The following is a 288358-nucleotide window of genomic DNA, read 5'->3' on the forward strand; positions in this document are numbered from 1 at the left end:
TTGTTTAAAGTCATAGTACTCTTCGTGTATGTAAACTGTTGACTTTGCAGAAAATAATAAAAATACCTTAAAACATTGTCGCTCTCTCATCATTCCGGCATATGGCAAATAAAAATAATTTTGGCTCCAAATTGACCTAAAACGGGAAAAGTTTATTCTGATTTCATGTCAGATAGTGAGAAAAACATGTATATGTGTCTTTTTATATATATATATATATATATATATATATATATATATATTCCATGGGCTGGGATTGGAGGCATATATAGCATATGTTTACTATGATATCCTCAATAACTGGCCTAGTAGTGGTTCTGGCGTCGGCCTCGTCCCTCAATCATCAGTCAATTGCGTAATTGTCCTGACAATTGGAGGCAGCAGCTGAGTACTTTCCTTGACATTCAGCATAAATTACAGGTTTTCAGCTATGCTACACTGCTCCTGTGGTGAGAATTTGTTAATAAATGATGTTGTCTTTACCACTCCAGAGTCCACTCCTGAGGTCGTCATTTGGGATGCTGAAGTTTCCATGCGAGTCTATTACGTGTTGTAGATTTGAGTTATGTGGACCCTGGCTTGGGAGGAGTGAGAGACAGACATCTCCACACTCATATATATATTGGTATATATTACTGTTCAAAGGTTAAACTGAGTGTCTCTGTATATTATATCTTAAGCCATATATAGTGATATATTGTTAGTCTGGAACACAGTGCCATAAGGCAAAGCGATCATGGGAACCAATGCAGTCTTCTACACTTTTTGGGTCCTGGGTTTTTTCAGTGTCCAGTTCTGCAATGGAGCAACTGTCGCTTCCATCGGTAAGACAATGCCTTTTTTTGTTTTAGGGCTACCCTTCATCCCTACTCTACTCTCAGATGTACATGTGTAACGTTATAGTTTTCAGATCTTGTATCATACCAGATATTAAAATAATTTTGTAAAGTACTGTATAGATAACTGTTACAAAACCACCACTCATAGTACTCTCATCAGTCTCTTAAATTTTCATAACCTGTTATTTATCTGACTACTAATTTATCAGAATTCACAAATCATATCAAGTAGTAAAATAAATCAATAACCTTATAGCTTTATTGTACTGTTCACATACATGCTTTGACCTATACAGTCATGGATAAAAGTGTTGACACCCTTGAAATTGATCCAGAAAATGAAGTATTTCCCTCAGAAAATTATTGCAATTATACGTGTATTGTTATACACAAGTTTATTTCCTTTGTGTATTGGAACAACAAAAAAAAAAACCCTGAGAAAAACAGCAAAGTGGACATAATTTCACTCAAAGCTCCAAAAATAGGGCGGACAAAATTGTTGGCACCTTTGTTTCAAGCATGTGATGCTAATTTAAACTCACCTGTGGTAAGTAACAGGTGTGGGCAAGATGAAAAATCACCCCTGAAACCAGATAAAAAGGGGAGCTGACTTTATCTGTGCATTCTGTGTTTGCTACACTAAGCATGAAGAATAGAACTGTCAGAGGACTTAAGGATCAAAACTGTTGAAAAATATTAACAATCTCAAGGTTATAAGTCTATCTCCATGATCTTGATGGTACTGTAGATAATCTCTCTGGACGTGGACGGCAGTGAAAAATTGATGAAAGGTTACAATGAAGGATAGCCTCGATGGGGGATAAGGAGGTGCAATCAAGTTCCAGAGAAATTAAAGCTGTCCTCCAAGCTCAGGGAGCATCAGTGTAAGTGCAAACAATCCGTTCAACATTTGAATGAAATTGAACACCATGGCAGGAGACCCAGGAGGACCTCACTGCTGACACAGAGACATAAAAAAGCCAAAATCCTTCTGGAAAAGAGCCTTGTGGACAGATGAAACCAAGATAGAGCTTTTTGGTAAAGCACATCATTTTCGTGTTTACCAAAATGGTATGAGGCCTACAAAAGAAAGAACACAGTACCTAATGCCAAATATGGTGGAAGTTAAAAGACGTTGTGAGGTTGTGTTGCTACCTCTGGCACTGGCTGCTTTACAAGGCACCCAGTCATGAAATCTGAGGAGTACCAAAGGATTTGGGTTCATATTGTAGGGCCCAGTGTCAGAAAGCTGCGTTTGCATCCTAGGTCATGAGTTTTCCCACAGGACAATGATTGAAACATAATTAAAGAAGCACCCAGATATGGATGAGAACAAAGCTATGGAGAGTTCTGAAATACCAGTAATGAGTCAGGATCAAAATCTCATAGAAAACCTGTGGAGCAGTGTGCTAAATAAGAGTGATCCTAAATTCCAGTTGAGAGATGTAAGAAGCTTGTTGATGGTTATAGGAAGCGATTGAGTGCAGTTATTTATTCCAAAGGGTGTGCAATCAAATATTAATTTGAGGGTGCCTACAATTTTGTCCGGCCCATTTTTGGAGTTTTGTGTGAAATTATGTTCATTTCGCCTTTTTTCTCTGATTTCCTGTATTGTTCCAATACACAAAAAAGAATTAAAGATGTGTAGGAGAGGGATGGAGTGGGTGGAGTGCAAGAAAGGGTGGTAGATATGAGGGATTGAAGCAGTTAGCACATAAATTTTACAAATAAATATAGTGAATACTTTTTGCAGCACAAATGTACTAGGAACAAGTTTGTTTGTTTGCCTTGCATGACTTACCTGTCTCCTGCCCTGTCTAACTGCCATGGGTAACTGCAAGGCACATAGAAAATCCCAGGCACTGCCATGTGTAACTGCAGGGCACATAAAAAAAAGAAATTATTGAGTGCAGTTATTCATTCCAAAGGGTGTGCAATCAAATATTAATTTGAGGATGCCTACAATTTTGTCCGGCCCATTTTTGGTGTTTTATGTGAAATTATGTCCAGTTTGCCTTTTTTCTCAGTTTTTTTGTGTTGTTTCAATATACTCAAAAGAAATAAACGTGTATAACAAAAGGTGTAATTGCAACAGTTTATTTTCTGGGAGAAATACTTCATTTCCTGGAACAATTTCAAGGGTGCCAACACTTTTGGTCATGACTGTATACGCTACTATCCAATTAAATGCCAAGTGGGCTTAATCAGAAAAAATATTTTTATTTGTACAGAGACACACACTGCAAAAAGGGTAACCCTCATAAAACCAGGTAGAAACAACAGGGCAGTGTGATCAAGAATGGAAAGATATTCATATGTACGAAAATATGTACACAATTGTACACTTCACAGATGTCACATCAATCTACATCCAAGACTGTGCAGTCGATCTATGACAATAAATATTAAATATACATATTGCACATGCGTCCATCCTTGGGCATGTATATAAATTTTACTTAATATTCAACATTAAGTCACCTGTGGCAATATTATTATTATAGCAGATGTAGTCCATATTAAAGTGCATGTGCATAAACCCAGAGCACTGATTACAATAAAGCATGTAAAGTAATGCATCCAGCTAGCCCTGGTGATGAGGCACAATGTAACAGAACAGTGTCTGTAGGAGTAGGAGTAGCTGTGGAAGTAGTAGCTGGGGAATCACCAGCAATCACACTGCCCTGCACCTCAACGCACGTTTCGCCTGAGCACTAATTGGATATAATGCAATACTTCTGGTTGATTATAGGTACATATGGAATTTCAGGGATATTCATTAGTATAGTTATGGCTATAATTATTATGGTTCTTGGCATTTAATTGTGGCTCATTCTGTATACTGTACTAGTCTGGCCATACACATGAGATGGCTGTTGTTCAAATATTTTTTCAACAAACAGCTATCTTTCCCAACTCCCCATACCCATGATTGCTTGGAATGATCTAGCATTCATTTGTTTTCAGTAGAAATAGTGGAGAAAAAAAGAGCAGCAGTGAGGAGAGGTGTCTGGCATCAGCATATATCCACTCAAATAAAAGGACCGGGCTTTGAAATGTCCTCTTTCTCTCCACTGACATTATCTATCAGGAGAGTATTGGGTGTACCCCATAAATATCAGATGGTCAGCTGGGCACACTGAAATCGGCAAGTTCAGGCAACTTTCATCTTGTGTTCAACCTAGTGCTACTATAAAGGAAAAGTTGCTTGTTGGCAAACCTCATGTTCAATCATTTACCTTGGCAGTTTAAGATCCCTACATATGGAAACTGTACTTTTAAACAATATTGTACACATAAAAGGCTTATAATCTATATGGTATTGCATTCAATGCCCAAATACAAAAGGAGGATTTTGATGGGGCTAGGATCAAACTTATCTCAGAACCTATAATCAAACATTATTCAAACCTTTGTCTCTGAAGGCACTACCAATGAAAGGTACATTCTCTATCATTCAGAATTTCCATTTCTTTAATAGTTTTTATTTTGCATTTCCAAAATTAACAAAATGAGAAACACACTGTCCAAACATTACAACAGTACATAATATAACATTGTACAGATTTTTTACAGTCCTTGTTTAGTTACTGTAGGTCTACCAAAAACTCACACTCACATACTCCATTCATACTTTTAGAATTCCTGAGATCAATAAAGAAGCAATGGCTGTTTCAGCACTAAGCCACAGATCCCAAAATTGATGGACTCTATCAGGAGTTTCCATTTATGAATAAGGTAGTTTATAGATTGGTTGAACCTATAATTAAACGGGTTGTTCAACAAAGTTCATTTTAATTAATAGATCTTCCACAATAAGACGTTCCAGAATTAGTTGTTTAAAAAAAAAAAGTCCCAGTGCTGAGATAATGTTATAAATCTGTCCATGCTACGTACTGTGTAATGGCCATGTTTGATTGTACAGGGACATGGTCTGATCATACCATAGCTCCTGGGCCGGAGAGGAAGTAAAAAAAAGTATACAGACATGACACCACAGGATCACAAATGATTTTCTTTGACGTGAAACATTGTTATTAAATCAGACAGGGTTTACCTCACAAAAAGAATCAGCTATGATCCCATGCTGTCCGGTCTGTATACTTTCTGTTGCTTCTTCCCCTGCCCAGGAGCTGTGGTATGATCAGACCATGTCCCTGTACAGTCAGACGCGGCCAATACAGAGTACATTGAAGGGGCACATATACAAGATTATCTCAGCACAGGAACATTTTTTTAGGAACATCCAATTGTTGAAATTATTCTTATTCCAAGATCTATTTAATAAAATCAACTTTAAAATTAACTTTGTTCTTTGGCAAATCCTTTTATCCTTTTACGTTTTCTTGTGAAGCTTCCAGCTGAGTGTACATTTCATGGTGTAGAATAGTAAAAATCTGTAAGAATTCCACCCTATTCTAAAAGAATCAGGTCCATCACTAGATGCAGGAGTCTGATCATGAATCACAATTTAGAATAGAAATGATGAATATCTTAACATTAGGGTCCAATGATAGGACAATTCAAAATGATATGTTTTAGGCTACCTGTTACATCTAGTGCATGTGATATTATCGAGCCTTTCCATTTATACTAGCTCCTCAAGGGCAAGTATATTATATAAGCATTTAATCTATATAAACATATCCATAGGGCTGATTACAGAGGACATCCACACAGGGGCAAGTTCTTTCACATGATTGTCATCCAACTCCTACACATCCTCCCTCTAGTATTCACACACTTTCCCTTTTGCCGATTGGTGGCTCACTTGAATAGTTTTAAAATTATTTTCTGAAATTGCCCAGATTGAGCTAGTGATTGCAGATAACATTTCCACATAACAGGGTCCCTCCCAAATTGCTCTATACAGGTATGTCGTAATTAGAAATATAGCAGTTCTCAATAAGCAGGTCTGGGGTTTCTATCTTCCAGTTGCAGGGTTGTAAATGTTGTGCAATGATCGTTTTAGTATAGTTATAAATGATACTTTATATCACTTTATGACTCGAAGTCAGGAAGATGTGCTAATTCCTGAAAAATAAGGTTCCTCTATACTATATTTGGACACCATTCCTTATCATTTCTCTACTCACTTTATATAACCACAAATGAGTTTGAAGCTGCTACTTAATATGCCATATTAGAAGAATTTACATATGTTATGACACTTGAAGAAAGAACTGTTATCAGGGGCCTAACTAAAATGGGCCCCTGGTACTTGGTCCTATGTGAAAAGACCAATACTATTAAAGACCTGTGATAGTTAGGTGACCTGTAAGAGATTTTGAAGCAGGGCCCACAAGCTTAAAGTTATGCTACTGATTGTTACTTTATAGTTGTGCATCATGTCCATAGATTGCATATGGTATTCCTGAGAAGCTCTGGAGAGGGACAGAAGCGTGTCCAAAATAAGGCAATACCGTCTGGTAAATGAAAAGTAAAAGCAATGGTAGAGCTCACCTGAATGTGTTGTGTGCGGGCACAACACCTATAAAACGTTTTTTTTCCTGAAGCTTTTTACACCTTGAGAAAGCTGGCGGTATGTTGCAGGAATGCGTTGGTATTCTCGCGGTTCCAATTTTGACACATGCTATTGCTCTAATTCTCATACAAACTTTTAGCAGTTAGGAATCTTATTTCAGCAGGCAATAAGAGAAATCCTTAGGACCAGGAATGTGAAACAAAACTACACCATAAATAATTATTTTCTGTTAGTTGGCCTAGGTTAAAACCTCAGGTCTGACTTAGAACAAAACCGATACAAATTTTTCACGAGGGTGAAGACAAGAAGCCCCGAACCGCTACAATTTCTCATGCTGCCCATGTGGATGTTTGCCCTTAATTATTAAGCCCATAATTATTAATAATGACATTGTAATGACTAGAGGACAAACACACTTTTGGAAGCTTTAATGTTTTATTTTTTTCCATACAGAGCAAGAAAAATCTCCTAAATTCTGGAATGATCAGGCTTTACGGACGCTAAAAACGGCTCTAGAATTGAAACCCATCAACTACAGAGCCAAGAATCTAATCATGTTCCTGGGAGATGGTGAGCATTTATTTTACCGTTAATATGTGTAACACAATGAAGACCAGGAAATTGTTAGATCACAAAGTGATACTGAAAATGTGTTAGTAATACAAATTGTCTCTCCAGTAAAGGAGACAAACTCTAGCACAGCGCCACCTATTGGAAGTAGCGATCCTAAAAGTCACAAGTGGATTTTCGACAATCCTTTGCAATATGACTCAGGATATATAAGCCAGATCAGAATCCCAATTTGCAGACACGGTGTTTCGGGGTGCTTGCCCCTCGTCAGTGCAAAGTATGGGGGTGTCTGATCTGGCTCATGAGAAAGCTCAGACTGGCTTGCAAAGTCTCCTTAAGGAGAATAGTGTTCCCCCGTGGAATTTTAGGGGCATTGCAGCTATAAGTCCCCTTACCTGGCAGCCAGACTGGCTTGCAAAGTCTCCTTAAGGAGAATAGTGTTCCCCCGTGGTCCCCACATAGCTTTCTCATGAGCCAGATCAGACACCCCCATACTTTGCACTGACGAGGGGCAAGCACCCCGAAACACCGTGTCTGCAAATTGGGATTCTGATCTGGCTTATATATCCTGAGTCATATTGCAAAGGATTGTCGAAAATCCACTTGTGACTTTTAGGATCGCTACTTCCAATAGGTGGCGCTGTGCTAGAGTTTGTCTCCTTTACTGGAGAGACAATTTGAATATTTCCCAGAGGGGCATTGCAGCTATAAGTCCCCTTACCTGGCAGCCAGACTGGCTTGCAAAGTCTCCTTAAGGAGAATAGTGTTCCCCCGTGGAATTTTAGGGGCATTGCAGCTATAAGTCCCCTTACCTGGCAGCCAGACTGGCTTGCAAAGTCTCCTTAAGGAGAATAGTGTTCCCCCTTAGTAATACAAAACACACATGGCATATAGTTCTCAAACTATGCCATAGGCTTTAACTCTGCCGTGGACACTTGTGACCTTTTGGTGGACAATGCATATCCTTGATTAACACTATTAAAATGGACATATGTTTCCATTTATCCCAACAACTATAAATGTTATTCACTATATGGATTATACTTATTCAATAATTACTCTTGTATTCACAATTCACTGCTTTTTCATTCTAGGAATGGGAGTAACCACAATATCTGCAGCACGTATATACCAAGGGCAACTAAGAAATCAAACTGGAGAAGAAAATATATTAGAGATGGAAACATTTCCCTACGTTGCGCTTTCCAAGGTAGGGTAGACCTAAGTTCCCACTCAGTAATGATTTCTATACATTTAGTTTTAATCAAACCTAGACATTGCTTTTTTTTTCCTGTAAATCTTGGACAAGCAGGGGTTTCCAGAAGATTCTGGTAAAACTACCCACGTGTTATATCTTGGTAAGTAACTGAAAATACCTTATCGAGTGTAAAAAATAGATCCTGCAGTGAATTTCTTTGTACTAATATAAATATTTCAGAATAGCCAAGGATAATCATTTGAAAAAATAATAATGGGCAGTGGATGATTATTCAATTTTTATTAGCCTTGTGACCTAAGAAATAGTTTGTTTCTGCTCAAAAATTATTATTATTTCTGCCCATTAAATAATGACCCAGCAATAAAAGTTAGATGATATGGTGAATATTAGATGTGTGGCAATAAAAAGATGATTAGCAAATAACTCACCATGTGTAACAAAGTGTGATTTTCTATATTTAAAGTTTCTTTTGTGGTTGTAGCAACAGAAACAAAGATTAGGAAGTAATTATTATTAGAAATATTTTTACCCCTTGAACTGGGAAATTAGCTTTTAAAATAATTTTCATGATGGTCATGTTTATTTTGGTCATTCCATTATTAACATTGAGATTTGATAGAAGCAAACCTGAATTCTGTTGCTCTTTGATCTGTTTATTCTGTTTTGTTTTTTTGTTTTTTTTCTCCATTTTTGTAAAGCTTGTATATGTTTATTATTTCTATACTTTATACTGCGACTCCAAAATCATTGACTCACAATCAGGGTACAAAATTATCATGGACGCTAATGTCCCAGGTTCTTCATCCAACATTCAAGAAAGCCAAATCAAGTGACTGGTTTAACATTTGATTCCCAAGATGTTCCTCCATGCTTTACTGAGCATACTCAAGTTCATGTAGAAGGAGGTGAGCAGTAAAGTGTTTTTCCACACCTTTTCTTATTAAATGTTTCTGTGCCCATGAGTCCTGAAAATTAACACATATGACTTCAGGTTAAAGGAAAGCTATCATGAGAAAGTGACCTATTGTTTAAATCAGGTTTTTGTGCTACATTGTTTCATATCATGATCTTTATTAAAAATAAAAAAAATAAAACTTGCAATCTTTACATTGGCTACTGGAGCTTTTAGACTCTTATACTTCCTGTTCTTTCAGGAAGCGCTTACAGCAATTTTTGTATTCTTTTTTGCCTTACCATGTTCCTAAATTCTTGCAACGTTTTTGAACCAAACACATGACTTCAGCAAAGGCTATTGATGAGAGATCCTCTTAAAATGTTACCTTTGTTTTCCACTACAGTCTATGTAACGTAACATGGTGCAGGGTGGTATTCGTGGGCGATGTAGTAGTCTGCACGTTACATGAAAATGGAGATCATGGCTGGGTGTGTGGTGCACTACAGTAGCGATATGCCCCCGCAGGCCGCATATGGCCAGGACCAGATTGTACTTCTCTCCAGAGAGGAAACCACAACTTCTTTATAAACATAAAGTCGTCAATGAACAGTTGATGACTGATACCTGCATGCACATGAAGCGAGCACATTGCTTTTTGGATATTTCAAACATATTAAGGAGTAACTTCAAACACAGTCTTGCAGCATGTTTCATCTTAAATGTTCTTATCCTTCCCCATAATCCTGAGCCACTCCCCACCACACAGCCTGACCTGATATCCCAGCACTCTAAAGTCTTTGTCTTTACTGCGGCTTCGCGTCATATTCTTCAACCTTAAGGATTGTGCCAATATGGCCGGACTAGGCTATTCGCCTCCTGAAGCTTCTGGAACTGCTTCCCAGTGCTCTCTTTATTCGTTGGCTCCTTTTTCCTTTCAGGCCCGTCTCTTTTTGGGATGTAAGCTATTAAGGGATGTACTGCTGGGCATCTTCCTTAGGGATAAGTCATTCTTGTTCACTCACTTGCTCAGTGGATAAGGATCTTGCTCCAGTCACTATCTGCGTTGCAGGTGGCTCTTTTCTCTTATTATTTTCTCACTTCTGTGATTATTAATTTCCTTCCCTTTCACAAATTACCCATACTACTACCATATGCATTCCATTCTGCTGCTCCTCAGACCTGAGGTCTGTTTCTGTCACAGGCTGGGCCCAAACTGATATTACCACAGAAACCACTTCTCTCCCTCAGCAGTAGCTCCTCCCCTATAGGCTAATTCTAACTGTCTGTTGCTGGCCAGATTTAACCTTTCAGCTGCATTCCTATACCTTATTACGCATCCTACATTTTATATATATATATATATATATATATATATATATATATATAGTTGGCATCTTCAGGGGTAGGAATTCGACCAGCATCTTATATCTGCATCATGGAGACACGTAGCCATGCACCACAAGGATGAGATCCTCCACTATTTCATATACAATTACTATAATTTTCCTTGATAGGAAAGAAGAGGAATTTGGGCAGTTGTTGCTATGAGTGTTCATTTGGGACCATTGCTAAAGCTAACTTCATTGCTAATTAACTGCACAGCAATTTATACTGAAAAAAAATATAAAAGCAACATTTATTTTTGTTCCTATTTTTCATGAACTGAATTCAAAGATCTAAGACTTTTTCTATGTACACAAAAGGCCTTTTGCTCTCAAAAATTATTCACAAATTTTTTGAAGTCTGTGTTAGTGAGCATTTCTCTTTTTCTGAGATAATCCATCCACCTCACAAATATGGCATATCAAGATGCTGATTAGACAGCAAGATTATTGCACAGGTGTACCTAAGGGGTGCTTCACACATAGCGAGATCGCTACCGAAATTGCTGCTACGGCACGGTTTTGGTGACGCAACAGTGACCTCATTAGCGATCTCGCTGTGTGTGACACTGAGCAGCGATCTGGCCCCTGCTGCGAGATCGCTGCTCGTTACACACAGCCCGGTTCGTTTTCTTCAAAGGCGCTCTCCCGCTGTGACACACAGATCGCTGTGTGTGACAGCGAGAGAGCGACTAAATGAAGCGAGCAGAGAGCAGGAGCCGGCATCTGGCAGCTGTGGTAAGCTGTAACCAGGGTAAACATCGGGTAACCAAGATAGTTACCAGCCTCCGCAGCTCTCACGCTGCCTGTGCTGCCGGCTCCGGCTCTCTGCACATGTAGCTGCAGTACACATCAGGTTAATTAACTCGATGTGTACTGTAGCTAGGAGAGCAAGGAGCCAGCGCTAAGCAGTGTGTGCGGCTCCCTGCTCTCTGCACATGTAGCTGCAGTACACATCGGGTTAATTAACCTGATGTGTACTGTAGCTAGGAGAGCAAGGAGCCAGCGCTAAGCAGTGTGCGCGGCTCCCTGCTCTCGCGGTTATGATCGCTGCTTCGGCTGCTGTGTTTGACAGCTAAGCAGCGATCATAACAGCGACTTACAAGGTCGCTGTTACATCACAGAAAATGGTGACGTAACAGCGACCTCGTTGTCGCTGTCGCTTAGTGTGAACCAGCCCTTAGACTGGCCACAATAAAAGGCCTCTATAAAATGTGCTATTTTAGAGTGGCCTTTCTTGTTGCTAGCCTAAGGCACACCTGTGAAATAACTAATCAGCATTTTAATATGCCACACCTGTGAGGTGGATGGATTATCTCACCAAAAAAGAATTGTACACTAACACAGACGTAGACAAATTTTTGAACAATATTTGAGAGAAAACGGCCTTTTGTGTATATAGAAAAAATCTTAGATCTTAGAGTTCAGCTCATGAAAAATAGGAGCAAAAACAAGTGTTACATTTATATTTTTGTTCAGTATATATTGATGTGTTCACTTATATAAAAAGTTCGTATATAAAATTGTTTCTTTTTTAGTTGAGTCAACCATTTATTACTCTATTTTCTGTCCATGCATACAACCCCTGGCAAAAATTATGGAATCAACTGGCTCTGTGGATGTTCATTCAGTTGTTTACTTTTGTTTAAAAAAAGCAGATCACAGACATGGCACAAAACTAAAGTCATTTCATATGTCAACTTTCTGGCTTTAAGAAACACTAAAAAAATTCATTAAAACATAATGTGCTAGTCAGTAACGGTTACTTTTCAAGACCAAACAGGGGGAAGAATTATGGAATCACTCAATTCTGAAGTAAAAATAATGGAATCACCCTGTAAATTTTCATTCCCAAACCTAACATCTGAATCAAATAAGATCTGCTATTTAGTCTGCATCTAAAAAGGAGTGATCACACCTTGGAGAGCTGTTGCACCAAGTAGACTGACATGAATCATGGCTCCAACACGAGAGATGTTGATTGAAACAAAGGAGAGGATTATCAAACTCTTAAAAAAGGGTAAATCATCACGTAATGTTGCAAAAGATGTTGGTTGTTCACGGTTAGCTGTGTCTAAAATCTGGAGCAAATACAAACAACATGGGAAGGTTGTTAAAGTCAATCATACTGGTAGACCAAGGAAGACATCAAAGCATCAAGACAGGAAACTTAAAGCAATATGTCTCCAAAAAAGGAAATGCACAACATAACAAATGAGGAACGAATGGGAGGAAGCTAGAGTCAATGTCTGTGACCGAACTGTAAGAAACCACCTAAAGGAAATGGAATTTACATACGGAAAAGCTAAACAATAGAAAGATGACTGCCTGAAGAGAATATGTAAATTTCCACAGTCATTGATGATATGGGGCTGCATGTCTGGTAAAGGCACTGTGGAGATGGCTGTCATTACATGTTCAATAAATGCCCAAGTTTACATTGAAATTTTGGAAACTTTTCTTATTTCATCAATTGAAAGAATGTTTGGGGATGATGAAATAATTTATCAAGATGATAATGCATTCTGCAATAGAGCAACAACTGTGAAAACATTCCTTGAAAGAAGACACATAAGGTGAATGACATGGCCTGCAAATAGTCCGGATCTCAATCCAATTGAAAATCTTTGGTGGAAGTTGAAGAAAATGGTCCATGACAAGGCTCCAACCTGCAAAGCTGATCTGGCAACAGCAATCAGAGAATGTTGGAGCCAGATTGATGATGAGTACTGTTTGTCACTCATTAAGTCCATGCCTCAGAGACTGCAAGCTATTATAAAAGCCAGAGGTGGTGGAACAAAATACAAATGATGCATTGGAGTATTCTTTTCTTTGTTTATTTTTCATGATTCCATAATTTTTTCCTCATAATTGAGTGATTCCATAATTTTTTCCCCCTGCTTGGTCTTGAAAAGTAACAGTTACTGGCTAGCACATTATGTTTTCATGATTTTAGGGTTTCTTAAAGCCAGAAAGTTGATATTTGAAATGACTTTAGTTTTGTGCCATGTCTATGCTTTTTTTAAACAAAAGTAAACAACTGAACATCCTCAGAGCCAGGTGAGTTCATCATTTTTGCCAGGGGTTGTACTTTATATATGTTTTTGTAATCCTAAAGATGCTAATAAAAACACTATTTTAAAAAAATTTCAAAAATGCATGACCCAAAGACTCAATTTAATCAATAGCTTATTTTCTGATCATAGCATCCCATTAAATTGTGAATGCTGAACTCAGCACATTGCAGTGGGAGAAGATGAAAGACCCACCTAGCTCTCAACGTGGAGACATAGATCTGGGGTAATCAGTGAAGAAGAGTGGCAGTGTTCAGCCAAGTTTCCAGCACTGATTTAAGAGGCTGCTTTGCCATGCTACAGCTATATGCTCAGCAGCATCACATACAGCAACATTTAGGTATTCCAGTATCACAACACATTGCAGTAGGCCACATATTCTATTATACACAGGGAGCAAGATTATCCATATGGAACAGCTATTTAGGGTAGCGCACTGGTATAGTGAACTTATTTGTCTAATTTTTTGGATGTTGCAGCATGAACCAGTCTCTTCCATATTTCGCATAGTCACATATAGAAGTGTATCGGTGCGCAAAATATCCAAAATATACTAAATCAACTGCACAGCATCCAATTTTTACATAGCACACCGGTATATTGCTATTCTTTACATAGGAAAATGTATTTGATATTGTAAATTCTATTATCTGCTTATATATAAAATTGTATGCCATAAGAATGTGACACATAATATGGCACCTGGATGATAATTGTGGTTTTGTTTTGGATGATAATTGGATGGTGTTTTTTAACACAGTCGTATCAACTTGGCTTAATAGCAGTGGAAATGGAATAAAAATATTCTTTCTTGCAGGTATACAATGTGGATGCACAGGTGCCGGACAGTGCGGGTACAGGCACAGCCTACTTGTGTGGGGTAAAAGGAAATTCTGGAACCCTGGGTGTGAGCGCAGCTACAACATATGGCATTTGTGACACTGCTAATGGAAATGAAGTCACATCCATACTTCATCGAGCAAAAAAAGCAGGTACAGAGACATCACGGTGCAAAACAAGAAGACGTTCATAGAACATCACGTATAATACACATGAAGAATAACTTGGCCACTAATACTTACATTTTTGTTTCTTTATGCCAAATTTTAGTATTTCAGCTAGTTTCCTATTCTTCAGAACTTTAGTGCAAAATACTTTGTAGGAGTGTTTATACAAACTTAGCTGTACCATTAAATGGGTCTGGAGAACAAATGGGCAATCTACAGGTTCAGTAGATTGTTTTGTTGTATTTACTTGTTATTTTAGTCTCTCTTGAGCTTCTTAAGAAATTGCAATTGTATTTCTGTACTGCAGGGAAATCTGTAGGCATTGTAACCACGACCCGTGTCCAGCATGCCTCTCCAGCAGCTGCCTATGCACACAGTGCCAATCGGGACTGGTACTCTGACAATGAGATGACTGACAACATGATCAGCAAGGGCTGCAAGGACATTTCATACCAGATGGTTCACAATACTGATATTAATGTAAGTATATAGAGTCAATTAATGGGATTAGCTGATGATCACTGAAGCAGATATCTATAGTATATAGTTATCATTGGTGACCAGAAAAAGGCCCACATGAAAATTGCCCACAGGAAAAATGCCCAGAGGAAAATTGCCCATGTGGAAAATTGCCCACATGGAAAATTGCTCACTCGGAAAATTGCCCACACAGAAAATTGCCAATTGCAGCATCACAAAGTTTCAGATCTACCGTATGATATATGAGTAGGAAGGTGAGGATGTTCACATATGTGAAAAATGTCCACAGAAAATTGCTAACAGACAAGAATGCCCTCAGAAAAACAGTATAGAGTTATAGTTGAGATGCTCTGCAGAACAGAGAATAGTATAGAATAATAGGTTAAATGCGCTGCATGACAGGGGGATAGTATGCAGATATATGTGAGATGCTCTGCAGAGCAGGACAATAATATAGAATTATAGGTGAGATGCTCTGCAGGACAGAAGAATAATATAGAGTTATAGGTGAGATGCTCTGCAGCACCGAGGGATGTTCGCAAAAATTGCCCACACAGAAAATTGCCCACAAGTTTATTAAGAACAGTTTATTAAACAGGTCTAATAACAATAACTTCAGTTTATTAAACAATCATTGCACACCTTAAAATAATTAGCCACCTGGTGATAGTCCTGAACAGGAACAGTTTATTAAAGAGGTCTGATAACAATAACTCTGGTTTAGTAAACAATCATTGCATATCCATAGCCATTTTACTGCAAATTAGCTATTCTCCTTCAGTACTTTGGTTTATCTTCCACGTGGTAATAAGGTACCGTCACACTAAGCGACGCTCCAGCGATCCCACCAGCAACCTGACCTGGCAGGGATCGCTGGAGCGTCGCTACACGGGTTGCTGGTGAGCTGTCAAACAGGCAGATCTCACCAGCAACCAGTGACCAGCCCCCAGCCAGCAGAGCCGCATGGAAGCGATGCTGCGCTTGGTAACTAAGGTAAATATCGGGTAACTAACCCCATATTTACCTTGGTTACCAGCGCACACAACTTAGCACTGGTTCCCTGCACTCCTAGCCAGAGTACACATCGGGTTAATTACCCGATGTGTAGTCTGGCTATGTGTGCAGGGAGCCGGCACTGACAGCGTGAGAGCGGCGGACGCTGGTAACGAAGGAAAATATCGGGTAACCAAGGAAAGGGCTTCTTGGTTACCCGATATTTACATTGGTTACCAGCGTCCGCAGAAGCCGGCTCCCTGCTCACTGCACATTCAGTTGTTCCTCTCTCGCTGTCACACACAGCGATGTGCGCTTCACAGCGGGAGAGCAACAACTAAAAAATGGTCCAGGACATTCAGCAACAACCAGCGACCTCACAGCAGGGGCCAAGTTGTTGCTGGATGTCACACACAGCAACATCGCTAGCAACATTGCTGTTGCGTCACAAAAGTCATGCCTCAGCAGCGATGTTGCTTAGTGAGACATGGCCTATAGTCCTGTACAGAAGTTGCAACCATGTTATACAGCACCTCATACTTCCTCTTTTTTTATCTCAAGGCGACCTGCCTGTGCATTAGCCAGTGTTAATTTGTGGCAAGCCAGGTCCTTCTGCAATCCATTAAAAAGAAACCACAACCTGGGATGACTGCAGTGGAACATGGAATTAAGGGCATTGTGAAATCCCTCACAACAGTTTGTGGTTTTTGGTGACTGCTCCAGGGCTGCATCATGATGATTCCATATTCTTATAGGAAATTGAGGATCTCTACCAGCTGCACCCTCAATATATGTAGAAAAAAAGTATGTGAGCACCTCATTATAGCATTCTTCATCTGGGAATGTGGCAGCAAGTTTGTCAAAAACACATCTCACATCTTCAATTGGCACAAAGGCTAATGCAGCAAGAGACTTCAGTGTAAATTTTATGTTGATATTAGATTCATATTCTGTTTTCAAACCAACATTTTTTATTTTTCTAATGAGACTCTGACAAAGATGAAAATAACATCCTTTAACATCAGAATGTGGAAAGGCACCTCTTACTGCAGTCATACAAGCCTTCTCAAGATCCACTAAAACCTTTTGTGGTGCCAGATTTGGAATCAATAGCTTCATTATTTCAAACATTCTCTTATACGTGTTCATGTCCTTTCTTTGTGGTAAAATGTACAAACATGGCGGATATGAGTTACCCACCTTGGCGTGCAAAGTGTACAGTTGGTAACACATATTGGGCACTTTATCAAAGGTGCCATCTCCATAGATTGTATCTTTGTTCAGTTCAAGCATAAGATCTCTATCTCCTAAAACCAGAATTCTGTGTCGATCATGCTTCCCTGAATCATGAAGTATCAGTTGACCATACTTTTCCGGAAAGCAAAAATTTATAGTTTTTGGGTTAGGCAAATTACCATCTGTTCTATGATATACAAGGCTTCTTGCAAGAGATGATTGTCTTGGCATATGGGCCAATATATCATTACTCAACACAGACAACACCTTTCCCATCACGTTGCGATGAGTAGCACTTACTGCTTTCATGTCTTCTCTCATTTTGCTTCTGGCCATGTTTGCTTCTGCTTTTTGAAGGCAGGAGTCATGACAATGTTCTGTTGGTTCTTGAAATATGTTGTCATCTTTTGTTTTGAGAATCGAATGGCACTTTGAAGAGCGATGCAGTCGGCATCTCCAAGTCACCACTGCATTGATAGTGCGAAATGCAAGATATTCAAACCCCAAGTAAATCATAACTTTGTTGTCCCTCTGGCTTCTTGAAAACTCCATTGTTTGCACTACAAGAAGGAATAGAATACTTTAGATAAACTCAAAATCCATTTTTCTTGAAAAGAAATTAATCAATGTGGAGATAGATCTATTAAAGTACATATTTTAACTAACCAAAACACAATTGGCTGGCACAGCTGGAAAGTCATTGTTCACTGGGGTTGTACCAAAAGGAATGACATGATTGTCATTTAGAAACAATGGGGTGGGAGGGCACTGGATGGCCTATTTGAAATAATGTCAACAAGGAAAATCAAATGACTTTCATGGACTCCATTGAAATACAATACAGCACAACACAGGCAGCAAAGAAAATGTAGAATGGATTTCAACAAAGGTCTCTAGGCCCACGTTAATTCTCAAGGTTCTACAAGTTCAGTTCACTCATACCTAGTCCCAGAATACAGATTCTGTTCTTATGAGTTGTCATTCCACTGTGCTAAATATAATTCCACTCTCAGTGTGGTGTGTATGGGCCGAAAGACCCTTATTCAAATCCATTCTGCATTTTATTTCATCCTATGTCTGCCAACACCTGCAGTTTATGTGTATGATACATAGCTACGTAGAATCTATTCACTCTTAAGGGTACTTTATACGCTGCGATATCAGTACCGATATCTCTAGTGAGCGTATCTGCCCCCGTCGGTTGTGCAACACGGGCAAATCGCTGCCCGTGGCGCACAACATCGCTAACACCCGTCACAAGGACTTACCTTCCCTGCGACATCGCTCTGGACGGCGATCCGCCTCCTTTCTAAGGTGGGGCGGTTTGTGCGGCATCACAGCGATGTCACACGGCAGCCGTCCAATAGCAGAGGAGGGGCGGAGATGAGTGGCCAGAACATGCCGCCCACCTCTTTCATTCCTCATTGTCGGTGGACGCAGGTAAGGAGATGTTCGTCGCTCCTGCGGTGTCATACATAGCGATGTGTGCTGCCGCAGGAACGACGAACAACTTCGTACCTGCATCAGCAACGATATTATGAAAAGGAGCGATGTGTCAACGAGCAACGATTTTTCACGTTTTTGTGCTCGTTGATTGTCACTCCTTGGTGTCACACGCTGCAATGTCGCTAACAGCGCTGGATGTGCGTCACTAACGACGTGACCCCGACGATATATCGTTAGCAATGTCGCAGTGTGTAAAGCACCCTTTACTCTTAGTAGTCATAGACAGGGAAAGAAGTGCAGGCACTGATTCACTGCCACTAAAATCCAATGGGAGAGTGGCGCTGCTATGGCATCTCTGGCTCTTCTGTTGGTCAGTGACATCTCTATGGAGACACACGGGTCAGTGGGTGCCCTTGTCTGCTGGCCTGGCTGTCTTTCAAAAGCTCACAAGAACCAGGTGTCATTCCAGTGAATGCCCGCACTCGATCCCCGTGGGCAGAACACCACTCAGACAACATAGGGTGAGGGGAACCCACGTTGGTAAGACTTTTTACCAACAGAAAAAAAACCACAGAGGTGTAAAGACTGTGGTCGCAAAGATCAAAACCATGACCAGGCATGGGGTACAAGGGCCCGCCAACTCTGGTGCCTGTTTCTGCTGGATCTGCGTCCTCACTGAAGACGCAGATCCAGATGACATGCATCGTGTTGCAGAGACCTGTCGGGTCCATGCACTGTGATACATGCTGCCGGTACAGTCACTGTGAGCTGATGTAGGAGGTTGAGACACAGGGAGTGGCACATGACAGTGGTGCACACTCCGATGTCAGCTGCTGTAGGAGCAGAGGAAAGGTGAGTAGAGTGTTTTAGTTTTTAATTATGCATCAGGGGCAGAACAGGAAAACATACCCTAGGATTGGGGACCATGTAACCCAGGATGGGAGCATATATACCAGGACGGCGGCATATATACCAGGATGGAGAAAACGTGGACCATACATACCAGGATGAGGACCTTATGTACCTGCATTGGGACAAATATACCAGGATGAGGACATATTCATCAGGATGATGGGCATATATACCAGGACTGGGGACATTACTACATAATGAAGGGGGAGGGGAAGCAGCTCATAAGTCTTGATAAAAGTTAGACCACTACAAGGGCCCATACATGTGAAAAACATGTGTGAATGGGGGGGGGGAGCAGGTCCAAATTACACACTGAGTCCCATTGGACACTAGGTACACCACTGCAAAAACATATCATACATTCCCAGCACGGAAACAAGGTGGTACAAGCAACAGAGTCTCACCTTTCTGCTATGCCTTTGGGGATTTCAGGACCAACTATCTCTGCCAGCATCACCCTGCTTTTGGTGGGCTCCCATTGAGATGATGATGTATTAGATGTGACCTGCAGTCCCATGTATCCCAACAAATAATACAGTGATACGTTTGTGAGTACAGATAGTAGTGATTGCTCCCCTGGATCACACTGCTGCTGGTTCTGCATGTGCTGCTATTTTGGGCTGGTGGGAGGAGTAAGGTGGAATCAGTGAGAGATGAGAGCAGACTGTATCTATCTATAGATAATGACAGACTGCTACTATTCACAGATCTTCAGCATTTTTGCAGTTTTGCACTAGGTCAGCTGTAAATCACAAGTCGATCACCTATCATGTGAACATCCTCACCTTGCACGTCAAATATCATAGATCTGAAACTTTGTGATGCTGCAATTGGCGATTTTTTTTGCGTGGGCAATTTTCTATGTGGGCAATTTGCCACGTGGGCAATTTTCCTGTGGGCATTTTTAAGGGAACCGTTATCATTACATTTATGAATTGAACCTGCTATATTTTACCTTTTTTCTCTATACTTCTATACATACGTCTGTCTCTTTTTTAGTGTATTTCTCTATTGCATAATAATATTTTACTTACAACTATTTCAGGCTTTTTAACACTATTTCTTGGTTCCTAACTTCTTCCATGCAGGTAATTCTTGGGGGAGGAAGAGCCTATATGTTTCCCAAGGGAACAGAAGATCCAGAATACCCGACCGATTCATCAAGTTCAGGCCTTCGAAAAGATAATCTTACCCTAACAAAAATGTGGTTGGACAAGAGGCCGGTATTGTGCATTTTAATACTATGGAATATTAATTCCTGCGCGACAGGGCGATATTTCTTTTTTGCACTTTTACTCATTCTTACCATTCCTCTAAGAGCCATGATAACTTTTTATTTTTTCCATCCAAAAATAAGCCCATATAAAGTTTGTTTTATGTGGGATCATTTGTAGTTTTGAATGAGACCATTCATGTTACCATATTGAAAACAAAAATCTAATTGCTGTGAAATTAAAAAAGAAAATTCTGCCGTTGTTTTTTGCACTGTTTGTATTTACGGCATTCAGCGCGCAGTGAAAATGACTTGGCAAAACGATTTTTCAGTAAAAAATATTTGGTTTGTGAGGCCAATTTCATGGGACCAGTAACTTTTTGTGGGTATGTCTTTTGGATGGTGACCTGTAGTTTCTATTGATATAATTTTCGGCTGTATAAATGTTATGGCTGCTTTTTATAACGCTATTTGTAACTTCTACTATGGTGTAATTGTACAAAAAAATTTTGTAGGATTTTTGGTTATATCAAATTAGTTTATTTTTTACTTTTCTTATTCTTGTATTTGGGAAAATGGTGGATTAAGTAATTTATGGTATTTTCTAAAGCACTATTTTAGTATTTCCAAGGACTTGAACCTATGATAGTTTGATTGCTTTTATTACTGTATATACTGCCAATATAAGTAGATGTTTGCAAATGGACTTACTAGATATACAAAAATGGTGAGGATGTCTGTGGGCTGATCTGACAAGACACCGAAATACATATGTAATTGTAGTTTACTAGACTTTAACTGAAAATCACCGTAAATATACCTTAAAATATACTTTTTATTAGTTTCTTTTAAAAAGACTTATCATGTCCTATATTATTATTATTATTATTATTATTATTAATAGTAATAATAATAATAATAATAAAAAAACAAAGACCATGAGTGCTCACTTACTACTAGGGGTGTACCATAAATTCCCTATAACATTCTGTTCTCACCCTCCAAAGCCCTTCCTAAACAGCAGAGTAGAACACCCTAATATTAAAGTGGTGCCACCGCTCCTTGTAGGCTTACCCTAATACAGTGGGGGGAAAAAAAGTATTTAGGCAGCCACCAATTGTGCAAGTTTTCTCATTTAAAAAGATGAAAGAGGCCTGTAATTGACATCATAGGTATATCACAACTATGAGAGACAAAATAAAAAAAGAAATCCAGAAAATCACCTTGTCTGATTTGGCAACATTTTTTTGTAAATTATGGTGGAAAATAAGTATTTAGTCACCTAAAAACATGCAATATTTCTGCCTCTCATAGACATGTAACATCTTCTATAAGAGGCTCCTCTGTCTTTCACTCATTATCTGTAGTAATGGCACCTGTTTGAACTTATCAGTATAAAAGTCACCTCACCTGTCCACAACCTCGAACACAACAAAGGAGTGGCTTCTTAAGAAGCATATGAAGGTCCTGGAGTCTTCTAGACTGCCACCAGATCCAACCCCATTGAAAACCTTTGGAGGGAGTTGAACGTCCGTGTTGCCCACCGACAGGCCCAAAACATTATTGCTCTAGAGGAGATCTGCATGGAGGAATGGGCCAACATACCACCAACAGTGTGTGCCACCCTTGTGAAGACTTACAGAAAACATTTGACCTCTATCATTACCAACAAAGGATATATAACAAAATATTGAGATGAACTTTTGTTATTGACCAAATACTTATTTACCACCATAATTTGAAGGAAAAAAAATCTTGCCAAATCAGACAAGGTGATTTTTTGTATTTGTTTTCTCATTCTGTCTCTCATAGTTGTGATCTACCTATGATGTAAATTAAATGCCTCTCTCACCTTTTAAAGTGGGAGAACTTGTACAATTGGTGGCTGACTAAATATTATTTTTCCCCACTGTACACATTATTAGTTCTTCATGTCAATGGGGCCAATAAATGAGGGTGATTTTGTGGGTGAACAATGAAAAAAGGTATTTTCAGCTCACCTTATCCCGTGGAAGGTCTGTTGCACAGATCTTTCCTGATTTTGTGGGTGAGGGTATAAGGTGGTAAAAAGAGATCCCCCACATATAAAGACTACGCTAAGGACTATCAAGTGTGTTTGCTGACCAATTGATGATAGTAACAGTTGGAGGTCTATCCCTGCCCTAATCTTTCTTAGAGTCTATCCTCCACCTCAAGGCTATTGCCTCACCAAAACCTGTAGTCCAATATATTACTTGGTGCAATTTCTGCTATCAGCTGATTAATAACTACCATTCCGAATAGGACTAGGTGTAGACCAAGTTATTAATCAGCTGATAGCAGAAATTGCAGATATGGGGGTGCAGGGAGGGGTCAAACCACCCCCCTTGCATGATTACAGTGCACCATAGGCAACAACGCCACGCCCACCAACCAAGCCGGTCATGCCCACTAACCTGGAAGGAGCCCATACATTCTAAGTTCAACCCTAACAGGACTGGCTTGGATTAAGATTAACTCTTAAAGGGAACCTGTCACCAGATGTGGCGACTATAAACTGCGGTCACCAAAAGTGAGCTCTTATATACAGTATTCTAGAATGCTGTATATAAGAGCCCAGCCCACTATGTAGAATGTTAAAAACACTTTTATAATACTTTACTAAGGGGTGGTCTGGTCCGATGGGAGTCGCTGATCTCCAATCCGGCGCCTCCTCTCTCCGGTCCGGCACATCCTCTTTGTGCCAATCTCCATCCACCTTCTTCTGAGACCTGTATGCATGACACATCCTGCGTCATGTATAATAGCCGGCATTGAGGTCCTGCGCAGGCGCACCTTGTTCTGCCCTGCTACAATATGAAGGACTATGGGGGGTGCATTATACTATATGGAAGACAATGGGGGGGGATTATACGATATGAAGGACTATGGGGGGACATTATACAATATGGAGAACTATGATGGGTCCATTTTACTATATCGAGGACTATGGGGGGTCGATTACTATATAGAGGACTATGGAGTGCATTATACTGTATGGAGGGCTATGTTGGGCCCATTATAATATTTGAAGGGCTTTGTGAAGGCTATCATATTATTTTAGGGCTATAAGGGAGCCTTTATACTTTTTGGATGGCTATTCAAGGGCCATTATACTGTATGCAAGCAATTATACAGTGTGAAGCTTTGTGTGGGGTCCATCATACTGTTTGGAGGGCTAGTGGGGACCATTATACAGTGTGGAGTGGTGTGGAGGAAATTACACTATATGTAGGTACATTATGCTGTATGTAGGTCACAGTTCGGCATCATATGGTGTTGGACTAAGGCGGGCTTTGCACGTTGCGACATCGCAAGCCGATGCTGCGATGTCGCACGCGATAGTCCCCGCCCCCGTCGCAGTTACGATATCTTGAGATAGCTGGCGTAGCGAAAATTATCGCTACGCCAGCTTCACATGCACTCACCTGCCCTGCGACTGTCGCTCTGGCCGGCGACCCGCCTCCTTCCTAGGGGGGCGGGTCGTGCGGCGTCATAGCGACGTCACACGGCAGGCGGCCAATAGCGACGGAGGGGTGGAGATGAGCAGGATGTAAACATCCCGCCCACCTCCTTCCTTCCGTAGAGCCGCCGGCGGCAGGTAGGAGATGTTCCTCGCTCCTGCGGCTTCATACACAGCGATGTGTGCTGCCGCAGGAACGAGGAACAGCATCGTACCTGTCGCGGCAGCGTAATTATGAAAAAGTCGGAGCCTGCACCGATGATACGATAACGACGCTTTTGCGCTCGTTAATCATATCATCTAGAATTTACACACAACGATGTTGAAAGTGACGCCGGATGTGTGTCACTTTCGATTTGACCCCACCAACATCGCATGTGCAATGTTGCAACGTGGAAAGCCGCCCTTACACCACATTAAATGACCTATAACATTTTTATTTTATTGTTGATGTAAATGTGTGAAGGTTTTTAATGCAGAACTTTTTATTCTAATTTTGAGAGGTGGGACCACCAAAAAACGCTATTTTGGTATAGTTTGTTTTTTTTGTTGCTTTTTTTGCTAGTACAGGTTCTTAAAAAGGTGTCAAAATCGATATTGTAAAGTATTGGGTTTTTTTTTAAAACGTATTGTAAAAAAGGTGATTTTGTGTTACTAGTCACAGCATCTAAGGGGTTTTATGGTTGAGATTAGAAAAGGGTGTGGAAGTAGGTTGTATGATCTGTGATACAGCTGACACCCTTTGCTGATGGTGCTAACTTAATTCATTATTTTGAGGCATGTGGATGCTGTTTGTGTATGGCAGTTCTAATAAAAGCGGGATGGGGTTATAAAATGATATTGACTTTGAGGAATTAGAAAGAACTATCACAAGGAATATTAAAAACTAAACTTAGCATAAAAGCTTGATTTTACACAGTACAGTTGTTCGTTGTATGATTCTATATTTTCTCTTGACTCACAGGCACTTGGTGGACGATAGTGCACCATTCTACCTGCTGATTTTCCATCTATCTCTGCCCTTCTCTGGCTCTATGAAGCCAGAGCTGGCAATCAAAGAAGTGAAAAAGTTGGGCCTATAGGTAAAAACAGCAAGTGGAAAGGTGCAGCTATATGTTTAGCCTTGCCAGGATGCACTGAATGCCTGAACTTGGTTTAAACAGTCATTCTGTGCTGACAGACCCTTAGATGACCTGTATGAATAGAAATTGACAGAGAGTACAAAAAACACCAAAAAGGAAACTCTGTAAAAATATTTACAGCTGGTAAATTAGGAGCAGAGAAATTCTGGCACTAGCTATAGAATAGAATAAAATTAAAATATAGTTAATAATAATTAGAGATATAATTAAATATATGCCAGGGTTACCGTTGTAGGTTTGTATACATGTAACTTAGTATATGGAGCTTCTTTTAAAAGGAATCCATGAAAAAGTTCAGCATCGAAGTAAGATAAAACTTTACGGCTTTATTTACGACATCTTTTAAGATCTCATACCATAACAAGATTAGCTGTTCCCAGCCAGTTAACGCTCGGCATGCCCATTCCTGCTGGTTATTAATTAAACTAAAGTTAATAATGACAACATTCAGTAGCGTTCAAGTGGTTGAATTACGTGTAAAGAAAATTGATAATTGTCAACTGGCAACGAAAATGTGATGTGAAAAATGCTGGGAGTTGCACACCCACACATCTCAAGCTGAGCTGATTCAGCCAATGACAGACAAAGGCCGAGTAATACTGAATTGCAACTCCCAGCATTTTGTGCTGATTACAGGATTTGTCTCTGTGCTTACAGGACCTGCAATGATGTCACATGAAGGGGAGGAGTCAGGGGTCACATTATTAGCTCCTCAGTGTATGCAGGACTCTGTTGTGCTGGTTGTCATGATGCTGGATGAGGTGAATTTTATGTGTGGGACGATCGGCTGTGATGATGTCACATGGAGGGGAGGGATTAGCGAGTAACCACGAGTAATCACATCAGTTTTTTTTTATATATATATATATATATATATATATATATATATATATATAGATGCGCTTTGAGTTCTTGTTCTTAGTTGTAGCTATCGGCAAAATATGCTGATAAAATACAAATATTACATAATTGCATACATGTAAGAAACGTGATATTTGCTGGGATTTACACATGAATTGGCACAGCTGTACATACATTAATTATATTTCTCACCAACATAGAGTGAATATACAGATTACATGGTTACACAGTTATATACAGTTAGGTCCATATATATTTGGACACTGACATAAATTTTGTTTTTTTTACCCTTTTACTGAAACATATTCAAATTATTATTATATGATTAACATGGACACAAAGTCCTGGCTTTTACCTTTCATTTGAGGGTAGCCACATTAAAACATGATGAAGGGTTTAGGAATTTCAACTCTTTTACATGTACCACGCTGATTTTAAAGGGCCCAAAAAAATTGTACAAAGGCTCAAAGACTGTTTCATGGGCCGGTGTTGGAAATTCTTTTGTTATTTCATTCTCAATTAAGGACATAATAGGCCTAGAGTTGATTTGAGGTGTGGTGCTTGCATTTTGAATATTTTGCTTAGAAGTAAACATGTGGTCAAAGGAGCAAGCCATGCAGGTGAAGCAAGCCATCTTTCATCTGCGAAAACAGAAGAAAAAGCATCTGAGAAATTGCTACAATATTAGGAGTGGCTAAATCTACAGTTTGGTACATCCTGATAAAGAAAAAAAACATGGGTGACCTCAACAATGCAAAAAGACCTGGACGCCTATGGAAGACAACAGTGGTGGATGATCGCTGAATAATTACCATGATGAAGAAAAACCCTTTCACAGCATCCAACTAAGTGATCAACACTCTCCAGGACGTAGGCATATCATTATCCAAATATACCATAAAGAGAAAACTGCATGAAATAAAATACAGATGGTTCACTGCACGGTGCAATCCACTCATAACCCACCAGAATAAGAAGGCTAGATTGGACTTTGCTAAAAAAGAATCTTAAAAAACCAGCACAGTTCTTGAAGAACACTTTTTGGACAGATGAAACCAAGATCAACTTCTACCAGAATGATGGAAAGAAAAAAGTATGGTGAAGACATGGTACAGCTCATGATCCAAAGCATAGAAAATTATCTGTAAAGCACAGCAGAGGCAGTGTGATGGACGGGCAAGTATGGCTGTCAGTGGCACTGGGTCCCTACTGTCTATTGATAATGTGACACAGGACAGAAGTAGCTGCATGAATTCTGGGGTTTTCAGAGACATACCATGTGCTCAAATCCAGCCAAACGCAGCCAAACTGATTGTTCATCTCTATCATTAATCAATGACCAATGACCAAAACATAAAGCCAGAGCAACCTAGGAGTTTATTAATGCAAAGAAATGGAATATTCTTGAATGGCCAATTCAATCACCTGATCTCAACCCAATAGAGGTGCATTCCACTTGTTAAAGACTAAACGTCATACAGAAAGGCCCACAAACAAACAGCAACTGAAAATCGCTGCAGTAAAGGCTGGTAGAACATTAAAAAGGAGGAAACAGTGTCTGGTGATGTCCATGAGTTCAAGACTTCAAGCAGTCATTGCCAACAAAGAGTTTTCAACCAAGTATTAAAAATTAACATTTTATTTCCGAATATTTAATTTGTCCAATTACCTTTGAGCCCCTGAAATGAATGGATTTAGTGTAAAAAATGCTTTAGTTCCTCATATTTTTATGCAATCATTTTTGTTCAACCACTGAATTCAGCAAATGACCTTAACCTGTCAGTAAATGGATGAAATGTACATAAAAATGGGATATGACACTGTCTTGCTCTCTGTGGTGAAGGAATGGATTATAATCAACAATTAAGAACTCCATGGGGGTATCTTTTGCCTATAAATATTTTAACATTTTGTGAACACGTGTGAAACAAGTAGATTCATCAGTTACTATTCATCTTACTTGTTGGAATTGGGAAAAAGGGGTAGTTTTTTATAGCTGTAGAATAGCAGCTGACAAAGTGTGGTAATTCATTGCGATAATTTGTGTTAATGTTTAAATTGGTAGTGAATCAACCTGTTGGTCTTTGGATAAGATATACGTATATATATATATATATATATATATATATATATATATATATATATATATAAAAATAAATAAAGAAAATCAATATGATTTATATGACGATGTATGGTAAAAGTAGAGAATTAAAAAAATAAATAATTGAATCAATTAATTCAAGGAGCCCCTCATATGCAAAACTAATTATCTATATATCTCTTACAAAGTAAACAGTTTATTTGAAAACGGTTAGTGGGATATATGATGGAGTCTTCAAAAGATGTCATGTAGCAATTTTTTTATTCGGAGGGGCAGCATTGGAACCCATGGCGGTACCTTGCCTTTAGAGGTAAGAGGTATCTTACAACATGAATAATTCTCAGTGAAAACAAGTGTCAATAAATCCTTGAATAGTTTTATCACAGCTGGGTCATGATATGATGTAGTTTGAAGAATTTTAACAGGTTCAAGACATTTGTAATGTGGAGTAGATGCATAGAGATTATTGATGTCAAATGCGACTAGAATGGCTTCTTTATTGATACATCCCAAATTAGATCCAATCCCAAACAAAGAACTGGTGTCATGTAAAAATAATTTAGTATTTTTAACTAGAGGTGTCAAAATTTTATTCAGGAAGATTGATAGAGGAGAGAGTAACAAATCAGTAGATGGAACTATTGGTTGGCCAGGTTATTTTTCTAATCTTTCATGGATTTTTGGTAGAGTAAATAAAACCGATATAACTGGGTGGTGAAAATCAGTGTACATGGTCCTGGCTGTCAATTGTTCTTCCAATCTCTGTGCAATTTTAGAAGTCAATTGATGGAATGGATTTTGCATACATCTCTTATATACCATAGTATCATCGAGTTGATTAAGAATATAATTCACATAATGCATCCTGTCCATGACAACAATGGCTCCTATCTTATTAGCAGATTTAGTAATAATGTATTTGCTATTTAAAAGGGATTGTAATGTCTACTGATCAAGGGATGAGAAGTTTCTGTGGTTATACAATTTCCTCAATGTCAGTACATGGAGAGGAAAACTAATTTTCTACAGAATCAATTAATGTTTCACAAGCCGGAGCTTCAAATCTATCAGATTGATGGGGCATTACTGTGTACAGCCCTCTTCATGTCCACACACAGATTCTCAATTGGATTCAGGTCTGGGCTTTGGCTGGACCATTCCAAAACTTTGCTATTCTTCTGCAAAACCATTTTATGTTGATTTAGAGGTATGCTTAGGCTTATAGCTGTTGTTAAAGGTGAAATTCCTCTTCACCTTCATCTTTGTAGTAGAGGCCTGAAAGTTTTGATTTAATTACTTAAACAAAAATGGATGGGGGAGGGAAGGAGTTTTATCTGAGATACTTGTAGAAAGCTGGTTATGTGGGTAATCAGCCAATATGAGTTGAAAAAATATAGACACAAGGAGATCTACCGCGATCAGTGATATAAATCCAGTGATGTAGATCCAGATACATGGTAAATCTACTTGATTTGTAAATTTTGAACTGCTCATAATTCCCTCCATCGTGACTAAAGTCTCAGTTATTCCTGCTAAGAAACAGCCTCAAACCATCATACTGCCTCCACCATGCTTCATTGCACTGTAGACATGCATTCATCCACTCAAAACACATGTGGTTTTGTTGCGATTTTTTGCCAGGAGATGCAAATTTGGTGCAGGAATATGGTGTATAAATTTCAGCACCAAATCTGCATCTCTTGACAAAAAAAAACACACAAAAACAGTTTTGACTGGTGCGATTTTCTGCAAGAAGATGCAAATTCGATGTAGAAATCTGATGCAGGTCAATGAGTTAAATGAGGTCACCTGAGGTCAGTTTACCTGTGGTCAAAGCTGGGGTACCATGCGAACCCCCAGTTGTGACCAAAAATAAACTAAGTGACATCACCTCTCATTCATGAGGCACAGTCTCTGCCTTAAGCCCACAACATGCGGACATGTTCTGTGCCCATACACTGTGCCTTCAGTATGTAGCAGAACTGGAATCGTTGTGACCACAAAAAAACTGAGTGACATCACCGCTCATTGCTGAGGCACAGTCTCTGCTTAAACCCACAGCATTCGAACATGTTTTGTGCCTGCACACTGTGCCTTCAGTATGTATGTAGCAGAGCTGGAATCATCATGGGACTATGTGTGGATTACATCAGAACTGGGTGCTTTTGGGGCTAATAAATTGGAGAAAGAGGGTGTTTTTTGTATTTTATTTCAAATAACTTTTTTTTCTGTGTTTTTTTGTTTTATTTTTCACTTACTGATTAGTAATTGTAATTAGTAATAGTATTTTTTTTTTAAATCAGATCTTTTTTTATTAAACAACTAAGAATCAATACAGAGAAAATATATTGCATCTTATATAACTAGTAAAAGCGTACATTGAAAAAACATATGTTGCCTATAAATCAGGTTCTTCCTCTGTATATAAAAAAAAAAAGAAAAAAGGATTCTTAGACCAGTTATATAAATTGAGCCTACAAACAACATGGTTCCACAGATAGACAAAAGTTTAAATTATGCAATAATACCTCAGTCTAATAGAAAAGTCTCCTCCATCAGCCGTGTCGCTCCGCATCATAGTTCCATACCCGCTTGCCTCTCTCTCTCCCTGTTTAATCATCAATCACACCCTTCTGGCCCCCTCCCACAGCACCACTCAAAGTCCACTTCACCACGTAAAACTAGTTTTAACTTTTACTCCCCAAATGTTCCATTCAGTGCAAGCACAACAGTAACTGGTCCAACATTGCATCCTGCACTAGTGTCCCAGAGGGGAGACCCGGCGACTACATCCATGGCTGCCAGTAATAGTAATTTTATCTAATCCATTAGGCACATGGGTACCTAGAAAAGTCCCCATTGTTAATCGGTAAAATAGTACAATCAAAGCTGTAAACTTAGCTATGACTAAAGCCCGCTACACACGCTTCAATATATCTCACAATCCGTCGTTGGGGTCAAGTTGTAAGTGACGCACATCCGGCATCGTTTGTGAGGTATCTGCGTGTGAAACCTACATGCGATCAGGATTGAACGCAAAACCGTTGATCGCAAACACATCGTATCATTCTCTAGAATTGAGCGTTTTGTTGCACGAACCTAGTCAATTGTAACGTGTGACATCCCTCATACGATTTTGTTGTCTGATGCTATGTGCGCAGGTGTGCGCTCTGCACCGCAGCTTAAAAAAGGTCTGCTTCAGAGCGCAGCTGAAAAGCTGCGTTCTGAAGCGCCTCACAATGTCTGTCATGCACTAATCTCTGTCAGTCCGTCACTATCTCTGTCCCTCACTCTCAGTCCATGTCAGTCTATCCCCCTCTCTCATATACTCACCGATCCCCGATCCCTGGCGCTGCACGGCATTCACACTGCTCCAGCGGCTTTTACTGTTTTGAAAAAGCCGGCCGCCCATTAAACAATTTCGTATTCCCTGCTTTCCCCGCCCACCAGCGCCTATGATTGGTTACAGTGAGACACGCCCCCACTCTGAGTGACAGGTGTCACACTGCACCCAATCACAGCAGCCGGTGGGCGTGTCTATACTGTGTAGTGAAATAAATAATTAAATAATTAAAAAAAACGGCGTGCGGTTCCCCCCATTTTTAAAACCAGCCAGATAAAGCCATACGGCTGAAGGCTGGTATTCTCAGGATGGGGAGCTCCACGTTATGGGGAGCCCCCCAGCCTAACAATATCAGCCAACAGCCGCCCAGAATTGCCGCATACATTATATGCGACAGTTCTGGGACTGTACCCGGCTCTTCCCGATTTACCCTGGTGCGTTGGCAAATCGGGGTAATAAGGAGTTATTGGCAGCCCATAGCCGCCAATAAGTCCTAGATTAATCATGTCAGGCGTCTATGAGACACCTTCCATGATTAATCTGTAAGTTACAGTAAATAAACACACACCCGAAAAAATCCTTTATTAGAAATAAAAACACACACATATTCCCTGGTTCACCACTTTAATCAGCCTCAAAAAGCCCTCCTTGTCCGGCGTAATCCAGGATGGTCCAGCGTCGCTTCCACCGCAGCTGCATGGAGGTGACCGGAGCCGCAGCAGACACAGCCGCTCCGGTCACCTCCATGCAGCAAATGAAGACAGCCGTGCGATCAGCTGCTGTCACTGAGGTTACCCGCGGCCACCGCTGCATCCACCGCTGGATCCAGTGACAGCGGGTAACCTCAGTGACAGCAGCTGATCACGCGGCTGCCTTCATTAGCTGTGTGGAGGTGACCTGAGCGGCGGTGTCTGCTGCGGCTCCGGTCACCTCCATGCAGCTGCGGTGGAAGCGACGCTGGACCATCCTGGATTACGCCGGACAAAGAGGGCTTTTTGGGACTGATTAAAGTGGTGAACCAGGGTATATGTGTGTGTTTTTATTTCTAATAAAGGATTTTTTTCTGGTGTGTGTGTTTATTTACTGTAACTTACAGATTAATCATGGAGGGTGTCTCATAGACGCCTGACATGATTAATCTAGGACTTATTGGCAGCTATGGGCTGCCAATAACTCCTTATTACCCCGATTTGCCAACGCACCAGGGTAAATCGGGAAGAGCCGGGTACAGTCCCAGAACTGCCGCATATAATGTATGCGGCAATTCTGGGCGGCTGTTGGCTGATATTGTTAGGGTGGGGGGCTCCCCATAACGTGGAGCTCCCCATCCTGAGAATACCAGCCTTCAGCCGTATGGCTTTATCTGGCTGGTTTTAAAAATGGGGGGAACCGCACGCCGTTTTTTTTAATTATTTAATTATTTATTTCACTACACAGTATAGACACGCCCACCGGATGCTGTGATTGGGTGCAGTGTGACACCTGTCACTCAGAGTGGGGGCGTGTCTCACTGTAACCAATCATAGGCGCCGGTGGGCGGGGATAGCAGGGAATACGAAATTGTTTAATGGGCGGCCGGCTTTTTCAAAACAGTAAAAGCCGCCGGAGCAGTGAGAACGCCGTGCAGCGCCGGGGATCGGGGATTGGTGAGTATATGAGAGAGGGCTGCTAACTTCAGTTACTCAGGAGATTAGCGGTCACCGGTGAGTCTTCACTGGTGACCGCTAATCAGGACGCGACACAGACAGAGCCGCAGCATCACAATGAAGTCGGGTGAATTTCACCCGAGTTCATTCTGACAGTGCGGCTCTGTCTGTGTCTGCTGTCATCTGCCATTCAGCTCTGCTACATGGCTGTCTGTGTCTGCTGTCAGCGGCCATGTAGCAGAGCTGAATGGCAGATGACATAGTAAAAACGCATCCCTACACATTACACACGCTTGGCAAGTCAATAAATAAAAAAAAAAAAAGGTGCTCAATGCATACGTCACAGAACACATGATCTAAAGGATCGCACACAAAATTGACCAATTTAACATAGACTACTAACGCTCGTGTGACAGCAAATGAACGACCAACGTGAAATCTCATAGATCCCGTATGCAACCTGGGCGTGTCACATCGCAAATGCGATTGTACAACTAATTGCAACGTGTAAAGTGGGCTTAAGAATAGGAAATCTTTTAAAAATGCAATGGAAGTAACACGCTACACACTTGAGGTAGATTGCTGTCCTAAATAAATCTCAGATGTTTTATCTTACAGCAGTGCTGGATTTTTTCCTGAATTATTTGGAACTATATTGTGTGTAAAAATTGGTTTGTGCATGTATCTGCAAAGGTGAGATGGCTTGTTTGATTTTTTTTTTAAAGAGGAATAACTGCTTAACATATTTTCCAATAATTTTGAACTACATTTCTTTCTTGTTTCTTTTTTTTTGCAGGGTTCCACATATGTCTGGAACAAAGCGCAGTTTGAAGCTGTACTTGAAAGCAACACTGATTATCTTATCGGTAAGACTCTTTATTAATAACTATAATAATTAAGAGGGCCTTTGACTTTCAGGCTCCATATCTCACCATCCACTACAGCTTCAAATATCAGACTACCTTCATTTTGTAGACCATCATCTTGGCTATTTCATACATAAATTTGTCTTGCCACGACTTAGCATATGATTTGTTATGCAGATTCTTGTGATGTCACTGCATTGTTACTGTTTTGCTACTGGTGGTGGAAAAAATCTTTTTCTTACCGTACTCTCCAAACTACAACCTGTTCTCACATTTCCTAATAGCTCAGTGTGTGTCATGAGTGTATCATGGCCTGATGTGATCTTGGGGGGATCGAGATGAGAAGGTCATTGTTGATTGCACATCCGCTTTAGTAACTGCTCATCACTTATGCTGCATTACAGTGTATTTAATTCCATCTGGTACAGAGGGGGTTAAGGTTCGTTTCCATCCTGCAGGGATCTAACAGGTATTTGTAACCTCAGCTACAGCCACTCTATTCTGCTATAAAAATCTGCTCCTCACTTCTCCCTATGCTAGCTATAGCTCATACTTATTCTGGGTACCCAGTTTGTTTCAAAATTTTGGAAAGCGTTTTGTTCTTATCCACAGGTACATCTTTCCTTTCCTTCGAAACTCCATTCTCAATCTAACGGTCAGACAGAACATGTGAATGAAAGTCTAGAGACATACCTTACGTGTTTTGTGTATGGTAATCAGAACGATTGGGCATGTTACCTATCCTTGGCTGAGTTTGCATTAATCAATTGATACAATGAGTCCACTAGTAGGTCACCAGTTTTGGGTGCATATGGCTTTCACCCTCAGTTCTGTGCTGTTAATAGAAATGAGTGTTAAGGGGTTTCTGGGAAGGAACAATTTTCTTTGTCACTCTCTTCTGTATGGCAAGGGGTACAGAACAACCTAAAGGTTATGGGGGAGATATACAAATGCATGGCTTATAAAAGACGTTTGTCAGGTCTGGACCTTTCTGTGAATGGTGGAAACTCATCATGGCCAGGAATGGTTGATGACCTTGCACTATGTTTTAACGTAACTTGGAATAAAGAAAACTACTTTTTAATCTAGAGAATGTGCCGGGATTACTTTTCTTCTTTACTTCTGGGTAGAGTTGAAGAAAAAGCTGTCGACCACTATACTCCAGCCCTAGGAACGTTTAGAAAAAGCCTGAGATCAGATTTTTGTTGAAACATGCTACAATCTGATTGAGAGCATGTCCAGAAGGATTTAGGAAGTGTTGAAAGCCAAAGGTGGACAAAATAGTAACAAAATAATGCAAATTAAAAAGTAGATTTTTAAAAACAAAACAGTAACAATGCAGTGACATGACAAGAATCTGCATAACAAATCAAAGGCTAAATTGTTGCAAGTCAATTTTATTTATGAAATAGCCAACATTATTGTCTATAAAATGAAGGTAGTTTCATGTTCATGGATAGTAGAGGATAGTGAGATATGGAGCTTGAAAGTTAAAAACATTGTTACCCTTTTGCTTGTCAGTATAAATTTAAAATCTTCTTTTAACACAACTACATTTGTAGTTTAAGTCTCTTCATAATTGACATGCCAAACAAAAAATGATTACAACTATATAACATTTTATACATATTTTAATCTAACGTTTTAAAATCTATACAGTATTTTAGGTATATTTTTATAGACATATATATGTTCAATGCGGTCTATTATCTTTCACGCCTTTTACATTTGTATATATGATCTTTGTTTTTTTAATTTATGCCACAATGAAAATTCATAGGGCATCTTGTCCTTTACTTCTGTCCTCTAGTATTTTTTATATGCTCTGAATTTTTTTTGTCTAAGATATGTATAATTTATTGTTCTGTCTCATTTTATTATATAATCATACGTGCTTTTTTTGTGACTCACCATGTTCCATGCACAACACACTCTTTGTGACCATGCTGGCTCTCACCCTTTAATTTTTTCATTTTGTGTTATTATTTCTTTAGTTTTTTTGTCCATTCTTCTTATATATTTATTTTTTGCTAATATACTCACTTTCCATATATTTATATTTTATCTCTTCTGTCTCATTCATCTATGCAACAACACATGTCCCTTTTTGGCTCACTGTGTTCCTACCCACCAGCACAGTCACACTCCTTCTGAGGCCACACTAGTTCTAAATTTTATTTTTATACATTTTTTATTTTTTCTACACATAATTTCTCACAATACTTTGTCACTTGAACACAATTTATTTTTGTTTCCTTCTTCTTACCTTGTCCTTTTTCTTTTTTCACCTTATGTCGAGATGTATTTCCTTTTTGCTTAATTCCTAGTGATGAGCGCGCGTGCACTGCTCTATACTCGATCAAGCATTGGGGTGCTTGAGACCCTAAGTACTCGATCGAGTATTGCGTGGATGCTCGACATGCTTGAGTCCCTGCCTAGCATTCACTCAATTTTTTCTCTCTCCCTCTCTCTCTGGCTTCCCTGTCTGTTTTAAGGATTTAAGGAAAAATGTTCGAGTTCCTCATTGACCTCCATTATACTCGTTACACGAGTTGAGCCTGTCTGAGTATTCGACCTGCTTGATTCAAATACCAAGCACTCAAGTGGTTTAGGGCTTGCTCATCAGTCTTAATTCTCGCTCCCTGTTTTTCCCCATTCTGTGATGGGCTTTATTGATCATGACAAATTGATGAGTCTATGACACTCCTTGTGTTTCTCTTTGGTGCCTTTATTTGAATGTGTTTCCTATTTAAGCCAGTCCCTATGAAGTTACAGTGCCTTGCGAAAGTATTCGGCTCCCTTGAATTTTTCAACCTATTCCCACATTTCAGACTTCAAACATAAAGATACAAATTTTAATGTTATGGTGAAGAATCAACAACAAATGGGACAGAATTGTGAAGTTGAATGAAATGTATTGCTTATTTTAAACTTTTTTTTAAAATAAATAACTGAAAAGTGGGGTATACAATATTATTCATCCCCTTTAAGTTAATAATTTGTAGCGCCACCTTTTGCTGCGATTACAGCTGCAAGTCGTTTAGGGTATGTCTGTATCAGTTTTGCACATCGAGAGACTGAAATTCTTGCCTATTCTTCCTTTGCAAATTGCTTGAGCTGAGTGAGGTTGGATGGAGAGTGTTTGTGAACACCAGTTTTCAGCTCTTTCCACAGATTCTCGATTGGATTCAGGTCTGGACTTTGACTTGGCCATTCTAACACCTGGATATGTTTATTTGTGAACCATTCCATTGTAGATTTTGCTTTATGTTTGGGATCATTGTCTTGTTGGAAGACAAATCTCCGTCCTAGTCTCAGGTCTTTTGCAGACTCCAACAGGTTTTCTTCAAGAATGGTCCGGTATTTGGCTCCATCCATCTTCTCATCAATTTTAACCATCTTCCCTGTTGCTGCTGAAGAAAAGCAGGCCCAAACCATGATGCTGCGAACCACCATGTTTGACAGTGGGGATGGTATGTTCAGGGTGATGAGCTGTGTTGCTTTTACGCCAAAAATATCATTTGGCATTGTACCAAAATAGTTTGATTTTGGTTTTATCTGACCAAAGCACCTTCTTCCACATGTTTGGTGTGTCTCCCAGGTGGCTTGTGGTAAACTTTAAGCTACACATTTTATGGATATCTTTGAGAAATGGCTGTCTCCTTGCCACTCTTCCATAAAGGCCAGATTTGTGCAGTGTACGACTGATTGTTGTCACAGACTCTCCCACCTTAGCTGTAGATCTCTGCAGTTCATCCAGAGTGGTCATGGGTCTCTTGGTTGCATCTCTGATCAGTCTTCTCCTTGTTTGAGATGAAAGTTTGGATGGAGAGCCGGGTCTTGGTAGATTTGCAGTGGTATGATCTCCTTCCATTTCAATATGATCGCTTGCAGAGTGCTCCTTGGGATGTTTAAAGTTGTGGAAATGTTTTTGTAACCAAATCCGGCTTTACATTTCTCCACAACAGTATCACGGACCTGCCTGTTGTGTTCCTTGGTCCTCATGATGCTATCTGTGCTTTAAACAAAACACTGAGACTATCACAGAGCAGGTGCATTTATACGGAGACTTGATTACACACAGGTGGCTTATATTTATCATCATCATCAGTCATTTAGGACAACATTGGATCACTTAGAGATTCTCAATGAACTTCTGGAGTGAGTTTGCTGCACTGAAAGTAAAGGCAACGAATAATATTGCACGCCCAAATTTTCAGTTTATTATTTTTTTAAAAAGTTTAAAATAAGCAATAAATTTCATTCAACTTCACAATTGTGTCCCACCTGTTGTTAATTCTTCACCATAACAGTATCATTTTTTATCTTTATGTTTGAAGCCTAAAATGTGGGAAAAGGTTGAAAAATTCAAAAAATTCAAGGGAGCCAAATACTTTTGCAAGGCACTGTATGTATTTATGTTTGTGTACCACACAGAAAACGATGAAAGATAACCAAATTTTATGATAACATATTCTAAAAATTATTATGATCATCTTAAAATTAAAAAAAATGTGCAGAATACACAGAGAACAGGTAAAACAACACCAATAGACGCACATTTCGCACAGACCTTTTTCAAAGGAGTCATGTACTTTTGTAGGTGGTTATAGCCTGATGAAGAAGTCTGAAGACTTTGAAATGCATAGATAATAAAACTGCATCAAGTCAACTTTGTATCTTGGACAATTCTTTTGTATCTCCATCAATAGCACAGACTCCACTTACTGTTTCTCTTCTGGCAAACAAAAAATAACATTCTCTCATTTGAGATTTAGATACCAACTTATCATTGTAAACTTATCTATTATTCTGTTTATTTTAACTGTTTAGGTCTGTTTGAACCAAAAGATATGAAGTATGAGTTAAACCGAGACCATACAATGGACCCAACCCTTGCAGAAATGACAGAGAAGGCCATTAAGATTCTAAGCAAGAATCCAAAAGGGTTTTTCCTATTTGTAGAAGATAAGTATATTTTACTTTGTGGCATTACAAATATTGGATGCGATGAGCGATGGATTCCAGAGGTTTCAGAATACTTTTCAAACTTTCAACTAAATCTAAAATGTTGAATTTATAAACAGCTTTGGTGGAATATCTCTCTCTCTCTCTCTCTCTCTCTATCTATCTATCTATCTATCTATCTACGAGTAGCTATCTATCTATCTATCTATCTATCTATCTATCTATCTATCTATCCATCCACATACCCCAAAGCTATATATTTTGTAAAAGTCATCAACTTCTACAGTGCAGGTCTAAAAGTTGGACTCACCTGTTCATGCAATGGTTTTGGTTATTTTTGAAGACGTTGCCAGAGATGCTCAGTACTTGTTGGCTGTTTCACTCTATGTTCCAACTCATCCCAAGCCACTCAATTGGGTTAGAAGTATAATGATTATACAGGCCATGTTATCTGATACTGCACATTATTAGTCTTCTTCATGGTCATGTAGTCTTTACATTGAGACTATTGCAGCACAAATAATAGTCTCACTATGCACAAACCAGATGGGATCACATTCATTGTAAAATGTTGTGGTAGCCACGCTGTGTAAAGGTCCAGTCACACTAAACAACTTACCAGCGATCCCAACAACGATAGGGATCGCTGGTAAGTTGCTAGGAGGTTGCTGGTGAGATGTCACACTGCGACGCTCCAGCGATCCCACCAGCAACCTGACCTGGCAGGGATCGCTGGAGCGTCGCTACACGAGTTGCTGGTGAGCTCACCAGCAACCAGTGACCAGCCCCCAGCGCCGCGTGGAAGATGCTGCGCTTGGTAACTAAGGTAAAGATCGGGTAACCAACCTGATATTTACCTTGGTTACCAGCTCACGCAGCTACACGTGCACAGAGCAGGGAGCAGCGCACACTGAGCGCTGGCTCCCTGCTCTCCTAGCTACAGCACACATGGGGTTAATTACCCGATGTGTGATGCAGCTAAATGTGCACAGAGCAGGGAGCAGCGCACACCGTTTAGCACTGGCTCCTTGCTCTCCTAGCTACAGCACACATGGGGTTAATTACCCGATGTGTGCTGCAGCTAAATGTGCACAGAGCAGGGAGCAGCGCACAATGCTTAGCGCTGGCTCCTTGCTCTCCTAGTTACAGCACACATCGGGTTAATTAACCCGATGTGTCCTGCAGCTACATGTGCACAGAGCAGGAGCCGGCACTGACAGTGAGAGCGGCGGAGGCTGGTATCAAAGGTAAATATCGGGTAACCAAGGACAGGGCTTCTTGGTTACCCGATGTTTACATTGGTTACCAGCCTCCGCAGAAGCCGGCTCCTGCTGCCTGCACATTTAGTTGTTGCTGTCTCGCTGTCACACACAGCGATCTGTGCTTCACAGCGGGACAGCAACAACTAAAAAGTGGCCCAGGACATTCAGCAACAACCAACGACCTCACAGCAGGGGCCAGGTTGTTGCTGGATGTCACACACAGCAACATCGCTAGCAACGTCACAAAAGTTGTTCGTTAGCAGCGATGTTGCTAGCGATGTTGCTTAGTGTGACGGGGCCTTAAGAGTGCCTGAAATTTGGAATAAATCAGCATCAATATCACCAGCTAAACATCCCGACATCAACATACCTCCTACTCAATGCTTCACAATAAGCACCACAGATGTAGAAACCAACTTTTCTGTGTCTCACAAAAACTTAGCAGTTGGTGCACAAAATCTCAAATTTGAATTATCAGACCACAGTACAAATATTTACTGAATTAATGTCCAGTTATAATATTGATTGGCTCAAACAATACTCTTCTATTTGTTTGCAGTCCTTAAGCCCGCTACACACGCTTCAATATATCTCACAATCCGTCGTTGGGGTCAAGTTGTAAGTGACGCACATCCGGCATCGTTTGTGAGGTATCTGCGTGTGACATCTATGTGCGATCAGGATTGAACGCAAAACCGTTGATCACAAACACATCGTATCTTTGTCTAGAATTGAGCGTTTTGTTGCACGAACCTAGTCAATTGTAACGTGTGACATCCCTCATACGATTTTGGTGTCTGATGCTATGTGTGCAGGTGTGCGCTCTGCACCGCAGCTTAAAAAAGGTCCGCCTCAGAGCGCAGCTGATAAGCTGCGTTCTGAAGCGCTTCACAATGTCTGTCATTCACTAATCTCTGTCAGTCGGTCACTATCTCTGTCCCTCACTCTCTGTCCATGTCAGTCTATCCCCCTCTCTCATATACTCACCGATCCCCGGCGCTGCACGGCGTTCACACTGCTCCGGCGGCTTTTACTGTTTTGAAAAAGCCGGCCGCCCATTAAACAATCTCGTATTCCCTGCTATCCCCGCCCACCGGCGCCTATGATTGGTTACAGTGAGACACGCCCCCACGCTGAGTGACAGGTGTCTCACTGCACCCAATCACAGCAGCCGGTGGGCGTGTCTATACTGTGTAGTGAAATAAATAATTAAATAATTTAAAAAAACGGCGTGCGGTCCCCCCCAATTTTAAAACCAGCCAGATAAACCCATACGGCTGAAGGCTGGTATTCTCAGGATGGGGAGCTCCACGTTATGGGGAGCTCCCCAGCCTAACAATATCAGCCAACAGCCGCCCAGAATTGCCGCATACATTAGATGCGACAGTTCTGGGACTGTACCCGGCTCTTCCCGATTTGCCCTGGTGCGTTGGCAAATCGGGGTAATAAGGAGTTATTGGCAGCCCATAGCTGCCAATAAGTCCTAGATTAATCATGTCAGGCGTCTATGAGACACCTTCCATGATTAATCTGTAAATTACAGTAAATAAACACACACAGCTGAAAAAATCATTTATTAGAAATAAAAAACACAAACATATACCCTGGTTAACCACTTTAATCAGCCCCAAAAAGCCCTCCATGTCCGGCGGAATCCAGGATGCTCCAGCGTCACTTCCAGCGCTGCTGCATGGAGGTGACAGGAGCTGCAGAATACATAGCCGCTCCGGTCAGCTTAACACAGCAACTGAAGACAGCCGCGCGATCAGCTGATCTGTCACTGAGGTTACCCGCTGTCACTGGATCCAGCGGTGGCCGCGGGTAACCTCAGTGACAGCTCAGCTGATCGCGCGGCTGTCTTCAGTTGCTGTGTGAAGCTGACCGGAGCGGCGGTGTATTCTGCAGCTCCTGTCACCTCCATGCAGCAGCGCTGGAAGCGACGCTGGACCATCCTGGATTACGCCGGACATGGAGGGCTTTTTTGGGCTGATTAAAGTGGTTAACCAGGGTATATGTTTGTGTTTTTTATTTCTAATAAAGGATTTTTTCGGGTGTGTGTGTTTATTTACTGTAATTTACAGATTAATCATGGAAGGTGTCTCATAGACGCCTGACATGATTAATCTAGGATTTATTGGCAGCTATGGGCTGCCAATAACTCCTTATTACCCCGATTTGCCAACGCACCAGGGCAAATCGGGAAGAGCCAGGTACACTCCTAGAACTGTCGCATATAATGTATGCGGCAATTCTGGGCGGCTGTTGGCTGATATTGCTAGGCTGGGGGGCTCCCCATAACGTGGAGCTCCCCATCCTGAGAATACCAGCCTTCAGCCGTATGGCTTTATCTGGCTGGTTTTAAAATTGGGGGGGACCGCACGCCGTTTTTTTAAATTATTTAATTATTTATTTCATTACACAGTATAGACACGCCCACCGGCTGCTGTGATTGGGTGCAGTGTAACACCTGTCACTCAGCGTGGGGGCGTGTCTCACTGTAACCAATCATAGGCGCCGGTGGGCGGGGAAAGCAGGGAATACGAGATTGTTTAATGGGCGGCCGGCTTTTTCAAAATACTAAAAGCCGCCGGAGCAGTGTGAATGCCGTGCAGCGCCGGGGATCGGGTATCGGTGAGTATATGAGAGAGGGCTGTTCAATTCAGTTACTCAGGAGTTTAGCGGTCACCGGTGAATCCTTCACAGGTGACCGCTAATCAGGGCGCGACACAGACAGAGCCGCAGCATGACTATGAAGTCGGGTGAGGTTCACCCGAGTGCATTCTGACAGTGCGGCTCTGTCTGTGTCTGCTGTCAACTACCATTCACCGCTGCTACATGGCTGTCTGTGTCTGCTGTCAGCGGCCATGTAGCAGAGCTGAATGGCAGATGACATAGTAAAAACGCATCTCTACACATTACACACGCTTGGCAAGTCAATAAATAAAAAAAAAAAAAAAGGTGCCCAATGCATACGTCACAAAACACATGATCTAAAGGATCGCACATAAAATTGATCAATTTAATATAGACTACTAACGCACGTGTGACAGCAAATGAACGACCTACGTGCAATCTCATAAGATCCCGTATGCAACCTGGGCGTGTCACATCGCAAATGCGATTGTACAACTAATTGCAACGTGTAAAGCAGGCTTTAGAAGTGGCTTCTTAGCAGCAATTTAACCATAAAGGCCTCTTCTCGCAGTATTCGCTGGACAGTTGATGATCAGATGTGTCTGCTATTTGATGTATTTGCAACATTTATGAAACTTGTTATCTAAGGTGCTGTCAATTTGTGGTTTCTGATGCAGGTATCCTCTGCACCAGAGGTAATTCTTGGTATTCCTTTCTAGTGGCAGCAGTCCTCATTAAAGCCAGTTTCATCATAGCGATTAATGGGTTTCATGACTGCACTTAAAGATACCTTTAAAGTTCTAGTAATTTTCATGACTGACTCTTTTCTTAAAATAATGGTGGACTTTACTTGTAGTTATTGCATATTCTAGCTTAAAATAGTGGTGTAATGGGGCTCAACACTGTATGGAACTGTGTTTCAGCACTGCCTCTGCAAAACACACCTGATGGTGGTCGGAACCACTTTCTGAGGGCAGGTGATCCTCCAAATAAACTCTTGACTAGGAAACCTGTTCACTGAAAGTTGTTCCAGGTGACATCGGTGTAAAGCTGCTTCAGAGAATGTCACAGGCATGTAAAGCTGTCATCAAAGTAAAATGAGGCTACCTTGAGAGTCTAAGGTTTATCTGACATCCTAGTTTGTTTCAATCATAGTTTTTTACTCCTTGTTTCCGTATTTTGTGTGTTTTGTCTAAATGTACAATGTGCACATTCTAATAAGAACAAGGAAAACCAATACATGAACAGGTGTGTCCAAACTTTTGATCACTAGTGTATATAAAAAAAAACGCCTTCCATCTCCCAGCACTTTACAAACATGGACATCGTCATGAAACTTTACAATTGTAACTTTTTGTAACAAAATGCATAGATATTGAACTTTATCGCTAAGTCTGATGAAGTAGAGCCTCAGACACACAACATCGCCTAGATCAGGGGTGGGCAATTAAATTTCTCATCATGGGGCTGCATGAGAACTTGGGATCCTTTTAGAGGGCCGGACTAATATAATTAACTTAATTCTACCCAATACTGTGTGTGTATATATATATATATATATATATATATATATATATATATATACTAGAAGGTGGCCCGATTCTACGCATCGGGTATTCTAGAATTTACGTATTGTGTAGTTCATGTATGATTTTTGTTATATATATATATATATATATATATATAGATGTTGTTGTGTGTAGTTACCAAGTGTTTGTGTAGGGCGCTGTACATGTTCTGGGTGTTGTCTGGGTGTGACGGGGTGTGAGAGCGGTGCTATATGTGTGTTGCGTGTGTTGCGTTATTTGTGGAGCGCTGTGTGTCTGTAGCGTTGTGTGTGTGTTGCGCGGTTTGTGTGTGTGTGGTGTGTTTTGGGGGAGGTATGTTTTGTGCAATGTGTGTGTTGTGCGGTATGTGCATATATTTGTGTGTGCCGCGGTGTTTGTGTGTTGGGTGTTGTGTGTGTGCAGCGTTGTCTGTATGTGTGGGTGTCTGTGTAGGGCAGTTGTTTGTGGTTCCCAGTGTGTGTGTGTGTGGTGTGTGGTGTGTTGTGCAGTGCGCGCGCGTGTGTGTGTGTGTGTGTTGGGGGGAGGTGCGCACTCCCAAACGTGCTCCATCCCCCATGCAGCGCACTCCCCATATTGCTCCATCCCCCATGCAGCGCACTCCCCATCGTGCTCCATCCCCTATGCTGCGCACCCCCCATCGTGCTCCATCTCCCATGCTGCGCACTCCCAAACGTGCTCCATCCGCCATGCTGCGCACTCCCAAACGTGCTCCATCCGCCATGCTGCGCACTCCTAAACATGCTCCATCCGCCATACTCCGCACTCCCCATTGTGCTCCATCCCCCATGCAGCGCTCTCCCCATCGTGCTCCATCCCCTATGCTGCGCACCCCCCATCGTGCTCCATCTCCCATGCTGCGCACTCCCAAACGTGCTCCATCCGCCATGCTGCGCACTCCCAAACGTGCTCCATCCGCCATGCTGCGCACTCCCAAGCGTGGTCCATCCGCCATGCTGCGCACTCCCAAACGTGCTCCATCCGCCATGCTCCGCACTCCTCATCGTGCTGCATCCCCCATGCTGCGCACTCCCAAACGTGCTCCATCCGCCATGCTGCGCACTCCCAAACGTGCTCCATCCACCATGCTGCGCACTCCCAAACGTGCTCCATCCGCCATGCTGCGCACTCCCAAATGTGCTCCATCCGCCATGCTGCGCACTCCCAAACGTGCTCCATCCGCCATGCTGCGCACTCCCAAACGTGCTCCATCCGCCATGCTGCGCACTCCCAAACGTGCTCCATCCCCCATGCTGCGCACCCCCCATCGTGCTCCATCCCCCATGCTGCACCAGCATCAGCCTCTCTACCCGCAGCATCAGCCTCTCTGCCCGCAGCATCAGCCTCTCTCCTCCCAGCATCAGCCTCTCTCCTCCCAGCATCAGCCTCTCTGTCCCCAGCATCAGCCTCTCTGTCCCCAGCATCAGCCTCTCTGTCCCCAGCATCAGCCTCCCCCAGCATCAGCCTTTTCTGTCCACAGCATCAGCCTCTCTCCTCCCAGCATCAGCCTCTCTGTCCCCAGCATCAGCCTCTCTGTCCCCAGCATCAGCCTCTCTCCTCCCAGCATCAGCCTTTTCTGTCCCCAGCATCAGCCTCTCTCCCCCCAGCCTACCCCAGCCTCAGCCTCCCCCAGCCTCAGCCTGCCCCAGCATCAGCCTCTCTCCTCCCAGCATCAGCCTCTCTCTTCCCAGCATCAGCCTCTCTCCTCCCAGCCTACCCCAGCCTCAGCCTCCCCCAGCATCAGCCTCTCTCCTCCCAGCATCAGCCTTTTCGGTCCCCAGCATCAGCCTCTCTCCTCCCAGCCTCCTCCAGCACGCCGTGCTCCTCTGCCGACACTCACAGATCCGATCGCATACACTCACACACACCCGATCGCATACACTCACACACACCCGATCGCATACACTCACATACACCCGATCGCATACACTCACACACACCCAATCGCATACACTCACACACACCCGATCGCATACACTCACACACACCCGATCGCATACACTCACGCACACACACATTGACGATATTGCACATACGCGCTCATACTCACAACATCCGGAGATACCACATGCTTCTGGCCATGTGATCCTCCGGCAGGTCCTGGAAGCTCACAGCACAGTATTGCCGCCGAGAAGCAAGCGATATCCCAGGATGTTGTGAGTATGTGGATGCGATGTGATGTGTGTGTGAGGTGTGTGTGAGAGTGAGTGTGATCTGATGTGTGTGTGCGTGTGCTGTTATGTGTGTGCGTGTGTGTATTTTCCGCCGCTGCAGGACCTTGATGTGTGGATGCGATGTGATGTGTGTGTGAGGTGTGTGTGAGAGTGAGTGTGATCTGATGTGTGTGTGTGTTATTATGTGTGTGCGTGTGTGTATTTTCCGCCGCTGCAGGACCTTGATGCGCTGGTAACTATGCTACCATGGTTACCAGCGTATCTCATTTCCCGCTCGCACGGGAGCCCACACCAGCATACGCCGGCCAGCCCCAGCAATGCGATGGTATGTGTCGGCTGGTTTGGCGGCGTACGCTGATGTGGGCTCCCAGGGGTACAGTACTCACCTGGTAGTCGTGGCTCCGTGACCGTGTCGGTTCGGGGAATGCGTGGGGGGGCGGGGCCAGAGCTAGCGTGCATTGCATGAGGGGGGTGGGGCGTGGCCGAGTTGCCAATGCCTGCAGGGTGCCGGGGTGAGAGGCCAATCTGTGGGGGGGCGGAGCCTGGGCGAGCGGCCGGCCAATCCATGTGGGGGCGCAGCCTGGGCGAGCGGCCAATCCGTGCGGGGGGGGCGGGGCCATGGCGAGCCCAGCGGCCAATTAGCTTTGTGTCACCGTAAGGACACAATTTTGGAGCAAGACAGACAGATAGACAGACAGACAGACAGACAGAATAAGGCAATTATATATATAGATATATATATTGTAATAAACGACATCACTATATACTGCACCTGTAATATATTACATCACTATATACTACACCTGTAATACACTACATCACTATATACTGCACCTGTAATACATTACATCACTATATACTGCACCTGTAATACATTACATCACTATATACTGCACCTGTAATACATTACATCACTATATACTGCACCTGTAATACATTACATCACTATATACTGCACCTGTAATACATTACATCACTATATACTGCACCTGTAATACATTACATCACTATATACTGCACCTGTAATACACTACATCACTATATACTGCACCTGTAATACACTACATCACTATATACTGCCCCTGTAATACATTACATCACTATATACTGCACCTGTAATACATTACATCACTATATACTGCACCTGTAATACATTACATCACTATATACTGCCCCTGTAATACATTACATCACTATATACTGCACCTGTAATACATTACATCACTATATACTGCACCTGTAAAACTACATCATTACATTCCCATATACCACATCACTACACCCAAATATTACACCAGTTACCCCCGCAATTGTCCCCCCCAGGTTATTAGTGACCACTCACCTCTCCCTCCTCGGGCACCTCTGTACAGATCCCCCGCTGAGTTTCTTCCCGGGTACGGGCCCTGGCTGCGCCGCTGCTGCTCTCTGTCCAGGCACCGGCTGGTGTCGCTTCTCTTGCCGGGCGGGAACTTTTCAAATGACACACACGCGCTGTACTGCTGACATCAGGGAGCGCGTGTATCACAGAGAAAGCTGCCGGGCAGGGAACAGAGGACCGATCCTGAAGCTCCGCACAGTGTAGCAGCAGAACTTAGGAATCTGTCCTCTGTTCCCTGCCCGGCAGCTTTCTCTGTGACACACACGCGTGCCCTGATGTCGTCAGTATGGCGCGCGTGTGTCATTTGAAAAGTTCATGCACGGCAGAAAAAGCAGCACCACGTCTCCAACTCTAATCTAATTGCCCAGGTCTGGCCTAGATAGTTCATGATGTGACAGGTGTTATGAGTCTGAAGCTTTGATTGAAAACAGAGGGATTTTCAGGGCACTACTCAGCACTCAGCATAACCAACATAATAATGACAGTCCTGTGCAGCAGGCAGAATTCAGCGCAACTCCGGGGTGCATATAAATGCACTCACCAGATATTTTTGCTGTGCTATGTGCGATTTATTCAATCGTGAAGGTTACATGAGTGGAGAGGGCTGGTGGGGGAGGGAGCACACGCCAAGACGTGTCAAAAAAGTTTGACACGTCTTGACGTGTGCTCCCTCCCCCACCAGCCCTCTCCACTCATGTAACCTCCACAATTGAATAAATCGCACATAGCACAGCAAAAATATCTGGTGAGTGCATTTTTTACCTTTTAAATAGTCTGAAGCTTTGCTTGGTCACACTTTTAGATGTAAAATTCAATGTCTATGCATATTTTTTTAACAAATACTTATGTCTATTTGTATATATTGTATACCTTTACATATTTATCAGAACTAAACAGAGTAAAATTCTCTGCAATCCAGATGCTGATAGAGATCAAAGCCAACAAAGCACCTAAATCCATGCATTTCCTTCCCCCAGCAAAGTCTATGAGATTTCGATTTTGCTGTCCACACTGGGCATCTTTTGTTGGCTGCATCTTGGCTTCGTTTTTGAAGATGCAGCATGTCAGTTCTTTTTGTGTTTTTCCAGCATTTTTGAGCCCTTCCAGTCAATAGATTTGACTTAAAAAAACGCATTAGGCAAAATGCGGTAAAAACATGTCAAAAACGCATTGCGTTTTTGATGCGTTTTTGCCACGGTGCGTTTTTGGTGCAATTTTTGGAACAACAATGCTGCAGCTTTGTGTTAAAAAAAAAGATGCTGCGTGTGAACATACCCTAACTATATACTCCGTAAATGTAAACCAGATATCAAATAAATAAAATAATCCTACCTATATTATGTCTCCCAGAACCTGGAGGCTGGGCAGAGTTTATAGATAATAATAATGTCTGTAGAGTGCTGTAGAACGTAATGGGAGTATATACCGTAAGTAAGTAAAATGAATAAATTACAAACAAGCACCTTAGTTTTTTATGTCATTTGAAACTATGCCACTTCCACCCCTGAATTACAGAGACAACGAACCAGAAAGTAAATCCTTTCTTATTGCTTCTTAACTTTAAACAAGTATTCTACCTAATTTGAATTTTGTGGTCCTCAATGCAAAATCTCCACCTATCATGGATCTTTAACAGTATTGGCCTTCTCATTTGAGCCATAGGGGCCTTTGGTGCTCTCCTAGGCTCCAAGCCTTGGGTGCAAATGGAATCTTTGCACTCACTATAAGGCCTGGGCTACACGGGGCACTAATGCGATGCTCGCATGACACTCGGCTCGCACTGGCAGCACAGCAGGAGCCGAGTGTCATGCTAGTATCCCTGCGACTTCGGTCCGACTGTGCGAGCGGACCTCAGCTGCGGGGGGCAGGCCGGCTCTCAGGAGGGGCGGGCCAGTGCTGCAGAGGGGCGGGCTGGCAGGAGGAGAGGGAGGGATTTATCTCCCTCTCTCCTCCGTAGCCAGCTATTGTGATTCTCGCTCTGCACGCGCGGTACACTGGTGTACCGCGAGTGCAGTGCGATTTTTCTCTCGCCCCATTCACTTGAATGGGTGCGAGAGAAAAGAGTCTCGCATTACAATCGCAGCATGCTGCGATTGTTTTCTCGGTCCGATTAGGGCTGAGAAAATGATCGCTCATGTGCGCTGACACACAGGCTAGAATTGGTCCGAGTGGAATGCGATGTTTTATCGCACTCCACTCACACCAATTTTCTCGCCGTGTGGCTTAGGCCTAATCATACCCTGTGCAGTGCACGTAAAGCTTTTATGGGATAAGTTAAAGTTTAAAGGGCTTTTTCCCACAGCGGCACTCTTTATTATAAACCAATATCAATGAAAAACTGGAGTAATAAAGCAAAAAAAAAAAAGAAAAAACTCCTAAAAAGATTTTATTAAATATTCAATATTAAAATAGTAATTATAAAAAGCTATATTGCTTCTCAGATGTTCACTCAGTACAGACCGGTCAAGTGGAGTGAGTGCAGAAGAGGGTAGAGACAATTAGTGAGATGAGTGATGGTATCTTATTTAGAATTAATAAATTAACTATAGTAGTTGTTGTTTTGGGGTAGACGTGCTACTTGTTATAGAAGGGGTGTTATTATCCCTCCCTATCGCGTACCTACCAGCGGAGGTGCACCATAATGTTTTGGGTTCCCCTTTCCGCTCCTCGTCGTCTCACCCTGTCCTCTCCCTGCAACCCGCCAGTTGCCAAAAAAACACCCACCACCAATAAAGAGGTTAAATAGTGCCAAATGTCTCAGGTCAATATTATCAATTTACTAAGCTTGCCATAAATATAGCAACCATAATCCAGCTGAACAGACCATTCAGCCTGCGCAGCCGTGAAAAAAGCAAGGTTAATAATTGTAATCAAACCAAGCTAAGCCTAGACAGAAATAACAACAAATTCCAGCAGGGATGACTTATCTGCTGGGACCATCCAGCGAAGTATCCCGACGCGTTTCCCCCTTATACGTTTAATTAGGGGTTCATCAGGGGAAGTTCAATGGTTTCAGGTTCAAAGAAAGACCATCTTGGACAGTCTGATGCACTTGCAACCATAGGGCGACAGAAATGGCCTATATTAAAGGGCAGGTCGTCTTCCGTAGGATGACTAGTTGCACTACAGGTGTAAAAAACCCCACTGTGTCGGCTACCTGCACTTTTCCTGCTGTGCTCTGCCTGGCTTTACTAGTACGCTACCAAGTATATTTGGCACATCATCAGGATAATCTACAATGTACATTTAAATTACACTTTGCTTCTTTATTCAATATGGTCCTGTGCTGTCATAATGATTTTATCTTCTACCATATAATCAATAAATCTTTGTTTGGTTTTACATCATCGATCTGTTACTTGGCATCAGCACAACGTTTCTGCACTGTGCTCTGCCTCCACACAACAATCATTGCTGAAGAAGAGGGGAGTTAGGTGCAACCCAGCTGAGATGTGCTTGCCTGCTGCTGATAAGCCAATGTGGTAAAGCTGCAAATGCAGTTCAATTGAGGCATATGGCAGAGCTTCACATGGTGGTTTTATCTTTTGCCATTTGTATTAATAGTGTGCCATTCGCAATTTTACATTTGCTAATCTGCTTTCAATACAGCTCTGCTGTGCTGCTGTAACCTCTGTATTCAAGCTCCAATCTGAAGGCACAGCAGAGCCAACCACAGCACAGGATGAAACGGAGGAGAGAACGTGCTTGGTCCGTGCTGCGAGAATTTAATATAAGGGTCCAGGACACATCAGAGTATATAATGCAGTCTTTATTCAACGCGTTTCAAAGCTACTATACTTCTTCATTGGGAAATGTAACTACAGTGCAGTAATACAGAAAAAAATTGGCTTATATAGGTTTGCGATTTGAAACAGGGCGGCAACACACTATATGACATGTCAGAATCCACATGAGATCAAGTGTCAAAGAAAACACATTTCCTTTCTTCTGCTATGACAAATATATAGGGAATGTGTTTTCTTTGACACTCGATCTCATGTGAACTCTGACATGTCATGTGGTGTGTTGCCACTCTATTTCAAATCTCAAACCTATATAAGCCTATTTTTTTCTGTATTACTGCACTCTGGTTACAGTTCCTGATGAAGAAGCATGTATCTCTGATGTGTGTTGGACCTATGAATTGAAGTCTCACATAGTAGTGTGGGCCAAGCACGTTGTCTCCTTCTCTGCTTGATCATGTACCCTGGTATACACACATGCGTCCGCAGCAGCCTACATGCTTAAATGCATTTATTGTTGTGTACTACACAACTAAGCAAAGTGAGAACACCATTTTAATCATTGATCTTTTGTACAGTGGATAAGACCCTATTGTGGCATCTCATTCCCCAGAACCTCTCCTAATGAGAGCACAGGAGAACAGAGTGAAGCCTAGACAACGTCCATTCATTATACGGAAGCATAGAGTACACTTTAAACATAATTATCTTGATGATGTGCCAAATATCTCTAGTGGAGGAACAGCGGAGCTCGTCTGGAACCAATCTGACTTTTAGATGAGTAAAATCATAGAAATACTGCACTGCACATACCAACAAAAGTTAATGTTCACATTTTAATTAATCTCAAATTAATTTATTTTTGCTAAAACAAAAGATATTTTAACAAACCAGGCATTATTATGGTAACGTTTTATCTATTTGTTTACGTGGTAGAATTGACCATGGACACCATGATTCTAATGCAAAGAATTCATTGACTGAGGCTGTTGAATTTGACAAGGCTATCCAGGTTGCTGGGAAGTTAACATCAGAGTCTGAAACCCTGACTGTTGTGACGGCTGATCACTCTCATGTCTTTACTTTTGGAGGATACACAGATCGTGGTAACAGTATATTGGGTGAGCGATTTCTTACACTGGAAATACTATTTTTGTGAATGTTATTAAGCCGTTACCGTAAATTGACATAACTATTCAATCCAGTTGCCGGGGATTTCCCGCAACTGAGCGTATGATTATTTCTCAGGGATGGCAAGCGCTCAGGAGTTGTACACATCCCATCCGCAGCAGGGACTGGTGGTTATACACAGTTGTGTGTGCTGGTACTGGAGTTAGCACTGATCCCAGCACATTAACCCTTCACATGCCACTATCAATAGTGACACAGTATGTAAGGAGTTTGATAGAGAGAGATCCTACCTTTATCAGCCCATTGACACCTTTGGAGAGTGGTCGCTGGGTGCCAATGGGTTGATATGGCAATTGGAGATTTAAAAATTATTTCCATATCCACCATATATTCCTGTCCATCATATTCCACTGGTGTTTGGGCCTGATAGACTGTGCGTCAAAAACTGTAAATTCGCTCTGGAATTTAGGTTGTACAATGCATTATCAATGTGATCAAAGTACTTTGTGGGCATTGTACATAAAATAAAATAAATTATGCTTAAGTGTTAAAAAATGTAAAAATAAAAGAACCCAAAATCACAATGTTAATATTTAAAAAATGGTTATTTGTGAATACCTACACCATCTCTTACTTCTCCCCGCCATAACGACATATATTTGGTAGTCACATTAAAAATAAATTTTACTATAAAACAAGAATATTTTTCATCATGTAGGGTAAACGCTGTTCAAAAAAAAAGTGTAACATACTATACTTACTTGGACTTTTGGTTAAAATTGGCAAAAAAATAAAAAGTGATTTAAGAGTAGTATGTATTCCATAATGGCATCAATAAAGCTTCATCTCGTTGCACGAAAAAACAAGCCCTCATACAATTCTGTACACAGAAAAAGAAAAAGTTATGGCTTCTACAATATGATGACCTCCCAAAAAATGCTTAGTTTTTTTTCAGTGATTTTCTTGTGCAAGAGTAGAAAACGTAAAAAGGTGTAAATTGGGTAACACCATAATCATAGTGACTCACAAATCGACTTAGTAAAAATAAAATTAAAAAACAATTCCAGATTGAATGATTTTTGTTTGTGCTTACCACCAGTGGCAGAGACAGAGAACGGCCCCTGTGCAAGAACAGAATGTGGGCCTCTTGCCGTCCAATAGTTTTGTCTATGAATGAAGCTCCTTGCTACTTTTGAGGTGGAGGTCGCCCCTTATCTCTTGGGTCCTGTTGAGGCCGCAGAGGTTGCATCAATGATATGTCCGCCCCTGCCTACTACCAAAAAGAAAAGAATTAAAAGTGATCAAAAAGTTCTATATAGCCAAAAACATTACCAATCAATAGTTAATCTTGTTTTGTGAAAAAAGCCCCCATAAAGCTCCATCTACAGAAAAATAAGATAATTATACATATCAGAATATGGTAATCCCAAAAAATTGTAAAATTTTTTTTGTGCAAGAGTAGCAAAACAAAAAAAATATACATTTGGTATTGTTGAGATCGCACTGACCCGCAGAATGAAGATAACATGACAATTATATAATGGTGATTACAAATATTAAACAAAGTAAAAAATTACAGCTTTTTTGTTCTACTTATCTTTTATAAGTGATCAAAAAGTTGCTCCTACCATGAAATGGCATCAATAAAAAAATGATAGCATGTTACAAAAAAAATTTCCTCATAGAGCACTGCTGAACGAAAGTTGTGAAACTCATCTTTCAAATTTTAGTGACCCAAAAATATTTTTTTTCTACAAAAGTAATAAAAAAATAAAATTATAGAAATTTGGTATTACATAATTGTGCTAACACAAAATATAGTTCAGTTTATTTTCGTAACACAGTGAACAGCGTAAAATTAAGAATGCAAAAAAAGTGTCAGAGTTGCTATTTTGTTTAGTTTCCTTCCCATAAAGAGTTAATAAAAAACAATTAGTAAATGATATGTTCCCCCAAATGATGCTACTGACAAAACTCATCCCCCATAAAAATAGTCCTAAAACTATGTTGTTTACAAAATAAAAAAGTTATGGCTCTTCAAACGCCAAATTAGAGGCCAAAACTGGCTGTGACGCCACAGGGTTAAGATATTTGGAGATATGGACATCTTGCATTGTATGCAAAACAATTGATAATATTTTTTTATGTTACGTCTATTAGTTACAGTCCATGTGACTACAGGCTCCCATACTCACTGGATGTTGTCGGGACCGAGCGAACATCTGATGAGTATAGAAGCCACACCACTCTACCTCAACGTAGGATATCGGCAAGGGAAGGATTGGGCTTGGGGAATTACAATGCCCAATAATATTGTGATTTAATAATATATTTACTATTGCAATCTTTCAGTATGTGGACGGCTTCATTAAGTGTATTTTAAATTAGTGACATGTCAATAAAAGCTAGATTCCCCATTATGGTGGTAGGTTTTGCCACCAAGGGCAGAAGGTCCTTGTGTTTGACCCTGTCCAGGAATCTTGGGTTGCTTCCTTACTTATTCCTGGTCAATAATGCAGTTCCTCTGTAATAGGGAGTTTTGCTTTGGTACTCCCCACACAGTGCGAGCTTGGCTCCGCTCTCTAAGGGTACTAGACAGTTGTCTGGGTTGTCTTATTGGTACATAAATCTTTGTGTCTAGGGACTGTCCAGAGAAGAAAAAGTGAGCGCTCCTGTGAGTACTGTGTCATGCCAACAGCAAAATATCCTAAGACCTTTCATGTGTAGGGTTGTCCAAATGAGTGAGCTTACTCAGTTTTCCTAAGTACACTGCCATGAATAAAGAATGGTATCTAAATATCCTTCAAGAGCAATTTGTCCCAGCAGTCCAGGAGCAATTTGGAGATGAACATTGCTTTTTTTTTAGCTTGATGGCGAACCAAGTCACAAGCCAAAAGTTATCACTAAAGGTACCGTCACACTAAGCGACCCCACCAGCAACCTGACCTGACAGGGATTCCCGGAGCGTCGCTACACGGGTTGCTGGTGAGCTGTCACACAGGCAGATCTCACCAGCAACCAGTGACCAGCCCCCAGCCAGCAGCGACGCGTGGAAGCGATGCTGCGCTTGGTAACTAAGGTAAATATCGGGTAACCAACCCGATATTTACCTTGGTTACCAGCGCACACCACTTAGCGCTGGCTCCCTGCACTCCTAGCCAGAGTACACATCGGGTTAATTACCCGATGTGTAGTCTGGCTACGTGTGCAGGGAGCAGGGAGCTGGCACTGACAGCGTGAGAGCGGCGGACGCTGGTAACGAAGCTAAATATCGGGTAACCAAGGAAAGGGCAAAACCCACATTAATTGCAAGTCCAAGGATCCAATTAGCTATTTGCTATGTAATTGGATCCTTGGACTTGTAATTAATGTGGGTTTTATTTTATTGTATTTGTCACAGATCTGTCCAAAGATGGAAAATTCTCTCAAGAAATTGTTGAAAAGCCCCTGATGAGCCCCTGATATTGACAAGGGCGAAACGCGTCGGGCATTTCTTGAATTGAGTTTTATAAGAAATGTTACTTACCTTCTATTGGGCATTTCTTTGTTTTCATATGAAGTGTGACTCATCTGTCTACCTTTAACTGAGCACATAGACTTATGAAGAAGTGTGACTCATCTGTTTACCTTAGCTGAGCACGTAGACTTATGAAACATCTGACGACTTCCCTATGCCCCGTATCCCTACTCATCTGAGTGGTGATACAGACAAATTAGCCACTGCGGACTGAGCACCTCTTCCTCACTGTGGTGTTACTACTGTAGGGGTTGTTTCTATCTGAGAGGGATCACCTTTTACCAATAGGGAGGGCAATACCCAGGGATAGCCGTCGTAGAACGGGGGCGTCTTCACATTAGGACGCCGACCCCCGTAGTGAGGAAGGAATAGGATAGGGTAAGATCATCCTTCCTCTATTTCATCCTGCCTTTTAATTGTGTGTTATGTACGTAAATTTGATAATAATAAAATTATACGTTTTTATATAAAAGTAGTAAGAATCTGGTTTTGGCAACCACAGATCTGCCGCAGATTTATCTCTGCGTGTAAAGTGGCCTTAGAATAGGTTGAAAAGATGGGTTAAGGCTGGAATAAGGACAGTGGTGAGGTTGGGGAGGAGGTGGGATGGGATGGCGTCAACTGTGCAGGTGGTGAGGTGCGCATTCGAGAGAAGACGTGCGAGCTCTCCTTCGGTGATGGTGAGAAGGAAGTTTATGGGGGAGGGGCAGTTGTCTGTTATATGAGGGGGGAAATAGAGAACCAGGTAAAAAGACTTCAGTGCAAATATGGATTATGGTGGCAGGAGGACATACAGTTAGGTCCAGAAATATTTGGACAGTGACACAAGTTTTGTTATTTTAGCTGTTTACAAAAACATGTTCAGAAATACAATTATATATATAATATGGGCTGAAAGTGCACACTCCCAGCTGCAATATGAGAGTTTTCACATCCAAATCGGAGAAAGGGTTTAGGAATCATAGCTCTGTAATGCATAGCCTCCTCTTTTTAAAGGGACCAAAAGTAATTGGACAAGGGACTCTAAGGGCTGCAATTAACTCTGAAGGCATCTCCCTCGTTAACCTGTAATCAATGAAGTAGTTAAAAGGTCTGGGGTTGATTACAGGTGTGTGGTTTTGCATTTGGAAGCTGTTGCTGTGACCAGACAACATGCGGTCTAAGGAACTCTCAATTGAGGTGAAGAAGAACATCCTGAGGCTGAAAAAAAAGAAAAAATCCATCAGAGAGACAGCAGACATGCTTGGAGTAGCAAAATCAAATCAACAGTCGGGTACATTCTGAGAAAAAAGGAATTGACTGGTGAGCTTGGGAACTCAAAATGCCTGGGCGTCCACGGATGACAACAGTGGTGGATGATCGCCGCATACTTTCTTTGGTGAAGAAGAACCCGTTCACAACATCAACTGAAGTCCAGAACACTCTCAGTGAAGTAGGTGTATCTGTCTCTAAGTCAACAGTAAAGAGAAGACTCCATGAAAGTAAATACAAAGGGTTCACATCTAGATGCAAACCATTTATCAATTCCAAAAATAGACAGGCCAGAGTTAAATTTGATGAAAAACACCTCATGAAGCCAGCTCAGTTCTGGAAAAGTATTCTATGGACAGATGAGGTAAAGATCAACCTGTACCAGAATGATGGGAAGAAAAAAGTTTGGAGAAGAAAGGGAACGGCACATGATCCAAAGCACACCACATCCTCTGTAAAACATGGTGGAGGCAACGTGATAGCATGGGCATGCATGGCTTTCATTGGCACTGGGTAACTTGTGTTTATTGATGACATAACAGCAGACAAGAGTAGCCGGATGAATTCTGAAGTGTACCGGGATATACTTTCAGCTCAGATTCAGCCAAATGCCGCAAAGTTGATCGGACGGCGCTTCATAGTACAAATGGACAATGACCCCAAGCATACAGCCAAAGCTACCCAGGAGTTCATGAGTGCAAAAAAGTGGAACATTCTGCAATGGCCAAGTCAATCACCAGATCTTAACCCAATTGAGCATGCATTTCACTTGCTCAAATCCAGACTTAAGACAGAAAGACCCACAAACAAGCAAGACCTGAAGGCTGCGGCTGTAAAGGCCTGGCAAAGCATTAAGAAGGAGGAAACCCAGCGTTTGGTGATGTCCATGGGTTCCAGACTTAAGGCAGTGATTGCCTCCAAAGGATTCGCAACAAAATATTGAAAATAAAAATATTTTGTTTGGGTTTGGTTTATTTGTCCAATTACTTTTGACCTCCTAAAATGTGGAGTGTTTGTAAAGAAATGTGTACAATTCCTACAATTTCTATCAGATATTTTTGTTCAAACCTTCAAATTAAACGTTACAATCTGCACTTGAATTCTGTTGTAGAGGTTTCATTTCAAATCCAATGTGGTAGCATGCAGAGCCCAACTCGCGAAAATTGTGTCACTGTCCAAATATTTCTGGACCTAACTGTACATGTGGATGAAGCGGATGGATTGTCAGTTCAAGAGAGGTGGCAGCATTCAGGAGGATATAATATGAATTCCATATCTGGAATATTTCTGATTGCCCACTTAAAAAATCCCACTTATGAAATCACACCAGACCAAGTACACCATATAGTACATATAATACAGGTAAATAGCTGTTCTTTATATATATATAGTATACTGTATATGGAGAGCAGTACTAATTGAGAGATGTATAGTACATATAGGACAAGCCAAAAGCAGAATGGTATATGTAGTATACAGAAATCAATACTGTATAATTTGTTCAGTGCAGGTACTCCAGCACAGTACATATGGTAAAGATAAAAAGCCATAAAGCACATATAGTACTACACTGTACTGTTTAGAGACACTTCGGGAACACAGAACTTGCTAATTGGCTTTATTGCTCCAAGTCTTGGGATCTACTGATTCTTAGCCATTTTACCAATAAAATGCTCACACAGATTGCTTGGTCTTTCTTGCCAATCGCGAGTCAGAGACTGGCACTGCCAATCACATTGTAAGTAAGTTGAATGTGGTTTTGAGTTATGATTTCCCAGAAAAAAACATTGTAAGTTGAAAATATTGTAACCTGGGGCCATCGTAACTTTAAGAACGACTGTACATTTTCGGGTAATTATTACTGCTTTCACTTACTGTAACAACTATCTTGTAATGAGATTAATAAGGAACTGAATTTGTATATTTTCTTATAAACCGTATCTACAAAGCCTTATTCCAAGCCTTATTTAACATTTCTAGGGCAAGCACCATTGAAAGCTTCGGATCGTATGCCCTACACCAGTCTGCTGTATGGTAATGGACCTGGTTACAAAGTTGTTAATGGCTCAAGGGAGGATATCACCGCCGTTAACGTTGGTAAGGACATAAAGATGATAGACAAATTAACATAACTTTTAGTGATTTAGCTTTACAATGTTTTTAATAACAATGGATAATGTCTGCATAGTCTTATCATATTTTCTATTCATGCTCACAGAAGGACAATACAGACAGCAGTCTGCTGTGCCACTGTCATCAGAGACACATGGAGGAGAGGATGTGGCCATCATGGCTAAAGGACCCCTCGCTCATCTCTTCCATGGTATCCATGAGCAGAGTTACATTGCCCACGTTATGGCCTATGCAGCCTGCTTAGAACCCTATACAGACTGTCCTCCAATAAATTCAGGCTTACTCATCTCCTCATCCATCATGCTGGTATTGATCTCTGTATGGGCTGCTCTGATGTGGTGAGAACAGGTTTTGTGAACCATCACTAAACATTGCTATATACTAATTATTCTTAAAGGGTTGTCTGACTTTAAAGAGATTAGTTTTTGTTTAAGTTTATTATAACTTTGCACCCCTTTTTTTTTAAATTGGAGGACAACCACAATTCAATGTATAAAATTTATTTCTAAAGGCTGATGCACCTTCGTGTTAAAGATTCCAGTGTTAATAAAAGTGAAAATCTCATCTTGGTCTATAGTCATTGTTGAAACCTGTAAAGACTTACTTTACAATTCTGTCTTGTGTAAGGTTTTTTTTGTACATAAACCAATTTTCCTCATTCTTATGGGTTTTCTATTTATATGATCTCATGTTATGAAATAGTTCTTTTAGATAGATTACTACAGTTGATGTGGATTAGTTCACAGCGTCCAGTCCAACAGCCATGTTTGTAATCTGTGGCCACTGAATGGAATCCCCGAGATCCGCCAATTTACCTGATGGTATCCATGGCTCTTTTTTGTTGCAGACTGGCTAATCAATGTCAGATGTGCATCATGACACAGTGATGACTTTATGCAAGGTCATCTTATGAAAAGAGGAGCTGGGGATGCTATTAGGTAAGATAAGAGGTGGTTCTCAGATTACTACCATGGTCACTGGACCAGATCCTGTGAATTTGCGACAACTCTAAGCATAGTATGATATATGAATGTTCGGCAGAGTGTTTATTTGTTGTCTTTGAAGAGAGAGAAGAAAGCCATCATCAGTCACCTCTGTCAGATGGGTTTTCCACTTTGAGAAGAAAAGTCGCCTATCACTCTATGTGACTGAAGGCTGTCAAATTGTGATAGTGTGCGATGCACACACTGTCACGATACCACTATATTCCCCTTGCGGTTGTGTGGTCACGTAACCACATGTATACAAATCCTAAGTAACATTCCCTCTCCAATATCACATTCTTTCTGCCACCTCCCACGTCTCCTCATTGGACCATATACTTCATGCTGCAGTAGTGATATCCAGTTAAGCATGTGTGACCATTTTCTTGCCTTGGTAACACCTTTAAATCCTGTACGTTTTTCAGTCTTCCATAATTTACTTGTTTACCAGCACATTCTAAAAATGAGCAATACAAATAAATTACAGGAATTTGGAAGTCAAATTTATTAATGTGTACTGTGTTATATTTGCCTAAAGGTTTCTGAATAAATTATGCAGTGTGACATAGACCATTATTATGCTGACAAAGGCCACTGACTATAAGTGGTGCACTCGGCCTGCAGCAATGGTTAGTTTGGATGTTGTGTGTTAAAGTAATTTCCCAGTAAAAAATTGCCCAGAGCATCACACTGCATCTGCTGTGTTCTTCCTTTATGGTATCTTGGTTTCATCCCTTACCTAGATAAGCAACACACATGTACCCAACTGTCCATATGATATCAAAGCAAATAGTATTCATCTAACCTTCCACCTTCTTAAGAAGCTCCATAATCAAATTCTCATACTGATATGTCTATTGTAGGAGCTTATGTGATGGGTTATTTGACCAGTCTGCAGCTGCACAGTTCCTTTTACAGCAAACCATAAAGCATTTAGTGTTTTGAAACTTTTTCATACTTTAATACATAACACTCACACCCTTTGTTTGAAAAAAATGTATGTGCTAAATTTTTAAACCTTGCATATGCCTACAAACATATAACATTTCAACATATGAGCACACTTGAAGTGTTCCTGGGCCGCCCCCGTGCCAGCAGTCTGCGCTGCTCGGATTCGGGGCCTATGGTACGGCTCGAGGGGTTCCCCGGACCCGGGGGTCGCGCGGACACTCCGAATAAAAGGGGGATGTGTTTGTATGGGATTGATTGTAGAATGTCTGTGACGCCACCCACGGTGTGTGGTGAAGTGGGACACCACCGCCGCTGTTGTGGGATACCCCGGGGAGATGTAATGGCAGCCGGATGTCAACCCCTCCGTGGGTAGGGATGGCCGCCCCGGGGCCCAGTGTCTCTATGCAGGGTATGGCGATGGCAGGGGCTTGCACACCCAGATGGACCAGGGGATAGTTGGCCACTCACAATTGAATGAATCACACAAGTCTTTTGGTAAACCAAATTGCTGGTAACTGGTGCCCTTGGCTGCTGTGAGGACGGGCCCCTCACCCAGGGGTGTACTACAGGTGCTCTTCTCCTGCCTGAGGTCTGTGTCTGCTCCGTGCACAGGTCCGGACCGGGTCCCGACAGTCGGCACCGGGGGGACCACTACCCTGTCCCGGTCTACTTCGGGTCCCACAAGCAGCTGGCCTATTCCTGAGGCCCTTACTGCCCCTCTTCCCAAACTCCACACAGGAGCTCCTTCCAGACTCTCACTTCCTGCAGACTGGCTGCTCACTGCAAACTGGAAACTCCCTATATAGTTTCCTCCCAGACACTTCAGACCTCTCAGCTCTGCCCACTGGTGTTGTGTGTCACTGTGTTAGAAACTCCCCAAGGGAGAGTGAGATCTGCACCAGAAAGATGGATGCAAACCTCTGTGACACCCTGATTTTGCCAGGGCGGCACATTCCCATCCCTAGAAAGTGACCTGACTATAATCCATCATGGAGGAACATATCATTCACTAAGCTGAGGTGCTGTGCAGTGGACTAAGCACACCATACATCTTTTTGAGGAACTTCCCCTTCATTAGTCATACTCAGTATATCATAAGCACAGTAGATACTGTGTTTCCCCGAAAATAAGACACTATCATAAATTATTTTTAGCCCCAAAAAATATGCTCGGGCTTATTTTTGGGGTAGGGCTTGTTCTCGTGGAAACACAGTTTGGGGATAGGTTTACCCCCCAGAAAAGCAGATCCTCCTTGCCAGGAGAATCATACTTACCAGACCCCGGACATCTCAGTGGCTCCCAGGTCTTCCTGAGCTTTATAGGGGCACTCCCAGCAGGTATGTTCCACAGCGGTCCTCCCTGCTTCCAGCTGGCACTAAAGGGTACTTTGCACGCTGCAACATCGCAGGCCGATGCTGCGATGCCGAGCGCGATAGTCCCCGCCCCCGTCGCAGCGGCGATATCCTTGTGATAACTGCCGAAGCGAACATTATCGCTACTGCAGCTTCACATGGACTCACCCGTCCTGCGACCGTCGCTCTGGCCGGCGACCCGTCTCCTTATTAAAGGGGCGGATCGTATGGCGTCACTGCGACGTCACACGGCAGGCAGCCAATAGGAGCGGAGGGGCGGAGATGAGCGGGATGTAAACATCCCGCCCACCTCCTTCCTTCCGCATATCCTACGGAAGCCGCAGTGACGCCGGTAGGAGATGTTCCTCACTCCTGCAACTTCACAAACAGCGATGTGTGCTGCCGCAGGAGCGAGGAACAACATCGGACCGTCGCGTCAGCGTAATTATGGATTACGCCGATGCTGCACCGATGATACGATTATGACGCTTTTGCGCTCGTTAATCGTATCATCGAACCTTTACACACTACGATGTCGCATGCGATGCCGGAAGTACGTCATTTTCAATTTGACTCCGCCGACATTGCACCTGCGATGTCGTAGTGTGCAAAGCCCGCCTAACACACACATCAGATTGCACACTTATACGTCAGATCGCACACACATATCAGATCATACACACACACACACACACACACATCAGATCACACACATACATATATCAGATCACACAAACACACATACACACATCAGATCGCACACACACACAACATCCAGTGATACCTATTGCTTTAGGGCTGGTAGGGGAACCTGGGACACAGTGCAGTAGAGTGTGAGGCCTTTCGGCGGTATGCATGTGTTCTGCCGCAGGTCCTCCATGCATTCTACCACAGGTCCTCCATGCGTTCTACCACAAGTCCTTGCGCTCCACTGTACTGCGTCCCAGATTGCCCTGCCAGCCAAAAGCAATAGGTATCACTGGGTGTGGTAATTGTGTGTGCGATCTGATGTGTGATTGTGTGTGTGATCTGATTTGTGATTGTGTGTGCAATCTTATGTGTGTGTATGTGCGTGTGATCTGATGTGTGTGAGTGTGCAATCTGAAGTGTGCGCAATCTGATGTATATGAATGTGTGATCTAATGTGTGTGGGTATGTGTTCAACCGCAGATGCTTGATTCGTTCCACTGCAGGTCCTCCCATTCGGCGTTTGGTGAGCATGATTGTAGGGTCTTCTCTTTTTTGGGGGTGTCTGCTTTCTATAATGAAATGTCCTGCAGTATTCTTTAACATTTTTAGCTGCATGGACATTTCTTTATTGAACCGAACTTGGGCTTATTTTCGTGGTACGGCTTATATTTAAGCCTTACCCCGGAAAGGCTGAAAATTCCTACTAGGGCTTATTTTCGGGGTAAGGCTTATTTTCTGGGACATACAGTATCACCACATGGCACCTGCCACTTACAACACACTGTAACACTAAAAATATGACAAGGCTTTCATCTTAAAACACATACAAATGGACATAGGGTAGAATACAACTGCAAACATTTTAAACATAAATGCAAGTAAATTTACCATGCCAAAACGCCAAAAGTTAAGAGATAAATGCACAATTGCTCTGGGGCTCTGCAGATACAAGCCTAAAGGCCATTTTACACGTATCAATTTATCGTGCGTTCGCATGAGCGATCTCACCCGCCTCCATCGTTTGTGCGATACCGGCAATTTGCTGCATGTGTCGCACAAAGTCGGTAACCCCCGTCACATGTACTTGCCTCCCAAATGACCTCGCTGTGGGCGGCGAACATCCTCTTCCTGAAGGGGCAGGGACGTTCGGCGTCACAACGACTTCACACAGCGGCCGGCCAATAGAAGCGGAGGGGTGGAGATGAGCAGGACGTAAACATCCCGCCCACCTCCTTCCTTCCGCATTGCTGGAGGACGCAGGTAAGCTGCAGTTCATTGTTCCCGGGGCGTCACATGGAGTGACGTGTGCTGCCTCAGGAACGATGAATAACCGGAACTCATTGAAAATGAGTGACGTGTCAACGAGCAATGATAAGGTGAGTATTTTTGCTCATTCACAGTCGCTGATTTGTGTTAAACAAGACAGGCGGGAGGGCACCAAAAATAGGAGTAGATATATAAGTGGGATCACAAACCACTAGCACATTCTAAGCAAACAATTGAAACCACAAGAGAAAAGAGAATATGCACAAAGTGGGATCACCAAAAATTACCATGCAATAACATTTTATTATATCCAAAGGACATACAAAACACATAGATGTACATTAAAAACAATTAAAAAGCAAAAAAGCTTATACAGTTATTTGGTGCCAATGGTATATACCACCAAAATGCACCCCACCCTCTCAATGAGCCACAGACAAACCCCACATAATAAGTCAGGGCAAATGTAATAGCCAAAAAGAGGTTCAGCTCAGTCAATAGCAAGCAGTAAACATGACATGCTAATTAAGACAAAAGCAACCAAAGAATGATACTGCATATAAATACCTCAAAGCATGATGATAACCTGACCCTGAAGTATATGCCTGAAAAAAATTTAGAGGCAAAACATATACCCAAAGAGATGTCGCAAGGGGTGAATGGCAAAGCAATAGCATGAGAGGAGTGGGGTGTAGACCCCACGCGTATCGCTACAAAAAGTTGTAGCTTCCCCTGAGGAAGCTACAACTTTTTGTAGCGATACGCGTGGGGTCTACACCCCACTCCTCTCATGCTATTGCTTTGCCATTCACCCCTTGCGACATCTCTTTGGGTATATGTTTTGCCTCTAAATTTTTTTCAGGCATATACTTCAGGGTCAGGTTATCATCATGCTTTGAGGTATTTATATGCAGTATCATTCTTTGGTTGCTTTTGTCTTAATTAGCATGTCATGTTTACTGCTTGCTATTGACTGAGCTGAACCTCTTTTTGGCTATTACATTTGCCCTGACTTATTATGTGGGGTTTGTCTGTGGCTCATTGAGAGGGTGGGGTGCATTTTGGTGGTATATACCATTGGCACCAAATAACTGTATAAGCTTTTTTGCTTTTTAATTGTTTTTAATGTACATCTATGTGTTTTGTATGTCTTTTGGATATAATAAAATGTTATTGCATGGTAATTTTTGGTGATCCCACTTTGTGCATATTCTCTTTTCTCTTGTGGTTTCAACAGTCGCTGATTTGTGTTACACGCTACGATATGTCAAACGAGGCCAGATGTGCGTCAGTGCGTCACTAACGACGTGACCCCGACGACATATCGTTAGATATATCGTAGCGTGTAAAGCGGCCTTAAGAAATGGAATACTAAAAAATTTACTAAAACTGCTCATTAATTTAACTTTTTACTGTTAACCCCTACTTTGTTTTGTATTTGAAATTTGTGTGGTGTTTCCATGCCCAGATCCAAAGAACTCTCTAAAGAGGTGTTATGGTTTCATATGGCATGCTACACCTTTGACTGAACAAGCCAAGTGTACATAATGTTATTTGAAAACCATACTATGCTATCTATGCTATCAACATGAAGGTCTTTCAAGTTGCCATTTGTTACATCAGTATAGATAGATAAAATTTCAAGTGAGTGCCAACTTGCCCACACTAGGCCAGGTAAGAGGTAAAGCTACCTCTGATAATGGCCTTGGAAAGCTTTTGTGACGCCCCTGTACTATCAGATCGTCACAAGGTATTGCACAATCTACCCTCCCGTGCAGTATCCACCTCCCTCTTGGTTATGGGTCCCTAACCAAATGGTGTTGCCACCATCAGCTAATCAAATCCTAGATACACCCTGCACTACACCCACCAAACACACCAGTGGACGGCTTGAGTGGAATAGAGTCTCCCACCTTGGGGGTTAGGGAGGGGAGGTGAGGAGTGTAGTCAGTGTAGTGAGAGCAGTAGAGAGGAGAGTAGCCCTCGAGCTGTGAGGAGCTCTGAGGAGGTCGGGAGCGGGGACTCCCGTAAGAAACTGTCTAGGTTGCAGAGGGCGGTCTGGGCCTAGAGGAGTCGGACCCCCGGTCGCAGTGGATCGTGGCAAGGGGCTTGGATCTGTCAAGCAGGACAGCCGGATGCCTTGCACCATCACCGGTCCGGGACTGAGGCACGACGGGGTACATGGACCCTAGGTCAGGGAGAAGCTTCAGGCAACCCCATAATTTACCCGTGGAGAACGAAGCCTTCAAGATTCGTTCCCAACCGCTCCAAAATCGGGGCACTAGCGCAACGAGGGGGATAGGACTTTCCATCCAAAATGGTCCAGAAAATCCCAAGCGTGAGCCCTGAGAGCAAGGTCCCACACTTAGCCATAGTGGGGAGCGGGACCCGGCAAGTTTCACACTACCGGGACCACCAGAGACCTAAACTTAGTGCCAGGAGGCAGGTCACGGATCACCAGGCAGCACCATTGGGGACGGGACCCGAACTACCTCCCCTCAGCGGCAGCGGTGTCCAGAGACTTGTTTCACTGGTTGTCGTTGTCTGCTTAATGGACTGAATGAGTGATCCCTGCACCCCATGGCACCCCTACTACCAAGTCCTGGGGCATTCCCCCTACCTGTGGAGGGTTACAACACCTTGCTGCCCCACTTCATCACCCCGGGTACTCTCAGCGGCAGCGGCGGTACTCCCAAATTACAGCACAAGTGGTGTCACAAACTCTTTAATCCCTTGTAAATACCCCCTTCATTTGAGTGGCCGCATGACCCCCGGGTCCGGAGACCCTCGAACCACTGAGAATCCGGATTCAAGCAACTCGGCTGCTTCCACGGAGGTGGCACACCTCCATATTGGACCAGCAGCGCCACCATACTCTTGGTCTGAACTGTTAATCATCAGGAGAGAACCACTCCCGGTGTAGCAGGAAGCCAGGTAGCGATGTGCTCCTGAAGAAAACACCCCATAGAGACATCCCCTTTGAATCAATGTATATACAGTACATATATTTTCCCATATTTACAGTTTCAATTGTTGTGTTGGGGATTTCTAACATTGTTTTCTTTAGCTTTTCAAAGGAGTTTTCTTCCTTAAAAATACATAGTGCTATAATCTGAGTACTGTGTATAATATCTGCACAGAGCTACAAGCCAATTTGGGGTGAACAAGGTCCTAAGAGATTTCTAATCATGGCATGAAAAAATTATCAGTGAGCCTGTCAATCACACATTATACTGCCTCTTATCAAGAGGGAAACTCAAAGTCTCAGGGAAATTCCCATCCACACATTGGTAGAAGATAGATAAGAAGTAAAAGATAGGAGTTCCAGGTTACTGGCAGTTATTTATTTGCTTAATAAGGAATGAATATTTCACCATGTCCATGGATTGCTTTCTGGACTTTGCAATCAATTTTTCTGACAAGAGAGAAAGGAAAATACCTACTGTATGATGAGGTCATCTTCTTTAGGCCAATTGGCTTTTTTTCCTGTTGTTGATTTCAAAAGATGTGTTAATATCTTATCTTCATTATAAGAGGAGTTTAGATTTTAAGAGAACCCAGTGGGAATAGTAGAAAAATGCAGCAATGAGCTTCTGCTCAAATTTTTGCTGAAAACTGCTGCAGTACAGATATAAATAACCAGAATCACCCAGAATTCTGAAATACATCACCAGAATCGCCAACAATACAGAATTACAACATCACAACCACCATCAGTATATGAATACATCTCCAGAAGAACAAACAGTACAGGAATACATCACCAGAGCTCTCATCAGCACATGAACACATGTCACTAGAACAACCAGCATACAGAAATGCAGCATCATAACCATCATTAGTACAGGAATACATCACCAGAACCCCCATCAGACCACGAGTACATCACCAGAACCACCATCAGTACATGAATACAGCATTAGAGCCACCAACATTTCAGAAATGCAGCATTACAACCACCATAAATACAAGCTGAGTTCAGCAATCAATTGCAATATCCGGTCAGCCCCATGTACAATTCTTTCACATGAACCTTCAATTCCCAGTATATCCCTAACATTTAAAGAACTGTGATTTTTTTTCCTCATTTTTACACTTTCATTTTTTAATCACTGTTTTCCAAGAATTATAGCTTTTTTATTGTTCTGTCTCCTTGGCCATACATTGTCTTGATTTTCTGGCACGATGCGTTGTAAATGTAAGTGGCATTCATTTCACCATATAATGTACTGAAAAATGGGGTAAAATTCCATGTGGGATGAAATGATGAAAAAAATGCAATTCTAGCATTGTTATTTTTGTGTTTTGTTATTACGACATTCATCATAAAAATGACCTGAAAACATGATTATCTACATCAGTCCGATTACAACAATACCAAATATGTTTAAATGCAGAAAAAAAATCAGGGTATTGCAAAAAAAAAATGTTTATTTACTTTGTGTCTCCATCTCCTGAGACCTGTAAGAGTTTTATTTTTCTGTTGCTGAGGCTGAATGAAGAATGATTTTTTTGGTATAGTGAGCTGATGTTTTAATTGATACCAATTTTGTGTACATATGATGGTTTTATTTCTTTTTATTATATATTTTTTATTAGGAAGGTGAGGTGACTGAAAAACCAAAATTTGAACGATTTGATTTTTTTTTTCACTTTACAGTATTTACCAATTGGGTTAATAAATTTCACATTTTAATTGATCTGACTTTTAGGAATGTGAAGGTACCAAATATTTTTTTTAAAGAGTGGTGATTTGAAATTTTATGTTTTTATTTTTACATTTGTAAAAACTTTTTTTCTTAATTACCTGATTATTTAGTCCTATTAGGGAAGTTGAAACTCCCTTTTTTTCACTGCTTATACTGATTTGCAGTATGTATGGTATAAATGTATAAAGTTAAAACCTTGGTCTTCTAAGGAGCTCAGACATAAGCTAAGGTTTACAGGAGGACTTAGGTTATGATGACAATAAGGGAACTGATGAAAAACTATCAGTTCCCAACAATTGCATCATGGATGGGGTGCAATGGGAGCCCCAGGGCTCCAGTAAAATGCGGCTGTCAAAGATTGGCACTGGCATTTAAATAGTTCACAGCTATAGGCCGTGCTCAGCGCCAGTAATGACTGTTGTCAGTATCTGCAATTCATGGTGTGATCTGATCTCCTGAGCTCCCTCCATACCCGAGGACGTCTTCAGAAGTCGTGAATACAATGTTATTTTTTGGGAAGGGGTTAAAAATGATAAAGAGATACTGAGAGTAGTTCATAGTCATCTGCAGGACATGCTAAAACTATTCTATTGATGAGATAGTCAGTATCATAAACATTTACCGTATTGTTCAGACTATAAAATGTACATGACTACAAGACACACCCAGGTTTGGACAATGAAAAAAAGTAAAAAATAGCATTAAACATTAAAACTACCCTATGATGTAGAAATGATCAAAGTATTTTACTTTTATATCTTTATATTTATATTTATATTTTTCATATACATGCATACGCACACACACACACACACACACACACACACACACACACACACACACACACACACACATATATATACAGTACAGACCAAAAGTTTGGACACAATTTCTCATTCAAAGAGTTTTCTTTATTTTCATGACTTTGAAAATTGTAGATTCACATTGCAGGCATCAAAACTATGAATTACCATAGTTTTCAGACTATAAGATGCACTGGACCATAAGACGCGCCCTGGTTTTAGAGGAGGAAAATAAAATTTTAAGCAAAAAAATTGGTCATGACACACTGTTATGGGGCGAGGATCTGCTGCTGACACTGTTATGGCGGTAATGTCCCCAAATTCTCTACTAAGGTACCCCAGCCTGGTAATGATCCTCCTGCCTTGTATATACAGTATATGTCCCTCATCCTGGTATAGCCCCCATCCTGCTATTTACCGTCATCCTGGCATATGGCCGCATCCTACTATATACTGGGATATGGCCGCATCCTGCTCTATATACCCCATCCTGGCACATGGCCCCATCCTCCTATATACCCCATCCTGTTATATACCCCCATCCTGCAATATACCCCCATCCTGCTCATATACCCCCATCCTGCTCATATACCCCCATCCTGCTCATATACCCCCATCCTACTCATAATATACCCCTATCCTGCTCATATACCCCTATCCTGCTCATATACCCCCATCCTGCTCATATACTCCCATCCTGCTCATATACCCCCATCCTGCTCATATACAGTCATATGAAAAAGTTTGGGCACCCCTATGAGGTTTATTGTACTAACATAAAATGTGCAATCCACATTTAAACAAAATTTGACCGGTGCAAAAGTATGGGCACCCTTATCAATTTCTTGATTTAAACACTCCTAACTACTTTTTACTGACTTACTAAAGCACTAAATTGGTTTTCTAACCTCATTGAGCTTTGAACTTCATAGGTAGGTGTATCCAATCATGAGAAAAGGTATTTAAGGTGGCCACTTGCAAGTTGTTCTCCTATTTGAATCTCCTATGAAGAGTGGCATCATGGGCTCCTCAAAACAACTGTCAAATGATCTGAAAACAAAGATTATTCAACATAGTTGTTCAGGGGAAGGATACAAAAAGTTGTCTCAGAGATTTAAACTGTCAGTTTCCACTGTGAGGAACATAGTAAGGAAATGGAAGAACATTTGGACAAGCCAGTTACATTTTGGAAGAAGGTCCTGTGGACTGATGAAACAAAGATTGAGATGTTTGGTCATACAAAAAGGTGTTATGCATGGTGGCAGAAAAACACGGCATTCCAAAAAAAGCACTTGCTACCTACAGTAAAATTTGGTGGAGGTTCCATCATGCTTTGGGGCTGTGTGGCCAATGCCGGCACCGGGAATCTTGTTAAAGTTGAGGGTCGCATGGATTCAACTCAGTATCAGCAGATTCTTGACAATAATGTGCAAGAATCAGTGACGAAGTTGAAGTTATGCAGGGGATGGATATTTCAGCAAGACAATGATCCAAAGCACCGCTCTAAATCTACTCAGGCATTCATGCAGAGGAACAATTACAATGTTCTGGAATGGCCATCGCAGTCCCCAGACCTGAATATCATTGAAAATCTGTGGGATGATTTGGAGCGTGCTGTCCATGCTCGGCGACCATCAAACTTAACTGAACTGGAATTGTTTTGTAAACAGGAATGGTCAAATATACCTTCATCCAGGATCCAGGAACTCATTAAAAGCTACAGGAAGCGACTAGAGGCTGTTATTTTTGCAAAAGGAGGATCTACAAAATATTAATGTCACTTTTATGTTGAGGTGCCCATACTTTTGCGCCGGTCAAATTTTGTTTAAATGCGGATTGCACATTTTCTGTTAGTACAATAAACCTCATTTCAATCCAGAAATATTACTCAGTCCATCAGTTATTAGATATATGAAACTGAAATAGCTGTTGCAAAAACCCAAATTGTTCTAAAGAAAAAAGGTTAACATTAATAGGGGTGCCCAAACTTTTTCATATGACTGTACCCCCATTCTGCTCATAATATACCCCATCCTGCTATATGCCATCATACCGCTATACACCCCCATCCTGCTATATACCCCCATCCTGATATTCGGCCCGCATCCTGTGGCACATAAAAAAAAATAAACGTTCATACTCACCTTACCTCACTCCCTGCAGCATCGCTCCTCATCCATCTGTGTCAGCAGCAGTGCTGGAGTGTGGAGCTGGCCACGATCCCTGCAGCATCGTGATGTTCTCCTGTCTGTGCCGGCGGTGGCTGGTGCGCACCGCTAGTCTCCACACACAGCCGCCGGCACAGACAGGAGGACATCGCGGTGCTGCAGGGATCGTGGCTGGTGAGTTATACTGATTCACTGCATCCTGCACTGATGATGATGCGTGGGGGGCAGTGAATACAGCCGCACATGATCACTCCAAGCTGTAGTTGCCAGGGGTGATCATACGGGCAGGCTGTTTACTATCCGTGCATCTCCCGCCCATCATCCTGCCCACCTGTCAGCGCCGGCTTCAGCGCTGAGAGATGATGGGCGGGATGATGGGCGTGCATATTAAATGATCGGGTCCACGTGGTCACGGCAGGTGCTGCTACAGCCTGCTTGTGCCCCCGATGACCCGCGCCACCGCAGCACCCTCATTCCCCCAGCACTACATTCAGACTATAAGACGCAGCCCCCACTTTCCCCCAACATTTGGGGGGAAAAAAGTGCGTCTTATAGTCCGAAAAATACTGTAACACATTTGGAATGAAATACTTGAGAAAAAAGTTTGAAACAACTGAAAATATGTCTTATATTCTAGGTTCTTCAAAGTAGCCACCTTTTGCTTTGATTACTGCCTTGCACACTCTTGGCATTTTCGTGATGAGCTTCAAGAGGTAGTCACCAGAAATGGTCTTCCAACAGTCTTGAAGGAGTTCCTAGAGATGCTTAGCACTTGTTTGCCCTTTTACCTTCACTCTGCAGTCTAATTCACCCCAAAACCATCTCTATTGGGTTCAGGTCTGGTGACTGTGGAGCCCAGGTCATCTGGCATAGCACCTCATCACTCTCCTTCTTAGTCAAATAGCCCTTACACAGCCTGGAGGTGTGTTTGGGGTCATTGTCCTGTTGAAAAATAAATGATGGTCCAACTAAACGCAAACCGAATGGAGTAGCATGCCGCTGCAAGATGCTGTAGTAGCCATGCTGGTTCTGTATGCCTGCAATCTTGAATAAATCCCCAACAGTGTCACCAGCAAAGCACCCCCACACCATCAGACCTCCTCCATGCTTCACGGTGGGAACCAGGCATGTAGAGTCCATCCGTTCACCTTTTCTGCGTCGCACAATGACACGGTGGTTGGATCCAAAGATCTCAAATTTGGACTCATCAGACCAAAGCACAGATTTCCACTGGTCTAATGTCCATTCCTTGTGTTCTTTAGCCCAAATAAGTCTCTTCTGCTTATTGCCTGTCCTTAGCAGTGGTTTCCTAGCAGCTATTTTACCATGAAGGCCTGCTGCACAAAGTCTCCTCTTAACAGTTGTTCTAGAGATGTGGCTGCTGCTAGAACTCTGTGTGGCACTGAACTCTCTAATCTGAGCTTTTGTTAACCTGCGATTTCTGAGGCTGGTGACTCTGATAAAGTTATCCTCTGCAGCAGAGGTGACTCTTGGTCTTCCTTTCCTGGGGCGGTCCTCATGTGAGCCAGTTTCTTTGTAACGTTTGATGGTTTTTGCCACTGCACTTGGGGACACTTTCAAAGTTTTCCCAATTTTTCAGACTGACTGACCTTCATTTCTTAAATTAATGATGGCCACTCGTTTTTCTTTACTCAGCTGCTTTTTTCTTGCCATAATACAAAATCTAACAGTTTATTCGGTAGGACTATCAGCTGTGTATCCACCAGACTTCTGCACAACACAACTGATGGCTACTTTGAAGAACCTAGAATATAAGACATATTTTCAGTTGTTTCACACTTTTTTGTTAAGTATTTCATTCCACATGTGTTAATTCATAGTTTTGATGCCTTCAATGTGAATCTACAATTTTCAGAGTCATGAAAATAAAGAAAACTGTTTGTATCAGAAGGTGTGTCCAAACGTTTGGTCTGTACTGTATATATTTATATATAAATGTGCATGTACACACGTACAGATACATGCGATTACAAATAAGGCAAAATTATATTTAACATACTCAAATAAATTAATTCCATCATTTTTTGTTATTGACTGCATGTTCACTGTAACAATCTTACACATATTTCAATTAGATTATTGGCTTACAGAAAAATTAAAACCTAGCTCTAAGATCTGATATACTGTATACATAAAACCAATTTGAAGCTGTTTTCAACATTGTGGAACAAATATACAACAAAGAAAAAACAGGAAAAAGTCAAATTAGAGCATTTCATATAGTGATGATATTGTGGCATCCAGAGACAAAATTATTGAAGTGGTTTTCTTCTCCAAAGTTCCCCATAGCTTTAAAATACCTTCACTAAATCAAGGCTGTAAATCCACAGTGATTGTTCAGTAAATCAAATATTAGGAGCACTTTGTCATGAAGTCTGCACTCGATGGGTCGGATGAGCCCCTGACCAGGTTGGTGAATGACTATACGCTCCGTTATAAGGAATCAGCTTAGAGAAAATGAAATATTTCTACCAGAAAATTATTTCAGTTACACATGTTTTGTTATACACTTGTTTATTTCCCTTGTGTGTATTGGAACAACACAAAACAACAGAGAATAAAGGCAAATTAGACATAATTTGACATAAACACCAAAAGTTGGAAAGTGGCAAAATTGTTAGCATCTTTCCAAAATTGTGGGTAAACAATTGTGTTTCATGCACAGGGGCGGACTGGGCTGTCTGGGGCCCACCAGGAGAATTGACTCCAGGGGCCCACCCTACAGCTAAATATTAACACCCATAAGCGTTATCCCCATTATTGTGTTGCTTTGACTGTATACACAGACGGCTCCTGCACATCTATATTGTGCACCATAACTGGGATGTACAATTATAGTCGTTTGCAGTAATGGGGTCTTTGGTGAAAACAAGTTATCACCGATCCACAGGGTAGGTTGGTGATAACTTATTGATCGGTGGAACCAGACCAGTGGAAACCGCACCGATCGGAAGATTGGGGAACTTTTTGCAGCAGCAGGTGGGGTGTGTGACCCCAGCTCCATTCATCCTCTGTGGGGTGGGATGTGTGACAGCAGCTCCATTCATCCTCTGTAGGGTGGGGTGTGTGACCCCAGCTCCATTCATCCTCTGTGGGGTGGGATGTATGACCGCAGTTCCATTCATCCTCTGTGGGGTGGAGTGTGTGACAGCAGCTCCATTCATCTTCTGTGGGGTGGGGTGTGTGACCGCAGCTCCATTCATCCTCTGTGGAGCAGCCAGATAATAACAAGCACAGCACTCGCAGCCACTGAGGGAATGAATGGATCAGGGGTCGACACGAGCTCCAGTGTAATGGGGGATAAAAGTTGCACAATCGGTGCAGGTCCCAGCAATCGGTCCACACAGATGAATAAGTTATCACTTATCTTTAGGCCACGTTCACACAGTTTTTCTCTGATTTTACTGCTCCTGGTTTTGGCTTCAAATACTGAGGTAAAAAAACTCACTGAATACTCAGTGTGTGAACGTGGCCTTAGTAAAGGTGATTACTTGTTTTCACTGGAGAATCTCTGTAAGTGCATATTTACTGCAGTGTAATAGTCACAGGACAGGGCAGGACAGGGAGGGGAGGGGTTAAATGTTTAAGTATTTAATTTCTACTGGAAAAAATCTCCCCCTTAGGCCCGTTTCACACGTCAGTGAAAAACACAGACGTTTTTCACTGGCGTGTAAAACACGCACATGTCCCTGCGTGTGCAGTGAATCACGGCACACGTGGGTTGTCTAAGTGCAATCCGGGCTCCGTTCTCCGTGGCCCGTGATTGTGTGGCGCCCCTGACCTGGTCAGGCACCACTGAGTACTGCACCCATGCTGGGGACAGTACAAACAGGTAATCCAGAAGGCTGACCGAGGTGTGACTACACAGGCGCATAGTGATCAGGTCTCACACATGTACCTTTGAGAGGACCCCTGGGGATCCCAGGAGGGGGCAAAGCCTTCACCTCCACTTGAGGAATGGAGGGGGCGAAGCCTCCATCTCCACTCGAGGGGTGTGGTAGAGAGCCTGGTTGCTAGGTGGCGTAGGCAGGCACAAAGGGAAAAGAGAAGGAGGAGTAAACAGTCTGAAGCAGAGTGTGGAGGAGTGAGGAGCATGGCAGTGGAGCTCAGACAGGAGCAGCAGTGCAGGTCCCACGAGTGAGCCAGTTTAGTGTGCAGCTCAGGAAGAGCAGAAGCAGACCCTGGAGCTGTTGCAGTCTAACAGCGTCCGCGCAGTGACTACCGACGGGGGAGAACGGTCACCTGGTAGTGCTGCCCGAACACCACACACAGCTAGAGAGAGCAGCGTAGTGGAAAGTAAGGAGACTGTCAGGGAGTACCAGGCCCAAACGGGCGGCAGATCCCGGTGCGGGGATAGATCCACCTTTCCTTGCTAAACCTGCCGGTGTGGGGCCCTTAAAGCCCACGCCACAACACCACAAAAGCCGCAGCCACGTAGCCACAGTTAGGGCCCATAGTTCACAGGAGGCAAGCAGCTGGAGTGATCTGGTCCAGGCGACAAGCAAACGGCAAACAAAGAGGGGAGCAGCTACTTCCCTGGGTGACCCCCATAGGGACTAAAAGTCGGGGTCACCACAAACCACAGAAGGGCTAAGGAAGGCGAGTCGGTAGCCACCCTCATCAGTCAGCCTGAAGGACACCTGGTTCCAGCCTGGTTCATCCCAGCTACGCCCGGGTTACTCACCCTGCCATCAACAGTGAGTAAAACCCCTGAAAGACATTCTGCTTGTGTGGAGTTATTCTGCGCCTTGTGGTTCTACACACTTACACAGGGCCCTGGGGCTTGCCTCACTCTCAGGAGGCTATTACAACCGACTGCACCCACCATCAGCCCCAGGCATCCCTTAACCTGCAGTGGCGGTCCCCACTGACCGCAATTCTGAGAGTGGCGTCACGACAATCCTAAATAGAAGATCTCCTACCTGTGACAAGATCCAGCTGCGTGGAGTCCCTGAAGGTAATGCACCGACACAATACTTGCGGGGCTTCACATCTGGCGTCACGAACAGGATAAGGACTAGACCTGTTCAGACAGGTGACCATGTGCCTGGGCGGTCCGCTTGAAAAATTGGAAGCGCCGCCATATTGCCACCATGAAAAGCGCGCTGAAAAACAACAGCAGCCCGCGCTGGGAGAAGTTACCGCCCACGAAGAGGTGTGGCTACCCAGAGATCCCCTGCAGAGTCCTGACCTCGCAAGTGAAGAGAGCGGAGGCGTTCAGAGACGTCGGGACAGAAAGGGAGCCAGAAGCCTGCTGCTGGAAGAGGCAGAGCAGAAATTAAAGAGCCTGCAACTGGAGGCAGCGACGAGTCCGCTGCTGGGAAATCGTGCAGAAGAAGGCGCAGAGGAAATGGCGTCTGAACGCAGAAACCCAGAACCAGGCTCCGCTGCCTGGTGGTATCGGGAGCTTGCCCAGTTCTGCGACCGACTGGAGACCCGGGTCGTAGAGCAGATCAGAGAGGAACGCACGGAGCTTCTGGAGATGGCCGCAGCGGTTCAGGCCTATGAGAGGGGAACCGCACGACGAGTGCCAGACCGGACGGCGACGACTCAGACCCCGATGGTGCCACCGATGGGTGAGTCCAGTGTTGCCCCTGCCAGCGCGAGTGCCCCGACCCCTGCTGCCACGCCCGCGGTCCCTGAAGAGGCGCCCGGCGCGGCCCGCCAAGACCAGGCCGCAGCAGCGATGCCCTGCCCGGCCCGCCAAGCCCAGGCCGCCGCAGCGATGCCTTGCCCGGCCCGCAAAGATCCGGCTGCCACCGCGACCCTCATCCATGCCGCGGGTGTGACGCTGACCCAGGCCGCCGCCTTGCTAGGCCCGGCCCGCCAAGACCCCACCGCAGCAGCGACGCTCATCCACGCCGCAGGCGAGGTGCTGAACCAGGCCGCAGCCACGCCAGGTGCGGCCCGCCAAGCTCCGATCGCTGCAGCGACGCCCAGCCCAGCCTGCACAGATCCCATCGTAGCTGCGACGCCAATCCAGGCCGCCGCAGCGATGCCCTGCCCGGCCCGCCAAGAACCGGCCACAGTAGCGACGCCCGCTAAGACTCCAGCTGCGACCCTGAGTGAGACTGCAACAGCGACGCTGATCCAGGCCGCCGCCATGTCAGGCGCGGCCCGCCAAGACCAGGCCGCCGCCATGTCAGGCGCGGCCCGCCAAGACCAGGCCGCCGCCATGTCAGGCGCGGCCCGCCAAGACAAGAATGTACCTCTGTTTACCCCAGCCTGCAAGGCCAGAGCAGACACCGCTCCCCAGTCTAAGGAAGTCCCTACTAGGAAGTCCCTGATAGGAGAGGACCCCGAATACTGGAAGCTGAAGGCTGACCTAGAGGCCCAGTTCCCACAGGAGATGGTGGACCGGTATCTGCTCCCTCCGCACACCCCCAGGAGGATTCCGGCAATATCCACGCCAAAGAGTCCCCCGCCAGGGCCTGCTGATGACCACCCATCCCCGGCGCTGCCACAACAGGAGTGCTTAGAAGAACTAAGGGGGAGAGGAGGCCAGGAAGCTGAGAAGCTGACCCCGGAGCCATCAGCAGGGGATCCATGCCCAGAGCCATCAGCAGTGGATCCATGTCCAGAGCCAGAGATGTTGCCATACTCCCGCTGGGATGAAGAGGAAGATTTGTCCAGAAACCTCACCTGGGAGCCTGCAAACAGTGAAGCCGCAACCCAGCAGAATCCAGCCCGTAGGACACGGCGCCGTAGCAGAACCAAGCTTTCCCCTGCACCGCAGTCTCCAGAGCAGAAAGACGAAGTCATGGCCAGAGACTTGGAAGAGAAACGGTTCCTGAGAAGGGCCAGATCCCAGGTTAGAGGCCCACTCTGTCGTGGTGTTGTGGAAGATTTCAGCTTGAAGAGTGGATATGGTTTCATAGTAGCACCTGGCATGAAGGAAGGCATCTTTGTTAACAGAAGAGACGTTAGAGCCCATTTGCCCAGAGGACATCCGGGAAGGAACTTACAGATGGGAGATACAGTGGAATTCACAATGCATCAGGGAGAAAGAGGATGGTATGCACTTGACGTTACGCCATGTACCAGAGATTCCTATAGCAACCCAGTTGTCTCCATACCACAAGAAAAAGAAACAGATACAGAAGAAGAAAGGAAAGATAAAGGACCCACTGATGAGACTACCTCCGATGATGAGAGAAATGAAGAAAACAACAGGTGCCGCAGCCCTACAGGCCCAAGCCCTGGTAAGGAGGAATCTGCATAAAGTAAAGAAAGAAGTACAGCAAGTTATAGTTTTGACCAGTTTGCAACGTTAATGTTCAAGAAATGTGCCCACATGAACTAATGTGAGAAACCCATGAACCTTAAGGCTATGAACTGGCTATAGCCACAAACTCTCGCAGTGTAAATAGTTACCCCAGAGGTACCACCACCAGAGCCAGCCTGTTTAGGGGCTTGGCTCACCTGCAACCAGGGAGCACGTCCGTTTATGGGGCCTTGGCTCGCCTGCAACCAGGGAGCATGCCTGTTTATGGGGCCTGGCTCTCCACCACAAAGAGGGTACCTGGTCAGCACAAACTGTGGAGGCCGCCTCTACATCCTGCCAGAAGAGGCTGAAGGCGCGGCTCCACCAGGCCAGGTATACCCTGAAGACCACCAGCCCATGAAAGCCGCCTCTACATCCTGCCAGAAGTGGCTGAAGGCGCGGCCAACATGAGAGGGTTTTGGGTGGGTTAACGGACTTGTGGGTGGAGGGTGGTGATGTATGGTACCTGGTGGTTTTAAAAGTTTTACCATGTTTTAATGTTTTATGCATTTTAAAATGTTGTCTTGCAGCCCGAGGACGTGCTGGTGATAACTAAGGGGGAATGTGGCGCCCCTGACCTGGTCAGGCACCACTGAGTACTGCACCCATGCTGGGGACAGTACAAACAGGTAATCCAGAAGGCTGACCGAGGTGTGACTACACAGGCGCATAGTGATCAGGTCTCACACATGTACCTTTGAGAGGACCCCTGGGGATCCCAGGAGGGGGCAAAGCCTTCACCTCCACTTGAGGAGTGGAGGGGGCGAAGCCTCCATCTCCACTCGAGGGGTGTGGTAGAGAGCCTGGTTGCTAGGTGGCGTAGGCAGGCACAAAGGGAAAAGAGAAGGAGGAGTAAACAGTCTGAAGCAGAGTGTGGAGGAGTGAGGAGCATGGCAGTGGAGCTCAGACAGGAGCAGCAGTGCAGGTCCCACGAGTGAGCCAGTTTAGTGTGCAGCTCAGGAAGAGCAGAAGCAGACCCTGGAGCTGTTGCAGTCTAACAGCGTCCGCGCAGTGACTACCGACGGGGGAGAACGGTCACCTGGTAGTGCTGCCCGAACACCACACACAGCTAGAGAGAGCAGCGTAGTGGAAAGTAAGGAGACTGTCAGGGAGTACCAGGCCCAAACGGGCGGCAGATCCCGGTGCGGGGATAGATCCACCTTTCCTTGCTAAACCTGCCGGTGTGGGGCCCTTAAAGCCCACGCCACAACACCACAAAAGCCGCAGCCACGTAGCCACAGTTAGGGCCCATAGTTCACAGGAGGCAAGCAGCTGGAGTGATCTGGTCCAGGCGACAAACAAACGGCAAACAAAGAGGGGAGCAGCTACTTCCCTGGGTGACCCCCATAGGGACTAAAAGTCGGGGTCACCACAAACCACAGAAGGGCTAAGGAAGGCGAGTCGGTAGCCACCCTCATCAGTCAGCCTGAAGGACACCTGGTTCCAGCCTGGTTCATCCCAGCTACGCCCGGGTTACTCACCCTGCCATCAACAGTGAGTAAAACCCCTGAAAGACATTCTGCTTGTGTGGAGTTATTCTGCGCCTTGTGGTTCTACACACCTACACAGGGCCCTGGGGCTTGCCTCACTCTCAGGAGGCTATTACAACTGGCTGCACCCACCATCAGCCCCAGGCATCCCTTAACCTGCAGTGGCGGTCCCCACTGACCGCAATTCTGAGAGTGGCGTCACGACAATCCTAAAAGAAGATCTCCTACCTGTGACAAGATCCAGCTACGTGGAGTCCCTGAAGGTAATGCACCGACACAACACTGGAGGGGCTTCACAATTGCACTTAGAAATCAACTCACCTGTGCCCGCTCCCGCTGTCCATGGTGCTGAATTCTCCCGCGGTGCAGCATCCGGCCGGCGGTGACCCCTGCAGCAGCTGCTTCCGGGTCGGCTGTGTCGTGCATCATTAAGATGCGGGACAGTAATCAGCTGGCTTAGAAGCAGCAAGCTGTACGGGCTGCAGAGGACATCGCTGGTCGCCGGGTGAGTTAAAATGTTTATTATTTTAAATGCACGTTTTTTTCTGGCACGTGTTTCACGGACCACACCACTGCGTGGTCCGTGGGACATCAGTGATGCCAGAAAAAAATGGACATGTCTCCGTGCGGCAATCACGCACACGCGGGTACGCCGCACGGAGACACGTGCAGTGAAAAATCACTGATGTGTGAGCAGACCCATTCATTATAATGGGTCTGCGTATGTCAGTGATTCTGGTACGTTTAAAAAAAAGCACAAACGTACCAGAATCAGTGACGTGTGAAAGGGGCCTTATAGAGAGAAAAAGTGACCTCCATACACAACACAATCCACTATACCAAAATCAATAATACCATATACAAGGGGGAAATACCGCCACACCGCGACCAGACAACATATTACCACCACATAGTGACCAAATACAACCACATACAAGGGATAAATACCGCCACACAGTGATCAGACAACATATTACCACCAAACAGTGACCAAATACAGCCCAAATACAGCCACATACAAGGTAGAAATACCACCACACCGTGACCAAACCACATAGTGACCGAATACAACCAAATACAAGGGAGAAATACCGTGACTGACTTACCAGTGATGTCTCTAGCTGACTTTATTCATCTTCGCTTTTTCTCTTCATCCGGCGCTGACCGTCATCACTTCTTCCTGCCATGACGCGACTCTGCAGAAAATAACAGTCACCTATAGCCGATCACTCCCAGAGCACATTCCTCACTATTTCCCCAATTTCTACACCACGTCAGACTCTTGTTCCCCCATTGGAGACAGTATCCTCAAAATTAACTTATATTTCATCAGTAATAATGCCCCCTAATTTGCCCCTACAGTAATTATGCCCCACGTGCCACCATAAACCAATAATGTATGTCCCTCATTCTGGCCCCATATAGTAATTATGTCCCTCATCCTGGCCCCTTTTATTTAATAATGTCTGGGGAAACAAGTGGAATCAGAAGGGGTTGTTAATTGCTTCCTGCACAAAATATCCCCCCACAATCCTGCTCTCCAAAATAGCCCCACAAAGTGCCCCTTTCCAAAATGTCCCCCCAAAAATTGTCCTTTCTATAATATCTCCCCCAACTACATCCCTGTATAAATCCCCCCCTCCTCATTATACTATGCTGCCTTCCACAATCTTTGATGCCTCATAATGTCCCCCATTGCCCTATAATGTTCCAATTTTCTTTCACAATGTCCCCCACTCACCTATAATGCCCCAATTTGCTTCATAATGGCCCCCATTACCCTATAATGTCCTTCCACTGCCCTATAATGTCCCCCACTGCCCTATAATGTCCCCCACTGCCCTATTATGTCCCCCACTGCCCTATTATGTCCCCCCACTGCCCTATAATGTCCCCCACTGCCCTATAATGTCCCCCACTGCCTTATAATGTCCCCCACTGCCTTATAATGTCCCCCACTGCCTTATAGTGTCCCCCACTGCCCTATTGTGTCCCCCACTGCCCTATTGTGTCCCCCACTGCCCTATTGTGTCCCCCACTGCCCTATTGTGTCCCCCACTGCCCTATTATGTCCCCCACTGCCCTATAATGTTCCCCACTGCCCTATTATGTCCCCCACTGCCCTATTATGTCCCCCACTGCCCTATTATGTCCCCCACTGCCCCATAATATGCTCCATAAAGTCCCCCACCGCTTCTTAATGCCACTTGTAAAATAACACTGCTCCTCCCCCACCCGCAGCCCCTCATATAAAAGTACATCTTCAGCTACTCTGGAGCGCTTACCTGTGCCTGCGCGTCCTCCTCTTCATTCCTGCAGCTGCGGCCCCGGTGATGATGATGTCGGTGCAGGACTGAGGCGCGCTCCTCTGCAGCCCTGGCGATGACGGTACGTTGCGCGGCTGAGCAGAGCTGCTCTCCCTCCTGTCACCGGCCGCACTGTACAAATGTATTGCGCGCCTGAAAGACGCGCATACATCTGAATACCGGCGCGGTCGGTGCAGGCCTGGGGACTCCCACAGTGCACCGCTAGGACCTTTGGTGAGTCACATGACACATGTGATGTCACTAAAGGTCCTGCAACTACAAAAACTTCAGTGATCATACAGAACTTGTACGATCACTGAAGTTTACGGTTGAAAGGCTGGGGGCCGGAGCCCACTCAGGCCTGTGCATGGGCGTACCCAGGATCAAAACTAGGGGGGAGAGGCAAGCCATGGTCGTTCACATTGTAAAATATTAGAACGGAAAAGGTGAATGAAACGAAAATTTTGAGAATTAAATGTAACTATAGCTCGATTAATGACTCCGCGCCCCTCTCCACACACACACACACACACACACAATACAATACATCCCCCCCATCACCCACTACATAACACACACAAATACCATGCACCCCCCATTACCATCTCCCCACGCACACAATACAAGGCACCCCCCCATCACCCCCTCCAAACACACACAATACAATGCACCCCCCCATCACCCCCTACACACACACACACACACACACACACACACTACAATACATCCCCCCATCACCCACTACATACACACACACACAAATACCATGCACCCCCCATTACCATCTCCCCACGCACAAAATACAATGCACCCCCCCATCACCCCCTCCAAACACACACGCAATACAATGCACCCCCCATCACCCCCTACACACACACACACACACACACACACAATACAATGCACCCCCCCATCACCCCCTACACACACACACACACACACACACACAATACAATGCACCCCCCATCACCCCCTACACACACACAGACACACACACACAATACAATGCACCCCCCCATCACCCCCTACGCACACACAATGCACCCCCATCACCCCTACACACACACACACTACAATGCACCCCCATTACTCACACACACACACAATACATCCCCCCCATCACCCACTACACACACAAATACAATGCACCCCCCATCACCCCCTACACACACACATCCACAATACAATGCACCCCCACTACTCCCCACACACACACACACACACACACACAATGCACCCCCATTACTCCCTACACAAACACACACACACACAATGCACCGTCCATCAGCCCCTACACACACACAATGCACCCCGCATCACCCCCCCCCACACACACACACACACACAATGCACCCCCCATCACACCCTACACACACACAATACAATGCATCACCCCCTACACACACACACACACACAATACATCCCCCATCACCCACTACATATAAATATATACACACACACAAAAATACCATGCACCCCCCATTACCATCTCCCCACGCACACAATACAATGCACCCCCTCCAAACACACACACACAATACAATGCACCCCCATCACCCCCTACACACACACACAATACAATGCACCCCCATCACCCCCTACACACACACACACACACACAATACAATGCACCCCCCATCACCCCCTACACACACACACACACAATACAATGCACCCCCCATCACCCCCTACACACACAGACACACACACACAAACAATACAATGCTCCCCCCATCACCCCCTACACACACACACAATACAATGCACCCCCCATCACCCCGTACACACACACACAATACAATGCACCGCCATCACCCCCTACACACACACACACACACACACAATACAATGCACCCCCCATCACTCCCCCCACACACACACACACAATACAATGCACCCTCCATCACCTCCTACACACAAACACACTACAATGCACCCCCATTACCCATACACACACACACACACAATACACACTCCATTACCCCCCCACACACAATACATCCCCCCCATCACCCGCTACACACACAAATACAATGCACCCCCATCACCCCCTACACACACCCACAATACAATGCACCCCCACTACTCCCTACACACACAATGCACCCCCATTACTCCCTACACACACACACACACACACACACAATGCACCGTCCATCAGCCCCTACACACACACAATGCACCCCCGCGTCACCCCCTACACACACAATGCACCCCTCCATCACCCCCTACACACACACACACACAATACAATGCATCCCCCATCACACCCTACACACACAATGTACCCCTCCATCACCCCCTACACACACACACAATACAATGCATCGCCCCCTACACACACACACACAATACAATACATCCCCCATCACCCACTACACACACACAATACAATGCATCACCCCCTACACACACACACACACACACAATACATCCACCCATCACCCACTAGACACACACACACAATACCATGCACCCCCCCATTACCATCTCCCCACGCACACAATACACTGCACCCCATCACCCTTTCCAAACACACACACACACAATGCACCGTCCATCAGCCCCTACACACACACACAATGCACCCCTGCATCACCCCCTACACACACACACACAATGCACCCCTCCATCACCCCCTACTCACACACAATACAATGCATCGCCCCCTACACACACACACACACACAATACAATACATCCCCCATCACCCACTACACACACACAATACAATGCACCCCCATCACCCTTTCCAAACACACACACACACACACAATACAATGCACCCCCATCACTCCCTACACACACAAACACACACACACACAATGCACCCCCATAACCCCCTACACACACAATGCACCCCTCCATCACCCCCTACATACACACACACACACACACACACACACACACAATACAATACATCCCCCATCACCCACTACACACACACAATACAATGCATCACCCCCTACACACACACACACACACACACACAATACATCCCCCCATCACCCACTACACACACACACACACACACACAATACCATGCACCCCCCATTACCATCTCCCCACGCACACAATACAATGCACCCCCATCACCCTTTCCAAACACACACACACACACACACACACAATACAATGCACCCCCCATCACTCCCTACACACACACACACAATGCACCCCCATAACCCCCTACACACACACAATACAGTGCACCCTCCATTACCCCTCCGCCACATACAATACAATGCACCCTCCATTACCCCCTCCCCAGACATAATACATTGCTCCCCACATCACCACCCCCTGCAGACACAAATTACACTACCCCATCACTACACACTCCTGCCTCCCCCCCTCTCTCGGAATACAGTGCTCATCCTCTGCCTGTCACAAAGCTGTGTCTCCTTCACAAATGTTCCCCGTTCTGTGTCCTCAGCCCCTCCCCACACATCTCCATTAATTACACCTGTCTCTTCGGCTCCTCCATGGAGCGCTGGCTTCCTGATGAATCCAGTGTGGTGCCCGCAGCACTGTGATGACATCAGCAATGTGCTGATCTCATCACGTTGGTGCACGTCGGGGGCGGGGCCCAGTCCCGGCGCGCTGTTCAAATGTATTTACGTCTGAAAGACGCAAATACATTTGAATAGGAAGAAGCTGCGGTCACCGGCACCGGCGCGCTCCTCTGCACTGTGTGCATGTCGGGCACACAGCACACAGCAGGGCCGAAACAGCACAGCGCAGCGCGCTGCCTCCTGCTCCTGCTAGTGTGCCCGGCATGCACACACTGATGAGGAACGCGCCGGTGGCTGGTAAGAAGAAGAGCCCCCCCCACATACCCCCGGGGCCCCTGCTCGCTCCCCGGGACCCCCGCACACCCCCCCGGGCCCCCGCACACGCCCCTGCACCCCCCCTCCCCGGGGCCTCTGCTTCCCCCCTGGGCCCCCGCACACCACCCCCGGGCCCCGCCTTCTATACTCACACGCTGCTGCTCCTGCAGCCTGGCCTGGGGCGACGCCGGGCCGTCCTCCGCAGCGCGATGCTGCCAGCACCTGCACAGGAAGGAAGCTTCCTTCCAGTGTCGCTGCGCAGATGAGTCAGAGCCACGCGGCACTTACAGTGACAGCAGGCAGAGCTGGAGATCGCTCTCCCTGCTTGCCGCTGCAGAGGGAATGGGATTGTCACTAATCATATCGGCAATGTACCGATATGATTAGTGAAATTACCGGCCGGGGGGGGCCTCTCACACATATCCATAGGGGCCCAGGGGGGGTAGGGGGCGTGGCCTAGGGGGCGTGGCCATCAATAGCAGGGGCCCACCGGGGGTTCTCCCGACCTCCTGGTGGGCCAGTCCGCCCCTGTTCATGCATGTGATGCATCAAACTCACCTGTAACAAATAAGAGGTGTGAGCAATAGGAAAGTCATACCTGAGATCAGATAAAAAGGAAAGAAGTTGACTCAATCTTTGCTTTGTGTGTCTGTGTGTGCTACACTAAGCATGGAGAACAGAAAAAGGAGAACTATCTGAGGACTTGAGAATCAAATTTGCTGAAAAATAAAAACAATCTCAAAGTTACAAGTCCATCTTCAGAGATCTTAATGTTCCTTGGTTCACAGTCCGCAACATAATCAAGAAGCATACAACCCATGTCACTGTAGCTAATCTCCCTGAACTTGGATGACAGAAAAAAAATTGATGACAAGTTGCAATGCAGAATAGTCTGGATGGTAGATAAGCAGCCCCAATCAAGTTACAAACAAAATCAAGATGCCCTGCAGGCTCAGGGAGCATCAGTGTCAGCGCAAACTATCTGTCGATTTTTATGAAATTAAATACTATGACAGGAGAACCAGGAGGATTTCCAGGGCCATAAAAAAATTATACTGCAGTTTGCCAAAATGTTTGTGATTAAGCCAAAATTCTTCTGGGAAAGCGTCTTGTGGAGAGATGAGAGATTCAAATACATTTTGGGGTTGTTTTGCTGCCTCTGGTACTGGGTGCCTTGACTGTGTGCACGGCATCAAGAAATCTGAAGATTATCAAAGGATTTGGATCACTATGTAGTGTCCAGTGTCAAGAAGCTGGGTTTGCGTCCTAGGTCATGGGACTTCCAGTAGGACAAAAACCCTAAACATACATCAAGAAGCGCCCAGAAATGGATGGAACAAAGCCCTGGAGAGTTCTGGAGTGGCAGCAATATATCCGGATTTAAATCCCATTGAACAACTGTGGAGAGATCTTAAAATTGTTGTTGGAAGAAGGCACCCTGCAAACATGAGAGACCCGGAGCAGTTTGCACAAGAAGAGTTGTCCAAAATTCCATTTGAGAGGTGCATGACGTTTTTTGATGGTTATAGGAAGCGATTGATTGCATTTATTTATTCCAAAGGGGGTGCAACAAAATATTAAGTTGAGTGCCAACAATTTCTTCTTGCCCATTTTTGGAGTTTTGTGTGAAATTACGTCCAATTTGCCTTTTTTTCCCTTTTTTTGTGTTGTTCAAATACACATTAAGGAAATAAACACATGTATAACAAAACGTGTAATTGTAATAATTTTCTAGGAGAAATCCCTCATTTTATGGAACAATTTCTAGGGTGCCCACACTTTTTACAATGACTGTATCCATACTGTAAAAATATACTTAAAATGCTGACCATTGAAGAGGCCCATTCGCTTAGCTGTGGAGTGCTCAATACGCATCCACTATTTAGTGACCGCTTACTCTGTATACTGTGCGTCAAACAGTAGCAAATGGGTGGAAGATCTGTGGGAGCATGGAGAACACTATAGAGCATGAAGAGGACCAAGAGGATTTATGCTCTGCAAAGTAATTTTTGAAGCTACTGCAAGAGAACAAGTAAGTGGCCAAGTGCTGGAATCAGGGTGATTTTCACTTCTTATTGCTACCCACAGAGAAGAATAAACTATGACAGTTTATCTTTAAAGCTTTTCACACAATGAAAACTTTTAATTAAGTAATTTGGCACAATTTACAGAGTTAGATATCTCCAATAAAATATTTCAGAATGAGTGACATTGACTTACATCAGGTAAAGATCAAGTTGTAAAAATGAAATGACTCAAGTTGGCATCACATTCTAGATAGACCTGGGATAGAAGTTCAGTTCCACAGAAGGATCAGTTCCTTTAACAAGTTTGGCAGCTAAGAAGAAGCATGAAGAGTAAAGCTATGGGTCTTACAAGTGTGAGGCTGGGAATATTGATCAGTATCATTTCCACTACATTCTCTGCGTCCATTCCAGGTAAGAAGAAAACTGTAATCTATTTTATAGCCACCACACATCATTAAGAACATGTGTATTAGGGGTTTTACCCAAGACAGACATATTTTAGTATCTACTTTATACAGTTTTATAATACTATGCGTTTTAACTACTAAACTTAAAAAGGTTTCCTCAACCTCTGCAGAGGCTCACTGCTACCCCGCTTTTCAGCTTCTGCTTGCACCCCTTCCTGATTGAAAGTTTGTAAAGCAGCATCATTGTGCCACTGGCCTCAACTCTGTGCTCTCTGATGCGCTAAACTGGAGATGCCCAACATTTTTTGGTCCAAGGACCCCAATATCATACTGAACCAATCCCAAAGGCTGAAATTTTTTGTTAATGTGGCAGTTACATGAATACATCATCAAAACCACCATCAATGCATTAATACATCCCTGGAACGAAATTTAGAGTATTTGAGAAGGATTTGGAGAATTTCTGCTCAGTTTCTGCTTCCCAAAAGTCAGTGTAAGTACACGCTAACTTAAAATGAGTTTTTTTGGAGCAGAAACTCACCATATCCTCCTCATCAGGGCCGGCGTCAGCACCCGGCAAACCCGGGCAAATGCCGGGGCCCTGGAGAGCCGGGGGGGCCCACTCGGCCTCGTCAGTTCTCCTGTCCCTTGGCCGGGGCCCACTCGCCTTTACAGTTCTGCGGTCCCCAGCCGAGTTCCGGGGACCGCAGTCCTCGGCAGCAATCTGCGGCGCCGTCACTTTAAGGCGCGCAGACATCCTCGTTTGAATTTCATCTGTGGGCGGAGCTACCGCCTTCTCAGTCCCACAGATGAAGGAGGCGAGCTTCTGTCCGGCGCTGTGTGGGCCCCCTCTCCACCGTGACCTAATCGGGTAAGTGCCCTCCCCGCCTCCCCATTATAGGCCCCGGTGAGCTGCTTCTACCCCCTGGATGTATGCCCTGGCCCCTGCCAATGCCCCCACCCGCCGATTCCGCGGGTGTGGGCCCCGCCGAGCCGCGGGTGCTGCCAGTGCCGCGGGTGCTGTACCCGCCGAGCCGCGGGTGTGGGCCCTGCCGAGCCGCGGGTGCTGTACCCGCCGAGCCGCGGGTGCTGTACCCGCCGAGCCGCGGGTGCTGTACCCGCCGAGCCGCGGGTGCTGTACCCGCCGAGCCGCGGGTGTGGGCCCTGCCGAGCCGCGGGTGTGGGCCCTGCCGAGCCGCGGGTGCTGTACCCGCCGAGCCGCGGGTGCTGGCCCTGCCGAGCCGCGGGTGTGGGCCCTGCCGAGCCGCGGGTGTGGGCCCTGCCGAGCCGCGGGTGCTGCCAGTGCCGCGGGTGCTGTACCCGCCGAGCCGCGGGTGTGGGCCCCACAGAGCAGCAGAGTTGTGTGCATTTGTCTGAATGTAGCAGAGTTGTATGTGTTTGTCTGAATGTAGCAGAGTTGTATGTGTTTGTCTGAATGTAGCAGAGTTGTATGTGTTTGTTTGTATGTAGCAGAGTTGTATGTGTTTGTCTGTATGTAGCAGAGTTGTATGTGTTTGTCTGTATGTAGCAGAGTTGTATGTGTTTGTTTGTATGTAGCAGAGTTGTATGTGTTTGTCTGTATGTAGCAGAGTTGTGTGTTTGTCTGTATGTAGCAGAGTTGTATGTGTTTGTCTGTATGTAGCAGAGTTGTATGTGTTTGTCTGTATGTAGCAGAGTTGTGTGTATTTGTCTGTATGTAGCAGAGTTGTATGTGTTTGTCTGTATGTAGCAGAGTTGTGTTTGTCTGAATGTAGCAGAGTTGTGTGCATTTGTCTGAATGTAGCAGAGTTGTATGTGTTTGTATGTAGCAGAGTTGTATGTGTTTGTCTGTATGTAGCAGAGTTGTATGTGTTTGTCTGTATGTAGCAGAGTTGTGTGTTTGTCTGTATGTAGCAGAGTTGTATGTGTTTGTCTGTATGTAGCAGAGTTGTATGTGTTTGTCTGTATGTAGCAGAGTTGTATGTGTTTGTCTGTATGTAGCAGAGTTGTATGTGTTTGTCTGTATGTAACAGAGTTGTATGTGTTTGTCTGTATGTAGCAGAGTTGTATGTGTTTGTATGTAGCAGAGTTGTATGTGTTTGTCTGTATGTAGCAGAGTTGTATGTGTTTGTATGTAGCAGAGTTGTATGTGTTTGTATGTAGCAGAGTTGTATGTGTTTGTCTGTATGTAGCAGAGTTGTGTGTTTGTCTGTATGTAGCAGAGTTGTGTGTTTGTCTGTATGTAGCAGAGTTGTGTGTTTGTCTGTATGTAGCAGAGTTGTATGTGTTTGTCTGTATGTAGCAGAGTTGTGTTTGTCTGTATGTAGCAGAGTTGTATGTGTTTGTCTGTATGTAGCAGAGTTGTGTTTGTCTGAATGTAGCAGAGTTGTGTGCATTTGTCTGAATGTAGCAGAGTTGTATGTGTTTGTCTGTATGTAGCAGAGTTTGTGTGTGTGTTTGTCTGTATGTAGCAGAGCTGTATGTGTTTGTATGTAGCAGAGTTGTATGTGTTTGTCTGTATGTAGCAGAGTTGTGTGTGTGTGTGTGTGTCTGTAAGTGTATATGACTGTATATATTTGTCTGTTTATATGTATTTTTGTGAGTTTGTCTTTAAATATGTATATGTTCGTATCGGTGTCTGTGTGTGGATGGGGCCCACTGGGACTCTTCCGCCCGGGGCCCACAAAAACCTGGAGCCGGCCCTGCTCCTCATAACCTTGTATTTCTAAATTTTTAACATAGCCTTGAAACACGTTATAGATTGCTACATGTGTTGAAGATCATATATACTGTCAGTACATGAATGCAACACCATAACCACCACTAGTATTTGAATGCAGCGCCAGAAACACTGTTAATAAATGCTACATCATACTGTCCTCTATAAAATACCCCCCCACTCACACTGCCCTTCTCCAAAATATTCCCCAACTCTACCTATATGTATAATATCCCCCCACTGCCCATCTATATAATGTATCCTTCACATAATATTACGCACAAAACCCGTCTCCATAATGTTCTCCCACATACTGCATCTTTCAACATCTTTCTAAATCTGCCTCTTTCCAAGTCTCTCTACCCCACTGTCCCTTGCTATACTATGTCCCCTTTCACAGTCTCTTCTAATTGCCCCATAATGTCCCAAATTGCCCCATAATGTTCCCCATAATGTCCCAAATTGGCCATAATGTTCTAAATTGCCAAATAATGTTCCCCATAATATCCCAAGTTGCTCATAATGTCCCAATTTATCACATTATATGCCATCTTAGTAACAGAACCCTTCTATCCCCAAGCTCCTCATCTAAAATAACATGACATTTCATCTTCGGCTCCTCCATAAAGCGCTTACCAGTGTCTGACATCTCCTGTGTCTGTGCCTCCAGGCCCTGGCAGCAGTGTGATGATGTCAGTAGCATGCTGACTTCAAAACGCCACTGAATATCGGGGCGGGGGCTGAAGAGCTCTTTCTTTGCCCCAGAACTGTCTTTGCAGTGTTCAAATGTATTTGCATCTAAAAAAACACACAAAAAAATGTTTACATGTAGTAAAATTTCAATACTGTTGCATATTCCTATTTGATAACTTATCCTCACAATTAACTTTAATATTGTTATATACTAATATTGGGACATTCAGTATGTTTATAATCCTGATATTTTACAACGATTCTTTATTATTCTTAATGATATGATGATAATATGCTTTGACGGTGGGAATGTTTACACAGTATTAACATTGTGTTGAACCAGTAATTATTGATAACATAGTGGTGGAACCTTTGTAGGAACCCCTACTGATTTTTATTGTAAAAAAAAAATAAAAATAATATTATATTTAATAAAATCAACTTTTATGCGAACAGTATGGTTTTGCATCTTTTCTGATCTTGATCAGATGTATAGTATATGCTTAATTGATGCTATATTCTTATAATTTGGGTGCCAATTTGGAGAACATTTTTAGTTCAGAGGAGCATAGTGGCAGTAACACTGTCTGTATTCAATGACCTGGCCAACTTCAGAGCAGCACTTTCTATTGGTAAGGCCTTGTAAGGTCTGTGCATCTTTGGCCACCACTGCTAAACTGCAGCAGCAGCCGGTAACCTATACAATGAGCAGTGAACAGTAACATTAAAAATCCCTCTCTTTTCGAGACTAGAGAGGATTTTAATAACATGTAAACTGTTAAACACTTTTTCTCTAACCACAAGACGGTGGAGAGGGACCGGAGTGGCACTAGAAACAGATGTCATGTAAGAAGGAACATACTGTACATTACTGATACCTATCCGGTGCTGACTCGGAGGTCAACAAAGTAAACCCCGTAGTGGTGTTTTAATTATTTAGACACATTTTGTACAAAACACTGCAAGGGCAATTTACTGGGAAAGTCACCTTAATACTGGTATATGGTGTAGTATGTGCTTCCAGAGGCTGGACACCTATAAATAGCAAATCATGCTCTCAGAAAAGTGGATACAATCGTAGCTGATCATGGGAACAGCCTGGATTGCAGAATAAAACACTATGCTAAACCAGCGCAGAGGTGTATACAGCTACTGTTGATGTACTTAACTATTTACCTTACAGATTATTGTCTATATTGGATACTGTTGTATCTACTGCGAGCATCACAAGTTATCTAATGTTTTCAGCCTCTGTGCTGTGTAAAGAATAAGTAGTTGCTATGACCATAACTCACTATATGGGATTTACCCACATGACTGCATCCCAAACCTGCTGTGTCTACGTGTTTCAATGCCTCCTTAGATGAGAACGCAGCCAGGGAAGTGACTACTAATATGTTTAAAAAGGATCTGTCACAGGTCAACAGTGTCCTGTTTGTTTTTTTTTTCTCATCCCGCACTCCCAAGTATTGATTTTTTTTTTTCAATCCACCATACGGTTTGATATTGTCTTTTTAATCTAGTGCCAATTTTCATGGTCTTTATCCATGGGTGTTGACTCACAGGATTCTCTGTGGAGATGTCTTTCCAAAATTTCCCTATGAGCAACTCCACTTTGGCAAAGACCATAACAACTATTGTTAAATTAAGAGGCCCATATCTCTGGAGCCGTATGTTGGATTTAAAAAAAGAAACAGTGGATTACTTAGGAGAGCAGAGGGAATAAAACAAGAGAAACCACCGGACACTTTGCACCTTTTGGCATTTTAATGCCAGTCCCACTCAGCTCAATTAAAATGGCAGAGCTGGGTGGACTGGGGCATGTTCATCAAAACTTATGCCACTTAGTGACGTCAATAATGCCAAAAATCCACTTGAGTCGCAGAACGGAGTTGAATTTTTGACGGAGGTGCAGCTCTTAATGAATTTGGTGCAACTTACTCCAGAATTGTCTTTATGAAGGCTGCACAACACCAGTCTTAATGAATTGGGTTCTTAAGGGGGCTTTACACGCTACGATATCGTTAATGTTTGGTCGTCGGGGTCAAGTTGTTAGTGACGCACATCCGGCATCATTAACGATATCGCAGCGTGTGACACTGACCAGCGACCTTAAGTGACCTCAAAAATGGTGAAAATCGTTCACCATGGAGAGGTCGTCCCAAACTCAAAAATCGGTAAGGGTTGTTTATCCAGGTATGTAGCAATTACCTTCAAAATTCCCCCTAGAGATGGAGAGCAGTAAATAGCAGCGGGGGGGGCAAATAGCCATTGAAAAAAACTCCTAAAACATAACCTTTAATAGGTATACAATAAAAGTGGACTGCCACTATAAAAGAATAAAAAATGTTCCTTTGGGCCATACACAGGATGGCTACAGCCTCAAAATGAACACCAGGCACAAAATGCAGAAAGTATGAAAACAAGTCACACAGAGTACCTGCATTCAGAGAAACACAGCAAAATCTATGGTTGTCACGTCAGACCTGCTGCAACAGTAAATCCCTCAGATCAACTGCAACTATGAATCAGAAAAAGGAAAACGGTCTTACCGTGCTTCCAAGGGCATGTCAAATTGGAAAAAAGTACAGAGCTCAATCATAGGTGACCCTTCACAGGTCCTACATACATACCATTCGTTGGCTCAAGTGAAAAAGCGGTAGTATGTAACCTCCCGACGCGTTTCATACAATAATCTTCAGGGGAGTCTTCATAAGGTACTTAACATCATGTCAGTAGTCACATCAAGGCTGACAGACAACAAAATTGCCCCAAGGACGGACCAATACGTCCAGCATGGATGAACGCCAAGCTGTGTGTGTGTACTTTTTTCCAATTTGACATGCCCTTGGAAGCACGGTAAGACTGGTTTCCTTTTTCTGATTCATGGTTGCAGTTGATCTGAGGGATTTACTGTTGCAGCAGGTCTGACGTGACAACCATAGATTTTGCAATGTTTTTCTGAATGCAGGTACTCTGTGTGACTTGTTTTCATACTTTCTGCATTTTGTGCCTGGTGTTCATTTTGAGGCTGTAGCCATCCTGTGTATGGCCCAAAGGAACATTTTTTATTCTTTTATAGTGGCAGTCCACTTTTATTGTATACCCATTAAAGGTTATGTTTTAGGAGTTTTTTTCTCTGGCTATTTGCCCCCCGCTGCTATTTACTTGTTTATCCAGGTGGTTCATCGCTCATGCGGCAGTACACATCGCTATGTGTGACACCGCAGGAGCGAGGAACGTCTCCTTACCTGCCGCCGGCCACAATGTGGAAGGAAGGAGGGGGGCGGGATGTTACGTCCTGCTCATCTCCGCCCCTCCGCTTTGATTGGCCGGCCGCTTAGTGACGTTGCGATGGCGTCGCTGTGATGCCAAACGTCTCTCCCCCTTCAAGGAGGGATTGTTCAGCAGTCACAGCGACGCCGCCGACCAGGTAAGTATGTGTGACGCTGCCATAGCGATAATGTTTGCTACGGCAGCGATCACAAACGATCGCATGCGCGATGGGGGCGGGTACTTACACGCTCGCTATCGCTACAAATTGCTAGTGATATCGCTACCGTGTAAAGCCCCCTTTAGCATTTACACATTGTATGAGTGGACTCCGAGGGGATTGAGCTGGTGAGCTATAGTAATAAGGAGATTTAGCAGCTTCTATGCCAGTACGTAAAATAGTGATGATAATTCATGTCCATTTTGGGTGGAAATTACAGATTTTTCTATCCTCAGAGGTTATATTTCTGTTGTGGATTTTTTGCTGTGTATTTCACCCTTTGCAATGTAAATTTGCAGCAAAGCTCATGACAAATTTACTTGTAACTCTTGCAGATGCGGATACACGCTAAATGTGGTAATTTGCATGAATAACAATTACTTCCATTATTCAGTAATAAAATTGATATAATAAGTTTGTCAGTGCAATGAACTGAATGATAAGCGATTACTGAGAACGACATTATGATTTCAGTCTTTACACTTTTATAGCAGAGGAAAAAACGTCAAAGTTCTGGAACGATAAAATGGCCTCCGCGATTAAGGAAGCTGAAAAACTAAAGCCGATAGAGCACAGAGCCCGGAATCTGATTCTCTTCCTGGGAGATGGTAAGATCATTTTAAAGGAAAATAGACACCAATGACAATTTCTGTTTCATAAAGGGGATTGGAGCTGAATCAATGAAAAAAAAAACAATAATTGAAAGCAGAGGAATAATTGTAAATGCTTGTAAAATAATAATTGAATACTGCTGTATAAAGCTGTCTTAGTGATCAGATAATTGTCAGAAGCCATTTTTGGAAACTACAGGCAGGCAGCTATTCTTGTCAGGAAAAGCAGAGCCTTTGTAGTAGTGTGACGCCCTGGACTAGCCAGGTAGTCACATACATACCAACATACACACCCCCCACCCTAGGCAGTTACAACAGTCAGACAAAAACCCTCGTTGCCTCCCTCCAGGGTCTGATGTCCACACCAGGTAGGGCGGAGCCAGGCGGTTGGCCCCACCCACCGAGGAGTTCACAGGCCTGGAGGAGGGAAAAGGAAGTCAGATGAGTTTTGGAGGTGAAAGTGAGAGGAGAAAAACGTCTGCGTGTGCCTGGGTAGGAGCCCAGGCACTGACAGCAAGGTTGGCAGATGGTGGTGGCCGTCTGCAGGAGTTAGCAGAACTCTGTGGAACCCTAGGACCGGGGTTGGGCGGTGGCCCACCGGTACCGAACCGGGAAGCGGAGTGAAGCTAAGCACACAGGCAGGGCCATCGGACCCCGACCAGGCTTGGAGCCGCCGTCAATAGTCAAATCCGAGTGTGACAGGAACCCCAGGGGTTTCCTAACAACCAAGTCCTGACAGAAGGTAAACGCTCACACCATGAGGATATACAGCTACCGCCACAGGCTAGAGATCCAAGGGCCAGCGCCTGGGGGCAAAACGGGCTCCTATGGCACCTATACGCCGGGGAGCGGACTACCGGTGGGCAACCACAGGAGTCAGAATATTCTAAAAGGTGCAGGGAAAGACAGCCACCATCAGCCGTCCAGGAAGAACACAACAACAACACTGCAGCCGGCTGCGGGACCCGTCCATCCGGCCGTTTTGGTTTACCAGAGACTCTGTCAGTGATTGTCTGAGTGAGTACACCAGTGCAGTCCAGCACCGCGCCGCGCTGTCCCTGCACCCCAGCCATCCAGCCTCCCCGTTACACCACCGGGCCCTGGGATCACCAACCCCCTACCCACGGAGGGGGCAACATCCTAGCTGCTCCCTACCATCTCTCCCGGGATCCCCGTCACCAGCAGCGGTGGTGCCATCATCACCACGTCCCGTGGGTGGCGTCACGAACAATCTCCCTAACCAAACCACCCCTTTTCACTCATTGGTGAGGAGCGCTGCTCGAGTCCCCGGGTCCGGCCCACCACTCGAGCCACCGAGCAGCAGCAGCAGAAGCCCCGGACCCGAGCGTGGCGAGCGCGTCCCCTCCGCCCGCGACAGTAGCATGACAGTATGGCTGAGAATTCTCCTTCTGTATTTCCAGCTGCCAGAGGCGGAAGGAGACAGATTTTTCCCAGAGGCTACTACAATTGTCAGATGCAATGACAGGCAATGGAGAGCATATTCTTCAATTTTAAAGTAGAATAATTAATAATCCCTTTTAGGATTCTAAAAATGGAAGTAACATTTTGAAAGTTAGCATGTTTTTCTTTTATACCTCATTTTACATAGGACACATCAGAGCCCACATTTATACTGACTTGAGCCCTGTACATGTTCCCTAGACTGAACACTACCTACACAGACCCCAGAACCCCAGCAATAGACCCAAGACTCTAGATTTCACACAAATACTGTTCAGACATAAGATCCAACTACAAATCTTGTTCAGTTCCCAGAAAAGACACAAAAGATTCTTGTTCCAGATCCTAAAACAACAAACCTTCATGTGATGATTCATCATATCTCTGTCACACCTGTTTCCACCTGAAAGTATGTTTCTAACATGATGCTACTCCTCATATGGCAGAATATGACATTAGGGAAACGCTCCCTTTCCAGGGATTTTAGCTGTGCCTAATCATATTGCCAGTTTCTCCAGGAGGTAGTAAGGTCTTCCCTTTTCATGGAGGCTCTTAGACATTTATGCAAAGCTGGGACATGTCTAAAGGTGTCCTGCTCGCTAGTTCTCTAGTTATTGAGTAAAACTGCTGATTGGAAAAGTAATTTCTCTATGCATCTGTGAAAGGAGGTATACAGGTACATCTCAATTTTTTTTTTTGTAAGGACTCTATTTAATATATGCGTTTCCCTTTTTTTATTGAATTACTGAAATAAATTAACTTTTTGATATTCTAATTTATTAAGAAGCACTTGCTAAACAAAAACAGCCTCTTCAGGGCACAGAGGTATAACAACAAAGAAACAGTTCATTCAGCAGGCACATACACAGTGCCTTGTGAAAGTATTCACTCCCTTGGCTCTTACCTATTTTGTTACATTGCAATGTCTGTTGCAATATTTTTGTAATCCGGTTTGTGTGTGATGCATCAGCACTAAATAGTCTAAGATGGGGAAGTAAAGTGAGAAAAAAATAGAATAAAAAATTAAACTCATGAGATAAAATCAAAATTGCTATATGCAAATGTATTCACCCCTTTTGCTATGAAGCCCATAAATATTTCTGGTGCAAGTAATTAGTTTCAGAAGTAACATGCTTAGTAAAGGGTAGTCCACTTGTGCGCAATCTAAGTGTCACATAGTGTAACAGTATATACACACACCTTTTAGGAAAGGACACAGAGGTTGCAACACCATTAACCACTAACCAAACAACACCATGAATACCAAGGAGATCTCCAAACAAGTCAAAGACAAAGCTGTTGAGAACTACTGTGACGCCCCTGGATCCTATACTTCATGCTAAGTATGTGTGACCATTTTCTTGCCTTGTTAACACCTTTAAAACTGTGACGCCCCTGGACTAGTCAGGTCGTCACAGGGTACTGCACGCTCTTTATTCTTAGTGCAGGACTCAAACCCTCTTGGTTCCGAGTTCCCAACCTGCAGCACTGCCTCCATCAGCATCCAAATCCCAACCACACCTCACACCACACCCTGTCAGGCACACCAGTGGCCTGCTAAGCTAGAATAGGGCCGCCCACCTAGGGGTCAGGCAGGGAGGTGGGAGGTGACAAGTCAGTTGGCTCCAGGGAGCGAAGTGAGATTTCAGTGGTAGCCCTCGAGCAGTGAGGAGCTAGGCGGAAGCGTGTGGCTCCCGGGTAGGAGAAGATTGGGTTGCAGATGGTGGTCTAGACCCGGAGGAGTCGGAGACCTGGTCGCAGAATATTGGGCCTGGGTGCCTGACTTAGTTTCAGAGGACGGTCAGCACGAAGTACAATAGCCGGTCTGGGATCGAAAGCACGTCAGGGTACTGGACCCTAGGTCGGGGAGAGGCTTCAAGCAACCCGGCAATTAACCTGCGGAGGATAGGACCTTTATGGACTGTCCCCATGAAGCTCAGAGATCGGGGCACTAGCGCAACAAGGGGGATAGGGCTTTCCAACCAAAGCAGCCTACTGAAATTCCAAGCGTGAGCTCCTGAGAGCACAGCTCCTTCACACCAAAAAGTGGGTAGCGGGGCCCGGACAGCTTCAAGCTTTCGGGCCACTTGGACACTACTAAAATTTGTGCATGGAGGCAGGCTCCGGACCATCAGGCAGTGCTGCAGGGGACGGAGATTCAGATGAGCTTCCCCAAGAGGGTAGCGGCACCCAGAGACTTGCTTTACTACGTTGTCAGCATCTGCTTTTCTTCTGAGTGAGTACCTGATCACCCCCTGCTCCCAGCAAGCCTGCGCTACCCTGCAATTCCCCCATCATCCAGAGTCCCGGGGCCTTCCCTACCCGTGGAGGGTAATGTCATCTGGCTGCCCCCGTTCCATCACCCCGGGTACTCCCAACGGCAGCGGCGGTATTCCCTATTACCGCACACCATGGGTGGCGTCAAAAACTATCTAATCCTCTGTAAATAATTCCCCCATTACATTTTAGAGTGACCCTGAGCCCCCAGGTCCAGAGACCCTCGAGCCATGAGTAGCAACACCCGGATCCGAGCGATTCGACTGCTGCTGGGGCGGTACACTACAAGTCAGGGTTAGGTTTTGTAAAAATATCCCAATCTCTAATGATCCCCTGGAGCACCATCAAAGCTATTCTCATCAAATGGAAAAAATATGGTGCCACAACAAACCTGCCCAAAGTGGCCCCCTTAAACTCTCAGTTGGCCAAGGAGGGCATTAATTAGAGAGGTAACACAGAGACCAAAGGTAACCCTGGAGGAGTTGCAGAGTTCGCAAACAGAGACTGGAGTATCTGTCCATACGACCACAAAAAGTTGAACACTCCATAGGCTCATTTTGTTCAAATCAAAGTTTATTAGAGTAGAAGAGAATCAAACAATTGCACAGCGCGCAGGCTGAGGGTATATATTCCAAGCTAGCTGCTAAAAAAATTTCACAATTTCTTGACTACACCTGCGCCACTGGTGACCAAAAATAGTACAATTCATATTTATGTGGAATAGGAAGAACAAGTTGAAAAATAAAGAGATAAAGAAGAGGAGGTGGAAGAAGTATTTGGAGACAGTAAAGATAACAGAAACGTGGGAAAGTAAGGTGAAAGGGGAAGGGTACAAAAGGTTCCCACCCGAATAGACGCGCCCTCCTACATCAAAACCACATTTTCAAGGCTAGCCTTCCAGGTACAGAAATAAGAGAATTAATGGAAAATTACCTACATACGTGCCTCCCAAGAATTCATAGACCCATATCCGGTGAGTCCCTGAACCTGATCTACGGGGTCCACGTGGCATCAACTTTGTCCTTGTTTGCCGAGTGTCTGACCTATCAAGGTCTCATCCTGAGGATCTCGTTGCACTTTGCTATGAATTCATCCCCTGACAGGATTCTAGTTTGCTTCCAATATCTTGGAATTGGGTTTCTGGCAGCTGTTAAAAAATGTCTTAATAAACCTTTCCTAAACCCTGAGGCAGAAACATTTCTGAGGGACAGGAGAGCTAACTCTTTTGTGGGCTGGATCTGCCTCAAGGATAGTTAATTGAGTAACTCGAAAATGCTCTCCCAGAATGATCTCACCGAGGGACATGACCACCAGATATGAGTGAGGGTTCCCCTCTCCTTTTGGCATCTCCAGCACACATCAGAGGCTGATGGAAAGGCAGCATGGATACGCACAGGACACCTATACCACCTAGATAGGACGTAGCACCTCTCCTGTGATATCACATTCAGCGAAGTTTTACCAATAAAGAGAAGGATTTTGGTCCGCTCCTCAGCCGAGAATGACCTCCCCCACTCTCTCTCCCATTTCCAAAAGTAACCAGGCAAGCCGTCCCTCGCACTTCTGTATCTGAGAAACAAGTCATACAAGGTCAAAACAGTATGGCCTGGAGGATCCTTCTTTCGGCAAAGGGTCTCAAAGTGTGTGAGTGCCCTATAGATGTTTACTCTCCTAGCCATAGACAATATAAAACTTTTCAGCTGTTCATAGAAGAACCACATATCTTGAGAGTTGTTGATATCTGAAGAGTAATTATGTAGCGGTTTAATACCTGTGTCTGAGATAAAGTCACGAATAATAGGATGGTCACTCTTCCTTTTATGGAGGAATTTTGATCTATGGAAACCCCCTGACAATCTGGATTACTATGGACCAGTGTCAATGGGCCTGGGATGGAGGACAAGTCAAGATATTTATTACCTCGGGACATAAAATTCCGCAATTGCTTAGTGATAAAGGGTACTGTGATAGAGCTGGAGCTGGGTGGTGCTCTGGTTGAAATAACTGCCTTCGGATCAATGTCAGATTGTGTGTTTTCGACTTCCGCGCATCTTTTCATTTCCCCTGAGTTAAATAGATCCAGAACGCACGTCCCCAGAGAGGCATAGTTATACAAAAGGAGATTAGGGAGTCCAGTTCCTCCCATATCCATTGATCTACTCAATATATTGTGAGAAATATGTGGGCGTTTATGTGACCAGACAAATTTGGTTCTGCTAGATTTCAGACGTGAGAAAAAAGAGGCCGGAATTTATAGGCTCATTTTGATTTCGCCAAAACACATGTGGGAGACTCCCCAAATGTATAAAGGAATGTACTGGGGCCAGATAAGACCAAAATTTAACTTTTTGGCCATCAACATAAATGCTATTGCTGGCACCAAAACAACACAGCTCATCACCCCAAGAACACCATAAACACAGTGAAACATGGTGGTGGCAGCATCATGCTGTGGGGATATTTTTAGGCTACAGGTACAAGGAAAATGGCCCAATTTGTGGAGAAGATGGATGGTGCAAAGTACAGGGATATTCTTTAGCAAAACCTGTTTTAGTTTGTCAGTGATTTGAGATTGGGATGGAGGTTTACCGTCCAACAAGACAATGACCCAAGACATACTGCTAAACAAGACAAACTCGAGTGTTTTAAGGGAAAACACATACATGTATTAGAGTAGCCTAATCAAAGCTCAGACCTTAATTCAACTAAGAATCTGTGGTCAGTCTTGAAGATTGCAGTTCACCATAGGAAACCATCTAACGTGAACATGTGAACATTCTTTGTTTAAATATAAACTTTTTTTTACATTTTATTCTTTTCTTTGAACTAATAGTCTTACAATTAGCACTATATAGAAATTGAATGTTCACTGCTGGAGCAGTTTTGCCTTGAGGAATGGGCAAAAATCCCAGTGGCAAGATGTGGAAGGCTCACAGAAACTGATCCAAAGTGACTTGCATTTGTAATTGCCACAAACGGAGGCTCTACAAAGTACTGATTTTAGTGGAGTAAATAGTTATGGACACAGATGTTTTCAGTTATTTTGTTGCTGTTTGCTTCATAATAAAATGAAAAGCAAATGTTCACAGTTGTAGGCATTTTTTTTACATAAACTGATGCAAACTCTCAAAAAACCCTGTGAAATTTCAGGTTGTGAATATTATTGTTCCTTTTTATTTTTGTCCTGATGAAGAAGACTGATATGTCTTTGAAACACGTTGATCTGCAGAAATAAAGAAGAAGGATTTGATTATACACCCTTGGATTCTTGTGGTTTCTAGCGCAGCATCAAACCCGCATCTCTCGTTTTACCCATATTGTTTCATTGCTTTCTTCGGGGCTGCTGCTGACCACCATTTAAATATATGTGCATTCAAGAAATTGTGCCTGACACAACTTCAACAGGTGAGTGTGCTTTTGGCACCTTATTTTTTAAATCCCATACTGGGTAAGACCCTATGTGCGCTTTTCTCTTCCACAGATAAATAATTTCGAACAGTTTACAGTCTGTTTTCCTGGATCAACCTTTCCATAAACAAGGTGTACCGGACTACCAGTTTCGGTGTCCCCTTTAATCAGAACTCCTTTGATGTCCAGCATTAAACAGATGTATTCCACTCTGTGCCCCGCTCCCATTTAACAGCCTGGCTTCTCAGCAGTTTACACACACTAGCCTCTGCTCAATCCTTAGCAGATCCTTAGCATTCCTTAGAAAGACTCGGGTGAACACATACCTGGGACCTTAGTCAAAGCTAGCCAGGTGCATGTAATCAAGCCCTGAAGTACTAGGATTTAACTGAGAACTCTCTGGCTTTGCTACAATATGTATCACTTATAATAATAATGATAATAATAATAGTAATTTATTATGGTTATCCAATGTGTCTATAAAAAAATATTGTCTGTCTGAGATTTTTGATAGCCTGAAAAAATAAAATGTCAAGTTGGCAACCCTGGTCAATAGCCCCTAATGTAATGTTAGGATATCATAGGATGTCTGATAGGAGCATGTCACAATTTTTCTTGTCAGACTCATATAAAATGGTGAGGTAAGATTGCTGAATTATGGCATGGAGGTTGTAAGGATTTGTAATCATGCCAAATGCATAATATTTAATAGAGGCTATGCCCATTCCCTCTGATATCCAAATTTACTTATTAATCCCTTTACATTCAAAAATACAAATGTTAATATCATTCATAATTTTAAGTAAAAGGGCTGTCCAGCTAGAAATAAAAAAAAACAAACTTCAAACACTTAAAATCCTGAAAGTTACATGGGCTCCTTCTATGAACTCTGAGCTTTAGGTCCTTCCATACATTTTCTATTGGATTCAGGTCAGGTGATGGGCTGGGCCATTGTATTAGTTTTATTTTCTTTCTCTCAAGCCAATTAAGAAATTCCTTGGCTGTGTGATTGGAATCATTGTCTTACTGAAATGTCCATCCTCGTTTCATGTTCATTATCCTGGTAGATGGCAGCAGATTTTTATCAAGAATGGCTTGGTACATTTGTCCATTGATCCTTCCTTCAATGTAATGAAGTTTGCCACTGCCATATGCTCAAAAACAGCTTTGCACCACGATGTTCCCAATTCCAACATTCACTGTTGGTATGGTGTTTTGGGGGTGATATGGAGAGCTTTTTGGTCTTCAAACATGGTGCGTATTATGGCATTCAAAGAGTTCCATTTTGGTCTCATCTGATAAAACTTCATTTTCCTAGTATTTCCCAGGCTTGTCTAAATGTGGTTGAGCAAACTTTAAATGAGCTTGAACCTGTTTATTTTCAGTAATGGCGTCTTGTGTAATGAGCATGCATACAGGCCATGGAGGGTGAGTGCAGTATTTATTGTTTTCATTGGAATAATTGTACCTGCTGATTCCAGGTCTTTTTGAAGCTCTCCACAGGTGGTTCTTGGCTCTTGGACAACTCTCCTGATAATTTGTTTTACTCCTTTGTCTTAAATCTTGTGGGGGCATTTTCACTTCCAGATAATCACGCCAATAGTGCTCACTGGGATCTTACGTAGTTTAGACATTTTTTGTGACCAATGCCATCAGTATGCTTTGCAGCAATAAGATTGCAAAGGTCTTGAGACAGCTCACTAATTTTACACATACTGAGAGGTTTCTTGTGTGCCACCTTGGCAATGAGATAGGCTATCAATTGAACCAGCTGATATTATTCTTCACTAAGTAGCAGGATTACTTTCTAATTACAGATAGATTTCAGCTGGTGTCAAGACGTTCCATTCTTTTTGCACCTCTCTTTCTTCATGTCTTCAATACTTTTTCCCTGTGTCATTTACCATTATTACAGATTTCTAAATTTATGAACATTTATGGTTTGATTTATTTGCCTGTGTGGGTAGGACAGGGAAGAAGCTTGATGTGGAGTTTTAGGGACCAGGGACTGGTACTGATGGTGGGACACTAGTGGAGTCTTGATAATGAAAGTTTGTCTATAAGTTGTATAGTATTACATTTCCAAAACTTAAATTAATGAAAGGGGTTTTCCCATAAATAAAGTCAATTTTTAAGTTACTGTAATCGAAATCAATAGATCTTACAATAATTTCCACAACTGGATGTGATTAAAATATGTTCCTGCACTGAGATAATCTTATATATGTATCAGTGCTGTACTATGTAATGGCTGTGTCTGACTGTACAGGGACATGGTCTAATCATACCACATCTCCTGGGGAGGGCGCAAAAGAGTATAAAGACATTACAGCACAGGATCATAGCTGATTTTTTTGTGAGATAAAACATTTCTCTGCCTGTTTTTAAAAACTGTTTTACCTGAAAGAATTATTTGCGATCCCTGACGTATGAGCAGACCATGTTCCTGTACGGTCAGACACGGCCATTACACAGTGCATAGCAGGGACACATATCAGATTATCTCAGAACAGGAACATTTTTTTTTAAACACATCCAATTGTGGAGATTACTATTGTTCCATGAACTATTGATCAAATTAAACTTTGTTCATGGGGAACCCCTGTTTAAACTTGATAATTATTTAAATTAAAATAATAAGAAAAAGCACACAAACAAATGCAATGAAAGCAATATTATTGTGTTTTATCCATCTCTCTTAACAGGCATGGGGCTCCCCACAGTCACAGCCACTCGAATCTTAAGTGGTCAGCTTGACGAGAAACTGGGTGAAGAGAACGAACTGACAATGGATACTTTTCCTTACGTCGGCTTATCCAAGGTGTTCTAGTGAAAATGTTTTTATGTCAATTTTGAATTTCTATATTTCATATCTACATGTTTTTTATATAAATTTTACTGATAATTAAATTTGGTTTCTAAAATCAAGTAAACTTGTACAACAGCACATAGCTCAGTGCTTAGCACTTCAGTCTTGCAGCGCTGGGATCCTAGGTTTAAATCCCACTAAGGACAATATCTCTAAGCCCTTAATTTAATGGAATTAAAATGGTAAGTAAAATAAATAATAAATAACAGGTCAATAGTGTTAGTGAAAGAACAGAAATTATTTGTTTAACCAAATCTTATCCTACTTACAAAAAAAAGGAAAAGGACAGCGATTTACAGCACAGGTGCACTCTTCTGTGGGACAAAACAGCCCTAAAATGTAGCTTAGCAGTTTAAAATACAAAGGGTGAATCGGTTATGACTCTTGTATTCATAAGGATAGCAAACTGAATACTACAGGGTAGGTGCCTACATGCTGGTGGATGCATGTACACAACAGCCTGTCATTCAGTGAAAGTAGGTAGAGCTTTCCTTAAAGGGAATCTGTCTTGTCCCAAAATACTATAAACCTGCAAATACGGGGGTTAATATGCAGGTTAATAGTGTTGCCGTGTGGGCAATGCACTGAATGTCGGGATGCTGGTAAGAAATTAACTTTATTCCTCCCAGCAACCTCCGTCTTTCAGTCATGCAGGCAGGGCTCCAGTCACTGCTTAGTACATAGTGAGCGGCAGCTGTAACTACATCCTGGCACTAGCTGACATCTGGCTCAGCCATGCATCAGACGTGAGACAGCTGTATCTCAGTGTTGGGGCATGGTTACATTTGTCACTATGTACTAAGTGGTGACTGAAGCCTTGGCTCTATGGCTGAAAGCTGGAGGCTGATGGGAGGAATAAAGTTAATGTCCTCCTGGTATCCAGGCTTCCAGTCCAGTGCCCGCATGATTTTAGAATGTTAATAACAGGCAGATTAACCTCATATCAGCAGGTTGATTGCATTTTGGAATATGACAGGTTACTTTTAGGTATGCACAGAATTCACAAACTGTGTATTCTTCCAGCATTCTTAAAGGGTTTTACTGTATAGTCATTTTTAATCAATAGATCTTGGAATAGTAAGAAGTTCCACAGTTGGATGTGTTTAATTATGTTTCCAATGCTGATATAATCTTATATATGTGTGCCTGCTATGTACTGTTTAACACCTTCACAACATCCACTGTACATATATGGCGCATGTTGGAAGCATGTGTATGGAGCAGGATCACCGTCTGAGCTTGCTCCATACCTGGCAGGTAATGGCTGTGTATTAAAGCCATGACCTGCCGCTAACTATTGTTAGCCTGTTAAATCCGTCAATCAAACTATGACAGTGGGATTTAACATGTGTCGACATAGGGGAGCGCCATTTTAACTACCCATCAGCGCATTGTGATCGCAGGTCACCAATGGGTTGCTACAACATCAGGGGTCCTGCTCAAGACTTCCTTGCTTGTCATAGTAGAGCTCCTTTGAAACTCTGCCTGTGGCCAGGCTTCAAAGGAGATTGATTTCTGCTATATATTTCTGTAGCATTGCTGTATATAGCACACACGATCAGACAAATACTGTGAAAAGTAAAAAAAAAAGTTTTGAACAAAAATGAAAAATTAAATAAACATAAAAGTTCAAATCAACTCCGTTTTATCCCATTAAATATAAAGATACTTAAAAAACAAAACAAAAACATATGTGGTATTACTGCATTTCGGAAAGTCCGATGTGGCAAATATAACAAAAAATAATACGATCAGTAAAAACTGTAACAAAAAAAGCTTAAGAATGCCAAAATGAAATTTTTGGAGTTGCTGTAATACCACAAAAAAATGCTGTAAAAATCAATCAAAATATCATATTTATACCAAAATGGTATCAATAAAAACGTTGTCTCCCCACAAAAGATAAGCCATTACAAGATTCTATCAAACGAAAAATAAAAATGTACAGGTTTTGGAAAATGGCAATACAACCACCCAAATTTTTTTTTGTTTTCAAACTTCTGATTTTTTTTACCCCGAACTTCTAGTCATGCGCATTACTTTAGTTTGAGGTGAGGACGCATACACCCGGCTTCATAGTGCACATGACCCAAACTCCGAGGTCATACGCACTGAGCCGAAATCCAGTGTCAGACGTGATGGCAGCGGAGAGGTGAGTGAGATCATCCTGTGACGCTGCGCATTCATTAGCATGTTAGCACACCCACAGGGCCCACAGGGGTGTACTAACATGAGAGTTAAGCCAACTAGCCAGGGGAACTAACACCCAGAGGACTAGCCCCCTCACTCATTAGCATACGGTAAAAGATCTTTAGAAATACTTTTTCTAAGGATCTCTTTATCTATGCTAATGTATGCAGAGACGGTTAGGCAGGGATTAGCAATATGAATCCAGATCTGCTCGTGGTTCTGGGTGCATATTGGACCTGACAGGTTCCCTTTAATAGCCAAAAGAGCACAATAATGTTTGTGTTGTTTGAGTATGGACCTGACCCCATTCTACTCTGCACTTATATTGGACATCATATTTGTACTTGTTCAGATGAACATATTAAACATTCGTGTGCTATCTATATGTAAACCTAATAGCATAGGAACAGCAGACTGACCAATGTAAGTCAATGTGGTAGTTCACATGAACGGTTTTTACATGCGGACAGATGTTCTCCAAAAACCAAAGATCCCTGCATGCCCTACTTTGATCCATGTTCCGTATTAGACTTACCCAATATAAGTTAATGGGTGCACAAAAAAACAGATCAAAAAGGGGTTACCATTACCATCCATATGTCATGTGTTCTTCACAAACCCATTACAATTATTAATATAGGAAACTGAATTTGACCTTTTATTATTCATTAAATAGTTCATATAAAAACTGGACGCTGTATGGATATAACAAATGAACATACATATTGCATAAGGATGAAAAATTGTCCTTTTTTTTAATAAAAAATGTACAATTTTGAAGATTCCAGCCTGAACCTAGCCATAAGCTGTTCTTATGATTTATCAAGTGAACTCCATATCTCAGGGATAAAGCAGGGTCACAGACAGCATTTACAGAGCCACATATTACATTTTATATACTGTTTATATATATACATACATATATATATATATATATATATATATATATATATATATATATATATACACAACGTATTTTTTGGACTATAAGACGCACCGGACCTATAAGATGCACCCTGGTTTTAGAGGAGGAAAATAAAATTTTAAGCAAAAAATGTGGTCATGACACACTGTTATGGGGCGAGGATCTGCTGCTGACACTGTTATGGGTTTAATGTCCCCAAATTCTCTACTAAGGTACCCCATCCTGGTAATGATCCTCCTGCCTTGTATATGATCCCCATCCTTGTATATATATGTCCCTCATCCTGGTATGTGCCCCCATCCTGCTATATACCCTTATCCTGATAAATACCCCATCCTGCGATATACCCCCATCGTGCTATATACCCCATCCTGATAAATACCCCCATAGTGATAAATACGCCATCCTGATAAATACCCCCATCCTAATAAATACCCCCATCCTAATAAATACCCCCATCCTGCTATATACACCCATCCTGGTATATGGCCTGTATCCTGTGGCACACAAAAAATAAACATTTATACTCACCTTTCCTCACTCCAGCAGCATCGCTCATCTTCCTGTCTGTGTCAGCATCAGTGCCGCTGACCTGTGTGGAGCCGGTCACCATTCCCTGCAGCATCGCCATGTTCTCCTGTCTTCCGGCCTGCTGACCTGTGTGGAGTCGTGCGCACAGTGATGACGTCAGTGCTGTGCGCACCACTCTCCACACACATCAGCGGGCCACCAGACAGGAGGACATCGTGATGCTGCAGGGAACAGTGACCGGTGAGTATACCGTACGCTGATGATGATGCGCGGGGAGAAGTGAATATAACTACACATGATCACTCCAGGTTGTAGTTGCCAGTGGTGAGCACGCGGGCCGGCTCCCCTGCTCATCATCCCGCCCACTTGATGATGGGTGGGAGGATGCATGCATATGAAATGAGCGGGCCCACGTGGTCACAGTAGGCGCTGCTACAGCCTGCGCATGCCGCTGATTACCCGCTCCACTGCAGCACCCTTATTCCTCGCAGCCATGCCCTACATTCAGACTATAAGACGCACCCCCAAGTTTCCCCTAATATTTGGGGGAAAAAAAAGTGCATCTTATAGTCCGAAAAATATGGTATATATATAGATCTACATTGGGGAACATAAATATTTGATTCACTGCCGATTTTGCAAGTTTTCTCACCTACAGAGAATGGAGAGGTGTGTCATTTTTATCATATATACACTTCAAATGTGACAGACAAAATAACAAAAAAAAAATACAGAAAATCCCATTGCATGATTTTTAAATAATTAATTTGCATTATATTGCATGAAATAAGTCTGAGTACCTACCAACCAGTAAAAATTTTGGACCTCACAAATCTGTTATTTTTTCATTAATAAGCCCTCCAGTTCTGTGCTTGTGACGCCCCTGGACTACTCAGTTCGTCATAGGGTACTGCACAAACTATCCTACCCATGCGGTATTCAACCCCCCCATGGTTCTGGGTCTCTATCCTACAGTGCTGCCTCTATCAGCATTCACAAATCCTAGATACACTTTGCACCACACCTGTCAGGCACACCAGTGGGCTGCTTAAGCAGGAATAGGGCCGCCCACCTAGGGGTCATACAGGGAGCTGGGAGGTGTCAAGTCAGTTGAGTGGTAACTGTCGAGCGGTGAGGAGCTCTGAGGAAGCTGGGAGTTGGAGCTTCCAGGGGAGAGGAAAACTAGGTCGCAGACGAAGGTCTGGACCGAGAGGAGTCGGACCCCCGGTCGCAGGGGTTAGGTGCCTGGGACCAATCGAGGAGGACGGCCGGCAGCTTGGTCCTATCACCGGTCCGGGACCGAAGGCACGACGGGGTACACGAACCTAGGTCGGGGAGAATCTTCAGGCAACCCGGCAATTAACCTGAGGAGAACGGGGCCTTTATGGACTTTTCCCACCAGCTCCATTATCGGGGCACTAGCGCAACGAGGGGGATAGGGCTTTCCTAGCAAGCAGCCCACTGAAAACCCAAGCGTGAGCCCTGAGAGCAGGCTCCTTCACTTAGCCACAGTGGAGAGCAGGGCCCGGATAGCTCCAAGCTACCGGACCACAACGGACAATCTAAAACTTAGTGCCAGGAGGCAAGTTACAGACCACCAGCAGCACTGCAGGGGACGGGACTCGGATGAGCTTCCTTGAGAGCCAACGGCATTCAGAGACTTGGTTTACCCTGTTGTCAGCATCTGCTTCATTGCTGAGTGAGTACCCAACTGACCCCTGCACTGCATCCCCGCATCACCATCCAGAGTCCCGGGGCCTGTCCCTACCCGTGGAGGGCAACATCACCTAGCTGCCCCACTCCATCACCCGGGTACTCCCAACGGCAGCGGTGGTACTCCCAATTACCGTACACCACAGGTGGCGTCACGAACTATATATCAAATCCCCTGTAAACACTCCCTTATACATTTGAGTGTGGCCCCTAAGCCCTCGGGTCCAGAGACCCTCGAGCCACAAACGGACACCACCCCCGGATCTGAGCGGTTCGATCCGCTGCTGGGGCGGCACACCTGCTCACTACCTGTATTAATTGCACCTGTTTGACCTACTTACCTGTATAAAAGATACATGTCCACACACTCAATCACAGTTCATGCTCTTCATCATGGCCAAGAACAAAGAGCTGTCTAAGGACACCAAGGACAAAAATGATACAGTGGTTGATACCTTTTATTGGCTAACTGAACAGATGGTTACAAAAAACAAGCTTTCCAGACTACTCAGGTCTCAAAATGTAAAGATTCACATATTTAGGAAGAGACTCTTCAGATTTTGTGTTATACTGAGCCTGATGAAGACAACTGAGTAGTTTGGAAAGCTTGCTATTATTACCATCTCTTCAGTTAGCCAATAAAAGGTATCAACCACTGAGGACTCTCTGGTCTTTTAAACAATTGTTTTATTTAATTTTCTAAAAATTGCACCCAGGGTCGAACTGGGATGCCAGGGGCCTACCAGGGAAATTGCCTCTAAGGGCCCGCACTATGGCTACTATAAACGTTTTTATTAGTTGATCATTTCCGGCTTCTCTCAGTATAACGTGCGCCTTTTAGCAAACTCTACAGTGCGCAGAAGAGTCCTGTGCTGTGCCTGCAGATAGCGCAGAAGAGCCCTGTCCTGTGTCTGCAGATAGCGCGAGCTCTGTCCTGTGCCTGCAGATAGTGCAGTAGAGCCCTGTCCTGTGCCTGCAGATAGCGCATAGAGCCCTGTCCTGTGCCTGCAGATAGCGCAGGATTTCTTGTAGCATCTTAGTTATTGTAGTTAATAATGGAATCTGTTAGTCAGTCGCAGTTTTTCTTACACACGGACATTCCTTGTCCTAGGAAAACCACTGAGTCCATCAGCCAAATAATATTCAAACAGAAGCAGAACGTTATCCAGCATCTTCATATGGAAACATTTATTAACATTAATCCCCCTCTGCCGCCATCTATCTGGGAAATCCCCTGTAAGGGTGCGTGCCCAGCCGTCCACAATCAGTGTTTGCAGCATGTTGGCTATAGCATGGTTCAGCTGCATCCAAAACGCTGCGTTGTAAGTACAAGCACAGTGGATGGATTTCTAGAAATCCTGTGCACACTGTGCTTTTTTCCGCAGCAAACACTGTCCTGCGGAGCGTCTTTCTAGACCGCAGCATGTCAATTGTTTGCTGCGTTGAAGCGATGGCCGAGAGGACCACCGCAGTGCAGAGTAGGTTACAGTACACAAGACGAGGTGCGAACAAAAAGGGTGTATTTATTAACAGGCGGGGAAAGATATGGAGAAGGCAGGTTCAGGCACGGGTGTATACAGTGGCAAAACGGGATTTAACAACACTTTTGTATTCTCTAGCTGGTCCGCTCAATAGCACGGTGCTCCAACTATTATAGGTTCAAGAAACACAAAAACAGTCAGGTACAATGCTACTCTACACGTAACCTCTCTGACCTCTGCTAAACGGGCCACACGGATGCCGTGTTCTACAACCTGAAGCCTACATTAGCCCCTAGTATGTGCACAATATTCAACTCACAGTGATGCTGGGGACGTGGATCCAGTCCCGGGGGCCCCCCAACAACAGTCTCATCTGATGGTGCGCACTTCTCCTGGGCCGGGTTAAGGAGATCAAAATCTTCTTCTTGTGTCCGATTACTCGCTGGTTCCCTGGGATATGTGAGTCTCTCTCTCGATTCAGAAGAAAAACTACAATCCTCCGAGACACACCGGCTGTGTGTTCCTTCACAAGCTTCTAAAATCAAAACAGAAACTCACTTCTCTTCTTACACTCGGGCTGTCCATTAGCACACTTTCTGCAGGGGGAGCAGAACATTCCATTACCCCTCAACACGGGGAGGTTTCTGTCTCTTAAAGTGGCAGCATGTTTCTTATTGTCCATAGCAGTAGCACCCCCCAATATGCCTCCCCACTTAATGATGGTCGTCCTCGGCCATCACAGCTTCGAGCCCACTGTGTTTTGAAGGGAGGTTCAAACCTGTAGAGGAGACAACAATGGCAGTACAGCAGACCTAGTACATTGTTCAACATATCGGATTGGTGGAACCCCTGCAGTAGACCTCTGAGATCTTCTAAGATCTTGACTATCAGGCCCGGATTTACTAGCTTCCGGAGGAACACTTGCTGTGGGAGCTGCAGTGGAATCTTGGCTGGTCTCTTCTTCCCGTGGCGGTAGGGGCTCATCCATGGGATCTCCGTTTCTGGAAGGCTGAGGGTCCCCCCCTGCATCGGGGACTGTCCACCAGTCATCATCGACTTCACACACAGATGACGTAAGTTCAGGGAGTGGGGCAGAGACTGCAGGAGATCTTGGCATAGAAAGAGCTTCAGACCGGCATGGTCGCAACATATTTCTGTGTAGTACTCTAGGGCCGGACGCTCCATTCTCAATTTGCACCTTGTAGACCGGGCCGTCAGCATACACCCGTTCGAGTAGGGTTGAACTTCCCATCTTTCACTCAGTTTACCCTTGGGGCGTTTCTCTCTGACTAACACTTGATCTCCAGGTTGAAGCGGTATCTCTTGAATTGGTTTAGGGCTCATATGTTCTTTCTTCTGTAGCTGTTGACAAGCCAACCGACGTATCGTCTGTAATCGTTGTTGATGTTCTTTCACCCAGGAAGTGACAGTTCGTTCCATGAAATCCTCTGGCTGCTTCAAATTCAGCTCAATGATTTCTCGCCCAACTCTTCCAAACAGCAGTAGATATGGGGTGTAACCTGTAGTGGAGTGAACTCGGTTATTGTAGGCCCAGACCAGTTCTGCCAGGTAATCCGGCCAACATGCCTTCTTATCTTCCTCTAATGTTCTCAGCATTTGAAGTAGAGTTCGGTTGAAGCGTTCACATGCGCCATTGCCTTGGGGATGGTAAGGTGTAGTCCGAGATCGCTCGATGTCATACATACGACATAATTCCTCCATCACCTTGCCTTGAAAACATGCACCTTGATCGGAGTGGATCCGTTTCGGGCATCCATACACCCGGATGAAGTCTTGGCAGATGGCCCGTGCCGCCAACTCAGCAGTCTGATCTCTAGTCGGGGTGACTACAGCGAACTTGGAGAAATGGTCGGTCATAACCAAACAGTATTGTAGTCCCCGAGTGGAGTGTCCCACGAGGAGATAATCAATCATCAACAGTTCTAGCGGTTCTTTGGTCTGTATGGTCTGAACGGGTGCCCTTTGTTCGGTGATTTTAATGAGGTCGCATACTCGACATTGCCGGCAAACCTCTTCCACCACAGACTCCAACCTCGGGCAGTACACGTACTGCTGTAACCATTGGTAGGTCTTTGCAGGTCCGAAGTGAGCACCAAACTCGTGAGCTTCCTTAGCTACCTCTTGAGCCATTTTTCCGGGGATGACCACCTGCCATCTTGCTTCTATGTCTTTTGGCTGTTGTCTCTTTCGATATAACACTGATCCTCGAACTTCCAGTCTATCCCACTGGTGTAAGACACTCTTCATCTCGGCGTCCAGGTTAGCCCTTTCTTGTTTGTCTGGCTTCTGCTTCTCAGCTACCCAGTGTTTCATCTGTTGCAGCCCTTCATCTGCATCTTGAGCACGTCCCCATTCTTCATTGGTTCTCCCCAGGGACCGGGGCAGTGTGCAAGCCTGCCTACTCAACTGGGACGCAACCACCAAGGGCCCAAACTTGCTAAAATCTGGCGTTTCTTCCTCCTCTAATCGTTCATCGAGATCCCCCACTGGGGTCTCCACCGTCACTCTTGACAGCCCATCCGCATTTGCGTTTTCGGTAGCAGGGCGATAACAGATGGTAAAGTCAAACTTTGCAAGGCGAGCCACCCACCGTTGTTCCAAGGCTCCCAATTTGGTATTCTCAAGGTGGGCCAGAGGATTATTGTCTGTCCGGACCTGGATCTTGGTTCCTGTCAGGAAGCCAGCAAATTTCTCTGTCATGGCCCACACTAGGGCCAGGAGCTCTAGTTGAAAGGAGCTGTAATTGTGGGGGTTTCTTTCGCTGCCCCGCAGGGACCTACTGGCGTAACCAATGACTCTCTCATGTCCATTTTGCATCTGAGACAATACGGCACTGAGTCCATGAAGGCTACCATCTGTGTACAGAAGGAATGGTCGGTCGAAGTCCGCATAGGCCAGGATCGGGGCTGAAGTAAGGGCATTCTTCATAGCCTGAAAAGCCTCATCTTGTCTCTGAGCCCAAGAGATGCCCTGGTTCTTTGACACTCCGGCGGTCCCCCTCAGCAGCTCGTTCAAAGGACCCGCCACCTTTGCGAAGTCTTTGACGAACCGGCGGTAATACCCGGCGAGTCCAAGAAATGCCTCGAGTTCCCTCACCGTTCGAGGGACTGGCCACTTCTGAATGGCCGCCACCTTTTCTGCGGAGGGTAGGACTCCATCTTGTGTACTCGATCTCTCTCTTGAAGAGGTGGCATTTTTTGGGCTTCACCTTCAGGTTATGAGCCTGCAGTCTCCCGAGTACCTGTCCAAGCCGGTCAAGGTGTTCTTTGAACGTGGCCGAGAACACGATGATGTCATCCAGATAGATCAGGGTCGCTTCAAAATTTAGGTCTCCCAAGCACTTTTCCATCAGCCGTTGAAACGTGCCCGGAGCATTGGAGAGTCCAAAGGGCATCCAGTTAAACTCAAACAATCCCATCGGGAGGATGAACGCGGTCTTGGCTTTTTCTTTTTCCGCCACAGGTACTTGCCAGTACCCGCTTGCTAGATCCAAGGTGGAGAAGTACTTGGCCTTCCCCAAGGCCATCAAGGATTCTTCGATTCGTTGTAGTGGGTACGAGTCGCGAATGGTGCAAGCGTTGAGTTTTCTGTAGTCTACACAGAACCGGATGGTTCCATCCTTTTTCTTGACGAGTACCACCGGGGCCGCCCAAGGGCTCTGGCTGCCCTGCACTATTCCTGAATCCAGCATCTGCTTCAGTAATGTCTTTACCTCTTGGTACATCTTGGGAGGGATCTGTCGGTACCGTTCTCGAATCGGACGAGCTTCCCCGGTCGGTATCTCATGCATGATAGCTTCAGTGCAGCCAAAATCTTCAGCGTGGTGAGCGAATGCGGCCTGGTTCGCCCACTGCATATCTTCTACTGCTTGCACACGCTCAGGGCCCAGCGAATTCACATCCACTTCCATCTGATCGAGGATGGCCTTTCCACTCCACTCTGGGGATGGCATCTCTTTGGCCCTCGCAGAGACTGCTAGGGTCCACCCCACACCTTCTATCGGCAATCAGGATATCTCTTTATGACTCATTACCTCGCCTTTATGTACGTACACCAGGGCCAGATCCGTCCCTCGAGGCATTCAAGGCTCTGATAGGGACGCGTCCTTGTTGGACCACAGCTACCGTACGAGCTATCATAACTTCTTGGTCCACTCTTCCGGTTGCTACAGGCTGAACAATCACTTCTATCCCATCGAGATTGCGATAGGTTCCCACTGGGAGGTGTAATACACTTTCTCGGCCGGGAGGCAGGATTATAGGTTCCTTCCCAGGAGCCCTGATGACCCCTACCGTCTGATGAGATGGCACACTCTTCTGCGTCCCACAGACGCGGATCAGCCGTTGAAGTGCTTCCTGTGTAGGCTTATGTGTAGTAGCTTGCTTCCAGTATCCGGGTCCCCGTTTGGTGAACATAATCTGATCTAATTCACGTAGGACATTCATCCCCAATATTACAGGTACATCTTTGTTGATGGGCTCGGGGACTAGTAGGATCCCTTTTTTCCCCACTTCTTGCCCACAGATTCGAACATTCATCCACACAACTCCTGTGACCAGGATCGGTTGTTGATTAGCAGCAATCACCCGGATCAGGGTCTCTTTCTCTGGCTTGGCTAGTGTCTGGAAATGTTGATTGAAATATGCTTCTGGCATCGTCGTCACTTGTGACCCAGTATCTATCAAGCAATTCACTGGGACACTCTCGAATTCAGCACGTAGGATGGGACAACCAGCGATCAAATGTTCGCTATGATACGGGGCGGCCTCCCTTCTCGCCTCCCCCGCAGAGTGCCGCACTACTGCGGGTGTTGGTAGTTTAACGATGGCTTCCGTTGGTTTGAGTGTTATTCCGGCACTCCCTGGCAATATGCCCCCGACCTCCACATCCCCAGCAGTGGATGTCTTCTCCTCGCTGGGAAATACCTCGTGCCTCTGGTGGCTGACGAGAGGAAGCCTGCAGCCTCCAGTCCCCCATTGGTAGAGCCGAGGAATTATTGCGTGAGTATGATGGGCCACGTTGGAAGGAGGAGGATGCAGCTGGGTAGGGATGTTCACCAGACAAGTCCCTCATTCTTTGCTCCATCTGGGTCAGCTTCTCCTGTACGTTGAGAACGGATTTCTGTAAATCTTGCACCACCTGGACCAGTCCCACCTGGCAGTTTGGGTCCACTCTGGAGGTGGCGGTTTGTACGCGCACCACCCCAGATGCGTAACTTTCTTCTTTACTTCGGCCTACTGCTTCTGCTAGGATTTGACGAAAAGTAAGAGCCGGATTCGCTCGGACCCGATCTGCCAGGGCTCGTCACAAGGATACGCTATGCAATCCCAGAATAAACTGTTCCCGGAGTATCCGGTCGGTAGAGCCTATGCCGCCGAGTCCATCTGACTCCTTTCTCTGGACCTCCGCTAACACTTCTTGTAGTGCTGTTGCATACTGAGAGATCCCTTCTTCTTCCCGCTGCAGCCTCGAAAAAAATTTGGCGAAGATGTCCTGCGCTAGCAGTCTCGCCATAGATCTCTTCCAAGAATCCAACTAACTCTTTCAGGGTACTACGGGTGGGTTCTGGTTGTAGACAGACATTTCTACGTGCTTCTCCCTCTAGGGCAGTCAAAGCGATGTCCACCTCAAGCTCTGGGCCGATGTTATACACTTTCAGGGTGCTCTGCAGCCAGGACACCCAGTCGCACAGTGCCATGTTGTTGCCATCGAATTTTGGTAGCACACTAAATATGGTGCCCATTGGAAGTGTCCTTGCAGGGGTTCCACCATTGCCCACAGCACCCCCATTAATATTAGCGTTCCCGCCGTTGCTGTCTGCTGCCTCCATCTTGGTGACTGTACCCTGCTCGCAGCGCCACTTGAAGCGATGGCCGAGAGGACCAGAGCAGTGCAGAGTAGGTTACAGTACACAAGACGAGGTGCGAACAAAAAGGGTGTATTTATTAACAGGCGGGGAAAGATATGGAGAAGGCAGGTTCAGGCACAGGGTATACAGTGGCAAAACGGGATTTAACAACACTTTTGTATTCTCTAGCTGGTCCACTCAATAGCACGGTGCTCCAACTATTACAGGTTCAAGAAACACAAAAACAGTCAGGTACAATGCTACTCTACACGTAACCTCTCTGGCCTCTGCTAAACGGGCCACACGGATGCCGTGTTCTACAACCTGAAGCCTACTTTAGCCCCTAGTATGTGCACAATATTCAACTCAGTGATGCTGGGGACGTGGATCCAGTCCCGGGGGCCCCCCAACAGCAGTCTCATCTGAAGGTGCGCACTTCTCCTGGGCCGGGTTAAGGAGATCAAAATCTTCTTGTGTCCGATTACTCGCTGGTTCCCTGGGATATGTGAGTCTCTCTCTCGATTCAGAAGAAAAACTCCAATCCTCCGAGACACACCGGCTGTGTGTTCCTTCACACGCTTCTAAAATCAAAACAGAAACTCACTTCTCTTCTTACACTCAGGCTGTCCATTAGCACACTTTCTGCAGGGGGAGCAGAACATTCCATTACCCCTCAACACGGGGAGGTTTCTGTCTCTTAAAGTGGCAGCGTGTTTCTTATTGTCCATAGCAGTAGCACCCCCCAATAGCGTAATCGCATGCTCCTTCGTATGGAGAACACAAGCAGGAGACCGCAGCGCACTGAAGCCTGATCGTGGGTACAAGCAGCTGCGGTCTCCTGCAGAGGAGACTCGCAGCCCCGCAGTTCAGGACCCGCTCCATGCAGAACACAGTGAGTCCTGATCATGGGCACCTACCCTAAGAGTCAGTATGTGTTGGTGTGAAGCATTACCACCCAATACACTTTTCCATTTGGAGACTCTGGTGAATATTTGTCTTCACTATAGTTTCCAAACTAGTGTTACATGTTGGATAAATCCTTCACTAGTCCTGTGTATTCTGACAACACTGCTCTATAGACAGATCAGGCTTTTTTTTTTTTTACATATACAATATTTATACTGAAGGAAGCTCCTCCTGTACTATCATCACATATAGAGGCCCCCTGAAGAGTAATTACATATAGCCTAAGATAATAGCACTGACACTGGGGGTACAGGATAATGACACTGACACTGGGGGTACAGGATAATGACACTGACACTGGGGGTACAGGATAATGACACTGACACTGGGGGTACAGGATAATGACACTGACACTGGGGGTACAGGATAATGACACTGACACTGGGGTTACAGGATAATGACACTGACACTGGGGGTACAGGATAATGACACTGACACTGGGGGTACAGGATAATGACACTGACACTGGGGGTACATAATAATAATAATAATAATAATAATCTTTATTTCTATAGCGCCAACATATTCCGTAGCGCTTTACAATTCAGGAGGATCATATACATACAAGTAACAGTTATAGAAATACAATATTTAGAGGGGAAAAAATACAACCCTGCTCGTGAGAGCTTACAATCTACAATGAGATGGGGGGAGAGGCAAGGTTCAAGTACAGGATAATGACACTGGCACTGGGGATACAGGATATTGACACTGACACTGACACTGGGGATACGGGATAATGACACTGACACTGGAGGTACAGGATAATGACACTGACACTGGGGGTACAGGATAATGACACTGACACTGGGGGTACAGGATAATGACACTGACACTGGAGGTACAGGATACTCACACTGACACTGGGGGTACAGGATAATGACACTGACACTGGGGGTACAGGATAATGACACTGACAATGGGGGTACAGGATAATGACACTGGGGGTACAGGATAATGACACTGACACTGGGGATACAGGATAATGACACTGACACTGGAGGTACAGGATACTCACACTGACACTGGGGGTACAGGACAATGACACTGACACTGGGGGGTACACGATAATGACACTGACACTGGGGGTACAGGATAATGACACTGGGGGTACAGGATAATGACACTGACACTGGGGGTACAGGATAATGACACTGACACTGGGGGTACAGGATAATGACACTGGGGGTACAGGATAATGACACTGACACTGGAGGTACAGGATAATGACACTGACACTGGTGGGTACAGGATAATGACACTGGGGGTACAGGATAATGACACTGACACTGGAGGTACAGGATAATGACATTGGGGGTACAGGGTAATGACACTGGGGATACAGGATAATGACACTGACACTGGTGGGTACAGGATAATGACACTGGGGGTACAGGATAATGACACTGACACTGGAGGTACAGGATAATGACACTGGGGGTACAGGGTAATGACACTGACACTGGGGGTACAGGATAAGACACTGACACTGGTACAGGATAAGACACTTGATATCAAAGAATGGGAAAGCTGAAAGTTGAGGACAAGATGGATATCTATCACACCATAGAAAAGATGGATGATGATGAGGAAAAGAGCTTCTTTCCCTCAGCACAGCACCCAGCTTTCCCAATCCCATCCCATGCTGTGACTGCTGCTATCCCTCTTTCCCTAATCCCTACTACTGATATATGTCTACTGTGTGGACTTCACTCACATCATGCAGCAGGGACTCACACACCCTGGCTGCACCCCCCAAATTACACACACCCTGGCTGCACCCCCCAAATTTCACACGCCCTGGCTGCACCCCCCAAATTACACACACTCTGGCTGCACCCCCCAAATCACACGGCACAGATTTTTTTCCGTATATTATTATATTACCCCTCTCTTAAACACACTGAAATCGCATGTGCCACACACCCTGTATCCCTTAACACCCCTCTGTCACAGTGTGGACCCCCCATATGCCACTCACCCTGCACACTTCCCCCCCATGTCCCACTCCCCCCCCTCACCGGACACTTCTTCCTCCGGCCATCATCCCTGAACGGCAGCTCCTGCCTGGCTCCTCCCACACGGTCACGTTGGCATGAGTCATTGCAGGTCCTGCACCACTAGAATGCATCTTCTTCCTCTCGGATGGATCCTGCTCTGCACCTGCCGCACTCATAACCTCCGGGTGCCTCCAGGTCAGGAGCGCACCCCCCCCCCGCTGTCATCTGACTGCTGCCTGCAGCCTGCATACAATATTATCACCTGCGGTGGCGTCTGGTGAGCCGCGGCCGCAGGTCATTGTAGTACACCCGGCGGAGGCAGCATAGATTACAGGCAAGGGCGGGCCTACCGGGGTTTTCCCCGGTACCCCGCCACGCCAGACCGAGCCTGATTGCACCTGCAGTTGTTGCCTTCTAACCAAGCTGCTTACCTGTTGTCCTGTAGCCCATCCCAGCCTTATGCAGGTATACAATTTTGTCCCTGGCAGACACGGTACAAATATATATTTTACCTGTAGAGAATGAAAAAAATACAAGATGACTGTCAATTTTACTTGGTCTGGGGCTCCATGCAAGATCTTGCCTCATCTTGCCTCGTGGAGAAAGGATAATTCTGAGAAAGGTCACGAATCAGCCCAGAACTACACAGAAGGACCTGGTCAATGACATAATCAGAGCTGGGACCACAGTCTCAAAGATTAGGAACACACAACGACATCATAGATTAAAAACCTGCAGGGCATGCAAGGTCCTTCTGTTCATGGCAGCACAAGTCCTGGCCCCATTTCAAGTTTATCAATGACCATCTGGATGATCCAGAGGAGGCATGGGAAAAGGTCACGTGGTCAGATGAGACCAAAATAGAACTTTTTGGCATCAACTCCACTCGCGGTGTTTGGAGGAAGAAGGATGACAACCCCAAGAATTCTATCCCAGCCATGAAGCATGGGGGTTGAAACAACATGCTTCGGGGGGTGCTTTTCTGCAGAGGGACAGGATGACTACACATACAACCTCAGTAAGCTGTACACTCTGTAAAGCTGGTATTTGTGGAAGAGTGGCCAGAAAAAAGCCTTTTCTAAAGGCTGCTTTACACGTTGCAATATCTCGTGCAATCGCATTTGCGATTGCACCCGCCCCCATCGTTTGTGCGGCACGGGCAATTTGTTGTCCGTGTCGCACAATCCTGTAACCCCCGTCACACGTACTTACCTTCTGAACGACCTCGCTGTGGGCGGCGAACATCCACTTCCTGAAGGGGGAGGGACGTTCTGCATCACAGCGACGTCACACAACGGCCGGCCAATAGAAGCGGAGGGGCGTAGATGAGCGGAACGTAAACATCCCGCCCACCTCCTTCCTTCAGCATTGCCGGCGGGACGCAGGTAAGCTTCAGTTCATCATTCCTGGGGTGTCACATGGAGCGATGTGTGCTGCCCTGGGTACGATGAACAACAGGACGTGCGATTTTTAGAAAATGAGCGACGTGTCAGCGATGAACGAGAAGGTGAGTATTTCTGCTCGTTCATAGCTGTCACACGCTACGATATCACTAACGAGGCCGGATGTGCGTCACTTACGACGTGACCCCGCCGACATCTTGTTAGATATATCGTAGCGTGTAAAGCCCGCTTAAGAGCCAAAAATTGGAAGGCTCATTTTAATTTTGCCAAAAGACATATTGGAGACTCCCCAAATGTATGGCGAAAAGTGCTGTGATAAGAACAAAATTGAATGTTTTGGTAAGTGCTGTATCTGGCACCAAATTAACCAGCTCATCACCCCAAGAACACTATCCCCACTGTGAAACATGGTGGTGGCTGTCGAGGGAAATATGGATGCTGTAAAATACAGGGGAAGTCTTGAACAAAACCTGGTTCAGTCTGTCAGTGATTTGAGACTGGGACAGCGGTTCACATTCCAACAAGAACCTCATATTTTTTTGTACAGGATACAGCCAGGTCCCTTTCTGTTGGGCCTTGCATTGTGGAGTGTCTGTCCGTGCATGATACACAGGTGGGGTACGGCTTGGCAGCCCGCCTGATCTAATAGTATGGGTGTCACCTAATAGGTTGCGGGTTTGTGACTGTGTTATCTGCATGTGTGAACAGCGCTCTATGCAAGCCACTAGTGTGCGGTTTTATCATCTAGCAATCGCACCCCTTCATTCCATGGAGGTGTGTGTGTGATTTGCTCCTCGTGCACCTGATGCTTCCACTTTAGTGGGGGTTTAGCTGTATCCTGGTAGAGTACTAGTTTTTGGCCTGGGCGATGTACACACTGCAGCCCATTTTGCTGTAAGTAATACTTAATTTTTGGAGGATATTTTCCTCTTTTTGTTGCTATTTTCACATTCCAACAAGACAATGACCCAAAGCATATTAATAAAGCAACACTTGAGTGATTTAAGGGGAAATGGGTAAATCAATTTGAGTGGCCTAGTCAAAGTCCAGACCTTAATCCAATTGAAAATGTGTGGTCAGACTTGAAGATTGCTGTTCACCAGAGAAAACCATCTAACTTGAAGGAGCTGAAGCTGCTTTGCCTTGAGGTGTTGGCAAAAATAATACAGTAGTGGTAAAATGTGGAAAGCTCAGAGCCTTATCCAAAGCAACTTGCAGCTCTAATTTCTGCAAAAGGATGCTCTACAAAGTACTGACTTTAGGGGAGTGAATAGTTATGCACACTGAAGGTTTCAGTTATGTTGTCCTATTTGTTATTTGCTTCATAATACAATGGGAAAAAAACAAACAAAAACAAAAAAATGTGAAATTCCAGGTTGTGCGATATCAAAAGACAAAAAGTGCCAGGGGGTGAATACTTTCTGAAGCCTTGGTTGAAACTGTTGGCACCCTTGACATTATTCTAGAAAATGAAGTAATTCTCCCAGAAAATTATTGCACTTACACATATTTTGTTATACACATGCTTATTTAATTTGTGTGTATTGCAACAACACAAAAAAGAGAAAAAAAAAGGCAAAATGAACAGTATTTCACACAAATGACAACATTGTTAGCAGCTTGCACCCTCAAGTTAATAATTGGTTGCACACCCTTTGGAAAAAATAACTGCAATCAATTGAATCATATAACTATCAACACTCTTATTTTGCAAACTGCTCCAGGTCTCTAAAACTAAGAGGGTGTCTTTTACCAACAGAGATGCTATAGTGCCATGGGTTGTAAACTTCTTGATTATGTTGCGCACTGTAGACAAAGAAACATCAATAACTCAGGGGATGGACTTGTAATCTTGAGATTGTTGATATTTTTCAACAATTTGGTTCTCAAATTCTCAGAGAACGCTCCTCTTTCTTTTCTCCATGTTTAGCTATTAGGGAATGAAAGAAAAGGCTGTAATTTGTAGCATGCAGAAAGAAAAAAATATTTCAAACACCAGGAGCAAAACAGTATCAATGCAGTAACATGACAAGAATCTGCATAACTTATTATTTGCTAAATAGTTGCAAGTCAAATTTATTTATGAGATAGCCAAGATGATTGTCTATAAAATGAAGGAAGTCCCACGCTCAAAGCTGCAGTAGACGGTGAGATATGAAGCCTGAAAGTCCAAAGTTCGACACATTGTTACACTTTTGCTTGTCAGTGTATATTACTAATGCCTTTAAACAGTGTGGATTATGTCAGAACTGGATGTTTGGGATTATTAAAGGTGTGAAAGAGAGTTTTTTTGTATTGTAAATTAAAGGATTTTTCGGCTTGTGTTTATTTTTTGTCACTTACAGATTAGCAATGGGGGGTCTCATAAATGCATAAGGGCATAGTGGTAGCTGTGAGGTGTTATTAACCCCTTTTATTACCTTGATTGCCACCGCACCAGGGTCATAGGGATGAGCTGGGAAAAGTACCGGGATTGTCGCATCTAATTGATGCGACATTTCTGGGCAGCTACAGGCTGCTATTTTTATGCTGGGGAGAACCAATAACCATGGGTCTCACCAGCCTGAGACTACCAGACCCCAGATGTCATGGCTGGGTTTCAAAATTGGGGCAGATCACATGCCATTTTTTTAAATTATTTGTTTAAATAATTTTTTTTATTATTATAAAAAAACAGCATGGGGTCCCTGGTATTTTGATACCCAGCCAAGATAAGCACATGGCTGCAGCCTGTAGCTGTATGCTTTATCTGTGCTGGGTTTCATAATATGTGGGGATCCTAAGTCAATTTTTTCATTTATTTATATACCACTATAGACATGCACTCAGTGTATGTGAGTCTAAGCAGTCACACATGCTGTGATACAGGGTGGGGACGCAGTCTGACTGCAACCAATCAGAGACGCTGGGACTACCTGTGGCTAGGGGAAGTAGTGATTATATATGAGGGTAATGAGTGGCCCTGGAAGCAGTGTTACAGCTGTGCAGGAGACTTGGTAAGTTTACCGCGCCTGCTTTATTCCAAATTTCTTTCTTTTCCCCCTTTTTTTTTATTACCTGGGTGGCTGGATCTGGATAGTTACCCTGAGTTCCCTGAAAACTCCGAGCCCAGGGTTGGTGCATGGGTACTAGGTATCCCAAGCGGATCCAGACTTTTACAGTCTATGTTCGCCGATCACTACTGGTGAGACATACCTTTGTTCCATGCCCCAAAGACACTTTCCATTAATAGAACATGTAAATGAAAAAAATATTAGCACAATGATATAGGAGATGTGCCATATTGATTGCGGTGCATGGAAACTCCAAACGGTTCCTGAGTGATAGAGAGCATTGAAGAGGACTTGTAGAAAATCCAGCAACCACCAAAAATGTATATAATGAAAATATCACATTAATTGGAGACTTAAAAAGTCTTGAAATCAAGACTAAAACCTTATTGCTTGAAACACATAGACCCGTTGTCTTCTATTTTTTCACACTCATGTTTTTACCCTTCTTTTAAGGGTGTTTTACACGAGACGAGCTATCGCACGATGCATCGTCGGGGTCACGGTTTTCGTGACGCACATTCGGCATCGTACACGATGTTGTCTCGTGTGACACCTCCTAGCGATGCAGTATCGCTCACAAATCATGAGTCGTGTACTTGTCGCTAAGTTTCATAAAATTGTTTAATTAAATGGCGCCGGTTGTTCATCGTTTTCGTGGCATCACACGTTGCTCCGTGTGACACCACGGGAACGATGAACACAGCTTACCTGCGTCCCGCGGCTCCCGCTGGCTATGTGGAAGGAAGGAGGTGGGCGGGATGTTTACATCCCGCTCATCTCTGCCCCTCCGCTTCTATTAGCCGGCTGCCGTGTGATGTCGCTGTGACGCCGAACGTCCCTCCCACTTCAGGAAGTGGACGTTCGTCGCCCACAGCGAGGTCGTCCGGAAGGTAAGTGCGTGGGACAGGGGTTAAACGAGTTTGTGTGCCACAGGTAGCGATTTGCCTCTGACGCAAAAACGAGGGGGGCAGGTATGATTGCTCGTGCTATCGCACGATAGATCGACTCGTGTAAAGCAGGCTTTATTTTTAAATTTTCAATAAATATGACGTTTAAACTATTTACATTTTTGGCAATTGCTGGATTTTTTAGATTTCATGTTCAACTTACCAGTAATGCTTGCTGAATGAATTTTTTTTGATAAATATTAGTAGTCGTTTAAATAAGTAAATTGCACAATTTTTACTATGGATTTTTCATTCATTCCTTCATTCATTCACTCATTTATTCATTCATTCGATAACCCTGATATGCAGTTTGCAGCTGGATGAAGTTTAGGGATTTTCTCTTGTGGAAGTGTTCTTCTCAGTAACATAGACTGGATGTGAGGTCTGTATGTATCAAGGGCACTGCTGTCTTCATGAACAGCACAGCTTCTAACTTGCACTTATTTTCCTTTTTTATGTTTTCTTCCATATCTGAGCCTATTTTCTATGCCCTCCATGAGACAGTAGATACATTCCTCCCAGAATTCTCTGTACAACCCTCTCACCTTCTCTGCTGCTATCTCTAACATTGACAGAAGGGAAGAGGAGACCAGAAAGAGGTCAGAACTGAGCAGGGACTCTTTGGGATTTGTATCAATTTCACTAAGTTAGATAAATTATTAACCAACATTCTGCAGCAGTAAATTAAATAAATTTATTTGGAAAGTTGTTTCATTTTGCAATTAACAAACTAATGAACAATGGAAAAAATCTGTCCAAAGGTGTATATAGTTGTTAAATAAATTATTCTCTAAATTAAGACTTTTGTTCTAAGTCATCCTTATGCAATTCATGGTGACACCTGGGTCTCAGTAGCAGTTTACATGTTTGACTTATATATTTTCCTTATTGCGACACTCTGTCTATGCAGGAAAATACTGCACAACTACATTCTGGTTACTGGAGCTACATTGCAGCTCCTGCAATCAGTGGTAATTAGCGCCCTGTGACTTTAAAAGTTTGATACGTACTCATCTAGAATAGCATTGTACCTCCTGTATTCCCAGGATTGTGTTGGGTCTAGCAGATATTGTAGAATTGACTCTCACAACCACAGATCAGAAAGTATAATAACGCATTCTAATGATATACAGTTACTTTGGGTGCTGGAAATACTTTATTTTATAAATTAATTTTTCTGTCATCTGTTTCCACAGACATATAACGTAGATCGCCAAGTTCCTGACAGTGCCGGTACAGCAACAGCTTATCTGTGTGGAGTGAAAGGAAACTATGGAACCATTGGATTAACAGCCGCTGCTACAAGATCCAACTGTAGCACTCAGGCTGGGAATGAGGTTGAGTCAGTACTAAAGAGAGCAAAGGCAGCAGGTACACAGAGTGTGACAAGTGTTACCAGTATATAAGTATACAGCTTAGTCATACTAGCTATCATTTCATCCTATTATACGGACATTTAAAAGCGAACTTGTTACTCAATTTATGCTGCCCAAATCATAGAAATAAGGATATAGAGCCCCAAAACATCACAGAAAAAAGAGTCATAGTCTTACAAAGCCATCCACAAATTGTCTCCTCCATATATCTCTGAACTAATCTCTCACTACACTCCAACACGTAATCTCCAGTCCTCCCAAGATCTCCTTCTCTCCTCCTCTCTCATTCGCTCCTCATGCAACCGCCTCCAAGACTTCTCCTGAACATCCCCAGTCTTCTGGAACTCGCTGCCTCAACACATCAGATTATCTACTACACTTGCAAACTTCAAATGGAACCTAAAGACTCATCTGTTCAGAACTGTCTATAATCTACAATGACCTCACTGCTTCACCACTGTGCGGAGCTGCCGCCCCACCACCATGCTGGAACTGCTGCCCCACCACCGTGCGGAGCTGCCGCCCCACCACCGTGCTGGAACTGCTGCCCCACCCCCGTGCGGAGCTGCCGCCCGACCACCGTGCGGAGCTGCCGCCCGACCCCCCCACCCCACCTACTGTCTCCTCCCCAAAATCCTTTAGAATGAAAGGGCCCTCTTCCCTCTGTACTAGTCTGTCTATTGTAACTTGTATATGTGTTCTGTATGTAACCCCCTTATCATGTACAGCACCATGGAATCAATGGTACTCTATAAATAAATAATAATAATAATAAAAAAATAGTCACCAATACTAACGCACTGCGGAATGCAGCAAGGCCCCATGATAAAAGGTGAAAGCAGCACAGGTGCGAAATACTGAAGAAACAACCACTCACAACTTATCAATCGTGCGGTGCAGTGGGTGGTTGGCTAGTACTATAAATGTACACGGGTAAGGCACATACTGTAGTGCAATAGTAAAGTGACCTGGTATTTGTAAGTATGGCTACTTTTTACTGTGTTGCCCAATCTACAGGCAGCATGAATCAGAGCTGGATGTACAATTGCAGACAGTTCGAAGAGCCAGTTGAAAACTATTGGGAGAGTCTGACTAGTCCATCGTGGCCTGAGGATCGCTTCTCCCCACCTCGCTCACAGTATCTCTACAGGTCTCTCCCTTTTATGTCCATAGGTAGAGACCTATCATTCACCTGGAGCAGATTAGAGGAAAGCTGGCCCTATGGCTCTTAATACCTTGAGTCCTATGAAACACCAGAGAGTTCTAGAGTAACTCATACTTGTCTAAAGTCATACAACTTGGATTGCATTCATGCTGCCCGTGGTACACTTTAAGCCCCTTTCTGATTTTTATAAGAAATGCCATTGAGACACATTTGCATATTCTGTGCTCTTTGAGATCTATTTTGTTGGATGATTCCATTGAAAATTAAATGGTTAAGAGAAAATGTTCATGAGTATCTCTGTAGAATGGGTATGATGGGTATGCTTGTCATCAAATAGGTTTGTTTTTTATTTCTTTTACAATATAAATAAAACATATTTTTCTGCATTTAACAGGAAAGTCTGTGGGAATCGTGACAACAACACGTGTCCAACATGCCTCTCCATCTGGAACTTATGCCCACATCGCTGATCGAGACTGGTATTCTGATGCCAACATGACTCCGGAAGCTCTGAATTTAGGGTGCCAAGATATTGCTTACCAGTTGGTTTATAACACTGAAATAGATGTAAGTATAGGGAGACACATGTAAAGTGGCAACTGGTCAATTGAAAAAATTATTATTTTCAATCAGCTAATTCGCACTAATTGGAGTCATTGAATATAGTGCCCCTTTCTGTTCCACAAATGCTCCAAAACAGCATGTCTGTTAATCACTGTGCACAAGGACCAAAAGAAAAATGCCGGCACTACCACCACACCTAGTCTCATTGAAAATAGGATCAAACTAAATATGTCCAGATAATAGCCATTAAAGCCAGATTAGAGAAACTGGGTGTATGTCGTGCTGTCACCAGAAAGTCCAGATGATGTTTAAATTTCTTTTAGTCAGGTCAACGCGTTTCAGAGAACTCTGACTTTTTCATCTGGACAATCAAGAAAAAATTGAACGGTTGATTTGTTCTTGAATGTCCCGATGAAGGAGACGGAGTTCTCTGAAACGCGTTGACCTGAATAAAAGAAATTTAAATTAATCAACATCTGGACTTTCTGGTGACAGCGCGTCATATACATGGTTTCTCAAATCTGGCTTTGATGTTTATGTGATGCCCTGGACTAATCAGGTCGTCACAGGGTTCTGCACAATTTTTCTCTTCCCGTGCAGGGCTCAACCCCTCATGGTTCTGGGAACCTAACCTGCAGTACTGCCTCCATCAGCATTCACAAATCCTTGTGATACCCTGCACCACACCTGCCAGGCACACCAGTGGGCTGCTTAAGCGGAATAGGGCCACCCACCTAGGAGTCAGGCAGGGAGGTGGGAGGTGACAGAGTAGTGTAGTGCTGACTAGTGATGAGCGAGTATGCTTGTTACTACTCAGTACTCGCACGAGTATCACTGTACTCGGGCTATTCGGCGGGGACCGAGTAATCTCGCGATACTCGTGCTGTACTCGTGGTCTTCATCCCTGCATGTTGGCGCTCTTTTGAGAGCCAGCCCTCATGCAGGGATTGGCTGGCAGACCACTGCAATGCCACAGCCCTGTTAGTTGTGGAATTGCAGTGATTGGCCGGCCCGCACAGCGTGACCGAGCCTTTATACCGGCGGGCGCGCTGTGCTCTGCTCACAGCCATCCAGACAGTCAGTGCAGGGAGAGTGTCGCTGCTTCAGGGAAAGGTTTGCGGCCCTTTATAGCTATTTCCGTAGCAGGTCTGCAAACAGTGTGACCAGAAGTCCTTCTCAGGACTATTCTAGTTGTATACAGGCAGGCAGGGTATAGCCAGGTCGGAGTACAGTAGCAGAGTCCTTCTCAGGACTATTGTTGCTGTATACAGGCAGGGTATAGCCAGGTCGGAATACAGGCGAGTGACCAGAAGAGTCCTTGTCAGGACTATTGTAGCAGTATACAGGCAGGCAGGCAGGCAGGGTATATAGCCATTCCTAGTGGTGACCGTATACCAGCCTTCATCATATCTGGGGCTGGTGTACACAGTCTAAAACAGTCCAGATAGTGTCAGACTTCTCAGTAATTTTTTCTCCTAAAAACCTGTTAGGTTCTTAGAGCGTCCGTGCTTGCATTTAAAAACCGCACGTGTGTGCCTGTTGGTGGCAGCGTACAGGTGCACTTGTGTGCGTTTTTCACAAACTATTATATAACGCACAAGTCTAGTGTATAATACACGTCAGTCAGCAGTGGCTGATAGTGTCAGACTTCTCAGTAATTTTTTCTCCTAAAAACCTGTTAGGTTCTTAGTGCGTCCGTGCTTGCATTTAAAAACCGCACGTGTGTGCCTGTTGGTGGCAGCGTACAGGTGCACTTGTGTGCGTTTTTCACAAACTATTATATAACACACAAGTCTAGTGTATTATACACGTCAGTCAGCAGTGGTTGATAGTGTCAGACTTCTCAGTAATTTTTTCTCCTAAAAACCTGTTAGGTTCTTAGTGCGTCCGTGCTTGCATTTAAAAACCGCACGTGTGTGCCTGTCGGTGGCAGTGTACAGGTGCACTTGTGTGCGTTTTTCACAAACTATTATATAACGCACAAGTGTAATGTATAATACACGTAAGTCAGCAGTGTCTGATAGTGTCAGACTTCTCAGTAATTGTCGCTCCTAAAAACCTGTTAGGTTCTTAGTGCGTCCGTGCTTGCATTTAAAAACCGCACGTGTGTGCCTGTCGGTGGCAGCGTACAGGTGTACTTGTGTGCGTTTTTCACAAACTATTATATAACGCACAAGTGTAGTGTATAATACACGTCAGTCAGCAGTGGCTGATAGTGTCAGACTTCTCAGTAATTGTCGCTCCTAAAAACCTGTTAGGTTCTTAGTGCGTCCGTGCTTGCATTTAAAAACCGCACGTGTGTGCCTGTCGGTGGCAGCGTACAGGTGTACTTGTGTGCGTTTTTCACAAACTATTATATAACGCACAAGTGTAGTGTATAATACACGTCAGTCAGCAGTGGCTGATAGTGTCAGACTTCTCAGTAATTGTCGCTCCTAAAAACCTGTTAGGTTCTTAGTGCGTCCGTGCTTGCATTTAAAAACCGCACGTGTGTGCCTGTCGGTGGCAGCGTACAGGTGTACTTGTGTGCGTTTTTCACAAACTATTATATAACGCACAAGTGTAGTGTATAATACACGTCAGTCAGCAGTGGCTGATAGTGTCAGACTTCTCAGTAATTGTCGCTCCTAAAAACCTGTTAGGTTCTTAGTGCGTCCGTGCTTGCATTTAAAAACCGCATGTGTGTGCCTGTCGGTGGCAGCGTACAGGTGCACTTGTGTGCGTTTTTCACAAACTATTATATAACGCACAAGTCTAGTGTATAATACACGTCAGCACAGCACAGCATTGCAAAATGCGCAAGGGCGTTGGCAAGGAACAAGGAAGTGGACGTGATGGTGGTGCAGGCAGAGGCCGAGGTCGTGGGCAAGATCTAATTTCGCCACAACAAAGGGCCACATCTAGTCGCTCGCACGTCCTGTCCCAAATTCTTGGGGACTGCAGCAGTACACCGCTCTTGAACCAAGACCAGTGTCAACAGGTTGTTAGTTGGATAGCGGATAATGCTTCCAGTCAGATTGGCACCACCACAAACACTCTGTCTTCCACACGGTCAAGTGTCAGTAGCCGTGATACTGCACCGCACATTTCAGAACCTGATCCTCCTTCCTACCACAAGGCTGAGTACACGTCCTCGGACATTAATGATCCCACACTTGGACACTCGGAAGAGCTGTTCACGTTTCAATTCGCACATTCTGGCCTCTCGCCAGCTCATGTTGAAGTGGGTCATGAGGAGATCGTATGTACAGATGCCCAAATATTTGAGCAGCCACGTTCTCACGAAGTTGGCAACGTGTCTCAACAAGGGGTGGACGATGATGAGACACAATTGTCAGGAAGTCAGGAGGAGGAGCAGGGTGCGGAAGAGGAAGACGACGTGGTGGATGATCCAGTAACTGACCCAACCTGGCAGGAGGATATGCAGAGCGAGGACAGCAGTGCACAGGGGGAGGGAGGCGTAGCATCCCAACAGGCAGTAAGAAGCAGGGTGGTGGCTCCAGGCAGAAGTCAGGCAACCGTTCCCCGGAACAACAACACGACACAAGGTGCCTGTACAAATGTTAGGTCTTCCCGAGTCTGGCAGTTTTTTAAGTTGGCTCCAGATGATTCTAAAAAGGCCATTTGCAACACCTGCCGTGCCAGCATCAGCAGGGGTACCAAAACTAGCAGCCTGACCACCACCAGCATGATCAGGCACATGTCAGCCAAGCACCCGACTTTGTGGGAAGTACAACAGAGTCGAGGAGCAGTGCTTGCTGATGTCACTGCTACGTCTTCGCTGGTTGTGCATGCGAGCCAATCCCCTGTCCATGCTGCGTGCGAACAAGCCTCCTCCGGTCCTGCACCTGCAGTTGCCTACGCAGAAATAACACCATCATCAAGCACGTCCTTGTCCCAGCGCAGTGTTCAGTTATCCATTCAGCAAACCTTTGAACGCAGGCGCAAATACACTGCCAAAGCCCCACATGCCACAGTTCTAAATGCTAACATTTCGCGACTGCTTGCGCTGGAAATGTTGCCTTTTAGGCTGGTGGAGACAGAAGCATTCCGCGACCTGATGGCGGCAGCTGTCCCACGTTACTCGGTCTCCAGCCGCCACTATTTCTCCCGGTGTGCCGTCCCCGCGTTGCATAACCACGTGTCACAAAACATCACACGTGCCCTGAACAACGCTGTTTCACCCAAAGTCCACCTAACCACAGACACGTGGACAAGTGCTTGTGGGCAAGGCCGCTACATCTCGTTGACGGCACACTGGGTTAATATTGTGGAAGCTGGGACCCAGTCTGAGCGAGGGACGGAACACGTCCTTCCCACACCAAGGTTTGCAGGCCCTACCTCAGTCAGGGTTTCACCCACACTCTACAGCTCCGGAATGTCATGCTCTTCAGCCTCCTCCTCCTCCTGCGCATCCTCATCCACTTTACCCTCCACACTAGTCCCAAGCTGGAAGCACTGCAGCACTGCCTCGGCGAAGCGGCAACAGGCTGTGCTGAAGCTAATCTGCATAGGTGACAAACCCCACAATGCAGAAGAGGTGTGGACAGCTCTGAAACAGCAGGCAGATCACTGGCTCACACCTCTGAACCTAAAGCCAGGAAAGGTCGTGTGTGACAATGGCCGGAACCTGGTGGCGGCTTTGAGGCGAGGCCAGCTGACACATGTTCCATGCGTGGCCCATGTGCTCAACCTCGTGGTTCAGCGGTTTCTAAAGTCATACCCAGAGCTGTCTGATCTGCTGGTAAAAGTTCACCGCCTGTCTGCACATTTTCGAAAGTCACCTACTGCTTCAGCCGGCCTTGCCGGCTTTCAGCGCCGTTTGCATCTTCCGGCTCACAGACTGGTGTGTGATGTCCCCACGCGTTGGAATTCAACTCTGCACATGTTGGTCAGGATATGTGAGCAGAAGAGGGCAGTTGTTGAGTACCTGCATCACCTAAGCCGTCGGGAAATGGGTCAAACTCCACACATAACACCTGAGGAGTGGAGATGGATGTCCGACCTATGTACCATCCTCCAAAACTTTGAGGACTCCACCAAGATGGTGAGTGGTGATGACGCCATTATTAGCGTCACCATACCGCTACTCTGCCTTCTAAAACGGTCTCTGCTCAAAAACAAACATGATGCATTGCAGGCGGAGCGCGATGAGTTGCAGCAAGAAACAGTAGTGGGTGTGGGTGATAACACACAGCCCAGCCTCGTCTCATCACAACGTGCAGTGGAGGACTATGACGAGGAGGAGGATGAAGACATGGAGCAACTCTCCGGCCAAATTGAGGATATGACATGCACACCAGTCATATCCTCGGTTCAGCGTGGCTGGCCAGAGGACAGGGTAGATGAGGAGGAGGAGGAGGAGGACAGCATGTTCAGTCATCGTGTTGGTCAGGCTACTGAAGTCCTGGCTGTTAAGAGTCTGGCGCACATGGCTGACTTTATGGTAAGCTGCCTGTCTCGTGACCCTCGCGTTAAGAACATCTTGGCCGACAATCATTACTGGTTGGTAACACTGTTAGACCCACGCTACAAGGAGAACTTTATGTCTCTTATTCCCGAGGCGGAGAGGTCAACCAAAATGCAGCAGTTCCGGAAGGCCATAGTCACGGAAGTAGGCAAAGCATTCCCCTCACAAAATGCTAGCGGCATAGGTCAGGAATCAGTGGACAACCAAGGCGTACAGCCGAGAGAGGCACAAGTCCAATCCGCCAGAGGTAGGGGAACAGTCTTTAAGATGTGGGACAGTTTTCTCAGCCCCTCACGTACCACAGCCCCTGAGGTGCGGGGTAGTGCCACAAGAAATCCTAAGTTTGCCCAGATGCTCAAGGAGTACCTTGCAGATCGAACAACTGTACTCCGACATTCCTCTGTGCCTTACAATTATTGGGTATCCAAGGTGGACACGTGGCATGAATTGGCTCTCTACGCCTTGGAAGTCCTGGCCTGCCCTGCCGCTAGCGTTTTGTCAGAGCGTGTTTTTAGTGCCGCAGGTGGAATCATTACAGATAAACGCACCCGCCTGTCAACTGAAAATGCTGACAGGCTGACTCTGATCAAGATGAACAAGGGTTGGATTGGGCCAGACTTCACCACACCACCAGCAAATGAGAGCGGAATTTAAAGTTTGTAACGGGAATTTGCGATGTACCTCCACTCACCCATGGGTACACACTTCTGGACTTTGGATAATCGCTGGACTGCTCCTCCTTCTCCTCATGCGCCACCATGATGACCATTACAATAGTTAGGCCTTTGTTTCAGGTATACCCCCAGTGGTAAATTTTTTCGCCCATTCTTTGCAGAATGGACATTACAACGCCAGGAGACCCGCTCCTTTGCAATGGGAACAATATTTTGAGGCCCTCATGCACGTCTCTATCCAGGGACAACGTGGAGCCTCCCAATTTTTGGCTGCCCTGCCTAAGGGCTATACTATAATACACCCACTTCCTGACAATGGACACTTAATGTTTTGAGGCCCTCATGCACGTCTCTATCCAGGGACAACGTGGAGCCTCCCAATTTTTGGCTGCCCTGCCTAAGGGCTATACTATAATACACCCACTTCCTGACAATGGACACTTAATGTTTTGAGGCCCTCATGCACGTCTCTATCCAGGGACAACGTGGAGCCTCCCAATTTTTGGCTGCCCTGCCTAAGGGCTATACTACAATAGACCCACTTCCTTACAATAGGCACTTCAGGTTTACAGGCCCTCATGCACGTCTGTATGCAGGGGCATTGGTGAACCTCACAATTTTGGACTGCCCTGGCAAAGGAAAATACTACAAAGACTCACTTCCTCAAAATGGGCACATTAGACTCAGAGGCCTTTATGTACGTCTCTTCTCAGGGACATCGGAGTGCCACACAATGTTTTACGTAAAATCATTCATGTATTAATCTCAAAAAGTAATATACATTAGCTCTATCTCACTATAGGGTATGTGCCCTTAACATTTCCGCCATGAAAATTCATTTTGGTGTCATTTTTGAAGGTTTTCTGGTGAGTCCGTAAAAATGGCGTAAAACGCGGACAAAATTGTTCACAGCTGTGACTTTTGAGTGATAAATGCTTCAAGGGGTCTTCCCCATGCTGTTGCCATGTCATTTGAGCACTCTTTTGAGACTGTTGTGCCATTTTTAGGGTTTCTACATGCTGCCGGGGGTCATTTCACAAAAATACTCGGGTCTCCCATAGGATAACATTGGGCTCGGTGCTCGGGCCGAGTACACGAGTATCTTGGGATGCTCGGCCCGAGCCTCGAGCACCCGAGCGTTTTAGTACTCGCTCATCACTAGTGCTGACCCTCGAGCTGTGAGGAGCTCGGAGGGAGCTGGGAGTTGGAGCTCGCAGAGGAGAGGAATCCTAGGTCGCAGACAGTGGTTTGGACCTCCGGTCGCAGGGGATTGAGGATAGGTGCCAGGGACCGGTCTTGGTGGATGGTCAGCGGCCTAGGCCTAATTACCGGTCTGGGACCAAAGGCACGATGGGGTCCACGGACCCTAGGTCGGGGAGAAGCTGCAGGCAACCCGGCAATTAACCTGCGGGGGACAGGACCTCTATGGACTGTTCCCACGAGCTCAAAGATCAGGGCACTAGCGCAACGTGAGGGATAGGGCTTTCCAAACAAATGGTCCACTAAAATCCCAAGCGTGAGCTCCTGAGAGCAAGCTCCTCTACTTAGCCACAGTGGGGAGCGGGGCCCGGAAAGCTCCAGGTTGACGGGCCACAAGAGAACATCTAAATTTTTGGTGCCAGGCCACAGACTACTAGGCATTGCTGCAGGGGACGGGACCCGGATGAGTTTCCCCTCAAGAGGCAGCAGCAGTCAGAGACTTGGTTCACCCTGTTGTCAGCGTCTGCTTATTTGCTGAGTGAGTAGGAATTGATCCCTGCAACCAGTGAGCCTGCGCTTCCTCTGCACCCCGCACCACCATCCTGAGTCCCGGGTTCATCCCCTACTCATGGAGGGCCACGTCACCTAGCTGCCCCCTTCCATCACCCTGGGTACTCCCAACTGCAGCGGCGGTATTCCCAGTTACCGTACACCACGGGTGGCGTCACAAACTGTACATATCTCCCCTGTAAATACCCCCCTTCTGCATTTGAGTGTGGCCCCTAGCCACCGGGTCCGGAGACCCTCAAGCCACGAGCAATCACCCCCGGATCCGAGCGGTTTAACTGCTGCAGAGGGGTGGCACATCTACATATCCGAGGCTGCGGTGGCCGCCATTTCTAAAGCTTGATTAGGAGTTGTGACTGGTACAATAATAATTGAGTGCATTCACCTTTACTTTCTCGCTCATTTTATCTGGTAAGACTTTATTCTGCGCTTTTATCCATAGTTTCATGTATTCAGATGATGTTAGCAAAGAGCGTAAGCAAAGAAGGGCGGCACTCACCACTGTCCATTTCAGCAAAATGTACTTTTTTTTTCAGCCACAGGATTGCAAACAGAGAGCTCAGTAAAATGAGCCACAGCTGTTTTGCATTGGTACATTGTGTCACGTCCCCCCCAGAGTCCGCTCCTGCGAATTCTGCTTCAGTCACCAGGAGGCGCCGTGTTCCCGCTGTTGATAGTTCTGTGATAGGAGAGGGGTCAGTGCCAGTGGCTCTGGAGGGCTCAGGCTTCGCTCATAAACTAAGCTGGGTTTCCATGGGACCTGCAGTACCACTGGCTGACTGTAGATGTCGTGTTTCTTCCAGCTGAAGTTACCACGATTCAGCTACAGCCAATGGGAAAACACCACACCCTTTTAGTTCCCCCTCCTGTCTGCTGCTTACTGCCAGAGATAGTTCTGAATTCCTGCTTCCTGGTTCCAGTTCTGTACTGTATTATGATTCCTGTGTTTTGACCTCTGCCTGCTCTCTGACTACCCTCCTGCCTACCGTTTTTGTACCTCGCTACACGATCCGGATTTGACCTCTGCTTTGTTTTCTAATTACGTCCTTGCCTGCCTGATTTTGTCCTGTTCTGCATTTCCTGATTTTAACCTGCCTGACTACTACTCTCATCAGACTGCAGCCAACCACAGGTAGTGATCTCCAAGGCCCTGTGTAATTCCAAAACCCTGTATAGTGGTTAAAGGGTTTCAGGTTCTTGGGGTCCTGCTTTGTGAGCGGCTTTCCTCTAGCCTTTCCATTATAGCCAGTCTGAGTTTATGGTTCCAGGCAGGCGTTACACATTCTTCTTGTGAAGTTGGAAGAAGCGTGTGCTCAAGCAAAACAGCTGTTGCTCATTTTACTGATCTCTCTGTTGGCAATCCCATGACTGAGATAAAGTGTATTTTACTGTAATTGGCAGTGGTGAGTGCCGCTCCTTTTGTTTTCCTCTGAATTTGCATGACCTGTTAATTACTGTCATAAAAGTCTGTTAATTATGATTCATAATTGCTGATGCACTATTGACGCCTTCACTAGAAAAAAGTTCAATGTTCATATCTCCTCTGCAACAAACTAGGGGCCATAAACCTTCCATGCATAAACCTGGTTACTTCACTACATGTTTGTTGACACTGCTGACTTTGTTGTGATTTTATGATTATAGAAGTGAGCAAATCAATTCTGGAAGAATCAAACTTGATATTACATTTTTAAAATTCATCTAAGTTTCTCAATAAGTCTCAACTAGATTAAAATTATTTGCAAATAATGGCCACCACTAGAGTTGAGCGAGTAACGAAACATTTGTGTTCACGATACTTGTAACGAGTACTGTGTAATACTCGCATATTTATTCCAAATAGCGAGTACAATGCAAGCAATGGGATATGCGAGTAATTTTCTTCTGGAATCCAGCAAAAAGTTACTCGCATTTCCCAATCAGTTGAATATTACTCGCATTTCCCATTGACTTGCATTGCACATGCTATTCGGAACGAAAATGCGAGTATTACACAGTACTCGTTATGAGAATCGCCAACAGGAATATTTCGATACTCGCTCAACTCTAGCCACCACCCAAAAAAAGTTCGTCTTTCCTGACATAAGCCATTTTTGAGACTTTTTGAGCAAAAGGTCACAACTTTTTCAAAATTAAGCAAAAAAATGTAACTTTTAAAAAACCTGCATAAAGTGCCAAATTTTGTGACTTTTTAAAAAGACACAATAAAGCCTGCTTTACACGGTACGACCGATTGTGCGATTTCACAATCGATCGTACCCGCCCCCGTCCTTTTTGCGTCACGGGCAAATCGCTGCCCGTGTCGCACAAAGTTAGTAACCCCCGTCACACATACTTACCTCTCGTGCGACCTCGCTGTGGGCGGCGAACGTCCACTTCCTGGAGTGGGAGGGACGTTCGGCGTCACAGCGACGTCACACGGGCGCCGGCCAATAGAAGCGGAGGGGCGGAGATGAGCGGGACGTAAACATCCCGCCCACCTCCTTCCTTCCACATAGAGACGGCGGCGGCCACGGGAGGCAGGTGAGCTGCTCATCGTTCCCGTGGTGTCACACGGAGCGACGTGTGCTACCACGGAAACGATGGTCAACTAAAGTAAACAATATTATGGAACCTAACGAGCAGTACCCGACTCACGATTTGTGAGCGATACTGCGTCGCTAGGAGGTGTCACACAGGCCGGCATCGCCAGCGATGCCGGATGTGCGTCACAAAAACCGTGACCCCGACGATCTATCGCACGATAGATTGCCTGGTGTAAAGCAGCCTTTAGGCTATGTGCACACAGTGCGTTTCTCGCGGTGTTTTTGCGCCTTTTTCCGGGTGCGTTTTTGGCCTCAAAACTGCATGACTTTGCTTCCCCAGCCAAGTCTATGAGTTTTCAATTTTGCTGTCCGCACACAACTTTTTTTTTAAGCTGTGTTTTTGAGCTTAAAAAAAGAAATGGACATGTCAATTCTTTCCTGCGTTTTTCTGCGTTTTCCCCCCATGCAATGCATTGGAAAACCGCAGAAAAACGCAGAGATCAAAAACGAAGCAAAACGCAGCCAAAAACGCACCAAATCACAGTAAAAACGCATGCGGTTTTTGCAGCGGGTGTGTTTTTGTGTGTTTTTAGCGGCCAAAAACGCATGAAAACGCAGCGTCAAAAAACGCAGTGTCTGAACTTAGCCTAAATGAATCAGGTGAAAACATCTGGAATCACTAAACTCCGGCCACAAAACAAAAATAAACAGGCAAGCACATATAAAATAGACTTAAAAAGACTCAAATAGAATAATTGATTGGGTGCAAACAAAGAAAATAAGGTGCAAAACACATAAAACTAGACAAAAAACAGGCGCAAAGGCAATGTTAATTCGGTGCCTTAGTGCACATAATAAAGATAATGTTTGAAGAAAAGAGAATAGATAGATATAATTACGATGAAAAACTAATAGGAGAGAGGGGAGTCACTGACACTGTTTTGGACCAAGAGCTGCTGCTCTCAGTTTTGCAATTTAGTATTGAACAATTGAAAATTTAGCACTCATTTTTTTGCACCTGTGAAGTGTCGGAGACTGCTGAATTCAGTATTGCAAATTGTATTTTCTGTGTCAAACTAATATTTAAAATCAATAGGAGGCGAATGTGCAGTACCTGGCTGCAGCTCCTATCACAGGATGGGGCAGCTCAGAAACTGGTCATTTCCGGACACCTGCTGCTGGCGCCGTCCCCGAGAACAGCTGATCGGTGGAGGCGTGGGGTCTTGGACCCCGGCTGATTAGACAATGATGGCTTATCCTAAGGATACGCCATCAATGTTAAAGTAGTGAACAACTTTTTTAATTATAGTTCACACTGTTACAATTTAGTGAGGCATAGCACTTAGCTAGTGCAGATTCAGTGATGTCTCATTTAAAAATATCTGGTAAAAGAAAGACTGGGTAATTTTATTATTATTATTTTTATTCATTCATTGTATGGTGCTGTACATGTGAAAACGGTTCACACATAAAGTAGAAATATAAACTTCAATGAACAAATAACAGAGAATGACTGGTACATTGGAGGAGAAGACCCTTCCATCATGGGCTTAAAGTCTACAGGACAATGATGAAGGACACAGTAGGTTGGAGGTTGCATCATCTCCAGTGGTGGTGGTAGTGAGGTGACAGCGGGGTCACTGCAAGCTGTAAGCTTTCTTGAATAGATGGATTTTCAAGTTCTATCTGAAGTTTCCAAATGTTGGAGACAATCAGACGGGTTTAAAATCTGGAGGATGGGGGATACTCTGGAGAAGTCTTGAAGGGGATTGGTTGAGCAATGTACTAGAGTGGAGCAGGGAAGGAGATCGGTTTAAAGAAACAACTGTGTGCCACATCATCTGCCAGTAAGAATATGGAAGCATACCAAGCATAAAAAGTCCAGCCGTCTCATGTGTTTTTAAATAGGACGTTTACTAATGGCCATATATGTTAAAGTCACTTTTACATTGCTCAAACGTCCTTTGTATTAAATAGCTTGTGATGGGTTTGATCTAGTCCTAGGAGACCTCATAATCATTAGATTATCTAATTTGAGTTGTACTTATGTGCCGCCCTTGCAGCGGTCGAACCGCTTGGATCCGGGGGGTGATTACTCGTGGCTCGAGGGTCTCCGGACCTGGGGGCTAGGGGCCACTATCCAAATGTAGAAGGGGGTATTTACAGGGGAGATATATATAGTTCTTGATGCCACCCGTGGTGTATAGTAATTGGGAATACCGCCGCTGCCGTTGGGAGTACCCGGGGTGATGGAAGGGGGCAGCTCGGTAACGTGGCCCTCCACGGGTAGGTGATGACCCCGGGACTCATGATGTTTGTGAGGGGGTGCAGGGGCAGCGCAGACTCGCTGGTTGCAGGGATCAATTGGTACTCACTCATCAATAAAGCAGATGCTGACAACAGGGTGAACCAAGTCTCTGACTGCCGCTGTCTCTTGAGGAGAGCATGTCCGGGTCCCGTCCCCTGCAGCACTGCCTGGTGGTCTCTTTACCTGTCTCCTGGCACCGTAAATTAGAGTGTCCTTGGTGGCCCGTCAGCCTGGAGATTTCTGGGCCCCGCTCCCCACTGTGGCTAAATAGAGGAGCTTGTTCTCAGGGGCTCTTTTTTGGAAAGCCCTATCCCCCTCATTGCACTAGAGCCCCCGATCTCTGAGCTGGTGGGAAAAGTCCATAGAGGTCCTGTCCTCCGCAGGTTAATTGCCGGGTTGCCTGCAGCTTCTCCCCGACCTAGGGTCCGTGTACCCCGTCGTGCCTTTGGTCCCAGACCGGTGATTAGGCCCAGGCTGCTGACCATCCTCCAAGACAGGTCCCAGGCACCTAGCCTCAATCCCTTGCATCCGGGGGTCTGACTGCTCTTGGTCCAGACCACCGTCTGCAACCAGGGATTATTTTTCCCCTGGGAGCTCCAACTCCCAGCTTCCTCAGAGCTCCTCACAGCTCGAGGGTCAGCAATGATCGGAACTGACACCACCCACCTCCCTGCCTGACCTCTAGGTCAGCGGCCCTATTCCGCTTAAGCAGTCCACTGGTGTGCCTGACAGATGTGATGCAAGGTGTCACTAGGGTTTGTGAATCCTGGTGGAGGCAGTACTGCAGGTTAGGTTCCAAGAAAGATTGTGCAGAACCCTGTGATGACCTGAGTAGTGCAGGGCATCACACTTATTATACCTTGATGGCAGATCTTGAGGAAAAAAGTGTAATGCCTATATACATGAGAGAAAATCATACAAATCAGCTATACCTGGCGGTTTTGATGGACTGACCATCTAGGTTATATGTATGAAGACCACCTGACTCTACCTCTAGATATTGTTGGTGACAACTTCTCTCTCCCTTTTCAAAAACATGTATATTCAACTGAACTGAGTATGCTTGTGTATAGGCGGTTGGGAGGAATTTCTATCAGCTAAAAACTCTTGCATATGTGTAGAATAGTTGTGAAATTAAAGTTAAAGGGGTTGTCCGACATAACAAAAATGTTTGAGTTTAAGCTAATCTGTGCTGTATTGTCATATTAAACACCCCTACATTGTTATTTTTTGTTTTCTAACTTTTGTTCCTTTTGAATTCACCCTTTATTCTCTGCAGCTCCTTGTTTACATTCAGCTCCAGCAAACTGACCACTTCCTGTGCAAAACCTCACAGTCACAGCTGGCACCGCCCGGCCTCACTGTCCAGCCCCACCCCAGTGTCCAGCCCCACCCTCTGCCCCCCCCCTGCACACACATTCCCTGTCAGTATATTCTGCCCCAGCACCTGACCTGTTATCACTACAGCATTGCACATAACAGCCCCACATCGGGCTCTGTACCCCACACCACATCAGGCTGTGCACCGCATACACACACATCAGACTGTGCACCGCATATGTGTCGCCCTGGGTAAGCCAGGGGTCACAGGTCACAACACCACCACACCCCACACTCCAGGTAGGCACACCATGCTAACCAGAAATCCTTGTTGCCTTCCTCCAGGAGTCTGATGATGCACACCAGGGGGTGGGCCAGGCGGTTGGCTCCGCCCACCGAGGAGCTCACAACTCTGGAGGCAGGAAAACCAGGCAGATAGCTCAGGGACGAGCTTGAGTAAACAGTGAAGTGAAGTTAAGGGAGTAAAAGTGGAAAGAAGTAAAGTGGTAAAGGAGGAAAGCAAGTGAGGTGACAGTGAGGAAAGAAAGCCTGAGATCAGCAAGGTCAGCGACGGCGGTGACTGTCTGGAGGGGGACCGTTTGGAAGTTCCTGGAAGGACCCCGTTGGCTGTGTGCCCGGTGGTCTGGAGCAGTGTTCCGAAGGACAGTCAGCACCAGGGCAGGGGCCTCTCGGACCCCGGCAAGGCTAGGAGTCGCCAAATTTGCCGAATCCGTCAGTGAAGGGGACGTAGATCCCCCAACAACCAAGTCTCGATTGACGGCAACAGCCCAACCTGAAGCAGAGAGACACCGCCACCGCCACGGCACCAGTTTCTCAGGGCCAGCGCCTGCGGGCAAAGTGTAGAGCTCCTCCGGCCCAGATTGCAGTCGGGGAGCGGGTAACCGGAGGGAATCCACCGCTACCATCAGTCAAACTTAGGTGCAAGGAAGAGGGACATCACCGTCACCTACCGGGAGTGCAGGTGCAGCCGTCTGTGGGACCGTCCTACCAGCCGTTTGGTTTACCGTACAAACTGTGTCCACGTCTCAGGCTGAGTGAGTACCACAGTGCCGCAAGGCACAGCGCGGCCCCCGCGTCCCTGCGCCCACCAGGCCCCGCACCTCCTTCTCCACCACCGGGCCCCGGGATCACCAACCCCTACCCACGGAGGGGCAACACAACACCTGGCTGCTCCGCATCACCATCCCCGGGATCCCCGAATTGAGCAGCGGTGGTGAAATCACCACAACCGTGGGTGGCGTCACGAACTATAACAATCCCCCACACCCAACCACAACCCCCCTTTCACTCACGGGCGAGGAGTGTCGCTCGAGAAACCCCGGGATCCGGCCCACCGCTCGAGCCACCACTGAGCAGTTGCCGGACCCGAGCAGAAGGGGTGAGCGTAGTGTGCCGACACCCTCCTCCCCGCCCGCGACAACTTGGCGTCACGAACAGGATCTTACCGCTCTGCCGTCTGGTAGAGGTGCGCCTTGTTACCGCCGGAGGTATCCGGCAGAAAAATTTCAGAAACCGCCATCTTTGGCGCGAAAAGTTCCCGCTCGAGCGTCTTCTCGAGCAGTAGAGGCGCGAAGGCCAAAACCCCGCCCCGGGAGAGGAGGGTCAGGAAAGAGCTAAGGGGGACGCGATGGCGGCTGGCGGCATGTAGTCGCGGATATAAAAGCAGGGACGCCAGGACCTTGCGAGCATACCGTTCCTGGAAGAAAGACAGAAAGATACCATGTGGATGCCGTCCCGAAACACCGTGGCCCCCGCACCGGGAACCGCAGCGTGGGTGGAAATCCGGACCGCGCAGCTCCACCTAAGGCTGCAGGTCAAGATGCAGCTCCTCTTGGAGGAGTGGGAGACCGACATGGCGGACGTTATAGCCACCGTGCGGAGACACGAGGAGGAAGCGGAGGAAGGGAGGGTGAGTGACCCACGCCCCTATGTCCCGGAGGGACCGGTCGCTGCGGTTGAGGGACCCGGTCCAAGCCCTCTCCCCCCGTTGCCTCCCTCGCCACCCGTCTCGGAGGCCGTGACCCCGCCACTACGCCCGCTGCCACCGCAACCGGTAGCGATACCCAGCCCGTCCGCCCCAGCGGACCGACCTGTAGCCGGAGCCCGTAGCAAACCGGAGGCATTGCCTTGGAAGGCCCCGAAGATTGTGCCAGAGACAGTCCCCGAGCAGTTTCCCGAGCCGGAGCCGATGACCCGCTCCGAGCCGAAGGCCCAGTTGCGGAAAGCCCCTGTGCCCATCCCCCACACCTCGGCTGAGGTGGCGCCGGGTTGTTGCTGCAAGGCAGCGCCCAAGGCCATGACACCGCGGGATACGCTACCCACCTTCCTGACAGTGGGTAACGTGCTGGATGTCCCGCGGGGCTCAACCCGTGCGCCGGAGCTGGCAGCAGCGCCATACTGGGACAGGGAGCCGACAAAGCTGGGCCTGGAGATCGCGGAGAGGGAGAGAAGGAAAGCCGAGCTGGTGGCCCGAGCCATTCGGGAAAAGGAAAACCTGCGGCAAGCGACCTTCCGTGTCCGGGGCCCGTTCTACGAGGGGCAGGTGAGGCGGTTTGATGTCCGCCGGGGCTACGGATTCATATACGAACCGGGCCTGGAGGCCGAGGTGTTTGTGGCCCGGCGGGACGTGAATGCCCATCTGCCCGAGGAGCATCCTGGCCGCAATCTCATACCGGGAGACATGGTGCGTTACACCCGGCACTGCGGAGAGAGGGGGTGGTTTGCCCTGGATGTAAAGCTGAGGGGTAGCCCGGAGAGCAAGGTGAGCTCTGCATCCCCTCCCTCGGATGAAGCAGCAAAAGGACCGGAGTAGGGCAGTGGACGCCCGTTGCACCGTCCCCGTAGGGACCACCAAAAGTTTGTGTTGCTGTTTAAAAGTTTGAAAGTTTGCAAAAGAATGATAAGTGAAATTACCGAAGAAGTCACCTGATTTGTTTGTTGATTTGCAACCGGCTGGAGCCGGCACCGTTGTCCCTGTGGGGACCGTTTAAAATGCATGGGAACTATCCATGGACAAGCCCGTGAACTTGCAGGGCACCACAAACGTTAAGTGGCTTGTAAATATGTTGGTTACCGTTACCGTTTCCGCAATGCCGCCTCCGGAGAGGCAGGTTGGAGGGAGGGCCCTCAGCAGAGCAGGCTAGGGCCCAGCCACCAAAGGAACCGGTGGCTACCCTCTGGAGGGGAAGGACAGATCCCGCTCGGGTAACTTGTGCTGGACTGTGGGTCAAGGGGTGCTGCCTGGGTTTTAGGGGCAGCATCAGGGCCAGGTTGCTTGGGTGGGAGAGAGCGGAAACCGTTGCCTTAAACCGTTGCAACGTTAAAAGTAAATGTGCCTCCCGTCTTGGGAAGAGTTTTGATTAAAAATGTTATTTATGTTTTGTTTAACCTTGTTATCCCTTTTTCAGAAAAATAAAACCGGTGTAGGACGGCAGCCCGCGGACGGTCTGCATTTTGCTAAGGGGGAATGTGTCGCCCTGGGCAAGCCAGGGGTCACAGGTCACAACACCACCACACCCCACACTCCAGGTAGGCACACCATGCTAACCAGAAATCCTTGTTGCCTTCCTCCAGGAGTCTGATGATGCACACCAGGGGGTGGGCCAGGTGGTTGGCTCCGCCCACCGAGGAGCTCACAACTCTGGAGGCGGGAAAACCAGGCAGATAGCTCAGGGACGAGCTTGAGTAAACAGTGAAGTGAAGTTAAGGGAGTAAAAGTGGAAAGAAGTAAAGTGGTAAAGGAGGAAAGCAAGTGAGGTGACAGTGAGGAAAGAAAGCCTGAGATCAGCAAGGTCAGCGACGGCGGTGACTGTCTGGAGGGGGACCGTTTGGAAGTTCCTGGAAGGACCCCGTTGGCTGTGTGCCCGGTGGTCTGGAGCAGTGTTCCGAAGGACAGTCAGCACCAGGGCAGGGGCCTCTCGGACCCCGGCAAGGCTAGGAGTCGCCAAATTTGCCGAATCCGTCAGTGAAGGGGACGTAGATCCCCCAACAACCAAGTCTCGATTGACGGCAACAGCCCAACCTGAAGCAGAGAGACACCGCCACCGCCACGGCACCAGTTTCTCAGGGCCAGCGCCTGCGGGCAAAGTGTAGAGCTCCTCCGGCCCAGATTGCAGTCTGGGAGCGGGTAACCGGAGGGAATCCACCGCTACCATCAGTCAAACTTAGGTGCAAGGAAGAGGGACATCACCGTCACCTACCGGGAGTGCAGGTGCAGCCGTCTGTGGGACCGTCCTACCAGCCGTTTGGTTTACCGTACAAACTGTGTCCACGTCTCAGGCTGAGTGAGTACCACAGTGCCGCAAGGCACAGCGCGGCCCCCGCGTCCCTGCGCCCACCAGGCCCCGCACCTCCTTCTCCACCACCGGGCCCCGGGATCACCAACCCCTACCCACGGAGGGGCAACACAACACCTGGCTGCTCCGCATCACCATCCCCGGGATCCCCGAATTGAGCAGCGGTGGTGAAATCACCACAACCGTGGGTGGCGTCACGAACTATAACAATCCCCCACACCCAACCACAACCCCCCTTTCACTCACGGGCGAGGAGTGTCGCTCGAGAAACCCCGGGATCCGGCCCACCGCTCGAGCCACCACTGAGCAGCTGCCGGACCCGAGCAGAAGGGGTGAGCGTAGTGTGCCGACACCCTCCTCCCCGCCCGCGACACATACACACACATCAGGCTGTGCACCGCACACACACACATCAGGCTGTGCACCGCACCGCACACACACACACACCAGGCTGTGCACCGCACGCACACACACATCGGGCTGTGTACAGCACACACACACACAAACACATCAGGCTGTGTACCGCATACACACACACATCGGGCTGTGCACCGCATACACACACACACACATCAAGCTGTGTACCGCATACACACACACACACACACATATTGGGCTGTGTACAGTATACACACACACACACATCAGCCTGTGTACCGCATATACACACACACACACACATCGGGCTGTGTACCGCATACACACACACACACACACACACATCAGGCTGTGTACCGCATACACACACACACATCGGGCTGTGCACCGCATACACACACACACATACACACACACACACACACATCGGGCTGTGCACCACATACACACACACACACATCGGGCTGTGCACCGCATACATACACACACACATACACACACACATCGGGCTGTGCACCGACTCCCCCCCATAGGGAGTACATACTCACCCTTCCTCGCTCCCCGCCGCTCCTGCACGTTCGCGCGCTGTCTGTGCTCTGGACATATCAGCACAGTAGTGACGTCACCGCTGTGCTGAAGAGAGCACAGACAGCGTGCAGTGATGAGAAGCAGTGCAACGCTCCTTCTCATCAGCGCTTTCAAATATACCGGCATCTGTGATCTGTGATGCCGGTATATTTGAATGTGTGATCCTGAGCAGGGGCCCGCTGCTGGCGCTGACACCACTGCAGCTGCCGCCAGGCCCCTCTCCCAGGTCACGGGTCCCACAGCAGTGCAGGGGGAGGTTGTGGGCAGAGTACGGGGTGCGGGGGAATGTGTGGGAGGGTGCAGGGAAGGGGGGCGGGGCTCATCGCACTGAAGCCGCCCAGTAGGGAGGCGACATGCTGTTTCCACATTTGCATGTCAATATGGCCCTGCCCATGTTGACATGAAATGACCGGAAGCAGCAAAATCGCGGCAGGAGCGGTCACATGACCGCTCTGAGCCGGGGGAGAGGGGCTGACAGCAGGGCAGGTAAGTGGTCTCTATCTACTTACCTGCCCCAATATAGCCCAATAGGGAAATAATAAAAAAAAGCAATTTAAGCCGGATAACCCCTTTAACTAAAAGTAGCTGGATTACCTGGGAATGGCCACTACAACAGCCATGTTGTTTTAGCTTTGCTCAATTTTTTACGTTTCAGATAATCCAACGTTTTTGGGAGAAATACAGAGATCTGTGAGTCTCCTGAAGACGTTGGATTACTTCAAAATATGTAGAGATTAAAATCAAACTGTTACTATACATTTTATTAAAATAAACCTTGGCATAGACCTGACAAATTGATTTATCTACATCTCTGGATTTATTGCAATAAGACCATTGATAAGTACACCAGGGATTGTGGCGGTTACTAAATATTCTGATAATTGTCTAATTATTTTCAAGGTGATTCTAGGAGGTGGGCGAAAGTACATGACTCCAAACGGAAGCCAAGATCTTGAATACCCCAGTGATACTAAACAGAACGGGCTTAGAAAAGATGGTAGGAATCTCATAAATGAATGGCTCAATAAAAATAAGGTAGGTTCACAAACTAGTGGTTTAAAAGTGTCATATATAATTCTTCATCTACTTCTTAAGGCCCTGTCACACGCAGCGATATTGATAACGATATCGCTAGCAAGCATATGTCGCGGGCGGGGAGGGGACGCTGCGCTCACCCACTGCTCGGGTCCGGCTGCTGCTGCTTCGCTCGCTGCTCGGTGGCTCGAGCGGTGGGCCGGATCCCGGGGCCTCGAGTGGCGCTCCTCGCCCGTGAGTGAAAGGGGGAATGGTTTTGGGGATTTATTGTCCGTTACGCCACCCACGGTTGTGGTGAGGTTGTGACACCACCGCTGCTCTGGACGGGGATCCCGGGAGCGATGACAGGGAGCAGCTTGGATGTTGTTCTTCCCCTCCGTGGGTAGGGGGGTTGGTTGTCCCTGGGCCCGGTAAGGGAGGGATGACAGGCGGGTTACGGGGCCTGGTGAGGTGCAGCGTCGCGGGGGCAGCGCGGTGCCGCACGGCACGGTGGTACTCACTCAGCCAAGGACGAATGCAAAGTCTCCGGTAAAACAAACAGCTGGATGGACGGGTCCCACAGACGGCTGCGGTTGTTCTTCTCCCGGTAGGTTGGTGGTGACTGCTTTTCCCTGCACCTGCGTTAAGTTCTCGGTTCTGATGGCTTCCCACCGGTAACCCTCTCCCCAGCTTGGATGGATGCTGAGGGAGCCCCTTTTGCCCGCAGGCTCTGGCCCTGGGAACTGTAGCCTTGGCGGTGACTGTACTTCCCTTCACGGTTTGAGCTGTTGCCTTCAATCGGGTCTTGACTGCTGGGAAACCCCGGAGGTTCCCTTCGCTAACGGATTTGACCGGTTTTACGGCGACTCCTAGCCTGGTCGGGGTCCGTAAGCCGTGCCGAATGGTGCTGGCTTCTCTTCATTCCCTGATCCGGTACCGGCGGGCCACCGCCCGTCCCCGGTCCTTACGGTTCACGTCAATCGGCCTCTCCTGCAGACGGTCACCACCGTCTGCCAACCTTGCTGTATGTGCCCGGGCCACGCACCCGGACATGGTCAGTCTCCTCCACTGCCACTTCACTCCTTCCACTCCAAACTCTAAAACTGAACTGCCTTCCTTTTCCCGCCTCCAGGACTGTGAACTCCTCGGTGGGTGGGGCCAACCTCCTGGCTCCACCTCCTGGTGTGGACATCAGCCCCTGGAGGGAGGCAACAAGGATTTTCGTTTGACCTCGATGTGCCTAGCCAGGGTGTGGGGTGTGTTGATGTTGTACCTGTGACGTCCTGGCTTGTCCAGGGCGCCACACATACCCGCCCCCGTCATTTGTGTGTCACGGGTATATTGCTGCCCGTGGCGCACAAAATCATTAGGAGCCGTCACACGGACTTACCTGCCTAGCAATGTCGCTGTTGCCAGCAAACCGCCTCCTTTCTAAGGGGACGGTTCGTGCAGCGTCACAGCGGCGTCACTAAGTGGCAGCCCAATAGAAGCGGAGGGGCGGAGATGAGCGACCGTAACATCCCGCCCACCTCCTTCCTTCCTCATTGCTGGTGGCCGCAGGTAAGCTGTAGTTCATCATTCCCGAGGTGTCACACGTAGCGATGTGTGCTGCCTTGGGAACGACAAACAACCTGCATCCTCAACAATCAACGATTTTATGAAAATGAACGACGTGTCAACGATCAACGATAAGGTGACTATTTTTGATCGTTAACGGACGTTTGTTGGTGTCACACGCAACGACGTTGCTAACGATGCCGTATGTGCGTCACGGAATCCGTGACCCCGGCGATATATCGTTAGATACGTCGTTAAGTGTAACGGGGCCTATAGTCTTAGGTTGGCCATACAACAAAGAAAGACTAATGATTAAAACACTACTATTGCCCTCCGACATTCCCCAAAACCCAACCAAGTAGAAGTTGACAAAAAAGGGGGTTGATAAGTTAAGACTAGAGATGAGCGAACCGGTCCCGGTTCGGCTCGAGGTCGGTTCGCCGAACGGAGCTCCCGTTCGAGTTCGGCTCGTCGAACGTTCGACGAACCGAACTCGAGCCAATAGGAAACAATGGCAGGCAATCACAAACACAGAAAAACACCTAGAAAACACCCTCAAAGGTGTCCAAAAGGTCACAAACAACTCACAACACATGGGAAAGTGACAAGGACATATACTCATGTGAAAACAAAAGAGCTGGACAAGGAAAAAGAGGAGGACACACAGATATATGAGTATATGCAAGGAAACATCGATTCCATTATTGTGCAACTTGAGCCCTGCTCATTTTAGGCTTCCAATCTTGATAAATTGCCTGAGCTCGCCACGTACGTCTTGGGGATCTTGTCGTGTCCTGCAGCCAGCGTTCTCTCGGAACCTGTCTTCAGTGCTGCTGGGGGTCTGCTGGCAGATAAGCACACGTGTCTGTCCACTGACAATGTGGACATGGCTCTCAGAGGACTTTTCTTCCCCTGGGTCAGCCAGGGGACGGGAAAGGCACGTGTATTTTTGAGAGTGCTTCATGCAAAGCATCTTTTTCTTTTTCAAAAGGGGGCTCAACCGATGCCAGTCAAGTGGGGTGTGTGTGGCCCAGTTAGTGGAAACGAGGGAGACTGTGGTTGGAGTCCCCTCGCTGTGTTTCTAAAAGAACCAAGATGAACAAGTCATGGCTCTCAGAGGACTTTTCTTCCCCTGGGTCAGCCAGGGGACGGGAAAGGCACGCGTATTTTTGAGAGTGCTTCATGCAAAGCATCTTTTTCTTTTTCAAAAGGGGGCTCAACCGATGCCAGTCAAGTGGGGTGTGTGTGGCCCAGTTAGTGGCAACGAAGGAGACTGTGGTTGGAGTCCCCTCGCTGTGTTTCTAAAAGACCCAAAATGAACAAATCATGGCTCTCAGAGGACTTTTCTTCCCCTGGGTCAGCCAGGGGACGGGAAAGGCACGCGTATTTTTGAGAGTGCTTCATGCAAAGCATCTTTTTCTTTTTCAAAAGGGGGGGTCAACCGATGCCAGTCAAGTGGGGTGTGTGTGGCCCAGTTAGTGGCAACGAAGGAGACTATGGTTGGAGTCCCCTCGCTGTGTTTCTAAAAGAACCAAGATGAACAAGTCATGGCTCTCAGAGGACTTTTCTTCCCCTGGGTCAGCCAGGGGACGGGAAAGGCACGTGTATTTTTGAGAGTGCTTCATGCAAAGCATCTTTTTCTTTTTCAAAAGGGGGCTCAACCGATGCCAGTCAAGTGGGGTGTGTGTGGCCCTGTTAGTGGAAACGAGGGAGACTGTGGTTGGAGTCCCCTCGCTGTGTTTCTAAAAGAACCAAGATGAACAAGTCATGGCTCTCAGAGGACTTTTCTTCCCCTGGGTCAGCCAGGGGACGGGAAAGGCACGCGTATTTTTGAGAGTGCTTCATGCAAAGCATCTTTTTCTTTTTCAAAAGGGGGGGTCAACCGATGCCAGTCAAGTGGGGTGTGTGTGGCCCAGTTAGTGGCAACGAGGGAGACTGTGGTTGGAGTCCCCTCGCTGTGTTTCTAAAAGAACCAAGATGAACAAGTCATGGCTCTCAGAGGACTTTTCTTCCCCTGGGTCAGCCAGGGGACGGGAAAGGCACGTGTATTTTTGAGAGTGCTTCATGCAAAGCATCTTTTTCTTTTTCAAAAGGGGGCTCAACCCATGCCAGTCAAGTGGGGTGTGTGTGGCCCAGTTAGTGGAAACGAGGGAGACTGTGGTTGGAGTCCCCTCGCTGTGTCTCTAAAAGAACCAAGATGAACAAGTCATGGCTCTCAGAGGACTTTTCTTCCCCTGGGTCAGCCAAGTGAACGGGAAAGGCACGCGTATTTTTGAGAGTGCTTCATGCAAAGCATCTTTTTCTTTTTCAAAAGGGGGGGTCAACCGATGCCAGTCAAGTGGGGTGTGTGTGGCCCAGTTAGTGGCAACGAAGGAGACTGTGGTTGGAGTCCCCTCGCTGTGTTTCTAAAAGAACCAAGATGAACAAGTCATGGCTCTCAGAGGACTTTTCTTCCCCTGGGTCAGCCAGGGGATGGGAAAGGCACGTGTATTTTTGAGAGTGCTTCATGCAAAGCATCTTTTTCTTTTTCAAAAGGGGGCTCAACCGATGCCAGTCAAGTGGGGTGTGTGTGGCCCTGTTAGTGGAAACGAGGGAGACTGTGGTTGGAGTCCCCTCGCTGTGTTTCTAAAAGAACCAAGATGAACAAGTCATGGCTCTCAGAGGACTTTTCTTCCCCTGGGTCAGCCAGGGGACGGGAAAGGCACGCGTATTTTTGAGAGTGCTTCATGCAAAGCATCTTTTTCTTTTTCAAAAGGGGGGGTCAACCGATGCCAGTCAAGTGGGGTGTGTGTGGCCCAGTTAGTGGCAACGAGGGAGACTGTGGTTGGAGTCCCCTCGCTGTGTTTCTAAAAGAACCAAGATGAACAAGTCATGGCTCTCAGAGGACTTTTCTTCCCCTGGGTCAGCCAGGGGACGGGAAAGGCACGCGTATTTTTGAGAGTGCTTCATGCAAAGCATCTTTTTCTTTTTCAAAAGGGGGGGTCAACCGATGCCAGTCAAGTGGGGTGTGTGTGGCCCAGTTAGTGGCAACGAGGGAGACTGTGGTTGGAGTCCCCTCGCTGTGTCTCTAAAAGAACCAAGATGAACAAGTCATGGCTCTCAGAGGACTTTTCTTCCCCTGGGTCAGCCAGGGGACGGGAAAGGCACGTGTATTTTTGAGAGTGCTTCATGCAAAGCATCTTTTTCTTTTTCAAAAGGGGGTTCAACCCATGCCAGTCAAGTGGGGTGTGTGTGGCCCAGTTAGTGGAAACGAGGGAGACTGTGGTTGGAGTCCCCTCGCTGTGTTTCTAAAAGAACCAAGATGAACAAGTCATGGCTCTCAGAGGACTTTTCTTCCCCTGGGTCAGCCAGGGGACGGGAAAGGCACGCGTATTTTTGAGAGTGCTTCATGCAAAGCATCTTTTTCTTTTTCAAAAGGGGGGGTCAACCGATGCCAGTCAAGTGGGGTGCGTGTGGCCCAGTTAGTGGCAACGAGGGAGACTGTGGTTGGAGTCCCCTCGCTGTGTTTCTAAAAGACCCAAAATGAACAAATCATGGCTCTCAGAGGACTTTTCTTCCCCTGGGTCAGCCAGGGGACGGGAAAGGCACGCGTATTTTTGAGAGTGCTTCATGCAAAGCATCTTTTTCTTTTTCAAAAGGGGGGGTCAACCGATGCCAGTCAAGTGGGGTGTGTGTGGCCCAGTTAGTGGCAACGAGGGAGACTGTGGTTGGAGTCCCCTCGCTGTGTCTCTAAAAGAACCAAGATGAACAAGTCATGGCTCTCAGAGGACTTTTCTTCCCCTGGGTCAGCCAGGGGACGGGAAAGGCACGTGTATTTTTGAGAGTGCTTCATGCAAAGCATCTTTTTCTTTTTCAAAAGGGGGCTCAACCCATGCCAGTCAAGTGGGGTGTGTGTGGCCCAGTTAGTGGAAACGAGGGAGACTGTGGTTGGAGTCCCCTCGCTGTGTCTCTAAAAGAACCAAGATGAACAAGTCATGGCTCTCAGAGGACTTTTCTTCCCCTGGGTCAGCCAGGGGACGGGAAAGGCACGCGTATTTTTGAGAGTGCTTCATGCAAAGCATCTTTTTCTTTTTCAAAAGGGGGGGTCAACCGATGCCAGTCAAGTGGGGTGTGTGTGGCCCAGTTAGTGGCAACGAAGGAGACTGTGGTTGGAGTCCCCTCGCTGTGTTTCTAAAAGAACCAAGATGAACAAGTCATGGCTCTCAGAGGACTTTTCTTCCCCTGGGTCAGCCAGGGGACGGGAAAGGCACGCGTATTTTTGAGAGTGCTTCATGCAAAGCATCTTTTTCTTTTTCAAAAGGGGGCTCAACCCATGCCAGTCAAGTGGGGTGTGTGTGGCCCAGTTAGTGGAAACGAGGGAGACTGTGGTTGGAGTCCCCTCGCTGTGTCTCTAAAAGAACCAAGATGAACAAGTCATGGCTCTCAGAGGACTTTTCTTCCCCTGGGTCAGCCAGGGGACGGGAAAGGCACGCGTATTTTTGAGAGTGCTTCATGCAAAGCATCTTTTTCTTTTTCAAAAGGGGGGGTCAACCGATGCCAGTCAAGTGGGGTGTGTGTGGCCCAGTTAGTGGCAACGAAGGAGACTGTGGTTGGAGTCCCCTCGCTGTGTTTCTAAAAGAACCAAGATGAACAAGTCATGGCTCTCAGAGGACTTTTCTTCCCCTGGGTCAGCCAGGGGACGGGAAAGGCACGCGTATTTTTGAGAGTGCTTCATGCAAAGCATCTTTTTCTTTTTCAAAAGGGGGGGTCAACCGATGCCAGTCAAGTGGGGTGTGTGTGGCCCAGTTAGTGGCAACGAGGGAGACTGTGGTTGGAGTCCCCTCGCTGTGTCTCTAAAAGAACCAAGATGAACAAGTCATGGCTCTCAGAGGACTTTTCTTCCCCTGGGTCAGCCAGGGGACGGGAAAGGCACGTGTATTTTTGAGAGTGCTTCATGCAAAGCATCTTTTTCTTTTTCAAAAGGGGGCTCAACCCATGCCAGTCAAGTGGGGTGTGTGTGGCCCAGTTAGTGGAAACGAGGGAGACTGTGGTTGGAGTCCCCTCGCTGTGTTTCTAAAAGAACCAAGATGAACAAGTCATGGCTCTCAGAGGACTTTTCTTCCCCTGGGTCAGCCAGGGGACGGGAAAGGCACGCGTATTTTTGAGAGTGCTTCATGCAAAGCATCTTTTTCTTTTTCAAAAGGGGGGGTCAACCGATGCCAGTCAAGTGGGGTGTGTGTGGCCCAGTTAGTGGCAACGAGGGAGACTGTGGTTGGAGTCCCCTCGCTGTGTTTCTAAAAGACCCAAAATGAACAAATCATGGCTCTCAGAGGACTTTTCTTCCCCTGGGTCAGCCAGGGGACGGGAAAGACACGCGTATTTTTGAGAGTGCTTCATGCAAAGCATCTTTTTCTTTTTCAAAAGGGGGGGTCAACCGATGCCAGTCAAGTGGGGTGTGTGTGGCCCAGTTAGTGGCAACGAGGGAGACTGTGGTTGGAGTCCCCTCGCTGTGTCTCTAAAAGAACCAAGATGAACAAGTCATGGCTCTCAGAGGACTTTTCTTCCCCTGGGTCAGCCAGGGGACGGGAAAGGCACGTGTATTTTTGAGAGTGCTTCATGCAAAGCATCTTTTTCTTTTTCAAAAGGGGGCTCAACCCATGCCAGTCAAGTGGGGTGTGTGTGGCCCAGTTAGTGGAAACGAGGGAGACTGTGGTTGGAGTCCCCTCGCTGTGTCTCTAAAAGAACCAAGATGAACAAGTAATGGCTCTCAGAGGACTTTTCTTCCCCTGGGTCAGCCAGGGGACGGGAAAGGCACGCGTATTTTTGAGAGTGCTTCATGCAAAGCATCTTTTTCTTTTTCAAAAGGGGGGGTCAACCGATGCCAGTCAAGTGGGGTGTGTGTGGCCCAGTTAGTGGAAACGAGGGAGACTGTGGTTGGAGTCCCCTCGCTGTGTTTCTAAAAGAACCAAGATGAACAAGTCATGGCTCTCAGAGGACTTTTCTTCCCCTGGGTCAGCCAGGGGACGGGAAAGGCACGCGTATTTTTGAGAGTGCTTCATGCAAAGCATCTTTTTCTTTTTCAAAAGGGGGGGTCAACCGATGCCAGTCAAGTGGGGTGCGTGTGGCCCAGTTAGTGGCAACGAGGGAGACTGTGGTTGGAGTCCCCTCGCTGTGTTTCTAAAAGACCCAAAATGAACAAATCATGGCTCTCAGAGGACTTTTCTTCCCCTGGGTCAGCCAGGGGACGGGAAAGGCACGCGTATTTTTGAGAGTGCTTCATGCAAAGCATCTTTTTCTTTTTCAAAAGGGGGGGTCAACCGATGCCAGTCAAGTGGGGTGTGTGTGGCCCAGTTAGTGGCAACGAGGGAGACTGTGGTTGGAGTCCCCTCGCTGTGTCTCTAAAAGAACCAAGATGAACAAGTCATGGCTCTCAGAGGACTTTTCTTCCCCTGGGTCAGCCAGGGGACGGGAAAGGCACGTGTATTTTTGAGAGTGCTTCATGCAAAGCATCTTTTTCTTTTTCAAAAGGGGGCTCAACCCATGCCAGTCAAGTGGGGTGTGTGTGGCCCAGTTAGTGGAAACGAGGGAGACTGTGGTTGGAGTCCCCTCGCTGTGTCTCTAAAAGAACCAAGATGAACAAGTCATGGCTCTCAGAGGACTTTTCTTCCCATGGGTCAGCCAGGGGACGGGAAAGGCACGCGTATTTTTGAGAGTGCTTCATGCAAAGCATCTTTTTCTTTTTCAAAAGGGGGGGTCAACCGATGCCAGTCAAGTGGGGTGTGTGTGGCCCAGTTAGTGGCAACGAGGGAGACTGTGGTTGGAGTCCCCTCGCTGTGTCTCTAAAAGAACCAAGATGAACAAGTCATGGCTCTCAGAGGACTTTTCTTCCCCTGGGTCAGCCAGGGGACGGGAAAGGCACGTGTATTTTTGAGAGTGCTTCATGCAAAGCATCTTTTTCTTTTTCAAAAGGGGGGGTCAACCGATGCCAGTCAAGTGGGGTGTGTGTGGCCCAGTTAGTGGCAACGAGGGAGACTGTGGTTGGAGTCCCCTCGCTGTGTCTCTAAAAGAACCAAGATGAACAAGTCATGGCTCTCAGAGGACTTTTCTTCCCCTGGGTCAGCCAGGGGACGGGAAAGGCACGTGTATTTTTGAGAGTGCTTCATGCAAAGCATCTTTTTCTTTTTCAAAAGGGGGCTCAACCCATGCCAGTCAAGTGGGGTGTGTGTGGCCCAGTTAGTGGAAACGAGGGAGACTGTGGTTGGAGTCCCCTCGCTGTGTCTCTAAAAGAACCAAGATGAACAAGTCATGGCTCTCAGAGGACTTTTCTTCCCATGGGTCAGCCAGGGGACGGGAAAGGCACGCGTATTTTTGAGAGTGCTTCATGCAAAGCATCTTTTTCTTTTTCAAAAGGGGGGGTCAACCGATGCCAGTCAAGTGGGGTGTGTGTGGCCCTGTTAGTGGAAACGAGGGAGACTGTGGTTGGAGTCCCCTCCCTGTGTTTCTAAAAGAACCAAGATGAACAAGTCATGGCTCTCAGAGGACTTTTCTTCCCCTGGGTCAGCCAGGGGACGGGAAAGGCACGCGTATTTTTGAGAGTGCTTCATGCAAAGCATCTTTTTCTTTTTCAAAAGGGGGGGTCAACCGATGCCAGTCAAGTGGGGTGTGTGTGGCCCAGTTAGTGGCAACGAGGGAGACTGTGGTTGGAGTCCCCTCGCTGTGTTTCTAAAAGAACCAAGATGAACAAGTCATGGCTCTCAGAGGACTTTTCTTCCCCTGGGTCAGCCAGGGGACGGGAAAGGCACGCGTATTTTTGAGAGTGCTTCATGCAAAGCATCTTTTTCTTTTTCAAAAGGGGGGGTCAACCGATGCCAGTCAAGTGGGGTGTGTGTGGCCCAGTTAGTGGCAACGAGGGAGACTGTGGTTGGAGTCCCCTCGCTGTGTTTTACATGCTTTTAGAAGGGCATGACATGGCTTGGAGGTTGACTTTCATCATCTGCAAACTGTTGGCTACCAAAATGCTGCCTTTCCAACGACTGTGGTTATAGACAATGAGGAACATACTGATGAAGATGAGACGCAGATACCCGATTGGGATGACAACTTAAATATTCGGTCAGGGCAAGAAGAGGCTCGGTCTGAGGGGGAGGGGAGTGCAAACACAACAATTGCTGATGAAGTCCTAGATCACACCTACTGTCAACCCACAGTCAGACACTCGAGGAGGTCAACAGAGGCGGTGGAGGAGGATGCAACCGACGTCGAAGTAACCTTGCGCCTTCCTGGACACAGTCGGAGCACTGGTAGCACGTCTACAACTGCATCCTCAGCCACCACTCTGCCTCTGAGCATTATTCGGGGTGGATCTACAGGTCGCATGGCCTCTAAGCCTTGCCTAGCCTGGTCCTTTTTTGACATAAAAAAAGATCGCCCTAATTATGTGATCTGTAACATTTGGCATGGTTATCTTAGTAGAGGTCAAAACCTCAGCAGTTTGACAACTTCTTCCATGAATCGTCACATGAATAAATATCATATGGCCTGGTGGGAAGCTCACCGTGCTGCAATGCGGCCTAGCGGAGCCAACCATCCACCGCCTGCCCCTTCCAGTGCATCCGCGCGCTCGTCATCTTCTAGGACTGTGGGGACAGCTGTCACACCTGTTTTCCACCCACAACTTCCACCACTGTAACCGCAACAGGCAGTTTGCTTGTTAGGTCATCAGTTGGTTTGGAAGGGGAAACAAGTGATTGTGTACAGCTCTCTCAAACATCGATAGCACCAACGTTGGATGAAGGCAACATAATGTCTCCGCCTGCACTTTCCTCACAAACCTGCATTTTTCCAGGGACACCCTACTGAACACCGTCTACACACAGCAGCCAGATCTCTGTCCCTCAGATGTGGTCAAATAAAAGGCCACTTCCTGCGACCCATGACAAAGCTAAGAGGTTGACTCTATCCCTCTGTAAGCTGTTGGCTACCGAAATGCTGCCTTTCCGCCTAGTGGACACACAGGATTTTAGAGACCTTATGTCTGTCGCTGTGCCCCAGTACCAGATGCCTAGTCGCCACTACTTCTCTAAGAAAGGTGTGCCCGCGCTACACCAGCATGTCACACACAACATCACCGCTTCCTTGAGAAACTCTGTGTGTGAACGGGTGCATTTCACCACCGATACTTTGACCAGTAAGCATGGACAGGGACGTTACATGCCGCTGACTGGCCACTGGGTAACTATGGTGATAGATGGTGAAGGGTCTGCTGCACAAGTCTTGCCGTCCCCACGACTTGTGTGTCAATCCTCTGTCTGTCCAAGTTCCGCCACTGCTTCTGCATCCTCCACCTCATCTGGGTCCTCCACCTCCGCCCCAAGCCTGCCTGGTCAGGCCACCAGCGTTCTCACTGCGCAGAAGGAATCACGCAACCCTCATTACTATGCTGGCAGCAGAGCGCAACGGCATCAGGCGGTCTTTAGCTTGACATGTCTTGGGAATAAGAGTCACACAGCTGAGGAGTTGTGGTCAGCTCTGCGGTCCGAGTTTAATAAATGGTTGTCTCCACTCAACCTGCAGCCTGGTAAGGCCGTGTGCGACAATGCTGCAAACCTGGGTGCGGCCCTTCGCCTGGGCAAGGTGACACACGTACCTTGTATGGCTCACGTGTTGAACCTTGTCGTCCAGCAATTTTTATCACACTATCCCGGCCTAGATGGCCTTCTGAACAGGGCACGAAAACTGTCTGCTCACTTCCGCCGTTCAAGCGCCGCAGCTGAGGGACTTGCATCGCTCCAGAAGTCTTTCGGCCTGCCGGTTCATCGCCTGAAATGCGATGTGGCGACACGCTGGAATTCAACTCTCCACATGTTACAGCGACTGTGGCAGCACCGCAGAGCCATGGTGCAATACGTCATGACGTATAGCCTGGGCCAACGAGATGCAGAGGTGGGGCAGATCACCCTGATGGAGTGATCTCAGATCAAGGACCTATGCACCCTTCTGCACAGTTTCGACATGGCGACGAATATGTTTAGCGCTGACAATGCCATTATCATCATGACGATTCCAGTCATTTACATGCTGGAGCACACGCTAAACACTATTCGGAGTCAGGGGGTGGGACAACAGGAAGGGGAGGAACTACAGGAGGATTCATATGCGCAAGACACAACAACATCACCAAGGTCCAGACGTTCATCATCACCAACGCGGGAGGCATGGGACCATGGGGGACAGGGATCAACAAGGGCGCATGGTAGCAGGCGAGATGTTGAGGAATGTGCAGGAGGACATGAGGATATGGAGGACGAACTGTCCATGGACATGGAAGACTCAGCAGATGAGGGGGACCTTGGTCAAATTTCAGATGAAAGAGGTTGGGGGGAGATGTCAGAGGAAGAAAGAACGGTTAGCACCTCTATGCCACAAACACAGCGTGGACATGGTCCGCATGGCTGCGCAAGACACATGAGTGCCTTCTTGTTGCACTACCTCCAACATGACCCTCGTATTGTCAAAATTAGAAGTGATGATGACTACTAGCTTGCCACACTATTAGATCCCCGGTACAAGTCCAAATTTTGTGACATAATTCCACCCATAGAAAGGGACGCACGTATGCAGGAGTATCAGCAGAAGCTGTTACTCGATCTTAGCTCGGCTTTTCCACCAAACAACCGTGCAGGTGAAGGGAGTGATTCTTCCAGTTGTAACTTGACAAACATGGGACGGCCTCGTCATCTTCAACAGTCTACCCGTACCAGTAGGACCGGATCTGGTGCTGGTAACAGCAATTTTATGGAATCTTTTAATAATTTTTTTAGACCCTCCTTTGCAAGGCCACCAGAGACAACAAGTCTGACACATAGTCAACGGATGGAGAGGATGATACAGGAGTATCTCCAAATGAACATCGATGCAATGACTTTTCAAATGGAGCCTTGCTCCTTTTGGGCTTCAAATCTAGAAAAATGTCCATAGCTCTCCAGTTACGCCTTGAAGATTTTGTCGTGTCCAGCTGCCAGCGTTGTCTCTGAACGTGTCTTCAGTGCTGCTGGGTGTGTGCTGACAGATAAGCGCACGCGTCTGTCCAGTGACAATGTGGACAGACTGACGTTCATCAAAATGAACAAGTCATGGATCCACAAGGAATTTACTACCCCTGTGTCATCCTGGGGAGAGTAAATGCTTGTGGATTTGGAATGTGCTTGATGCAAATCAAAACATCCTGTTTGCAACTAGGTCACAAGTGCTGCCACTGAATGGGTGGGTGTGTGTGGGGCACAATTTTTGGAAAAAAGGGAGGCTCCGCTTGGAGTAACCCTTGCTTGCTGTGTTTTTTAAAAATGATACAAGATGAACAGATCTGAAGGCAAGATGAAGGCAACATCATGTCTCCGCCTGCACTTTCCTCACAAACCTGCATTTTTCCAAAGACACCCTACTCAACACTGTCTACAGACAGCAGCCAGATCTCTGTCCCTCAGATGTGGACAAATAAAAGGCCATTTCCTGCGACCCATGACAAAGCTAAGAGGTTGACTTTATCCCTCTGTAAGCTCTTGGCTACGGAAATGCTGCCTTTCCGCATGGTGGACACACAGGATTTTAGAGACCTTATGTCTGTCACTGTGCCCCAGTACCAGATGCCCAGTCGCCACTACTTCTCTAAGAAAGGTGTGCCTGCGCTACACCAGCATGTCGCACACAACATCACCAATTCCTTGAGAAACTCTGTGTGTGACAGGGTGCATTTCAACACAGATACTTGGACCAGTAAGCATGGACAGGGGAGTTACATGTTGCTGACTGTGCACTGGGTAACTATGGTGAGAGATGGAGAAGGGTTTGCTGTACAAGTCTTGCCGTCCCCACGACTTGTGTGTCAATCCTTCCTCTGTATGTACAAGTTCCTCCACTGGTTCTGCCTCCTCAACCTCGTGTGGGTCCTCCACCTCGCCCCAAACCCTGTGTGATCAGGCCACCCTTCCTTGTAACTGCGCCCAAGGAATCCCACACACCTCCTTACTATGCTGGCAGCAGAGCTCAAGGCCATCAGGCGGTCAAATGTTTACTTTGAAATGTAGGGGAAATGTGAGACACCGCTGAGTAATTGTGGACGGTTAGCTCTGGAGAGTGAGACCGAGTTTCATCAATGGTTGTCTACAGTCAACCAGCAGTCAGGGAAGGTCGGGTGCGACAATGATGCAAACCAGTCTGCGACCCTTCTTCAGGGCAATGTGACACACGTGCCTTGTATGGCTCACGTGTTGAACCTGGTTGTCCAGCAATTTTTAAAATACCATCCCGGCCTACATGGCCTTGTGCAGCGGGCACGCTGCTGTGTGCTCACTTTCATCCTTCGCACCCAGCAGCTCAACAACTGTCATCGCTCCGGAAGTCTTAGGGTCTGGCGGTTAAACGCCGGAAATGCGATGTTCCGACACGCAGGAATTGGAATCTGCACATGTTGCAGCGTGTGTGGCAGCACCGCAGAGCCCTGCTGAAATACGGTATGACGTATACCCTGGGCTAACTTGATCCAGAGGTGGTGCAGATCACGCTGCTGGAGTGGTGTCAGATCAAGGACCTATGCACCCTTCTACACAGTTTACAAATGTCGACGAAGATGTTTAGCACTGGCAATGCCATTCTCAGCGTGACAATTCTGGTCATCTACATGATGGAGCACACTGTAAGCATTATTCGGAGTCAGGTATTGGTCCAAGAGGAAGGTGAGGAAGTACAGGAGGAGTCATATGCAGAAGGGATAATAAGATCTACAAGGTCCATACGGTAAGCGGCACCTAGGCAGCAGTTATGGTGGGGGATAGGGATTAACAAGGGCGCATAGTATCAGCAAAAATTGTTGAGGAAGGTGCAGGAGCCATGAAGAAATGGAGGACGAACTTGCGATGGGCATGGAAGACTCAGCAGATGAGTGAGAGCTTGCTCACATTTCGGTTGTGCGAGGTTGGGGGGAGAGGGCAGAGGAAGGAGGCACGATTCTCACCTCTCTGCCACCAACACACCAAGGACTTGGTCCTCCTGGATGCACAAGACACATGAGCGCCTTCTTGCTGCACTACCTACATAACCCTCGGATTGTATGAATTTGAAGTAATCCTGAATACTGGGTTGCCACACTGTTAGATCCCCGGTACAAGACAAAATTTGGCGAACTAATTCCTGCCATAGAAATAGACACACGTATACAGGAGTATCTGCAGAATGTGGTACGCAATCTTAGATCTACTTTTCCACTAAACACCAGTGCTGCACAGAGTGAATCTCAACGCTTTGTCATGGATAGGAGGAAATGGTCTTTTACTTGTCCACATCGGAGGGACCGAGGGATGGCTGCTGTGCTGAGATGGCGTTGAGTACGGTGTCCCTGCACAGTTGCACTTTTGGTCATATCCCAAAATGAGTTGAAAAAGGACAGATGCTGTTGGAAAGGGGAACAGGTGTGTTGGAAAGGGGAAAAAAGTTTTGGTCCGTGGATTTGGTGGTTAAGCAACTGTAACATTTGCTGAAGAAACAACATCTGTTACAGTGGGACTGGCAGATTTGGATAAAGTGGTATATAATCTGTGACCGCTATATAACGAAAATTAATAAGAAAAGAAAGAGAAAGATATATATCCCCATCAGCAGTCAGTGTCCACCGTGCTCCCAGTTGGAAAAGGAGAGGTTGGCAACTTGAAGTTTTGGTGGAGGATACAGAGCTGTGTGGCTATGAAACTAATAGTAGCCTGAACCGAGTTAGACGCCATTCGGATCTGGAGACTGGGAGCCCTGTTAGCGTCACAGGGTCCACATGCCCACCCAGCCCAGGAACTCCCTGTTAACAACACAGGGGCCATTGAGTACGCTGACCGTGTGCGTAGGGGCCACACCTGTGGACAGCAGGCGCATCAGCAGCAGCAGGCCTGTTAATGCCACTGGGCTGCACAAGCAGGACTGTTAGGACAGGAGCTGGTCTTAACCGTTCTGCGTTACCAACTGTGGTGGTGGCCTGCATCCACCACCCTATCCCTGCCTACCTCTGGCCTAAAGCCGCAATGGGTTCAACACATGGAGGTGTGCTCTTTCGGAGCATAATAGAAGACTGCGCACCTCCTTGTTGGCTCCAGCCCCTTTTATAACCTGGGTCCGCCCCAAACCAGGGTGAACCACAATGCACCTCCTGGAGACAAAAGTAGAGTGACACGTCATGAGTGGCATAACTAGCGTCCTATTTGGAAACGCAACTTCAATGATGACCTCATGGCTGCCATGACCCAAACACCTCACCAGTCATCGTCTGACCATCAATAATGCGGTGACAAGTCATAGGTGTGGGCCTCTGCAAGCCATTTGGGAGGACACCTGATGCCCTGTGGTCTATATGGGACCCCCACATCAGTGCCAGGGCCAAAGAGTTCATTACCGGACCTAGTCTCTGATGCAGGAAGTGCCTGAGCATGCTCAGTAGCATGAAATACAGTCTGAAAAAAGACTATCAGCTTTAGCATGGTGTCTAGGCACAAAACAGGACTTAGACCCGGCACGGAATGCAAGCACCTGTGCAAAGAGGCTTTTCACACTTAGTGTGGGAGCATGCGCTGTATCCCGAAAAGAAGACTTAGCGTCAGGAATAACACAGTCAGGCTGAGCATACTCACTACGCGAAACACTGTAATTAGGCTGCAGCTGGGGTACATCGGCACACGCATGCGCACTATCTGCCTCTCCACACTTAGACGTGGAGGGGAAATTTGTCTTGGAGATGCTGTCTATGAACAGAAGGAAAAGCTAAAGGAAGCCTGACTTTCTATCCCTCCGAATTATGAAATGCAGCAATGAATTCCATGAGTTTGCTATAACATTAGCGTAGCAAAATGTGCATGAGGGTGTGATGTAGAGGTGCTAGAAATAGCTTGTCACCAGTGGGGCACTAATGGAATACAACAGCCAGTTCTATGATGCCACTAAATGGCAGTATTTTGTGCTATCATTATAGCTTATTAAAAACAGAGCAGGAGGTTGTCATGCAGAGGTGCTGCACATAGATTTGCAGTAGTGTGAATAGACAAAAGTACAATAGCCACGTTTAGGATACAACTAGGTACACTGAGTGTTTGCTAGTATAATGGCTGAGTTTAAAAAAGTTAGAGTGTGCAATGCAGGCAGACGTGCTGCAAATATCGTTCCAATACTGTGAATTGACAAAAGTACAATAGCCACGTTTAGGATGCCACTAGGTACACTGAGTGTTTGCTAGTATAATGGCTGAGTTTAAAAAAGTTAGAGTGTGCAATGCAGGCAGACGTGCTGCAAATATCGTTCCAATGCTGTGAATTGACAAAAGTACAATAGCCACGTTTAGGATGCCACTAGGTACACTGAGTGTTTGCTAGTATAATGGCTGAGTTTAAAAAAGTTTGAGTGTGCAATGCAGGCAGACGTGCGGCAAATAACGTTCCAATACTGTGAATAGACAAAAGTACAATAGCCACGTTTAGGATACAACTAGGTACAGTGAGTGTTTGCTAGTATAATGGCTGAGTTTAAAAAAGTTTGAGTGTGCAATGCAGGCAGACGTGCTGCAAATAACGTTCCAATACTGTGAATAGACAAAAGTACAATAGCCACGTTTAGGATACAACTAGGTACACTGAGTGTTTGCTAGTATAATGGCTGAGTTTAAAAAAGTTAGAGTGTGCAATGCAGGCAGACGTGCTACAAATATCGTTCCAATACTGTGAATAGACAAAAGTACAATAGCCACGTTTAGGATACAACTAGGTACACTGAGTGTTTGCTAGTATAATGGCTGAGTTTAAAAAAAGTTAGAGTGTGCAATGCAGGCAGACGTGCTGCAAATATCGTTCCAATACTGTGAATTGACAAAAGTACAATAGCCACGTTTAGGATGCCACTAGGTACACTGAGTGTTTGCTAGTATAATGGCTGAGTTTAAAAAAGTTTGAGTGTGCAATGCAGGCAGACGTGCTGCAAATAACGTTCCAATACTGTGAATAGACAAAAGTACAATAGTCACGTTTAGGATGCCACTAGGTACACTGAGTGTTTGCTAGTATAATGGCTGAGTTTAAAAAAGTTTGAGTGTGCAATGCAGGCAGACGTGCTGCAAATATCGTTCCAATACTGTGAATAGACAAAAGTACAATAGCCACGTTTAGGATACAACTAGGTACAGTGAGTGTTTGCTAGTATAATGGCTGAGTTTAAAAAAGTTTGAGTGTGCAATGCAGGCAGATGTGCTGCAAATAACGTTCCAATACTGTGAATTGACAAAAGTACAATAGCCACGTTTAGGATGCCACTAGGTACACTGAGTGTTTGCTAGTATAATGGCTGAGTTTAAAAAAGTTAGAGTGTGCAATGCAGGCAGACGTGCTGCAAATATCGTTCCAATACTGTGAATTGACAAAAGTACAATAGCCACGTTTAGGATGCCACTAGGTACACTGAGTGTTTGCTAGTATAATGGCTGAGTTTAAAAAAGTTAGAGTGTGCAATGCAGGCAGACGTGCTGCAAATATCGTTCCAATACTGTGAATTGACAAAAGTACAATAGCCACGTTTAGGATGCCACTAGGTACACTGAGTGTTTGCTAGTATAATGGCTGAGTTTAAAAAAGTTTGAGTGTGCAATGCAGGCAGATGTGCTGCAAATAACGTTCCAATACTGTGAATTGACAAAAGTACAATAGCCACGTTTAGGATGCCACTAGGTACACTGAGTGTTTGCTAGTATAATGGCTGAGTTTAAAAAAGTTAGAGTGTGCAATGCAGGCAGACGTGCTGAAAATATCGTTCCAATACTGTGAATTGACAAAAGTACAATAGCCACGTTTAGGATGCCACTAGGTACACTGAGTGTTTGCTAGTATAATGGCTGAGTTTAAAAAAGTTTGAGTGTGCAATGCAGGCAGACGTGCTGCAAATATCGTTCCAATACTGTGAATTGACAAAAGTACAATAGCCACGTTTAGGATGCCACTAGGTACACTGAGTGTTTGCTAGTATAATGGCTGAGTTTAAAAAAGTTAGAGTGTGCAATGCAGGCAGATGTGCTGCAAATAACGTTCCAATACTGTGAATTGACAAAAGTACAATAGCCACGTTTAGGATGCCACTAGGTACACTGAGTGTTTGCTAGTATAATGGCTGAGTTTCAAAAAGTTAGAGTGTGCAATGCAGGCAGACGTGCTGCAAATATCGTTCCAATACTGTGAATTGACAAAAGTACAATAGCCACGTTTAGGATGCCACTAGGTACACTGAGTGTTTGCTAGTATAATGGCTGAGTTTAAAAAAGTTTGAGTGTGCAATGCAGGCAGACGTGCTGCAAATATCGTTCCAATACTGTGAATTGACAAAAGTACAATAGCCACGTTTAGGATACAACTAGGTACAGTGAGTGTTTGCTAGTATAATGGCTGAGTTTAAAAAAGTTAGAGTGTGCAATGCAGGCAGACGTGCTGCAAATAACGTTCCAATACTGTGAATAGACAAAAGTACAATAGCCACGTTTAGGATGCCACTAGGTACACTGAGTGTTTGCTAGTATAATGGCTGAGTTTAAAAAAGTTAGAGTGTGCAATGCAGGCAGACGTGCTGCAAATATCGTTCTAATACTGTGAATAGACAAAAGTACAATAGCCACGTTTAGGATACAACTAGGTACAGTGAGTGTTTGCTAGTATAATGGCTGAGTTTAAAAAAGTTTGAGTGTGCAATGCAGGCAGATGTGCTGCAAATAACGTTCCAATACTGTGAATTGACAAAAGTACAATAGCCACGTTTACGATACAACTAGGTACACTGAGTGTTTGCTAGTATAATGGCTGAGTTTAAAAAAGTTAGAGTGTGCAATGCAGGCAGACGTGCTGCAAATATCGTTCCAATACTGTGAATTGACAAAAGTACAATAGCCACGTTTAGGATGCCACTAGGTACACTGAGTGTTTGCTAGTATAATGGCTGAGTTTAAAAAAGTTTGAGTGTGCAATGCAGGCAGACGTGCTGCAAATAACGTTCCAATACTGTGAATAGACAAAAGTACAATAGCCACGTTTAGGATACAACTAGGTACAGTGAGGGTTTGCTAGTATAATGGCTGAGTTTAAAAAAGTTTGAGTGTGCAATGCAGGCAGACGTGCTGCAAATAACGTTCCAATACTGTGAATAGACAAAAGTACAATAGCCACGTTTAGGATACAACTAGGTACACTGAGTGTTTGCTAGTATAATGGCTGAGTTTAAAAAAGTTTGAGTGTGCAATGCAGGCAGACGTGCTGCAAATAACGTTCCAATACTGTGAATAGACAAAAGTACAATAGCCACGTTTAGGATACAACTAGGTACACTGAGTGTTTGCTAGTATAATGGCTGAGTTTAAAAAAGTTAGAGTGTGCAATGCAGGCAGACGTGCTGCAAATATCGTTCCAATACTGTGAATTGACAAAAGTACAATAGCCACGTTTAGGATGCCACTAGGTACACTGACTGTTTGCTAGTATAATGGCTGAGTTTAAAAAAGTTTGAGTGTGCAATGCAGGCAGACGTGCTGCAAATATCGTTCCAATACTGTGAATTGACAAAAGTACAATAGCCACGTTTAGGATACAACTAGGTACAGTGAGTGTTTGCTAGTATAATGGCTGAGTTTAAAAAAGTTAGAGTGTGCAATGCAGGCAGACATGCTGCAAATATCGTTCCAATACTGTGAATTGACAAAAGTACAATAGCCACGTTTAGGATGCCACTAGGTACACTGAGTGTTTGCTAGTATAATGGCTGAGTTTAAAAAAGTTAGAGTGTGCAATGCAGGCAGACGTGCTGCAAATATCGTTCTAATACTGTGAATAGACAAAAGTACAATAGCCACGTTTAGGATACAACTAGGTACAGTGAGTGTTTGCTAGTATAATGGCTGAGTTTAAAAAAGTTTGAGTGTGCAATGCAGGCAGATGTGCTGCAAATAACGTTCCAATACTGTGAATTGACAAAAGTACAATAGCCACGTTTAGGATACAACTAGGTACACTGAGTGTTTGCTAGTATAATGGCTGAGTTTAAAAAAGTTAGAGTGTGCAATGCAGGCAGACGTGCTGCAAATATCGTTCCAATACTGTGAATTGACAAAAGTACAATAGCCACGTTTAGGATGCCACTAGGTACACTGAGTGTTTGCTAGTATAATGGCTGAGTTTAAAAAAGTTAGAGTGTGCAATGCAGGCAGACGTGCTGCAAATATTGTTCTAATACTGTGAATAGACAAAAGTACAATAGCCACGTTTAGGATACAACTAGGTACAGTGAGTGTTTGCTAGTATAATGGCTGAGTTTAAAAAAGTTTGAGTGTGCAATGCAGGCAGATGTGCTGCAAATAACGTTCCAATACTGTGAATTGACAAAAGTACAATAGCCACGTTTAGGATACAACTAGGTACACTGAGTGTTTGCTAGTATAATGGCTGAGTTTAAAAAAGTTAGAGTGTGCAATGCAGGCAGACGTGCTGCAAATATCGTTCCAATACTGTGAATTGACAAAAGTACAATAGCCACGTTTAGGATGCCACTAGGTACACTGAGTGTTTGCTAGTATAATGGCTGAGTTTAAAAAAGTTTGAGTGTGCAATGCAGGCAGACGTGCTGCAAATAACGTTCCAATACTGTGAATAGACAAAAGTACAATAGCCACGTTTAGGATACAACTAGGTACAGTGAGGGTTTGCTAGTATAATGGCTGAGTTTAAAAAAGTTTGAGTGTGCAATGCAGGCAGACGTGCTGCAAATAACGTTCCAATACTGTGAATAGACAAAAGTACAATAGCCACGTTTAGGATACAACTAGGTACACTGAGTGTTTGCTAGTATAATGGCTGAGTTTAAAAAAGTTTGAGTGTGCAATGCAGGCAGACGTGCTGCAAATAACGTTCCAATACTGTGAATAGACAAAAGTACAATAGCCACGTTTAGGATACAACTAGGTACACTGAGTGTTTGCTAGTATAATGGCTGAGTTTAAAAAAGTTAGAGTGTGCAATGCAGGCAGACGTGCTGCAAATATCGTTCCAATACTGTGAATTGACAAAAGTACAATAGCCACGTTTAGGATGCCACTAGGTACAGTGAGTGTTTGCTAGTATAATGGCTGAGTTTAAAAAAGTTTGAGTGTGCAATGCAGGCAGACGTGCTCTGCAAATGTCTTTGCACTAGTGGGACTATAGCAAAGTCCAATAGCCACGTTTAGGATGCCATTAGGTACACTGAGTGTTTGCTAGTAAAATTGCTTAGTTTAAAAATGTTTGAGTGTGCAATGCAGGCAGATGCGCTCTGCAAATGTCTTTGCACTAGTGGGACTATAGCAAAGTCCAATAGCCACGTTTAGGATGCCACTAGGTACACTGAGTGTTTGCTAGTAAAATTGCTTAGTTTAAAAAACTTGGAGTATGCAATGCAGGCAGATGTGCTCTGCAAATGTCTTTGCACTAGTGGGACTATAGCAAAGTCCAATAGCCACAGATAGGATGCCACTAGGTACACTGAGTGTTTGCTAGTATAATGGCTTAGTTATAATGAGTTGGAGTGTGCAGAGGACAAGAGGGTACAGTGGCAGGATTGTGGTGCTCTGGGTAGAGGAATGGAAGCCTGCCTTTCTATTCCCTCCTAATGGTGAAATGCAGGGAGGAAATCCCTGACCTTGGCTACACAGACGCTGTTGCTGTTTGCAGGACCTGTCACCTATGGCTCTCTGACCCTGCCGGTTTGAGCCCTTAAAAGGACTGCTATAAAGTGCTCTCCCTATGCTGTCTAACGCTGTGTATGCAGCGCATACAGCTGTATCGGCTATAGGACTCAGGAGGACGGAGCTGCGACAGTGATGTCTGACACCAAAGACGCAGAAGGCAGATAATGGCGTCCTGGAAGAAAATGTCCGGTTTTATAATGCAGGGACATGTGACATGGACATCCTATCACACATGCCGTTGCTTCTCTGGCTCAAAGTCCACTTAGCTGTGTGTGTGTCTGGGATTGGCTGACATGCTGGCCCGCCCCACAAGACGCGCGCGCTTAGGGAAGGAAGACAAGAAAAAAAAAAAAAAAATGTCGATCGCCATTATACAAACAGCAGTGATCTGAAGGCGCTGTTCACGCACACTATACACTGAAATGTCATAATAGTGTGATTCACAGAGTGACTTACACTATTACAGCAGAAACCAAGCTAGGATTTAGCTGTTTTTTTGCTGCTAGAACCGTTCTCGAACGTTTCTAGAACTATCGAGCTTTTGCAAAAAGCTCGAGTTCTAGTTCGATCTAGAACAGGCCCCAAAATCACTCAAGCCTAGAACTGGAGAACCACGAACCACGAACCGCGCTCAACTCTAGTTAAGACTGCCTTTTTCTATTGCATTCTAGAACAGTGCGCTGAAAAAAGATGCAGTAAATTTATTAAGAAGCATGCACCTCTTAAGGAATTTGATGTGTCCTTCATTTCCCATGCACACTGCAAGAAAGGTTACAAACGGACTACACTTCTGGTGTAATTTATGTTACTGTAGTGGAGTAAAGCGGGCTTTACACGCAATGACATCGCTAATGAGATATCGTTGGGGTCACGGAATTCGTGATGCACATTCGGCCTCCGTTAGTGACCTCGTTGCATGTGAAACGCACGAACGACCGTTAACGATCAAAATTACTCACCTAATCATTGATTGTTGACGCGTCGTTCTAATCCCATTTATCGTTGCTGTTGCAGGACGCAGGTTGTTCGTCGTTCCTGCGGCAGCACATATCGCTATGTGTGACACTGCAGGAAAGCAGGAAAGAGTAACATCACCGTACCTGCGGCCACCGGCAATGAGGAAGGAAGTAGGTGGACGGGATGTTCTGCTCGCTCATCTCTGCCCCTCCGCTTCTATTGAGTGGCCGCTTAGTGATGTCGCTGTGACGCCGCATGAACCGCCACCTTAGAAAGGAGGCAGTTCGCCAGCCACAGCGACGTCGCTAGGCAGGTAAGTACGTGTGACCGTTCCTAGCGATGTTGTGCTCCACGGGCAGCGATTTGCCCGTGACGCACAACCGACGGGGGTGGGTGCTTTCACCAGTGACATCGCTAGCGATGTCGCTGTGTATAAAGTGCCCTTTAGTGATCATGAATTATTCGGGCGCACTGTGTCATGACCTATTCTCCCTCAGCTCTGCCCACTTTTGTAAAAGTTGTCAGAGCTAGCTAGCAGGAATGATGTAGAAACTCCCAAAGGCACACAACTATTGTGCAATTTTGTATTGTGCAAAAAAATCTGATGACATTTTAAGTAACTCTATGCCAGAATTTTGGCAGAAACACCTTAATGCACCAAGCCCATGGTTTCTGTCTTTCAGAAACAGCACTACTCTTGTCATTCATATGTGTCAGGCATTGAAGCTCAGTTCATGGCTAACTATGTATTTTTCAGCCCATAGTTGATTGCTATATTACAGTAACAAAGAAATAGATATCAGATTTATAGTTCAGTAAATTAACTATTAATAGATCTATGGACAAACATGGTTATAACGGGGGCTACACAGTGATGCAAGTTATTAAATCCAAAAGTCATAAAGCTTTGCAAGTATATGAGGCCCTCGTTCTGGCTTTCATAGACTTGCAATGAGAACTTGAGACATAACTTCTAACTTCTGACCAGCCAGAAGTTGCGGTCACTAGATGGGACCAGAGTGACACCAGTAAAAGGTGAAAATGTCGGAGGGTGAGTGTAAGCGTAGGGACAGGGACCTTAGAATTAAAGCACCACTCCAGCGGTGAAAAAAAAAAATTACTGGAGTGGTGCTTTAATTTGTTTCATATAGTAGAAAAAATTCTAAACGATACGGACAACATATTGGCATTACCATAAAGTTTCCAGCAATTAATCGGCAATAATGAAGAAATTATGTTGTGTTGGACCTGGGGATTTATACGATTTATACACCTGTGACTTGTCGGCACTGTAAAGACAAAGTCTTAGGATATGTCCTATAGATAGACCAAAAATATCTAACATGACAATATCCTTCAGTGAAAGGCGTTTGTGTAACCAATCAATATTCTTGTTCCAGGGCGCTCAATATGTGTGGAATAAAGAGGGACTGAATCAGATTAATGAATCCAGCACTACTCATGTAATGGGTATGCATATATCATTAATTATTAAATCAAATGTAGACAGAAATGAAATTGTAAAATGCCTATGTTAGCTTATCTTCTATAGAGAACTTTAGAAACATTTATAAATTGCTTTCTTTTAAGAGGTGATCTGATTATTTATGTTAGTAAATTGTCTCTGTCTCTAGATACCAAGAATCTTCTCCAGTCCTTGTCCCATTAGAGGTTGGTAACTATATCTTCTGGTATTGTAGGTCTTTTTGAACCAGGTGATATGAAATATGAATTGAACCGCAATGATTCCTCTGACCCTTCTATCGTGGAGCTGACGGAAAAGGCCATTCAGATCCTGAACAAAAACCCGAATGGATTCTACCTCTTTGTAGAAGATAAGTCTTGTTCATTTCCTTCATCTATTTGTACAAAGTTTATATAATGGAAATTTGTACACTTGTCTTCTTATGTGCCTCAATGATCATAGCATAGCTCTGTGATGTCAGATACAGACGAGTGTGTGTTTCATTTAAACACCCTGGCTGGCTTAGCCTACACCAACCGTGACATTCTACATGCGAAGCTGCAATGTTTATTATATTTCATACTAAGCCTGTACCCTAACCTCACCCAGTCCTTTATATGTTAATACACAGAAATACTGATCCTTGTGAAGCACATTATTGTTTGCACACAGTATGGTACTCTTTAATAACCCATGTTATACTTCCCATTCATCATTAAAATGCTCCCACGGTCCCCCACACAAAGTATAATGCCCTCAAAGCCCTCCCCAGAACACAGTATGATGCATCCCATAGTGTATACACACGCACACTCTCACACACACACACACACACACACACACACACACATATTTGGTATAGCCCTACAGCTCTGGTATATCAACAAACACAGCTCTGACACATCAATAGGCACACACATGCTCAGCTCTGCTCTATACTATATATGTATTAGCTCCCAACCATCCCGGATTCAGCAGGACTGTCCCGATTTGAAGACTCAGTCCTGCTATTGCAGAAGTCAGGGCATTTGTGCCAACTGCCTCTTACTTCTTCTGGCCAGATCCATCAGTCCTCCTCAGGGAGTGCATAAACTAAATTAACAATTCTTCTTTCCTCTGGTTTCCCGGAGACTCAAACTCATGAATTCCTTGTCCGCAGGCAGTAGCTCCATCAATGAGCCACTACCCAGACTGAGGGAGACAGGCGATAGGCAGTGAACCCAGAACCAGATTGTAAAGGAAAATAGAGATGCATCTGTACACAGTAGTGTATCCCTAAGTCCCCCTTCACGCGTCCATGTTTCCAGTACATGTGGCGTACATTTTCAAATGTACTGCAGACATGTTTACATGCATACTCATTAAAGTCTCTGTTAATCTTCACACCTCAGTGTTTTTACACAGACTGTGTATCCATTTCATCCACATGGAGACATGTCCCTTTTTTTTACGGTCAGGCCAGATGAAAAGGGTAAATAGAAGTCTATGGGTCCATGAAAAAAATGTACAGCACATGGATGACATCCATGTGCTGTCCGTGTGACAGAATTAAATGCATTCAAGAAATTCAAGATATTTATATGCTAAAGATGTGCAAAGATGATACCTAGAGAGATGATAGATTTTACAGCTACAGTTTTTAGGCAAATAAATGAATAATTAAATGAAAAAAGCGATGCAGGCTCCCCTCCTTTTTAATAACCAGTAAAGCTGTGAGCTGATATTATCAGGTTGGGAGGAACTATGTTCATTGTGCCGTTCCCGGCCTTAAAATACCAGCCCACATTCACCCCAGAAGTGAGGCATCACATTAGCTGCTCCAATTCTGGAGCTTTGCCCCACCTCTTCCCGATTGCCCTGGTGCGGTGGCAATCGGAGTAATGATTGATGTCAGCTGTGTAGTGTAAGCTGGGATCAAGTGAAGGGGTTAGTAATGGAGAGGTATCTATCAGAAATCCCCATTCCTAACCCAGTTATGAAAAAATAAGAAACACACACACACAAAATACTTTATTGAAAATAAAATACTCCCTGTTACTTTCTCTCCCCATTATCTAGAGGTGTGTTGAGCACCTTGAATGCCCAGGTGCATCACAGAATTTTATAGCGTTGAGCCGTAACAATAAAAAATATTTTTTTTCTCACAAAAATTTTGCTTTAACAACAAATGTTTTATTTAGAAGGTTAAAAGGCGAAAATGGACTGTACAATTTGTTGTGCGATTTATCCCAAGTACACCAATAACCCATCTGAGATGGGAAAACATCTGTTTGCGTGCATGGCAGTGTGCTGAAGGGAAGTGGCATGATTTGACTGTGGGAATGCAAAATTGGCTTGCATAGATAGCGGACACATTTCCAGAGCCCTTTTTTGTGATTAAATAGGGGAAGCCGCCACAAGTGACTCCATTTTGAAAACTACACTTGAATGAATTTTATCTAGATGTATGGTGAGCACCTTGAACCAACAGGAGCTTCATAAAAAGTTATAACCTTGAGCCGTAAAAATAAAAAAAATAAAAAAAAAATCACATTTTTCCCATTTTAAAAATGTTTAGCCCAAAATTGATAATTTTCAGAAGAGTAAAGGGGGCTTTACACGCTGCAACATTGCTAACAATATATCGACGGGGTCACGGTGTTTGTGACGCACATCTGGCGTCGTTAGCAACATCGCAGCGTGTGACAGCTATCATCGACGATCAATGACCGCAAAAACGGTCAAAAACGGTCATCTCCTCCCCTCCTCTTCTATTGGACGGCTATTTGGTGACGCCGCTGTGACATCACTGTGACGCCGATTGCACCTCCCCCTTGAGGAGGGATTGTTCGGCAGCAACAGCGACGTCACTGAACAGGTATGTGCGTGTGACGCTGCCATAGCGTACGACGGGGGTGGTTGCGATCGCTCGCAACATCGCTAGCGATGTTGCAGCGTGTAAAGCACCCTTAACAGGAGATAATGCACCATACAATTTGTTGTGCAATTTCTCCTGAATACACCAATGTACCATATGTGGTGGGAAAAGTAGTGTTTGAGTGCACAGCAGTGCTCAAAAGGGAAGGAGCTGTATTCGAGCTCAGATTTGGCCGGAATAGAATACTGCAGGTGCTACATTGCATTTGAAGAACCCCTGACATGCCAAAACAGCAGAAACTACCAATGTGCTCCCATTTTGGAAAATACAACTCTTGAGGAATTCATCTAGGTATGTAGTGAGCATTTTAATCCCTGAGATAATTCACAAAAATGTGTAAAATTGGGCTGTGGCAATGAAATTTTTTTTTTTCCACTAAAATGTTGTTTTAGCCCAACATTTTTAATTTTCAAAAGGTCTATTAGGAGTAAATTGACCACATTATTTGTTAAGAAATCTTTCCTGTCCTGAGTTCAACAATATCCTATATTTGGTTAGAAACTATTTTTCACAGTGGAAAGCTCAGAAGGGAAGGAGAGCCATATTGAAGTGCAAATTTTGCTGGAATGGTCATGTAACTTTTTTATTTTTCTGCTGATAGAGCTGTTTAGTGGCTTGCTTTTGGTGGGAGAAGATGAAGTTTCCAGTAATATCATTTTTATTTACATTCATTTTTTTAGATCGCAATTTATTCCACTTTGTTTGGTGGTTTTATGAAAAAGCATAGTTTTATGTCACTTTTTTTTTTGGTGTTCACTGAAGGGTTAAAATAGTGTGCCAGTTTTATAGGTCAGGTTGTTCCAGATGTGGCGATACCAAATACGTTTACTTTATTTATTTTTGCTTTTATATAAATATTTGTATTTATTGTTAATTTTTTTTTCATTTTTTTTCTTTATTTTGTGATTAAAAAAATATATTTTTACAAATGTTTTAAACTTTTTTTTTACTTAGTCCCTCTATGGGACGTTAACTTTCATTATTCTGATTGCTGATAAAATGCATTGCCATACACCAACATGGCAATGCATTACACCTGTGCTCCGCTGACAGAAGCCTCTTAGACCATGCTCTTGGCATGGTCTAACAGACTTGCTATAATTGGCTGACTCAGAGATTGCCATATCAACGATCATGGCCTCACGATGACATTGCACAGGTGCCGATCGGATGGGAGAGGCAGCTCCCTCCCGCTCCCAGCTTCCTAAATTTTTAGATTGTTTCCGATCGCAACATTTACACGGTTAAATAGAAAGGGGTGGTACAGGCATTGCTCCTGGCTGTGAAAGCTGGGTCTCATCTGTGAAGTAAGCTGAACTCCTGGCTGAGATCACACAGGCCAAACCCGTGAGCCTCGCATGATTGCTATGACATACCCATTTTTCATAGGTCGAGAACCCCTTTCCAACCAAGACATATGGGTATGTCATAGGTTGTGAATGAGTTAAGGATTCGCTCACAGCGATGTATAAAATATCGGTCACATTCTCATCCAGAAAAGTGGGAGAAGTGAAATCTGTTTGTTTTTCCATATGTAATGTGAGTGCAGTGCACGTAGGAATTTTTTTCTCACCTAGCATCTATATGCCATCCGTATGCGATGAGTTTTTTTTTTCTCAGCAGCTACTTTTCAACAATTATTTGCAAGAAGATATACAGTGTCTTATACTACAGAATTGTAATGTATCTGTAAAAAACAGATGCCACTAGGTTGGTCCGTGTGTACCCTTAGACTTGAATAGGTGAGTCTCGTATGGCTTACAAGTCCACTCACAGCATGCACTGATTTTTCCTCAGGCTGAATACAGCCAGTTAAAAAAAATCGAAAATATCTATAAATACTCCTGCGTTACCTTATGGGGAGAGGGTTTAGGTGGATCTAGATATGTTGTGAGTGCTCAGGGAAAAAAGGGTCAGAAATACATCTAAAATTTTTTTATGAATTTTATTTAGTATAAAATATAAATATATTTAAAAAACAGAAGGCAGTGTCAAGATCCATGTATCCGGGCACAGATGGCAATGAAGGGTGGTAGGTATATGGCTGGATCTGTATCGAGCCTAAAAAGGGGGAGGAAAATAACTGTGTTAATTGACACTCGTTATGGTGGGAAGGGGTAACTAACAGGCTTAAAAACTGAAAATACCTCAGTCCTGCAGGTGGAAAGGGTGTCAGCTCGAGGGGGATGGTGGAGAGGGAGATGGCTCTCCTCACCAGTGTAAGGTAAAGACGCCTAAAATATAAAGTGTAAACTAGTTGGTCGGATAAGGCCAAAGAGATGTAGATTAGAATGATTAACTAAGAAAAAGCATACCTGTCAATATCATGTATGGGTTATAGTAAGGCTCCTGATTGAAACCTATATGCTTAGAGGGTACCCTGAGGGATGAAAAAGTAATGAAAAATGGCTGTGTTAGAGCCTGTAGTTAAAAAACTCCTAATTCTAAAAGATAATGCGCTAGCAACAATAAATTGTCAAAACTATATATTAAATATATGTAAATATTTATTGGGAGAAAAAAATATAGCTGTATTAGAATTATATATAAAAATAATATGGGAAAATCTGAGTACCTGATCTGTTGTTTGTCTCAAAGTATGTCCTGGCAGAGGATAGTATAGATTATTGTGTTATCTAGATCAATAAGGCAAGTATGGAAATAAGAAAACCTGTAAAATCAATATGTCCCCTATGTGGATTATGGATCAGGGTTGTTTACCTTGAATAGCCCTTGTTGACATCATGTGTGACGTCCGGAGGTCAAAGCAGGAAACTTGAAAATCTGCAGATGTCCTTAGAATTAGCTGTGGCATGCTGTAATCTCGCACATTTGCAGATTTTTAAGTTTCCTGCTCTGACCTACAGATGTCACACAGTGTTTGAGCGCGCCAGGGCAGGGTAGGAGCGTTTACGGCCGGGACCTCCCATCCACTTCCACTCGGCGACTCAGCACGCCTCAGTCTCCGTTAAGCCCTCAGCCCCAGGAGCCGACAGGACTCGCGACTGACATAACTCCTACTATCTTGACCACCTGCTGGACAGGTAAGACTCACCACACATCAGTTAGCTACAAGCTGACCATAACCAGTGACACTTTCCAAGACTGCTTATCATTAACCTTGCACTGACTAACATGACTTTGGTATAGTCGAGCTACGGTGACCCCCCTCCAATACCTTTTACCTTAATCCCTTAATAATTTAAGAAATAAACACATACAACAAATTTGGATGAAATGGCCACAGCAGCTTTTAGTAAACATATACACACAGGAAATGAACTTAAATAGGGTGTAGTCCTCGAAGCTCATAAAATCTGGTGATTAACTGGTACCTTATTAACATTACCTTCCCCCTGAACCACACTTACTCCCAGCCGTAACCACCAACTCGGGAGCACCAATAAAAGGGGTGGAAGGGATAACTACCAAACCCGGGACCCGTCATTCCATTGCCGGTGGTCCCCCAAATCACCAAACCACCATGCAAACCGGACAATGAAAGGGATCCATAGTTCCATAAACACTCAGTAACAATTGACACCAACTTCGAGAACACACCCTAATCGCCAATTGCTGCAATGACTCTGCAATAACTACAATTAGGGAGGGAGGGCGGGTCAATCCCAGGGGAGTGCAGGCCAAAGGGATCCTCCACCCCCAGGCTGGTCTATATATGCTCCAACTTACCCATAATCCCCACCCTCCTCCTTTTGGTGGTTACCTCCTCCTAACCAAGTCATGCTGGTCTCCACCCACACCGGTGGTGGGGCTCCGGCCTTGTACTTGACTTTGGTATAGTCGAGCTACGGTGACTCCCTCCAATACCTTTTACCTTAACCCCTTAATAATTTAAGAAATAAACACATATAACAAAGTTAGATAAAATGGCCACAGCAGACTTTATTAAACATATACACACAGGAAATTAACTTAAATAGGGTGTAGTCCTCGGAACTCATAAAATCTGGTGATTAACTAGTACCTTATTAACATTACCTTCCTCCTGAACCACACTTACTCCCAGCCGTAACCACCAACTCAGGAGCACCAATAAAAGGGGTGGAAGGGATAACATTCCATTGTCGGCGGTCCCCCAAATCACCAGACCACCATCCAAACAGGCCAATGAAAGGGATCCATATTTCCATGAACCCCTCAGTAACAATTTACACCAACTTCGAGGACCCACCCTAACTACCACAACGAGAGCATTTTGAACACCTCAAATGCTCGAGACCCCCCCACCAGGCAATGCCATGGCCCTCTCAATCCCCAGGGACCATAAGTCCGTACCAACTGCATTCAGGTATACCACAACGGCAAACCAACAATCTTTCTCAATAGTCTCCAAGTCAAAGTGGCAAACAGTCACCTTATTTAAACATACCATAAATAACCATACCATGATAGGGAGTGAGGTCCTTGAAGCTAAAAAGTCTGGAGATAACATAACATTTTTCCAACCTTCCCTTCCCCCTGAAACCACACTTAAGCCTGCTTTACACGTTGCAATTAGTTGTACAATCGCATTTGCGATGTGACACGCCCAGGTTGCATACGGGATCTTATGATATTGCACGTAGGTCGTTCATTTGCTGTCACACGAGCGTTAGTAGTCTATGTTAAATTGATCAATTTTGTGTGCGATCCTTTAGATCATGTGTTCTGTGACGTATGCATTGGGCACCTTTTTTTTCTTTATTTATTGACTTGACAAGCGTGTGTAATGTGTAGGGATGCGTTTTTACTATGTCATCTGCCATTCAGCTCTGCTACATGACCGCTGAGAGCAGACACAGACAGCCATGTAGCAGAGCTGAATGGCAGATGACAGCAGACACAGACAGAGCCGCACTGTTAGAATGAACTCGGGTGAACTTCACCCGACTTCATTGTCATGCTGCGGCTCTATCTGTGTCGTGCCCTGATTAGCGGTCACCTGTGAAGGGCTCACCGGTGACCGCTAAACTCCTGAGTAACTGAATTGAGCAGCCCTCTCTCATATACTCACCGAACACCGAATCGATACTTATCGAACAACATGTAGACACTGAGCAAAGTTCTGTATCAAGACCATCGTGATGGGGGTAGAACATACAGGCCACATAAACCCCTTTCTCTAACTTCTCTAACCCCCGCCAGATACTGCTAAGCCAATTTAAGATTTTAACGGTCCGCAGAACAAGAAAGACAGAAGATAGAATCCAAAAACCAGCAGAACAAACTCTCAATCCTCAAACCTGCCTTCTCCTGATCAGGAAACTTACTTAAGTAAGGGAGCATGTGCAAAACCTCACTGGTGCCTCCCCTATGGGTTTTAAAGGTCCCTGACTTGGCACTAGTTTGCCTAAAGCACTTAAAATCCCAACGATATTGGCCCCTACAATGCAAACAACGATGTTTTTACCTGCAATTTGCCCCCACCATGCATTGACCCTTGTTTAAGCTGCCAACACCAAAAGCAGGCCTCTGAGGCCCAGACTATCCTGTGGACCCTCCGCCCGTCTGCTGCTCTCAGCAAGTGGGCAATGTCCCTCTGATCCCAACGAAATAGATGGGCGGATGGCCGCCCGATGATGACACTGTTTGCCATAACCCAACCAAACCTGCCTCCCATATACCCTATAAGCTTCCCCCGATGGAATCCATATACCAGAAAAGATGCCATCAAATGTTCGCCGCCTTTTTCCCACTAACACTCCTATAACCAGTTCATGAAAGCCTGTGGGATCAGATGCCACCGGCGTTTCTGCTCGTCCTTTTTACTGTCATCCTCTATGCTTATCTAAAATAACTTTTTCAAAAGCAACAGGGGAAATTATAACAATATTTATTCATTTATCTAGCGCTATTGGTTCCACCGCACTTTACATACATTTGTATCACTGTCCCCATTGGAGCTCAAAATCTAGAATCCCTATCAGTATGTCTTTGGAGTATGGGATGAAATGGAAGTACACAGAGGAAAACCACACAAACACTGGGAGAACATACAAACCCCTTGCAGATGTTACCCTTTGTGGGATCCGAATTCAGGACCACAGCGCTGCAAAACTGCAGTGCTACCCACTGAGCCACCACAAGACTGCATTGCTAACCACTGAGCCACCACAAGTCTGTAGTGCTACCCACTGAGCCACCACAAGACTGCTGTGTTAACCACTGAGCCACCACAAGACTGAAGTGCTAACCACTGAGCCACCATGCCAACCTTTATACAAATGTCTGTGAAAGCAGTTCTGTGAGTTTTTTTTTTTTATTGTACTTCATATGCCTTACATGCCTGTATTCATCCATCAAATGAGAAACCTCAAAACAGAGACTTTCCCCACGCTTTCTCATCCAAGTAAATCCCATCCTTCCTCTTCACCATCTGAACTGATAAAAACACTGGCTCTGACACCCTGCCCAGGCCCCGCCAGTCACAATCCCTGTACCCCAACCCCAGGAGCCAGGGCCGGCTCCAGGTTTTTGTGGGCCCTGGGCAAGAGAGTCTCAGTGGGCCCCATCCACACATAGACATGCACAGATACATACACATACAGGCATACGTACACATACTTATTTAAAGAGAAATTCACAAAAACACATATAAATAGATATAAATCTATACACAGTCATATACACTGTCATACATAGATACACATCATACACACACACACACACACACACACACACACGAACACATACATTATTTTTATATATTTATACTGCATATATATTTCTAATATTGGAAAGCTGGCAACAGCCTCATTCACCTCCCGGCTTGTCTAACAGACATGGCCGTACATAGAGCACACTAACACTGCTGTATATACATCACAAGAGAGGCTGGGGACATACACATTACTGGCGGGAATACATATTACTGAGGAAAGGGGTATACAGCAATGGGGGGCATACAGCTCTAGAGGAGGGCAGTGACTCTGAGGTGGGGGGACAAACAGCTGTGAGGTGGGGGGTGACATGCAGCTCTGGGGGTATACAGCTCTGGGGTGGGGGGGGACATACAGCTCTGGGGGGTATACAGCACCTGGGTGGAGGGAACATACAGCTCTGAGGGGGTGCACAGCACTTGGGTGGAGGGGACATATAACTCTGGGGGTATAGTAGTATGCAGCCCCAATATTGTGTTATGAAGCCCCCATTGTCCTCCATATAGTATTATGTAGCCCCCATATGCACTATGCAGCCCCCATATAACATTAAGCAGCCCACATATAGCACAATACAGACCCAGATAGCATTAGGCACCCTCATGTAGTATACAGCCCCTATATACCACAGTGCAGAGCCAGATATCATTAGGCACCCTCATGTAGTATATAGCCCCCTATATACCACAGTGCAGAGCCAGATAGCATTAAGCACCCTCATGTAGTGCAGAGCCCCTATGTAGTTCACTGTAGAGTTAGATAGCATTAGGCACCCTCATGTAGTATACAGCCCCTATATACCACAGTGCAGAGCCAGATAGCATTAGGCACTCATGTAGCACACAGCAGAGCCAGATAGCATTAGGTATCCTCATGTAGTACACAACCCTATATAGTACAGTGCAGATCCAGACAGCACAGTGCAGAGCCAGATAGCATTAGGCACCCTCATGAAGTATACAGCTTGTATATAGCTCAGCCTGTATATAGTAGAGTGCAGAGCCAGATAGCAGTAGGCACCCTCATGTAGCATACAACTTGTATATAGTACAGCCTGTATATATCACACTGCAGAGCCAGAATGCAGTAGGCACCCTCATGTAGCATACAGCTTGTATATAGTACAGCCTGTATATAGCACAGTGCAGAGTCAGATAGCAATAGGCACCCTCATGTAGAATACAGCTTATATATAGCACAGCCTGTATATAGCACACTGCAGAGCCAGATATCAGTAGGCACCCTCATGTAGTATACAGCTTGTATATAGCACAGCCTGTATATAGCACAGTGCAGAGCCAGATAGCAGTAGGCACCCTTATGTAATATACAGCTTGTATATAGGCTATATACAAGCTGTATGCTACATGAGGCTGCCTATTGCTATCTGGCTCTGCACTGTGCTATATTCAGGCTGTGCTATATAATATAGCACAGCCTGTATACAGCACAGTGCAAAGCCAGATAGCAGTAGGCACCCTCATGTAGCATACAGTGATTAATACTCACTTCTCCTCGTTCCCCCGCTGATCCGGTCTCCTCGGCGCGTCCATTTCTGTCGCTTGCTCTGACCTCTCAGCAGGCGCACAGTGATGATGTCACCGCACTCTGCTGCAGAGCCGTCAGAACGCTGACAGTTACAGCGGGGAGAATGATAAGAGAGGGAGTGCGCCGCTTACTCTCTCATCATTGCTCTCAATTGTATCGGCACCTGCGATGCCGATACAATTGAAAGCGCGATCCTCGGCGGGCAGAGGGGGGTGGCAGGAGCAAGGCAAATGTATACACATCCCCGCATAGCCCTATTATGGGCTACCAACTCCCTAACCCCTGACCAAACTACCACTACACCACTCCCAACTAACTGGTCCGCCTGCCCCACCGACACTGAACCGACACCACCTGACTTGACAAAAACACCCGGAAAACTGATAGAAAAAGAGGACAAACAAGACATAGACATACTCATCAGGCTGCGCAGGAGCTGTGATCCCACCAGCCGAAATTCCCGAATCCTGCTGACTATCCAAAACCATTCAGTAAATAGTGATGTGGAGCTCGGTCAGCCACTGCCAGGCTCAATCCAGGAGAATCCCACCTGGATGACTCGGAGACTGGATCCTGAGCTACAGGTGGGAAGGGGAGACTGCCGCCGAACCACTGACTGCCAGGAAGGAACCTTGGATCCTCTGGGAGACCACCACTGAAGCCAGCCAGGCCGCCTGACTGGTACATCACCAGGGCGACCCGCCGCGACATTAGGGTATTGGAGCAGGAGAGCAGTAGCATGCCCCGCCCCCAGAGAGGCTGAGGCCTAGCAACCGCCGCCGACTTCAGGCGCGTCTGCAAATTCCTACCGGGACAGGGCTGGCTCAGACAGCCATGCTGCTGCCCAGTGCCTGCAGGGTCCCTGAAGGGGGGGGATTCTGCGCTGCTGCTGAGGCCACACAGGCACATCCATGGACTGTCCTGCCGATGGCCAGGGCCTGCGTGGAGGCCGCTCCTGCAGCATGGATTATTCACAGGAGGCCGCAATCGCATCGCTGCTTGGATTGCCTGTAGCTGACTGTAGAGGCACCCGGAGAGGGGGGGGATGGTGACTGGCTTCCACCCACAGCTGCTCAAACGGCCGGTGACTGAGGACATCAGGAAGGTACTGTAAGATGAGAAAAATTCTCAATGAATGAGCCATTAAGATGGACACGGTGTCAGTATAAATACAACTGAATCTGTGTCTGCACTACAAGGATAAATCAAAAACCAAGAGGATTGCGAGTAAATGTGCAAAATACAGAAAGTTTTATTAAAGATCACACACAACATGACACAATATCACAGAATAAAATCTACCAAGAGATAAATGGGGGGTACATGATGTATGGTAGGCAAATAAATAATAGATGGCAGGAAATTCCCATTCACCTCTCATCAATCCATGAAGCATTAGTGGGTGGGACATAAGACAAAACCCAGGTCCCCAGTAAAGCCATAATTAGAATATGGATGTCAGAAAAAATCTTAATTACCTAAAGTGCAGGTGCAGTGGCAGGGGAACCTGGGTCCAGTCAAGACATCAGTACAAACAGCCCATAGAAGAATGCAGGATCACCACCAACGCGCATTTCGCGGGGGTACTGTTACTTTCTCAACGAGGAAGACCCTGGTTCTGTAAGATGTTGCTGCAGAGAGGGATATCTGGTGTCCACAATCCCAGGGGAGTGCAGGCCAAAGGGATCCTCCACCCCCAGGCTGGTCTATATATGCTCTAACTGACCCATAATCCCCACCCTCCTCCTTCTGGGGGTCACCTCCTCCTAACCAAGTCATGATGGCCTCCACCTACACCGGGGGTGGGGCTCCGGCCTTGTACTTTAAACCCCTGCTGTTCTGTGTGTTCTGGAAACAAATGCTAATCATTTAGATAAATTCAAGTTTGCCCTCCACCAACCGCAACTATTGTTACTAGCTGACTCATCACAGCTTGCTCCCTCTGTCACAATCAAGGAGTTCACTCCTCACTGCTGATGTCAACAAGGGCTATTCAAGGTAAACAACCCTGATCCACAATCCACATAGGGGGCATATTCAAACATTGTACAGGTTTTTTAATTTCCATACTTGCCTTATTGATCTAGATCAGAGGTCCCCAACTCCAGTCCTCAAGGCCCACCAACAGTGCAAGTTTTTGGGATTTCCTTAGTATTGCACAGGTGATAATGTAATTACCTGCCCAGGTGCTGGTTCCAACAGCAGTGCAATGCTAAGGAAATCCTGAAAACATGCACTCTTGGTGGGCCTTGAGGACTGGAGATGGGGAACCCTGATCTAGATAACACAATCTATACTATCCTCTGCCAGGACATACTTTGAGACAAACAACAGATCAGGTACTCAGATTTTCCCATATTATTTTTACATATATATCTAATACAGCTATATATATATATATATATATATATATATATATATATATATATCTAATACAGCTATATATATATATATATATATATATATATATAAAAAAAATATCTGTAAATATTTATTGGGAAAATAAAATATATATATATATATATATATATATATTTTATTTTCCCAATAAATATTTACAGATATATATATATATATATATATATATATATATATATATATATATATATATATATATATATATATATATATATATAGTTTTAACAATTTAATATTGCTAGCGCATTGTTTTTTAGAATTAGGAGTTTTTTAACTACAGGCTCTAACAGCCATTTTTGATTACTTTTTCATCCCTCAGGGTACCCTCTAAGCTTATACCTACCACCCTTCATTGCCATCTGTGCCCGGATACTTGGATCTTGACACTGCCTTCTGTTTTTTAAATATATTTAGATTTTATACTAAATAAAATTCATAAAAAAGTTTTAGATGTATTTCTGACCTTTTTTTCCCTGAGCACTCACAACATATTTAGATCGCCTAAACCCTCTCCCCATAAGGTAGCGCGGTAGTATTTATATATATATATATATATATATATATATATATATACACACACACATTATTTATTAGTGTTTTCTACTAAGGACAGGGGATGCGCAAACCCTGTCCACTACCAGCGGCTTCCTATCAATAACCCTGCCCTCGAGCTGTTGTTCAAGAGTACTTCCTTGTTTACAAAACCTTGCTGATCTTCAGCAATTGCAAGAATTTATGGTTATATTGGTCATGGCTAATACCTGAAGCATACCTTGGATATCTCTGTTGCACTTTGCTTTTACAAGATAAAATTGTTTTTTTGCGCAATGGAAATTAGTTATAACCTCACAGGTTACACTGTACTGCTAATTATAGAAGACCATCATTTACACTATATATTGCAAAAAGGTAGTATTGCAGTACATAGAACAATTAACCAAAAGATAGGATTGCAGGTCCCCTAAGGGAACTAAAACAATATCTATATTTTTTAGAATTTAAAGAGGAAAAAAAATATATTCAAATCCTCAACTCCCCAACCCTTTATCCAGTTTAAAAATTAATATACAAAAAATGAAGCCTAAACAATATAAAAATATCTAGCTCGTACAGTACAATTTGTTCTATACATGGTAAAGTGAATTAAGTCCTTCTAAATTGCCACTTGTTCTATAAGAAAAAAATAACCCTCATGTGGCTGTGTCGATGGAAAAACAAAATACTTAAGGCTCTTGAAAGGGAAGGAATAAATGAGGGTAAAAACACCAAAATTCACCTGCGAATTAAGGGGTTGACGTTCAGTAGTCTCATTCCCTAACATTGAGGTCTCAAACTCAGCTGGGTGTATGGGCCGCATATAGAAAAAAAAATGAGAGGGGCCGCATTCTTTGCAGGACAAACTGCCATTTTTAAGGAATTCATGTTTTTTTTTGTATACGCCTTTTGGATCCCTTTTTTGAACATTTTTTGCTTGTTTATTATAACAAACCTGCACTTTTTTGTTTAGTTAAGTCTATAAATAAAAAAGGATTTTTAATGGCAAAAAAATCATGCTTTATTTTGCATTTTATCACCTTCTTGTAATATTGTTTTAAAATTAGCAGCATCATATAGTAATCTTAGCCAACATCTTGTAGTAATGTCCCCATCTGTGTGCCCTGTGGTAAGGTGCTCATCCTTGTAGCATTGTGCCCAGTAGTATTGTGCCCATCCTTGTAGTATTATGCTCATCCTTGTCCTATTGTTCCCAGTAGTATTGTGCCCATCCTTTTAGTATTGTGCTCATCCTTTTAGTATTGTGCCCATCCTTGTGGTATTGTGCTCATCCTTGCGGTATTGTGCCCATTCTTTTAGTATTGTGCTTATCCTTGCAGTATTGTGCTCATCCTTGTAGTATTGTGCCCATCCTTGTAGTATCGTGCCCAGTAGTATTATGGCCATCCTTGTAGTATTGTGCCCAGTAATATTGTGCCCATCCTTGTAGCATTGTGCCCTGTAGTATTATGCACATCCTTGTAGTATTGTGCCCTGTAGTATTATGCCCATCCGTGTAGCATTGTGCCCTGTAGTATTATGCCCATCCTTGTGGTATTGTGCCTAGTAGTATTTTGGCCAGTAGTATTATGCCCATCCTTGTGGTATTGTGCCCTGTAGTATTGTGCTCATCCTTGTAGCATTATGCCCTGTAGTATTATGCCCATCCTTGTGGTATTGTACCCATCCTTGTAGTATTGTGCCCTGTAGTATTGTGCCCATCCTTGTAGTATTGTGCCCAGTAGTATTGTGCCCATCCCTGTGCCCTGCAGTATTGTGTCCTGCAGTAGTCTGCTCATCCTTGTATTATTGTGCCCAGTAGTATTGTGCCCATCCTTGGGGTATTGTGCACAGTAGTATTATGCCCATCCTTGTGGTATTGTGCCAAGTAGTATTGTGCTCATCCTTGTAGTATTGTGCCCTGTAGTATTGTGCCCACCCTTGTAGTATTGTGCCCACCCTTGTAGTATTGTGCCCATCCTTGTGCCCTGCAGTATTGTGTCCTGTGGTACTGTGCTCATCCTTGTAGTATTGTGTATTGGGGGCTCACACAAGTCTGCAGGGGGGCATACAGTACTGGGGGCTCACACAGGTCTGCAGGGGGGCATACAGTACTGGGGGCTCACACAAGTCTGCAGGGGGCATACAGTACTGGGGGCTCACACAGGTCTGCAGGGGGGAAAACAGTACTGGGGGCTCACACAGGTCTGCAGGGGGGCATACAGTACTGGGGGCTCACACAGGTCTGCAGGGGGGCATACAGTACTGGGGGCTCACACAGGTCTGCATGGGGGCATGCAGTGCTGGGGGCTGGGGGCTCACACAGGTCTTAACCGGGGCATATATTACAGGAGGCTCACACAGTTCTGTGGGACGCTGACTGCAGCGCTGTGGCTTGTCTCGTCTCTCTTCAGCTGTGGGATGGGGGAGCTGACTCCGCACACAGATTAACTTCCTCCTGCACGCTGCTGTGCTGCCACTGTGTGGGTTTAAAGAGGTGGCAGCAAGCAACATGAGGCTAACAGCTGAGCACCGCGAGGTCCGTGGAAATTGGCCCTAGTGCTGCAGAATAGATGGAAAGTGTACCCCCCCACCCCCTACCCCGGTCACGGGGTCTGAGAGTCACAACAAGCAGCCTCAGGGGCTGCATGTGGCCCAAGGGTCGCGTGTTTGAGACCTCTGTTTTAGACCTTTACTGGCCAGCCACGCTGTGGAGTAGTTGGATGCATGTGATGGAGCATTGTCCTGCATGAAAATTGTGTTTTTCTTGAACGATACCGACTTCTTCCTGTACCACTGCTGGAAGAAGTTGTCTTCCAGAAACTGGCAGTAGGTCTGGGAGTTGAGCTTCACACCATCCTCAACCCGAAAAGGTCCCACAAGTTCATCTTTGATGATACCAGCCCATATCAGAACCCCACCTCCACCTTGCTGGCGTCTGAGTTGGAGTGGTGCTCTCTGCCCTTTACTGATCCAGCCTCTGGCCCATCCATCTGGCCCATTAAGAGTCAGTCTCATTTCATCAGTCCATAAAACCTTTGAAAAATCAGTCTCAAGATATTTTTTGGCCCAGTCTTGACGTTTTATCTTATATTTCTTGTTCAAAGGTGGTTGTTTTTCAGCCTTCCTTACCTTGGCCATGTCCCTGAGTATGGCACACCTTTTGCTTTTTGATACTGCAGTAACATTTTAGCTATGAAATATGGCCAAACTGGTGGCAAATAGCATCTTGGCACCTTCACGCTTGATTTTGTTCAATTCATGGGCAGTTATTTTGCGCCTTTTTTGCCCAACACGCTTCTTACGACCCTGTTGGCTACTTGCCATGGAATGCTTGATTGTTCGGTGATCACGCTTCAAAAGTTTTGCAATTTCAAGACTGCTGCATCCCTCTGCAAGACATCTCACAATTTTGGACTTTTCAGAGCCTGTCAAATCTCTCTTCTAACCCATATTGCCAAAGGAAAGGAAGTTTCCTAATAATTAAGCACACCTTATAGAGGGTGTTGATGTCATTACACCAAACCCCTCCTCATTACAGAGATGCACATCACCTGATTTACTTACAGTAATCGGTAGTTGGCTCTCAGCCTATACAGCTTGGAGTAGGACAACATATATAAAAAGTATCGTGTGATCAAAATACTCATTTGCCTAATAATTCTACACGCAGTGAATATGGCTATGCCAAGGATTAATCGAGATCCCGTACTTGCTTTGAATAGTCATTTTGTACTGAGAGAGACCCTAAAAGTTAGTGACAGTAGAATTTTCAGATAAGCATAATAATAATAAGACATATTTTGCAGCACTTTATAATTCAGGGGGGACATATACAGACAGTATTGTCCAACATATAATTCAGGGGGGACATATACAGACAGTATTGTCCAACATATCAGACTTTCACCTACCGTGGAAACCTTCAAAAGGAACCTGAAGACCCACTTCTTCCGAAAAGCATACAACGTGCAATAACCCTCAGTCATACTGCTGCATGACCAAATCTGCCCCCATCTACTGTATCCTCACCCATCCCTTGTAGACTGTGAGCCCTCGCGGGCAGGGTCCACTCTCCTCCTGTACCTGTCTGTTTTGTATTGGTCATGAGTATTTTACTTGGTTTTTATGTATACTGTTTTCACTTGTAAAACACCAAGGAAGAAATGGCGCTATAATAATAAATAATAATAATAACAATAATAATACATACACAATAACACAATTCAATAGATACCAAAAAGGAGTGAGGTCCCTGCTCGCAAGCTTACAGTCTATGGCTATGTGCGCACAGTGCGTTTTTCGCGGCGTTTTTGCGCGTTTTTCGGGTGCGTTTTTGGCCTCAAAACTGCAGGACTTTGCTTCCCCAGAAAAGTCTATGAGTTTTCATTTTTGCTGTCCGCACACATCTGTTTTTTTACCTGCGTTTTTGAGTTAAAAAAAAAAAATGGACATGTCAGTTCTTTCCTGCGTTTTTCCGCGTTTTCCCCCCATGCAATGCATTGGAAAAACGCAGCAAAATGCAGAGATCAAAAACGCAGCAAAACGTAGCCAAAAACGCACCAAATCGTGGCAAAAACGCATGCGTTTTTTTATGTGTTTTTTTCGAAGCAGGTGCGTTTTTGTGCGTTTTTAGCGGCCAAAAACGCACAAAAACGCAGCGTCAAAAAGACACAGTGTGCAAACCTAGCCTATGAGCAACAATATTAAAACTACACCCTTTTACTTATTGGCAGGTCTGCATTAAATCAGTATTTTATGATATATTCTAGTCATTGATTTGAGATAATAAAAGTATTATTCTTCTTATTGCTAACACGTGGGAGAATAGATCATGGACATCACGATGGAAAAGCCAAAATGGCACTAATGGAAGGTGTTATGTTTGATCGAGCAATAAAAAGAGCCATAGAGCTGACAGACGTTGAAGACACATTGATTGTAGTCACTGCTGATCATTCCCACGTTTTCAGTTTCGGTGGCTACACCTACAGAGGAAGCAGCATCTTTGGTGAGCGTGCTCTTATAATAATATAATCTTTAGTTTGAATCTTTGAAGTTTAAAAAAATAACTGTATAATAATAATTGCTGAATTGTGGGGCTGGGATCTCATGGTGAAGCTGCCACGTGTGACACCCACCGGCCACCACCAATGACATTTAAAGAAACACAGAAGTCTTACCGTGACACTTGTGCTCATTATTGGCCCCTGCGGGTGGATGTGGCTGCATTATTCTATACAGTAGTGTAGCATGTGAACACAGCCTTATAATATACATCTGGCAGGAAATTCTTTGGAATGAAAAGGTTTTTTTAGAAGTTATCTTTGTAATTTTTAAGCAGTTTTCATGGAGGTCTTCAATCTGGTCTTTTCTAATTAAAACATCGCAATGCAATATAAAGCGAGGTTAATAATGTATCAGTTTATCTACTGGAGACTGCAGTAAAATATGTTCATGTGTATAATTTGCTACAGGAGTGCAGGGGAGAAGAAAAAACATATTAGGTCAGATTTACTAAAATTGTTTAATTTTTAAGTGCATGCATAGTAAGACAACTAATAGATGGTTCCAACCTAGAATACTGTGGACAGTCTTAAAATGGGCCAAATTTATCATAGTGTTTTATGGTGGATGATATACAGTATTTGGTGCATTGGTAGACTGCCTAGTCTAAATTTGTAGTACAAAATTAAGGATAGAACTGGTGCATGGAGATCCACCAAAATCATTTTAATATGCACCCCCATCTATTGTCTTGTCTAAATTTGCCCCACCCATTGTTGGCTTTCTATGCACCAGAAATTTGCACCAAACTGTTCCAGGGATATATTGCCTCTTTGTCATTAAGTCATGTCTCTTGTTAAAGGGGTTGTCCAGATTTGGGGTAACAGTGCATGCTATCAGGATTCTCTGTTACCAGCATCAGGAGTGATGGCAAGTATGTCATTTGCATATATGTGGCCACGTGTTGACTAGACATCTGTGGCCTTCATCAATACAAGTGTATTGAGTGAAGCCAGCTCCGCATAGTTCGAATGTGGCCGAAAGATAGTAAATTGCATAATTGTGGCCAATTGACTGCCTGTTTCTGGCGCCAGTACCAGAAAATCCTGACAGCGCACACTGTGCTCATTTCAGGGATTTCCAGTCTGCAGTCTTATAGAGTGACTGTAGAATTGTAACCAAAGCCTTGACAAACTCTTTAAAGTGGTTGTCCACAACTAGGACAACCCCTTCTCATTACACATGTTTCCCCAAATTAAAATAAAAAAGCTTACACACACCTCCTGTTTTGGCGCTGTTCCAGCATTGTCAGCGCTCACTTTCCTAAGACTCACATGAGTTTGTGACGTCACACGTGTCGCTATCATCGCTGGTTTCTCACTCCCCGCCTACGGGCAGATGAGTACATAACAGGAAGTGAGCAGCCAGAAGTAGCTCTCACTTCCTGTTAACACTAGAAGTCCCAGAGAGGGGTCATTTAACATTTCTACCTTTGGAACCCATAAACAGGTCGAATGACCTGAAGGATTTTAGCTAACATCCTATAATCACCATCTTTTGTTCTATAATTTAGGCCATTACTGTTGCACCACAGGATGTTGTTGTTTTCCATTGAGTTTAGCCATTTAGTTTCTAGTTAGTTCTATTCAGTTTAGACTAAGGGTCATTTGACCCTCTTCTGGGACTTCAGGGGGGAGCTCGAAATTTCTGGGACTTCTAGTGTTAAGTACTCACATGTCCAAATGTGGGGACAGAGAAGCTGGCGGTGGTTAAGTGTACTTACAATTTTGTCCATTTTGCCCTTCTACCTAGATAATTTATCTTTTTTTCATTAGGTCTATGACACCATGTGATTAAAAACAGACTAGCTGAATCCTTTTAAGCTCTATGTAGAAACAAAAAGTCTCTTTTCTCTGCATGAGTCATCGCCCTTATCAACTCCTGACCCAGCTGCTCCCCTCCTCCCCCTGCCAGGGACTTTGCACTGACGACTCATGCTGGTAAAGGACAGTTCCTGTTACTACATAGAGCTTAGAAGGATTCAGCTAATCTGTTTTTAATCAGATTATGTCATAGACCTAATGTAAAAGAGATGAATTAACTGGATAGAAGGGCAAAATGAGGAGTTGTAAGTACATCATGTTATATAATATGATGACTGCAATACATTAAGAGGATGAAAATTTTGATGGGAGTACTTCTTTAAGTGAGGATACAACAAAGTGCCTAACAGGAGGGGGTTTTTTGTTGCATTCTGGTGCATTCAGCTTTCTAGTAAATCTTCCTTCATTATGTTTTCAATGCTTTCAAATGTAATGCCACATTAAACTTATCTTCCATTCCCATGCTCTCCCAGTTTTTACCTAATTTTTAGACATTGTAAAACATTTATTTAGTTACTAGAAGATGGCCCAAATCAACGCATCGGGTATTCTAGAATTTACGTATTGTGTAGTTAATGTATGATTTTTGTTTTATATACCGTATATATATATATATATATATATATATATATAGATGTTGTGTGTAGTTACCAAGTGTTTGTGTAGGGCTCTGTACATGTTCTGGGTGTTGTCTGGGTATGGCGGGGGTGAGAGTGGTGTTGTTTGTGTGTTGCGTTGTTTGTGGAGCGCTGTGTGTCTGTAGCATTGTGTGTGTGTGTTGCGCGGTTTGTGTGGGTGTGGGGTGTGTGTGTTTTGGGGGAGGTATGTTTTTTGCAATGTGTGTGTTGTGCGGTATGTGCGTATATTTGTGTGTGCTGCGGTGTTTGTGTGTTGGGTGTTGTGTGTGTGCGGCGTTGTCTGTGTGTGTGGGTGTCTGTGTAGGGCGGTGTTTGTGGTTCCCAGTGTGTGTGTGGTGTGTTGTGCAGTGCGTGTGTGGTGGTGTGTGTGTGTGTGTGTGTGTTTTGGGTGGAGGTGTGCACCCCCCATCGTGCTCCATCCCCCATGCTGCGCACCCCCCATTGTGCTCCATCCCCCATGCTGTGCACCCCCCACCGTGCTCCATCCCCCATGCTGCGCACCCCCCATCGTGCTCCATCCCCCATGCTGCGCACCCCCCATCGTGCTCCATCCCCCATGCTGTGCACCCCCCATCATCCTCCATCCCCCATGCTGCGCACTCCCCATCATGCTCCATCCCCCATGCTGCGCACTCCCCATCGTGCTCCATCCCTCATGCTGCGCATTTCCCATCGTACTCCATCCCCCATGCTGTGCACTCCCAAACGTGCTCCATCCCCCATGCTGCGCACTCCCCATCATGCTCCATCCCCCATGCTGCGCACCCCCCATCGTGCTCCATCCCCCATGCTGCGCACCCCCCATCATGCTCCATCCCCCATGCTGCGCACCCCCCATTGTGCTCCATCCCCCATGCTGCGCACTCCCCATCGTGCTCCATCCCCCATGCTGCGCACTCCCCATCGTGCTCCATCCCCCATGCTGCGCACTCCCCATAGTGCTCCATCCCCCATGCTGCACACTCCCCATCGTGCTCCATCCCCCATGCTGCGCACCCCCCATCATGCTCCATCCCCCATGCTGCGCACTCCCCATCGTGCTCCATTCTCCATGCTGTGCACCCCCCATCGTGCTCCACAGTCACACATCAGACAGTATACACGCACACATCTGATCGCATGAACTCACATCCCACTTCTGCCTGTGCCCTCCGGTGGGCGGTCCCAGCAGCTGTGCTGCACGCAGTGCTTCTATGCCTTCTGCCGACACGCACACATCCGATCGCATACACGCACACATCCGATCGCATACACGCACACACCCGATCGCATACATGCACACACACGATCGCATACACGCACACACACATTGACGATATCGCACATACGCGCTCACACTCACAACATCCGGAGATACCACATGCTTCCGGCCATGTGATGTTCCGGCAGGTCCTGGAAGGTCACTGCACGCACAGTATCGCCGCCGAGAAGCAAGCGATATCACTGGATGTTGTGAGTGTGTGGATGCGATCTGATGTGTGTGTGAGGTGTGTGTGAGAGTGAGTGTGATCTGATGTGTGTGTGTGTGTCTGTTCTTGTGTGTGTGCGTGTGTGTGTGTTCCGCCGCTGCAGGACCTTGATGTGCTCACTCTTCTTTCTTCTGTCTTCTCTCTTCTGCACATGTGTACCGGGAGCCGGTGTACACTGGTAACCATGCTACACAATATTACCCGATGTGTACCATGGTTACCAGCGTACCCCACCCCCCGCACACACGGGAGCCCACACCAGCGTACGCCGGCAACCCAAGCAATGCGAGGGTATGTGTCGGCTGGGTTGCCGGCGTACGCTAGTGTGGGCTCCCGGGGGTACAGCACTCACCTGGGAGTCGGGGCTCTGTGTCGAATTGGGGAATGCGTGCAGGGGGCGGGGCCAGAGCGAGTGTGCAATGCGTGAGGGGGGCAGGGCGTGGCCGAGTTGCCAATGCGTGCAGGGGGCCGGGGCGAGAGGCCAATTTGTGTGGGGGGCGGAACCTGGGCAAGCGGCCAATCCGTGCGGGGGGGCGGAGGCGAGGCAAGCGGCCAATGAGACGCTTGTCGCGGTAACGACAGAATTTTGGAGCAAGACAGACAGACAGACAGACAGAATAAGGCAATTATATATATAGATAGTGTATTTTTAAGTCTTAAACATTGATAAAAACTATAAATGAAAATGTAGTAAAATACAGTGCTAAATAGAAACAATGAAACAAAAAATAACATGTTATTTCTTGGCTCTTTGTAGGTCTTGCTCCCAAGAAAGCATCTGATCAGAAGTCTTATACATCTATCTTGTATGGTAATGGTCCAGGCTTTAGTATCACACCAGATGGACGTCCTGACATTAATACATCTATAAGTGGTAAGAGGTTTAGAAAACTTTATAATTTTGTAGGAGCATTTTCACAAAACTTTAGTACAAGTTAATAAGCAGTAAAAGATCATAAATCTATTTAATACACTAGGCTACCTATGCTATACTATGCTACACAACAAAATACAAGTTTAGAGAATAACAAAAACAAGTTTTGGCCCCTTAATGACCACCAATGTAACTTAAACTGACCTGAGATTTCAGTGAATAGCATCCCCCAACAGCAGTCAGCTGTACACTATATCTGACCCCTGCTTCATCAGTCACAATCAGTGTTGGTAATGAACGTGGTTGTTTAACCCCCTAGATTCTGTTGTAAATAATGACTATGGCATCTAAATGGTTAATAGAGTGTGATGGCTCTCTCTTTAACCTCATGTGTGCAACCAAATTCTAAATAAGGACTAAAATATAACTTTTAATGAACTCTAACTAAAACCATCAACAAACAATACATAAAGTGCAGTGCAATAATGTGCATATCCAAACAGCATAGATCTCACCCGATCCTTCTCCACGAGCAGACCATACATCACCTGATAGAAAGATTCACTCAGGGTGGATACGGGGTCAACCAGTCCGGATTCCAATTAAATTTCCTCCTATCCCTTGTCATGCCCCATGTAATTACGTCCGCACTTACAAGGGCAGAACCCAAGTATGGCAACTACACCAATGAAAAAACAGGCCCTCCCAATGTGTTTCCCTCTCAAGTTAAGTCAGAGAGTTTATCAGGGGAGACGGGGGGAGAACAGCCTGCAATAGCAGGTATGTACACAAGCACACAGTATCAAATCTGTGTGCTAACAGCCAGTGGAACGTTGCAAGCTGTACTCCCCCCTTCTCCCCTGATAAACGCTCTCATTTAACTTGAGAGGGAAACGCATTGGGAGGTCCTGTTTTTTCATTGGGGTAGTTGCCATACTTGGGTGCTGTCCTTGTAAGGGCAGAAGCAATTACATGGGGTACAATAAGGGTTAGGTGGAAATTTAATTGGACCCCGGACTGATTGACCCCGTTTCCGCCCTGTGTGAATTTTTCTATTTGGTGGTGTATGGTTTACTCATGGAAAAGGATCGGGTGAGATCTATGCTCTTTGTATTTGCACATTATTGCACTGCACTTCAAGTATTGTTTGTTGATGGTTTTAGTGAGAATTCATTAAAAGTTATATTTTAGTCCTTGCTCTGTAGTCAATATATTTCAGGACTTTTAGGCATCTGTTTTCTGCTAGACAGAAATCTGCTTTTGGGCAACCAAATTCTAAACCTGTGCATATAGCCTTATCCGATAATCTAGCAATGAGTTCAATTGGTTCCCATGGTACCCCAGATGAGGTGAACTCATTAAACTCAGTGACCTCACCCCAAACTCAATGCCAGATTACTGAGTGGGAACCCCAGCTGTGACCTCAGGTGAAGTCATTGAATTCAATGCTGAATTACTAGATTAGGCAATGTGTGCACATTGAGTATTTGGTTGCAAATATTTCTGCACCAAATCTGCAGGTATTGGCAAAAGAAATTCACCGATAGCTGATGCATTTTCATGCAATTTTAGTGAATTTCTTTGCCAGAAGCTGCAGATTTTTTGCAGAAATGTCTGAAACCAAATACTCAATGTGCACACATTGCCTAAACTGATGATCCAGCATTGACTTCAATGACTTTACCTGAAGTGAGGTCACTGAGTTCAATGAGTTCACCTCAGGTCAGTTCACCTGAGGTCACAGCAGGGGTACCATGGAAACCCCAGCTGTGACGTGAGGTGAACTCACTGATGTCCCCGCTCTCATAGCTGCAGCTCTGTCAGTTTGTCACTGACATCACAGTCCTAAGTCACATGTCTAATGTGAGCATGCACTACAACCTCAGATTACTAAACTTGGGCTTGATGACAGCCATGATTGTTTGACAAATCACAGCTGTTATTAACTCCTCATATTACCCCGATTGCCACCAGACCAAGGCAATTGGGATGAGCAGAGTAAAGGACCAGAATCAGCACATCTAATAGATGCACCAATTTTGGGGCAGCTACAGGCTGCTATTTCTAGGCTGGAGAGGGCCCAAAAACCATGGGCCTCCCCAGCCTGAGAATACAGTTAGGTCCAGAAATATTTGGACAGTGACACAATTTTCGCGAGTTGGGCTCTGCATGCCACCACATTGGAATTGAAATGGCACCTCTACAACAGAATTCAAGTGCAGATTGTAACGTTTAATTTGAAGGTTTGAACAAAAATATCTGATAGAAATTGTAGGAATTGTACACATTTCTTTACAAACACTCCACATTTTAGGAGGTCAAAAGTAATTGGACAAATAAACCAAACCCAAACAAAATATTTTTATTTTCAATATTTTGTTGCGAATCCTTTGGAGGCAATCACTGCCTCAAGTCTGGAACCCATGGACATCACCAAACGCTGGGTTTCCTCCTTCTTAATGCTTTGCCAGGCCTTTACAGCCGCAGCCTTCAGGTCTTGCTTGTTTGTGGGTCTTTCCGTCTTAAGTCTGGATTTGAGCAAGTGAAATGCATGCTCAATTGGGTTAAGATCTGGTGATTGACTTGGCCATTGCAGAATGTTCCACTTTTTTGCACTCATGAACTCCTGGGTAGCTTTGGCTGTATGCTTGTCCATCTGCACTATGAAGCGCCGTCCGATCAACTTTGCGGCATTTGGCTGAATCTGGACTGAAAGTATATCCCGGTACACTTCAGAATTCATCCGGCAACTCTTGTCTGCTGTTATGTCATCAATAAACACAAGTGACCCAGTGCCATTGAAAGCCATGCATGCCCATGCCATCACGTTGCCTCCACCATGTTTTACAGAGGATGTGGTGTGCCTTGGATCATGTGCTGTTCCCTTTCTTCTCCAAACTTTTTTCTTCCCATCATTCTGGTACAGGTTGATCTTTGCCTCATCTGTCCATAGAATACTTTTCCAGAACTGAGCTGGCTTCATGAGGTGTTTTTCAGCAAATTTAACTCTGGCCTGTCTATTTTTGGAATTGATGAATGGTTTGCATCTAGATGTGAACCCTTTGTATTTACTTTCATGGAGTCTTCTCTTTACTGTTGACTTAGAGACAGATACACCTACTTCACTGAGAGTGTTCTGGACTTCAGTTGATGTTGTGAACGGGTTCTTCTTCACCAAAGAAAGTATGCGGCGATCATCCACCACTGTTGTCATCCGTGGACGCCCAGGCCTTTTTGAGTTCCCAAGCTCACCAGTCAATTCCTTTTTCTCAGAATGTACCCGACTGTTGATTTTGCTACTCCAAGCATGTCTGCTATCTCTCTGATGGATTTTTTCTTTTTTTTCAGCCCCAGGATGTTCTGTTTCACCTCAATTGAGAGTTCCTTAGACCGCATGTTGTCTGGTCACAGCAACAGCTTCCAAATGCAAAACCACACACCTGTAATCAACCCCAGACCTTTTAACTACTTCATTGATTACAGGTTAACGAGGGAGACACCTTCAGAGTTAATTGCAGCCCTTAGAGTCCCTTGTCCAATTACTTTTGGTCCCTTTAAAAAGAGGAGGCTATGCATTACAGAGCTATGATTCCTAAACCCTTTCTCCGATTTGGATGTGAAAACTCTCATATTGCAGCTGGGAGTGTGCACTTTCAGCCCATATTATATATATATATATAATTGTATTTCTGAACATGTTTTTGTAAACAGCTAAAATAACAAAACTTGTGTCACTGTCCAAATATTTCTGGACCTAACTGTACCAGCCCCCAGCTGTCCGCTTTATCTTGGCTGGGTATGAAAATTGAGGAACACCTCACTATGGTTTTTGAATTATTTATTTAATTTTGAAAAAAAATGCATGGGGTCCCTTGAATTTTGATACACAGTCAAGATAACACAGACAGATGAGGGCTGCAGCCTGAAGCTATCTGCTTTATCTGGGCTGAGTATCAATATATAGGTGACCCAGCACCATTTTTTCTAATTATTTTTTTTTATACAGTACATTCCACTTCGGGGACCCAGATAGCTAGTTTGAGGGCAACCAATCACAGACGCAGGAACAGAGGGTAGGTGAGGGAATCAGGACTGCAACCAGTCACATAGATTGTTACAGAGGAAGAGCTGGGGAAGCAGTACATATTCACAAACTTTATAATCAGATTAAGAAGCAGTGTGACAGCTGCAAGGAAACTTAGTAAGTGTAATTAACCCTTATATTAACCTGATACACTAAAGGGCAATCGGGATGAGCAGGGTAAAGCACCAGATCTAATAGATGCACTAATTATGGGGTGATTACAGGTTGCAATTTTTAGGTTGGGGACGACCCAATAACCATGGGACTCAACAGCTGAGAATACCACCCCACAGTTGTCTGCTTTATCTTGGCTGGGTATCAAAATTGGGGGGGACCTCACATTTTTTTTTTAAATTATTTATGTAAACAATAAAAAAAAAACACATTGGGTCTCTTGTATTTTGATACACAGCCATGATAATGCAGACTGCTTGGGGCTGCAGCCTGTAGCTGTCTGCTCTATCTGTGCTGGGTATCAAAATATAGGTGACCCTACACCATTCTTTCTAATTATTTATTTTTACTCTCCACTGGACCCAGACAGCTACTGTGAGGGCAACCATTCACAGATGTCGGCACAAAGGGTGGGAGGGGGAGGCAAGTCTGCAACCAATGACAATGTCACACATGGTAGACGGGAGAAGCAGAACATGTTCATGAAATTAATGATCGGACCAGGAAGCAGTGTGACAGCTGCGGGGAAACTCAGTAAGGCTATGTGCGCACTGGGAAATGGAATTTTCTTGAGAAAATTCCGCATGCTCTCAAAGATTACCGCACCCGCGGTAAAAAACCGCGGGGAAACCGCACCCGAAAACCGCATGCGGTTTGCTGCGGTTTTACCGTGGTATTATTCGCGGTATTGCCGCAGTTTTGCCGCGTGCGGGTTGGGATGTGCTTTATTGCATTCAATGCAATAAAGCACATTGAAAAAAAAAAAAAAAGTCATTTAATTCTGAGATAGTAGATAGACAGAAGAATAGATAGAGGGATAGATAGACAGACAGACAGAGGGATAGATAGATAGATAGATAGATGACAGATCGCTGCATTTCCCACGATCGGCAGTGAGTTCACATTACCGGCCGTGGGAAATGACCTTTAATTACCTCTGCTGTCTGCTGCTTTCATTCAGCGCTGTGTCTGTGACAGTCGCGGCTGGATGGAAGCAGCGCAGGACCTGTGGATTACGCCGGAGCGGTGGATTACGCCGGAGCTTTGGTGCGGGAGGGGTTAATAAAATGGTGAACGAGGCTTGTTTGTTTTATTTAAAATAAAGGATTTTTCGGTGTGTGTGTTTTATTCACTTTACTTACGGGTTGATCATGTCAGCTGTCACATAGACGCTGCCATGATGAAGCCTGGAGTTAATGGCGGTGGTCCCCCACCATCATTAACCCCTTGTATTACCTTGCTGCCACTGCTACACGGCGGCAAGAAGAGCCGGGGACACGCCGGTATTGCCGCATAATGCATGCGACAGTGCCGGGGCAGCTGCGGCTGATATTCTCGGCTGCGGGAGGGGGAGTGAGGCGGGGGACATTAACCCTGCCCCTCTCCCTCCCCAGCCTGAGAATACCGGGCCGCCGCTGTGTGCTTACCTCGGCTGGACGGTAAATATGCAGCGGAGCCCACGTTCTTTGTTTTCTATATTTCCGTTTGCTTTCTTTGTGTGTTCTATGTGTCTGTGTCTATGTGTGTTCTATGTCTGTGATGTGTTCTGTGTGTGTGATATGTGTGTGTTTACTCTCTGCACGGCTTCCTCTTCCTGTAATGACATCACTTCCCTGCAAAACCGCAGACAGGCGATGCACATTACCGGAGGTAAACCGCGAAATACCGCAGGGAATAACGCAGGAAAACGCAGTGAACCGCACAGAATTTGCTGCCTGCGTTATTCCCTGCGGGATTTCATGATTAACATTGGAGTCAATGGAGTGAAATCCCGCAGCGATGTGCGGAAAAGAAGTGACATGCACTTGTTTTTGCTGCGGGAATCCCGCAGCAAAACATGCAGCTGTCAAATTCCGCCCAGTGCGCACAGGATTTTTTTTCTCCATAGGATTTGCTGGTGATTCACTGCAGAGATGTTATAAACATTTTCTGCAGCGAAACATGCAGCAAATCCGCGGAAAATCCGCGGCAAAATCCGGTAAGTGCGCACAGGGCCTTAGTGTAATTCTCCTGCTTTAATCCCTGTAATACTCTGACAAAATTATTTTCAGAAACTGTGAGTCAAAAATGCATCCAGGCATCTTCCTTATGCGGTTTCCATTCAGTTTCAGCACTTTTCTGTCCATTGCAGCATTTTTACAGCCCTCTCATGCCTACTTCCAAGGTCTCCAGAAATTTATTAGAGTTTCTCATTGACTTGCATTAGGTTTAGTATTCGGTACAAAGACACAAATAATAGACATTTTTCAGCTTGAAGAATCTGACCCTGAATATTTGACTATTTGCCTATCTTGAATAATAACTCTGATTCCTGCCCCCATGCACAATAAATAATGCATGCATAATAAAAAATGCACATTTTTGTTCTTTCCAATAGGTAATAGTATAGCTTTGTTCCCCCCCAAAACAAAACTTATTATTACCTTATCCTGGTCGTAACAGCTTCTTTTGTCCTATGAAGTCTGCAGCAGGTCAGGTGATGAGATGCAGTGATGTCATTTTGGCCCCTAAATAAGCCCTGGGAATGTGGTCCAAGGAAAAAGTAGGTCTGCAGCCTCCCCTGGCTTCTCTTAATAGAAGAGAACTGGTTGAAGCATAGGAGCCTACAGTTCTAGCTGGCACATTACTTTAAGTATGCAAATCTTATACATATGTTCATGTGACAGCCCATCCACATGGAAAAACAGAATTGTTACAGTGTGTACATTGCACAATGTCATGATTCACAAGTCTGTATTCTCATAGTGTGACTGCAGACTTGTCTTCTGACTGGACAACCCCATTCACAGAAGCACACACCACGCCCACAGAGCACACACACATGCACTTCTCTCTACTGCCTGTCTCACAGTGATTGTGGAGGTATGCTACTGCACACAGGGCATTTTCTAAGGCAATAGGGGCTGTGTGCACACTCTGTTTTCATTAATGAGGTGAATGCTTCATGCTCTCTTGGGCATACGTACCTGGGCAAGAGTTTCACCAGCCTGAAGCAGTGTCCCACCATATCCAAAGTCATATAATTCTACTACTAAAAAATCATCAGCTTCCTTCACTATGCTCTGTGTTCTGACTACTAAGATAATTGAGACTGCAGCAGCATAAAAACAGCTTGCAGGTCCCAACTTGTGAATAAGGCGAATAGATGACAACAGTGTTGAGGTATGACTGTGAGTTTTATTAACGAAGAACTATCATCACACACTGTAGTTTATTTCTCAGATAAAGAAACCTCTGCATATAGGATTAGCTGCAGTGCCGCATAATGATAGATATTGTGGCTGCCGATAGGGAGACTGAACTCCTAACCCACATACGCAGTAGAATAGCACGTGTGTTGTGTGGTAGGGCTCCTTTCGGGGATGGATATCCTGGGTGGTGACCCAATTTGACCACCTCCATCCCCCTTACACATGCTTGAGCCATGCAGTGTATGTAGAAGTATTAAATAACTTATGGAAGAAGTACCATATTTTTCGGACCATAAGACGCACTTTTTTCCCCCCCAAATGTTGGGGGAAAGTGGGGGGTGCATCTTATGGTCTGAATGTGGCTGCGGGGAATGTGGGTGCTGCGTTGGAGCGGGTCATCGGGGGCACGAGCAGGCTGTAGCAGCCTGCCGTGACCACGTGGACCCGCTCATTTAATATGCACGCCCATCCCCCGCCCATCATCCCTCAGCGCTGAAGCAGGCACTGACAGGTGGGCGGGATGATGGGCGGGATGATGCGCGAGGGTTTAACAGCCGGCCCGCATGATCACCCCTGGCAACTACGGCCTGGAGTGATCATGTGCAGCTGTATTCACTGCTCCCCGCGCATCATCATCAGCGCGGGCAGCAGTGAATCAGTGTACAGTACTCACCGTTCCCCTGCAGCATCGCTCGTCTTCCCGTCTGTGTCAGCGGCAGCGCCGCTGATTGGAGCCATCCTGTTACCCTGCTGCATCGTGATCATCTCCTGTGTCTGTGCCAGCGGTTGGGTGGAGACTAGCGGGGCACACAGCGATGACGTCATTGCTGTGCGCACGTGTCCACACACAGCCACTGGCACATACACAGGAGATGATCGCGATGCAGCAGGGTAACGGGGACAGCTCCACTCAGCGGCGCTGCCGCTGACACAGACGGGAGGACGAGCGATGCTGCAGGGAGCGAGGTAAGGTGAGGTGAGTATGAACGTTTATTTTTTTTATGTGCCACAGGATGCGGCCATACACCAGGATGGGGGTATATTATGAGCAGGATGGGGGTCATATGAGCAGGATGGGGTCATATGAGCAGGATGGGGGTCATATGAGCAGGATGGGGTCATATGAGCAGGATGGGGTCATATGAGAAGGATGGGGTCATATCAGCAGGATGGGGTCATATGAGCAGGATGGGGGCATATGAGCAGGATGGGGGCATACGAGCAGAATGGGGGCATACGAGCAGGATGGGGTCATACGAGCAGGATGGGGTTATACGAGCAGGATGGAGGTATATTATGAGCAGGATAGGGGTATATAGCAGGATGGGGCCATATGCCATGATGGGTTATATAGCAGGATGCGGCCATATGGCAGGATGACGGAATATAGCAGGATGAGGGACATATACTGTATATACAAGGCAGGAGGATCATTACCAGGATGCGGCACCTTAGTAGAGAATTTGGGGACATTACCCCCATAACAGTATCAGCAGCAGATCCTCGCCCCATAACAGTGTGTCATGACCACATTTTTTGCTTAAAATTTTATTTTCCTATTTTGCTTCTCTAAAACCAGGGTGCGTCTTATAGTCCGAAAAATACGGTAATCTATTTTAAGGCTATGTAATGGATCCTCAATCTAATAGAAAGTATTACGAAAACATACATATTATAGTGGAAGACAATTTTTTTAGTGCGATTCATCCCTCCAATGTTGACCTTTTCATTCATTGTGCCACCCTCTTGCTGATCCCATGTTCTTTTTCCTTCCCCGATATGGTCAACCAGGACATTAACATGAGCAGCACTGGTCAATTCAATTTGTAGTAAAGAACTCCAAGCTGTTAGCTGTGCTCACATTGCCCAAGATTTATTTGTAAATCTCTGACAAATAGGGAAAGAAAAACATTAAAAACCAAGTGTCCATTATAGAATTATACAAGTGAGCTGAAATTTCCCACTCAACCAACAGAATATTGTTAGTGATGTGCTGTGTGTCGTGTTGTAGGCTCATTATATGATCACTTTTTGACAGTTGTAATTGCAAATGCATTATAGCCCTTTTTATTACCTCTTTTTTTTTTCTTTTTCTTATATTTAAGGGGAAAATGACTATACGGCGCAAGCGGCAGTACCATTGGATTCAGAAACTCATGGAGGGGAAGATGTTGCAATATTTTCCAAAGGTCCCATGGCGCATCTTTTCCATGGAGTGCATGAACAAACTTATGTAGCGCATGTCATGGCGTATGCAGCATGTTTGCCACCATATACCGAGTGCCCACCAAAAAGACCAAAGAATAATGCACACGGTATCACAGCAAAGACAAGGCTGGTCCTGTTGTGTGCTATGGGGCTGTTAAGTATCCAACAATGGCACATGTAAAAGTTATCTTTGGAGCACTACATCTAAAGGGAGAGCAATGTATCTGTCTATTGTATGGACACTGGACTGTTATAAATATCTTGATGTCATCGCAGTAAAAACTAACAAGTATTCATTGTAATCTAAATACAAAATAAAATAAGGTATACACAACGAATCATTACTGTAGAAGTAATTAATAAAAGTTGAGCGATTGGTATGCAATGTTCATATCTCATTTTTCTACACATCGAGGATATAGAACACAGGTATCCTGCAATAGTTAATGTTCAAATATCCATAGTCCATTTTGCACTTTTGCACTGTGTGCTATGCATTTTTTTTGTACGGGAGTCTCTCACAAATGTTACCCACTACAGTATGTATGTATATGTATATATATATATATATATATGTGTATATATATATATATATATATATCTATATATATATATATATATATAATTGCCTTATTCGTTCTGTCTGTCTGTTTGTCTGTCTTGCTCCAAAACTGTGTCACCGTGACAGTATCATTACAGTGACAACTGTCGGATTGGCCGCTCGCCTCGGCCTGGCCCAGCCCCCTGCATGGATTAGCCGCTCGACCCGGCCCTCTACACGCATCTCCCGCTCTAGCGTACACCGGCTCCCGGTACACATGTGCAGGGAGCCAGCATACGCTGACGCCTCACCCGCTCGCCCCCGCCACACGTTGGCACACTCGGCCCCGCCCCCGGCAGACATAACCTTGCGATGCTGGGATCGTGACGGAGCCGGTGTACGCTGGTAACCATGATACACATCGCGTAACTATAGGAAGCGCTTCCCTTAGTTACCCGATGTGTATCATGGTTACCAGCGTACACCGGCTCCCGGTACACATGTGCAGGGAGCTGGCATAAACTGACGCCTCGCCCGCTCAGCCCCGCCCCCGGCACACATTGCCACGCTCGGACCCGCCCCCGGCCCCAGCATGGGGGATGGAGCACGATGGGGGGTGTGCAGCATGGAGGATGGAGCACGATGGGGGGTGCGCAGCATGGGAGATGTAGCACGATGGGGGTGCACAGCATGGGGGGTGGAGCACGATGGGGGGTGCGCAGCATGGAGGATGGAGCACAATGGGGGGTGTGCAGCATGGAGGATGGAGCAAGATGGGGGGTGCGCAGCATGAGGGATGGAGCATGATAGGGGGTCCGCAGCATGGGGGTTGGAGTACAATAGGGGGTGCGCAGCATGGGGGATGAATCACGATGGGGGGTGCGTAGCATGGGGGATGGAGCACGATGGGGGGTGCACAGCATGGGGGATGGAACACGATGGGAGGTGCACAGCATGGGGGATGGAGCACGATGAGGGGTGCGCAGCATGGGGGATGGAGCACAATGAGGGGTGCACAGCATGAGGGATGGAGCACGATGGTGGGTGCGCAGCATGGCGGATGGAGCACAATGGGGGGTGCGCAGCATGGAGGATGGAGCACAATGGGGGGTCTGAAGCATGGAGGATGGAGCACGATGGGGGGTGTGCAGCATGTCGGATGGAGCACGATGGGGGGTATGCAGCATGGGGGAATGGAGCACGATGGGGGTGCGCAGCATGGGGGATGGAACACGATGGGAGGTGCGCAGCATGGGGGATGGAGCATGATGAGGGGTGCGCAGCATGGGGGAAGGAGCATGATGGGGGGTGCGCAGCATGTAGGATGGAGCATGATGGGGGGTGTGCAGCATGGGGGATGGAGCACGATGGGGGTACGCAGCATGGGGGATGGAACACGATGGGAGGTGCGCAGCATGGGGGATGGAGCACAATGGAGGTGCGCAGCATGGGGGATGGAGCACGATGGGGGATGCGCAGCATGGGGGAAGGAGCACGATGGGGGGTGCAGCATGGGGGATGGAACACAATGGGGGGTGCACACTTCCCCCCAAAACACACACACACCACCACACGCGCACCGCACAACACACCACACACACACTGGGAACCACAAACACCGCCCTACACAGACACCCACACACACACAGACAACACCGCACACACACACACACACACAACACCCAACACACAAACACCGCGGCATACATAAATATACGCACATACCCAACACACACACTGCACAAAACATACCTCCCCCCAAAACACACACACGCACCCCACAGCCACACAAACTGCGCAACACACACAGTACCACACACACACAACGCTGCAGATACACAGCGCTCCACAAACAACGCAACACACACAACGCAACACACATACAACACCGCTCTCACCCCCCCCCACACCCAGACAAACACTTGGTAACTACACACAACAACATCTATAATATATATATATATATATATATATATATATATATATATCAAACAAACATCATACATTAACTACACAATACGTAAATTCTAGAATACCCGATGCGTTAGAATCGGGCCACCTTCTAGCATATATATATATATATATATATATATATATATATATAATATACAGTTAGGTCCAGAAATATTTGGACAGTGACACAATTTTCGCGAGTTGGGCTCTGCATGCCACCACATTGGATTTGAAATGAAACCTCTACAACAGAATTCAAGTGCAGATTGTAACGTTTAATTTGAAGGTTTGAACAAAAATATCTGATAGAAATTGTAGGAATTGTACACATTTCTTTACAAACACTCCACATTTTAGGAGGTCAAAAGTAATTGGACAAATAAACCAAACCCAAACAAAATATTTTTATTTTCAATATTTTGTTGCGAATCCTTTGGAGGCAATCACTGCCTTAAGTCTGGAACCCATGGACATCACCAAACGCTGGGTTTCCTCCTTCTTAATGCTTTGCCAGGCCTTTACAGCCGCAGCCTTCAGGTCTTGCTTGTTTGTGGGTCTTTCCGTCTTAAGTCTGGATTTCAGCAAGTGAAATGCATGCTCAATTGGGTTAAGATCTGGTGATTGACTTGGCCATTGCAGAATGTTCCACTTTTTTGCACTCATGAACTCCTGGGTAGCTTTGGCTGTATGCTTGGGGTCATTGTCCATCTGTACTATGAAGCGCCGTCCGATCAACTTTGCGGCATTTGGCTGAATCTGGGCTGAAAGTATATCCCGGTACACTTCAGAATTCATCCGGCTACTCTTGTCTGCTGTTATGTCATCAATAAACACAAGTGACCCAGTGCCATTGAAAGCCATGCATGCCCATGCCATCACGTTGCCTCTACCATGTTTCACAGAGGATGTGGTGTGCCTTGGATCATGTGCCGTTCCCTTTCTTCTCCAAACTTTTTTCTTCCCATCATTCTGGTACAGGTTGATCTTTGTCTCATCTGTCCATAGAATACTTTTCCAGAACTGAGCTGGCTTCATGAGGTGTTTTTCAGCAAATTTAACTCTGGCCTGTCTAATTTTGGAATTGATGAATGGTTTGCATCTAGATGTGAACCCTTTGTATTCACTTTCATGGAGTCTTCTCTTTATTGTTGACTTAGAGACAGATACACCTACTTCACTGAGAGTGTTCTGGTTTTCAGTTGATGTTGTGAACGGGTTCTTCTTCACCAAAGAAAGTATGCGGCGATCATCCACCACTATTGTCATCCGTGGACGCCCAGGCCTTTTTGAGTTCCCAAGCTCACCAGTCAATTCCTTTATTCTCAGAATGTACCCGACTGTTGATTTTGCTACTCCAAGCATGTCTGCTATCTCTCTGATGGATTTTTTCTTTTTTTTCAGCCTCAGGATGTTCTGCTTCACCTCAATTGAGAGTTCCTTAGACCGCATGTTGTCTGGTCACAGCAACAGCTTCCAAATGCAAAACCACACACCTGTAATCAACCCCAGACATTTTAACTACTTCATTGATTACAGGTTAACGAGGGATACACCTTCAGAGTTAATTGCAGCCCTTAGAGTCCCTTGTCCAATTACTTTTGGTCCCTTTAAAAAGAGGAGGCTATGCATTACAGAGCTATGATTCCTAAACCCTTTCTCCGATTTGGATGTGAAAACTCTCATATTGCAGCTGGGAGTGTGCACTTTCAGCCCATATTATATATATAATTGTATTTCTGAACATGTTTTTGTAAACAGCTAAAATAACAAAACTTGTGTCACTGTCCAAATATTTCTGGACCTAACTGTATATCTTTAGTGTGAGATATCAAATAATTGAAGAGAAACGGCGGTGGTGTCTGGGTGCTGCTAATAATATCACAAAGCCCTAAGTATCGATGAAAAATAAATTAAAAAAAAAAACAAAAACACATTTAGGACTTGGACCAAATCCTTCTTCAGATACACTAGAAGTCACTTCTCCTCTATACAGGGTATATATATATATATATATATATATATATATATATATATATATTTCTTTTTTAGTACATTTACTCTGTAGTTCTATTTAACCCCTTAGCTTGTGTTCTCAGTGGTCTCATTTAACCCCCAGTACTAAATGGACAAATTTTAATATCCAATATGATTCCCAATTAATTAGCCTTTGATATCTATTTGGAGACATAATCACGTACATGTTCCAATATTTTTTTTTATGGACTTCACCTCGATCTCGAGCAATAACAACTTGATGGACGAACACTCTGTAGGAAGATTGATCCAGCAGAAGCCTAGTTAGGTCCACAGGGTCTTCGCCGCTGTTATCTTAATAGTATCAAGTCAACAAGTTGATGGTCTTCCTCTTCGCTTTGTTCCTTCTATTTTTCGAACTTGATGTCCTTCTCCAGTGATTGTTCTCTGCTACAATATGCTTAGACATAAATTGATTAAATTGTTATTTTTATTTCTATTTGTGCTTCCAGTATTAATTGTTTGATAACAGAGAGCAAAAGAGAAGGGTGTTTGATACTGCGCCAAAGGATCACAGGAACAGATGTTTAGATTAATGCATCTTTATTTCATCCAGGTCTACGCGTTTCCGGAGCCACTGCCCCCTTCCTCAGGACCGTCAGGAAAGACAAAACAGCAAATCTCTATCAGTATTAATTGTTTGGATTAGCTGTGATTGAAAACACCATTCTTGATATTATACCTATATTTGTTCATTCAACAATGAATGGGTTGTATTGTTCCATCATATTGGCGATTGAAATCACACTCAAGCAGATAAATAACAAAGGATGTGTTGCATTTGGAAAAAATCATTGATATAAAATATCTCTTTGGTGCCCATTGACCGAAAGGTAGAGGCTCGGTCTTTCAGCATGATAATGATCCCAAGCACACCAACAGGGCAATGAAGGGGTGGCTTCGCAAAAAGCATATGAAGGTCCTGGAGAGGCCTAGCCAATCTCCAGATCTCAACCCCATAGAAAACCTTTGGAGTGAGTTGAAAGTCCGTGTTGCCCAGCAACAGACCCAAAACATCACTGCTCTAGAGGAGATCTGCATGGAGGAATGGACCAAAATAACACCAACAGTGTGTGCCAAATTTATGAAGACCTACAGAAAACGTTTGACCTCTGTCATTGCCAACAAAGGATATGTAACAAAATATTGAGATGAACTTTTGTTACTTATTTTCCACCTTAATTTGCAAAAAAACATCTTGCCAAATCAGACAAGTTGATTTTCTGGATTTGTTTTCTCATTTTTTCTCTCAGAGTTGTGGTCTACCTATGATGTCCATTACAGGCCTCTCTCATCTTTTTAAGTGGGAGAACTTCAAGTTTCTATTTCTGTTAATGTTGATGATTATGGTTTACAGCCAGTGAAAACCCAAAAGTCATTATCTCAGAATATTAGAATATTATATAAAAGCAACTGAAAAAATGATTTTAAACTTAGAAATGTTGGCCTACTGAAAAGTATGTACAGTAAATGCACTCAATACTTGGTTGGGGCTCCTTTTGCATGAATTACTGCATCAATGCGGAGTGGCATGGAGGCGATCAGCCTGTGGCACTGCTGAGGTGTTATGGAAGCCCAGGTTGCTTTGATAGCAGCCTTCAGCTCATCTGCATTGTTGGGTCTGGTGTCTCTCATCTTCCTCTTGACAATACCCATAGATTCTCTAACGGGTTTAGGACCGGCGAGTTTACTGGCCAATCAAGCACAGTGATACTGTGATTATTAAACCAGGTATAGGTACTTTTGGTAATGTGGACAGGTGCCAAGTCCTGCTGGAAAATGACATTTCCATCTCCAAAAAGCTTGTCAGCAGAGGAAAGCATGAAGTGCTTTAAAACTTTCAGGTAGATAGCTGTTCTGGCTTTGGCCTTGATAAAACACAGTGGACCTACAGCAGCAGATGACTTGGCTCAGCAAACCATCAATGATTCTGGAAACTGCATGTACCGCCCCCGCAGCAGCAGCCGAGCCGCTCGGATCCAGAGCCGCGGTGACTCGAGGGGTCTCCGGACCCGGGGGTCCATGCGGACACTCAAATTAAAAAGGAGTGGGGGAGTATATACACGGGATTAGGAAAGTTCGTGTCGCCACCCACGGTGCATGGTAAGATGGTGTACCACTGCTGCTGTTAGTGGGGGAGCCCGGTGGCGATGGTGTAGCAGCAAGGTGTTTAACCCCTCCTTGGGTAAGGGGTTGAGCCTCGGGGCCCAGTGATGGCTGGTGTAGGGGTGCCGTTGGGGGTAGGAGAAGGGTTTTTCAGTGTACTCACTCAGTCCAGAAATAACCACACCGACCACTTGTAAACCAGAGTTCTGAGCACCACTGCAGCTGGGAGGGAGTACGATTGGGTCTGTGTCCTTGGTGTTGCGGTTGGTCCATGACCCTTTCCTTGGCACCTGTGTTTTCCTCTTTGGACCCTCAAGTCTGAAACTTTTCGGGTCCCGCTCACCCGTATGGCTAACGGAGTGAGCTTGCTCTCAGGGTTTACGCATAGGATTTCTTTGGACTGTATCCCATCGGTGCGCTGGTACCCCAATTTTGGAGCGGGTTGGGGATGACACTTGAAGTCTTCACCCCCGTCGGGTAAATTACCAGGACGCATGAAGCTACTTCCCGGCCTAGGGTCCACTTACCCCGTCGTGCCCTGGCCCCTGCCCGGTGATAGCTCAAGGCCGCCAGCCGCCCTCCTTGGCAGTCTGTGCCCCCTGACACTATCCCCTGCGACCGGGGTTCCAGCTCCTACCAGGCCCAGACCAACATCTGTTACCTAGCACTCAGGAGCCCTGCTCCACCTGTGACCTCTCCTCACGAGAGTCATTTCGCCTCCTTCTCCTTCCACTACCACTTCACTTCTCTCACTTTTCCACTCTCTCCTACCAACTCCCCATGTGGGCGGCCCTATTCCCTTCAGGCCCCCCAATGGTGTGTCTGGTGGGTACAGTGTAAAGTGTTCCTAGAGTTTTGATTGGCTCAGCTGTTAGCAACACCAAAGGACCAGGACCCGTAACCAAGGAGGAGTGAATACTGTGCAGAAGGGCAGATTGCATAATATCCTGTGAGGACCTGATAGGCCAGGGCGTCACATTCCACCTTGGTTAAACGTAACTCGTCCCCAAGCTACAGGACACCAGAGGTTTATTTTTGTTTTGCTTTTAACTGTAGAAAGGGAAAAATATAACATATTAACACACTTTTATTAAACGGGTTCCATCCAACACAGGGGAGGCTGTGCACTTAAACGTTACTAAAATTTGTTAAGAGTTTGTCGCCCAACGGTGGGACGCTACCGGTTTCTATGGTAACGGAGGCTCAATCTACTCCGTTGCAGCCCCTTCCTGCGACAGTCCAGTCCCAACGTCCCGGTCCCAACAACCCGTCACCCAAACAACCTGTTCCCCCTGGAAACCTAAGGTGAGTCTGTGACCGGGTTAAGGTCCCGGGTGTTGTATTTTAGACGACTCTGGTTGGCACAGGAGGTGCAACTAATATACAAGACACAAGTTTGTGTTGGTCACGCCAGTCCTGTGACCGTGGTCCATATTTATTTAATATATTTAAAACTTTTAACGGAGTCCATGTACTGGTTGTACATTTTCAGCAATTTACTTGTAAATCAGGTAACTTTCACTCGTTTCATTAAAACTGGTTGATTAGGCACTTATTCACTAACATTTTTTATATGAAAAATAATAAACTATGGAAAACAACAAACGAAAACACCGATACCTAACAATTCTATGGCATTGCAACTACTGGTACTGTAACATATTTTTAGCACTCTTCTCTGTACCTCCGTGGAGATTGACCAAAGTTTGCACGGGTCGACCTCCTCAACTCTGGGCTCTCACTTCCCTCTAGGCAATCGTCTACGCTTCCTACGAGTCCCTCGCCCCCTATGTTAGGTGTAACTGGCAGTACCTTACGTGTACATGGCAGGGGAACTGGCGGTACTCTAGGGGCTGGAGTGGGTGCAGTGTCAGTAAGCCTTTACTGCTCTGGTTCTTCCACAGGTTGTGGGAATGTTAACACAGGGATTATTACTGCTCCATTCTGCATTGGCCAATCTTCTGGAAAATCACCTAGAGTAGTGTGGATCACCTTTTTCCTTTCTTCCATCACTGGAGGCTGGGACTGAGGTTCTTCTGGTCTTTTCAAAGGTTTGGGGCACTTTTCCAGGTGGTCTCTAGACACCGTGGCTGTAGTTCACTCATCAGCTTTGCTAATCAGGCAAGTCTTCTGATTGTCGAAATTGGATGGCTGTATCACATACGGTCTTTTTCCCACTGGTCGTAAAACTTGTGCTGCTTCCGTTTCCTCTTTAACACAATTTCACCACGGGCAAAGGGGGCCGCCCTAGCCTGCTTATTAAAATTCCTTTCTTGCTGCTCCCGGACATGATCCAAACTTTCTTCAACATACTTCTGGATCTGTTTGTACTGGGCTTGGCGACGTGAGTCCCAATCTTCTCCAGGTGCGTAGGTTTCAGCCAATTCCACCTCCATCTCCAGATCTACTGGGAGTCTTCCCGGACGAGCCCTCATCAGGTAAGCTGGGGTACACTTGGTCGATCCTACTGGAATGTTATTGTAAATGTCGACCAAATCCGGCAACTTTTCGGGCCACCGATTCCGTTCTTCAAGAGGGAGGGTTTTCAGCAGAATAATCTCTAGATGATTCATCTTCTCGCACATTCCATTTGTCTGTGCATGGTAAGGGGTGGTGCGGATCTTCTTATACCTGTATGGGCTACAGAACTCTTGGAAAATCTCGGCTTCAAACGCAGGCCCTTGGTCTGTCAAGATTTGATCGAGAAACCCATGTGGCCTACAGAAATGGGTCTGGAACGCACTTGTCTCAGTACTGGCAGTCAAATCTTTCACGGGTACCACCACCAGGAAGTGAGAATAGTGATTGACCATCGTGAGCGCATACGTGTACCCACTTCTGCTACGGCTCAACTTAACATGATCCAGAGCCACAATCTCTAGAGGTTGTTTGGTGACAATCGGTTGGAGGGGTGCGCGCTGGCTAGTGACATCTTGTCTCCGTCTCCTTCAGGCTCAGCGACCGCAATTTCTACACCAGGCCTCTATGGAATCTCTCATTCCTATCCAATAGAAACGGCTTCTCAGTAACATCTCCAGCTTCTTCCACCTGAAGTGCCCCGCTCCATCATGATATGCCTCCAGCACAACTGGAACATATGATTTTGGGACCACAATCTGGCAAATTCTCTCATGAGTCTTGGGGTTGGTTAGGCTTCTACACAGTTTACATGGACGCAGGTAGAGCCAACTCTGATCTTGCCACAGCTTCTTGGCCTCTTCTGGAGCGCCTGGTCCAAGATGGGCATCAGGTCTGGCCAGCAACACTTTGACTAGCTTAATCGCTGGGTCTCGATCCTGAGCTTCCTGCCAGCCATGGTGGGGCAACGGGTTGCAGGTCATTTCCTGTTGTCGAGCACTGGATCTGGGTTGTTCCTTCCATGGAGGTTGGTGGAACGCAGGTCCATGCGTCCATGGGTCCGTGCGGACACTCGAATTAAAAAGGAGTGGGGGAATATATACACGGGATTAGGAAAGTTCGTGACGCCACCCACGGTGCAGGGTAAGATGGTGTACCACCGCTGCTGTTGGTGATGGAGCCCGGTGGTGATGGTGTAGCAGCAAGGTGTTTAACCCCTCTGTGGGTAGGGGGTTGTGCCCCGGGGCCCGGTGATGGCTGGTGTAGGGGTAATGTTGAGGGTAGGAGAAGGGTTTTTCAGTGTACTCACTCAATCCAGAAATAACCACACCGACAGCTTGTAAACCAGAGTTCTGAGCACCAATGCAGCTGGGAGGGAGTACGATTGGGTCCGTGTCCTTGGTGTTGCAGTTGGTCCGTGACCCTTTCTTTGGCACCTGGGTCTTTGGACCCTCAAGTCTGAAATTTTTCGGGTCCTGCTCACCCGTATGGCTAGCGGAGTGAGCTTGCTCTCAGGGTTCACGCATAGGATTTATTTTGACTGTACTGGGAAAGTCCTATCCCATTGGTGCGCTAGTACCCCGATTTTGGAGCAGGTTGGGCATGACACTTGAAGTCTTCATCCCCTTCGGGTAAATTACCAGGACGCATAAAGCTACTTCCCGGCCTAGGGTCCACGTACCCCGTCATGCCCTGGACCCTGCCTGGTGATAGCTCAAGGCCGCCGTCCTCGGCAGTCTGTGCCCCCTGACACTATCCCCTGCGACCGAGGTTCCAGCTCCTACCAGGCCCAGACCAACGTCTGCCACCTAGCACTCAGGAGCACTGCTCCACCTGTGATCTCTCCTCACGAGAGTCATTTCACCTCCTTCTCCTTCCACTACCACTTCACTTCTCTCACTTTTCCACTCTCTCCTACCAACTCCCCATGTGGGCGGCCCTATTCCCTTCAGGCCCCCCAATGGTGTGTCTGGTGGGTACAGTGTAAAGTGTTCCTAGAGTTTTGATTGGCTCAGCTGTTAGCAACACCAAAGGACCAGGACCCGTAACCAAGGAGGAGTGAATACTGTGCAGAAGGGCAGATTGCATAATATCCTGTGACAACCTGATAGGCCAGGGCGTCACACTTCACACTAGACCGCAAGCAGCTTGGATTGTGTACCTGTCCACTCTTCCTCCAGTCTCTGAGACCTTGATTTCCAAATGAAATGCAAAATTTACTTTGATCTGAAAACAACACCTTGAACCACTGATGAACAGTCCAGTTCTTTTTCTCCTTGGCCCAAGTAAGACACATCTGGCGTTGTCTGTTGGTCATGAGGTGCTTGACACAAGGAATGCGACAGTTGTAGTCCATGTCCTGGATACATCTGTTTTTGGTGGCTCTTGAAACACTGACTCTAGCAGCAGTCCACTCCTTGTGAATCTCCCCCAAATTTTTTAATGGTGTTTTCTTAACAATTCTATCAAGGCTGCAGTTATCCCGGTTACTTGTGCATCTTTTTCTACCACATTTTTTTCTTCCACTCAACCTTCCATTAATATGCTTGGATACAGCCCTCTGTGAACAGCCGTCTTCTTTAGCAATGACCATTTGTGGCTTACCCTCCTTGTGGAGTCATCATTGACTGCCTTCTGAACATCTGTCAAGTCAGCAGTCTTCTCCGTGATTGTGTAGTCTACTGAACCAGACTAAAGGACCAGTTTAAACGCTTAGGAAGCCTTTGCAGGTGTTTTGTGGTAATCATTCTAATTTTCTGAGATAATGACTTTTGGGTTTTCATTGGCTTTAAACCATAATCATCAACATTACCAGAAATAGACACTTGAAATAGATCACTTTGTTTGTAATGACTTTTTATATTGAATTACTGAAATAAATAAACTTTTTGATGATATTCTAATTTATTGAGATAATTGTAATTGTTGCTGATAATGAAAATGACAATAATGATGTTGTTGCCAATGATATTCAGATGATACAATCAATATTGATATTGGTATGGAGATTAAAAAAGATGTTCATGATGTCTGTGTAGAACACCAGTTTAACAATGACTATCTGCAAACTAATATCTCACTACAAAGGAGACTTAAGGCCCCGTTACACGCAACGACGTATTATGATGTCATCAGGGTCACGGAATTTGTGAAACACATCCGGCGTTGTTAGCGGCGTCATTGCGTGTGAGACTTATGAGCGACCGCTAACGATCAGAAATACTCACCAAATCGTTGATTGTTGACACGTCGTTCATTTTCAAAATATCGTTGCTCGTTCTGGACCCAGGTTGTTCGTCATTCCTGAGGCAGCACACATCTCTACGTGTGACAGTCGCTGCGTGCAAAGCAGCCTTTAGACTTAGAAATTTAGCATCGATCAGACTCATAGGCAAAATAATGTAAGTCACAAAGCTCTCTTGTGTCCATTTTATCAAGTTCTAGAATTTCCCATTAATCAGTTATGCAATTTTTTCTTTCCAACTCTGCATTTCCTTGTTATTTCTCCTGGAAACCTGGAAATGTTTGAATACATTTTCAATAGAATATTACTATTCTCCATAAAAAAAGTGTGTTCCAACAGTGTTAAAGTGCTTCCATATTCCTGAAAGAATCAGATGATATAGTATATAAGGACACATCCAGTTAAATAAGCCCTCTCATTCACCCTTTCCCCTAAAACTATGAACATGTGCATTTGTCAGTATATTAAAGTGAACCTGCCAGCTGATTTATGCTGCCCAAATCATGGCCAGCACGTTGCAGCCCGAGGCTGTATGATCACAGCCAGGTATGTTATACTTTACTGTGAAATACTGCAGTGTTTAAAAAAAAACCAACATTCTTTTAACAGCCACTGGGGACCAAGACACACTGATCATTAGTCGTACAGGAGGGTCCTTGGTGGCTTCCCCTCACCCGTTGACAGGTCTCTGCTTATGTGTGCGTGTTGTAAGAGATTTGTCAGGCACTGTCAATGAGCAGGGAGAAGCTAAGAGGGACCCGCCTATACGACGAGAGAACAACGCAGCTCGATCCCATATGAGAAGACCAATGTTATTAAACACTTTTAATAAGGCTGGAGTCACCCTCCCCTCAGGAGAGAAGCCGGCTAGTCTGGGCAGTGCGACGTATTCCTCGTCACACACAAATGGACTCCAGTCTAATTGGGGTTCCTGTTGGAGCTTTTGCATTGGTATCTATAAGCTTCAAGTCATGCCACTGGCTACCTCCTCTTGGAATAGTTATATCGTAACCTAGATTTCATACAGGTCAGTTCTGTAAAGGGAAGGTTTAAGCCCGTCAACTTCCCAATGCCGATTGCAATTGCCTTCTACATGATCATTGTGCAATACCTTGATACCATGCTTTATTAGTGTTCCTAAAGGAACAAGGAATAATACCACAATGTCTCATGAGAATCCAGGGCCGTATTTGGGGTTTTTGCTGCCCTAGGCACTGTCAGTGGTGGCGCCCCCTTCTGATCAGTCAGATTACGGTTATATGCACACAGCTTTTTTTTTTTTTTTTCCAGACAGATCCGCCCTATAACCCGCCCAAAAAACCCAAACTCTAAATATTAAAGAAATGAACTCATACACTGCAATGTAAAACGACTTGCTGTTCATATGTTCAGTCTTTGGAGTTTTTTTAAGCGCGTCAGGTTTCCTCAGACATGAAGCGGCTGACAGTGACCGGTCCTTTATATGGCGCCTGCTGCTTGGATGCCGCTTACTAGTTGTGACCGGTCCATTATATGGCGTCTGCTGCTTGGATGCCGCTTACTAGTTGTGACCGGCCATTATATGGCGCCTGCTGCTTGGATGCCGGTTACTAGTTGTGACCGGCCATTATATGGCGCCTGCTGCTTGGATGCCGCTTACTAGTTGTGACCGGCCATTATATAGCGGCTTCTGCTTGGATGCCGCTTACTAGTTGTGACCGGTCCATTATATGGCGCCTGCTGCTTGGATGCCGCTTACTAGTTGTGACCGGCCATTATATGGAGGCTGCTGCTTGGATGCCGCTTACTAGTTGTGACCGGCCATTATATGGCGGCTGCTGCTTGGATGCCGCTTACTAGTTGTGACCGGTCCATTATATGGCGCCTGCTGCTTGGATGCCGCTTACTAGTTGTGACCGGCCATTATATGGCGCCTGCTGCTTGGATGCCGCTTACTAGTTGTGACCGGCCATTATATGGCGGCTGCTGCTTGGATGCCGCTTACTAGTTGTGACCGGTCCATTATATGGCGCCTGCTGCTTGGATGCCGCTTACTACTTCATTTAAAAAAATAAGTAAAATCCAGTAGCTAAAAGATGTTGGAAAAAACAACCAAGAAGCCACAGCAAAAAAAAATATAAATATTTGCTTCAGGATAAAATGATGACTGTCCTAAAGTGTTTTCTGTCTGAATAATTCCGGGGGTTCACAGACCACTACAAGACGTGTGCACATTCCCTGATAGAGCCCAGAGCCTTCAGATAGTAGTTAAGACCTCCATACACATTAACCTAAAGTTGTCTAAACCCGCCAATATTGACAGGTTCTGCTGATAGCCCAATGTGAACAGGGGCTCTCAATTCTGATTGTCAGGGGAATAAGGATCCAGAATGTCCAATTACGGAGTGTAGATCCTATTATCCTCTAAATGATAAGCTGCTGTCGGAGATGTCCAGCAGCGGCTCTAATAAAGAACACAGAAACACTTGGCAGAATGAGTGCTCCTGTATATTGGAGAGCCGAGCAAGATAGCTGCCGGCCTAAAAATCAGACTATAGTGTATGGGGGCTTTAGTCTATTACTTATTCGGCTGACAGACATGCAGATAGCTGTATTTTTAGTCCAGCACGCTGACCCTATGTTTTAGGATCAAGACTGATAAGGTAAAGATTACAACAGCCACATGACTATCACCAGAACCACCATCAGTACAGTAATACATAACTAAAACCACACTACATACTATAATACGTAACCAAAACCACAGTTAGTACAGTAATACATCAACAGAACTACTGTCAATACAGTAATATCACCAAAACCACCCTAAACACAATAACATCACCAAACACACCCTGAAGACAATACATCGCCAAAACCACCATCAGTACATGAATACAATGCCAACTTCACACAGCAATCAAGTGCAGTGTCAGGTTAGACCCATATACATCTATGTATTGCATTAACGTACAACTCTCAGTATGTCCTTAACAATGGTAAGGAGATGCTGGTAGTTGTTACCAGACATCATTAGACTGTGGACCATATAAGAACCACAATACTGATTAGTCCCAGGCAGTAGACTTAACTTTTGGACGAGATCTTATAGGTTTAGGTCCATTAATTCTGAGGAGATTAGTAGGGCAGAGGTGGGCTCAGTAGGGAGAAGGGGCATCATGGGGTGGGACTTTAGACCCCCACCAATTGCTCAAAAGACCTTTTAAGTGCACAGCTCAGGAGACAGGACTATGAAATTTTACTCCCGGAATCCATTCTGTCTGCATGTTCTGGTTCTGGGAAACACTCGGGGCCACGGTAGTCGGACCCCCAGCGATTGGAAAGTTATTCCCCATCCCAAGGATAGGGGGTAAGATCCCAATGTGAGAAAACCCCTTTAAAAGCAGCATTCACACTGCAGCCAAAGATGGGAACCTGATTTATCTAAACAGTGTCCATCACCCGATGCACGAGCAAAACTTTCATTCGTCAGGTGAGATGATTTTTAAGCTGACTTAAAGGGAATCTGTCACCCCAAAATGACACCTAGACCGCAGAAATATTTATATGGGGGACATGATCTGTGGAGAAATAAACCCACCCATAGAGTTCAGCTTAAAAGGAACTGGTCACGACCTTTAATATTAAACTGCTCCATTGTCTTGTTAGTCAGAAAATGTGCATCACTTACATTGCATCACTAACAAGAGGGGGGGGCAGTTTAAAATTGAAAAAGGGTGTAACAGGTTCCCTTTAATAGTCACTGAAAAAGCCACATTTATTTGATATGAAAATGAGGACATTTCTGCGCGGCCTAAGCCTGGTGCACCGATACCACCGAATATAGGAAAATACTAGCCAGGCCTTTGTCTTAATAGTGATCCATTGGTGAGAGTGAGCACCGCAACACCAGATCTCCTGCTGCACCGCACCCAACACTGCGGCACACTCCAAGCGTCAGTGCGGGTGTGCACACAACACAGGAGGAGCACAGCGGCACACGCCAAGCGTCAGTGCATGTGTGCCTCCAACACAGGAGGAGCACAGCGGCACACTCCAAGCGTCAGTGCATGTGTGCCTCCAACACAGGAGGAGCACAGCGGCACACTCCAAGCGTCAGTGCATGTGTGCCTCCAACACAGGAGGAGCACAGCGGCACACTCCAAGCGTCAGTGCATGTGTGCATCCAACACAGGAGGAGCACAGTGAGGAGGGGCACACGGCGCTGTGATGTGCTGTCTGCTCACTTCAACAACCTTCCTCATTGAATCAGCAGTCAAATACAGGCAGCAACCAGGTGTCAGAACGTACCTGCATCACATTGCATGCACACCCACGCGGACACTGCAGTCACATTGCATGCACACCCACGCGGACACTGCAGTCACATTGCATGCGCACCCACGCGGACACTGCAGTCACATTGCAGGCGCACCCACGCGGACACTGCAGTCACATTGCATGCACACCCACGCGGACACTGCAGTCACATTGCAGGCGCACCCACGCGGACACTGCAGTCACACTGCAGGCGCACCCACTGCAGTCACATTGCAGGCGCACCCACGCGGACACTGCAGTCACATTGCAGGCGCACCCACGCGGACACTGCAGTCACATTGCAGGCGCACCCACGCGGACACTGCAGTCACATTGCAGGCGCACCCACGTGGACACTGCAGTCACACTGCAGGCGCACCCACTGCAGTCACATTGCAGGCGCACCCACGCGGACACTGCAGTCACATTGCAGGCGCACCCACGCGGACACTGCAGTCACATTGCAGGCGCACCCACGCGGACACTGCAGTCACATTGCAGGCGCACCCACGCGGACACTGCAGTCACATTGCAGGCGCACCCACGCGGACACTGCAGTCACATTGCAGGCGCACCCACGCGGACACTGCAGTCACATTGCAGGCGCACCCACGCGGACACTGCAGTCACATTGCAGGCGCACCCACGCGGACACTGCAGTCACATTGCAGGCGCACCCACGCGGACACTGCAGTCACATTGCAGGCGCACCCACGCGGACACTGCAGTCACATTGCAGGCGCACCCACGCGGACACTGCAGTCACATTACAGGCGCACCCACGCGGACACTGCAGTCACATTGCAGGCGCACCCACGCGGACACTGCAGTCACATTGCAGGCGCACCCACGCGGACACTGCAGTCACATTGCAGGCGCACCCACGCGGACACTGCAGTCACATTGCAGGCGCACCCACGCGGACACTGCAGTCACATTGCAGGCGCACCCACGCGGACACTGCAGTCACATTGCAGGCGCACCCACGCGGACACTGCAGTCACATTGCAGGCGCACCCACGCGGACACTGCAGTCACATTGCAGGCGCACCCACGCGGACACTGCAGTCACATTGCAGGCGCACCCACGCGGACACTGCAGTCACATTGCAGGCGCACCCACGCGGACACTGCAGTCACATTGCAGGCGCACCCACGCGGACACTGCAGTCACATTGCAGGCGCACCCACGCGGACACTGCAGTCACATTGCAGGCGCACCCACGCGGACACTGCAGTCACATTGCAGGCGCACCCACACTGACACTTTGAGTGCTACTCTGCTCCTCCAGTGTCAGGACACGTGCAGAAATGCTAAGTGATTTTAGACAGCACTGACTCACCTAAGGACGAGGGACTGTCTTTAATATGCAAATAGGACGGTGGACATCTGCACCAAGACACCGGCCGCACCAGGGGGGACAGAACAGTTTGCATATATATAATATTAAGGTAAAACTGTACATGCCAGAGCGACGTCCCCTGTATAAATGTGTATGCAGATTAATTGCCATTTTGGGAGTAAAAGTAAAATGTCATCGCTCTTAGCAACACATTGTCCTGCGTCTCCCAAGACTCCCCTCTTGTCTGGTCTGCTGCAGCACATACTGCAATGGTGCCCGTATAGGGAATCTGTCACCAGGTTTTGCTCCCCCATCTGAGAGCAGCATAATGTAGAGACAGAGCCCCTGATTCCAGCGATGTGTCACTTACTGAGCTGTTTGCTGTCGTTTTCTCTGCTGCAGATCTCGCAGTTATACAGAGCTCATGAATATGCTGGACTACCTGCAGCACACCAAGTAGTCCTGTAATGATAACTACTGCTGATTAAACAGTGATGTTATCAAAACTACATTAAGCAGCCCAGTAAGTGACAACACTGGAATCAGGATCTCTGCCCCTACATTATGCTGCTCTCAAATTAGGTGGCAAAAACCTGGTGACAGACTCATAATTCTCACTAAAGAGTAACCACCCGAAGTAAGCCCAAGGCTGTGCCCAAGAATAAATAACTGCCCATCACTGAGCTCACAGCACAAAGAATGACCACACACCGTGTCACTTACAGTATACATCCCCCACATTCTCTCCTATAACATTTCCACTACACTGCCCCCTCACATGAAAACCCCACTGTCCTCCCCACCGAATTATACCCTCCAGACCTTCCTCACTTATGAACTATGACCTCCACTGTCCCCACCTCTCCATGCAGCCCCCACTTCACTGTCCCCCTCATGATGTCCCCACTCTATAATAAACCTTATGCTTCGCATTATGTATACCCAGCCCTTCCAGGCTCCTAACTGAGCGCTCCCCATGCTGCCCCTTCTCCATATCAAGCCCCCTCCATACCAAGCCCACCATGGTTCCCCTTCCATACAGAGTACCCCCCATGCTTTCCCATTCTCCATACCATGCCTCCCCCCGTGCTACCCCATTTTCCATACCATGCCTCCCCCTGTGCTACCCCATTCTCCATACCATGCCTCCCCCCATGCTACCCCATTCACCATACCATGCCTCCCCCCCGTGCTACCCCATTCTCCATACCATGCCTCCCCCCGTGCTACCCCATTCTCCATACCATGCCTCTCATTCTCCATACCATGCCCCCCCCCCCATGCTACCCCATATTCCATACCATGCCTCTCATTCTCCATACCATGCCCCCCCCCATGCTACCCCATATTCCATACCATGCCTCTCATTCTCCATACTGTAACTCCCATTTGCTATACTGTCCACCACCCTCCCTCATTTTCCCATTCTGCTCCATCCCCCATGCTGCACCCCCACATCATGCTCCATCCCCATGTTGCGCCCCCACATCCTCCATGTTGCGCCCCCACATCATGCTTCATCCCCCCCATCCTCCATGTTGCGCCCCCACATCATGCTTCATCCCCCCCATCCTCCATGCTGCGCCCCCACATCATGCTTCATCGCCCCCATCCTCCATGCTGCGCCCCCACATCATGCTTCATCCCCCCCATCCTCCATGCTGCGCCCCCACATCATGCTTCATCCCCCCCATCCTCCATGTTGCGCCCCACATCATGCTTCATCCTCCATGTTGCACCCCCACATCATGCTTCATCCCCCATCCTCCATGTTGCGCCCCCACATCCTCCATGTTGCGCCCCCACATCATGCGGCATCCCCCCCATCCTCCACGCTGCGCCCCCACATCATGTTCCATCCCCCATGTTGCGCCCCCATATCATGCGGCATCCCCCCCCATCCTCCATGTTGCGCCCCCACATCATGCGGCATCCCCCCCATCCTCCATGTTGCACCCCCACATCATGCTGCATCCCCCCCATCCTCCATGTTGCGCCCCCACATCATGCTGCATCCCCCCATCCTCCATGTTGCGCCCCCACATCATGCTGCATCCCCCCCATCCTCCATGTTGCGCCCCCACATCATGCTGCATCCCCCCCATCCTCCATGTTGCGCCCCCACATCATGCTGCATCCCCCCCCCATCCTCCATGTTGCGCCCCCATATCATGTTCCATCCCCCCATCCTCCATGTTGCGCCCCCATATCATGTTCCATCCCCCCATCCTCCATGTTGCGCCCCCATATCATGTTCCATCCCCCCATCCTTCATGTTGCGCCCCCATATCATGTTCCATCACCCCATCCTCCATGTTGCGCCCCCATATCATGTTCCATCCCCCCATCCTCCATGTTGCGCCCCCATATCATGTTCCATCCCCCCATCCTTCATGTTGCGCCCCCATATCATGTTCCATCCCCCCATCCTCCATGTTGCGCCCCCATATCATGTTCCATCCCCCCATCCTTCATGTTGCGCCCCCATATCATGTTCCATCCCCCATCCTCCATGTTGCGCCCCCATATCATGTTCCATCCCCCCCATCCTCCATGTTGCGCCCCCATATCATGTTCCATCCCCCCCCAGCCTCCATGTTGCACCCCCACATCATGCTGCATCCCCCCCATCCTCCATGTTGCACCCCCACATCATGCTGCATCCCATCCTCCATGTTGCGCCCCCTTATCATGTTCCATCCCCTCATCCTCCATGTTGCGCCCCCATATCATGTTCCATCCCCCCCATCCTCCATGTTGCGCCCCCATATCATGTTCCATCCCCCCATCCTCCATGTTGCGCCCCCATATCATGTTCCATCCCCCCATCCTCCATGTTGCGCCCCCATATCATGTTCCATCCCCCCCATCCTCCATGTTGCGCCCCCATATCATGTTCCATCCCCCCCATCCTCCATGTTGCACCCCCATATCATGTTCCATCCCCCCATCCTCCATGTTGCGCCCCCATATCATGTTCCATCCCCCCCATCCTCCATGTTGCGCCCCCATATCATGTTCCATCCCCCCCATCCTCCATGTTGCGCCCCCATATCATGTTCCATCCCCCCATCCTCCATGTTGCGCCCCCATATCATGTTCCATCCCCCATCCTCCATGTTGCGCCCCCCCCCGGGTTGCTTGTTCGGCGCTGTCTTCGGCTGTAAAGCGCTTACCTGCTCCAGGCTGCATCTCCCGTTCTCCACGGTGGCGGTGGCGGCGGCATCTGACATCTTGCTCGGCGGCTCCATCTCCGGCGGCGGCTCCATCTCTGGCGGCGGCTCCATCTCCGGCGGCGGCGGCTCCCGTCCTCCTCTGCGCGGCCTCACGCTCCTGTGACCTCTGCACAGTGAGCGCACGGCAGCACGTCGGGGCGGGGAGCTGATTACAGCTCCTCTGACCCCGGAAGTAAGTGCCGGCACGCTCACAGTGTCATTTATAGTCGCGTGTTATAGACGCGACTATAAATGACTGTGCGCTCCCTCCCTCCTCCAAAAAGGCCCCGGATTTAATAAAGAGTTTGGAGGAGGGAGGGAGGAAGATTTAAAAAAAAAAATTTTTTTTTTTTTTTTAAATTTTGGTTTGGGCGCCGCCCCCCTGGAAGGCGCCGCCCTAGGCACGTGCCCTCAAGTGCCTAATGGCAAATACGGCCCTGTGAGAATCAATGGACTCAGCTACAAGAAGGCCATTGCTTTCTAATTAGTCAATTCTAAGATTACCCGCACCCTTTTCTCCATGTACATGTCTATAAAATGCCTAATGAAAACATAAATGAGTCAGATATAACAAATCAGCCAGTCATTTATTGCAAAGTAATCACAAACCAAAACAGTGACTAGTCTCTACGTGAAAAAGAAATAAATAGATTAGAAAATCAGCCTGAAATCTAAAGTATGTTACTCTAGCCTTAGTGTAGTAAATGTTTAGCGAGATCTTCAAGGTTCTTTTCCACCATCTAGTGGTAAATTTTATGTACTGCATAGTTGGGAATGAATGTGATAGCCTCACTTCGGAACAGCATTCATTTATACGGACAGAATGTCAACATTGGGTCTATATCAGGTCTATATATCATTTAATGACTGATTTGAAATTTGGAAAATCAGGAACGTGAGATTATATAAAAAATTTTTTTTAAAGATTTTAGCAGGGGTGCATTTAGTCAGAAGAGGTTTCTTGTGCAAGAACAGAATATCAAGCCTTTGCAGTCCATTAAAGGGAACCTGTCACCAGTGTTTTAGTGTATGAGCTAGTACTACCCTAGTCTGCATCTCTGCTGCTTTCTAAAATGTGGTATATTATGTCCTGACCCCCATGTATATCCCCAATAAACCCTTTTGAATAGCTCCTGCTCTGTATACAAATGCAACCGTTCCGGTCTGATGGACGTCATTGAAGTGGCTCCTGTCCCTCCTCGCAGCTGGCAATCGCCCTCCTCCCAAAGTGATTGTTGTGAATGACGAGTCCTGCGTCATCCACATATCCGGACAAAATGTTGCACCTGCGCAGGGAGATCGTGGTTTGCTCAGGCGCACTTTATTTTGTCTGCATATGAAATGAGTATGTTAATGAAGCACTCCGATTAAAGTTTTTATCCTCCTTAATATAATGCAATCATAATTTTATATATAGTACTGTGTATTTACAATCGCTAACTTTGCTGTTCTTTCAGGTTAATTCATCTATTCCAGTTATTTTTCTTTTCCCTGCATTAGCCATCATTAGAACTGCAAAGGGTTTTCATTGATCTACAGTTCATTTGTAGTTCTAATGATGACTCATGCATGGAAAGGAGACTTCCTGTTTCTACATTGAGCTAAGAAGGATTCAACTAGGCTGTTTCTTATTACGTGATGTCATAGACCTAATGGAAAACAGGAGAATTAACTGGGTAGAAGGGCAAAATGGGCAATTGTAAATACACTGTGCTATATAATATAATGATTGCAATATATTAAGAGTATAAAACTTTGATGTGAGTGCTTCTTTAAAGAGGCAGAGTGTCTCAGAAGCAATAATGTGTCTAAAAATTATAAAACAATTTCAGAAAAGTTATCCTTGATGTAAAATTGCAAAGATTATAAATATCCCATCATTTACAGTACATTATATCTTTAAAATATTTGGAAATTCTATAGGGATACATTTGCACAAGGGAAAAAGCTAATGGTCCGTACTGAATGCTGTTGATCTACAGTCTCTCAGGCAGCACTGCATTAAAGGAATTCTGGCTCAAGGTCATACCTTCAGTTTCCAGATTGGTTTTTTGATTGACGAACTAAACGTTCTCAAAGGTCCAGAAATGAGTGCATTGCTTGATTGGCATGTGCAGCAGGGCAGGCCTTTATGGTTCCGGTCTTCTGTATATATTCCTCTTCCTGCATCCTCCTGGCTTGCCCCCTTATCTTTATTTACATTTCATACCATTCTGCTATTACCGCTGTTGGCGGAGCATCCGCATTGCTATTGTGACATTGTCTTCAGTAAAATGGCGCAGGACTCAGCACCTCCCTGTACTGTGATCTCAGGCACCATTTTATTTAAGACACTATGGAGACGACTATGAGTGGCAGGAGCGTGTGCGCAGTTGACAACAAGAGTTCAACCTACGCATGCGCCGTTTATATTCGTGTTCACAGTGTCTTCAATAAAAAAGGTGCCAGAGGATATGGTACACACATGCCCTGACTCTGGTGCCATTTTAATAAAGACAACATTACAATAACAATGCACCCAAACCGCCAACATCAGCAATGGCGGCGTGGCACGATATTTAAATAAAGAAAAGAGCAAGCCAGGAGGATGCAGGAAGAGTAATATATACAGAGGACCTGACCCACAAAGGCCCGCCCCGCTGCACATACCTCTCAAACAATGCACTCATTTCTGGACCTTTGAGAACATCCAATCTGGAAACTGAATATATGATTTGATTCACCATGCTACCACCAGTATGGCACTGCCTTTACTTTATATGGGAAAATCATGCTGGTAGGTTCCCTTTAACAAGGACATGTCATCACTGTTAAATTTAAATTAATATTTTCATTAAACTATGCGACATAGTTATCCAGCTAAAGTTGCCTGAAATCTGGCGTAAATCATGCAAAAAATGTCTTTAACCCCTTCAGCCCCCAGACTGTTTTCACCTTAAAGACCCGGCCATTTTTTGCAATTTTGACCAGTGTCACTTTGACAGGTTATAACTCTGGAACACTTCAACGGATCCTGGCGATTCTGAGATTGTTTTTTCATGACAAATTGTACTTCATGTCAGTGGTAAATTTAGGCCGATATGTTTTGCGTTTATTTGTGAAAATTTCGGAAATTTGGCGAAAATTTTGAAAATTTTGCAATTTTCAAAATTTGAAATTTTATGCCCATAAATCTGAGAGATATGTCACACATAAAAGTTACTAAATAACATTTCCCACATGTCTACTTTACACCAGCGCAATTTTTGAAAAAAAAAAAAAATTCCGTTAGGAAGTTAGAAGGGTTCAAAGTTCATCACCAATTTCTCATTTTTCCAACAAAATTTACAAAAAAAAATTTTTTAGGTACCACATCACATTTGGAGTGATTTGAGAAACCTAGGCGACAGAAAATACCCAAAAGTGACCCAATTCTAAAATCTGCACCCCTCACTCTGCTCAAAACCACATCAAAGAAGTTTATTAACCCTTTAGGAGCTTCACAGCAACCAAAGCAATGTAGACGAAAAAATGAAAATTTTACTTTTTTAACACAAAAATGTTACTTTAGCCATAAAAATTAGTATTTTCACAAGGGTATCAGGAAAAATGCATCATAAAATGTATCGTGCATTTTCTCCTGAGTACGCAGATACCCCATATGTGGTGGTAATCAAATGTTTGGGCACACAGCAGGACTCGGAAGGCAAGGAGCGCCATTTGAATTTTTCAGTGCAAAATTAGCTGCACTCATTAGCGGACACCATGTCGGGTTTGAAGACTCCCTGAGGTGCCTAAACAATGGAGCTCCCCCACAAATGACCCCATTTTGGAAACTAGAGCCCTCAAATATTTTGTTTAGATGTTTGATGTGCACTTTGAACCCCTGGGGGCTTCACAGAAGTTTATAACGTTGAGCCGTGAAAAGAAAAAAAATTTTTTTTACCACAAAACTGTTGCTTCAACCAGGTAGCTTTTTTTTATCACAAGGGTATCAGGAAAAAATGCACCATAAAATGTATTGTGCATTTTCTCCTGAGTACGCAGATACCCCATATGTGGTGGAAATCAAATGTTTGGGCACACGGCAGGACTCGGAAGGCAAGGAGCGCCATTTCACAGCAAAATTGTTTGGAATTATTAGCGAACGCCATGTTGCGTTTGGAGACCCCTCTGAAGTGCCTAAACAATGGAGCTCCCCCACAATTGACCCCATTTTGGAAACTAGACCCCTCATGGAATTTATCTAGCTATTTAGTGAGCACTTTGAACCCCTGGAGGCTTCACAAACGTTTGTAATGTTCAGCCGTGAAAATATTTTATTCTTTTTTTTACCACAAAATTGTTTTTTCAAACAGGTAGCTTTTTTTTCCACAAGGGTATCAGGAAAAAATGCACCATAAAATGTATTGTGCAATTTCTCCTGAGTACGACGATACCTCATATGTGGTGGAAATCAATTGTTTGGGCGTACGGCGGGGCTCAGAAGAGAAGGAGCGCCATTTCACAGTAAAATTGATTGGAATTATTAGCAGACGCCATGTTTCATTTGGAGACCCCCTGAGGTGCCTAAACAATGGAGCTCCCCCAAATGTGATCCCATTTTGGAAACTAGACCCCCCCCATACAAAAAAAATTAGTTTGGCGAAATAAAAAAATACAGACATCAGTAAAAAAACAAAAAATGAGCGCCTGCCACTAAGACCAGTGCCAAACGTGAGAGCAATGCACGAGTCTCGCATCGCATCATCCACTGCAGTCTGGAAGCGAGCAACTGCGCTGGATAATGCGATGCGAGAGGGCGGGGCGGCATATGAGAAAGGGCGCAGCGGATGGAAGATGGGAAAGGGCGCAGCGGGTGGAGGAGCGGCAGAGGATGGGAAAGGGCGCAGAGGATGGATGATGGGAAATGGCGCAGCGGATGGATGGGAAATGGCGCAGCGGATGGAGGAGCGGCAGAGGATGGGGGGGGAGGTGAGATGGGGATACCTACCTTACAGGATGGATCTAGGCAGCAGGATCACAGCAGACAGAAGAGGCAGCAGATGAAGGAGGCAACAGATCGAGGAGGGTGAGAGGGGTCAGTAGATGGAAAATGGGAGAGCGCAGGCAGCAGATCGGGGAGGGGGGCAGAGTCTGATGGGAGAGAGAGATGGCACATGGAGGAGGGGGGGCCCCCGGGGGGAGGGTGGCTTGCAGCACATGTAGGGGGAGGGTGGCTTGCAGCACATGTAGGGGGAGGGTGGCTTGCAGCACATGTGGGGGGAGGGTGGCTGGCTTGCAGCACATGTGGGGGGAGGGTGGCTGGCTTGCAGCACATGTGGGGGGAGGGTGGCTTGCAGCACATGTGCTGCAAGCCAGCCACCCTCCCCCCACATGTGCTGCAAGCCAGCCACCCTCCCCCCACATGTGCTGCAAGCCAGCCACCCTCCCCCCACATGTGCTGCAAGCCACCCTCCCCCCACATGTGCTGCAAGCCACCCTCCCCCCAAGTGGGGGGAGGGTGGCTTGCAGCACATGGAGGGATAGGAGGTGTGGCGATGGAGAAGGGGCAGCCGATGAAGGAGGCGGCGGCGGCCGCCGATCGGGAACAGTGGGGGCCGATTCGGGGGCAGCAGCGGCTGAAAAAGGTGGGTGCAACGGCGGCGGGGACAGTGGCGAGCATGGCGGCGGGGACAGCGGTGGATCGGGAGCGGCGGCGGGGACAGCGGTGGAGTGGGAGCATGGCGCCGGGGACAGCAGTGGATCGGGAGCGGCGGCGGGGACAGCGGTGGATCGGGAGCGGCGGCGGGGACAGCGGTGGAGCGGGAGCAGCGGCGGGGCGATCGGAGACAGCGGCGGGGACAGCGGTGCATCGGGAGCAGCGGCGGGGACAGCGGTGGAGCGGGAGCATGGCGCCGGGGCGATCGGAGACAGCGGCGGGGACAGCGGTGGAGCGGGAGCATGGCGGGGCGATCGGAGACAGCGGCGGGGACAGCGGTGGAGCGGGAGCATGGCGCCGGGGCGATCGGAGACAGCGGCGGGGACAGCGGTGGAGCGGGAGCATGGCGGGGCAATCAGAGACAGCGGCGGGGACAGCGGTGGAGCGGGAGCATGGCGGGGCGATCGGAGACAGCGGCGGGGACAGCGGTGGAGCGGGAGCATGGCGCCGGGGCGATCGGAGACAGCGGCGGGGACAGCGGTGGAGCGGGAGCATGGCGGGGCGATCGGAGACAGCGGCGGGGACAGCGGTGGAGCGGGAGCATGGCGGGGCGATCGGAGACAGCGGCGGGGACAGCGGTGGAGCGGGAGCATGGCGCCGGGGCGATCGGAGACAGCGGCGGGGACAGCGGTGGAGTGGGAGCATGGCGGGGCGATCGGAGACAGCGGCGGGGACAGCGGTGGAGCGGGAGCATGGCGCCGGGGCGATCGGAGACAGCGGCGGGGACAGCGGTGGAGCGGGAGCATGGCGGGGCGATCGGAGACAGAGGCGGGGACAGCGGTGCATCGGGAGCAGCGGCGGGGACAGCGGTGGAGCGGGAGCATGGCGCCGGGGACAGCGGTGGATCGGGAGCAGCGGCGGGGCGATCGGAGACAGCGGCGGGGATAGCGGTGGATCGGGAGCAGCGGCGGGGCGATCGGGGACAGGGGCGGGCGGCGGGGACAGCAACTTACCGCTCTCCTCGGCTTCCAGGGACGGTCACAGGCCGCAGATCCACATTGATTGGAGAGAGCGGTCACAAGACCGGTCTCTCCAATCAGAGCTGGGGGCGGGTGAAGCATAGATCACCCAGCTCCAGCCAATGGCCAGTGCTACAGCAGCACTGATCAGGGCTGGATTTCAATGTTCCAGCCATTTTCAATGGCTGGAACATTACAGTGGCTGTAATTGGCTGAGCGACGTTCGTCAGCCAATCACAGCCTCTGTAGGTTCGGGGAGGAGGCACCACCCCTCCTGAGGTCAGGCAGAGGTCCCCTCCTTCCCGAATCTACCGTCTAAGTAAACAAATTTCACTCCCCGGGGCTCCGGGACCGCGATTTCGCCATGACGTACTGAGTACGTCATGGGTCGTTTAGCACCATGTCACCATGACGTACTCAGTACGTCAAAGGTCGTTAAGGGGTTAATGAAGACACTTTTTATACCTTATCTGACTAGGAGGTGTCTACTAGATGTAAAGGGAGATGGTTTGCCAAAAAAGTGGCATTCCCTGACATGCCACACTATACACCTAAATGCACCAAAATATCGGGCGCAAATTTCTGGCACAAGTCATGTAGGCTAGTCTTAAAATTCTCCAAATCAATCAATCATTGTGAAGCACTCTGATAAACCTGGCACATTTTAGCTGTCTATCCAAAGTTTGCACTATCTAAAAATTAGACATGATTGATAAATCTATCACTAAATGTGTTGTTTCTCTGCTATTCCCCTGTCTGGTCATACCCAGATGTCAATTTGTTAATAACATTCTAGGAGAAATATCAGAGAAGATGTACAACACAGAGTAATAAATAAACATTATCCAAATGTGTTATTTCATGGGTAACACAATAACTTACTAAAATAAGTGTTTCATAGAGAGGAAAAAGACTGGTTTCTCCATAAAAACATTCTTCAATTTATTAGGTTTCCATCAAAACGGTCCTTACATCAGGGTAAATTTTGCAGAATGTTTATTTTATGGAGAAACCTGTCTTTTTCCTCTCTATGGATTGTTACTTACCCTAGTCGATGGGGTTACTGAATCTCCAAATCTCTATATGGCGGTGAATGTCATTCAATAGTGAGTGTATAAATCTCTTCTGCTTATTAAAATAAACATGTCAGGAGTCACTGAATGACAGGTACTCTTTAAGGGGCACCTGACAGCTGATACATGCTGTCGATCCACCGGCAGTATATCTCAGGCCCTGTCTGTATGATCCAGTCAGTTATGTGTGACACTGAAACAATGCAGCATGTTAGAGACAAACACACTTTTAATGGAACCAGGAGAACAGTCAGAATGGTGGGCCCCTGTAAGCTTCTCCCCACCGGTTGCCCTAGACTGGCAGGTCTATTCCTACATGTGCATACAGTGAGACCTTTCAATCCAGAACATCAAGTGGGAAGAAGCCGCCAGAGACCCGGTTGTCTGACTAGTCTCCCACATGGTTCAGTCACCGACAGCTTTTATAGCATGTTCTCTAAAACACCGCAACATTTCAGAGTCAAACATACCTGGAGGAGATCATACAACCAGTGTCTGATACTTGCTGCCTGTGGATAAGACAGCATATATCAGCTGTTAAGCTCCCTTTAAACACAAGATAAACACTAATATGAAAATTGAAGGAGAATGGAGATTTCTAATACTAATCTTTTAACGCTAAAAGGTTATTAGTTTCACCTGCCATTGTGGAAAGAATAAGCTGCTCACATTGTTGTCCATTCTGTCTTTGTTATCTAATACTGGAGATTCCAGGAGTGCTGAGGTAAGAAGAGGTCCTGACACTGCTGATCACTCTGTTATGTCATCTAGTATTGGAGATAATGAGTGTACAAAGGTAAAATGAAGTTGCTCACACTGCTGACCATCCATTCTTTCTGATCTAATACTGGAATAACCAGGGGTGCTGATGTAAGAAGAGGCTGCTCACACTGCTGTCCATTCTTTTTTTTTTTTTTTTAAAGTTGAGTGTCTGAATAGCTTGAAAGTATGTGTTATTGGTTATTTCCAGGCCAACAGTGGAGCTACCTGCTGCACATGCTAGTAACTGCATGTCCTTTTTGGACAGGTCTTCGTATATCCATGCCACCTGGATCAGTTTTCATGTGCCTTAACTGCTGTAAAAGTAGCATCAGTTATCATCAGGTCAGACTTTCTCATCAGCTCTAATACAACGTTAGTGTGCTGGTTTAAAAAAACACAAAATATGGCATTTTCTAATCAAGTTTCTTGAAGGGTATGGCACAACAACTGTGATTCTCGAGAAAAGTAAACAATAATTTCTTACTTAGACATGGCCATTAACTACTGAAGGGGGGGAAAGCGGATGTCCTGATTGGTTTAAAGAAGGGCTTAAGATTCTAGGACAGGATTCAGTCATTGTAACAAAAAAGTGGACATTTAAATACTGTATACTAATCATTACCTCCCTAGACAAAAACTAGTGTAATTTGCTAATTAATGCTTTCCTGACATATAACATATCTGTATGTCATATGCAGAGGGATGGGTGCATGGAGCCAGCTACTTACCCTGGAGCCGCATTTAAGATCTGAAAGCAGGATTTAATTAAAAAGTGTTGCAATTATTCAAAAATTAAACAACCTAAAGTTCAAATCAACCCCCATTTTACCAATCCAAAATTAAGTAAATAAAGAAATGAACATTTTATATACAGTATGTAATGAACCCAGGGAGTAAATCGTGTAAAAAAAAATTGAAGTGTATCAAATTGCTGTTTTCCATCACCGCTTCTCCCCCTTAAAATGCAATAGAACTGTTGGATACACGATAAAATAGTAATAATAACAACAATAGGTCCATTATTTGAAAAATAAAAAAGGGCCAAGTCTCTCAAAATAATAACCAAATCAATATTTTTAACAAGGTTCTGATTTGTTTCTGATGCTAAAATTGTAAACTTTGGGATGGCTGTAATTGTACTGATCTGAAGAATCACATTACCACGCCACATTTAACAAACTTTAGAAAATGTAAACTTGAAACCCTAAGAACAACATAATTTCACCCATTTTTAACATTTTTTGAAGTGAAAGGAGACTCTCAAAACCACAACTTGCCCCACACAAAATCAAGTATATTGGCTGAATCAATAAATAAATAAATAAATAAATAAATTTATGAATTAGGGGATGGAAAAATAGCAGTGCAAGAATAAATATTTGGCCAGTCATAAATTGACCAATAAAGTAAGTAGATGCGCACTAATGTTCAATAGTAATATGCACGGGAATTTCACTGACCGACGTCTCTACCGATAGCCTTGAAAAAGACCAAATGCTTGAATTGTTGGATTTCACGTCTGTAATACATTTGTAGATTTAATAAAGCACTTGTATGTGTCACAATTCCGTTGTGCAGAACATTTTGTATTGTTCTGCCATGCTCTCCTGCAGAGCCGGTATATTTTGCCTATGTTGCAGAGCATTTTACAGGATTAATGCTCTGCTAGTTGTTTCACAGCACTGGGTTTCACGCTGGTGCTGGGAGGTGCTCTCACAGATGCTTCTCGTTTCCAGTGATTGCTCTGCTTCTTTAGGGAGGGTTTTAGCTCAGGATGCCGCCAGTCGTACTTCCTGTTTACATTTGTGCTGTTGGCTCCCAAGGGGCTCAGTGTTCAGATCGTGGTCTCTCGACTACGGACTGCTGTTTATCCGCTTCTGCCTATCCTCCCCTGTTTCTGTTGTGACTCCACGGCTTCTGAGCTCAGCGTTCCTCCTGATCTACTCCTTTCCTGCTTCCTGTATCTTGTATGTACTCTCCTGGAACCCTGACCTTCGGCTTGTACTTTCGACCTCGTCTCTGCTGCACCCCTGTGTACTGTCGTGCCCATAGCTGGTTTATGATCCCGGCCTGTCTGACTACTTCTCCATTTACTGCACACTAGTAGAGTCTAACGCCACCTATTGACAGTTATCACAGTATGCAACAACTTCCAAAGTTTCTTATCTTCAGTGCCGAAGGCTTCTATTGAACATGAATTTGGACAACCACCAATTTATTTATAAAAAAAATGTATTTTATTTATCTTTTTTCTTCTAATCCTTGTGAGCCCCTTTTGAGGATATACATTAAGGAATATTGACCCGTCGACACTTCATTCATTAAACATAATATTTCTACTGTGGCAGCTTAGAAACCCCTAGAGCTGTAAATATGGTACATAGAAGCTTCTGGTTGTCTGCTGTGATCTTTTCATTTATATTGCTATATTGGGCTTCTTCTTTGAAGTCCATGCAGTGTGTACCAGACAATTTTCATGATTCCTGCTACAGACTGCAGGCCCAATTCATCAAGCCTGGCATCTTGCTCTGTGCACTGCAGTGAGATGCACTAAATTCAGAATAAGGTGTGCAATTCTTAATGAATGAGATGCATCCTTCAACTGCTGTGCGCCTCGACCCAAAATCTTACTTCAATTAGAGTCTGGAGTACATTCCTGGTGTAAACTATGCAGTACTGTAAATTATCATGGATTAGTCTGGTGCGATTGCTCCTGTCGGTTCCTCTCTAGCTCCACTTACCTTTATAGAAGTGAGCGAGACTGACCGTAAGTGTCGTAAAAATGCCAAAAGTCACAATTTTGAGTTGCCCAAAAGTGATGTGGGACTTAAAGGGATGGTTCACTCATATTTTTTATTGTCTAGTTCGATATTATATTGAGAAACAATGTTTCTCTCAAATACCTTGTGTTGGCAATAGTGCTTGTGAGAGGCGCTATTGCAGACCACTGTTCCCACTTCAGTGACGTCACCATCAAGTGCCGCACACATCACATCCGTGCGGCCGGCTGCATTCTTCCAAACTCACTGAGCTGTGGGCGGTGTTTCACCGATGTCACAGCCCAACTGCTCCCTGCTCACCCTCCCTCCTCCCTCACAGCAGTACGCTGCAAGCAAGAGACGCGACGCTCTGTGCTGTGAGGGAGAAGGGAGGGGGAGCAGGGAGCAGTTGGGCTGTGACAGCGGTGAAACACTGCCCACAGCTCAGTGAGTCTAGAAGAATGCAGCCGGCTGCACGGATGTGACGTGTGCAGCAGTTGATAGTGACGTCACTGGAGTAGGAACCGCGGTCTGCAATAGCGCCTCTCACAGGCACTATTGCCAACACAAGGTATTTGAGAGAAACATTGTTTCTCAATATAATATCGAACTAGACAATAAAAAATATGGGTGAACCACCCTTTTAAGATTGTCTTTTTTGCCAGAAATGTGCTTTTGCTGAATTCTGACAAAAACACCTGTATGAATTAAGCTCTTTGCGTTTTTCTTTTTGCTGATTATAAGGAGATCCTGTCAGTAAATTCTTGCTGTCTGGACCATGTGGTGTGGCCGTGTGATTGTAGTTAGGTACGTTTTATTTTGAAATACTGCAGTTATTCAGAGAAAAAATTGTTTGAAGAGTCAGCCGGGGACTTTAGGAATAAACTTGGCTCATCCGGCGCTGCCTTCCCCCCACCCCGATCCACTTGATTGACAAGTCTCTCCATATGTAAAACTATAAAACTATGTGGTGTGTTCCAATGATGTCATAAGGGCACTAAGAAATAGTTTTTTGGCACATTTTCTGTGTTGTTTACACAAGATAAAACAAATAAAGAATTTCGTTCAGCTCACCACTCCAAAGCAGGTCTCTCCAACTTCTGGTCTGGTGCACGAAACAAGTGGTTTGGCTACCACAGCTAAATAATCAGTCACATCAAGAGGAGGAGGGGAGGAGAGAAGATCCAGCACCGACGTAATAAAAAGATTCTTTATTCAAAATTCATAAAAAAAGGTAATTCCAACTAAGTGCAAGATAAATTTACGCTTGCCGCGTTTTGCAGAAAGTAGACTCCTTATTCATAGGAGTCTACTTTCTCCGAAACGCGTCAAGCGTAAATTTATCTTGCACTTGGTTGGAATTACCTTTTTCATGAATTTTGAATAAAGAATCTTTTTTATAATGTCGGTGCTGGATCTTCTCTCCTCCCCTCCTCCTCTTGATTTTTACACAACATAGCCTTTCCTAAATATATGATTAGGGAAAGTGGTTAGCACCACTTTTGTTAATGTTTTTGCCTGATAATTGATGTTCGTGAAGGTTTCCGACAATTCAAGGCTATTCCAAATCGGTTTTGACTTTTGCCCTTGTGTCACTTTGTACTGCCAAACCTCAGTAATGAAAGACGGTGTCTTGGTGTATATCTCATAAAAAATTAGAAGACACAGCTTAAAAAATATAAGAGCTTTATTCTGTAATCCCAATGTACACAAAATGAGGGTTGTACAATTTATACAATCATGCACCCTGGACTGCAAATCAGTCATCCATATGTACTTTACAGGTCTAATCTTAATAATGCAGCAGTTACCAAACACATTATTGTATGCAGGATGACACCAATGGTACGTCATTTTTATACTATGGGTCAGGTATATACAAGCATTCCAGTTTGCCAAGGTAAATGTGAAAAATTATATTTATCCATAAAACTCCTCCGCTGCAGATGCTGTACATATAGAATATGGTAGCAGAATGTTCCACTCTTAGATGTACATATACTTGCTGGGTAGAGTATGTTCACATGAGTAGGGACATGAACTATAGAAACAAGTCAGTGCAAAAATAATACATATATGAATCGCTCCCAACTTTACAAACATTTGGATCAGTAACTCTACATTTAAGTATAGACTGCAACTAGTAAGTCAGGGTAGAAAATTACAATCATAATGAAAAAAAAAAATGATTAGCACTAAACTTGCTGTTCAGTATCAGTTGTATGAAAGGGACAGTTTGGGGTCCGGAAGCTCCAGCAGCCAATAAGCTTTAGGATTATTTGATTTCACGACCGCTAAGCTTTCAGTTTCCTACTACTGTAAGGAATCTCTCAGAACAGGGGTGCAGGATATTTTATGTAGAGAAATAGAAAGAGGAGTAGTGCTAATGTGATCAGCAGGGGTTCTGCGATTTACACCCTTAGGCCGAGGGCACACGGGGATTACTGCGAGCACAGCGGGAGCCGAGTGTCATGTGACTGTGGTTCGAACGTGCGATCAGACCACAGTTGCGGAGGGGAGGGCTGGCTCTGCGGAGGAGAGGGAGGAATTTATCTCCCCATTTCCTCTGTTGCCGGCTACTGCGATTCTCGCACTGCACTTGTATTACACTGGTGTAACGCAAGAGCAGTGCGATGTTTCTCTCGTTCCCATAGACTTGTATGGGTGCGAGTGAAACAGGATCGCATTCCACCCACAGCATGCTGCAACTATTTTCTCGGTCGATTAAGGCTGAAAAAATAATCGCTCATGGGAGCGGCCCCATAGAGTAATATTGGTCCGAGTGGAATGTGATTTTTTTATCGCATTCCACTCGACTTCGCCTTACAGATCAAATATTAGTAGCCTATCTCACGAATCATTCGCTGATATACAGAATGTTTTATTTGCATAGCTGTAGATTTTTAGTGTCAAAATTACTCAAATGCAATTCAGAACTAAAAATGTTTTATGAGCTTTTAAGTAGAAAACCCAATACCATGTGGCTTATTTTGGTTCCCCATCTAGTAGGCAGAGTGAAAAAAACACTAAAGAAACAGCTCTAGACACTCTTTTTATTGTGTCTAATGTTTCCTTTTGCCAAAACTGCTGAAGTAGAGATGGACCGTTTAGCCGCCACAGCTGATCACAACTGCTTGTTGGTGGTTTCTAACCCTTGACTCACAATAATTAGATCAATGGTAGGGCATTTTTAATTTTCAGGATGTTTTAATGAAACAACCCTTTTAAGTAGTTTCATATGAATTTTTCTCTGATGGTCTTTACCTACCTATACCTTTCTACTAGATCTTACCCAGTAAATTCATTTATGAAAACATTTACTAAGTTCTGAATCAGGCAGGCAAATTCTAGATTATGAGCATAATGAGTGCAGAATAAACCTATTTGCTGCAGTTGATTTTACAGTAATGTTAATGATCTTCAGTATAAGGAGAAGATTATTGAATGGCACAAAGGAGCAGTGCTATAGTGAATGAGATCTGTATGGAGCGGATCATGTTGTACTCTTGTGTATAAAGATAATCAAGTAATGGCATTAGGAGAGGATGAGGGAATCAATAATGATGTCTAGTAAAGTATGCTGTAAAACATTGATGATAGTGATATAATTAGTAATAGTAACGGCATTATTATTGCAAAAAGAGATATAAAGGTTCATTTGATTGTATTGCAGTACCTCTTACTGTTATAGGCTATAATAATTAGTCCAACATTGCATCTCCATTTATTGAGCTGGCTTAGTAGCTGACTCCTCACTATGATCATGAAATGCCAGAAGTATTACACAGCTGACATCTGTGTGTAACAGTGGCAACCAGAGCCTGTGTGATTGCTCATATTTAACCATTTCAATACCACTGTCAATTACATGATTACCAAAGCGCATGCGCACTGGCTCCAATTATGATATTATCATGGGCGGACGGGTTATTATCATGGCAACCATAGGTAGAGATGAGCAAACCTTTGGAGGTTTGGAGGTCACAGTCGAATCGTAAAAATGTTTTGTTTGTGACCCTGACTTGATTCGAACCTCAATGGAAGTCAATAATTGGGCAGTTTGTGGGTCCACCCACATGCTGCCAGCCAAAAGCAAAATACGTCCTGAGAGGGTGGGTGCGGTTTCTCACATTTTTGTTTGTTTTGTGTGTGTGCGCACTACATCTGATCACGCTGATTTTACCCCAAGTGTGAGCCATTCAAACACTGCACGAGGCTCGCACAGGGCTGAACATCACTCATACCCAAGCACAGTGCTGCTCGCTTGAGTGATTTGCACTCGTAACTCACTCCAGCTTGAAACGCGAACTTTGTTTTTTTGGTAGTTGGTTTCTAAACCCGAACCTTGAACCTCAGGTTCGCTCATTACAAATTCATAGGCACACTGAATCCCCCCATGGCTGACATTGTATACCTCAAGTGAAAATCAGTCTGTGGCTGGGCTTTATATGAGAATGTCATTTTCTCTTGATACTGCAATACATTAGTATATAGAACCAGCGATCAAGGGAATCCGAAGTTAAAGCCAAAGTGACTTAAAAAAATATGTAAAAATAAAAACATTTTTTCTTTAAACCTAAAAATTCAATTCATCATCCTTTTTCTTCTGTTAAAAATAAAGAAATAAAAAAAATGAACATATTTGGTATCTTTCCATCCATAAATGTCCAGTCTATCAAAATATAAAATGACTTAATCCCTATGGTAAATGCTGTAAAGAGAAAAAAAAAATCAAATCTGCATATATGTGTTCTTTTCTGGTCACACTCTACCATAAAAAAAATAATAAAAAGTGATCAAAACGTCATTATGTAACATAATTTAGTATCAGTAAATATGTAAGCCCGGCACGCAAAAAACAAGTTCATACAGCTTGATATGCATAAAAATAACATTGTTTTGGGTCTCGGAAAATAACGACATAAATCAATTAGTTAGTTTTTTCTTCCAAACTTCCACCATTTGTTATTGTCACAATCGTCTCCACACGGAGAATCTATCGGAACTGATTTGTTTTCATTATTTCCCTTCACTTCAAAACAAGTGACCACAAAACAAAACTAAAGCTGGCTTTGCACACTACAATATATCTTACGATGTGTCGGCGGGGTCATGTCGTAAGTGACGCACATCCGGCATCGTAAGGAACATTGTAGTGTGTGACAGGTACGTGCGATTGCGATTAAATGAAAATCCGTTCATCGCATACACGTCGTTCGTTCGTTGAATTGATCGTGCGGTTGTGCAATGTTCCCGAGGCAGCACACATCGCAGTATGTGACACCCCGGGAACATTGAACAGATCTTACCTGCGTTCCGCAGCTCCAGCCGCCAATGCGGAAGGAAAGAGGTGGGCGGGATGTTTACGTCCCGCTCATCTCCGCCCCTCCGCTTCTATTGGCCGGGTGCCGCGTGACGTCGATGTGACGCCGAACGTCCCTCCCACTCTAGGAAGTGGACGTTCGCCACCCACATCGAGGTCGTATGGACGGGTAAGTACGTGTGATGGGGGTTAATCGTTTGTGTGGCACGTTCAACAAATTGAACGTTGCCACACATACGATGGGGGCGTTGCAAATCGCATACGATATCATATGCGAAATTGCAACGTGTAATGCTGGCTTAACCCTCATACGCCTATGTCAACGGAAAATAAAAAAGTTATGGCTCTTGGAAGAAGGAGAGCAATAACTCAAAAGTGCGAAAACAAAAATTGGCTTCGGCAAGAAAGGGTTAATATGGTGAACTATATATTTTATACCTTATTCTCTGACTTCTAGAAGTTCTCTACCTGACTCCTAAAATGACAAACCTCTGAACAATGTGCAAATTATTGGTTATGCTGTTATGGTCTCATTAGAAACATTGCATGGCCATGAAAGTGGTAAGAATCGGTGGCGGGACATGAATGGATATAATGTTTTTATGTAACACAGCTTGGTAGGTTATTTTATCCTAACATTTAACATCTATTAATTTATGTTCCATATTTTAATTGTAAGCTGAAAAATTATTCTTTAACATTGTACTTTTACCCACACTACAGCCATATCTTAATGTGTCCAATGGTTTGGAAAACAAAATGATATAATAGAATTATACTGTTTATGAAGAGGATTGTGATTGTATTTGTATATAAAAAAAAGTAATTGAGTGCAGTTTAGCAAATATATTAAATATTATGGTGTATAGAAGGTATTATTGGACATGGAGATGATAAGTATAGAGAAGAAATAATATTTGGCACTTTCACAAATTTATGAAGTTAATTCCAAAAAGTAGTGGTGTTTAGTGATTTACAGTGATCTCATTAAGATAAACTTGACACTTTGGTCACCATATTGGTCTCTATGTGTTTGATTTCCATATGGAATATGCTGGTGTTTAGTAATGACTTAAAGAATGGTAACACTTCACTTGGCACAGCAGGTTCATTGGTATAAAATGAAGAAAACTCAAAATAGCTTCAAACAACTTTTTATACTCGACCCCCCTCCTGAGATGGAAATGACTATATTAACCCACTCCAAATCTGTACAATAGCTAGAAAACTCATTGTGGTTAAAATTCCAGCAACATACTATCTGCTTATTTGAATGCCTTAGAAAGTAATCTTTTATTCTGCAGCTGAACAAAAATAGGCTTTTCAATGTGAATATCACCAATAGACATATGTACGAGAATAGCTCTGCAATCTATGTCTTTGTAGATATGAAGGGACATGGTTCCCTGCATACATGTATGCAAGCAAAGTGATTACCATCTAGGAATATATAAAAACACAACCCATTCTGAGTGTAAAGTGCTCAATATCTTCAAAGTTAATAACAACTCCACCTTAGTGGGTGCCAAGGGCTCAGTAAGTAGTCTCCACAGGTCTTCACACCTTTCTAATGCTCTGTTTGTTGCCAACTTTGTGTAGTAATGTGAAATAGAAAGGCTCAGAAATGTCATGGTTGGTCGTCTATGACCCCAGCCTCTGTGGTTAAAGAAGCAATTAGGTATTTTATACTTGCAGTGTTCTAGTTGGCCATTTTCCCTTTGAGTTGAAGATAAAATACACCATATTTAATTTTAATCACACCATGAGTAACTGGCCCCAAATCATCTATGGTTATAAACCCATAGTTCAATTCTCTAGAGATGGGAAGATACTTAGATGTCATTTTTGTTGGCGGCCGGAGATGATGTGTGTATGTGAAGAACTCGATGAAACACACACTTTAGGGGGTGACAAGGGTTCAGTATCCCTTTGCCAGTATAGAAGGCACACTTAGACATTCTTCTCCTGATTTAGACACAAGGAGCATTTGTGCTGTGGTGGAGCGGACATTAGCAATTCCCTCTATGGATCACCACACCGAACATTTCTTAGCCGGGTTCATAGGGGAATTTCTTGGGCAGTGGAATACTCTTCCAAACTCTTCAAACTGAGAAACGCTGCCCATAACCCTAAAGTGGAAGAGAAAAAGTAAATGGTAGAAAAAAAATCATAAGATAAATGTTTAGACACTGGTATAGCAGAGCTGAATGTTTCTTTAACTTTTTAGAATTATAGGGGTTGTCCACTACTTGGACAATTCTTTCTCATTCTCCATGTCTGTCCCCATTGAAATAAAAAAGCTTACACTCACCTCCCTTGCCAACATTGTCCCAGCGGGGTTGGCACTCCATCTCAAATGAGGTTGTAATGTAATGCTATCCCCGCACACATTCAGCGCTGGCTTTACTGTCCCTGCCTTCAGATGTATCAAAAATCAATAGAAAGTGAGTGGTCAGCCACAACTCTCATTTCCTGTTGATTTCCTATACTTCCGAAGGCAGCGACAGTGAAGCCAGTGCTGAATAGGCGTGGGGCTTACGTGATGTAACAAAATTACGTTATTCCCGGGAGAGTGAGTGCCAACACTCCTGTAATGGTGCCAGCATTGGAGGTGAGTATAAGCTTTTTATTTTAACAAGAGGAAACGTGGAATGAGAACGGGTTGTCCAATTAGAGGACACCCCTTTAACTTGTCTAGTGACATTCACATTCGATTAAGATTATCAAAATAGTGTGCACTGCTTAAAACATCTCTAATAAAATGATCATCATCACGAATGATAGACTTGTAAATGAAAATATTATAAATGTTCACTTAGATAGAAGACCATTTGCACCAAACTGGCTATGCTTAACAGATCGGTTCAAAACTATGAAACTGATGCAAAGTGTTATACACTCAAATTTCAGCTCTATTAAGAAATCTGAGGGCAGGGAGAAGCACAGTGTACCTAACAGGAACATCACAGCTCTAAACATCTAAACACCGTGTTGTTGACATTATAAGTACTGATACGTAGTGAGATGCAGTACCCAAGAGCAACTAGTGTTCTAGGCCTGGACACTGAGTTCTTCTCTCTACCACAGAACCCGTAAAAAAGGTTATTCTTATGTTATGAAATTTATATAATTAAACTCCATGAAAGGAAGAAAGTTTGCAATTAACTTTCTTTTTCTATCTGCTGTCATTCATCTGCTATAAGAGCTTTTATTTCAATAACTTACAGGTTGTTGAAAAGGATATTGGCCACCAGAGCCTGGGCTGCACAGTTGTTACATTCCAGGATGAGGAGTTAACTCTTGAGATTCCAGGCAGCTCTCCAGCCCATTGATTTCTATACAGCAGGTAGCTGCTCAACTCCTGATCTATTTATCAGTCCTGCAAAATTATAATCCCCTGGCCCTCACTATCAACATTTTCCAGAGCAGCTCTCTCACTAATAACTCTCACTTTCCTAACCTATGTGCTCATTCAATAGGCAAATATAGGAATAAAAGTTTAGATATGAGAAAAAGCAGCAACAGACAGTTAATGTGTCATAGTTGCAGGAAGAAGCTTTAAAATAGGATGAAGAGGATGAAGCTACTGAACTGGAACTGTCACTCAAGAAGCACTGCCTCCCCAGCAACAAAGAAGTGAAAGAGACTGGAGAGCAGTGTGCTGCTGAAGATACATGTTTTACCAGCTTTCTGGTTGTAGTGGTATGTGTCAAATCCCCCACTCCTCAGATATTAATGTAGTTTACTCCCTGGAGCTTGTCCTCAGTATATTGTTTATTGTTGTTATTATGTGGGTGTCAACCTTAATGTTAAATGACAGATTTATCCATCATGAGTACGTCAGTTAGTACTCCATGATAGATATTGCAGTTATGCTGACCCCATGGTATAGCTTCTGTACCGATGTGATAGGCTGCAGGAGCCCGACTGACATAACCAGCCATGCTCCTATTGTAATTGCTTAGATTGATGTTCACACTAATCCTGACAGTTTAAAGCCTCATATGCAGCTGTTTATAGTGTCAGTGATGCAAAGGTTTTAAAGAAGAGTGCTTCTTCTCTCAACTCATCGGCACCCCGCAGGTCTGATAATGGCCTCCCAATCTGCCATACAGTCCAACCAATCAGATCCCACCAGAGGCAGGGTCCGTATCAGTCAAACACTGACAGGCTAGGTAATGTATTGCACTATATAGTGTAAAAAATAAGGCTTTTCATGGCTTCATGGGTGGAAAATTGTAAAATATATGGCTCTCAGAATATGGAGATTAAGAATTTAATGTTTTATTGTAAAAAAAAACCCAAAAACATTAAAGCATAAATAAATATACATAATATTTGTATCATAATCTAGCAAGGGAATGTCATAACATGTAAAACATTCAAAGACAAGAAAATTGCTGTCTATTTCCTTTTTTACTCCTATAAAAGGTCTGTAAAAGTTAGATAAGTCATATGTACCCCCAAAATTCTAACACTGAAAAACACCACTCATGACACAAACAAGAAGTCATCATTCAACTACAGTGTATGTGGCTGAAACAAAAAAGTTTATGGCTTCTGGAAAGCAACAATAAAAAAAAGAATAAATAAAAAAGGGTGTCCCAAAGGTCCAAAATGAGCACATCCTACTGGGTTGAAGGGGCTTTGTGGGCTCAGTATAATTTCTGAAGTCACACAGACTCTATGTGACTACAGATCACATCCAATAACCTCCTCTCTATGACCTTTTTATGGCCATCATTGTGGGAACTGAATCATTCCAAATGCTTTAAATTGACTTTTAACTGATATTTTGATAAACAAGATGCAAATAGCAATAACATTATGTGAGTAATCATTGGCGATATAAGGCCATAGATGACATTCAGTGGGATGCGATCAGTTACAAGTCATCAAATCATTCATTACTGTAATTGTGTATTAGTCATACCGGTAATGTTCAGGAGCATGTTTATCAGTCAAGACCTGCAGGTATATGGATTGAGACCTTCTCTTTATACACCAATTCTGAAAAAAAAGAGTGTTATGAAAAAAATAATTTATTTTCCCATTTGTAAGAAGTCACATTGCAGTATTTTGCATTGCATACTTGCATGGTAAATCAGGTATTCAGGTTTCAACACTATAATATGTTGGTCCAAATTTGTTTAAAGTTTACACAGAAAAAGCTAAATATAAGCTTTAATTAGTTTTTTATGCCTAGTCCAGAGGTTAAGGCGGGCTTTGCACGTTGCGACATCGCAAGCCGATGCTGCGATGTCGCACGCGATAGTCCCCGCCCCCGTCGCAGGTACGATATCTTGTGCTAGCTGGAGGAGCGAAAATTATCGCTACTGCTGCTTTACATGCACTCACTTGCCCTGTGACCGTCGCTCTGGCCGGCGACCCGCCTCCTTCCTAAGGGTGCGGGTCGTGTGGCGTCATAGCGACGTCACACGGCAGGCGGCCAATAGCGGCGGAGGGGCGGAGATGAACAGAATGTAAACATCCCGTCCACCTCCTTCCTTCCGCATAACCGCCGGCGGCAGGTAAGGTGAAGTTCCTCGCTCCTGCAGCGTTATACACAGTGATGTGTGCAGCCGCAGGAGCGAGGAACTACATCGTACCTGTTGCTGCAGCATAATTATGAAAAAGTTGGAGCCTGCAACGATGATACGATAACGACGCTTTTGCACTCGTTAATAGGGGCTCGAGGTCGGTTCGCCGAACGGAGCTCCCGTTCGAGTTTGGTTCGTCGAACGTTCGACGAACCGAACTCGAACTGCATAGGAAACAATGGCAGGCAATCACAAACACATAAAAACACCTAGAAAACACCCTCAAAGGTGTCCAAAAGGTGACAAACAACTCACAACACAACACAAACACATGGGAAAGTGACAAGGACAAATTCTCATGTGAAAACAAAACAGCGTTACGAGGAAAAAGAGGACGAGACACAGATATAGGCATGGCACGCCCTTCTAAAATCATGTAAAACACCGCAAGGTGACTCCAAGCGGAGTCTCCCTTTTTTCCAAAAATTGGGCCACACAGACACCCCTTCAGTGGCAGCACTTGTGCCCCAGTTGTACACTTCACAGCTAGATTTGCATCAAGCACATTCAAAAATACGCCATACTTAACCGTCCCCAGGATGACACCGGGGTAGGTAGCAAAGTCTTTCCTGATCCCAGCTCTGTTCATCTTGGATCATTTTTAAAAAACATCACAGCAAGCAAGGGTTACTCCAAGCGGAGTCTCCCTTTTTTCCAAAAATTGTGCCCCACACAGACACCTTATCAGTGGCAGCACTTGTGCCCTAGTTGTACCCTTCACATCTAGATTTGCATCAAGCACATTCTAAAATACGCCATACTTAACCGTCCCCAGGATGACACCGGGGTAGGTAGCAAAGTCTTTCCTGATCCCAGCTCTGTTCATCTTGGATCATTTTTAAAAAACACAGCAAGCAAGGGTTACTCCAGCGGGGTCTCCATTTTTTTCCAAAAATTGTGCCCCACACACACCCACCCATTCAGTGGCAGCACTTGTGCCCTAGTTGTACACTTCACAGCTAGATTTGCATCAAGCACATTCAAAAATACGCCATACTTAACCGTCCCCAGGATGACACCGGGGTAGGTAGCAAAGTCTTTCCTGATCCCAGCTCTGTTCATCTTGGATCATTTTTAAAAAACATCACAGCAAGCAAGGGTTACTCCAAGCGGAGTCTCCCTTTTTTCCAAAAATTGTGCCCCACACAGACACCTTATCAGTGGCAGCACTTGTGCCCTAGTTGTACCCTTCACATCTAGATTTGCATCAAGCACATTCTAAAATACGCCATACTTAACCGTCCCCAGGATGACACCGGGGTAGGTAGCAAAGTCTTTCCTGATCCCAGCTCTGTTCATCTTGGATCATTTTTAAAAAACACAGCAAGCAAGGGTTACTCCAGCGGGGTCTCCATTTTTTTCCAAAAATTGTGCCCCACACACACCCACCCATTCAGTGGCAGCACTTGTGCCCTAGTTGTACACTTCACAGCTAGATTTGCATCAAGCACATTCAAAAATACGCCATACTTAACCGTCCCCAGGATGACACCGGGGTAGGTAGCAAAGTCTTTCCTGATCCCAGCTCTGTTCATCTTGGATCATTTTTAAAAAACACAGCAAGCAAGGGTTACTCCAAGCGGAGTCTCCCTTTTTTTCCAAAAATTGTGCCCCACACACACCCACCCATTCAGTGGCAGCACTTGTGCCCTAGTTGTACACTTCACAGCTAGATTTGCATCAAGCACATTCAAAAATACGCCATACTTAACCGTCCCCAGGATGACACCGGGGTAGGTAGCAAAGTCTTTACTGATCCCAGCTCTGTTCATCTTGGATCATTTTTAAAAAACACAGCAAGCAAGGGTTACTCCAAGCGGAGTCTCCCTTTTTTTTCTAAAAATTGTGCCCCACACACACCTACCCATTCAGTGGCAGCACTTGTGCCCTAGTTGTACCCTTCACATCTAGATTTGCATCAAGCAAATTCTAAAATACGCCATGCTTAACCGTCCCCAGGATGACACCGGGGTAGGTACAAAGTCTTTCCTGATCCCAGCTCTGTTCATCTTGGATCATTTTTAAAAAACACAGCAAGCAAGGGTTACTCCAAGCGGAGTCTCCCTTTTTTTCCAAAAATTGTGCCCCACACACACCCACCCACTCAGTGGCAGCAGTTGTGCCCTAGTTGTACACTTCACAGCTAGATTTGCATCAAGCACATTCAAAAATACGCCATACTTAACCGTCCCCAGGATGACACCGGGGTAGGTAGCAAAGTCTTTCCTGATCCCAGCTCTGTTCATCTTGGATCATTTTTAAAAAACACAGCAAGCAAGGGTTACTCCAAGCGGAGTCTCCCTTTTTTTCCAAAAATTGTGCCCCACACACACCCACGCATTCAGTGGCAGCACTTGTGCCCTAGTTGTACCCTTCACATCTAGATTTGCATCAAGCACATTCTAAAATACGCCATACTTAACCGTCCCCAGGATGACACCGGGGTAGGTAGCAAAGTCTTTCCTGATCCCAGCTCTGTTCATCTTGTATCATTTTTAAAAAACACAGCAAGCAAGGGTTACTCCAAGCGGAGTCTCCCTTTTTTTCCAAAAATTGTGCCCCACACACACCCACCTATTCAGTGGCAGCACTTGTGCCCTAGTTGTACACTTCACAGCTAGATTTGCATCAAGCACATTAAAAAATACGCCATACTTAACCGTCCCCAGGATGACACCGGGGTAGGTAGCAAAGTCTTTCCTGATCCCAGCTCTATTCATCTTGGATCATTTTTAAAAAACACAGCAAGCAAGGGTTACTCCAAGCGGAGTCTCCCTTTTTTTTTCAAAAATTGTGCCCCACACACACCCACCCATTAAGTGGCAGCACTTGTGCCCTAGTTGTACACTTCACAGCTAGATTTGCATCAAGCACATTCCAAATCTACAAGCATTTACTCTCCCCAGGACGACACAGGGGTAGTAAATTCCTGGTGGATCCATGACTTGTTCATTTTGATGAACGTTAGTCTGTCCACATTGTCACTGGACAGACGCGTGTGCTTATCTGTCGCACACACCCAGCAGCACTGAAGACACGTTCAGAGACAACGCTGTCAGCTGGACACGACAAAATCTCCAAGGCGTAACTGGAGAGCTCTGGCCATTTTTCTAGATTTGAAGCCCAAAATGAGCAAGGCTCCATTTGCAAAGTCATGGCATCGATGTTCATTTGGAGATACTCCTGTATCATCCTCTCCAGCCGTTGACTATGTGTCAGACTTGTTGTCTCTGGTGGCCTTGCAAAGGAGGGTCTAAAAAAATTATGAAAAGATTCCATAAAATTGCTGTTACCAGCACCAGATACAGTCCTACTGGTACGGGTAGACTGTTGAAGATGACGAGACCGTCCCATGTTTGTCAAGTTACAACTGGGAGATTCACTCCCTGCACCTGCACGGTTGTTTGGTGGAAAAGCCGAGCTAAGATCGAGTAACAGCTTCTGCTGATACTCCTGCATACGTGCGTCCCTTTCTATGTCTGGAATTATGTCACAAAATTTGGACTTGTACCGGGGATCTAATAGTGTGGCAAGCCAGTAGTCATCATCACTTCTAATTTTGACAATACGAGGGTCATGTTGGAGGTAGTGCAACAAGAAGGCACTCATGTGTCTTGCGCAGCCATGCGGACCAAGTCCATGCTGTGTTTGTGGCATAGAGGTGCTACCCGTTCTTTCTTCCTCTGACATCTCCCCCCAACCTCTTTCAACTGAAATTTGACCAAGGTCTCCCTCATCCGCTGAGTCTTCCATGTCCATGGACAGTTCGTCCTCCATTTCTTCATGTTCTCCTGCACCTTCCTCAACATTTCGCCTGCTACCATGCGCCCTTGTTGATTCCTGTCCCCCATGGTCCCATGCCTGCCGCGTTGGTGATGATGAACGTCTGGACCTTGGTGATGTTGTTGTGTCTTGCGCATATGAATCCTCCTGTAGTTCATCCCCTTCCTGTTGTCTCACCCCCTGACTCCGAATAGTGTTTAGCGTGTGCTCCAGCATGTAAATGACTGGAATTGTCATGCTGATAATGGCACTGTCAGCGCTAAACATATTCGTCGCCATGTCGAAACTGTGCAGAAGGGTGCATAGGTCCTTGATCTGAGACCACTCCATCAGGGTGATATGTCCCACCTCTGCATCTCGTTGGCCCAGGCTATACGTCATGACGTATTGCACCAGGGCTCGGCGGTGCTGCCACAATCGCTGTAACATGTGGAGAGTCGAATTCCAGCGTGTCGGCACATCGCATTTCAGGCGATGAACCGGCAGGTCGAGAGACTTCTGGAGCGATGCAAGTCGCTCAGCTGCGGCGGTTGAACGGAGGAAGTGAGCAGACAGTTTTCGTGCCCTGGTCAGAAGGCCATCTAGGCCGGGATAGTGTGTTAAAAATTGCTGGACAACAAGGTTCAACACGTGAGCCATACAAGGCACATGTGTCACCTTGCCCAGGCGAAGGGCCGCACCCTGGTTTGCAGCATTGTCGCACACGGCCTTACCAGGCTGCAGGTTGAGTGGAGACAACCATTTATTAAACTCGGACCGCAGAGCTGACCACAACTCCTCAGCTGTGTGACTCCTATTACCAAGACATGTCAAGCTAAAGACCGCCTGATGCCGTTGCGCTCTGCTGCCAGCATAGTAATGAGGGGTGCGTGATTCCTTCTGCGCAGTGAGAACGCTGGTGGCCTGACCAGGCAGGCTTGGGGCGGAGGTGGAGGACCCAGATGAGGTGGAGGAGGCAGAAGCAGTGGCGGAACTTGGACAGACAGAGGATTGACACACAAGTCGTGGGGACGGCAAGACTTGTGCAGCAGGCCCTTCACCATCTATCACCATAGTTACCCAGTGCCGAGTCAGCGACATGTAACGTCCCTGTCCATGCTTACTGATCCAAGTATCGGTGGTGAAATGCACCCGTTCACACACAGAGTTTCTCAAGGAAGCGGTGATGTTGTGTGCGACATGCTGGTGTAGCGCGGGCACACCTTTCTTAGAGAAGTAGTGGCGACTAGGCATCTGGTACTGGGGCACAGCGACAGACATAAGGTCTCTAAAATCCTGTGTGTTCACTAGGCGGAAAGCCAGCATTTCGGTAGCCAAGAGCTTACAGAGGGTTACAGAGGGATAGAGTCAACCTCTTAGCTTTGTCATGTGTCGCAGGAAGTGGCCTTTTATTTGACCACATCTGAGGGACAGAGATCTGGCTGCTGTGTGTAGACGGTGTTGAGTAGGGTGTCCCTGGAAAAATGCAGGTTTGTGAGGAAAGTGCAGGCGGAGACATGATGTTGCCTTCATCCAACGTTGGTGCTATAGATGTCTGAGAGAGCTGTACACACTCTCTTGTTTCCCCTTCCAAACCAACTGACGACCTACCAAGCAAACTGCCTGTTGCAGTTACAGTGGTGGAAGTTGTGCGTGGAAAACCAGGTGTGACAGCTGTCCCCACAGTCCTAGAAGATGAAGAGCGTGCGGATACACTGGAAGGGGCAGGCCGTGGATGGTTCGCTCCGCTAGGCCGCATTGCAGCACGGTGAACTTCCCACTGGGACCTATGATATTTATTCATGTGACGATTCATGGAAGAAGTTGTCAAACTGCAGAGGTTTTGCCCTCTACTAACAGAATCACGACAAATTTTACAGATCACATAATTTGGGCGATCTTTTTCTATGTCAAAAAAGGACCAGGCTAGGCAAGGCTTAGAGGGCATGTGACCTGCTGAGCCCCCCCGACTAGTGCTCAGAGGCAGAGTGGTGGCTGATGATGCAGTTGTAGACGTGCTACCAGTGCTCCGACTCTGTCCAGGAAGGCGCAAGGTAACTTCGTCGTCGGTTGCATCCTCCTCCACCGCCTCTGTTGACCTCCTCGAGTGCCTGATTGGGGGTTGACAGTAGGTGGGATCTAGAACTTCATCATCAATTGTTGTGTTTGCACTCCCCTCACCCTCAGACCGAGCCTCTTCTTGCCCTGACCGAATATTTAAGTTGTCATCCCAATCGGGTATCTGCGTCTCATCATCATCAGTATGTTCCTCATTGTCTATAACCACAGGTGTTACAGTTTGTGACAAAGGGTCAACATTATGCTCAGAAACTTGGTCCTCACGGCCTGAATCAGAGTCACAAAGGTTCTGGGCATCACTGCAGACCATTTCCTGGTCTGTACTCACTGTAGCTTGGGAGCAGACCTCTGATTCCCAGGCTATAGTGTGACTGAACAGCTCTGCAGACTCAGCCATCTCAGTTCCACCATACTGTGCAGGGCTGATGGATACTTCAGAGCTGGGAGAAAGCAAGTTTGATTGGGATGACAACTCAGAGGACTGGTGTTTTTTGGATGCGGTACTTGAAGTGGCTGAGAGAGCACTTATTGGACCACTTGAGATCCATTCAAGCATTTTCCTTTTTTGGCCATCATCTACCATTTGTTCCTGTTGTTCGTGTCCGTAAAAAAGGGAGCACATCGGATTGTCCACGGTAAGTAGTAGACATCTTACTTTTGCTGGTAGATGGTCTATCTTCAGCAGATGATAATGGAGCTCTGCCACCTTCCCCACGGACAAACCCTTTTTTTCCTTTTCCACCACGCCTCTTCCCCTTTCCACCAGCATCTGTCATTTTGCCACTCATGTTGATTGTGACAAGATTGTGCACTGAAAATGTGGTAGTAAAAATTGAGAGGTGGTGTAGATTGCAGCGGTGGTCTAGCTTTATTAACAGCAGAATAATAAAGAATAAATATCTCTGACAATGCAACTACGGCCCTTAAACTGGCAGCATAAATTGCTAGTATAATGGCTTAGTTATAATGAGTTTGAGTGTGCAATGCAGGCAGATGTGCTGCAAATATCTTTGCACTACTGGGACTATACAGAAGTCCAATAGCCACGTTTAGGATGCCACTAAGTTCACTCACTGTTTGCTAGTATAATGGCTTAGTTATAATGAGTTTGAGTGTGCAATGCAGGCAGACGTGCTGCAAATATCTTTGCACTACTGGGACTATACAGAAGTCCAATAGCCACGTTTAGGATGCCACTAAGTTAACTCAGTGTTTGCTAGTATAATGGCTTAGTTATAATGAGTTTGAGTGTGCAATGCAGGCAGACGTGCTGCAAATATCTGTGCACTACTGGGACTTTACAGAAGTCCAATAGCCACGTTTAGGATGCCACTAAGTTCACTCAGTGTTTGCTAGTATAATGGCTTAGCTACAATGAGTTGGAGTGTGCAAAGGGCAGGAGGGTACAGTGGCAGGGTTGTGGGTCTCTGGGTAGAGGAAAGGAAGCCTGCCTTTCTATCCCTCCTAATGGGGAAATGCAGCGAGGAAATCCCTGACCTTAGCTACACAGACGCTGTCATCTTGTGTAGCTGTTAAACTCTGTTTTCAGGACCTGTCACCTATGGCTCTGACCCTGCCAGTATGAGCCCTTAAAAGGACTGATAGAAAGTGCTATCCCTAAGCTGTCCAGCGCTGTGTATGGAGCGTATACAGCTGTATCGGCGATAGGAGCTGCGCCAGTGATGTCTGACACCAAGGACGCAGAAGAGATAATGGCGTCCGGACAGGCAGATACTCGTTTTTATAATGCAGGGACATGTGACATGGACATCCTATCACACATGCCGTTGCTTCTCTGGCTAAAAGTCCACTTAGCTGTGTGTGTGTCTGGGATTGGCTGACATGCTGGCCCTCCCCACTACACGCGCGCGCTTAGGGAAGGAAGACAAGGTAAAAAAAAAAAATGGCGATTGCCATTATCCAAACAGCAGTGATCTGAATGCGCTGTTCCCGCACACTATACACTGAAATGTCATAATAGTGTGAGTCACAGAGTGACTTACACTATTACAGTGGAAAGCCAGCTAGGAATTAGCTGGGTTTTTTGCTGCTAGAACCGTTCTCGAACGTATCTAGAACTATCGAGCTTTTGCAAAAAAGCTCGAGTTCTAGTTCGATCTAGAACAGCCCCCAAAATCACTCGAGCCGCGAACTGGAGAACCACGAACCGCGCTCAACTCTACTCGTTAATCGTATCATCTAGCATTTACACACTACGATCTCGAAAGTGACGCCGGAAGTGCGTCACTTTCGATTTGACCCCACCGACATCGCATGTGCGATGTTGCAACGTGCAAAGCCGCCTTAAGTCTATGTGTTTATGTAGTTAAATGACCTGTCATCAAATTTTCCATAAGTGGAATTTGTCAGGTGAGTTTCTAGTACAATACTAATGTTATCTTTAAATAGGGCTTAAACAGACCTTTTAGGATCAGTAACCGTTATTGCTGTAGCTTCTCCTGTTATCTTGCTGTACGCGCTTGAGAATTCAATGTCTCATGACAGCTAGTCAAGTGTACATAAATATAATCTGAACATGCACTGCTCCCCCCACCCACCTCCCAGTGCATTCACTATCACTGCTAAGAGGTAGGTGGAAGCATAGGTGGGGCTCGCAGTGTAAATTTAGTTCAAATTTACTATTACTGATGCCACATAGGAGGGAGGACGAGGGCATATGCATTTTGTATTTTGCTTGGTGCAAGTGAGCAAAAAAAAACTAACTGATCCTGTTAGAGCTCCTTAAGCCCTATTTAAAGCTAACATTAGTATTGTACTAGAAAATCACCTGACAGATTCCCTGTACCAGATGATGCTTGCCAATATTTCAAGCAGATTGGGCAAGCATCACACCATTGAAAGATAGCTATATATGTATGAAGAGGCCAAAGCAATACAACCACTACCTAAAAAAAGATACATGTCAGGCAGCCTGGGTAGGCACGCACCATGACTTAAAGGGAATCTGTCACCAGGTTTCTGCTACCTGACCTGAATGCAGCATAATGTAGAGATAGAGATCCTGATTTCAGCAATGTGTCACTTACTGAGCTGTTTGCTGTCATTTCGATAAGATCACTTTTTTCTCTGCAGCAGATCTAGCAGGTATACAGAGCTCATGAATATGCTGGACTACCTGGCAGCAGGCCAAGTAGTCCTCTAATAATCTACTGCTGATTAATCAGGGATATTATCAAAACTACACTAAGCAGCCCAGTAATGGAAACACCACTGGAATCAGGAGCTCTGACTTCACATTATGCTACTCTCAGATTAGGTGGTAAAAACCTTGTGATAGATTTTTTTTAACCGGTCGTCTATCTCCTTGCATGATTTTCTTCTTCACCATTACTTGGTGATAGGTAGCCTCCTTTATACATGGATCTACCTGTTGGTAGCTGTCATACGTGACAACTTTGCTGATTTGTTGAATGAAACCCTGAAAACACTGTGGTCTGACCAGCAAAACATTGGGGCTTATGTCGACTGCACCTAAAAGATACCCTTTTGGGCTATAAAATGTTGATGTTCATGAGAAATTAACTACCCACAGTATGACTGCAGAGCTGGAGTTCAGCAGAATCAGAGCCTTATGTTGGTTATAGTCATTTCTGATATCTCCTGAAACTTTTATTTATAGAATGCAATAGAACCACACAAAGGTAAACCTATAAATCCCAGAGAATTGTAGAATTGTTTGTAGTTTAAAACTATTTTTTTTTTCCTGTTTCTTTTGTTTTATTTACACTTAGTGGGGGTTAGCTGTATCCTGCTAGAGTACTAGTTTTTGGCCTGGGTAATGTACAACTGCTGCCCTTTTTTGCTGTAAGTAATGTTTCATTTTTGGAGGATATTTATTCCTTTTTTTGTTGCTATTTTTATATTTAGTGTAGGGACCTACAAGTATGAGGTTCTCGTGATGAGGGTTGTAGGCTTCCGTCTTATGGCCATAATACCAACTAAAACCTCATTTTTTTGTACAGGATGCAGCCAGACCCCTTTCTGTTAGGCCTTGCATATTAGAGTTCCTGTCCCTGTATGGTGCACAGATGGAGTACGGCTTGGCAGCCCGCCTGATCTCATAGTATGGGCATCACCTAATAGGCTGCGGGCTTGTGACTGTGCATCTGCAAGTGTGAACAGCGCTCTATGCAAGCCATCAGTGTGCAGTTTTATCATCCAGCAATTGCCCCCTCCATTTTTTGGAGGTGTGTGATTTGCTCCTCCTGCACCTGTGATGCCTCCACTTAGTGGGGGTTTAGCTGCATCCTGCTAGAGTACTAGTTTTGGCCTGGGCGATGTACAACTACTGCCCTTCTTTGCTGTAAGTAATGCTTTATTTTTGGAATATATTTATTCCTCTTTTTGTTGCTATTTTTATTATTGTTTCTTTTGTTTATATAATTTTTCCCAAAATTATAACAAAGACAAAAACTTTGTGGAAAGGGGAAGAAATATGTTGCAAAGATGTGTTTATTTCTGACCTGCGCAAATGCAATGAAGAACAACTGATCATGAGTGTATTTCAGGCGTGGTAGTGGGCGTTCTGGACCATTTTCTCGTACCCACTTTTGGTAAGCCTATAAAACAATAAATCAGAAATGTAAGCTGTGACAGCAGTCAGCACAATTACAATAACAGAGGACTCATGAGGCAGCGCATACATTTACAGAATTAGCTTGTTCACTTCTATTCTGACGCCCAAATCTATTGCTTTAGAGAAGGACCATCTAAAGGCGTCATATATACTGAATATGTAAATGCTGCAGTGTTAAATGGAGGGTGGCCCTGTATAGAGTCACACTGGACCCAGGAGAGGGGATCAGGCCAAACTGAGCTGATGTCCTGCTCTGTACATTCAACACTATAGCTCTAATATTACAAACACCTTGATATATGACCTTGGGAGAGGACGACTACAAGAATGTAAATGGACTAAATTTAAGATCACCCTAAAGTCATTTATAGGAAACCATATAACATACTTACATAATAAGCTAATTTAAGACCACCCATGTCTGCAATATTTTCTCCCAATGTTAGCCTTCCATTTACCTGAAACACAGCAGACAGACACATTTTTTATTTTTTCTCCAATCCATATTCCTAGGTACAGTACTAACAGCTCGATATTCTAACTGATGAATCCTTAAATGGGTTGTGCACTACTTGGACAACACCTTCTCATTCCCCATGTTTGTCCGCATAGAAATCACAATGCCTAAGCTCACCTCTGGTGCTGGAAGGTTCCAGAGATGCCGGAAGGAGCGTTCCTGAGGCCCACGTGGCATTGTTATGACACCTTAGCCCCGTGTCCAATCAAATGTTTAAATAATTAACGGGAAGTGAGTGTTGCGGCGGACACTCACATCCTATTAATTACTTAACGGTATGAAGTTAGGGAGAAGGAAACCAGCACTGATTGGTCCTGGGGCTCGTGTGTCATAAGAAAGTCATGCGTGTTCCAGGAATGCACCTTCCGACACTGCTTGAATTGCACCGTCACTGAGTATAGATTTTGTTGTATTTTTCGGAGCAAACATTAGGGATGAGAAGGACTTGTCCAAGTACTAGACAACGCCTTTAAATCTGTGCACAAACGAAGACAATAAGGGAACCTCCTAGAATAAGCAAACCTACAAAAATTGGAGTAAACGCCACGTGTATAAACATATCAATCTTTATCATATTTACAAATATAAAATCAATTAAAATGGAGACATACACAGAAAACTACTCAGTGGAGTAGCCCTGCGAAGAAACTGCTGGTTGAACAGTAAGAATCCTTAGCAGGTACCCCGGGCTGTTCATTCATTCATTCACATCAGCCAGAACTTTCTCATATTTATAAAAGCTTCACTATATAACATGTTGCTTTTTTCTGTCTGTAAGGTCGTGTTCACACGTTGCGTAAATTCTGTTTTGTGTTTTCCGACGCTGTCCACATCAAATTACACGATAACCTTAATCTTATCTGATAATTGAATTTTTGCTTCATTTTTATGCCTTTTTCCATTATTTCATGCATTTTTGGGGCAGATGTGAATCTGTGTTTTTAAGTGTTTTTATAGTACAGGAAAGAGTTAATTCTATCCTTAAAAAAGTAACAGAAGTTTTTTACCTGTATTTTTTTTAAGCTCCACATAGAAAAAACTGAATAAAAAAAGCACAGCAGACACCCAGTAATCAGAGAAGATTGTTATTGTCTTGCATGGCGCGGACACATGGAGAGCATTTACGCTAAGTGTGAACACGGCCTCAGCATTACAATTTTATTACATTATTTTATGGGTTTAATAGAGAAAAATAATCAATCACGCCATGTTTTTACGCCATTTACTGATTTCCATAAATAATTTGATGACTGTGTTGTGTAGGTCGTTACGATTACAGGGACACCAAATATGTCTATGTTATTTGCTGAATTGTGATGTTTAATATTAAAAAAAAAAAAAAAAAATCACATATAAAATTACATTAGTTTAATGTTTTAAAATTAGTTTTAGTAATTTACTTAGAAGAAAAAAAATCTCTTTTATGCTTCCTCTAGAATCCAGGACACAGGGATGCTGCTCTATATCATGGATCTCTATGTGTAGTGGAATAAAATTAATTAAAAATGTTTACTTTAAATTTCTCATAAAATAGGAATAAAAAATGTGACGTTTTCCTCACTTCCAGGGACATCTATATCTATATATATATATATATACAGTGCCTACAAGTAGTATTCAACCCCCTGCAGATTTAGCAGGTTTACACATTCGGAATTAACTTGGCATTGTGACATTTGGACTGTAGATCAGCCTGGAAGTGTGAAATGCACTGCAGCAAAAAAGAATGTTATTTCTTTATTTGGTTTTTTTTTTTAAATGGTGAAAAGTTTATTCAGAGGGTCATTTATTATTCAACCCCTCAAACCACCAGAATTCTATTTGGTTCCCCTAAAGTATTAAGAAGTATTTCAGGCACAAAGAACAATGAGCTTCACATGTTTGGATTAATTATCTCTTTTTCCAGCCTTTTCTGACTAATTAAGACCCTCCCCAAACTTGTGAACAGCACTAATACTTGGTCAACATGGGAAAGACAAAGGAGCATTCCAAGGCCATCAGAGACAAGATCGTGGAGGGTCACAAGGCTGGCAAGGGGTACAAAACCCTTTCCAAGGAGTTGGGCCTACCTGTCTCCACTGTTGGGAGCATCATCCGGAAGTGGAAGGCTTATGGAACTACTGTTAGCCTTCCACGTCCTGGACAGCCTTTGAAAGTTTCCACCTGTGCTGAGGCCAGGCTTGTCCGAAGAGTCAAGGCTAACCCAAGGACAACAAGGAAGGAGCTTCGGGAAGATCTCATGGCAGTGGGGACATTGGTTTCAGTCAATACCATAAGTAACGTACTCCACCGCAATGGTCTCCGTTCCAGACGAGCCCGTAAGGTACCTTTACTTTCAAAGCGTCATGTCAAGGCTCGTCTACAGTTTGCTCATGATCACTTGGAGGACTCTGAGACAGACTGGTTCAAGGTTCTCTGGTCTGATGAGACCAAGATCGAGATCTTTGGTGCCAACCACACACGTGACATTTGGAGACTGGATGGCACTGCATACGACCCCAAGAATACCATCCCTACAGTCAAACATGATGGTGGCAGCATCATGCTGTGGGGCTGTTTCTCAGCCAAGGGGCCTGGCCATCTGGTCCGCATCCATATCCATGGGAAGATGGATAGCACGGCCTACCTTGAGATTTTGGCCAAGAACCTCCGCTCCTCCATCAAGGATCTTAAGATGGTTCGTCATTTCATCTTCCAACAAGACAACGACCCAAAGCACACAGCCAAGAAAACCAAGGCCTGGTTCAAGAGGGAAAAAATCAAGGTGTTGCAGTGGCCTAGTCAGTCTCCTGACCTTAACCCAATTGAAAACTTGTGGAAGGAGCTCAAGATTAAAGTCCACATGAGACACCCAAAGAACCTAGATAACTTGGAGAAGATCTGCATGGAGGAGTGGGCCAAGATAACTCCAGAGACCTGTGCCGGCCTGATCAGGTCTTATAAAAGACGATTATTAGCTGTAATTGCAAACAAGGGTTATTCCACAAAATATTAAACCTAGGGGTTGAATAATAATTGACCCACACTTTTATGTTGAAAATTTATTAAAATTTAACTGAGCAACATAACTTGTTGGTTTGTAAGATTTATGCATCTGTTAATAAACCCTGCTCTTGTTTGAAGTTTGCAGGCTCTAACTTATTTGCATCTTATCAAACCTGCTAAATCTGCAGGGGATTGAATACTACTTGTAGGCACTGTATATATATATTGTGAGACAGGGGATATAGCTCAGCTGGGATCTTTGCTTTGGTCCAAGCGAGTGGCTATGGATTCACAGATGACAGCGGCAGACTGGCAGGTTCTAAACAGATACGGCCACTGCCGTGTTTATTGTGTACACTTATCCCTCAGTGTTACACATGCAAAAACAGGAAAATAAACGTCTAAGGCCGTCTGGCCACTAACTAACAACATAATGCTTACTACAAAATAAACCTATGTAACAAACAAAACAGTATTCTCTTACTGTGTTGGTTCCTCAGCACAGCCAGTGGAGGTATGGAGTCTCAGCCCCAGCAGCCATGAGCCTGTACCTCTCCTCAGCAGCCTCTCTGTTCTGAATGCCTCCTGATTATTTCAGCTGATCCAGTGAGGAATCAAAACCCTGGATTGAATGTGGAGAAGGGAGCAACCAGTCCCACTGCCATTCCTACTGATTGCTCCAGGAAAAACCGAGCCCAAAATTACAATGAAATAAACAGGCTTCAGTGACTAACTTATTGCTGAGCCAGACATAACTTTCCCAACTTTTCCCAGCCCATTTTCATGGGCCAACCGCTCCACAATTAATACATGGAGACATATGAAATGAACCGAGGGGAAACATACCTGTTCTCTAGTACTTCTCCCCTCAGCATCTCACATACTCCCCCCCTCTGTTCGAGCCCGTGGGGTCAGATACAATGACTTACCAAGCAGTGCGTTCTAGACAACGCGTCTGCATTCCCATGCGCCGTGCCTGCTCTGTGCTCCACTGAAAATTTAAAATTTTGTAACGCCAAGAACCAGCGTGTCACCCGCGCATTGCCCTCTTTTGCCTGGGACATCCATGTCAGGGGTGAATGGTCCGTCACTAGCCTAAATCGGCGTCCTAGTAAATAATAGCGCAGGGTTTCCAGGGCCCACTTCACAGCTAAGGCTTCTCGCTCAACCACACTGTATTTTTGTTCTGCCTCCGTAAGTTTTCTGCTTAGATAGCCCACTGGGTGTTCCTCGCCGTTCACTTCTTGTGAAAACACCACGCCGAGGCCAACACCAGAGGCATCTGTTTGAACAATAAACTCCCGTGTAAAGTTTGGGGTAACCAACACTGGTTGGTCACATAAAGCCTTTTTCAACCTTTGCTTCTGCGTTCTACTTTATTGAGACAGAGATTGACCCCTTGGTAAGATTCGTGAGTGGGGCTGCGATGGTAGCAAAATGTTTGATGAACCACCGGTAATAACCAACGATGCCCAAAAAGGCTCTGACCTGTCTTTTGGTGACCGGTTGGGGCCAATTCTGAATGGCGTCCACTTTGTTTGCCTGAGGTTTTATAACTCCTCTACCAATGATGTATCCCAGATAGCGAGCTTCTTCCAACCCCAATGTACACTTCTTGGGATTGGCAGTCAAGCCGGCAGTCCTTAGAGAGTCCAAGACAGCTTGCACCTTTGGCAAATGAGTTTCCCAGTTATCACTAAAGATAATGATATCGTCCAAATATGCGGATGCATACTGGACACAGGGCTTTAGGACAATATCCATTAGTCGTTGGAAGGTTGCTGGGGCTCCATGCAAACCAAATGGCATATCCCTGTACTGGAACAGTCCCTGTGGCGTAACAAAGGCAGTTTTCTCTTTGGCAGAGTCAGTGAGGGGAATCTGCCAATAACCTTTTGTTAAGTCAATAGTGGATATGTATCTAGCAGAACCTAGTCTCTCTATAAGTTCATCAACTCTTGGCATGGGGTAGGCATCGAATTTCGATACCTCATTCAACTTGCGAAAATCGTTACAGAACCGGATAGTCCCATCGGGCTTGGGCACCAACACGATAGTACTAGCCCACTCACTCCGGGACTCCTCAATAACCCCGAGCGCCAGCATTTTCTCTACTTCCCGGGCAATGGCTTGTCTCCGAGTCTCAGGAATTCGATACGGTTTTAATCGTACACGTGTCTGAGGGTCGGTGACAATGTCATGTTTAATTAGGTGAGTACGACCAGGTAGTTCTGAAAAAATATCTGCATTTCTCTGTATGAACTCCTTGGTTTCTTGTATTTGGGTCTTGGATAGCGTGTCTGCAATACCCACCTCTGGTGGTACTATCTGGGGGTCACTTACCTCAGATGTTGGTGCCACTCGGGGCCCACTATCAAGGGTAGTTTCCACTACCAGACTCTCTCTGTCCCGGCAGGACTTAAGCAAGTTTACGTGGTAGATTTGTTGGGGTTTTCTCTTGTCTGGTTGGTGTTCCTTATAATTCACTTCACCTATTCTTTCCAGCATCTCGGATGGCCCCTGCCATTTTGCAAGAAATTTATTTTCTACAGTAGGTACCAAGACTAACACTCGATCCCCGGGTTGAAAAACTCGTGTTATAGCCGCCCGGTTGTACACCCTGCTTTGGGGGCGTTGTGCGCGCTCCAAACATTCTTTGACTATTGGCATAACTGCCGCAATTCTGTCCTGCATAAGTGTTATATGTTCAACTACACTGCGGTAAGGAGTCACCTCTTGCTCCCAAATCTCCTTGGCAATATCCAACAGGCCTCTGGGATACCGCCCATAGACCAATTCAAAAGGTGAAAAGCCCGTGGAGGATTGGGGTACCTCTCGTATGGCGAACAAGAGATATGGCAGGAGAGTATCCCAATCCCTCCCGTCCTTATCGACTACCCTTTTCAACATCCCCTTTAGGGTTTTATTAAAGCACTCGACCGGACCGTCCGTCTGAGGGTGATACACTGAGGTATGCAGGTGGGAGATTTTTAGTAATTTACATAGTTCTTTGAGAATACGAGACATAAAGGGGGTCCCCTGATCCGTAAGTATCTCTTACGGAATGCCTGTGTGAGAAAACATGTTCAAAAGCTCCTTTGAAATTGCTTTTGCATTGGCATTCCGTAAGGGTACAGCCTCCGGATAACGGGTGGCGTAATCCAGTACCACCAAAATGTATTGATGACCTCTGGCAGATTTAACTAATGGACCGACTATATCCATTGCTATCCTCTCAAAGGGCACCTCTATTATTGGCAAGGGTACCAGGGGGCTTCTAAAATGTGTCATAGGCGCAGTCAACTTGCATGTAGGACAGGATTGACAGTACCGAGTTACATCTCCCACCAGACCCGGCCAAAAGAAACATTGCAGAATACGGTCTTTTGTCTTTTCTCCAGCCAGGTGGCCCCCCAAGGGATGTTTATGTGCCAGGTCTAAAACCACCTGACGAAAGGATTTGGGTACCACTAGCTGTTCCACCACCACTCCTCACATCTTGTCAATGTGGTATATCATGCCCTGTTGCACTGCCACATGTGGAAACACATTTTGAGCCCCTGGGTACACTGGGTTTCCCTCAGAGACTTTCACATTTTTCGATGCCCTTGTTAAAGTTGGATCTTGGTGTTGAGCGGTCCCAAAATTATCACGGGCCACCTCAAGACCTGGCATCTCTATAACATCCTCTAGCGTGTCCGCCTCGCCTGAAAACACAGCCAGAGGAGAGTCTACAGATTCTGGCGCTACCCCTGTGTTGGGTCCCCTATCATCTTGCTCCAGTGGCTCAGGGGCTAACCCCAGGGTATCGTTCACCAGTTTTTCTTCAACCGGGGTGTTCACGCCATTTTTAACGTTCCACAAGTCCCAGAATAAGGGAAAGTCTCTCCCCAGGATTACACTATGCAACATAGTCTTTACAATCACCGCCTGATGTCTTTTGGCCCCCAAGGGCGTGGCAAGAGTTACCCAGGCTGTGGGGTAGTTTTTAGTATCGCCATGTATGCAACTAATGCCCACAGTTGAACCTGTTATTACTCCAGGGTCCACCAAGCTAGCATGTACCAAGATTACTTGACTGCCAGAGTCTAAGATGGCATTCACACTATAGCCGTTGACCTCAATGCAACACATGTTGTTCATTTCCTGTGAGGATCTCCGCAGCACAGACTGACTGTATGTATAATGACAGACGCCGTGTAGTGTTACAGTCCATAGGCTCTGTAGTTAATGGGCAGTTAACAGCTACGTGGCCGAGCCCACGACATCGCCAACACTGTATAGGCTCTTGCCTCCCAGTTGGGGACCTCAGTCTGGGCCTGGTGACTTGCTGAGAAATTACACCACTAACATAGTCCTTTGTGGACCTGCTACCCCTAGTTGCAACATTCTCTTTTGGAAAAGGAGTAGTTTTAGCAGGACTTTCAGGCGATTTCCTAGAATTCCAGCAAGGTGAAAGCGTCCCCTGGAGTAGGCTTTCAGAAGCGCTGTAACGCTAGACCATATTCACCAACTGGTCAGCGCTAGTTGGGTCACCCTGTCCGACCCACCTCTGGATCTTAGCCGGTAAGGTTCGCAGGTACTTGTCTAGGACAACACGTTCCACCATCTGTGCGGGCGTCAAAGTTTCTGGTTGCAGCCATTTTTTTACCAGATGGATGAGGTCATGCATTTGTGAATGAGCTGGCTGATGTGCCACAAAAGTCCATAGATGTACCTGCTGTGCCCGTACATATGTGTTTACTCCCAGCTTTGCCAGGATTTCGCCTTTTAGTTTACTATAGTCTATAGCATCAGCTCCACTTAGATCATTATATGCCTTTTGCGGATCTCCGATCAGGAATGGAGCGACCACTTCAGCCCATTTGTCCACCGGTAGGTGCTCACGTTCTGCAATACGTTCAAACACTGCCAGATATGCTTCCACATCATCATCAGTCATTTTAAGTAAAGTCTTTTGTACGGCTTTCCGCGCACTGGCAGGGCTTTGTGCACGGTCCTCCGCGTCTCGCAGGTGCCGAACCAAGGCCTCATTTATTGCATTTAACTGCTCTTGGTGCATTTGATGCTGCTGCTCCAGCGCCTTCTGGAGGTAAGTATTGGTCTGTTGTTGCCGGGCACTGGCCTGTTGTTGCTGGACATTGGCCTGTTGTAGCTGGGCATTGGTCTGTTGTTGGTTAATGTTGGCCTGCACCAACTGTTTCAGCAGCTCCTCCATATTGCTGGTATCTTGGCTCTTCAGCAGCACAGGAGCTTTCAGCCAGGACATTAACAAGAGACAATGCCCATAGAACAGTTTATCTGCAGTCACAGTCCAATAGCCACTAATGCCCGCATTCGAGACACCATTTGTGAGACAGGGAATATAGCTCAGCTGGGATCTTGGCTTTGGTCCAAGCGAGTGGCTATGGATTCACAGATGACAGCGGCAGACTGGCAGGTTCCAAACAGATACGGCCACTGCCGTGTTTATTGTGTACGCTTATCCCTCAGAGTTACACATGCAAAAACAGGAAAATAAATGTCTAAGGCCGTCTGGCCACTAACTAACAACAGAATGCTAACTACAAAATAAACCTATGTAACAAACAAAACAGTATTCTCTTACTGTGTGGGTTCCTCAGCACAGCCAGTGGAGGTATGGAGTCTAAGCCCCAGCAGCCATGAGCCTGTACTGCTCTCCTCAGCAGTCTCCTTGTACTGAATACCTCCTGATTATTTCAGCTGATCCAGTGAGGAATCAAAACCTGGATTGAATGTGGAGAAGGGAGCAACCAGTCCCACTGCCATTCCTACTGATTGCTCCAGGAAAAACCGAGCCCAAAATTACAATGAAATAAACAGGCTTCAGTGACTAACTTATTGCTGAGCCAGACATAACTTTCCCAACCTTTCCCAGCTCATTTGCATGGGCCAACCGCTCCACAGTCAGTACATGGAGGCATATGAAATGAATCGAGGGGAAACATACCTGTTCTCTAGTACTTCTCCCCTCGGCATCTCACAATATATATGTATATATATATATATATATATATATATATATATATATATATATATATATACACACATATATACAGCTTTGGCAAACATTAAGAGACCACAGCACAGTTTTATAACAGTCAGCTTCTCTACATGTTGATTCCAGTGTCAGTTGTATTCCAACCAGAGTACACCTCATTCTACTGCCAGGAGTGGTATAAGGTCACCCAAAAGCAGTGTGAAAGACTGGTGGAAAGCATGCCAAGACGCATGAAAGCTGTGATTAAAAATCATGGTTATTCCACAAAATATTGATTTCTGAACTCTTCCTGAGGTAAAACATTATTAGTATTGTTGTTTCTGAATGATTATGAACTTGTGTTCTTTGCATTATTTGAAGTCTGAAAGCACTGTGCATTGCTCTGTTATTTTGACCATTTCTCATTTTCAGAAACTAAATACAATTTTTTTTGCTTGGAAATTCAGAAACATGCTGTCAGTAGTTATTAGAATACAAGAACAATTTACATTTTACTCAAAAATATACCTATAAAGAGAAAAATCAGAAAAACTGACAATTTTGCTGTGGTCTCTTAATTTTTGCCAGAGCTATATATATATAAATGTATATATATATATATATATATATATATATATATATATATATATACAGTGCCTACAAGTAGTATTCAACCCCCTGCAGATTTAGCAGGTTTGATAAGATGCAAATAAGTTAGAGCCTGCAAACTTCAAACAAGAGCAGGATTTATTAACAGATGCATAAATCTTACAAACCAACAAGTTATGTTGCTCAGTTAAATTTTAATAAATTTTCAACATAAAAGTGTGGGTCAATTATTATTCAACCCCTAGGATTAATATTTTGTGGAATAACCCTTGTTTGCAATTACAGCTAATAATCGTCTTTTATAAGACCTGATCAGGCCGGCACAGGTCTCTGGAGTTATCTTGGCCCACTCCTCCATGCAGATCTTCTCCAAGTTATCTAGGTTCTTTGGGTGTCTCATGTGGACTTTAATCTTGAGCTCCTTCCACAAGTTTTCAATTGGGTTAAGGTCAGGAGACTGACTAGGCCACTGCAACACCTTGATTTTTTCCCTCTTGAACCAGGCCTTGGTTTTCTTGGCTGTGTGCTTTGGGTCTTTGTCTTGTTGAAAGATGACATGACGACCCATTTTAAGATCCTTGATGGAGGAGCGGAGGTTCTTGGCCAAAATCTCCAGGTAGGCCGTGCTATCCATCTTCCCATGGATGCGGACCAGATGGCCAGGCCCCTTGGCTGAGAAACAGCCCACAGCATGATGCTGCCACCACCATGCTTGACTGTAGGGATGGTATTCTTGGGGTCGTATGCAGTGCCATCCAGTCTCCAAACGTCACGTGTGTGGTTGGCACTAAAGATCTCGATCTTGGTCTCATCAGACCAGAGAACCTTGAACCAGTCTGTCTCAGAGTCCTCCAAGTGATCATGAGCAAACTGTAGACGAGCCTTGACATGACGCTTTGAAAGTAAAGGTACCTTACGGGCTCGTCTGGAACGGAGACCATTGCGGTGGAGTACGTTACTTATGGTATTGACTGAAACCAATGTCCCCACTGCCATGAGATCTTCCCGAAGCTCCTTCCTTGTTGTCCTTGGGTTAGCCTTGACTCTTCGGACAAGCCTGGCCTCGGCACGGGTGGAAACTTTCAAAGGCTGTCCAGGCCGTGGAAGGCTAACAGTAGTTCCATAAGCCTTCCACTTCCGGATGATGCTCCCAACAGTGGAGACAGGTAGGCCCAACTCCTTGGAAAGGGTTTTGTACCCCTTGCCAGCCTTGTGACCCTCCACGATCTTGTCTCTGATGGCCTTGGAATGCACCTTTGTCTTTCCCATGTTGACCAAGTATGAGTGCTGTTCACAAGTTTGGGGAGGGTCTTAATTAGTCAGAAAAGGCTGGAAAAAGAGATAATTAATCCAAACATGTGAAGCTCATTGTTCTTTGTGCCTGAAATACTTCTTAATACTTTAGGGGAACCAAACAGAATTCTTGTGGTTTGAGGGGTTGAATAATAAATGACCCTCTGAATAAACTTTTCACAATTTAAAAAAAAAAAAAAAAGAAATAACATTCTTTTTTGCTGCAGTGCATTTCACACTTCCAGGCTGATCTACAGTCCAAATGTCACAATTCCGAATGTGTAAATCTGCTAAATCTGTAGGGGGTTGAATACTACTTGTAGGCACTGTATATATATATATATATATATATATATATATAATCTCTCTATATATACTGCATATACAGAGAGGGATAGAGAGTGAGCGATAATATGTATATTTCTAGGTATGTCTATATACCTATCGCTATGTAGCTGATCCAGTGACAGCGGGTAAACTCAGTGACAGCTCAGCTGATCGCCGGCTGTCTTCATTTGCTGTGTGGAGGTGACCGGAGCGGCGGTGTCTTCTGCACCTCCGGTCACCTCCATGCAGCTGCGCTGGAAGCGACGCTGAACCATCCTGGATTACGCCGGACATGGAGGGCTTTTTTGGGCTGATTAAAGTGGTTAACCAGGGTATATGTTTGTGTTTTTTATTTATAATAAAGGATTTTTTCTGGTGTGTGTGTTTATTTACTGTAATTTACAGATTAATCATGGAAGGTGTCTCATAGACGCCTGACATGATTAATCTAGGACTTATTGGCAGCTATGGGCTGCCAATAACTCCTTATTACCCCGATTTGCCAACGCACCAGGGCAAATCGGGAAGAGCCGGGTACAGTCCCAGAACTGTCGCATCTAATGCATGCGGCAATTCTGGGCGGCTGTTGGCTGATATTGTTAGGCTGGGGGGCTCCCCATAACGTGGAGCTCCCCATCCTGAGAATATCAGCCTTCAGCCGTATGGCTTTATCTGGCTGGTTTTAAAATTGGGGGGGACCGCACGCCGTTTTTTTTAATTATTTAATTATTTATTTCACTGTACAGTATAGACACGCCCACCGGCTGCTGTGATTGGGTGCAGTGTGACACCTGTCACTCAGCGTGGGGGCGTGTCTCACTGTAACCAATCATAGGCGCCGGTGGGCGGGGAAAGCAGGGAATACGAGATTGTTTAATGGGCGGCCGGCTTTTTCAAAATAGTAAAAGCCGCCGGAGCAGTGTGAATGCCGTGCAGAGCCGGGCCGGGGATCGGAGATCGGTGAGTATGAGAGAGGGGGTAAGAGGGATAGACTGACATGGACAGAGAGAGAGGGACAGAGATAGTGACCGACTGACAGAGATTAGTGCATGAAAGACATTGTGAGGCGCTTCAGAACGCAGCTTTTCAGCTGAAGCGGACCTTTTTTAAGCTGCAGTGCAGAGCGCACACCTGCGCACATAGCCTCAGACATCAAAATCGTATGAGGGATGTCACACGTTACAATTGACTAGGTTCATACAACAAAACGTCCAATGTATGAGGAATAAACGACGTGTATGCGATCACCGTATTTTCGTTCAATCTTGATTGCACTTAGGTGTCACACGCAAATACGTCACGAACGATGCAGGATGTGCGTCACTTACAACTTGACCCCGACGACGGATTGAAAGATTTATTGAAGCGTGTAAAGCAGGCATTACAATTTGTGGTGGTCTAAAGCTGGCTTTACACGCTGCAATATATCTTACGATGTGTCGGCGGGGTCACGTCGTAAGTGACGCACATCCGGCATCGTAAGGTACATTCCAGTGTGTGACAGGTACGTGCGATTGAATGGTAAAACGTTCATCGCAAGCACGTCATTCATTCCTCATGGATTGAACGTCAGATTGTTCATCGTACCCGGGGTAGCACACATCGCAGTGTGTGACACCCCGGGAACGATGAATAGATCTTACCTGCGTCCTGCGGCTCCCGGCCGGTAATGCGGAAGGAAGGAGGTGGGCGGGATGTTTACGTCCCACTCAGCTCCGTCCCTCCGCATCTATTGGCCGCCTGCCGCGTGACGTCGATGTGACGCTGAACGTTCCTCCCACTCCAGGAAGTGGACGTTCGCTGCCCACATCGAGGTCGTATGGAAGGTCGTATGTGTGACGGGGGTTAATCGTTTGTGCGGCAAGTTCAACAAATTGAACGTGCCGCACATACGTTGGCGGCGTTGCAAATCGCATACGATATCGTATGTGAAATTGCAACGTGTAAAGCAGGCTTAAGAGGTCAGATCCCAACGGATTGTATAGTGATGGCTTATCTTAGTGATGTAACATCATTTCATTGGATAAAAACACCTTTGTCACAATCTGATATTACAGAGGAAAACAATTAGATCTAGACAGAATAATACACACACATGTACATATGAATACATATTGTGAATTTCTAAGGCAAAGAAGCTGTTCCTGTAACTATGCTTATAGTACCCTTATTGTATAATATTAATATATTAGAAATTATCTCCAAGCTGAAAATATCACACTGTACAGAATGGAGCATAAGATGACACGGAGTAGATACAGTAAATTATACTGCGCCTTATCTGGCCATGTGATGATACCGTACATTGCTTACATGAATATACATGGCATCTACTCCCTGGCACCGCATTAATAACGGACTTTATTTAGCTTCTAATAGAACAAATGCAGCTATGCTGGGAATGGAATAAGTTAGAAGTAATAATGATACTTTATGCATCATCCTCTTATCTCCAGAGTCTTAGTATTCATTTCTTTGAAGAAGCTCTTGATGCATAATTCTAAAATGTCATTTTTTTGCTGCTCTGCTTTACGTAGCTCCAGCAATATATTATGTATTATAATATATTAGGAATTAACCATGTCTTACAGTTTAGTATATGAAGTATATCCAATTTGCCTTAAATAGAACCTGTCACTTCCAGAAATGCTATTTATCTGCAGATATAGCAGTAATATGCAGGTTAGAAGCATATAAATCATGCCTATCTGGCTTATTGGTGTAGTGACTTCAGGGAGAAAATTAAGTTTTATTCTCCCTGTAACAGTCACCAGTTACTATACAGTGAGCACGCTGAAATTACTCCCTGAAAACATTGATTGACAGCCTGCTCTGCACAGACACACACTGTAGAGTAGGTAACCACTCACTGTGTAGTGATTACTAACTATAACAGCCCCCTGCACCATCCCGATGGTTGGAAGTGAGTGGCTGGAGAAGCGTTGGGCAGATTATAATTAGGTCAGTCTGGGCTACCTCCCAGGGCTTTAAGCTCCAGGGGGGCCCATGGCCAGATTGCCCTCATTATAATGTTTTGTGCAGCAACACATACTCACCTCGCTCCTGTTTCCCCTGCGCAGATCTCCACGCAGGGAACTTTCCTAGAACTACACTGCCAGCAATACAGAATGGCTGTATAAGGGGGTATAAGGCTCTGCCACCCCAGACTTGTAAATCCCCTGTCTATAAATGTACTGTTTAATGTTGATATAATGTGTGCACTGTAGATATGGTTTATGATATATTCTGTGTGCGGCCACTAGATGGCCACATGGGGTAAGCTACTTCTCTTGGTGCCCTCAGGCTAGGAAGAGCTAATAGCAAGGAGGAGCTTAGTTAGTAAAAATCTTAGGAAGACAGGAAATGACAGGAGAGTCCCAGAGAACAGAGGAGAGATACTACACCTGTGTGAGGAGACGCCCGCAGGAGAAGCAATTCTGACCCGCTGGGTCATATCTTGGCACCGGACACATGGGGCCCTGGTGAGAGGTAGGCTGACTGAACCACATCCCAAAAGGTGAAGTCTGGACAGTCTGGATGGTGGCTGCCCCCTGGTGCATGCCCAACGAACCCCCTCTCCAGGCTGAAGGACAGTGGGCTCCTTAGGAGTAGGTCCTGACGAACCGGGACAGAAGAGTACTGTCCCCATGGACCCCCATCATGGCTTATCGCTATCCCTGTGGTTGGGAGACGGACCCCCTGTGGACTTGATGAATCTGCCCAACAGATGAAGATGAGAGAGGGGATGATGGGCTCGGAGGCCCGAGTACCAGGGAGGTGGCTGGCTACCAAATTGTATGCAACTCCAGTTGCTAGTTGCAACGACCGCAGTGAAATACCGAAGCAGAGGTCCGAAGGACTGTTTGTAACGTTGTCCATGACCTTTGTAATGTTTAAGGAGCATGCCCGCCGATGGCGTATTAAGCAACTATTGAGTGTAGAAATATTGTTGCTTAAGAAAGAACGTGTCCATGTGTGGTGTTCGGGGACACTGGGGCCTGCTACAGTCAGAAGCTGTGAAATGGCTCAGAAGAAATAAGTACTGGTCCTGGCCTCATTTCCCAGCAACCTTCCCCTGTAGTGGAATGGAGGCGGTGGTGCAAAGTGCTGATCCAGGGCTGCGCTGTGGTCATACAGTGGTACCTGCTGGGACTACCAAAGCACCCCGCTGTCCCTTCTACAGCAGCACAGATCCAGGGGAGCTCCCATCGCTGGTGTGATTACGTCATCAGCCAGTGCTGGTGCCAGCATGTAAAATACAAGAATTGCCGGCAGTTGATAATATTTTAGTCTGAACTTGTGCAAACTGAACATAGCATACATTATCAAAAATAGCAGTTGCACTCAAGTAGAGGGAGGTAGAAAAAAACCAAAGAGATGTATATGATGAACATTGAAATGTGAAAATGCATTACTGCAAAAAATATGAAAAATTTGAAAAAAAATTTAGGAATAAAGATTTTTTTTTTGCAAATAAACAAGTCAGGAATGAAATGAAAAGAGGCAGAAGTTTAGATTAGGACCCAGTTGAGAGTTACTCTTTGGCGTAATAACTGTCCTCGAGTAAACTTGACCAATTTTATTGGCAAAATAACTATAATATTTTTTTCCCAAAAATGTTTCTCAAATTTTTCATGTTTTCTTTGCAATAATGCATTTTCACATTCCAATGTTCATCATATACATCTTTGTTTTTTTGTCCTTCTCTCTACTTGAGTGCAACTGCTAATTTTGATAGTGCCAGCATATAGAGTTGGAGACCTGAGGACCGCAGAGTGCCAGCGTAATAGGAGTGAGGTGAGTATGTGGTTTTATTTTTTTGCATATGAGAATAGATGAGATGTGTGCCAGTATATAGGTAGCTATGTGGGAACTCAAGCTGTATATACTTCTCTTCACTGTCAGAAAGCAGATATCTTAAAAAGGGAGAGACAGTGAAACAACCTATATTAGAACGTTTCAGATATTTTCACTATATACAGTAACTGACAGACATTCTGTCGCTTATCCATGTTATGTAAATAAAAGCTTATAACCTGACTTTAAATTCATCCATTGGTTTTATAAACTACTCTTTTGAAGGCTGAAACCCTCCCAAATTTAGGTTATGAAAATAAAGTTACTGCAAAGCTGAAATATTGATCATTTAATGAACACAGAAAGGTCAGATTTTGGCAAGACAAAAGTTTTGTCGCCCACAGAAAGTAATTTGAAATTCAAACAAATAATTCACTTCTAATACAAAGATATGTTGCATAACATTGGTGAATGAAGTTGTGGTGCTATTAGAGCCATATTTAATATTTTGTGCGACTTCCATGAGCTTGAAGGACTACATCCATGCGGTTCAACAATGATTCACACAATGTATTGATGAATTCATCAGGAATAGCAAAGAATGCAGTCTTACATGCCTCCCAGAGTTCATCTAGATTCTTTGGTTTTGTCTTCCAAGCTTCCTCTTTCATCCTACCCCAAACATGCTCAATGATGTTCATGTCTGGTGACTGGGCTGGCCAGTCCGTGAGCACCTTGATCTTCTTTGCCAGGAGGAACTTTGTTGTAGAGATGGATGTATGAGATGGAGCACCATCCTGCTGCAGAATTTGACCCCTTTTATGATTGGGAATGTAAGAGGTAGCTAATACTTCTTGATATTTTAGGCTATTGATATTGCCTTACACCTTGCAAATGTTTCGCACATTCCCATACTGAATGTAACTCCAGACCATGATCTTTCCACCACCAAACTTAACTGTTTTTTGGATCTATACGGGCTCCAGTAGGTCTTCTGCAGTATTTGCGGCGGCTGTGGTGTAATTCAACTGAAGATTCATCAGAGAAATTCACCTTCTGCCACTTTTCCAGCGTCCATCTGTTTAGCAGGCTGTGGGACTTGGCAAATGCCACACGTTTTTTTAATTGATTTTTGTTTAGTGCTGCCTTCTGGGCACTGATTCTACCATGGATGCCATTTCGAGACAGAATTCTACAAACTGTTCTAGTTGACCCAGGAACTTGAGGTGACCAGGCCTATTGGAGCTCTGCTGCAGTGGAAGAGGGGCTGGCTTTGGATTTTCTAACCAACAAACGTTCCTCCTGAGCAGTTGTCTTGCTGGGTCTGATGGACCTGGGCTTGTCAAAAACATCTCCAGTCTCTTCAAATCTTTTTTTAATTCTTTGTACTTGATGCTGAGACCAATTAAAGGTGCCAGCCACCTCTGCAGTGGATCTGGTCTTCAGCCTCTTGATAATCAAGGTTTTAGTTGCAGGGTGAATTTTTGGCATGTTGTCAGAGGTCAAGTTGCAGTTCAACTGAAAGTCTGGGGTGCTGGGTTTATTTTTATACACACCCACTAATTAACCGATCATTTAGTGAGCACAGGCGAGGATGTAAACTGGGATTGGATGCATTATATGACAAGGCGACAAAACTTTTGTCTTGCCAAAATCTGACCTTTCTGTGTTCATTAAATGATCAATATTTGAGCTTTGCAGCAACTTTATTTTCATAACCTAAACCAAATTTGGGAGGGTTTCAGCTTTCAATAGAGTAATTTATAAAACCAATGGATGAATTTAAAGTCAGGTTATAAGCTTTTATTTACATAACATGGATAAGCGACAGAACTTCTGTCAGGGACTGTAACTATTTAGTTTGGTTTACATAAAAGAAAAATACCTTTTTAAGATAGGTTTTATACGTTTCTACATTGAGGTAAACTAATTTCATATTTTCTCATAATAGTCCGGACTGAAATCTTCTAGCCATTATGTATGATTTTCTCACCCGCTGGTTGTACACAGTGAAGTTTTCATACAGATCTACAATACATTCTGCTTTCTTAAGGAATTTGCTGTAGGATTCCTCAGTCCACCAGTGGATCAGGTTCCCAAATGAGTCATATTGACCACCTACAATAGAAAAAAGAGCAATCTTAAGCTATTAAATACTGCAAATATAATATAAAAGGTGAAAGTACCAAATAGATTAATAAAAAACTATATAACTTTAAGGTTAGGGCGACATGGTGACTTTGTGACACGGGTTACTTGGACAAATATTGCTGGTGGTCGCGGCTACATAGCAGCACAACACAAGTGAATGGGGTCGTATTGTGACCCAGAGGGTATAGAGATTGCGTCAGGTAAGACGCAAGAACTCTAAAAGGGTCACATTTTTTTTACAATTTGTTTGTCGCCGTACCCTTAGGGCTACAATGCAACCTCATTTACTTCTATGAGATACAATATAGCAGTGACACCCAATTTTTGCTATGTAGGCCTACAATGCTGAAAAATAATTTAAACTGGTATTTAGTAGTATTCAGGACTAAATTCTTCTGATAATACTGTATGTCAATGAACCAAGCATCCTGAATTAACAACTGTCATTAAAACCACAAACTGTAGTAATTCTAGAATGTACAGTACATGTATATAGAGATTATAACTTGGACTTGTAGAGTAGAAGCTGCTGTATACTTCCATTACTAAAGACAAAGGGAGTCAAACATCCATAAATAAAAGAAATTACTTTATTCAAATACAAGCAGAATGGCATACATTAATAAAAAATACATAGGAAGAGACTCGGGTGTATGTAAAGCAAGATTGGCAGAAAAATATATGTAGTAAGGAGGGGTAATAAAGTAAACAGGTAATGCACACTAAGGCAGTGTGAAGCTTATTTTAAAGAAATGACCCGGAAACATCCATTACTCCTGGTGTGTGACTTCCAATTAATAGCGCAGACGAACGTTTCACAGCCTGAGGAAGTACACGCGAAATGAGCGTCGGGGCTATTGATTGGCATTGCATGTTTACTTTATTACCCCTCCTTACTACGTATCTTTTTTTGACAATCTTGCTTTGCATCCACCTGAGTCTTGTCCTATGTATTTTTTATCTATTTATGAGATTCTACTTGTATTTGAATAAAATAATTTCTTTTCTTTATGGACTTTTGACTCCTAATATCTTTTGTAGGATATACAGTACAGACCAAAAGTTTGGACACACCTTCTCGTTCAAAGAGTTTTTTTTAGTTTCATGACTATGAAAATTGTAGATTTACATTAAAGGCATCAAAACTATGAATTAACACATGTGGAATGAAATATGTAACAAAAAAGTGTGAAACAACTGAAAATATGTCTTATATTCTAGGTTCTTCAAAGTAGCCACCCTTTGCTTTGATTACTGCTTTGCACACTCTTGGTATTCTCTTGATGAGCTTCAAGAGGTAGTCACCGGAAATGGTTTTCCAACAGTCTTGAAGGAGTTCCCAGAGATGCTTAGCACTTGTTGGCCCTTTTGCCTTCACTCTGCAGACCAGCTCACCCGAAACCATCTCAATTGGGTTCATGTCTGGTGACTGTGGAGGCCAGGTCATCTGGCGTAGCACCCCAACACTCTCCTTTTTAGTCAAATAGCCCTTATACAGCCTGGAGGTGTATTTGGGGTCATAGTCCTGTTGAAAAATAAATGATGGTCCAACTAAACGCAAACCAGATGGAATAGCATGCCGCTGCAAGATGCTGTGGTAGCCATGCTGGTTCAGTATGCCTTCAATTTTGAATAAATCCCCAACAGTGTCACCAGCAAAGCACCCCCACACCATCACACCTCCTCCTCCATGATTCACGGTGGGAACCAGGCATGTAGAGTCCATCCGTTCACCTTTTCTGCGTCGCACAAAGACACGGTGGTTGGATCCAAAGATCTCAAATTTGGACTCATCAGACCAAAGCACAGATTTCCACTGGTCTAATGTCCATTCCTTGTGCTCTTTAGCCCAAACAAGTCTCTTCTGCTTGTTGCCTGTCCTTAGCAGTGGTTTCCTAGCAGCTATTTTACCATGAAGGCCTGCTACTCAAAGTCTCCTCTAAACAGTTGTTCTAGAGATGTGTCTGCTGCTAGAACTCTGTGTGGCATTGACCTGGTCTCTAATCTGAGCTGCTCTTAACCTGCAATTTCTGAGGCTCGTGACTCGGATAAACCCCATTTATAAGGCAAGAAATCCCACCGGTGACTACCTCTTGAAGCTCATCAAGAGAATGCCAAGAGTGTTCAAAGCAGTAATCAAAGCAAAAGGTGGCTACTTTGAAGAACCTAGAATATAAGACATACATGCAGCCATAACCTGGGAATGCGGCACGCAGAGGAAACTTCATCCCACGCACATAAGCCTAGTCTCTATGAATGTCACACAGATGGAAGCATTTACTACTACATTACAGTGATCCACTTTTTACATATGGTGATAATTGTATACAAGAACCACAAGGTACGACACACCATAAGATATCCTGTACCCTCTTTTCCCCACACCAATAGATGTGGCTATACCAGAGAGCAATCTGAAAAAACAAATAAAGCAGAACCAGCTTCCAGTGACTATCTAAAATAATTCTATTGGTGGATTTTTCCTCATCTTCGCTTTGTCTACATTTGATCAGACTATCTTGAAAAATATTCCCTTTGGAGTGCTTTGGCGTGAAAAAGGCCTCAAATCAGGCCGAAACGTCCCATATTTTCTCTACTACTGTATTAATAAATATACACCAAATTTTTGCAAAACCGAACTACTCCGCCTTCTTTTTTTCATTTATTTCTACGAATGAGAGTGCAGTGTATGATAATCTACCAAGAATATAAGACATACAGTATTTTCAGTTATTTTACTTACGTGATCCTGTGTAATGATTGTGATATAAATCACCAATTGAGCACTACTGCAGTATGATCACATACAGTATGTGATATCCGATTATAACTGCAAGATGGCCAGTGTAATGGCTGCATTACCATCATATGTTACTATTGCCCTACTGTGTCTTAAAATGTTACAGGCATGACATTGAAAAGATCATATACTACAGTCCACCATTGATGATAATATAAACATTTACCCCAATCATCGTATCCATGTGTGAGCTCATGCCCGATAATGGTGCCAATGCCGCCATAGTTCAAAGATCTGTAGATATATTAACAGGTTATATACTGCAGAGACATCTATAGTAGTGTTCCTTATAGAAACATTCCTCCAAAACAACAGATACCAAATGGCAAATGGCAATATCTTGAGATGCTCAGCCCCATTCTTTATGCTGGCCACACAATGCATAAAGGGGATGATACATCAAAGTACTTATGCCAGCCAGCTCCTGGCTATCTCTTCTACATTGGATAGAGTTGGAACCGGACGTGAGAGTGGCAATGCCCGGCCGTCTATTGCATAATTAGATGTAACTTATCATATGCCAGAAATCAGTCAGTAACTAGAGTAACATTTCTGACGGAGTGTACGTTACTTACTTGTAGGATATGCCTTAGTCCTGAAGTGGCGTGCGCCTCTTAAAGAATCAGGCCCCTCTTACTCCATAATGCCCCATCACAAGGACTGGCGTGTACAATGCCTGTCCTAACAAATCGAGGTCCCAGATTTTATTCTTGAACTTTTATGTTAACATGGTTAACATGTATCCAACTCAGTGGAGATGGAGGAGATTACAATTTGTCTGACAACTCTCATGCTACTTATAATTGAACACAAACAATTGGAAATATAATTATTATAGCGCTAGCCATAGACATGGCAGTTATTGTTAATCATCTGCAAGATTTGCCAGGCGTTAATAATTATCTTCATGTGTTTGGTTATATAAATGATTGGCTCCATTGATAGGAACAGTAATTGTTAATGCCGGAAAAGTTCCCTTGATATTTAGTAGTAAATGCTATATTTGTACCATTTGGTTTTCTAGGTGAGAAATACATGTTGGGTAAAGGAAATGTTACATTTCTGACATGGAAAACATCTTTTTGTACATGCCCCTTCATAATATGAATTCTGATTCTAAAAACTGAATGATCTTTGTTTCATGAGCACATCATTACATTTCGGGTACACTCACACGAGCGTATGAATCGGACGAGTGCAATGCTAGAAAATGTCGTATTGCACTCGGACCAATGTTATTCAATGAGTGAGAGCAGATGGTCAGCTTTTTTCTCATCCATATTCTGGATGAGAGAAATGTCACAGCATGCTGTGATTGTCAGCGAGAGCCATGTTACTCGCACTCATACAAATCTATGGATGCGAGTGAAACATCGGACTGCACTCGGATGACATCCGAGTGCAGTGCAATAATTGTTTCAGCTGACAATGGAGGAGATGGGGAGTTTAATCCCTCCCTCTCCTCTGCAGCTCCCGCCCCCAACTCTACAGCTGCAGTATCGGGTCACTACACGCTGGCAGCACAGCGGGAGCCGAGAGTCATTAGCATATTGCATCCGATGCACTCACATCGGATGCCATACCATTGTGTGGATCCAGCCTTATAGCTAATATAAGAATCTTATTTCCATCAGTGGTAGTCATTGTTTTTTAAGCCATAAAGATAATAGAGTGTTGTCAAATCTTAAAAGGGTGGTTCACCCCTATTTTTTATTTTCTAGATCGATATTATATTGAGAAACAATGTTTCTCTCAAATAACTTATGTTGGCAATAGTGCCTGTGAGCTGCGTTATTGCGGAACGCTGTTCCCCGCTCCGTGACCCCCGGGCTCCATGACCTCGGGGATCTGGTGACGTCAGGTCAAGTTCCGGACACGTCACATCCCTGCGGCCGGCCCCAGTCTTCCTGACTCACTGAGCTGTGGGCGATGTTTCACCACTTGTCGCAGCCCAGGGTGTCTCCTGCTTGCAACGCTTTGCTGTGAGGGAGGAGCAAGCAGATGGGCTGTGACGAGCAGTTAAACACTGCCCACAGCCCATTACTCACGGACACTGCGGCCGGCCGCGGTGTCAGGACCTTGACGTGACATCACCAAATCCCCGAGGTTACGGAGACCGGGGGTCACGGAGCGGGGAACAGCGATCTGTAATAGCGCCTCTCACAGGCACTATTGCCAACATAAGGTATTTGAGAGAAACATTGTTTCTCAATATAATATCGATCTAGACAATGAAAAATATGGGTGAACCACCCCTTTAAGGCTGTGTGGCCACAATGAGTTATGCATTTTCACAGCTGCATATTTTTGCTGCATCAAAAAAACTGCCCAGGTAAAAAGCTAAAAAAATACTGAACGTGTGCACTTAGTTATACAGTTCCAACAGAGTGGATGAGAGTTATAGAAATCTCATGCCAACTTTGCTTGTTTTTTACTTAGCGTAAACGGACCTGGGCTGAGTAATTCAAATATGCAAAGTGTCAGTTTCTCTTGCAAGTGCTTTGAGTTTTCAGTACAGATTTTTCTCCCAAAATTGCATTAGATGCGCAAAATACACAGTTAAAAACTGCACATGCACATTAATAAAATGTTGGCAA

The 288358-nt window shown here is 45.1% G+C and overlaps 4 protein-coding genes across 8 annotated transcripts in view; 2 read left to right on the forward strand and 2 right to left on the reverse strand.

Annotated features, from left to right (window-relative positions):
- The first annotated feature begins 525 nt into the window (after window positions 1–525).
- LOC142296607 (alkaline phosphatase-like) lies at window positions 526–61437 on the forward strand. Its single transcript, XM_075340412.1, has 11 exons — window positions 526–824; window positions 6778–6894; window positions 7989–8104; window positions 14282–14456; window positions 14779–14951; window positions 20627–20761; window positions 34122–34191; window positions 39025–39159; window positions 52845–53036; window positions 59795–59911; window positions 60033–61437. The coding sequence occupies exons 1-11, from the start codon at window positions 737–739 to the stop codon at window positions 60287–60289; spliced, it is 1575 nt and encodes a 524-aa protein (XP_075196527.1). The 5' UTR covers window positions 526–736; the 3' UTR covers window positions 60290–61437.
- LOC142296608 (uncharacterized) lies at window positions 16007–189777 on the reverse strand. Of its 4 annotated transcripts, XM_075340415.1 has the most exons (6): window positions 189593–189777; window positions 93550–93711; window positions 54140–54319; window positions 53808–53926; window positions 26591–26876; window positions 16007–17740 (listed from the first exon to the last, which is right to left on the reverse strand). In XM_075340415.1, exons 5-6 carry the CDS (start codon window positions 26595–26597, stop codon window positions 16479–16481), a joined length of 1269 nt encoding a protein of 422 aa, XP_075196530.1. In that variant the 5' UTR covers window positions 26598–26876; window positions 53808–53926; window positions 54140–54319; window positions 93550–93711; window positions 189593–189777; the 3' UTR covers window positions 16007–16478. The 4 variants fall into 4 exon arrangements, with proteins under 4 accessions (XP_075196530.1, XP_075196531.1, XP_075196529.1 ...); XM_075340416.1 differs by lacking the exon at window positions 53808–53926; XM_075340414.1 differs by lacking the exons at window positions 26591–26876; window positions 53808–53926; window positions 54140–54319.
- LOC142296606 (intestinal-type alkaline phosphatase-like) lies at window positions 90099–210932 on the forward strand. Its single transcript, XM_075340411.1, has 11 exons — window positions 90099–90219; window positions 97591–97707; window positions 107562–107677; window positions 130000–130174; window positions 131739–131911; window positions 152155–152289; window positions 176926–176995; window positions 177226–177360; window positions 195886–196077; window positions 200821–200937; window positions 210492–210932. Exons 1-11 carry the CDS (start codon window positions 90132–90134, stop codon window positions 210773–210775), a joined length of 1602 nt encoding a protein of 533 aa, XP_075196526.1. The 5' UTR covers window positions 90099–90131; the 3' UTR covers window positions 210776–210932.
- Window positions 210933–244589: 33657 nt separating this feature from the next.
- The window catches only part of ECEL1 (endothelin converting enzyme like 1), a 191722-nt gene continuing 147953 nt past the window's right edge, over window positions 244590–288358 (reverse strand). For both annotated transcript variants that reach the window (XM_075340419.1, XM_075340418.1), the window contains 6 exons: window positions 285928–285995; window positions 282804–282928; window positions 264674–264739; window positions 264169–264264; window positions 253177–253253; window positions 244590–250372 (listed from right to left, as the gene is read on the reverse strand). In XM_075340419.1, the coding sequence (XP_075196534.1) occupies window positions 250273–250372; window positions 253177–253253; window positions 264169–264264; window positions 264674–264739; window positions 282804–282928; window positions 285928–285995 (532 nt within the window). In that variant the 3' untranslated portion in view covers window positions 244590–250272. The remainder of the gene's footprint in view (window positions 250373–253176; window positions 253254–264168; window positions 264265–264673; window positions 264740–282803; window positions 282929–285927; window positions 285996–288358) is intronic.

The sequence above is a fragment of the Anomaloglossus baeobatrachus genome, chromosome 3 (assembly GCF_048569485.1).
Source record: "Anomaloglossus baeobatrachus isolate aAnoBae1 chromosome 3, aAnoBae1.hap1, whole genome shotgun sequence".
NCBI lineage: Eukaryota > Metazoa > Chordata > Amphibia > Anura > Aromobatidae > Anomaloglossus > Anomaloglossus baeobatrachus.

What these genes read in the sequence shown, in the direction of transcription:
- LOC142296607 (XM_075340412.1), top strand. Translation starts at nt 737, where the DNA reads ATGGGAACCAATGCAGTCTTCTACACTTTTTGGGTCCTGGGTTTTTTC. An exon ending in TGTGGTTGGACAAGAGGCCG is followed by an intron (nt 20,762 to 34,121) that starts GTATTGTGCATT and finishes TTTTTTTTGCAG; the next exon opens with GGTTCCACATATGTCTGGAA. An exon ending in GTTTTTCCTATTTGTAGAAG is followed by an intron (nt 39,160 to 52,844) that starts ATAAGTATATTT and finishes CTATTTGTTTAC; the next exon opens with GTGGTAGAATTGACCATGGA.
- LOC142296606 (XM_075340411.1), top strand. Translation starts at nt 90,132, where the DNA reads ATGAAGAGTAAAGCTATGGGTCTTACAAGTGTGAGGCTGGGAATATTG. An exon ending in CTTACGTCGGCTTATCCAAG is followed by an intron (nt 107,678 to 129,999) that starts GTGTTCTAGTGA and finishes CTGTTTCCACAG; the next exon opens with ACATATAACGTAGATCGCCA. An exon ending in AATGGCTCAATAAAAATAAG is followed by an intron (nt 152,290 to 176,925) that starts GTAGGTTCACAA and finishes TTCTTGTTCCAG; the next exon opens with GGCGCTCAATATGTGTGGAA.
- LOC142296608 (XM_075340414.1), bottom strand. Translation starts at nt 93,616, where the DNA reads ATGCTACTGACATCATCACACTGCTGCCAGGGCCTGGAGGCACAGACA. An exon ending in ACAGGAGATGTCAGACACTG is followed by an intron (nt 17,741 to 93,549) that starts GTAAGCGCTTTA and finishes TCCTTCTTGTAG; the next exon opens with TGCAAACAATGGAGTTTTCA.